The 257426-nt window shown below is 25.7% G+C and overlaps 18 protein-coding genes across 34 annotated transcripts; 9 read left to right on the top strand and 9 right to left on the bottom strand.

Moving 5' to 3' along the window:
- Positions 1-25844: 25844 nt before the first annotated feature.
- LOC127282552 (protein phosphatase 1 regulatory subunit 3C-B) lies at positions 25845-37869 on the top strand. Of its 2 annotated transcripts, none has more exons than XM_051306855.1 (4): positions 25845-26099; positions 29819-30331; positions 34607-35121; positions 37340-37869. In XM_051306855.1, the coding sequence occupies exons 1-3, from the start codon at positions 25845-25847 to the stop codon at positions 34769-34771; spliced, it is 933 nt and encodes a 310-aa protein (XP_051162812.1). In that variant the 3' UTR covers positions 34772-35121; positions 37340-37869. The 2 variants fall into 2 exon arrangements, with proteins under 2 accessions (XP_051162812.1, XP_051162813.1); XM_051306856.1 differs by lacking the exon at positions 37340-37869 and adding an exon at positions 34094-34210 and having other exon boundaries at positions 34607-34745.
- A 3617-nt stretch (positions 37870-41486) lies between these two features.
- LOC127282550 (serine protease snake-like) lies at positions 41487-44677 on the bottom strand. Of its 2 annotated transcripts, none has more exons than XM_051306853.1 (6): positions 44547-44677; positions 44176-44330; positions 43978-44087; positions 42820-43073; positions 42134-42303; positions 41487-41721 (listed from the first exon to the last, which is right to left on the bottom strand). In XM_051306853.1, exons 1-6 carry the CDS (start codon positions 44632-44634, stop codon positions 41554-41556), a joined length of 945 nt encoding a protein of 314 aa, XP_051162810.1. In that variant the 5' UTR covers positions 44635-44677; the 3' UTR covers positions 41487-41553. The 2 variants fall into 2 exon arrangements, with proteins under 2 accessions (XP_051162810.1, XP_051162811.1); XM_051306854.1 differs by having other exon boundaries at positions 44176-44270; positions 44547-44670.
- Positions 44678-45955: 1278 nt separating this feature from the next.
- Positions 45956-52130, bottom strand: LOC127282537 (putative leucine-rich repeat-containing protein DDB_G0290503). The gene is made up of 3 exons (XM_051306833.1): positions 51983-52130; positions 49346-50678; positions 45956-49248 (listed from the first exon to the last, which is right to left on the bottom strand). The coding sequence occupies exons 1-3, from the start codon at positions 52085-52087 to the stop codon at positions 47072-47074; spliced, it is 3615 nt and encodes a 1204-aa protein (XP_051162790.1). The 5' UTR covers positions 52088-52130; the 3' UTR covers positions 45956-47071.
- Positions 52131-73301: 21171 nt separating this feature from the next.
- Positions 73302-74866, top strand: LOC127282554 (40S ribosomal protein S2-like). Its single transcript, XM_051306863.1, has 3 exons — positions 73302-73468; positions 73884-74214; positions 74315-74866. The coding sequence occupies exons 2-3, from the start codon at positions 73885-73887 to the stop codon at positions 74807-74809; spliced, it is 825 nt and encodes a 274-aa protein (XP_051162820.1). The 5' UTR covers positions 73302-73468; position 73884; the 3' UTR covers positions 74810-74866.
- A 1282-nt stretch (positions 74867-76148) lies between these two features.
- Positions 76149-82932, top strand: LOC127282548 (fizzy-related protein homolog). The gene is made up of 2 exons (XM_051306851.1): positions 76149-77139; positions 79129-82932. Exons 1-2 carry the CDS (start codon positions 76399-76401, stop codon positions 79846-79848), a joined length of 1461 nt encoding a protein of 486 aa, XP_051162808.1. The 5' UTR covers positions 76149-76398; the 3' UTR covers positions 79849-82932.
- On the bottom strand, positions 80135-86343 carry LOC127282543 (nucleolar protein 58-like). The gene is made up of 4 exons (XM_051306845.1): positions 86187-86343; positions 85911-85987; positions 83914-85352; positions 80135-83599 (listed from the first exon to the last, which is right to left on the bottom strand). The coding sequence occupies exons 1-4, from the start codon at positions 86229-86231 to the stop codon at positions 83349-83351; spliced, it is 1812 nt and encodes a 603-aa protein (XP_051162802.1). The 5' UTR covers positions 86232-86343; the 3' UTR covers positions 80135-83348.
- Positions 86344-86387: 44 nt separating this feature from the next.
- On the top strand, positions 86388-92544 carry LOC127282545 (amine oxidase [flavin-containing] A-like). 3 transcript variants are annotated; one of them, XM_051306847.1, is made up of 8 exons: positions 86388-86668; positions 86766-86983; positions 87244-87397; positions 87490-87608; positions 90955-91094; positions 91390-91887; positions 92115-92258; positions 92353-92544. In XM_051306847.1, the coding sequence occupies exons 1-8, from the start codon at positions 86521-86523 to the stop codon at positions 92462-92464; spliced, it is 1533 nt and encodes a 510-aa protein (XP_051162804.1). In that variant the 5' UTR covers positions 86388-86520; the 3' UTR covers positions 92465-92544. The 3 variants fall into 3 exon arrangements, with proteins under 3 accessions (XP_051162804.1, XP_051162805.1, XP_051162806.1); XM_051306848.1 differs by having other exon boundaries at positions 91390-91730; positions 92353-92503; XM_051306849.1 differs by lacking the exon at positions 86766-86983 and having other exon boundaries at positions 86513-86668.
- Positions 92545-92695: 151 nt separating this feature from the next.
- LOC127282549 (uncharacterized) lies at positions 92696-95623 on the top strand. Its single transcript, XM_051306852.1, has 6 exons — positions 92696-92860; positions 92934-93048; positions 93555-93722; positions 93943-94240; positions 94407-94669; positions 94874-95623. The coding sequence occupies exons 1-6, from the start codon at positions 92801-92803 to the stop codon at positions 95227-95229; spliced, it is 1260 nt and encodes a 419-aa protein (XP_051162809.1). The 5' UTR covers positions 92696-92800; the 3' UTR covers positions 95230-95623.
- Positions 95287-101553, bottom strand: LOC127282541 (NF-X1-type zinc finger protein NFXL1). Its single transcript, XM_051306842.1, has 5 exons — positions 101344-101553; positions 100160-100438; positions 99887-99999; positions 96145-97855; positions 95287-96044 (listed from the first exon to the last, which is right to left on the bottom strand). The coding sequence occupies exons 2-5, from the start codon at positions 100418-100420 to the stop codon at positions 95619-95621; spliced, it is 2511 nt and encodes an 836-aa protein (XP_051162799.1). The 5' UTR covers positions 100421-100438; positions 101344-101553; the 3' UTR covers positions 95287-95618.
- A 1119-nt stretch (positions 101554-102672) lies between these two features.
- LOC127282556 (phosphatidylinositol N-acetylglucosaminyltransferase subunit C) lies at positions 102673-103875 on the top strand. The gene is made up of 2 exons (XM_051306864.1): positions 102673-102825; positions 102922-103875. The coding sequence occupies exon 2, from the start codon at positions 102963-102965 to the stop codon at positions 103782-103784; it is 822 nt and encodes a 273-aa protein (XP_051162821.1). The 5' UTR covers positions 102673-102825; positions 102922-102962; the 3' UTR covers positions 103785-103875.
- Positions 103876-104378: 503 nt separating this feature from the next.
- Positions 104379-114929, bottom strand: LOC127282536 (nuclear pore complex protein Nup205). The gene is made up of 12 exons (XM_051306832.1): positions 114771-114929; positions 114300-114463; positions 113775-114191; positions 110260-110551; positions 109411-110133; positions 108453-109334; positions 107601-108364; positions 105811-107422; positions 105429-105646; positions 105129-105308; positions 104779-104977; positions 104379-104660 (listed from the first exon to the last, which is right to left on the bottom strand). The coding sequence occupies exons 1-12, from the start codon at positions 114778-114780 to the stop codon at positions 104446-104448; spliced, it is 5676 nt and encodes a 1891-aa protein (XP_051162789.1). The 5' UTR covers positions 114781-114929; the 3' UTR covers positions 104379-104445.
- A 218-nt stretch (positions 114930-115147) lies between these two features.
- LOC127282544 (zinc finger protein OZF-like) lies at positions 115148-117680 on the top strand. Its single transcript, XM_051306846.1, has 3 exons — positions 115148-115338; positions 115480-115715; positions 116027-117680. The coding sequence occupies exons 2-3, from the start codon at positions 115641-115643 to the stop codon at positions 117593-117595; spliced, it is 1644 nt and encodes a 547-aa protein (XP_051162803.1). The 5' UTR covers positions 115148-115338; positions 115480-115640; the 3' UTR covers positions 117596-117680.
- A 1385-nt stretch (positions 117681-119065) lies between these two features.
- On the top strand, positions 119066-122476 carry LOC127282557 (protein lin-7 homolog C). Its single transcript, XM_051306865.1, has 5 exons — positions 119066-119249; positions 119534-119575; positions 119683-119795; positions 121210-121455; positions 122121-122476. Exons 1-5 carry the CDS (start codon positions 119213-119215, stop codon positions 122277-122279), a joined length of 597 nt encoding a protein of 198 aa, XP_051162822.1. The 5' UTR covers positions 119066-119212; the 3' UTR covers positions 122280-122476.
- A 6147-nt stretch (positions 122477-128623) lies between these two features.
- LOC127282547 (forkhead box protein N3-like) lies at positions 128624-134402 on the bottom strand. The gene is made up of 6 exons (XM_051306850.1): positions 134308-134402; positions 131881-132308; positions 131293-131711; positions 130772-131075; positions 129973-130078; positions 128624-129126 (listed from the first exon to the last, which is right to left on the bottom strand). The coding sequence occupies exons 2-6, from the start codon at positions 132242-132244 to the stop codon at positions 128823-128825; spliced, it is 1497 nt and encodes a 498-aa protein (XP_051162807.1). The 5' UTR covers positions 132245-132308; positions 134308-134402; the 3' UTR covers positions 128624-128822.
- Positions 134403-135904: 1502 nt separating this feature from the next.
- Positions 135905-140510, bottom strand: LOC127282542 (zinc finger FYVE domain-containing protein 1-like). Of its 2 annotated transcripts, none has more exons than XM_051306844.1 (7): positions 140424-140510; positions 138990-139561; positions 138636-138902; positions 138176-138548; positions 137069-137330; positions 136483-136927; positions 135905-136153 (listed from the first exon to the last, which is right to left on the bottom strand). In XM_051306844.1, the coding sequence occupies exons 2-7, from the start codon at positions 139504-139506 to the stop codon at positions 135930-135932; spliced, it is 2088 nt and encodes a 695-aa protein (XP_051162801.1). In that variant the 5' UTR covers positions 139507-139561; positions 140424-140510; the 3' UTR covers positions 135905-135929. The 2 variants fall into 2 exon arrangements, with proteins under 2 accessions (XP_051162801.1, XP_051162800.1); XM_051306843.1 differs by lacking the exon at positions 140424-140510 and adding an exon at positions 140112-140290.
- A 644-nt stretch (positions 140511-141154) lies between these two features.
- On the bottom strand, positions 141155-162427 carry LOC127282540 (alpha-actinin, sarcomeric). 6 transcript variants are annotated; one of them, XM_051306841.1, is made up of 14 exons: positions 161140-161410; positions 160641-160792; positions 150705-150939; positions 150174-150509; positions 148852-148941; positions 148237-148322; positions 147249-147594; positions 146856-147132; positions 146245-146416; positions 145788-146024; positions 145276-145360; positions 144651-144994; positions 144143-144439; positions 141155-143571 (listed from the first exon to the last, which is right to left on the bottom strand). In XM_051306841.1, the coding sequence occupies exons 2-14, from the start codon at positions 160740-160742 to the stop codon at positions 143413-143415; spliced, it is 2766 nt and encodes a 921-aa protein (XP_051162798.1). In that variant the 5' UTR covers positions 160743-160792; positions 161140-161410; the 3' UTR covers positions 141155-143412. The 6 variants fall into 6 exon arrangements, with proteins under 6 accessions (XP_051162798.1, XP_051162795.1, XP_051162793.1 ...); XM_051306838.1 differs by lacking the exons at positions 148852-148941; positions 161140-161410 and adding an exon at positions 162380-162427; XM_051306836.1 differs by lacking the exon at positions 148237-148322 and having other exon boundaries at positions 148856-148941.
- Positions 162428-163136: 709 nt separating this feature from the next.
- On the top strand, positions 163137-171368 carry LOC127282553 (myeloid leukemia factor). 6 transcript variants are annotated; one of them, XM_051306860.1, is made up of 7 exons: positions 163137-163474; positions 164016-164232; positions 165108-165384; positions 165653-165794; positions 166921-166989; positions 168070-168132; positions 170981-171368. In XM_051306860.1, exons 1-6 carry the CDS (start codon positions 163422-163424, stop codon positions 168083-168085), a joined length of 774 nt encoding a protein of 257 aa, XP_051162817.1. In that variant the 5' UTR covers positions 163137-163421; the 3' UTR covers positions 168086-168132; positions 170981-171368. The 6 variants fall into 6 exon arrangements, with proteins under 6 accessions (XP_051162817.1, XP_051162814.1, XP_051162818.1 ...); XM_051306857.1 differs by lacking the exon at positions 168070-168132; XM_051306862.1 differs by lacking the exon at positions 166921-166989 and having other exon boundaries at positions 163138-163474.
- A 1670-nt stretch (positions 171369-173038) lies between these two features.
- Positions 173039-243447, bottom strand: LOC127282535 (uncharacterized). 2 transcript variants are annotated; one of them, XM_051306830.1, is made up of 19 exons: positions 242945-243447; positions 203188-203248; positions 189724-189906; positions 187873-188132; positions 187461-187715; positions 187112-187297; positions 186663-186925; positions 185857-186305; positions 185617-185739; positions 184715-185483; positions 184453-184629; positions 184266-184361; positions 184135-184179; positions 183936-184046; positions 183210-183789; positions 177461-180370; positions 176536-176755; positions 175255-175395; positions 173039-174643 (listed from the first exon to the last, which is right to left on the bottom strand). In XM_051306830.1, the coding sequence occupies exons 1-19, from the start codon at positions 242951-242953 to the stop codon at positions 174216-174218; spliced, it is 7266 nt and encodes a 2421-aa protein (XP_051162787.1). In that variant the 5' UTR covers positions 242954-243447; the 3' UTR covers positions 173039-174215. The 2 variants fall into 2 exon arrangements, with proteins under 2 accessions (XP_051162787.1, XP_051162788.1); XM_051306831.1 differs by lacking the exon at positions 177461-180370 and having other exon boundaries at positions 242945-243437.
- Between the last annotated feature and the right edge of the window lie 13979 nt (positions 243448-257426).

Consider the following 257426-nt stretch of genomic DNA (forward strand, 5'->3'; position numbering starts at 1 on the left):
GTCATTTCCCATGTGAAATCTTATCATTTTTTGGAAAAATTTTCCCATGTCATTTCCCATGTGAAATCCTTCATCATTTTTTTGACAAATCCTCTTTCGCCCTATCGAAAATACCCACATGGGAAAGCATATGGGAATCCACAGAGGAAATGGAATACGATAAAGGATTTCACATGGCAAATGACATGAGCTTTGACGTGGGAATTGATATGGGAAAATTTTTCCAAAAAATAATAAAAGATTTCACATGGGAAATGACATGGGAAAATTTTTTGAAAAAAATGATAAAGGAATTCACATAGGAAATGACATGGGAAAATTTTTCGAAAAAATGATAAGATTTCACATGGGAAATGACATGGGAAATGACATAGGAAATTTCAATATAGATGTTGATCGTCATTATAGTTTCATTGTTTCACCACCAGATGGTGAAAATATTTTCTCTCACAATTGAGATCAGTCTGGAATACTATAAAAGCTGAGAGTCTAAGGCAGAAGTAAAGTAAACTTTTTTTTATTTTCAGATGAGTTGAAGTATTATTATTTGATATTTAATCAAATAATTAATTTTTTTTGTAAACTGCCGCCTGCATAAAGCAGCCAACTAAAAAATTTCCGAATAAAATCCTATATCGTTTCCTATATGTAAATCCATGTGAAATCTTAGGTTGAAATTTCAGAATCTATATGAAATCTTATATGATTTCCTATGCTTAAATCTATTTGTTTTATCATTTGGAAGAATGCACATGAAATCGTATTCCATTTCCCATGTGGATTCCCATATGGTGTCCCATGTGGATTCCCATATGCTTTCCTATGTGGGTATTTTCGATAAGGCGAAAGAGGATTTGACATGGGAAAATTTTTCAAAAAAATGATAAAAGATTTCACATGGGAAATGACATGGGAAAATTTTTCAAAAAAATGATAAAGGTTTTTACTTGGGAAATGACATGGGGTTTGACATGGGAAAATTTTTCAAAAAAGTGATAAAGGATCTCAATTAGTATTTAACATGGTATTTAACATGATATTTGACATAAGATTTGACATAGGAAATGACATGGAGGAACCTCGTTTTGATATTTTCCTATGCCAATTCCTGTCCCAATTTCCCATGAGTTTTTGTATGGGATCCCATGTGGTTTCCCATGTGGGGAATGGGGTTTTACATAGTTTTTGACATAGGATCCCATGTGGTTTCCCATGTGGTTTCCCATGTGGGGATTTTCAATAGGGTTATCTTACACAGAGAAAACATGGTGTTATTTTTGTTGCAGCTAATTTTTTTGGAGGGTAATTTATATAAGGGTAAATTTTGTATTTTACCTTTGTTTGGTATAATTATAATTGACATAAACAAACATTACAAATTTTTATATAAAACGTCAACTTCAAACATTAACCTCTCCAACCAAAAATTTAAAAATTATATAAAAGTTTCGTGATAAAAAATGGATGTAAAATAACTGTATAAACTGAGTTAATTGCAGTAGACATTTTGGGTATAATATTATTTATATTATCTTTCGTTTCTTATAGATATAAATTGTGATAAAAAGTAATTTCTTAATTATTACTGTTTTCAATAATACATATTTTAATTTTTCACAAATCAAAATCGCCGCATATTAATGTCTTAATTAATTAACTAGCGATATATTCCTCGCTCGCTAACGCTCGCTCGGTTGAAGTTTTACTTTTTTTTCTTTACGTATTGTAGTTTATTCATATGTATATTTATTTTTTGTTTTAAATTATTATTTCATTATAAATTATAATAATTCAATTTTTTTAATTTTCAAATTACTTTTTAAAAAAAATTTAATTTAATGTAATAAAACAAATTTTATATGTCTGTTGACTTAAATTCTGATTTTATTCTACAATATTGATTGTAAATTGTTTCTCTTTTTTTCAATTGCTACTAAATGCTATGTAAGGAAAACTGGTAAGGGCCTTACCACTTTTCCTAACGAATACCCTACTTTTTAATATTATATAGTATTCAAATTTGTAAATCTAAAAATATATTTTTAATTCAATATAATTAATTAGTACTATTAATTGATTATTTAATTAAATATATAATCGAACTGAACTTCGTATTTATCAAAGCCAAAACGCATGTTAAATCGTTTTAGCTATCTCCGTAATCAAAGATTTAAAAATCTAAAAGGGTTATATCTTCGGAAGTGTGCATTGATTGAGTGCATTTGTGTAAAATTGGGAGTGACATGAGATGCTTTATTCTTTGTTTTTTAGAAAAATTGTCAAGAATTTATAATTTAAAATTCAAATTTTATAAATATTTTTAAAAAAACTTTATGGTGTTGCTGTTAATGAAAAATTATAATACAATGTAATGAATATAAACATGAAACATCTATTCAAAAAACAAGATTTATTGATTCATTATATCGAAAAAAATAAACATATATCAAATTTTAAATTATTATTGTTAAATAATAATTAAATTCTTAAATCATAAGAAGTCTTATTTGTGTCAAAGTCATCTGCGACGCCATAATTACAGTCATGCATGAAATTATTAACATTTTTTCATTTTCCATTTCCATTTTTTAATATTATATAATAAAGGAACCCAAGCAGCACGGTGTATCCCCTCAACATCCCTTGAATATCACCGTGGAATATTCCAATGATTTTTTAAGAAAACCAAAAAATATATATATATCCAAGCAATATTGAGGGAATATTCCAGTGATATGGATGAAATATTCCACGGTTATATTAAATTAAATTTTTTTTAATCTTCCTGATTATTTAAATAACAATTTATAACACAATTCCATGATTTCAACACATTAAGGGGTTTCCTAAATTTTTTTGGTCAAAAAAATCGAATTTTTTTTTTCTTCATTTTTTGATAGGAAAGTATGTTAAGAATGTGTGGTTAAATCATTAGATCGTAATTCGCTCATAATCTTAAGTTATTTAACAAAATACACATATATATATATATATATGCGTCTACAGATCGTATAATTAACCCTTTCGTGTCCACGATAAACCGAGCGAATGGATTTGCTTGAAATTCGTTACTCGGGGGGTTATTGGGGTCTCTGATTACGAATTTAATGTCAGATTTTAAAAATTCAAAATGGCGGATCCAATATGTCTGACAAGTTTTTTAAAAAGTGTTTAGATTGGCTCGAAATGTCCTACTCGGGGGTTTATGGGGTCGCTGATTACGAATCCGGTGTCCATTTTTCAAATTTCAAAATGACGGATCCAATATTCTGACATCATATTCGTAATCAGCGACCCCAAAAACCCCCGAGTACCAAGTTTCGAGTAAATGCAATTGATTTTTAACTTTCATGTCCGCCATATTGGATCCGCCATTTTGAATTTTTAAAATCTGACATCATATTCGTAATCAGCGACCCCAAAAACCCCTGAGTAAGAATTTTCAAGCTGATTTAGTTACTTCTGCTTGACTAATTATAACCTTTTGATATCAAAACTTTAAACGCTTTTTTCTCAAAACACTATTTATTTAAAAATGGTAACCAGCAGAACTCAAAAACCGTTTGACCGATTTAAAAAATTCAAGTTGCATTCGATTCAGTGGAAGTTTTTGCAGGTCCTAAACCTCTAATATATTTAAAATATTCAATAATCATGTTTCTGTGAGTGATTGATTGTCAAAAAATGGTATTTTTTCAGTTTTTTGGGTTCCAAAGCTTGCCATTTTTTTATTTTTTGATTTTTTTTAATATCTCGAGGTTTAGGACCTGTATTAGGTCTTAAACTTTAAAATCACGTTTGATTTTTTTATTTTAGATGATTCTGCGATGAGCTACAGTGGTTACCGTAAAGGGCTTTGATTTTGACCAGTGTACATAGCGACCTCTGTAGAAGGAGCATAATAATATTTTTTAAGATCGCAATTTTTTTTTAAATAGTTCTTGACGTATATAGTAACATGTAAAAACTTTTGATCAATTATATTTTAAAACTTATGAGTACACGATCTTTTAAAAACCTTCTATTTTAGGGCAAAAAAATTTAGGAAACCCCTTAATAAAGTGGTTCATTTAATGAAAATATTTAGCTTCTTCATCTTGATTAACAGAACTTATACTATTAGTTTTAAAAAATTAAAAATTTTCATTTTTTGTGAAAAATAATGCCAGCAATTATATTCTGACAAAAATCAATTAAAATGTTTATATAGGAAAAAGTTATTTAAAAAATTCAATTAAAAAATGAGGAGAAATGTAAAAGATATCGAAAAATGAAAAAAAAATTAAGAATGAAGAAATAAAATTACAAAATATTGAAAAATGTAAAGAATATCGAGAAAATTGTAGAAAAAGAAAATTAGAAGCCAATAATAATATTAATTTAAAATGTTTGAAGTTAGCAAATAATATAGTAATTTGGATGTTATTTGTTAATTTTGTCCAGCTAAGCATTTTCTTTCAGAAATGCCAGAGGATAAAAAGTTTAGTACATGTTGTCATAAAGGCAAAGTTTTGTTAACTGAATATCCATTACCCCCGGTAGAATTAAAGGAAATAGTTTGTGGTCAAACTGCAATTAGTAATCATTAAAAAAAATGTATAAGAAGCTACAACAATACAATACCGTTTGCAAGATTTGGTGCAACATATGCTTCTCTACAAAATAAAGGTCCTCAAGTCTTTAAAATGTGTGGTCAAATTTACCATAACACATATTCATTACATCCCAAAGAAAATGAATTCAGAAAGTATGGTCAACTGTATATAATTGACAATGAATTAGCTACACAAAGTCGTAAAGATATTAATAATAACTGCAGAAATGATATTTTATCTAATTTAGATAAGTTGATCAGAAAAATTAACCCTTATGCTAAAGCGTACAAAATGATGTACGAAGTAGAAAAAGAAGAAAAAGAATTTGTTACTAATAATAATAATCTACCTCGAGAAATTAAAATGATTATGAAAAGAGATATTAATTTAGATAAAAACCGATATAACTCTCCTGTTACAAATGAAGTTGCTGTTGTATTTGTTGATGAAAATGATGAACCTCCAATAAAACGCGATTTTTGTGTATATTCTAAATTTAATAAACCAATTAGCATCCCTGCAATAAGTAGATATGTAGATCCAATGACATATCCTTTAATATATCCTGCAGGAGGTAGTGGTTGGATGCCGAAATTATTATCAAAAGATCAAAGAAACAATATAACAGCTTTACAGTTTTACTCATTTAAAATTAGTGTTAGAGATGAGTTTAGTCCATTTCTTAATTTAGGTAAATTAAGCCAACATTTTATTGTCGATGCTTTTGTAAAAATTGAAGGTGCAAGATTATATTTTATAAAGAAACAACAACATATCTTGAGAACTGAATTATACTCTGGATTAATGGATTATTTACATAAGAGAAAAGAAGAGAAGAAAATTGTTCAAATTCGTAAAATGTTTATATTGCCATCTAGTTTTGTTGGAAGCTCTAGAGCATTACAACAAACTTTTAGTGATGCAATTTGTTTAGTTCAAAAATATGGTAAACCTGATTTGTTTATAACTATGACATGTAATCCTAAATGGAAAGAAATTACTGATAATATTAAAAAAATGAAGATGTAATAAATAGGCCAGATATAGTTGAAAGAGTATTTAAACAGAAAGTAAAAGAATAGCTTCATAAAATTACTGTGAAAGAAATATTTGGTACTTGTATTGCTTACACATATGTAATAGAATTTCAGAAGAGAGGATTACCGCATATTTACTTATTACTATATTTACATATAGATGACAAAATAAGAACAACATACGATGTCGACAACTTTATTTCAGCAGAAATACCTGATAAAATAACTAATCCACGTTTATTTAATTTAGTAAAGCAATTTATGATTCATGGACCATGTGGAAAACAGAACTTAACTTCTCCTTGTTTAAACATAAATACAAACAAGTGCACTAAAAATTATTCCAAACAATTTAATGATAATACAGAATTTAATAATAAAAGGCTGCGCTAGAAATTATCGGCTGCGCCTTTCAAAAGTTAAAAAAATACAAAGCTACGCTGAACGAGAGCGGCTGCACCTTTTAAAAATTTTAATAAAAAATAAATGGTTGCGCTCAGAAACATCGGCTGCGCTTTACAAACAAATATACATAAAAAATGGCTGCGCTGGAAAATCGCAGCTGCGCCTAAAATCAATGTCGTAAAAAACACTTAAATATTAATTTTTCTAGGCAGGTTACTTTTAGTTAATTAATTACTTTTCATAATACCATTATGTAAATTTTTTATACTAATAAAAAAACAGTTTCTAAATGAAATTAATAATTAGTACTTTTACTTCATTAATTACTGTTCATACATTTATTGTTTTTTTTAATAATAAAACCACAATATTTAAATGAATTTCATAAATAGTATTTATTTTCTACCTTTTCAATCCGAAGACAAAAAAGACAGAAAATGATGTAATATTAAATACAAGTTTCATAATAGAAATTTTTGCAAAATTCATGCAAATAACTTAAAAAAAAAAAAAAAAAAATTTGGCATTTTTTTTTTAATAGACATGTATGTAAGGCATGTGATTTCAAATTTTGAAGGAAAACTGTAAATAATTTCAAAAAGAAAACGAAAAAGTTGTTTTTGGTGTCGGTCGGTGTCGGTCGTTTTAGAACTTAATATAATAAGAAAGATACACTGGAGTCTCCCAAGAGAGGACTTCTGAAGAGAGGACTAAGTAGTGACGCGGCGCGGTAAGGAGTGAGGGGGGAAGAGATGGGCGGAATCAGGAAGAAGAACGTGAACTCAGGAGCGATTGTTTTTAGTGTACCTTTCTCGCGCAGTGTTTTATGCATGTAATAGAATGTATTCTGTTAAAAAAACACATCTCTGTGATACGATATACGGCCCTGGAGTGTTTACAATTTTCGGCGTCAAGGACGAATTCCGTAGAGAGGTCCAAGACTCTTCCTGTCCTCTCTTCGGAGACTCTAGTGTATGAGGGAAATTGAATATCGCCATAACTTTGTGAAAAAAATTTTTTTTTAGCTGAGATTTAAAATAGTGACGTATTTTCTGTGTTATTATCGTAAAAAAATAAAAAAATTGCAAAAAATTTTTTTGGCAAAAAATCGCGCAAAAAAAAATTTGGCATTTTTTTTTGAATAGACATGTATGTAAGGCATGTGATTTCAAATTTTGAAGGAAAACTGTAAATAATTTCAAAAAGAAAACGAAAAAGTTGTTTTTGGTGTCGGTCGGTGTCGGTCGTTTTAGAACTTAATATAATAAGAAAGATATGAGGGAAATTGAATATCGCCATAACTTTGTGAAAAAAATTTTTTTTTAGCTGAGATTTAAAATACTGACGTATTTTCTGTGTTATTATCGTAAAAAAATAAAAAATTGCAAAAAATTGCAAAAAATTTTTTTGGCAAAAAATCGCGCAAAAAAAAATTTGGCATTTTTTTTTGAATAGACATGTATGTAAGGCATGTGATTTCAAATTTTAAAGGAAAACTGTAAATAATTTCAAAAAGAAAACGAAAAAGTTGTTTTTGGTGTCGGTCGGTGTCGGTCGTTTTAGAACTTAATATAATAAGAAAGATATGAGGGAAATTGAATATCGCCATAACTTTGTGAAAAAATTTTTTTTTTAGCTGAGATTTAAAATACTGACGTATTTTCTGTGTTATTATCGTAAAAAAATAAAAAATTGCAAAAAATTTTTTTGGCAAAAAATCGCGCAAAAAAAAATTTGGCATTTTTTTTTGAATAGACATGTATGTAAGGCATGTGAAATCAAATTTTGAAGGAAAACTGTAAATAATTTCAAAAAGAAAACGAAAAAGTTGTTTTTGGTGTCGGTCGGTGTCGGTCGTTTTAGAACTTAATATAATAAGAAAGATACACTGGAGTCTCCCAAGAGAGGACTTCTGAAGAGAGGACTAAGTAGTGACGCGGCGCGGTAAGGAGTGAGGGGGGAAGAGATGGGCGGAATCAGGAAGAAGAACGTGAACTCAGGAGCGATTGTTTTTAGTGTACCTTTCTCGCGCAGTGTTTTATGCATGTAATAGAATGTATTCTGTTAAAAAAACACATCTCTGTGATACGATATACGGCCCTGGAGTGTTTACAATTTTCGGCGTCAAGGACGAATTCCGTAGAGAGGTCCAAGACTCTTCCTGTCCTCTCTTCGGAGACTCTAGTGTATGAGGGAAATTGAATATCGCCATAACTTTGTGAAAAAAATTTTTTTTTAGCTGAGATTTAAAATAGTGACGTATTTTCTGTGTTATTATCGTAAAAAAATAAAAAAATTGCAAAAAATTTTTTTGGCAAAAAATCGCGCAAAAAAAAATTTGGCATTTTTTTTTGAATAGACATGTATGTAAGGCATGTGATTTCAAATTTTGAAGGAAAACTGTAAATAATTTCAAAAAGAAAACGAAAAAGTTGTTTTTGGTGTCGGTCGGTGTCGGTCGTTTTAGAACTTAATATAATAAGAAAGATATGAGGGAAATTGAATATCGCCATAACTTTGTGAAAAAAATTTTTTTTTAGCTGAGATTTAAAATACTGACGTATTTTCTGTGTTATTATCGTAAAAAAATAAAAAATTGCAAAAAATTGCAAAAAATTTTTTTGGCAAAAAATCGCGCAAAAAAAAATTTGGCATTTTTTTTTGAATAGACATGTATGTAAGGCATGTGATTTCAAATTTTAAAGGAAAACTGTAAATAATTTCAAAAAGAAAACAAAAAAGTTGTTTTTGGTGTCGGTCGGTGTCGGTCGTTTTAGAACTTAATATAATAAGAAAGATATGAGGGAAATTGAATATCGCCATAACTTTGTGAAAAAAATTTTTTTTTAGCTGAGATTTAAAATACTGACGTATTTTCTGTGTTATTATCGTAAAAAAATAAAAAATTGCAAAAAATTGCAAAAAATTTTTTTGGCAAAAAATCGCCCAAAAAAAAATTTGGCATTTTTTTTTGAATAGACATGTATGTAAGGCATGTGATTTCAAATTTTAAAGGAAAACTGTAAATAATTTCAAAAAGAAAACGAAAAAGTTGTTTTTGGTGTCGGTCGGTGTCGGTCGTTTTAGAACTTAATATAATAAGAAAGATATGAGGGAAATTGAATATCGCCATAACTTTGTGAAAAAAATTTTTTTTTAGCTGAGATTTAAAATACTGACGTATTTTCTGTGTTATTATCGTAAAAAAATAAAAAATTGCAAAAAATTGCAAAAAATTTTTTTGGCAAAAAATCGCGCAAAAAAAAATTTGGCATTTTTTTTTGAATAGACATGTATGTAAGGCATGTGAAATCAAATTTTGAAGGAAAACTGTAAATAATTTCAAAAAGAAAACGAAAAAGTTGTTTTTGGTGTCGGTCGGTGTCGGTCGTTTTAGAACTTAATATAATAAGAAAGATATGAGGGAAATTGAATATCGCCATAACTTTGTGAAAAAAATTTTTTTTTAGCTGAGATTTAAAATTGTGACGTATTTTCTGTGTTATTATCGTAAAAAAATAAAAAAATTGCAAAAAATTGCAAAAAATTTTTTTGGCAAAAAATCGCGCAAAAAAAAATTTGGCATTTTTTTTTGAATAGACATGTATGTAAGGCATGTGATTTCAAATTTTGAAGGAAAACTGTAAATAATTTCAAAAAGAAAACGAAAAAGTTGTTTTTGGTGTCGGTCGGTGTCGGTCGTTTTAGAACTTAATATAATAAGAAAGATATGAATATTCTACAAGTTACTTTTAAAACCAAATTCATATAAATTGAGAAATAAATAATTAATGTTGACTTAAGTTTTTTAAACCAAATTTTGTTAAAATGGAGAAATTTTATTGATTCTAAAATTTCATCATAGAAAAAAGGTAAATATTTTTTTAGGAAAGTGGTAAATAAGTTTTATTTTAATTTTGTTTGTTAATCGCAATTGAAATTTTGTCAAATCTAAGAGTGACAACTATTTTATTATAAACTTTTGTTTATATTTAATTGCATTCAACAACATAGTTCTAACCATAAAATTATTGCAACCTGAATTCAGATTAAACATTTGATTTTCTCTTAAATAAGCGAAAATTTTTTCATTTAGAGTAGGTAAAATTAAAATTTCTCCAATTTTGGTGTCAAAATGATACCAACAGGATAAAATTTGTTGCATACATTTTTAACACCGAATTTAATGTCAAAACAACACCCAGTTTTTTCTGTGATCAAATATTACAATTTTAATTTTGTTTAGTATTTATTTAAAATATGCGTGCAATGTAGAAAAAAAGAATAGTTTTGGTCTAAATATGAAATAGAATTAATTATTATCAAAATAATTTATTGAAATCAATTTTTGATTAAGAAAAATTTCTATCGTAGGCGCAGTTATGAAAACTTGGTGTGAATTATTTTTAATCTATACTATCTAATACTGTTGACCTTCAGTCGACTGGCACCCGCGGATTTATTAAATTAAAATTGTTATAATTCTGGATTCCTGGCGGTTTTGAACCTAGCTGTGCCAGGTGAACGCAATTTTCAGTAATATTAAAAATTAATTAAAGTCGAATATTGCTTGCCTCAATATGATACTGAATTTTCGTCCCTTATACGTTATCTTCACTTATTCGAATTCTAAAATATTGTCTCTGGCTTGAGGTTTAAACTGAGCGCTAAAAATCAATATTGCATTAATTATACAATGCAATATTGTCCCGATATTGAATGACAATATTTTGTGAAATATATTGTATGAAAAATTTCTACACGCTGTTGGAAAAAAAAGTGCTTTAAAATAAAAATATTTGACTTTTTCTTCTATTCTGAGACCTCGTCTAGAACTACAACAAAAGATTTAACGGAGCATATGACAGTGGTATATGATGATGATGAGATATCCTATTTCTATGAGTCGGTGAAACTATTTTGTTTCGTATATTTATAACAAGTTTTGCAGTGGACAAGTATTTAAAACATCTTTTTAAAACTGTGCATGCATGGATCCTGCTTCAACTTCCTAACGCGGAGAAATATATATGTTTCTAAAAATGGAATTCTTTTAATAAGTATACGTACTCAAATATGTATATAATGAGCTTATAAAAACTAATTAAAATGCATTAAAAATTAATTCTTACGTGCTATAAAAGCCATCCAGATTAATTAAAATTGAATTTCAATATGCAGATGAAACTCTTAATTGTTTAAGAAATGTTTAAAAACACATATTAATAATTTTCCAAAGATTTCTATATGTACATCTATATGTATATTAAATTATATACTTTGATTTAATTTTTAATAAGTAACCTTATATTCTCTTAAAATAAGATTTTCTTTTTACTGTAAAGAGTATACATATATGTGTGTGACGCGCTTTAAAGAAAGGGACCAAAGAGGCAAACTATTAAGTTATATTTACCACAATTTTACCTTGATTAAAAATTTATTATGGAATCGAAATAAGTTTTTATTGAATATTTTGAATGTATAACGTAGACTTAATTATTTGTATTGAGAGTTGATTTGCTTTGTGTATTTTTACTTAAAAATTATTCAAAACATAACCTATAATTTTTTGCTTCTTGGGTCCCTTTCTTCAGATTGCGTCACATATTATAAAAGGTCTCTGAACATCCTGTTATAAATTTCTTAAAAATTTGTTGTTTTTTTTCTCAACTATACTTATAACAAAAAGACCATTTTTTAATAACTTTAAAAATATTTCTTTTATAAATGACATTGCATTTGTTATTCGGAGAATTTTTGAAATCTTCATAATCGTTCAGTTACTTTCCAATATATAACGTTATTAAAAGAGCTATAAATAGTTTATAGATTTTTCATATTTGACACTATAATTGACACAAATTTTTAAAATGTGATAGTGAATTTCTGATGCAATGTACATTTATGTAAACAAGCCACTGGATGTAAAACATTCTATGATAATGTAGCGCATTGTTGGATCAGAAATAAGAAAGTAAGATATACAACTAATCCAATATTCCAACGATCTCAATAATGATTAAAAAAGTAACATTTTTAATTTCATGGAAATTTTTTTGAACCGTCTTCTTATAAAATAGAAATTTTTAGTAATATTAAACGAAAATATTATAATTTTAATTAAAATTATATCAAAATTATTTAAATATTTCACTTAATTTCGTGTTTTAATTAAAAAATAATTTGGATATGTGAAATTATATATATATATATATATATTAATATTGACGTTGATCAAAAGTATCAATTTTTTCATGTAAATTTATATTTTTAACCAATTATTCATAATTAGCAAAAAAGTGAGTAAATCATTTTGAAAATTATTTTTTTTAAATTCTAAGTAAATGTCACAAAATTGATACCATTAGGATGAAGTTAAATTTTGATACGATGTTTATACATAAAGCGCGCTAAATTTTTAACAGTATCAAAGTAAATAAAAATGTTTAATTCTTAATAAATGTTTCATAAATTTTTTGAACTGCGTAAAATATTCAATAGTAACATAAAATTCATGAAATATTTTAAATATTTTAAAATGTTGTGTATAATTTTCAGATTTTCTCTTTTCATCTATTAAAAAAAAAATACTTGAATTACATTAAAACATAATGTAAATAATCGAAATTATTACAAATTTCAAATATTTGAAATTACCATGAAATGGTAAAAAAAAATTTTTAAATTGTTTTGAATTATATAAAACCCATTATATAGTTTTGTAGAATTTTTAAAAAATTATACGCAAACAATAGAATTATTTCATAAGAATATAAAAATATGAATTTTCATAAAAAATTATTTTGTTGATACCCACTTTCTTTTGTCATGTCGATAGTATATATATACATATATTGAAGTAAAATCTTCTTTTATGGAATTTCCGTAGCAGAAAAACTTCTCGTAAATGTGTAAATTTCGAAAAGAAAAAAAGACCCATAAATCTTCATATACCAAGGTGGACTAATGACAAAATGTTGGAACTGGAACCGGCGGCTGCCCTCCACGTGGTTTTAAAAGTTGTAGCAAGTTGTGCAATTGGCCCAAAGAAGACATTCACGTGAATAACACGAGGGCGCTTGAACGCATGCGTCTTGCAACTTCAGCTAAGAAAATATCAAATTGGAATCCGTCAGGAGAGTAGTGTCTTGACATTCGATCAGCTTGACCGGGTCTCGTTGAAGTTGACGAGGCAATACGCCTCATCACTTTAAAATTGACATTTTATTTTATTTTCTGTAATTAATAAATTCGTTTTTTCTTTTTATTAATTAAGTTTTAAGTGCGGCTCAGTTATTGTTAATAATTTATCTTTTTAAAATTCTATTAATAAATTAATTTGTATATTCAAATAAATTTCTAAAAAAAAAAAAATTAAGAGTTTAAATCGAAGTTGCGGTGTAAGAAAAACCGGTGCGAATTTTTTTTTTCATCTTTAATTAAACGCGGTTAAACAAATTATTTTGACAAAAGTACATCATCTACTTACTTGAAATTAGAACAGGAAGTTTTGAAGAAACAAATACTTGCTTCGGCATTATCAGCAAAAATAAAAAGTAAGTAAATCCATTTTAAAAAGGAATATAATGTCGCCGTCGAACACGGTCAAAACCGGTTCACCTCTGCAAAGTAAAATATGTTTTTGAAGCGTCTTTAATAATGCAGTTCTTGATTTTTTAAAACACGAATCTGAAAGAAAAAGAGAATTTTTGTTAATTTCTATTTTAAAGCAAAAAATCAAAAGCCAATATTGTCATATGCCATCGATTACGTGAATAAAATGAGAGAAATTGTAGAAAGTTGGTTTATATGTTTCAGACGTCGTATAACTTATAATTAGAAATTTCAAAAAAAAAAAAAAATTATCTGATTAAAAACTATATTAATCCATTTTTCTTCATACAGCTATAAATATATAAAAATTAAATTTAGACAGGAATTTTAATTTAAAAATGTATAATATATAAAATCAAAATTTTCAATTTCTGATTCAATAAACAAAAAATTACCCTTTTCATCAAAGTTATAAATGTTTCATCTTTTTTCTCATTGTTTATTTATGTTTATATTAAGCATACAATGACCCGTTTAAATTCTGTAATCAATTAGAATGTGTGTCACGATTATATAATTAGTTCAAATTTTTTTTTTTCGTATGTAATTTATTTCAACTTTTTTTATGTCTGGGCATTTCCATACTCTTTCTTCTTCTTCTTCTTCATCTTTTTTATCTCAAGTTTTATTAAGCGAGCGAACGATATCAATATACGGACGGATAATAATTTCCTGATAAAAAAAGCATCATGGAAAAAAGTGTAGAGATTTTATTTTTAAAAATAATAAGAGCATATTGAATATAGTCTATAGTAAAATCTATATTTGTCTGATAAAAATATAAAAAAAATTATAATAGTGGTTGTAATAATTTATAAATAAATAATGTATTTTAGAAGAATTTAGCTTTTCATTTTGAAAAATTTTGAAAAAAAATCAACTTTTACTTTAAGATAAGTGTAAGATATATTCGAGTCTTCCGTAGGCCCTTTATGGATAGGAAAAATATTTTCTGTGATTAAAGGGACAAATTATAACTAAAAATAGAAAGCGAGGATTCTTTTCAAGATTTATGCGTATATATTTAGGTAAGGTCAGAACCTACCCTAAAATTCTCTGCTTCCAATCACGTACTTTAAATTATACAGAGTTGTATACAGATTGTTTAGAATTAAATTATTTAAAAAAAAAAATTTTTTTTTAATAAATTTTATTTTTGTTCTAATTAAAAATTATCTTTTAATTTTGAAAAAAGAAATCTTCTATATTTACAAAAAAACATTTTAATAATTAGGAAAAAAAGCAAATAGCAATAAAAAATCTTTGCAAAACAAATAATTTTTAAATTGTCGATTATCACAATTATTATCAATGAAAAACATAAATTTCTATATATCTTTAATCAATAATAATAATTAATATATATAACTTATAATGCAAAATACATTTTTGTAATACTAGACTTCTTATTCTTCATTATTATATAGCTATTTCAAAATACACAATAATAAACAATATTATATATATATATATATATATATATATATATTGATAATTTTAAATAAATGATTTCATTGCAAAATTTTATCTATCTCTGCTCTTGGTTGGGAATTTTTTTAAATTTTATTACGTGAACTTTTGTTTTAAATCATTTGATTGGAATTATTGTTTACTTTTTTTTAATCATTTATATATATGTGAATCATATTTTCTCGCATTAATTTTGGAAAGTACGCTCATGCAAATTATTAAATGGAAAGTTATAACTGATAATGGTATAATATCTGTTACTCTCGAATTTTTATTATAAATTCAAATATTTTAATAAAATGAAAATATAAATTTACTTGTTCAATTTATTAAATTTTAAATTGTGACTTTAAATTAGACATTAGTTATTATTATAGTTTTAAAACTAATTTTTAAAATAATTTATTATTAAATAATTATTATACAAATAGTTAAAAATCAATTTTAAAAAAAAATTGTATCACAAATTAAAGCATCATTTACAAATTACATGACACTCTTAAGGGACAAGAGGGGGGTCAATAAGTTGCCTGTGATAAACTGTGGGAAAAAATACAATTTGTTTGTATATGAAAAAGTGACCTTAGTAAAGGGGAGGGGAGGGGGGTCTAAAATCGGTCCAAAGTAGCGTGACGTAATTTGTGAATGGACCCTAATGTAAACGTGGGGTCAATAGAGAAAAAAATAGTTTTTGGAATTAAAGAGACAAATTATATGTGTATTAAGTATAATCAGTTTTTGGAGTAACCTCACGAGAAAAGGGACCTTATGGTTGAAAAAAATTTTTTAGGTTATGTTTGTAATTTTTAAAGTGAAAATACATAAAAAGAATTAGTTTAAATCTTCAATAAATTTAAAATATTCAATAAAAACTATTTTTAATTTTACCTGGTGACGAAGCTCAAGTATGCAACGTTTATGATAAACGATTTTTAAGAAAATAATTTTTTAAAATGAAAAATTTTATAATTTTTTGCCAAAAAAAATATTTTTTTATTATTGATTAATGAAAACTACAAGAAATATTTTTTAAGAAAAAAATTATAGAATTTTTCTTTTTAAAAAATTATTTCTTTAAAAATCGTTTATCATAAACGTTGCGTACTTCAGCTTCGTACCTGCGTGAATAATAAATTTTTTTTCGATCTCAAAAGTCATTAACGATTAAATTAAATTGAATTATAAACAATTCTTCTAAATACTTGAATTACTGTTTCTATAACTGCAATAAAACTATTTTCTTAAAATACAGAGCTGTATAATTATTTTTTTCTTGTATTTTTATCTGTACTTTTCAGAACAGTCGTGCCCTCAAACGACATACTTTTCGTCCACGTGTCGTTTATTATTTACCATATAGTCATTGATACCAACATAATTCTGAAAAGTGAGGTTATGTTTATCATATTTAGTTCACGCATCTTGTTGATATCACTGATTGAAAAATAAGAAACGTCGCGCGCAGCCATAACAGCTGATTAAAAACAAAACTCGAAATAAACAATTTCTAAAATTTTGAACAAGTTAAAACTACCTAAGCTGATTTTTCTCTTTTGAATATGAAAAGCTGAAAAATAAGGAAAATTTTGTTAGCGACATTTTAAATAAAAAAAAAATTTGTTTTCACTCAAAAAAATGGTTTTATTTTGAATCTCATAAATATCATTCTACCAAAAAATGGTGAGGTTATTCCAAAATGTGATGAAAAAAAATCCAAGAATTGCACAGACATTTATTTTAAGATTATACTTGACATAGATAAAATATAATTTATGACTAATCCAAAAATCTATTTTTCTATATTGACCACACGTTTATATATTAGTGAATCGTTCACAAACTACTATATATATAGTATATTTGATATATATATAAGACACGCGCTGATTTTCGCATTATCACGTGTATATTTAATGTAGATATATAGAAAAATTGGGGCAGACGCCACGTTGTCGTCTCCTTTCTCCTTTTAATTTTAGCTCAGAGAAAAGACACCCAAAATGTAATGTGTATATGTGAGCACTAATCTGACTAACAATTCTGACTATGTCTGACTATGCTACGACTTCACACTTTGTCAATTGAAAATTTACTGCGGCTCATGTATATAGTTAATTTTAAACGGAAGAAGAATGAAACAAATCTCATTAAAATAGATTTAAAAAAAATGAACAAATTCTTGTTTTTGAGTTATTTTTAGCACAATACAGTGCCACGGGAAGAATGTAAATAAACACTATTGAATTCTTTTTATAGCTAAGGTTAAACAACTCTTACCTCGTGTTATACTCAATTTTTTATATTTTAAATATATATATATAATAGTTGAGATGTAACGGTTTTTCCAATTTTTTATAAAGCCTCGGATTATATGACTTTTTTTCAAAAATACAATTATTTTCGACGTAATTAAATAAGATTCGACTTTTTCGACTTTTTTTACATTTTTAAAAAAAAAATTTAAACAAAATACGTTATTTTTAGGATAGATGTATCAATTACTGCTGATGCCCTAATTACTGCGATTTCTATAAAATTAGTAAAATTTACTAATTAAGAACATATAAAACTGTTTCAAAATGAATTTAAAAATTATTCCAAATGATATTTGATATTATATCCTCTAAAGATGCATATCTCGACTATTATCAAATTACACTGCAAAAAGAAGTATCTTATTATAAGACACATTGGAAGCCAGTTACCAAAATCATCTTTTTATCCATTTTATATCTTAAGAAACTAATGCATTTCAAGATGTTCTTGATAACTTAGAAGCAAGTTGTAAAAAACATCTTACAAAAGGCGACCAAAACATCTTAAAATAAGATAGGGTCAGTTGGAGTAAATGGGAACAAGAGGTTTTGGAGCTTAATTTACAGTTTTAAAATTAAGTTTAACATCAATATTTTAACCTCAGATCACCTGCAAGAGGTTTTGAGTATTGCCAAGCTTTTATCTTGACAATTGGCAGCAAGATAATTCAAATTATCGCTCAATGCATAAAAACTAGAAAATCAAAGTCAAACTGTTTCAATATTTTGTCGAGCATTTCAAAGAAAACAGACTTAAAAATCATACCAAAATTTTTTTCTTATTCCTTATGACTCCCATAACATAAATTCACTTGAATTTTTGATTTTTGTCAATTTGGTTAATAGGGGTTAATAGGGTACAGCTTCACAGAAAATTAAAAGGCATATTAAAATAAGCTGCAACGCTTATTATTTTAATCCAATTTTGCTTATTTTAATACCAAAATGGATTAAAATAAGCAAAATTGGATTAAAATAATAAGCGTTGCAGCTTATTTTAATGCCTTTTAATTTTCTGTGTTGTCATTATTAACCAAATTAACAAAAATTAACAATACAGTAATATACTTAAGGAAACTTTTTTCTTAAAACTTTCTTAGAAACTGTGCTGTCCCAATTTACCCCAAATTTTATGAAATTTTCTAAATTTTGGGGTAAATGGGGACAGTCAGTTTCATGCGTTTAAAGCTTACACAGAAAATTAAAAGGCATTAAAATAAGCTGCAACGCTTATTATTTTAATCCAATTTTGCTTATTTTAATACCAAAATGAATTAAAATAAGCAAAATTGGATTAAAATAATAAGAGTTGCAGCTTATTTTAATGCCTTTTAATTTTTTGTGTATCTAAATTTTTTCTGCTACATAAAATTAATCCTGGGAATGTAAATAACAACTTAAAAAAAAATAAACCCGCAAAAATTACCTTTTAAAGGAAGAAACTTACGTGATTTGTGAAAAATAGCGATTTTGTCCCCATTTACCCCAACTGACACTATACTTCTTTTTGCAGTGTAGTTATTTAAGTTTCAATTAAATCTATCACAGTAATTATAGAGTTTGCGTATATTCTTCTCATACTGCTATTACTGTGGTCTATTCAATCAACTTAACCTGTACATCAACGCTTTTAGCGCTGCAGTAATTGGTACACACGATGCGCAATAATTCATGCAAACCTACAGTAATACCAGTGTATGCCATTTTTAAAAAAGTTAATATTTTTAATAATATATTTGTTTTTTTCAAGTTTAAAGTATCGTTTCTATTTATCAATATAGATACTAATAGTAATTTAACAAAAAATAATTAAATCATTATTTCATTTACACTTCGATTATTTTATCATTGAAGTCGGTCTTTGGTTGTACATCACAGTAATTGGGACATTTACCTTATAGTTTACAATGCAGTTATTCTTCAGATCTTCTTTATTTCAATTATTTAATAAATTTTGAACTAAAAATTTTCTCTAAATTAATTATTATTATTAATAATTTTAATGAAATTCTTTAAAAATTCAAAATAAAAAAAAATTAATTTTAAATAAAATTAGTATGTTATATCCGTGAATGTCAAGATGACAATTGTAAAAAATATAAACATAATTTTCAAAGAAAAAAATCTTTATAGTTATAATGTTAATCGTCTTTCTGTTACTCTTTTATTTTGCAAACAAGACGCACAATTTAATGGCGATGGGGCAGTAAAAGTAGATAGACAGTCAAACATAAATTTTCCTTTTTTTCAAGGTGTATATCAATCACTTGAAACGAGAAAATTGAGTATTACCTGTGTCATTAAACATAAAAAAAAATTTTTTTCATATTTTTAAACACCTTATTTGCAATAAAAGAAATTACAAACAGTACCTATTATTATTATTATTATTATTTGTATATAGGTATCGTGAATGTTAATTACGATAACGGGTATATTAATAAACGACATCGTAGAGCAAAATATACTGGAGTAATAAAAAGAAAACAACTAATATTTCCCTTTATAACATAACTATGAGAAGAGGAGATAAATTTCATTAAAGATTCTTCCATATATATTACTTATTAGTTTTTCATCAATGTGAAAATGATATCAGGCTAATAACTCCTACACTTCCGCTAAGAGTCACATGTGCAAATTTATATTTATGCACGCAATGATTTTTGTACCATAATTATTTAGTATGTTTGTAAAAAAAAATTTTTTAATTAAAATGAAATTTTCAATAAATTTTTCAATCATATTTAATGCATTTTATCGAATTAAATAAAATTTTTTTATTAATTTGACACAGTAAACTGCCTTACAAATATTAATATCTTCATAATTAATTTCCACACGATCAATTATAATCTTCATAATTAAATTCATCAATAATCTTACAAATTATTTGAGGAAAATTCCTTTCATATAATACAAAATCTATATTTATAATTCTCTAACATTTTTCTCTTGAATAAGAATATTCCATCAGGAAATTAAAATTTTTTCAAAATTTTGAATTTTTTTTTCAAATACCTTCGATTTTTTTTGATGAAAAAAAAATTTATTTAATTCAAATAATCGGTTACTTGACTATTATCGCAAATAAATATTTATACTTGATCCAAATAATTTTTATTTGAATTAAATAAAGTGTACTTGAATTAATAATTTCTGTATTTGAAACAAATACATGTGGACATATCTCTAGAACCTTTAACTTTAATGTCCCTCGCATATATTTTGGTAATTTTAATAAATTTTTCGTTGGTTTTTGTTGGAAATATTAATGCTTGATACAATCAATCATTTCCAAAAGATTCCACTTTATTTTATTAAATACATAAATAATTATTTCAATTTTAATACGCGATTTTTAACAATGTCTACTTGTCCTTAACCATACTTTCTGATGCTTTAAACGATATAGTTTTAGATTTAATAAAAATTACTAATTCTGAAATATGTTTTTTCAATGTTAATTAATCGGTAAACACATTTTCGCAGGGAAATTAATATTTTATTAATTGTGAAAAAATTTATAAGCTTTTAAAAGTTGTCCCTCACTTTTAACCTTTTCGACCGTAATCATCGTATTTATGATTTTTCTTTTATAAGACAAGCGGCACGTTAAAATAACTTATGGGAAATCAAAGATCAAGTTACTATAATTATTTTGAGACATAATAAATTGATGTGCTTCATGTCTTCAAAAAACTATTATAAGTTAAATAAACGAAAACACGCGTGGACAAAATTTGAAAACAACCGTAATACGAGTGATACTTGATGAAAATCATATAAAAGTATTCGAAAAGTACTTGTATATATTTTCACATGTGCCATTTAACATCCCGTGAATGTGCTTCGAGAAAAAATACTTTATTGCAAAGATAATGTAAAAATATTCATCAATTACGGTCGACCGTAATCGACCGAAATTTTTTAGAAAGAAATTGTTATGTACGAAGTTGCCGATTATAATTTTTTTTATAGAAACTGTCATTAATTATTAAAACCTGAAGGTTTATTTCGAGACACAAAAATGGATCCAAAAAAATTCATTCTGAAAAAAGATAAGATGCGAGAGAAAAGAAAAATAGAAAAGGAAAAAAGAGAAAAGAAATTGGAAAGTTTACGAATATTAAATTTAAATAGAAAAAAGTCTATGAAAATCGTATGGTAAATTTTAAAAATTACAATTTTACATTTTTAAAACAATTCACTATAATAAAAATCTATTTTAAAATGTAATGTAAATATTCAAATAAAAAATTTATATATATCTAGTTAATTTTTGACACATGCTTTTATACCCAGTGCATTATTTCAGTATTTTATTATTCATATAAATATTGAAAATATTAAACGAATTTTATTGCTTTTTAAAATTATAACCCCTTAGAAAATTCCATTCAACTGTTTTTTATCCTAAAAAGCAAACACCTGTTGAATATTTTTTTGTTACAGGTTAAAAATAATTTTCAATTTTAAATATTTATAACTTTTTGAAGACAACTTGTTTTATCTGTCCACTTGTATAATTGGAAAGCTTAGTTCTTGAAGTTTATGTAGACAGAGTTTCAATACTGTGCTCAAAAACAAAAAAAAAAATTTTTCTTATTGAAAAGTTAAAGGTTTCAAAGATATGCCCATATACCATTTAATTGACCCAAATCATATAATTATTTGATATAAATAAATATTTATTTGATTAACCCTTAACTGACATCATGGGTCCAGTAGACCCGAGCATTATTTCGAGCTCAAATTAATTGAATGTGTAGTTTTTGAATATTTTTTATATTTTAATATATATTAGATTGACATATTCTTAGTAATTTTCTAAGTTTTTTGATACAACTAATTCGATGCAAAAGAACAAATTAGCTTCAAACATTAATAATTATAAATTTTAAATTTTAACATAAAAAGTCACATTTTATTCTGTAAAATAAATAACTTTTTTTTCAGTGTACGTATATTTACGTATTTTAATGTACTGCTTGCGAAAATCATAGTAAAATTTGACTAATTCAAAAGCAAAAAGTCAGTCACTAATTCAAAATAGTTAAAATTTAAAAAAAAATTCAAAATTTTGAAAAAAATTGTTTCTCCACGATCTGACATGGCTTAAAATTTTTGTAAATAAGTAAGTACTTAAGTACTTACTTTGTAAAAGTTAAGTAGTTTTTTTTTTAATTTTTTCAACAAATATCGATGAATACAGTTTTTAAAAAAAAATTTTTTAATGTTTAACTCTCGAAAAAAAATTTGTGCTGCAGCTGCCCCAAACGAAAAATTTCTATATTCAATTACCCTCATAATTAATATTTAGATTAACTGTGAGTTTTTATATGATTGAAGTTAACTGAATATAGATATTTTTCGTTTGAAGCAGCTCCTGTACAAAATCTTTTTCAGTGAAATTGAAAAAAAATATAATAATTAATTATTTTTCTGAAATTTTTGCATCGAATTTTCGAAAATTTCATGTAAAAAAAGACACAATTTCAAAAAAAAAAAAAAAAAACTTTTAAAATTGATGTATTTTTAAGCAAGTTATGACAATTCAAAAATTAAGAATCATTAAAATTCTAAAATTTTAAACATATATTATTTATTTCTCTATATAGAAAACTAGCTGTCGCACCCGTCTTCGACGGTTATAATATTTAGATTTAATAAATTTTGAAATTTATAATTACATCCAACTATACGTGTTCTCCTGTATTAAAATATCTTTTTATAAATTTTTAATTATTATTTATTCAATTCAATTTAATTTTTTCACTGCTTTTAATAAAATTAAAATAATTTAAAATATTGTATTTAATTTTATAGTATTGAAAATAAAAATTATTTTAATCAATACAATTTAAATTAAAATTTTAAAAAACTTTAAAAATTATTTGAAGAATAAATTTTTAATAGAAAAATTTCTTTTAAATAAAATGAAAATAATTTAATTTTATTATATTTATTATATTATATTTAAGTTTATTTAGTTTATTTAGTTTTATTATATTTAAAAATAATTTGTATCTATAATAATAATAATAATAATAATAATATTCAATAATAATAATCATTTAAATATAATAATTGTTAATTTCAAAGAGTAAAAAAGTAATTTTCGATTTTTTATTTTTACAATATCTGATTTCATATTCAGATTTGCAATTATTAATTTTAAAATTCTGATAAAATTCTTAAATTAAAATTCTTAAAATTTCTTGTTAAAAGCATACTTAATTGGTCACAAAATTTTAAATAAATAACGTTTAGTAAAGAATTATCAAAAAATAAAAAATGTTAAATTTTTTAAATTTTTTGAAAGTGTCATATTTTTGTTTAAATTAATATTTTTCATTGGTGTGCAGCTAAGATTGCGTTTAATACCCAACAGACTAAAAACATTATTGTTTTACTTATAAAAATTTGAACATAACGAATTCTTATATTACAATGTTATTAAAAAAATTGGAAATTCAAAAATTTGATTTAGATCGACTTTTAAATTCAGACTATTTACTTAATTTAATAAAAAAAATTGATTGTATTTATGTGAAAAAATTAGGTACAAATAGTTTCAAATCAATCTGACAAAAAATAAAGCATTCTTTGATTTTTTTAAATTTTTTGAAAAAATGTCATAACTTTGGTTCATGTTAATATTTTTTAATCAAATATGGCTAAGATTTTAAGTTACGTTAAGACTGAATACACTGCCAAGTTTCACCTCAATCGGTTGAGCCGTTTTAATGTTGTGCCGGTACAAAATATTGACGACAGACAGACAGACAGACAGAATTTTTATTTATGGCATATTTGTTATCTTTACTACTTAAAATGATAAACTATGCAAGAAAAAATTAATTTGGAGCAATGTACAGACAAAAGTCTGATTTTATTAATATAGATAGTACATTTAGTGAGCTTTAAAACTTTTTAAAATAAATAGTAAATAAAAAATATATATATTTATATCTAAAAAAAAAAATTTTCTGTGCACTAATTAAAATTTATAATATTAAAAAAAAAATTATGAATACTAATTGCCAAATGCCGATAAAATAGTTTATTTTGAACGATTTAACGTGATAAAAATTGACTGATATATACTATAACGTCTATATATATATTCACTGTGAAAGCATACAGAATTAGTGACTAATTTATATTTAATGGATATTAAATTAATTTCTATTAAAAAAAATTTTTAAAGATTTTAAATAACCAAATGAATAAAATTTAATAAATTTTTCACTTATTTATATATATATATATATATGATAAATTTTTCTTTCTTTCTAAATGTATATAAATATATTATATATACATTTAGAAAGAAAGAAAAATTTATCATAGTTGCATTTAAAATAATATAAGCATTGGATTAACTCCAATGGTTTAGTTATTTAAGATTTTCGACCCATAATTGCCAAAGACCCCTTTTATATCACTACTTGCTCTCTAAATTTAGAATGAGGACGTTGAAAATAATTTATTGATGCGCATTTTATTATCAAGGTGTCCTTACTTTTGTTTCTCAATTTCTAATACCAAACATTGTTCATTTTTCAAATATTTTTATTTCTATTTAAAAATAAATAATCAAAAATATCTTCTAAATAGCGCTATATATATAATTTCATTTAATATTATTCATTATAATTATTGATTGTTATTATTATTATTATATAATAATAGTAATAATAATATAATATTAATATTATATAATATAATTATAATTATTATTATAATAATAATAATATTAATAATAATAATAATAAAATATTTTTTGTATTGAAAAAAATATAAAATATAGGTATGTGACGCTTCACGGTGAAAGGGACATTAGAAGCAAAAAATTTTAGGTTATGTGTAATAATTTTACCTTTTATTAAACGTTCATTTTTAATTATATAAAATCAAAATTAGTTTTTATTGAATAATTTTTGGGCGTATAGCGAAGATTTAAATATAAATGATTTGTAATGAGAGTTAATTCGGTTTGTGTATTTTTACTTAAAAATTTCAAAACATAACCTAAAATTACATATATATTTGGATGTTCGCTGGGGGCGTGGTTTACCATTTTTGTCCTATAGTTTCAATATAGTACTATTTTTCGCCACTATGTCTAAAAATTACGCTGATTGGTGAAAGTTGGACAAAAAGCCAACTTTCAATAGTTAAAATTTTTTTTTTTTTTTAATATTATAGAGAGCGTTTTCCAGTAAGGGACATTTCGCAATATTAAAATTTTATTTAAAAAAAAATATTAAAAAGGAAATTGAAAAATGTAACTTGAATATACCAACTAAAAATAATAATAATAAATAAATAAAAAATAATAATAATAATTACATACCTATTTTAATAAAATGGAATTTTTTTTCATGTTTCAGATCTAAATGTGTTCGGTAGCAACGATGCCAGCGGAGCTGATTTTGGGACATAGTCCCCCGGTTTATAATCCACTTTTATACAGCTCCTTAATGGTTAAAACACCGCCGATCACCAATAGATCGGTACCACCACGAATACGTCCATGTCTTTCTGTTGGGTCACTTAATTTGGATGGTTTATTGAAAAACAATCACGATGTTATAAATAAACGAAAAAAACGAGTGGTATTTGCTGACGATCGTGGACGTCCTCTCACTGAGGTAATTTCAATTTTCTCTAAAAAAAAAAAAAAAAAAAAAAAAACAACATGTTTTCATGAAAAATAGAAATTATTTTTGATAGTTATAAAATCAATTTTGTAAACAAAAAATAAATGTTTTATTTACTCTAACAAAAAATATGAATTAACAAAATTTTTTAATTTAAAAAAAAATAAATTTTTAAAAAAATATAATTTTTTTTGTATTTTAAAATTATCAAAAAAAAAAAACCGGTTTATAAAATTTTTGAAGAAAAACTTTCTATGTTATATGAGTGACACTTGACACAAATTAATTTTTTTTAAATCTATAAAGTAAAAGTTTACAAAAAAAAATTAATATTAAATATTTACTCAAATATTTAAAAAATAGAAAATGTATTTTGGGACATTATAAGCCCCCCCAACCATGTATAAGGTCGTTGAACATATAAATCTGAGCTTGACTAAATTAATATTCAGTCAGTCTGCGAAGATATTAGATTTGAATAAATTTAAATAAATTTAAATATTAAGAAAGTATTTCTTTTCTAATATCTTATAAGCAATAAGAGAAGGTCAATTTAATGTTACTTGAGATAAACACTCGAGATTTCACAATTGATTTTTACGCACATTTTTTTTCTCTTAACAATGGTGAATGGCCTTCGTTTACGTTAAATTTTCTGTTTTGAATTTTGACCCTTTTTTATTTATTTATTTATTTTTTGAACATCAATACATGAATTTTTTTTTGGAAAAATTTGTTACATTTTATAAATAACCGTCAATCGGGGTAATTATACCCACAAAAATGCTATTTTTTTATACAATTTCATTTTTATGTTCCGGACCCACTAAAAATTTGTTTTTAATTTCATTTTTTTTTCGTTTTTTCAACAAGAAAAAAGGGAACATTAAAATCATTCTGTATATTATACTCAATATGCCATTAAAATTCAGAATTAAAAAAAAAAAAAATTTAATATTGCGTTATGTTCTGGACGTCCTTCTGAAAAGTTTCTTTAAGTTAGACAACAAAAAAATTTTTTTTTTGCCACAGTTGAAACTATTATATATACCCATTAAAGTTTGTTTATCTGTAAAATAGCATAAAAATTATTTTTTGTATTGTTTTATCTATAGGAAATATTTTCTGTAGATAGTCTTTAAAAAAAAATAATAACAAATTTTTCTGTGGAAAATATACATTATTTATACTTATTTACACACTGCAAAACGAATTTTTGAAAATAATTAATTTTAAATAATGGGTACAATTTAAAAAAAAAAACAATGTATAAAATTTCTCGATGGCCTGCGATGGTATTATTATTTCGATTGACGGTAAATTTAAATAATAGGTAATTAATTATTAATTAATTATTTGTAATTTTTTATTACTATAAATAATTTATTAACATATAAATTTTTTGTTATTAAATAATAATTGAATTGTAATTTACTAATAATAATAATAATTAATAATTAATCATTTTTTAATTAATTTTTATAAAATTTTTCAGGTAAAGTTAAAAAAAAATTATAAATAATATTTCAGATGAAGTACCTCTTTTCCATTTTCTTTTTAAACATATAAATTATTAAATTAAATTCACTTAAAAATTAAGTTCACAAACTAAGCACAAGATTGAAATAAATATAATATGTTGCTAGTACAAAATCTCAATTATAACTGAGCTCCAAAATAATATTAAAATATCATGAAATTTGAAACTACTTCAAAAATTTGATAATGAAAGTAGTAAATACAATTAACCTTGCTTACAGAAAATAAACAATATGAAAATAATCGAAAGGCATTTAATATAATATTAGAAATAAAATTTTGACTCATCATTTTTTTCATTTATAAAGTCAAGTTTGTTATTGATAATACAAATAACAAACTAATAAATCATTTTAATATACAGTGTAATTAATATAGATTCTTATTATAATAAATTCATAAAAATAATTTTTTTACAAATTTTTTTCATTTACTCTATTTTCATTTTTCTATGATTATTTATTATTTATTTGTTATTCAATCAATAATATTTAAAAATTTATTTTTTTTAAAAATTTAAAATCAAATGAATATAATATAAATATGTGTACGTCCGCATGAAAAGGGACCACTTTAGTTTCTTTCATAAGAGCGATATTTGCATTAATGTTGATGTAAAAATAATCCTTATTGTAATTGGACAAAGTGATAATTATATTTTTATTTTCTACAAATTTAAATTTTAATTAGTCCATATCAGGGACTTTGGGATCTGCAGTTGTAAAATAAATAAACGTCAATAAAATATTTTTCCTGATGGTTGTAAAAAAAAAAAAAAAAAAAACTAGAAAAAAATATAGGGTCAGCCGGGGTAAATCCGAACGCTAATTATTTCAGCTTAATTAAAATTTTTAAAAATAAGTTCGATATGAGAATTTTTACCTCAGATCCTCTTCAAGAGATTCTAAGTATTATCCCATTTTTTGTTTGTTAATTAGCAACAGCATAAACAAAGATAACGAGTATTGCAAAAAAGATTGAAAATCAAAGATGACACTACTCTTTCAGTATTTTGTCTCGTATTTGAAGAAAAAGAAGCTAAAAATTCATTTTATTATTTATAATTGTTTGTTATGAATACTAGAACAGAAACTATATTTGATTTTTGCCTTCTGTAAAATTTTATTAATAATATCAGACCGTTCGTATTTACCCAGGAAAATTGGAAAACCGGGGTAAATCCGAACGGTATTTTCAATAATTTTTTTTACATCAGAGCCACACAAAATTGTTTTTATTTCATTACACTATTATTTTAACATTATAAAAGTACATAGAAAAAAGTTTTTCTTTCTATACGTATCCTCGTTAGTAATTAATAAGCAGAAACTTAATCTCTGTTCTCTCGAAGGAGTGTTTCAATTTTTTTGCCAAATGGTTTGTTGAAAAAAGTTTTTCAGGATCTTAATAAAATTTGGTATTCTACGGTTTTTGAGGTCGCTAATTACCAATTTGAAGTCAGTTTTTCAAAATTCAAAATGGCAGACGAGAATTAAAAAATTCATTGGATTCGCTCGAAAATTGTTACTCGGGGGGTTTCAGGGTCGCTTATTACGAATTTTTGATCATTTTTAAAAATAAGTTTTAGGAAAGTCCGCCATTTTGAATTTAAAAAATTTCACTTTTATTTTTGTATTTACATTCAATCACTCCAAAATACTTTCTGTAACAAGTTTTGCAAAAATCCGTTATGATTTGATAAAGTTATTAAAGGTTTTAATTGTGTAATGCATTTTAATTTTTAACCTGTTTGATTTTTGTATTTATATATGATGCATTATTACATAATAGGTTTATTATCGTCTTTTTTTTGAGTTTTTATATAAGTTTAACAATTGCAATACTTTAAATTTATTTTCCCTAAGATTTTTCTGAAATACAGTGGCGTTCATATTTACCCCCATATTTTAGGAAAGTTGCAAAGTATCGAGGTAAATACGAACGCTAAGTTTCCTGCGATTGTAATTTATCAAAAATTTTTGCTACCCCATAAAATTGTTCTATGGAAGTAAAGTAACAACTTCATGCACCAGAATACCGGAAGTATTTTTTTTTTAAAGAAAAAACTTATGTTATTGTTGAAACTTACTAAAAGCGTTCGGATTTACCCCGGTTGACCCTAAGTCGAATTTTGAATTAATTTTTAACCCTTTTTCTTTTTAAAATTTCAGGTACGCGTTATGAAAGAACCAAGTAATGTACCACCCCTATGGACAAATACATTTGTTGAAAAAGTTCTTCAATGTAAATTGGAATTTAGCGAAAAATTATTATCAACAAATGGCCAATATCCATGGGAAATGTGTTTTTCACCACCTGCCAGTGATTATTTAACGTATCGACGAAAATTGGATCAAGATGCAGTAAGTCTTGAGAATGTAATTATTCGTGAGGCTGATCAGTGTCTCATGGGCACAGTGAAGGTTAAAAATCTTTCTTATGACAAGGAAGTGGTCATAAGAGTGAGTACAGATTCTTGGACAACACACGAAGACGTGCAATGCAATTTTGTTGATCAGCCCGCCCATCAGCAAATGTTAACAAATCTTTACGACACCTTTCGCTTTAGTCTGACCTTACCTGCCAAGTCGAATGTCATTGAATTTTGTGTGCGTTATCGCACAAATGGCTCTGAATTTTGGGACAATAATGCCACCAAAAATTATATTGTCAAGAAAAAGCAGGTTTGTATTTTTTTTTTTTTTAAATTCAAAAATATTCTAATAATTTTTTTTTTTTTCATTTCCTCAATTTTTAATAATTTTTTAAAACAGGAATTTGGGTCAGAGAAATCAGAGAATTTTATGAAAAGTACTGGAAAAATATCAAATTTCTAAAAATGCTACTAAAATTATAATTTTTGAAAGTTTCAATTTAAACCTTATGATTTTAAAAATTTTTGTCTTACATTTTTATAATTGTGGGCCTTGATTCGATTTTTAAAAGAAAAAAAGTCATTTTAGTCGATTTACATTACACACAGAAAAATGGTATATTTGTCTCACAGCCCTAATAAATATTTATTTGATTTAAATAAAAAATTTTATTTACTCCAAATAAATGGGCTAGTAGGATGTGAGACAAATGTACGTTTATTCAACGCAAATATATTATATTTGGTTTAAATAAAAAATTTGGGTGTACAAAATTAGTCTAAAAAGTTCATTTTTTTTATTTTGAATAAATTTAATTATTTAATACATATTTTATTATTATTAACAATTTGTTATTAGAAATTAAATAAAATTTATTAATTCCTTAATAAGAATGTTTTACAGAAATAATTATCAATAATTTTTCTTTTTAAACCAACGAATTAAATTGAGACAAATTTTCAAGATTTCAATTCAGTTTCAGAACAAATTTTCAAAAATAATTTAAAGTTACAATTAAAAAAAAAAAAAGAAAATTTTTCAACTCTGATTTATGCACATTATTTGAATTCAGAATTTCGGAAATTGTTTAAAAATATTAAATTTTCGAAGAATTTGATTAAAATATTATTGAAAAAAAAATTAATTTTAAATGAAAATTTGTGAAATAATTGAATTTCAGAAGATTTTAAAATAAAATTTTTAAAATAATTGAATTTAAAAGAGTTTGATTTAAAATTTTTTAGAAATAATTGAATTTCAAGAGATTTTCAATTTAAACTTTTATAAATTTGAATTAATAATTTTTTTTTTTTTTTACAAATTTTAGACAGTAATTGAATTTTTAAGAATTTTCAACTGAAATATTATGTTCTAAATAGGAGTTTTAATTTTTGATGGCGTTACAGTTAGGATTTTTCAAAATAATTGCATTTTTGAGATTTTAAAAATTATAATTTTGTTGTAAATATAAACATTTGTTAAAAAACGATTTAAATAATTGAATTTTTGGAAAATTGGATTAAAACTGTTGAATTAATTAAATAAACAAAGAATTACGTTGAAAAAAATTTGGGAAAAAATTTTCAATTAAGAATTTTTCAATTAACATTCAATTTTATACAATTATAGGTACTAATTGAATTTGAAAGAGTTCGAGTTAAAATTTTTTCGAAAGTAATTAAATTTTAAAAGATTTTTAATTGAAACTTTCATAAAACATATTATAATGTTCTAAATAATTGAATTTCTGAAAATCTTAATTAAAATTATGAGCCAAAAGTTTTAAACGTTCAAATGAACAAAATATTTTTTTCAATCTATAAATTATTAAAAATTATAATGTCAATGTAATATAAAACAGTAAATTAAATAAATATTAAATTAATAACTTCTTTTTAGATATTTAAAATAATATTTTGTAAAAAAAATTCGTACTTAATGAAGTTGCAAAAAAATTTTTGTTCATTTGAACGTTCAAAACTTTTGGTACATTGAAAATTATTAAAATTAAATTATTCAACAAAGGATTTTAGGAATTTTATATAGAAAATTTAGAAATAATTGTATTTTAGAAGAATTCGAGTTAAAATTTTTAAAAATAATAATTGAATTTCAGGAGATTATTAATTGAAACTTTCATTTTGAATTGGTGAAATTTTTTTTTGAAAACTTTAGACAATAATTGAATTTTAGTGAATTTTCAATTGAAAACTATTTTAAATCATTTAATTTGCAAAGAATTTGTTTTAAATTATTGAAAATAATTGATTTTGCAAACAATTCAAGTTAATATATTTTTTTATTAATTCAAATTTAAAAAATAAAAAAAAGTCGAAAAAGTCGTTCAATCCGAGAGGCCTATTATTGAAAATCTTTTGAAATATTTTCATTAGTGTCAAGGAGAAATTGTTAATTTTGACTAGAAATCAGGGAAAAGTCAATAATATTTTTGTATCAACTCTGTAAAAATTAAATTATTAAATTTTGGAAAAATTATATTTATTCTGCAGGTGATAAAGTTTACAAAACAAATTGTAATTCACCTTGAAATATAAAAATAGTTTTAGTCATATTTCATAAGAAAAAAAAAAAAAAAAAAAAAATTCAATATATTTTGGTTCTTTTTTTATTTCTTTATTCCAAATATCAGAATTATGTCGTATAATGATAAAAGGTTAAAAGGTTACGATTTTTCTTTCATTATATTTTTTATTTTTAATTTCATCGTGACATAAAGTTAATCTTAATTTGAACGCAATAATCGGTTATAATTTAATTTTAATGAAGTGTGTAAAACAAAACCTAATTAATTGGAAATTTTACGTTACGAACAAAAAAGAAAAAAAAGAAAAAAGTTTAACTTTTCTTTGTCTTTGAAAACTATTTTTATATTAAAAGCTCATAATATTGAACTATAATATCGTGCAGTTTTATTATAGATAAGAAACAAAACGAATGAATGCGAAAATGAAAAAAAAAAAATGTTTCAATTACGACAATTATTCAGATATAATTGCATATATTGATAAGAATTAAATTGGCGCCACAAAATGATTAGGATGTTTTATTATATATTTTTCTCGATAATTTAATTTACATATGCATCTTACTGATGATAAGAAATTCACATTTTATGTTTATATTAATATAAAACTATTACATATAAATAATTATTGTCATTTTAAAATATTTATCAAAAAATGTGAATGAGAGAAAGTCACATGATTATGAATTATAAATAATAATTCGAAAGATGAGATTTTTTTTTTTCTAAAATAACGGGAATACTTGATTTTTAATTTGCATATTTATTTTTTTTACGTAAATGTAAAAAAAAAAAATTTATTATTGTAACTTTAAGAAAAAAAAAAAAAATTAGAATAAAAAATATTATTTTCAATGTGAATCAAGTAAATTTAGAAAAATTTCTATTTGACAATTTTTAATACAAATTAAAATTAAGTGATTACGAAGAATTGCAAAGGTCATTGTAAGACCTTTGCATTTTAACTTTAAGATGTTATAGTTACAAGAACTAGAAAAATATATAGAGAATTTCATAATTGATTACAAAATGCGAAAAATGGTAATAATTATTGCTTGATTATATAATTTATATTTAGAATAAAAAAAAAAAATGTTTTCCAATCGGACAAAATGTTCTATATTTTTTTTTTACTGCATTGTTCGGTGATGTTTTAATAAATTAATTAATAAAAAAATGAATTTATAATAATAAATTAACTATAATAAAAAATTAATAATAATAAATTGTAATAATAAATAATAATTTACTTATATAACGTAAAAATTATTTAGTTATATGGGGCATTCTACGTAAGATTTTTGCAGTCAAAAATTTTTTTTTAATACATTTTTTCGAAATTTTTTATGAAAAAAAAAAAAATTGTTTTAAATGAAAATCTTACGTGAAATGCCCGACATGGAAAAAATATGAAAAATTTCTCGTAAAATATATTATTTAAAATACATTTGGTATAAAATATTTGTTTTCGTTTAAAATTCTGAGTTAATACAAAATTGTTACAAAGATTATACACGGGATTACAGATTAAATCAAGGATACAATGGGCTTAAAAAGTATTATTTACACGTGAGAATACAAGGGACAGGGATTATAGAAGAAAACAGAAAAAAAAAAATGAATTTCCACCAATTTATCCAAAAGTGATTATTACTTTTTTCCTCAAATAAATTTTTACATATTTTATCATTTATAAATTTACACTTTCAAAACATTTGAATTTAACTTCACAACAAATTATATTCGCTAACATTTTCTAAATTTTCACACATTTACATATATTAAATCATATGGGCTTAATAATAAATTAATTAAACGATTTTAATATTATAATGAACAATTTAATTAGATAATTCATTTTTTTTTTTGGTAATTAATTTAATTGCTTCTAACGGTATTTAAAGTTAATGGATTTTTTTTTATGGAATTAAATTAACAGCCTCCTCATGAAAAATAATAATTTGGAATATATCATATTGGGTTAATTCTTTTTTTTCTTTTTGAATAATTCGATATTAATTTTTCTTTTAATTTTTCAGGTCGTGCTACAAAATCGTGATGAATTGAAAAAAAGCGATGAAACGCTTATAAAGGCAATGCACAATCGTACAAATGTCATTGAGGATGCTTTGAGGGTGAATATTCCTACGTGGAGTGAATTTGCTTCGTGGCAGCATCTTTCAAATGATGCACCTTATTGGTGACACCATTCTCTTTTTATGCAAGTGCACTATTATCAAGATCTTCACGTTTATCTACAAGAAAAAAAAAAAAAAAATACCATCTGCGTGTAAATTTTGGAGATTAATGCCTGTAGTGAATTGTCATCAGTTTGCTCCATAAAAATATGAATTATTCAAGAAAATCAACAATAAGAGAGAAAAAGATCAAAAACTTTATACGGAAATAAAGAAATTGAAGGCAATTGAAAAAATAAACAAAAAAAAACACAAACAAATTTATAAAAAGCATAGGCACAAAAAATTCGAGAAAAGAGTGAACGCAATTTGGATTAAAGTGATTCTTACAAAAATGGAGTCTTCCAATAAATATTGTGAGTTTGATATTAAAATTTATTTTTTTAAATTTAAATTACAAAAATGAGAATTTAGAAATTTATTTATAAAAATTTAATTTTTAGAGTTGTCACAAAATTTTCATTATAATTTTCCCTGACTTCCAAACAATTTTTTGTGTCTTTTCTCCGACATTTTTGAATTTTGTTCTTTTTTATCAAATTTGAATTTTATTAAAAAAAAAAAAAAAAAATTGTGATAAATGAAAATTCGAAAGAATGAAAATTATGTTAAACAAATATTATATAAAGAATAATTCAAATTATAACAAAAAAATTCAATTACATATTTTTAAAAGTATTAATGAAATTCTTTTTAAAAATTCAATTATTTTCAACGCTTTCAATCAAATTTTATGAAATTTTAATTAATTACAATTCTTTTAATACAATATATTCGAAAATTCAATTATTTAAAAAAATTTTTAATTTAAATTATTATTATTTTAAAAAAAACTTCATTTATTTCATAATTTTGAATAAATTCTTCGATAATTGAATTATTTATGAAATTTTAAATTTGAAATCTTTTAAAAATAGAAAAAGTCAAAACTTTTAATTGCAACTCTTTTAATATTTATTTCTTTCTATTAAATCCATATAATTAAAAAAAAGTAAATTTTTTTAAAATTTTTTATTTATAAAAATTAAGTTTGGTAACTAAAACTCTGCATATTTTACAATTTTCAAAAACTTCTACAATAATACAATTATTTAAAAACAATTAACAAATTAAAATTATTGCTCTTAACACATTTATTTTAATTTTTATAAAATTTATTTATTTGTAAAAAAAGTTTTTTAAAAATTTAATTATATTATTAAAAACTTTAATAGCAGCTCTTCGAGATATCAATTATTTTCAAATATCGAAATTAAATTTTTACAAAAAATTTGTACCCACAAAAAATTTTCATACTTTTAAATATTTTAAAAATTTTAAATCGAAAATCTATTAAAATTTAATCATTAACAAAAAATTTAACTGCTAAATATCAAAAATTCAATTAATTAAAAAATTTTAACAAAAATTATTCGAAATTTCAATCATTTACAAAAATTTTTAATTAAAAATTCACTAAAACTCAATTATTGTTAAAAATTTGTAAAAAAAAAAGTCTTCAACAATTCAAATTTACAAAAAAATTTCAATTTCAAATCTTCTGAAATTTAATTAATTCCAAAAATCTTAAAAGATATTATTCGAAAATTTAAGTATTTATAAATTTTCATCTAAAATTCTTCGCCAAATCAATTATTTCTAATAATTTTAATAATTTTTCAAAAATTTAATTATTTAAAAAAAATTTTAATAAAAAAATTTCTAAAACTCAATTATTGTAAAAAAAATTTGTAAAAAAAAAACCTTCAGCAATTCAAAATTAGAAAAAATTCAAATTTAAAATTTTCTGAAATTTAATTAATTTTAAAAATCTTAATAGAAAATATTCAAAAGTTTAGGTATTTATAAATTTTCATCTAAAATTCTTGGCATAATCAATAATTTTCAATAATTTTAATAGTTTCCAAAAAATTTAATTATTTAAAAAAATTTTAATTTGATATAAAAAAAAAATTAGGAGTATGATTTTTTAACTCATGGACATGTTAGGAACCTTATACCAAATCTAGGTTTACAACATTTTTACAGCACATTTTTTTAAATTTCCTGACAAAAAAAAAAAAATTTTCCCTGACATTTTTCTTATATTTTCTCTGAATTGTGGCAACCCTGATTTTACATTACATTTTTTTTTAATTAAATTTTTTATTACATATTTATTTAAAGTTTTGGAGTATTTATTTTTTTTTTTCAAAAGATTGATTCAAAAATATATATACAAAAAAAAAGAAATTTACATAATTTTAATTTTATTAAATAATTTTTTTCTTTGAAAGTTTTGATTTCAATTTTTTCTTTTTTCTAATACCAATATACATTAAAAATATGAATATGTGGAAATGTTCCGTTTTTTTCCAATGTCAATCATCATTGACAATTTGTTTTGAATTATTTGTCATTCTTCTTATCAAGAAATTATATATTTTTTTTTCTCATTCGCTAATTCTCTTAAATGTTCATTGATTATCTTTTCCATTTATCATTTGTAGAATAATTGTAATTTATCTTTTTTTGACCTTCCTTGAAACAATAATAATAATAATAATAATAATAATTGTAATTATTTATTTACAGTTTTGAAGGGCTGAAGCAGAAGATGATCATTTTATCCAATTTGATAGTGCAAATTTTTTCGTTAAAAATAAAATACGGAAGAATTAATTCACAATAAATTCAATGATAGATAAATGACAATAATAATTTTTTTTTAATAAATATTATTAAAATTGTTATTTGTATAGAATTAATGAGTGAAAATGAAAAAAAAAAATTTCAATTGCTAGCCAAATAAAAATGAACAAATGAATGTTCTTTTTAATTCACATGAAAATAAATGTGAAAATTGGTCAATTATTAGAATTAGATGGCAAATTATTATCTCCAATATCTGTGTGTGAAAATAAAAAGAATGAGAAAGAAAATTAATATTTGAATGTGAAAAAAGATAGACGATCTGTGAGAGACTGGTGAATTTGTGTATTATGTAAATAGTGTGTCAGGGAGGGAAGGTGAATATAGAGCGGAGACTTCTGGTAATACGTGTAATATACAGAGTTTTAAGACTGATAATTTAATTTTTATTTTAATTTCATTTTCTGAAATATCTCGCCATAAAAATGATGCTCGTCAAAGAATTATTATACATCCCATTTAAAATATTTATTTAATTTTGGAGAGAAAAAATAACTGCTGTTTCTTCTTCCTTCCTCTTTTTTCTCTACTACACTATATATATATATATATATATATATATATTTGTTAAAATTTATTTTCTTAAGAAATTATAATTAATTTCGATTACAATTATCTCGATTATTATTTTATTGTAAATATTTTTTTTTATAGATGTAGTTCAATTATTATTGTACAGAATTAATTAAAAACTCATTGTATTTCAGCAATATTATAATAAGAATTCATCATTTCATTGTATATTTTTGTTGTCTTATTAAGTTTATAAAAAATCGATACTATATATATATATATAATTGTAAATTTTTTCCGTCAAAGGTATGCACGTATATAATTTACTGTTAATTATAAGTTTTATATTGTACAAATTTTTGCGAATGTGCTCGTTAATACATGTTAAAATTATTATTATTATAATTATTATTATATTAAATATATATATATTGTAATAATTTCAATAAAAAAGGGAGAATGAAGCATATTTTAAAAATCTGCTTCAAAATCTTATTGTTAAATTTTGTGGTCTTTATTTCTTCAATTATATATTAGGTACCTAATTAATTAATTAAAATTAATAATAAATTTCATTTCATTTTCATTGCTTTAGTTATTTTTATTAATATAAACCCAAAAAGCACGTAATATATCCTCAATATCAAGGTAATATTACACGTGAGATTCGTAATATAACGCTGTAATATTACAGTAATCTTACAGTGATCTTAAAATGTCCGCCTCAAGGTAATATTACCGGTAATATTACTGTAATATTAACGGTAATATTACAGTAATATTAACGGTAATATTACTGTAATATTACAGACTGATTTGAGTTATTCATAAAGCATAAAAAACATAAATATATTATAAGTCAATTTGGCTTGTTGGTAAAACTCTGGACTCGTGTGCTTTGAGTTCGGGGTTCGCTTCCCTGGATGGGTAGATTTTTTTCGTAAAGAAATGTTCCCATAATATTACTGTAATATTCTCTTGTAATATTACCTTAATATTACGGTATAATATTACTGCAATATTACTGTAATATTACCTTAATATTAGCGCGTAATATTACAGTAACATTACCGGTAATATTACCTTGAGGCGGACATTTTAAGATCACTGTAAGATTACTGTAATATTACAGCGTTATATTACGAATCTCACGTGTAATATTACCTTGATATTGAGGTTATATTACGTGCTTCTTGGGAATTTAATAATAAAATGGAAAAAAAATGATTTCGTTCATTTGAACGTTCAAAATTTCAGGCAGATTAAATTGTTTAATTAAAATATATTTATGAATTAATAGCAAGAATTTAAAAATAATAAATTTCCTTTATTCATAAACAATTAAAAGATTTTGTAAACTTTTATTAAAAAATTAAATTAATTAAATTAAATTACCTAAATTATTATTAACTTGGAACAGAATTTGATGTTTTAGAACAACTGCTTCGAATTGACTGTCTAGATTATGTTATAAATGATTTTATTTTAAGGCCATGTGAGACAAAGACACTTTTTGGTAGTTCCAAGTATTCTCGAAAGTAAGAAGAAATTTCGGGTTGAAATTTTGAGGAATGATAAAAAAGGGTTGAAGGAATTGGTCCGTTCTACTTATTTACTGTAATTGAATGCGAAATAATTTAAAAAAGTAATTAATAGTGGAATTAATGGGTTTTTGTTATTTCTTTGAGCGGCCACTAACTCGATTTGGCGCTAGTTACATTCACGCAACGTCTGTGTGTACCCCCGCCATGTTGAGTTCAACTTTCGTTTAAAAATGGGAATTTTCAAACTTTTATTCTTAATACTTAAACGCAAAATATTGCTTCAAACCGAGAACAGCGCCATTCTGAATGCTATTCTCTATCATATTTTACAAATTTCAACCAAAAATTCTTTACCATTTTAGAGAAAACTTGGTAAAACGATACCATGTTTTTTGCATGGGAGTCACGTGGGTATTTCCCACATGGCCTTAATTAAATTGTTAATTGTTTTAAAAAATTTACTATACAAATGCACTCTTACTTTCGAATTTTTCTATTTCTCGAAACCCCATGCAGAAAGAAGACAAATGTATCATTTTTTTCATTATTATTTTAAATATAATATTATGAAATCTTTAAAATAACTTATAAAAAAAAGAAATTTTCACTTTTTTAATGTGTTATTAACTTATTTTTCACTTATTTACAAGTAAAATCTACAAATATAGTTTAAAAAGTTTTTTTTTTTTGCTGGGAACCAACGTCGCTGAACATCAGCTAATCACTGAATATATCCATACAAAACTATATTTGCGTGTGTTGTTTTGGAAAGGTAATTTGTAATTTAACTGCTATTTGTTTTATATACTTTGAAATTACTTTTAAAATCGTATATATGTATGTAAGTATGAAAATGATGAAAATGAAATTTGTAAATATTTGCACATGACATTTTAAGAGGTTATAAACAGTAAGAATTTCTCAAACGGATCATCTAAAATTTTCAAAGAGTAATTAATTAATAACATCTAATTATTATGTATAATAATTTAATTTAATTAATTAAATTTAATTTTTATTAATAATAAATAATAATTATTTATTAATATAACTTTTTTTTCTATAATTGAGAGTCATTTTTTTCAAAACGGTTTTATAATCAGAAATTAAGGTCATGTGATTGTTGTGATTTCATATATACGTAAATATTCACCTCAGTTTTTCTCGTAAAATATTTGTGGAGAACTCAAAAATAGTATAATGATTCGTTAACATGTGCTAGAGTATATTAATATTATTTTGTCAAAAAAATTTAATATACTCTGGCACATTACAATGAATCTTTATATTATTTTTGAGTTAAAATTGTCAACTGGATCTCGACAAATTTTTTTTATTTAAGACAGCTAAAAATTAGCTAACTAATTAAAAAAAACAACTAAAACGTATTTTGGTGCGCTGATTACGAAAATAATAGTAAAAATTGACGCAAATTTGATTATCATGGTGAAAATAATAAAAAATACTATAAAATCATAGTTTTTTGCAATTTACTCGTAAAAAACGCAAAATTTCGAAAAATGTTTCAAACAAAAGTTGTAGGTCTAAAAAAAACACATATTTTATGTTGTTTACATTTTTTTACTAAAAGTGATTATTTTTCGAGAAAAATCCAAAAACCGATAAATAACATTATAACTATAGAGAAAAATTTGGTACTTGTAAGTATAATAATGTATTTTGATGCGCTGATTGCAAAAATGATAGTGAAAATTGGTGCAAAATTTGCATGGTGAAAACCATAAAAAAAACCATAAAATTATGGTTTTTTGCGATTAACTTGTAAAAAATGCAAAAATTCAAAAAAAAATTTTTGAACAAATGTCTCATAAAAATACACATTTTATGTCCTATACAGGATGACTGTGATTGGTATATATTATGTTACTTCACCCGAAAATTAAATTTTTTTGAGAGGATCATTATCCTCTGACCTAGAGTGGACCAATAATTCCTCTAAAAGACATCTTAAAGATTAAATTTGTTTATTTATTTATTTTTTTTTTTATTTGACATAAATAATTTACATTATTTTTTCTTTCAAGGCCAAACAATATTTTCTATCCAATCGAGATAAAAACTCACTTTTGTATATACAGCTGGAGAATTTTTGAAGCCACAAAATTTTCCAAAACTCGTAATTCCATCAATACTGTACATGCAGTAAGGTTCTTTTAAGACTCTCTGCAAAGGACCTCCACTATCGCCCTAAAATTTCCTCTATTTAATAAAATCACTCAAAAATAGTTATATTTTTATATGATATACAAGTTGTGGTAACATTGCACAATTTCTTAAAACGTCGAATTTTTATTTAACAGAACTTTTATTTGTTCAAATAAATATCTAGTAGAAAATATTCTGATTCGTCAATTTTTAAATTTGCGTTCAAAATTTTTCTCCCAGTTATTTAATTGAAGGAATGAAAGTTTTGTAAAATTAAAATTCGTCTAGAAAAGAATTATTTCTAATATATATATATATATATATATTCTTTCTGTAAATTAAAAATTCTTTTAATTAATTATTCTATCCAATAAAAATTCGAAAAATAATAATTCTGCCAAATTTAAATTAATAAAATTCTCTAAAATGAAAATGTATATATGCAAATTTTAACCTGACATGTATCTCTGCCTCCGTCTATAATTCCAGCACAGAGCATACTGGATTTAATGCCATTTGGCAGAGATTTACTTCCGACATCTATTTTAAAACTATTATTACAAATATTTTGTGACACGTATTCAAGTTGAATCTTCATCAGATCATCACTTCCCTTAATATTTTCTGCAAATTTTATGAGTCAATTTATTATATTTCGACTAAAAAGTCATTATGCCGATTAATTTTTAAAATATATACCGACTTCAAAAAAAAAAAAATGCAAATTGTTCATTATTAAATTTATTATTAAGTGAACTAAACGTTAGAAAGAAAAAATGTTTAATACCAAAAATTAACTTAAAAGTAGTGTTTTAATGGCTGCTAACTTAGAATGTTTTTAATAAAAATGCTTTAAAAAAATTGTGAGACACAGATAAATATATATGTGAAACATAATGTCATTTTTGCATTTCATTTAAAAAATGTTATCCCTTTATAAAAAAAAATCCCGAAAAACGGCTAAAAAGCAGCGTTGTTTTTATTTTTTTGAATAAAAGAAATGAATAGTACAAAGAAATTTTGAAAGTTAATTGCAATGAATGTATATATTTGGAAATATTTTAATTAATTTAATGATTCTTCTTTCTCATAATTAATCGAGAAAAAAAAGATTTTCTAATATATTTAAAAAGTTTATACCGTATAAAGTTTTGCCAAAGCCAGTGGCAATTGTAAATTTTCCAGGGATTACCGGTTCTATTCCCAAGCAAGCAGGTCTAACGTCCCCATTAAAGTCCAAAGGTTTATCAAGTTTCAGTAATGCAATATCATCATATTTCGATGGTTGTTTATAATTAGGATATTTTATTCTTTCAATCACACATCTTTCTTGCATCTCACTTCCTGGATTCTTTATATTTGTCATGCCAATTCTTACTCTTGAAGCTGGACCTCTTCATTTTTATATTAAAAATAATAATTACATACATAATTTTTCATAATTTAATTTAATTCAAAAACTTTCCTAAAGATTTATTTGAAATATTCCGAATATTTCAAAATTTCAAATAAATCTTTAGGAAAGTTTCGGTGCTGTGAGGTCGAAAACAGCTTGCTAAAAAAATTTGAAAAAAATCATAAAAGCTAGTCTCAATTATAGTACTAAAAGAAAAAAAAATGTTCAAAAACAAACGGAAATGCAATTGCAAATGGACTTCGAATTTGGCGTGGAATACATCATATTAAATGTGTGAAATTCTAATTCATATACATTATTACTAGAGGAAACTACTACATGTGTTTATAATGATTTTGTTAAAATAATTAAGAAAGATATTTTCATATGATATCGCATTATGTCATTAGATAGAGATAATGAATTATCGTAATTTTTCCATACGAAAATAACATTTCTTGCTTTGTTAAATTACAAAAATTACATATATGGAATCAAATAGACGCAATTATAAAGATTTTTACATGACATTGCTGGGAGATTACTGTGTCACAGGTTCATTTTATATGTATGCATTTATATTTGTAATTTTCAATACATACTATAAACATTTATATATAAACGAAGTGTAGATAAAATAATGAAAAAAAAAAAAAAAAAAAATTCTAATGAGTACTCCATTGTTGATGAATGTAATTTTCCACTTAAAAAAAAAAAAAGAAAACATTAATTGACTGTAATTTTGTTATTTACAATAATTTTTAGATTAAAAAAATTTTCCATGAACTTCAAAACTAATGAAATATAATTTTACTCTATGATATTATTAAAAACAAAAAAAGTGATTAAAAAATTAAAAACAATTTTTAAAATAAATTAAAAAATATTAAATTATTCATTACTTGTCTAGCGATTCAACACAATGAGCAGCTGTTAAAATAAAATTTTCCGATATCAAAGAACCTCCACATTGCCATGAAATTTCATTTCCTTTTCCGTATCCAATAACAGCCTAAAATTTTATCCAAATTATATTTTTATTATTTATTTATGAGAGAATATTAAAATTATTTTACTTTTTTTTATATGAATATTTCTACCATGTGTGGAAATTCTTGAGGTTTTGCTTTAATTCCTCCGATAATCAAAGGGGTTTCAATAATTCCACATTTTGATACTGGTTTATAATCGCCATCTATTCGCAAAACGGGAACAATTTCCTTTGAATAAACTAATTTTGCATAATCTCTACATTCTAAAAATATAAGTTTTCTAATTATAATATTGTATTTTTAATTTTTAAAATTTTTTAAATTTTAAATAAATAAATTTTGTTTAAATTTAAAGTAAAAAAAAAATATACACGTACTTGATTTTTAATTAATATTATAACTTGAATACTATATAAAAATTTATTTAAAAATTCAATTATTATTATTATAATAGAAAAAAATATAAAGAAGTAACTTACTTTCCTCACTTTTACGAAGAGCATTACTTACAACAAAAAATCCAGAACAAAAAACAATAAATAAAGAAAATTGTATTTTTAAATGCATTGCTGGACTAGATGCGAATCCACATTGAGAATGTTATATTTTAAACTGATTATCTTTTATCAACAATTATTATGGTCAATCAAAATTAATTATTCATTGATTAGTATTTGTTTTAATTAATACTTCGCGATAAAAAAAACAACTAATTCTGCAGTTATAGTAAAAAGGTTTTTTTATTATTTAAAATTTTTCAATTTATTAATTAAATTTTTTTTTAATTTTCATTTATTTTGTCTTTCTTCTATTTTCTTTATTTTTAAAATTTATTTTTTTTAAAGATGTATCGAAAAATTGTTAGTAACGGTATTGTTTGACAGTTTTTTTTTATAGGCGAGTAAGATTACTGAGGTGGGAATGATGTTTTTATTAAAGATTTAATAAATAGAATTTTTATTATTTAAATTGAAAGAATCGTTTATTTTAAAGTAAAAAATTGAACACAATATTTTAACGCCGAAATAAAAATAAGAGAAAACATAAAAAGATTTCAAATAATTCACTTTGTAGACATTTTTAACGATGCGGAATATTAAAAATCCGCATCACGGTATTCGTGATCAGCACTAGAATTTACTCTAAATAATATTCACTCAATTAAATTTATGGGATTTCTCAAATTAGACCTATCGGAATATTTATGGTGATGGTGAATTAAAAATTAGTGCGATTCCAAGTGAGATTTTGACTTTTTCGGAGTAGGTTAACCGATTGCAATGAAACTTTGGAATTTTGTTATATATAGTAAGACTAATCTTTAACGTAAATTTCAGCCTAAAATATTTGTTAGTTTACGAGATTTGCAATAATAACAAAAAATTTAAAACTGCTATATCTTCCGTTCTAATAAACGGATTGAGGTCTACTTTTTTTTAAAATGTCAAGGAAAATGAGAGGAATAAATCTCTTTCAGAACATTTTTTTATAATTTTACAACTAAAAAAATTATTAAATAATAATTGAATAACTTTCGCGCGACTAACTAAAATTCAATCACTTAAACGCTAAAATGATCTTACCTGTGTTTTCTTTAATGTTCCAAAGGATTTTTATTGTAAATGTAAGTTTAACTTAAGAAATTTTATTAATTTATTAGTATAAACAATTGAGATTTCTGCTAGTTGACGTGCAGACGACATTGCGCACGCAGCATTCTCACATAGCCAATTTAGTCCACGAATCACGTCAGTTGGCTATGTGAGAATGCTGCGTGCGCAATGTCGTCTGCACGTCAACTAGCAGAAATCTCAATTGTTTATACTAATAAATTAATAAAATTTCTTAAGTTAAACTTACATTTACAATAAAAATCCTTTGGAACATTAAAGAAAACACAGGTAAGATCATTTTAGCGTTTAAGTGATTGAATTTTAGTTAGTCGCGCGAAAGTTATTCAATTATTATTTAATAATTTTTTTAGTTGTAAAATTATAAAAAAATGTTCTGAAAGAGATTTATTCCTCTCATTTTCCTTGACATTTTAAAAAAAAGTAGACCTCAATCCGTTTATTAGAACGGAAGATATAGCAGTTTTAAATTTTTTGTTATTATTGCAAATCTCGTAAACTAACAAATATTTTAGGCTGAAATTTACGTTAAAGATTAGTCTTACTTTATATAACAAAATTCCAAAGTTTCATTGCAATCGGTTAACCTACTCCGAAAAAGTCAAAATCTCACTTGGAATCGCACATTATCGAATTTTTTTTAGCAGAATTTTATAAAATAGATTTTATAATGAGCCAAATTTTCATAGCGAATAATTTCTATTTATAATTAACTAAATTGTAAATTTAACTAACTAGTCAAGTGAATCTTATCTTATAAATTTCCTAAATCCGAAAGATTGTGTAAATCCATACAAAAACGCGATTGCAAAACGAAATCTAGGAAAGTAATATAACGACTGGTTTATTACGTCTTGCCGCCGTCAGATGGCAGAAGCATCAAAGATTGGTAGGTGCACAAAGTCGCACCCTGTTATTATATTACTTTCCTACTTTTCGTTTTGCAATCGCGTTTTTGTATGGATTCGCAAAATCTTTTGGATTTACAAAATTTATAAAATAACGATCCTTGGTGTTTTGGCCGATTTTGTAAAAAGTATCCGAGTTTTTGAGAAAAAAGTATTTTAAAATCAATGTTTATCATTTTCATATTCGGTTCTGTTTTTATAGGACGATAATTAAAGATCTCTCTTTGCCATAGAATTTTAGAGACTGTTCAATACTCTTTAATAAAATTTCTTAGATATAAAAATTAGTTTCATTATAAAATAAAATCTACTTTATAAAATTCTGCTAAAAAGATTAGGTAATTTTTAATTCAACAATACAAACCTTCTGACAGATCTAATGTATCTAATGTAACATTATACATAATGTTATACACACACTTATATCAAAAGACACACAGTTATACATATATATTTACCAATTATTTATAAAAGTGTATAATATTCTTTCATTCTATCTTTACATGTTGAGTCACATTCAGAATTATCCAAAAATTGAGCATAACCTATAAGTTCCATATCGACTAATTTTGTATAGTTCTGTAAATATTGGAATTTATGATTTTTCTGTACTGGCGATAGTTGAATAGACCATGTTGCATATGGACTTAACATATATGGTTTATTGGCGATATCCGAAGCCAAAAATGTATTCCGGTCATTATAATTTAATTCATAATTAACAAATATTGACGTTGGAGAATTTTTAATTTCATAAATGTCATTACCATATTTATACTTAGAATCACCATGATGCGTCATATTTACATCAAAATTGTTTAATAGTTTATTTAATTCTTCTTGCATATTCGCAGTATGGGTGGTAAATAATATTTTGATACTTTTAAATTTTACAGCATTGTAATCCAAATCATTTTTATTAATATCTGCAACTAATGTTACTTTTTTGCCATTTAAAATATCAACTATCGCTTGATTATTGTCCTTATTTTTCCAAATGTAGAAAGAAAATTTTTCTCTATCATCTTGATAATTAGAACCCCTGAAAAGTGCTGTTTTTCTATGATCTATAACTTTAGTAGAAACAGACTTTTCGATTATTAAATTTTCATTTTTAACTATCAAATTTGCAAGTTCATTGTAACTTTCCTTTGTAAGAATATCCAAATTTGGTAATTTATTTAAATCATTTTCAGTATAAGGGAATGCATATTGTTTAAACTCATAATACCATTCTTTATATTTTAAAACTACGTCATTTGACATTCTAACAACTTGCAATTCTGAAATAGCATTTTGCACTTGAGAATCAGTAATCAACAAATTACTGACATGATCATTGTGAGCAATGTGAAGATTGGTTAAATAAATTTTATCTCTTTTCTTCTCTTTGCCTTTTAACAATGATTCGTATAAATCAAACATTAAGTCAAAATCTCTTATGAGTTCGTTAAACGCAAAATTCAATCCCTCATTTACATTAAAATTTTTAGTCACATTATTCAAATGACGCTGTATGTCCTTAATTATACCGGTCATATTCCATTTTGCAACTTGTTGTTGAAATTCAGTCATGTTTTCTTGTCCATGCTTAAAATTATTCAAATTTGTCTTCATACCAGAAAAAACTGGCATCACTTCAGAATAAATACTCTCTTCTAACGAATAGAGTTTATCTATAATTGTCTGATTTTTGGTAATTGCTGCATTAATTTCTTTGACTCTTTCTTTATCTTTCATAATATTGAGAGCTGTTTCTGATGCAGTTGTAAAAATTGCAGAAGTTGCTTTTAAATATTTTGTTACATTTAATCCTATTTCGATACCTTTTTTTACATTTTTATCAACTTCTGTACCTGGTTCCTTTAGCTTATCTAATTCTGTAGTTAATTCAGTCTCTTTCTTAGCATATCCTATCATCATGGCATGTGCCGTTAATTTTGGATTTTGCATTTCTCTCTCATCATATTGCCTATATTGTCTTGATGTTTCCCACACTTGATCGATTACATCAGCGCCATAAATTGTTGTAGATTCTTTTTGATTTTTCACAAATATTTCCTGTTGTTTAATGATCTTCTCTTGTTTTACCTTCATGTCTGTAAAATACTTTAATGATGCATTAGCCAAACTATCAAAAGCTTTTGGTAAAACGGCTACTTGTTCTTTGGCTCCACCAGTTGCAAATGCTTCGATAACTGTTGTAGCAGATGTAGCTACTGTACCTAATAAAGGATTCATAACTCCCAGTACTCCGCAACCCACTTTCAAAACTCCAAATAGTACTTTAAGCCGAATAATGCCTTGCAACTTATCACGACTTTCTATTAATTCATCTCTGTTAGCGATTGCTCGATCCTCCAAGTCTATTATTTCTGTAAGTAAAGTATCCATTTCTTGGTCTAACATATCCTCTGTCTCCCAAACAGAATTAAGTGCCACTTTATTAATCAAATTTTTACCATCTGCCATTTTTTCTTCCAATGAAAAAATATAATTGTTAAGAAGTCGTAGAATATCATTAGTTTTTCTAAAATTTACTAAATCCTTTATCAGTGGTTTTAAACCAAGATCAGCTGTTTTTTTTAAATCTCTATTAACATCGTAGTTCGAATGCAATAATTGAATAGATTCAATTCTACCTGTAAATGTAAAAAATTCAATTAAAAACTGTTTTGAAAAATTTTTTTTATGATATAGGTACCTACTATTATTAGATATAAAAAAATTTAACTTTACCTTTGACATTATTATTTAATTCCTTGAGAATGTTTTTGTATTCTGAAGTATTTTCCTGTTTTATAGGATTCTTTTCATACATAACAATTCGCTTTTGCAATTGTTCATATGACGAGGTGAAATTTATTTGCTTATTTAGAGAAAGAAATTGTTTTTCCAATCCTATAAAATCTTCAACTAAATTGACTGTATTGTACATTTTATTTATATTTTCTTGAATATTTAAATTATTATAGAATGACCATAGCATATCATTATCCATTATGTTTGAATTTGCCAAATGTTCTCTTATATAAATTTTATATTTATTCAGTGAACTTGGAAAACTGTTCTCACTATGTGAACTCTCTGCATCTATTTGTCTTTTTAAACTGGCGCCGGATTTTCCTTCTGTACCATAAATAGCAGAACTAGTATCATCATCTAATTTTTCAATACTTATTGATAATCTTTGATTGAAATAACAATTTAAAATCGTTCTAACATTTAAACCATTTTTACCACCCAAACCAACCCATCCACCATCACCATCTAATCCTTGTTCACCATCTATTGCGGATAAATGAAAAAGACTTTTATCATTATTTGAAATCTCGAAAATATTGACATTGCCTTTTTTTCCACTTTTCCCACCAACACCTCCATGACCTCCGCTTCCACCAACTTTTCCAGACTTTCCTAATACTGTATATTTTATCCCATTATCGTACTGTGGTTGATACTTTCCAACTATTTTATCATATTTTCCCTCATATACTGTAGAATTCCATCCATTCACTTCGCCTGAACAAGGAATATTAGGTTTGTCATTATAAGTAAATCCGTCGGCACCTTTAGCCCCATGTCCACCACCTTGTCCATTTCCTCCCCTACCTCCATTTGCTAAAATAATTAAATTTTCTGCATTTATAATTTTGTCCGCAATTCCATAAAAGCTTCCAGCAGGTCCTCCTGGTTTCCCAGCAAAACCATTAGCACCATTTCTATTTCCATTCATTGTGCCATTTTTTGCTCGTGTTTCATTAAAATCTGTACCATTTATACCATTCAAATTAATTAATCTAGTTCTAGGAAATACATCTGGATATGAAATAATTTCCCATATGGGAGCTATAATTATCAATTGAACTTCTTTTCCAATAAGTTTCAAGTCCAAGTCAATAATTACTTTCTGTTTTGCGAATATTTCAATTACTTTAGGATTATTACATAATTGAAAATCGAGGTCGCTTAGCTTAACAACTCTTCCCTTAAGGCTCAATTTCATGTCCTTTCTCATACGATTACAACTCTGCTCAATATTTATTTCAAGAAGTTCTTCATTATCTGTTCTCTGAAAACAAATTTTTCAAATTTTGTTTTCAGTTTCGGTTTCATTGCAAATTTTCTCAAAAAAAGAAAAACTGATTTTACAGAATTATTTGTAGAATTTTTTTCTTTTGACCCAAGTTTTATTTGATTGAAATTTTTGATAGAATTTTTATTTGATAGAGAAAATTCAGGGTGTCTATACTAATCGGAAAAACCGGGAATTTAAATTGACCGGAAAAAACCGAGAATTTTACGTCAAACCGGAATTTTTCTTACTTACATTTAAATCAAGTTTTATTATTTTAATATATATATTAATTTGTCTTGGAAAAATTATTTTTTACTTCAATAAATAACAAGAAATAATTTCAAAAATACTGAGTAAGTTAACACCGAGTGCACCAATTTTCTTCATGGATATGAAAGCTGTCAAAATAAGGAATTTGTTGAACTTTAGGTCATTTTGTTTCGAAGTCTACATTAGTTATACATAGGCAAGAGGCAAAATAAACCATTTTTGAGAATTTTGTTTTCAAACAAAGTTGTTAATTTATTAAAATGGAATTTTTTGCATCGGATTATGTAACTTTTGAAGTAAAAGTAATATTTTTAATTTTGCAAAAAATATCGATTTTTGTGATTGCTGCAACGATTTTCCCGCGGATTCTCTAAAAAAAAATGTGTCTTACGATGAGGAAGATATTATTTAACTGGATCATCTGAAATAAAAAACAACAAAATATTTATTTAATATAAGATAAAGTCTTGTTTTCTTTGAAAGGAATGAAAAAAATATTACATTAACAAAATTGCAGCTTCTAAAAAAAAAACTTTTAATTTCTTCTTTAAAAGCTGCCTTTTTGTGTAAATCTAATATTTTTTTCATTCCTTCAAAAAGAAAACAAGATTTGATCTTATATTAACTAAATATTTTTCATTTTTTGATTTCAATTGATCCAGTTAGAAAATAATCTTGCTCATCGTAAAGAAATATACAAACATATAAAACAATTATTTTTATAAAATATAGTCAATTTTCGTAGATATTTGTAGATTTATTCATGTTTACAAGAAAAAAATTTCAATTTAACAAGAAAAAATAAATCGGGAAATGACTGGCAATTTTGTTGAATGAAATTAGTAGACACCCTGAAAAACGAAAATGTCAGGGAAAAATACAAAATTTTTATCTAGAAGACAGGGAAAATTATTTTGAAATTTTTGTGGCAACCCTATTTATATATATATATATATATGCAATTAAAACTTTTAATCATCATTAATATAAAGAATAGAAATACAAGTATGTAATGAAAATAAACTTACATCGGAATTAGATTTAATATTCTCAATAGAAATTAGTCCAAAATTAGACGAGGCCAAAGCCACTACTAATAATAGTGTTATAAGGTGCTTTTTTTCTAACATCATTATTTCTTCTGTTTAAAAATTCTCCAAAATTTATGTCTTTATATACAGTTTTCATTTAATAGGAAAATTGAATAATTTATAATTTATCAACTTAAAATACAAAATTTTATTTTTTATATATGTTAATTTATGCGTGTATCAATAAAAGTTTTGGAAAAATCGAAAGGAAAATATCAAAATTTCCTATTGATTATTCAAATTTTCAATTGTTCTCATTTTATTTTATTTCTATTAACGTCATTAGAAATCATTAAATCAACAATAATATGGCGACAGATAATATAATGCGCGCTAAAGAGCATCTCATATTTATAGAAATAAACACAAAATTTTTTGAAAAATAGTATAAATGAATAAATTTTGCTTAATTTTAATAAATAATTATTATTTATATATATATATATATATATATATATATATATATATATATATATAAGTTTTACAAAAAATAACATCTATGACGCAAATGAAGGGTGAAATGTGAAATTATCTAGGTGGAAAAAAATTATTTTTCAAACTTGAATAATTTCTAGTTCTAAGGGATGGTAATTCATCATAAAAATAATTATTTCATTTAGATCAAAATTAATTGGAGGGATCGAGAGGGGAAGTTTTTGGGTTATCAGGCAGACTGAAAAGTTGTTTATCTAAAATTTAGGGGGAAAAAACATTTCTTTTTGCATTTCAAAGAGCTTTCATTTTTCTTTCAAAATCCGTTGGAAAAATGAAAACATGTTCAAAAATAACAAAATGGCGGCCATTTTAATAAAAAGAAAAATTTTTTTAATTGAAATTATTCAAAAACCCTACTTTTTTTTTTGCTCAAAATTTTGTTGTCGATTGTCTTCACCGTGAAGAATATTTTTTATAAGAATTTAACAACTTTTAAATAAAATAAAGGAAATTTTTTTTATTAAAAACGCTTATGAATATAAATATTTTTTAGCTCAATATTTTCATTTTGCATTATTTAAAAATTTTTTTTCTAATTTTAAATATAAAAATGCCACATCAGTTTTAATAAATATAATTCCTTTTTTCATATGTGTTAACTTAAGATAATATTGTAAAGTCAAATTGTGCTTCACGAATATTTAAATTTACATCCAATTATATAGACTGTTTGATTGGAATTAGCATTTCATTAACGCAACTTGAATTAACATTGTATTAGACAAACAATCGATTAAAAGTTATATTATATGAAATTTAATAAAAAAAATTACACAGAACAGTTTGCTAAAGTAACAGTTTATTGTTATGATATTCTGCATTTTAATTTGTGAATTACAAAAAAAAAAATTAAAAAATTAGATTGATTGAATTTCTTTACTTGACAAAATAACTATAAACGATTTCAATGACAAATATAATTATTGCAACAAAATAACCAATAAAAACAAGGCCCAAAATTTGCCAAGTTAAAATTGATTGACTTTTTCGAGTTTCACATGATGCAGTTCCAGTTTCATTTTGATAAGTGGTTGCCAAAAATTGTAATTTATACCATTTGTCAATAAGTCCAAATTCAAGAAAAGTTCTTTGAATTTTTTCAAAACGTCCCAAAAACGGTGATGCTGGTTCAAGCATCATTGACGATGGAATAGATACAATACGTTCCTTTATCAGTCTAGTAACTGGTTGTCCACAATGATCCTTTGCATTTTCCGATCTTAATTCTAGGTATTCTATCCTTTGAATGCAAGCAGTATGTTTACCAGAGAAAACCTGCTGAAAACATTTACCATCTTCTTGATCATGTAATGTTGCATTTTCTATCAAATTTTTCAAAGGTCCATCACTATGAAATTTCAACATTAGATAATGAGCATTGTTCATCAATGGGTGTAAATCCGAGGCATCAACATCGGCAATAGTATCTATTGCTTCTTCATTTGGTTCTTTTATACTGAAACTCGTCAACATTGTAAACAAATCACTGGAGTAGATGAAACAGCCAATGAGAATGGATGCAAAAAGAATTCTCTCAACAGATCTACGAGGTTGAATTGTTGCTGGCGTGATGAAGACTATGGCTAATAATTCCAGTAATTTCAATTTTTTCCTTTCATTAGAGAAGCCTTGGAATATTTGCCAAGTCAACAAGAAAAAAACAGCCACAATACATGAACGGATAATTTGACTGTACATTAATACTACTCTGGTTGTATTTGGTAAATTTGGTACTAAAATACCAATACTAATAATGCGACTACCACCTTTACTCCATTCTATCATTTGATCTTGACAAGACTGATAATACGTGGCTTCGAGAGCAAGAAAATTAATTTCGCTAAACAGCAACATTTTCATGAGACCTGCACTATTCTCCTTTTTGCAACTTACATATCCAAACATACTTAATGGAGTTGATGTCTTCCAAATTATATCAAAATTCATAGCTTCTGATAGAGCTTTAATCACTTCTATACTATTCCCACGGGGATTATTTACAGTACTGTTATTTATTTCATCCATTATGATAAATGGTGAATATTCAAATACTCCTACTTTCATCAAGTATTTATTAAGATTATGATCTTTCGCTGGAAACCAAATTACAGATTTCGAATAATTTGATCTTCGATAAATTTTTGTAAATGGATTATAATGGTGGATTATTACATTTTTGGCTATCATTTTATTTTGTTTAAAATATTTATCAATTTGATTTTCCATAGCAGAGGTTTTAGTTATTTCTAAAATTGTTGCATCTAAAATTTTCTTAGACCACATGAATCGAAGTAATTTTTTACAAACAGATTTCTCTTGTTCTCCGTTACTGATAATTAAACATCTTGATCGTCTTTTTGCTGCTGAAATTTGAGTTAAAAATTTAACAACTTCGTGAAAATTTGCATTTCTCTGTGATAAAATAATAACAATCATTGTTGTACGAGGATCAGAAAATTCGGATATACGACTTAAATTTTTTGTCATTTGTATAGTTGTGTTTTCGTAACTTATTTGCTGGATATTTAATTTTTTTGAAAATTGTTTAATTATAATTTCTGTTGTTAGTGATTGGTATCTTTGTTTCTGATCTGAAAGAAGTAGTACTTGATGTTCTTTATTATCGTGTTTTACGCTTTCTATGAAATTATCCAACCAGTGAAATTTTTGACCATTGGTAAAGTTTTGTACGATGTACATGGTTAAAATCCATTTTATTAGTTTTATTAACATTTTCAAAGAGTTTTTAATGATTTTTTTGAATTTATAAAGTTAAAGTTACAACAATTTCTGAAAATAGATGTTTTTTATTTTTAGTATTATTAGTGAAATTTATTAAATCTAAAAAAGTTTGAAAATTAAATAATTTACTGACCCTATGTTTATTTAACAAATTTAACTTACCTTAGTATTTAATGATGAACTAGATGATGTAAAGGACACTCAATAACAAGTCAAGCGGTACATAATAATAATGTTTCTTTACAACTTTTAGAGTCAGCTTTAGCAAAAATTTAATACAATTTTCAACAGGGATTTACGTTTTTAAATATCAAATGTACACAAAAGAAAATGTTCTACACAAAATTTTTCGTTTGCAAACTTTCCTTCCACAAAATTTTATCAAATAGTTTAAGAAAAATAAAAAAAAAAAAAAAGAAATGATCAAAATTATACCTTTTCCCTTCAGAAAATTATATACCCTGCGGAGAAAATTTTTCTGTAATAATAGATTCGACTATTTCTTGTCTATTATTTAGAAACTTTTTTTGCAATAATTCGATAAAAACATAGAATTGATTTTTGAAAATTTTTTTTTTTTAAATAAGTGCTCTTTCTAATAAAGTAAAGTTCAAGGTGAATTTCTTCGAATGAAATAAAACACAAATGTGACGCTCCACGGCAAAAGGTACCTATAAGATCCAAATAACTTTATGTTATGTTTTTGGGTCATTTCATTTTATTTCACCTATAGTCGTTGCGGCCTATTTTTAGAAAAATCTAATATTTCGTACTAATGACTTTTAATATCCGTTCAATTCATTTCTGACAATTATTATATGAAATTCTTTTTTATTTTTTGGAAAAATTTTCCCATATCAAATCTCGTGTCAAATCCTCTTTTGCCCTATTGAAAATCCCCACATGGGAATCTACATGGGGGAATGAAACACGATTTCATGTGATTACACATGCTTGTTTTGTTTTGGTGTTAGAAATTTTTTTCGACTTTTGAATATAAATTTTTAGGATATTCGAAAAGTATAAAAATATAAAATCTGACTATTTTCTGCATATATGTTTTCATATTGAATAAATTATATAAACATTAAAAAAAACTTACCCATCTGTATCACACGAATCAAAGAACGGTTTTAGACAAGGTTCGTTTCGATCGTGTTGTAATTGGTAAAGTTTCAAAAGTGAAATTAGACCACTACTGTCAGAGTCCAAATGACCGAACATCAACCTTACTTCGTTTTGGTATCCTGGTGGGAAATGTCCTATAAAATGAAAACAGAATACGATTTTATCAGTTACTATATAATTTACATGGGGGATTTCAGGAAAATTTACTTTCAATTTTAGTATTAATGATATTTTACGAAATTAGTTTTGTTAGTTTATAATTTGTTGAAAATTTAAATTAATTTGTTGTAAGGAAAAGTTAATTTATAAAATATTTAAACACACAAAATTGTTTTTACAATTTTATGAAAAATTTCTTTTCAGCTCTAAAATTAGTTTAAATAAAAATTTTACATAAAAAGTGCAGCTGAGGTAAAAGTAGTAATTTATTAAGTTAGTTATATCTAAGAGAACAAGAAAGCAGGAATAATTTTTTCCAGTTATCAAGGAAGTATGTTTGCATAAACTAAAAGTACATTAATCACTGGTTCTCTGAGGGAATTTCTATCGGAATTTCACCTCAGAAAGGCAGACAAAAATTGTGTACAAGTTATATCTAAGAAAACAAGAAAGCAGGAATAATTTCTTCTAGTTATAAAGGAAATATGTATGCACAAATTAAAAGTACATTTTTCACTTGTTCTCTGAGGGTATTTTTACCGGGTTTTCACCTCAGAAAGGCAGACGAAAATTGTCTACAAGTCATATCTACACTGAGAAAACTGTTTGGTATCATCTACTGAAGTTTGGTTCTCCAAACCAAATTTTTTATTTGATATATGTGCAACTAATCCGTTTGGTTCGGGCTACTAAATTTTTTCGTTGAATCATTTTGTTCGGTCTACCAAATTTTTTGTTTTGCACAACTAACTTATTGTTTTTAAGCAAACAAAAAATTTAGTTAAATGAAAAAATTTTTTTTCTTTTCTCAACCAAATTATTTTTTGGCTCACACTTATATTTTTTATTTTTCACTTAATTTTATCACTTCTGTTATCCTACCCTATGTCTACTTAAATTAATTTCTATTGCGGAAAAACCTAACACTGCTGGAGATCGAACCCTCAGACTACGCAACGCAAATCAAGAACGCTGACCACTACACTAAGAATCCTAGTGACAATGTGAGTGTAAATTATTTTCATAAAGTATACAGGCTGGAGAAAAACTTCCGTTCTTTTAACAAGCTTTATTCTCTCTGTTCGATATGCATCACTACACACACTTTTTTACCGAATTTCTGAAACACATAAAAATCCCGAAAACACTTGAATAAAACTGGACGACACGTGTGACATCCGTAAACAGAGAAATAAGCCATATTTATGAGAACAGCGCATGCGCAATTGAGCATTCAGACGGTTTGGTTTGGAGAATCAAATTATTCAGTTAACAGACGCAAAAGCTTGAACGAAATTTTTGGTACAGCCGACTAAATTTCTCGATTGATTGCTCCTTTCGTTACTGTTATGTCAACTAAATTTTTGTAATCTTAACTAAAAGTGCTCCACCAAATTATTTTGTTAACATTACATTATTATTTTTCTCAGTGTACGAAAACAAGAAAGCAGGAATTATTTCTTATAGTTATCAAGGAAATATGATTCTACAAACTAAAAGTACATTTTTCACTGGTTCTCTAAGGGTATTTCTACCGGGGTGTCACCTCAGAAAGACAGACAAAAATTGTGTACAAGTTATATATAAGAAAAAAAGAAAGCAGAAATTATTTCTTCTGGTTATCAAGGAAACATGTTTCTACAAACTAAAAGTATATTTTTCACTGGTTGTGAGAGGGTATTTCTACCGGGTTATCACCTCAGAAAGGCTGACAAAAAATGTGTAAAAGTTATATCTAAGAGAACAAGAAAGTAGGAATATTTTATTTTATTCAAATATGTTTGCAAAAACTAAATGTATATTTTTCTCTCGATCTCTAAATGTATTTCTAACGGTTTTTCACCTTAGAAAGGCAGACAAAAATTGTGTTCAAGTTATATTTAAGTGAAGAAGAAAGCAGGAATGTTTTGCTTCTTCGTGGGGGAAGTTCTTGCATTAAAAAATTTTTAAAGTGGCGGAAACAAATTTTTCGCTATATAGAAAGATGTTATATGAGATCTTGATCATTTGTCTGGAAGAATGTATGTGTGTCTGTGGATCCTTTTTTTGCTTAGAAGATAACTTTAAGAGGTTTTAATGCATTTAGATAAAATTTGGTAGTCTTATTTATCATAATAATATCCCAAAACTGACCAAAGGATTTTAAAAAATACCCAAAAAGATAGGGGTCTTCCTCTACTCGGATCTAGGAGTTAATTTTTTTCTACACTTTTGGGTGTATTTTGTGCAAGAATTTTATAATAAAATTATCAGCCTAAGAAAAAGTGTACTTCTTTGGCAACTTTTTTATGGTTATAGTAGCCTTTTTGGTGGTAATAGAGGTCTACCTGTACTCGGATCTGGGTGTCAATTTTTTCTCTACTTTTGAGTGTATTTTCTGCAAGAATTTGCAATGATAACGTCTGTCAAAAAAAAATTTTTTTTTTTGTGAACTTTTTTATGGTTATGGTAGCCTTTTTGGTGGTAATAGGGATCTTCCTCTACTCGGATCTGGGTGTCAATTTTTTTCTACACTTTTGGGTGTATTTTCTGCAAGAATGTACAATAAAACCGTCTGCTTCAGAAAAATTGAACTTTTTTGGGAATTTTTTTAAAGTTATGGTAGTCTTTTTGATGGTAATAGGGGTCTTCCTCTACTCGGATCTGGTTGTCAATTTTTTTCTACACTTTTGGGTATATTTTCTTCATAAATTTGCAATAAAATCATCTGCCTAAGAAAAATTGTTATTTTTTAAAAACTTTTTAAGGTTATGGTAGCCTTTTTGGTGGTAATAAGGGTCTTCCTCTACTCGGATCAGGGTGTCCATTTTTTTCTACACTTTTTGGTGTATTTTCTGCAAGAATTTACAATAAAATCGTCTGCCAAAGAAAAATTGATTTTTTTTGGGAACTTTTTTATGTTTATTTTAGCCCTTTTGGTGGTAATAGGGGTCTTCCTCTACTCGGATCCATGTGTCAATTTTTTTATACTCATTTGGTTTTTTTTTCTGAAAAAATTTGAAATAAAATCGTCTCCATATGAAAAATTAAATTTTTTTGGAACTTTTTTATAATTATGGTAGCCTTTTTCGTAGTAATAGGGATCCTCCTCTACTTGGATCTGGGTGTCAATTTTTTTCTACACTTTTAGATGTAATTTGTGCAAGAATTATGTGATATGAAAGTTCTAACAAATTAATTTCGTTTCCCAGATATCATAAACAATCATTTCTAAATTCTTTTAAAATTAGACTGCAACGAACTTGGTCGAAAAATAATGATCTGTCCCTTTTAATATTTTTTTAATTGAACAATACCAAAAAAGGTGAAAAAATCGATTTCTTTATTTTTTTTAAATTTTAATAATAATAATAATAATAATTATAATAATAAAAATAATAATAATCATTTACTTCGAATATTTTAGAATCAAACTAAGACAAAATTTTCAACATTTTAATTAAGTAAAACAAAGTAAAAAAAATTCTTAAAGTTCCATTAAAAATTTTTTTTGAAGTCTGATTTAAGCAATTTATTTGAATTTAAAATTTTGGCATAATTCTTAGTTTTAATGGTCAAAAAAATTTTGCAAAAGATTTGAAATTTAAATTAAATTTTCTGATAATTTAAACTGTTGTACTTTTTATTTGAAACTTATTTAAATAATCAAATTTTTAAAGAAATATTAAAATCAATATAAATAATTGAATTTTGGAAGACTTACAGTTAAAACTTTTAGAAATAATTGAATTTCAAAAGAATTTGATAAAGACAATAATTAAATTTTACAGAATTGAAAATTGTTTATTAAATAATTTTAGATAACATTTTTTAGAAGAAATTTTTCAAAAATTTATAATTCAAATTTTTGTAAATAATATTGAACTTCAAGAGATTGTTAATTGTAATTTTTTTCTGGTGATTTCTGTTACTGAAGAAATTATTAAAAATTACAGCCAAAATTCAAAAAAAAATTAAACTTTAAAAGTTTTTAATTGAAAAATACTTTCAGATAATTAAAAGTTTTCGAAGAATTATTAAAAAATTCTTTAAAAATAATTGAGTTTCTTTAATTTTATTTGGATGATTTTTTTTAATTTTATTATTTTTACGTTAAATTATAGTAAGTGAGTAGAACAGCAAGATTCATTATACCAAACAAAATCATTTCTCCAAAATTTTAACCCGAAATCTTTTTTTACTTCAGAGAAAGTTTCAAACCATAAAAAAACGTACTCTGCCCACATACCCTTAAGACACAGTCAAACATCCCAGTAAAGCCGCTTCCCCAGTTTGTCGAGTAAGCTTTTCCCCCACTGCTAGTTCCTCTCGAATTTTATTTACTTTGATCTCAGTAACGCCTCTAAGAAGGATTACTTTCTTATACTCTTCATAATATGTAATTATTTTTTGTCTTGTAAAAACATTGCCCCTTTCCGCGTTGACCGGTTTTACTGGGATGGTTGATTATAATTGAATTTTCAAAGAATATTATAAAAATCATTAAAAATAATTAAATTTCGCAAGAATCATAATTGAATTTTTTTATTAAATTTCAGAAAGCATTAGATGGAAAATTTTAAAAGGTTTTAGATTTAAATTTTTGAAAATAATTAAATTTCAAGTAATTTTGAAACGAAGTTTGAAGTACGCAACATTTATGATAAACGATTTTTAAAGAAATAATTGTTTAAAATGAAAAAATTCTATAATTTTTTGCCCCAAAATATTTTTTTTATAATTTGTTGATTAATGAAAACTGCCATAAATATTTTTCAGGTAAAAAATTATTTCTTTAAAAATCGTTTATCGTAAACGTTGCGAACTTCAGCCTCATATTTTAAATTTACACAGAAAAAACCTGAATTCAAATTGAGTATAGATTCTATACTCAATTTGATTCGCAACAAAAATGAAACTGGTTGTCTCATTTCGAGTTCTAAGGTAAAAGTATCAAAATGAAACAGGCAAGTTTCATTTTGAGAAAAAGAAAAATGGAAAAATATTGTGGAATAACGAATAATTTTGCACAAAAACATGAAATATAATAATTACAAAGAAGTAAATAACACGCTAGACTTAATATATTTGATTAAAAATTGCTTGTAATCGCGTAATAAAATAATAAAGGAAATATGTTTTTAGGTTAGAAAAATGAAAACATGTGTTTTGACAACAGGAACGGTACTGCCAACTTAAATAATAGCGGTAAATTTAAAAACTTATGAAATTAATTATTATCTACGTAAATAATAATAAATAATTTTTATTTAAAAACTTCTAAATATTCGTACTGGTCAAAATAATCTTTCTGGTGTTGTTGAAATATTAGAAACAATAATTGAAATACAAAATTACTCTGCTTATGATGCCAACTTAGAAATCTGAAATTCCAGCCAATATCATTTTGAATAACATGAAGTTTGTCCCACACTCATTTCGATACCCAAAAGAAAATGAGTTGCAACAAAAATGAGTCCAAGTTTTTTCTGTGTAATTATCTTTTAATTTAATGTAGAAAAACCACTAGAGAACCCGATGAAACTGAAACTGAACGTATACGGAAAAAATTTGTTCAAGAATCATTCCTAAATTTGTTCAGGAACTGAGGATATGAGAATAATTTAAGAAATCTTATTTATACATGGAGAGAAAAAGCATGCGTTTTTAGTATGAAAGTGGTTCATACTAGGATAGTATGAACCGTTCCTACGCTTAATGTAAGAATTCATGCGTTTCTAGTATGAAAGTATTACATAGTTTAACTGTATGCCGTACATAGTCCAGTTGTATTCGAGCTTCATACTCTCTCGGTATGATAGCTATACAACTGACGATTAAGCCACCCCTTCTTTCAGCTTGCTCATTTCCTATCGAGAGAGTATCTTGTGAATTTGTTCCTGTTTAATCATTGAAATATTATAATAAAGGGTTTAAATCACTGTGAAAAACGAAAATTAAACCTAGTTTATAAATTGTTTTTGCGAAAACACCTTGAATTTTTTTCTGTAATCCGGCGAGCGTATGTTCTTATTACATCATATATTTATATAATTGATAGAAATAAATAATTAAATCGAATTCAATAAATAATATCAATTTTTTGCTTCCTCGTGGAGGAAGCTTTGTAGTCCTTTCGTTTATAAAACTTTTCAAAGTGGCGAAAACAAATTTTTTTCTTTATAGAAACATGTTATATGAGATTCTGATCAATTGTCCGGATGTATGTATGTGTGTGTGTATGTGTGGATCCCTTTTTTGTTTAGAAGATAACTTTAACAGGTTTTAATGGATTTAGATAAAATTTGGTAGGCTCATTTATCATATTAATATCTCAAATCTGACCAAAGGATTTTTAAAAATACCTCAAAAAAAAATTTTATCGTCTTTTTTCCAAAAATTTTTTTTTAATCGAAAAAATTTTTAAATAGAAAATTTTAAGGTTATATATAATAAAATCGTATTCCTTATGTCAAGACGAATCGATCGATATATATAAAGTATACATTTGAGGTAAATTTAAAGAATTAATGAAAGTTAAAAAATCAAAAATTCACATTTTGGCTATAAAATTTTGTGATTTTTTAAATTGAAGTTTATATATGAAATAATTGTATTTCTTACGTCAAGACGAATCGATCGATATATATAAAGTATACATTTGAGGTTTTTTTCAATGGTTTTAGAAGAATTAATATTAACAATTTGCCACTGAGAAAAAATAAATTATACAAATTTTTTCCTTGCTTTGAAAATTAACACTTTGTATTTTTCATTTTTTTATTATTCTCTTCATTTCATTCATTATTTTCAATTATTCATTCATTAAAAATATAAATCATGGGAATTTTTTCAATGCTTCGCACTAAAAGACTAAAGTTTATTAAAATAATGTTTTTGGCATATCGAAAGTATACCGATTTTTTTAATTACTTCTAAACAAAATTAGAGAATTATTAAATGATTAAGATTATTATTAAAAGATTAAGACACAGAAATAATAAAAAAAAATTTTAAAAATTAAAAATTATTAAAAAATTATAAATTATTTTTTAAATTAAAAATTAAAAAAAATATAAAATTACGGAAAAACTAAAGTTTGACTGGGTGGATTACAACTAATCTGACGCTTGCCGGGTTAAAAAATTAAAAAAAAGTTTATTTATTTAAATAAAATTTTGTTGAATTAAATAACATTTCTTCAATATTTATTTTGTTCTTTGATATTAAACAAATTATATCAAATATAAATTTAAGAATCTATTTATCAAATAATTCTTTTACATTTATTAATAATTTTTTATAATTTCATAAATATTAATAACAATACATAACATATTCATCTTAACTTCATCTTTTAAAATAAAAATTATTTAAATAAATCAAAACTGAGCAAAGAATTGAAAGCGGGCAGGTGATTCAGAAATATGCAAACTGAAAGTGGGCGTGGCTTAATAGTCTGTTCTATGAGTATCATACCGAGAGAGTATGCGAAACTATGAATGTCATACAGTATTCGCATGAGAAAGTTTCATACATTAAACGTATGCCTCTTCATACTAAAATGGTTTTTCTCTCCGTGTATTTTCTTTGAAAAATTCTAAGCAGTATTTCTATAAGAATTGTAGAGAAATTCAAGACAACTTCCTAAGCTCACTACAGAAAGTCTTGAACTTGTTTTAGAATAAATTTTTACGTTTGCGAGAAAAAAAATTTACTCTGCGAGGACTCGATCCCACGTCCTCGAGAGTCCAAAAACTGCGCTTTACATCTCTCAGCTACCTTAGCAGCTTATGGTATTATGCATTGGAAACATATTTGACGCAACCAATCCCTTCCTAGTGCTTGGTTACTGTACTGTGTCTTCTAAAACAGTTCAAGAAACTTTCAACACCCAGTGACTGAGATATTCCGATCGCGGCATTAACAAAAAGTCTTCCAATGTCATAATAAAAATACAAGTATTTTCTTCAATGATTTTTGTATTTTTCTGTAAATTTTGCAGAATTTTTCTCATATCCCCAGTTCCTGAACAAATTTAGGAATGATTCTTGAACAAAGTTTTTCCGTGTATGAATTAAAAATTTCAACAAATTCAACTTTGAACAAACTTAAATTTTGGATTGATTTAATTGATAGTTGATTAAAATTAGAAAGAATTTAAACTCAAATTGATTTTTTTTTTATATTTTTAGTCAATAAATGCTTTAAACAATTTTAATTTTTTGAAATTTAACCTTAATAATTTTTAAATCAAAGAAAATTTTTTGATAAATTCAAGCTTAGATCAATTGAATAATTTATAAAAAAAAATATCTATAATTTTGTGTTTTTTAACCCCTTCACAGTCCAGTTAAAAATCGCTGGTGGGCCTAAAACGGTCCGAAAAAAAAGTTTCCAAAAACATATGACTTCATCATATTTAAGGTTTTTGTGGTCGCTGAATTGGAATTTGAGGTCAGTTTTTCAAAATTCAAAATGGCGGATCCAATATGGCGGACAAATTTAAAAAAATTTTTTTAAAAATTTGTCCGCCATATTGGATCCGCTATTTTGAATTTCAAAAAACCGACCTCAAATTCGAATTCAGCGATCCCAAAAACCCCCGAGTAACAAATTTCAGACAAATCGGATTGATTTTTTAAAAATTTGTCCGCCATATTGGATCCGCCATTTTGAATTTTGAAAAACTGACCTCAAATTCGAATTCAGCGACTACGAAAACCCCCGAGTAATAATTTGTGGTCAAAACGCATTAATTTTTAAATTATCCGCCATATTGGATCCGCCATTTTGAATTTTGAAAAACCGACCTCAGATTCGTAATCAGAGACCCCGAAAACCCCTAAGCAACGAGTTTCATGTAAATCTGATAAATTTTAAGTTTTCATGGTCGCCATTTTGGGTCCGCCATTTTGTTTTTTTGAAATCTGACTTCAAATTTGGATTCAGCGACCCCAAAAACCCCCGAGTAACAAATTTCAGGCGAATCAAATTAAATTTAGTATTATTTTTTTGCGATGGCCATATATGGCCACTTGCACAAAGGTGGCACGACTTTTTCTGGCCACATATGGGCCCTGGACTGTCAAGGGGTTAAATTAATATATGAAGGGTAGAATGACAAAAGGGGTCAAGCGCCAATTTATCAAAAATGAGGTTTTTGCACAAAAAAATCAAGAAAATTCATTTACACATTTCTGTAGAAGGATTTCCTTTTTTATTGCGTATTTAAATCAGTTTTTAATAAAAATTAAATTAATAAAATAGCCTCAAATTTACTTTATTGCAACCTGATTGAAAAACAAAAGAAAGTGGTGTTCAATTTTGATCAAAAATATTATTTTTTTAGGTTTTATTTTAATATTTTATTTTAATTTTATTTTAATTTTATTTTAATAAAATTAATAAAATTAATAATAATAATATATTTTCAATTTTAAACAATTTTAAAATCATTTTGTTATTAATTTTTAAATATTTTTATGATTATACTAAGTGAACAATTGAATTTAAAGATGAAAGTATTGCTCAATTCCAAAGCAAGCAATTAATTCGTAATTTTCTTGAAAACAAACAATTATTTAAAGGAATTTTTTTTTCTATTCATTTCGTCGATTCCATAGAAAGAAACTAATTTTCCAGTTTTTCTTTAAACTGTATATTTTTTTTATAATTAATGCTTAAAGAAAATGTGCGTAGTTGATATAACCTCAAGACACCACAGTTTTTTTTAATTTTATCGTTAATATGTAGGTTTATTTCAACAAATTGTTGTTTATTTATTAAAACATACTAATATATCGAAACGGTTTTCTCAGTTTTTTTTTAAATGACCTGCAAAATTTTTAAAAATGTTTTTTTTACTTCCTGTGAAAACAGTGAATTGGCGCTTGACCCCTTTTGTCATTCTACCCTTCATATATAAGTTCATAAACAGTAATAATAATTAATAAATTTGTTTTATAAACATTCCTGAGCTTTAAACGATTTTTTTGGGCATTGTAAATGTAATTATTCTTTAAATATTATATTCGCAATAAATCGATTCATGAGAAAGGTGAAAAGCTAATAAATTATTAAAATAGGTGAAATAGGTAACAAAATTTTAAATAGGTGAAAAAATGTGAATCGGTAATAAACGATGATCCCTTCTATAGGAAAAAATTGTTGAAACTTTTTACAGGAAGTATATAAAATTGACTTTTTTGTAAATTTGTTTAATTTCCCAAATTTCCATGACAAAAATTATTTTTACTCTTACTTTTCCATGATTAAAGGCTACCCTGATATTAAATCATTTATTATTATTATTATTATTATTATTATTAATAAATAAATAAATAAATAAATAAAATGTTTGTAAAAGCGTAATTACTTTTCACATATAGTTGAAATATTTTATTTTAGACATAAGAAGATTTGATATATCTATAACTATAAGATTCACTTTTTTTATAAAAATATTGTATAATCGATTGCAGAAAATAACGGAAATCCCAGTTGATTATTGATTATATAAAATCAAATATTTTGTGAGAAATTTAAAAAAAATTTAATTATTTATCACCGAATACATGCATTTTTATTATTAATTACTATTTTTATTTTAAACACAATATGTATATTAATCATAAAAAAACTTTTTTTTTTTAATTTTTTTTGTACCACCGAGAATGTAAAAAAAATTTAATACTATGCGTTTTATTTTATAAAAATTATAGAGTAAATGCACTAAATTCGGCGCGATTCGAGTCAAAACACCTTTGAAATAGAAAATTCGACAATTTCTATTGTATAAACTCAATTTAAGACTTATTAAACTAAAAGCTTATGTTATTTAGATATTAAAAAAAAAATTTATCTTTATAAAAATCGATTATTTAAACAAATATGAGAAATTAAAACTGATACCGTAATTTTCTATTGCGGCGCGTTTATATCAGTTTCGGTGTATCAATTTCGGTGATCAAAATTATTTGTATTTTGAAGATACTTTAACCGCCGTAATTGAAGCCAATGGAAATCTTAAAAATGTTTCAATTGTGGCGCGGAAAAAAATTTGATCTCAAATAATTAAATTAATAATTGTTTAAATAGGCATCTTTATAAGTAATTATATAAGAAAAAGATTAAAATTATTTTTTTAAATCATTTTGCAAGTTATATTAAATATAATAGTAATAATAGTTATTTTTTATGAACGCGCGGTAATTGATGCATTCGCCGTAATCGGTACACTTATCCTATAAATTATTTCTAATTTAGAATCGAAAATTATTCACAAAATTACATCACTCACATAATCAGCACCATTGCAAAAAGCCAGAAAATGCAAAAGTCTACAAAAAAAAATGTTATTTTATATATTTATTAACAAAATTATGTGATTGATAGGTTCATTGATCGCACATCACTGTAATCTTAATTTTTTCGACCGCATTTTTCTCGTTAAATACTCAATGAATTGAGTGAAAATTTTTGTGGAGACGTCTAAAATATGATAAAGAAGCAAAAAAGTAGATATTTGTTAAAAAAATTTTAAATTATTGCAAAATCCGATCAATGACGTTTAACCTAACCTCAAATTTTCTAAAAATTATCAATACTTTTCGCATCTCACTGCCATTCCTTATAATATTTTTCACTTTTTCACAAAATTCCAATTCAATCCATTAGGTATTTTACGAGAAAAATGATCGGAAAAAATAATATTGCGGCGGTCACGTGACCTGACAATCACGGCGTCTGTATAGAAAAGAAGAAAATGTGACACAAAAAAAGTTGCAAAATAAATTATGACACTGCGACATGATGATTGTAATCAAATTTAGAACAACAATTTATTAGATAAATTAAATAAATAAATGAAAATAATATACAACTGCGTGTAACAAACATGAAAAGTTGGCAATTTCTGAACATGTGCAGTTTGCCGCACGATCGAACCGATGGTATCAATTTCACTCGAATTACACACGCGATGTTTTTTATCTAATTGCACGATAAACAAGATGCTAATGCAATACATACCTCTAAAGAATAAGAAGTAATGAATATTTTTAAAGATAATGAAAGTATTAATTAGAAAATAAAACACGGGAATCTACAAGTATTGGGATCTGAAATCATAGGGAATTATGGGGAAACTGACCTCGTTGCGTCAGCCATCTTGATTTTTTATCTCTTTCTTTTACATATATTTTAAAAAGGATAAAACGAAAAATGGCTGACACAACGAGGTCGTCACCAGATGGCGTATCGCAGTATTTCAGATCCCAATACTGAACACTGTTCACAGATGAAATGTGAAGTTGGATGTGAATCGAAATCTAATCGTTCCCGCAGTTGTTGCTGAGAATGTAAGATGGCGCTAGTCTTTCGTTCTATACACTAATACCGAAGAAATTAATTTGCAAAAAATGCTTCCAACTTTAAAATGAAAATTTTATAAATAATAACAAATTATAATAATAATTCATAACACTAAATAAATTTAAATATAATATTAATACTTTACTGCGAATATGTTCTAAATAACAGAGGGCGGAAAAATTCTACTTTCCATCCGCTATACAAAGCATGGAATGGAGAGTTTATCGTGCATATTGGACAAAAATAATTATTTAAAAAAAAATTTACTTTTACCTATCTTCCAAAATGAAAAAAAAATTACATAAATATACTATTATAAAAAGGAAAAAATTCTACTATTAAATGAAAATGAATTTTTTTAGAAACAACATTTTTAAAGCATATTTTGATATCTAACAAATAAATTCACTGCCAGAAAAGAAAATAAATATTCAAATTTTGTAAAAGTATTTTTTGTAAAAGTGAAAATTTTATAAAAAAAATAATCTTTAATAACTTTCTATGAAATTTACAATAAATAAATTATTATTAAAAATTGGTAAAACGTATTTAATTCATTAGTAAATAATATTATATTTTATTAAATCCTGCAATATTAGGTTTATAAAATTTTTTCTAAATTTTAAAATTTTTTACATGATAATTATGTTTTTTAGCATATTTTACAGAATTGAAAATAATTTTATAAAATTTGAAATAATTATTTTCTTTCCGTGTTTCAAAATTGCTCTACAAAGTTGATATTTTGAGTTATTTATAATTTTTTAACTAAATATTAAAAAAATAATTATTATATAATAATAAAATGCTTGGTCTGTCGCCTTCTATCCTGACTTGAAGTTGTCCCTTTCTGATTTTACGTATTTTTTTGAATAGTAATCTTATGACGTGTCAAATTTTGACAATTCTTTTTCTCATTTTTGCCAAAGTTTTATAATCGTGTTTCCAAATTTCAGAATAAGTTTCTTTAAAATTCCAAATTCGAAAATTCAATTCACGAAGCTGAAGTACACAACGTTTACCAACGAAATTTTTTTAAAGTTGTATATTGATTCAAAAATTATATACCAGTACAAAAAATTTATGATGAGAAAAAAGATGCGCCAGGAAATTTCGTACAAGATAGTAATTTGAAAAAAATTTATTTTTAAAAATTAATTTTTAAGGTACCAGGGGCCAACGAATACCTATTAAATATTAATTATAAAAACACAGGCCTCGAATCAACTTATAAAGACACAAAAAGTCGTTTTAGTTGATTTATATTCAAAAAAAAGTGGATTTGTTTTTTATTTTAACAAAAATATTTTTCAGATTTTTAAATAAATTTCTTTTTTTAATAATAATCCTTTTCGAAGGGTTAAAGTTGAAATTTTTAGAAATAATTAAATTTCAAAAGATATTGTTAATTTTCAAAGAATTATTAAATTTTACAGAACTAAAAATAATTTATCAAACAATTTTTGGAAAACATTTTTTAAATTTAATTGAATTTTCAAAGATTTAAAATTGAGATTTTTAAATTTAATTGAAACTTTAAGTGTTTTGTAATTAAAATTTTAGATGATTTCACTCAAAATTTATTAGAAAATGCGGACAAAATACAATAATTTTAAAATTATTTTTAATTAAAAAATGGTTTCAGATAGTTCAAATTTCAAAGAATATTATTAAAATAGTTAAAAATAATTGAATTTCCTTAGAGTTATATAATTGAAATTATTAAAATTCAAAAAAAAAAAATTTTCGGTGGAAAATTTTAGAAATAATTAAATTTTAGATGCTTTTAAATTCAAATTATTGAAAATTCAATTAATTTTGAATTAAAATTTTTGAGAACAATGAAATTTTATTTGATTTTAAATTTAGAAAATAGGTAATTGAATTTCAGTTCATTTTGAATTTAAAATTTTTGGAAATAATTGAATTTTAATTGAAATTTTGGATAATAATTTAAGTTCATTTTTGATTGTAAATTTGGATAATTAATTTTAAATAGAAATTTTAGAAAATAATTGAATTTTATTTCATTTTAAATTGAAAACTTGGTAAATAATTAAATTTTAATTTGAAAATTTTGGATAATTATTGGATTTTTAATTGATTTTAAATTAAAATTTCGGGTAATAATTGAATTTTAGTTTATTTTGAATAAATTGAAATTTTTAAAAAATACTTCAATTTTATTGTGATATTTTTTTTAAAATTATAAACAATTGTTAAATTTCATAAAAATTTTAATTGAAAAATAATTTTGATATAATTGAATTTGTGATGTATTTAATTATAATTATTAAAAATAATTAATTTAGTGAAGAATCATTTTAGTTCAAAATTTGTTAAATAATTGAATTGAAGAAGATCTGAAGAAGATCTACATTTTATACTAAAAAAATGTATTTTATTTACATTTTTTTTCAAATGTAAAAAAAAAGTCGCATTTTATTAAAATAAGTCGATAAAAGTCGTATTTTTGAAAAAAGTCGGAAAAAATCGTATAATCCGAGGCCTGTAAACGCATATAATTTTCATTATTATCATTTAATATGTAATAATATTCTAATAAATTAAATTATTTTTGATAATATTAATCTTTAATTTCTTTATAACAAACAATTAAAAATTCAATTTGGCGCGCGTTTAATTTTGCTAGTTGTTTAATAAATGACTAAGTTTGAAAGAAATTATCAGGTCAACGAAAACTTTCTTATAAATTATTCATAATAAGACAAATTTCCATTTGTCCTAATTAAATTTCTATTTTAATCAAAATTACAATTTTCTACAACAGCAAATTGTATTTTTCATTAAAATAGAAAGTAGAAAGGGCTGAAAATTTATTAAAAAAAAAAAATTTATCATAATTATTGTAATTAATTGCAATTATTAGTATTAATTTATTATTGTTACCAACTATCACATTAAGAAATTTCAGAATAATAATTAATGTTATTAATTATTTAATTATAACGAGAAATAAAATTAAAATTTAATATTTGCTTAATTTAATAGTATAAAAATTTTTTCAAATTTTGTTTCTTTTTCATAATAAATTTAAAAAAAATTCTTTAGTTTAAAAAAATACATATTTATTTAAAAAATAAAAATACAAATTTTTGTTAAAAATAGTTAAAATTGTTAAAAGTAAAAAAAATCAATATTTTTACCTATAATATATATTTAAATTTCAAATAAATGGAGGGAAACTGCAAACTGTTTTGATTAGGGCGTACTCACATCTCTGGCTGCCTGCATAGGCAGCCTCCCACCACGCAGAAAACGTACATGAGTAAGAGAGACAGAAAATTCAAATTTAAATCTACTGACTCTCTGATTGGCTCTCACAGAGATGTGAGTGCGCCCTTAGGGTGCACTCACACCTTCTGGCTGCCTGCCTGCCTGCAGGAGTTGTCATGGCAACATGCAGGAGTAAGAGAGAGAGAAAATTCAAATTTGAATTTACTATCTCTGTTACTCCTACACGTTGCCATGACAACTCCTGAAGGCAGGCAGGCAGCCGAGAGGTGAGAGTGCGGCCTTATGGCGCACTCACACCTTTTTTGGCTGCCTGCCTGCCTGCAGGTTACCATGGCAACACACGAGTGTGAGTGAGACAGAAAATTTGAATATTCAAATTTTTAAATTTTCTGTCGCACTCACTCTTATGCGTTGCCATGGTAACCTGCAGGCAGCCAAAAAGGTGTGAGAGCGCCTTTAGGTATTTCACTTTTAAATATGGCTGCATGATCAGCTGGAATTGAGCTGGAAGCAAGTGTAAGCTTGGAGGGACAACAAATAATTTTACGGTAACGTTGAAAACTTCAAAAACTTAACCTCAAAATCACTTGTTTGACAGTTCTTTATTGCTTTTTTCGTTTATTGTCCCTCCAGGCTTCGACGTCATCAGCCTCTGACGTCACAAGGTAAAATGCCTAAGGGCGCTCTCACACCTTTTTAGCTGCCTGCAGGTTACCATGGCAACGCATGAGAGCGAGTGCGACAGAAAATTTAAAAATTTGAATATTCAAATTTTTAAATTTTCTGTCGCACTCACTCTCATGCGTTGCCATGGTAACCTGAAGGCAGCCAAAAAGGTGTGAGAGCGCCTTAGGGCGCACTCACACCTCTGGCTGCCTGCACAGGCAGCCTCCCACCACGCAGAAAACGTACAAGAGTAAGAGAGACAGAAAAATCAAATTTAAATCTACTGACTCTCTGATTGGCTCTCACTGGCTGCCTGTGCAGGCAGCCAGAGGTGTGAGTGCGCCCTTAATTGGTAATAATTTCCCGCTGGTATTTTGAAAAATACTTTTTTAATAGAAGTTATAATTAATCAAAACTACGTGTATTCAATTCTAATTATTTGGTTATAAAAAACGCGTAATTTCATTGTTAATAAATATAAACATAAGAAAAAATTGTAATAGTAAAAGTTCATTTGAAATTTTGCCGCTGAAATATTTTGACTTCTCAACAGGAAGAGCTTAATTCCGGAAGTGCATTATTTCTTGTCTATATCTTTTGTATAAAACAAGAAAGATTAACGTAAGTAATTTTTTCATATTTATTATATTTCTTTCGAAAATTTGTTAATAAAAAGTAGAAACATTGAAAATTTAACTAATTAATCATTTCAATAATTAAATTTAACTTGTTTTTTTGAAGTTTAAAACTTTTTTAAAGCATATTGGTTTGTACCACGTGTATATATATATATAGGTTATGTTACTTTGATTTTGTACAAATATAATTTACTCATTGTTCTCAATATACATATATAAGAAATTGTTTTAAATTCAAACATAATTAAAGTATCAAATAAGAAAATTTATAATTTAATTGATTTTTTATTCTATTGTAAATTTTTTGTGTTTAAACAAATATATATACTGTTGGGTAAAATTGTTTTTTAAATTAAATTAAATTACTTATAATAATTGACAAATATTTATTTAAATAGAATGGCGGACGCTGCTCCAGCCGCACGCGGTGGTTTTCGTGGAGGTTTCGGTTCTCGTGGTGATAGAGGTAGAGGTGGAAGAGGAAGGGGTCGCGGTCGTGGTCGCGGACGTGGTAAGGAAGATGCCAAGGAATGGATTCCCGTTACCAAATTGGGTCGCCTTGTACGCGATGGTAAAATTCGAACTCTCGAAGAAATTTATCATTTCTCTTTACCCATCAAAGAATTCGAAATTATTGATTTCTTCCTTGGACCTTCACTAAAGGACGAGGTTTTAAAAATCATGCCTGTTCAAAAGCAAACTCGAGCTGGTCAACGTACCCGCTTCAAGGTAATTTATCAAAAAAAAAAAAAAAATTTTATTAATAAAATGCTTATTTTTAATTAAATTAAAATTAAATTAATTAAAAATTTTTATGAATTTATTTCAGGCTTTCGTTGCTATTGGAGATAGCAATGGTCACATTGGCTTGGGTGTGAAATGTTCAAAAGAAGTTGCAACAGCAATTCGCGGTGCTATTATTCTCGCAAAATTGTCCGTTGTTCCAGTGCGTCTTGGTTATTGGGGTAATAAAATTGGTAAACCCCATACAGTACCATGTAAAGTAACGGGTAAATGTGGATCCGTTCAGGTGCGTTTAATACCAGCGCCAAGAGGAACAGGTATTGTTTCGGCACCAGTTCCAAAGAAATTATTGCAAATGGCTGGTATTGAAGATTGTTATACATCAGCAAGAGGTTCAACTTGTACTCTTGGTAATTTTGCAAAAGCCACTTACGCTGCAATTGCCAAAACTTATGCCTACTTGACACCAGACCTTTGGAAAGATGTTGCACTATCAAAGCCACCATATCAGGAATTCGCTGACTATTTGTCGAAAGCACATCGCCCCATTCAGGGATCAAGACCAAATGAGACTGTTTAAATTTAAATTTTTAATTTAAATTCTCAAATAAAGTCTTTCAAAAACAATAAACAATAATTATTGCTTTTTTTTCTGTCCAATAATTATTTAATTACTTATTACCATATTTAAACAAATTTTTTTCATTTTATATTAATTTTTCATTACATTTATTTATTGGGAAATTTCAGTTTTAAAATAGTGTATAAGGCAAATTTTTTTTAATTGCAAATTCTCTAGTTCAGTGAATTTGAATTTTAACTAAATAATATTTGCATATTTTAATTTAACCGAATTTTTATTTATCAATAGATAAATAATTATTTAACAGGGGTATTTGGCCGAATTTTTTAATTGGCAAAATTTGTATTTAGCGCAAATTTATAACCAATCACAATTTACGTGAGAATTTTTTTGAATGGTTAGTTTTAAAATGCGGTCGAATATAAAAGTTCGATTAAATGTGAATTCTATTAAATAAGTGTTTAGTTAAATGGAAATTTTCTTTAAGTGCATTAAATTATGTTAAATTAAAACTAGATTAAATATAAATACTTTGATATAAAAAATTCGATTTAAAATAAATTCTATTTTATAAAATTTAATTAAATAGATATTCGATCTAATTTATATATTTTTTAAATTATTTTAAAATTTTCTACGCAGCACAGTAATATTGGCAAAAATTTTATAATAAATTTTCTGCAAAGACATCCCAAAGTATTAATAAATTTTCTAAAAATAGACTGCAAAACTTTGGTTAAATAATATATATGAAATACATAAATTAACCTTATATTGTTAAATTTTTAAATAAATAAGAATTGTATTATTTAAATATATCATTTAAACATTCAATTTTGAAAAAAAGATAGTACAAATATTTACCGCCAGAGGACTGAGACAGGGTGATAAAACTTTCGAATTTTCCTCTTCTTTTTAGAATTAAATTAAAAATAAATTTAATTTATAAATAATAATAATAATAATTTAATAAATTTTCTTCACTTGAACAAATTTTTTTCACGATTTCACTGTAGGAATTTTTACTTTTTTCTGAAATAAATATTTCAAAATTCAAAAAAGAGGCGGAAGATAAATGAAGCTTTCTGATTGGTTGAAAACCATCTGGCAACTATTATTTCCTGAAAGTAATAAAAAATATATCTATTTTTTCTATAATTTTTGATTATTTACAATCTAATATTTCTCTATGATTATTTAATAAATTATTTTTAAAAAGAAATATTAAACTTTTATAATTAAAAAGAAATTTCAATGTAGAGGGCAGTTGCATTACGCATGCTCAGTTGAGAGTATTTACAGGCTGGCAAGCTGTTCTGAAATCACTTTTTCCCATCTAAAAAATCATTAAACCGTGTTCGTCAAAGTTGAGCTGGCGACATCGACAACGCACTGACGGCACAGACTTATAATATTATTTTTCTTTTTTTGAAAAAGAGTAATTAATTCCTAACGAAATATGCGTTAATCGATGTTTTTCTTGTTTGTGTAATCTTTCTAAACAATGCCTAATAAGTTGTTTATGTGATAAGTGTGTTTTTGTGTGTGTATGTGTGTGTGTGTGTGAGGAAAAAATAGAACCAAAAATGTATCACCACGAGTATGAAAAGAGACTTTTAAAGCCTAGCAACGATGACCACACGGACTCTCCATCACCAACGGGTCTTTCATCGCCCGCATATTATTCACCAACAAAAATTGGAAACAACAGCTACGATCGTTTTATTCCAACGCGAGCTGGAAATAATTGGCAGGTATCATTTTCAATGATATCAGAAAATAGTCGAAGTGGTTTAGTTACAAAAAAAACACGGGAAAATGGTGAAGGTAGTCGTGATGGAATTGCCTATTCGTGTCTATTAAAAAATGAATTACTCGGTGCAAGCATTGAAGATGTTAAAGGTCAATGCGATGAGCGAAGAATATTATCGCCGCTCAGTAGTAAAAATCTTTTTAGGTATATGACACCAACAAAAGATCGAACACTTTTAAACCAGAGTTTGCCTTATTCCCTGTCACCGCTCAGTGCCAAGAGCCAGAAGCTCCTACGTTCGCCTCGAAAGGCAACAAGAAAAATTTCCAGAATTCCATTTAAAGTTCTCGATGCACCAGAATTACAGGATGATTTTTATTTAAATCTCGTCGATTGGTCATCGCAAAATGTTTTAAGCGTAGGACTTGGAAGTTGCGTTTATCTTTGGTCGGCTTGTACTAGTCAAGTGACAAGATTATGTGACTTATCTAGTGATGGAAATACGGTTACATCGGTCGCTTGGAACGAGAGAGGAAACCTCGTCGCCGTTGGCTCACATTCTGGCTATATCCAGGTTAGTTTAAATGTTTTTTTTTATCTTATCCTCAAAATGTCAAAAAAAAAATAAAAATTGCTTTTTAACGATCAATAATAGATAATACTATATTATTGTGTTTCTTACAAAATGAAATTTATTTAAACTCGTAAAATAAATTCTACGTTATAATAAATATATATATATACATTACTAAACGTTTTGCTTAAAACGCATTTTAAAGTCAACAAAACTACTACACAATATTCTGTTATCAAAGCAATTTACATAATGATTCATTTCTCGTTCTTCGTGTCTTGACTTGTATGATATTTAAATTCAAAATCCATTACATTTTTAAATTTGTATATATATCTAAATCGCAGATAGCACTCAAGCAGATTTTAAATACCAACTATTGTTGGTATAATAACTTTTTAAAAGTCTTTTTTTTTTTTTATTTTGCATTTTGTCGTCTTGTGTTTAAAATCAGCATTTTGAAATTTTAAAATATATGTATTCCATTTGTTGCCGTCGTGATAATTTGAATATATACTTTAGGCATAGTGAAAAGAGCAAGCATTTAAATTTAAAAGCTAGAGAAATTTGAATTGTTAAAATATAAAATATACAATGGAAATACTTTTTAAAAATGTATAAATTTTGCTTGTAAATGATGTCCCCTACGAAAAGAAATTTTTCAATTTTAAAAGGGCATTTTCCCTTTTTTCATTGTCCTTAGATAATATGTGTAGCATTAACGCTCCCTTTCTACATATATATCATGGAAAGCTTTAACTTTCACATATATATATAACCCCCCCTAACTCGTGTTTTTCTAATCCCTTATACGTATATATATAGTATATGGTATATATTTCTAACGTCAGCAATATAGTTGAATCTCGAATGCCATCCAGTGAGTTTATATTCCCAACAGTATTTCTTTTTAGAGAGGAAGTATATATTTTAATTCCGTTGGGATTCCTTATTTGAAAATTTTTACTCTTGAATTATGTAGTATTTTTTTTTTTTTCTAAAAAATATTAAATTACATATTGACGGTAAAATTTGGCAAATTTTTTATCTTATTTCAATTCAATTTTATAGGACAATTTATTAATTATGAATAAATTATTTTTATTAATTAAGTGTAAGAATTTTTTAAATTTTCCTTTAATTTATTATATTTAAAAAAGAACTGTAATAGAATAATTTTGTTATGTAATTGTACTTCTATTTTATTGATATATTTTTGATTAGTTTATAGTCTTTTTATTTTTATATTTTATTTTATTTACTTTTGTTAACAAATATGTAATTTTTAATTTCCTTCTTTAAAAAGTAACTTTAACTTTTCTTTAATTTAGTTTTTTATTGAATTATTTATTTTAATATTTCAATTAATGTATCACATTACATTAAAAAAAAAAAAAAAAAAAAAAAAAACAGTAACAACTTATATAAAATAAAAATTTTCATTTTTTCAACTGTGAATTGATATTTATATCACAAAGTCAGTGATTTAAATAAACGTTATAAATAAAAATTGAACAGTATAATTTAAAAAAAGGAGCTCAAAAAAAATAAAGAGATGAACTGAAATATTTGTATTTTATATATTTGTTGAAATTTCAATTTAAAAACATTTAATATGTAGTTTGCTAAATTATTATATTTTTATATATTATTTTTTTCTGAAAGAAAGTTCGATATTTTTCGTGAAAAATAATTAAATTAACATAAAAAATTAAAATAGAAATGTTTGAATTTAAAAAAGATAACTAAATTTTAAAAACAATAACAGTTAAAATAATAATTAATATTTAATTAATTAAACTGCCAAAAATTGAATTCTTTAAAATATGGATACTATAATTCGGATTTTCTAACAATTTCATAATTTTTTTTTTTTTTTTTTGATAATTAATTCAATAACACTCATTTTTTTTATTAAAAGATTAAAAAAGAATAAGAAAAGAAAAGAAAAATTTGCAGAAAATTATTGAATTTTTTTCTTTTGTCTAGGTATGGGATGTGGCAGTGAATAAAGAAGTAAGTAAATTGGAAGGTCACAATGCAAGAGTGGGCGCCTTAGCATGGAATGGAGAAGTTTTATCATCGGGAAGTCGAGATCGATTGATTCTTCAACGAGACGTAAGAACACCATCAGTGGTGGGTGAACGTCGTTTAGGTGCTCACAGACAGGAAGTTTGTGGCCTAAAATGGTCACCAGACAATCAATATTTAGCATCGGGTGGTAATGATAATCGTCTCTATGTTTGGAATCTTCATTCATTATCGCCAGTGCAAACATACACGGAACATACAGCCGCAGTGAAAGCAATTGCCTGGTCACCCCATCATCATGGCCTTCTTGCATCAGGCGGTGGTACTGCCGATCGACATATACGTTTTTGGAATACATTAACCGGTCAACCAATGCAGAGCATCGACACCGGTTCACAAGTTTGTAATCTCGCTTGGAGTAAACATAGTTCGGAATTAGTCAGTACACATGGCTATTCGCAAAATCAAATTCTCGTTTGGAAATATCCCTCATTGACTCAGGTAGCCAAATTAACTGGACATTCCTATCGAGTTTTATATTTGGCAATGTCACCCGATGGCGAGGCAATTGTCACTGGCGCTGGCGATGAAACACTTCGCTTTTGGAATGTTTTTAGTAAAGCTCGTAGTCAAAAAGAAAATAAATCGGTACTGAATTTATTCACTAGCATTCGGTAATTTAATATTATTTAAAAACAAAAAAAAGAAAATTTAAAATTAAAAAACAAAAAAAAATACTAAATGTAATGACATAAGAGAGAACAAATTATATCGTGCATCGAGCTTTCAACTTTTTCTCAGTATGGCGGGGAATAAATTATTATTCTGAGAAAGTCAAAGCTTGTTTGCTCTAATAATGTAAATAACAAAATGGTAATGAAAAAAAAAAATTAATAACATTTAAATGTTTTATATTCTTTAAAAGAATTTTTCAAATACAAGTTTTAGTAGAGAGAGAGAGAGAAACCATTAACTGGTTTTTTTTTTTTAATTGTAAAGCTTTGCAGTCTGCAAAGTGACGAGCCAATTCTCGTGCAATACTTTAACACTGCACCTTTCATCCGATTTTCAATTTAAATGATAATTATAATTTTTCAAAAAGGTTATTTTTCTTTGGAATATGTTTTTAAAAGTCAAAAATATGTTCTTGAATTAATAAAAAATAGACTTTTTGCAAATGATTCAAATTTGAAATAATTAATTTTTTTCAAGTCATATTTATAATCGTGAGGAAAAATTCAATTTTTAACAAAAATTAATTAGATACAGTTTAAAATTATAGAATTAAAAAAAAAATGTAACTTTAATCTAAAACAATTTGTTAACATAATTATTTGTTTAAAAAATTTTAAATAGAAAATAATATTAATAATTATTTTAAAATAATAAATATATATTTAATATTTTAATATTATTATTATTATTATTATTATTATATTATTTTAATAATATTTTCTATTTCCAAACTTAAAATTTTGAACAATTAATAAAAGTAAAATAGGTATTATCAAATATAAGAATTCATTAATTTAAAATTACTGAAAAAATCCCCTCGAATGAATAAATTTTGGTAGAAGTTTAAATTAATAATAAAAGAAAATCGGAGTCTCAATACATGAAAAAAAAAAAATTGTTAATTTCGGGGAAAAGTGCTCTATATGCTCTAAAGTTTGCAGATTGTCTCTTTAGAATAAAATACATATTCTAATAAAACAAAAAAAAAATAAAATAAAATTTTGTCTTTCTATCTGCGGAGTTAAAGATTTTTCTTTTCTTTGAAAATTGTCAAACCGCCTACCTCTAATCAGAATATTAGTTTATAAATAAAAAATCTGCGGTAAACTTGTCAGTCATGTATAAAATATGTTGACCAGGATTAATGAATTGACTAATTTATATTAAACATAATATAAATATAAAATATATATTATATTATATATATATATATATATCGCAAAGTTAAATTTGCTTTACGATTATAAAGAAAGTCGACAAAGATAGAATGGAGTACAAATAATGGTCAGAATAATGTTTTGGGTATAGTAGTTTAAATTACGACTTTTTTTTTATTTTATTTTTTTTTCTAGGATTGAGGAATTCGAATTGTTTAACATTTCGAAATTTCATATCGCGTTGCTTTAAGGCACCCTTAAAAATTTATATAAAGGCTGATACGTTTTGTATTAAAACAAAATAAAAAAAAAACAGAAGAGCAAGACTATTATAAAAACTAACGTACTACATAATTGAAAAATTGACTTATATTATTATTTAAAAAAAAAATTCTTTTCTTTTACACATATGCTTTCTTCCTTTTTTTTCTTGAACTTTAGCAATAGTAAATCTAAGCGTAGGTTTAATTTGTGATTTATTAAGTTCTCTGGTCAAAGATCGCTTTGTTGAAAAAAATATTTTATTTTACACATGTTATTAAATTACATGTGGTTTTAATAAAAAAAAAAAAAAAAAAAAATTCTACCGAACGAAAGTGATCATGAAATTTGTAAAATTTCATTTAATTTAATTTTTTTTTTTTGAATTTATTTAAAAATTTACCCAAGTTTAAAAAAATCACATTTTGTATCGGAATTTTTACAAATATCAAGATCAATTATTTCATTATAATGAAACCATGAAATGTTTCAATATTATATTTACATAGAAACACTTTACATTTAAAGAAGGGGAGGGAGAAGAAAAACAACATCGTCTTGAAATGACAAGTAAAAATAAAAAATTTAGTAAAACTAATTTCGAATTTTTAGTTTGATGTACTAAGTAGATATATGTAAAACGGTGATTTTTTTTATGTGTTGTGTGGCGAGCAATGCGTTTATATATATTATATATGCTTTTTTTAGCGTAGTTTATCCTTTGGAATTCAAAAATGAATTGATTTCCCTTCAAATGAAGAATTAATCTACTAATTATACATATATTAATTCTTATATACATAATAATATTATGTCTCTAGCTTTTTGAATTTTGTGCAATCAATCATTTTTGAAAATTGTATTTTGATATAATGTATAGTTCTCTTTAATATAGTCATTAGAAAGAAAGAAAAAAAAACAGTAATCTAAACGTGCGTCGAAAAAAAAAAATACTTGTTGAAAAATTTATCAAGTTTTTTGTCGTTTTCATGATTAAATATCGTTCGTTAGAGAAATCATTGTACAAAAAGAAAAAAAATATAAAAATAAAAATTAGCGATCTTCTCGAAAATTGTGAATTTGTGTAAAAAAAAAAAAAAAAAAAAAAAAAATATGGAAAATGTTTTGCAACAAGATAAATTCGATATATTTTAGTTTCATTTTTTGGAAAAATTTATTTTACTTCTAATTTTTTGATATGAATATTAATTTATTTGATTAAAAAAAAATTTCTCTTTTTAATTGTTTAATTAAATTCTTGTTGCTTAACTTTTGGTCTTTTGAGGAAATTCTTTTATTTTTTATTTCCAATTAGTAAATTCATTTTAAACTGATATCAACAGTAACTAGTAAATATTTAATAATAAAATATTGAAAACTGTAATATGCAAGTAAAACAATAGCTGAAAAAGCATTAATGACACATACATACATACACACACTGTATCAAGTCTGTTAAAATGAACAAACAGACTATAATACTAGACGAACATAATTTAAAAATAGCGTGATGCAATCTAGTATATATATTTTTTATGTATTTGATTTATACAGAATTATATCGAAATATATTTTCTCTTGGCAAACAATAAATCTGAAAATAAAGAAATTGGTCTTTTTTTCTCTAATTCACGATATATATTTTTTTCTGGGTAAAGAAAAACAATTTTTCATAAATATATATATAATACAAATTCTATGTATTTTATATTATTTTTTTTACAGTAAAATAAATTCCTGATATAAAAGTAATTATTATCAAATAGTTAAGATATTTTCTAGTTTAAAACTAGTTTTAATATTTTCATAATTCAAAATAGTTTTTTTTCCTTCTATTTTATTTAAACATTTGTTTTTGTTAAATTGACTGATAAAAGTTGTTTATCAAAAAAATTAATCGTAATGATATAAAATAATCATTATTTGAATTATTAATTATAATAATAAAAAAAAAAAAAAAATTAAAAAGTTTCAATAAAGAAAAGAAAAAATACTTTAATATTTCTAAATTCTTAAAATTACAGCTTACGTATCCGGATCTTCAGTTGTTTGGTGTTTCTTTTTTTTCTTCTTTTTCTTTTCAGATGAACTTGTTGCTAAATATTCATCTGGAATTGCGGATTCTTCATCTTGTACTTCTTCTTTAACTTTTTTTTTCTTTTTCTTTTTTTCACTGCCAACAGATTCGGCAACTTCTTCTTTTGGAGTTACTTCTTCCATTTCCATAGCTTCAGCTTGATCTTTGTCCTTCTTCTTTTTCTTCTTCTTCTTCGGTTCTGTAAGACAATTATTTTTTATATATATATATTTTTATCAATAAAAAGTATTTTACATGAACTTATAATAATTTAATGAATATTTTTTAAATTATAAATTATTAAAAAGAAAAATTATTTATTTTGATATAAATGCTTACAATTTGTTATTTTTTTTATAAGATTTTTACGGGTAGTGCCTGTTATTTTATAATTTATTTTTTGAAAGAAGTTTTTTTTTTTTTATTTTCATGATTTATTTTCAATTTAAAAAATTTAATTAATTTATTTTCATGTTTCAATTTAAATGGATTAAAATATAAAAAAATACGTACCGGATGTTTCAGCTTCCTCAACTTTCATGGACTCATCGGCCTCTTCTTCGGGTTCCTGTTTAATTTTCTTCTTTTTCTTCTTAGGTGTAACAAATTCCTGTTCGGGTTCTTGTACTCCCTCAGTCTTATCATCATCATCATCATCATCTCCATCGTCTTTCTTTTTCTTCTTCTTTGGAACCTCCTCTGTTTTAATTTCCTCAATTAATGGTTTCTTCTCCTCAGCCTCGGAATATCGTCTCTTAGTTGTTGTCAATGTAGAATCAGCAGCAGTTGGATATTGAAGAATTTCACTTTTCGTTTGATATTTCTCAAATTTCGCTTTCACCTTACCAGTACCACTTAGTTTACGTAAATTTCCCTCCTCTAACATTCTCAATTTTGCCTCAAGTTTTGCCTTATGTTCAGCACCAAAATCAAAATTCACATCCTCACCAAGTGCATCAACTCTAATTGCCAATGATGCCTTGGCAGCCAACATACGTGACATTTTTCCCTTATTTTTCGTCGAACTCGAACCAACTAATTGCGCATGATAAATTAAACCATATTTTGGTGTATCTTTCTTTGTTTTAAGTGCTCGAAATAGTGCTTTTTCAGCGCCAAGAATTTGTACTGTCGATGCTGGATGTTTTGCAAGATTAATTAATGAACCAGCATGAGAAATTAATCGTGCACCAACTAAATCACCAACAAGAACAGTTAAATTTGGTGCCATTGCCAACATTCTTGCTTTTAAATAATCATATAATTGTGAACGATATTGTGAAATTTCAATAACTTGATCACATAAATGTTGTATATTTATAATATCATCGTGTGATATTTCTGTGCCCATTGAAATTTCAGCTGCCTCTTTTACTTTTTCCTCAACATCTTCCGGTAATATATCTGATAAATCACTGGATGATGCATTTTCTCGTGTACCAATTATTTTCACTGTTTTTACAAATGCCACATTATCGGTAATTAATTTTCCCAATTCGGGAAAATGCCATCCATACCATTCGCGACAACGCATTACATAATTATTTAATTCTTTATCAAGATCATCAAGAAGACAGACAGCTTGAATTATCATTGTATCAATTTTATCGGGTGAAAATTTTAATTTATATCTTGAGAGACTGTGAGCTAAACCAAGTGCCATTGCTGTCATTTCCTTTTTGGGAAAACCAGCAAGAAGACTATCCATTTGACTTCGAATGCATCGCATTAATTCTTGAACATTTGTATTGCTTACACATGATAAACTTAATTTATCTTTAATAGCATTACCTAATTTTGCATCGGCAACAGCAAGTTGTTCTTGTACTTCGGAACAATATTTTTTTAAAATTTTTTTCAACGATTTACTCACTTTTCCCTCAACTGCTGCGGTTGTTGCTGCCAATGCCTCAGTTGTATCGGCAAACTTTTCGAAATGTTTTAATTTCACCCTGTAAATTTTGAAAATAAATTAATCATCTTGTGAAAATTTTTTTTTTATTTGTTAGATAAGTTTTTCAATTTTACTTTTAACAATTAAATATACAAGAATTTTATGAGCCAAAAGTTTTAAACGTTGAAATGAACAAAATTTTTGTTTTAACTTCTTTAAGTACGAATTTTATTACAAAATATTGTTTTAAATATCTAAAAAGAAATTATTAATTTAATTTACTGTTTTATTTTACATTGACATTATAATTTCTAATAATTTATAGATTGAAAAAAATATTTTTTGTTCATTTGAACGTTCAAAATTTTTGGCAGATGGAATTTTAACATTTTTCTATAAAAATCTGTCAGCAACAATTCTCATAATTTATTATATATATAGATAATAAATGAGAAAAAAAAAAATATTTAGTTGACTTAAGAATTAAAACAGTAAACTTGAGAATTAAATGAATATGATAAAAAATCACTAAATTATAAACAAATTATATTAAAGCAAATAAAAATTATGATTTATGTCAAAAATAATTTAAAAAAAAAAAATTTGTTTAACTTACACTCTGCCTGCAGCTTCTGGCGTTTCGAAATCATGATAAAGGTTATCTGTTTTGGCTAGTTTGTTTTCATCCAATAACTATAAAAAAAATTAATTACTTATTAAAACAAACAAATATAATTGCCCATTCAAAATATAAGCAATATTTAACAATATTAACTATTAATGTACTTTAATATTTATTATAAATTATTATTATATCATTCTTTAAATGACCACGTGTCTAAATATTTTAAGGTTATGTTTTGATTATTTACAAAAAATTAATAATTTTTACCTTAAAAATTGCATACCCCGCAGGGGTTTCAAATAGTACTAACATTGTACTAGTTTTTTACTTAAATATTGTAGCACTTTTTTAGTTTTTTAAAAAAATAATTATATTTTTGTTTGACACCGCACGCGGAAGTAAAGCATGCAGCCGACTAACTAAACAGTCGGTAAAACAATAGATGTCGCTTCCTATCATTTCTTCACATGTCTGCGAAATTTCGAAAAATCGTGATTGACATTTAACCTTAAAAAAAATATTGCTATAGATTTAGTAAGGCAAACTTATGAAAAATAATTTGTTTAAAAAAAAAATAAATAATTAGAACGTCAGTTAAAATATGTCAGATTTTTTAGACACCGAAGAGCAGGACGATAATAATGATTTTGATGTGATAATCGTTGGTTCTGGATTAACAGGACTAACTACTGCTTATTTTCTTCTTAAAAAAGAAATTGGTTTAAATGTTCTTATTCTTGAGGCAACTGGTGAGTATTTATTCTATTATATTTAATTTTCATATTTTCATATTAGTAGATTATCAATTATCGAAATTTAAAAAAATATATATATATATTTAAATAGAAAACATTGGTGGGAAAATATTTCTTACTGAAGAAAGCAAATGTTTTTATGCACATCCTTGTCAAATAAATATAGTAGAATTATTAGATGAATTAAATATCGTATCCATTTCGAAAAGAAAATCATCTTCAAAGGAGAGAATATATTTAACAAAATCTGGTCCATATCGAAAATTATCATCTTACATTTCAGCTCAAATTTATAATTTTCTCACATCGGTGATTTAATTAAATAATTTAATTATAAATTATAATTATTATTATGTATTTTAATTATTTATAAAAAGAATATTGAATAATGATTAAATATATTATTTTTATTTTTTTTTTTATTAATAATTTTGTTTATTTTTCATTATTGAATTTTTTATTTTAAAAAAGAATAAAATATTGTACATTTGGGATAAATTCATGCAACAAAATTAAATAATAATCTTATTTGAATTAATGCTTCAGTTTTGTTTTCTTATTATTTTCAGATTCAAAATATTAGCTTAGATTTTCAACTAAATATGCATTCAGAGGAAGATGCTAATTTTTTGTCAAACATGAGTTTAGATCAATTATCATCTAATTTTGTTACGTGGGGCACTGCAAGATCAATTTGTCAAAGTTTGCTATTAACTTCCTGTGGTAAGGAAAAATTTAAACAAAATTTATAATTTACTTATTAAATTAATAATTAATATATATATATATATAATAATTAATTAAATATTCTAAAGGTATAAGTAATCTTAAAAAAGTATCAACTTTGTGGTATTTATTTTTGCTCAATGGAGCAGGAGGTTTTTTTCAAAGATTAAAAATTACTCTAGGAGATGAAAAACGATTCTTTATCAAGGTTATTGTTATATTTTAAATGAATTTTTTTTTTTTAACTAGTTTAACGTCCGAGAAATATATTAATTAGAAGGTTTCGTATGAATAAAAAACGATAACATTCGGACCATTGTTGTTTTAATAAAAGTTTACTCCAACGTTTCGAAATCTAAATGATTTCCTCTTCAGGGAGTCTATCAAAATTACAATAAATTGTCAAATAAACAAATACAAAAAAATAAAAAATAATTAAATTAAATACAGTGAAACATCAAAAATAAATACAGTCAATAATTAATAAATAAAATACAATAGATAGTAAAAAATAAAAAATAAAATAACAATAATAAGTAATAATTAAAAACAAAACAATTTAAAATAATCTTACCAAATAAGAAACATATGTCAAGTCATAGAAATAATGGTCAATTGCGGTGTCAATTAATAAAAACAAAACCACCCTAACGTTGGAGAGAAACATAGAGTCTGGAAATCAAATCTAAAATTGAATAATCAAATAAACTGTAAATTAAAAATTATATAAAGAATAAATTAAAAATTATATAAAGAATAAATTAGTAAAGAATAAATTAAAAATTTGAAAATTAAAATAAAATAAAAGATTACATACCAATCAAACCATTTTTTAAAAAAATTTTAATAATTGAACAGACACATTATAAAACAAAACACATGATAAATAAATAAATAAATAAATAAATAAATAAAACACATAATCTATAAATGAACAATATAAATTGAAATAAATAAAATAAAATAAAATATTAAGTGTTCTTTTCCCAACGTCAACTTTAAAACGTAGAAAGGAAAAATCTAATAACCACAAATACAAACATTGCTAGATTTTATGGTCTACCTAAAATTCATAAAGAAAATTGTCCTCTTAGACCAGTTGTATCAACCATAAATTCTCCTACGTATTATATGTCAAAAATGTTTACCAATATTCTAACTAATTCTTTACCAAAACCTTTTTCTTATATAAAAAATTCATTTTCTTTTAAAAACTCAATTCAAGATTTAAAAATACCCGCTGATTATATAATGATATCTCTAGATGTTTCCGCTTTATTTACAAATGTCCCAATTGAACTGGTAATGAAAGGTATTGAAGATAGATGGTTATACATAAAAGAACAAACTAAAATTCCGAAAGACGAATTTAAAAATTGTATAGTTTTTATTATGAATAACATGTTTTTCCAATTTGACAATAGGTATTATAGACAAAAGTTTGGTACCCCGATGGGTTCCTCCATTTCTCCTATTTTGGCTGACATAGTCATGCAAGATTTGGAGGAGAATATTATAAACAATTTAGATTTCGAGGTAATATTTTATAGAAGATACGTTGATGATACGTTTTTATGTGTTCCAAAGAATAAAGTCTCCGTGACTCTTGATGCCTTCAATTCCTTTCATGAAAGATTGCAATTCACTCACGAAATAGAATGCAATAGTGAAATTAGTTTTCTGAATTTAAAAATCATAAGAACTAAGGACAATAAAATCATCACAGATTGGTACAGAAAAAACACTTATTCGGGTAGACTTTTAAATTATCATTCAAACCATCCATTTGTTTCTAAAATTGCAATAATTAAAAATATCACTGATACTGCAATTATTCTTTCTGATGAATGTTTTCACAAAAAGAACATTGATTTAGTCACAAAAATTTTAAGATTAAATAATTATCCAGATGAATTCATCAAAAAACACGTTACAAAAAGAATCTTAGAAATTAAAAACAAAAATTTATTTAAATTAAATAATAATGATGTTGACAATATTAGTAAGGAAGAAAAAAGTGTTGTATTTCCGTATTATGGACGAATATCAGAAAATATTAAAAGATTACTTAAAAAATTCAATATTAAAACTATTTTTAATGTTAATTCAAAACTTGATCATTTTATTAGACTCGGAAAAGATAAACTTGATGGATTAAATCAATGTGATTGTGTTTATAAGTTGGAGTGTAGTTGTGGAAAAACATATGTTGGTCAAACAAAAAGACCTTTACATATTCGTAGATTAGAACATATGAAAAATATTGAATTAAATGAAAAATATCATAATGTTATCAGTGATCACTTAACGAGTTGCAAAAATGACACTTTTTCACACTTTATAAAATGGGATGAATTTGAGATATTGCATGTTGAATCAAATCTAAAAAAACGATTATTTGCTGAAATGTGTTTTATTAAAAAAGAAGGAAAAAATAGCTTAAATAAAATGACAGACTTGGAAAATTTTGATAAGTCGTATGAAATAATTTTGAATTTTATTTCTAACAATTTAAAATGAAAAATTGCTCATTTTCGTTATTCTCTATTTCTCATACAATTGTTTTTGTTTTTATTTTCGTGTTTGTTCAATTGATAATTTATTGTAAAGAGTCGATAGTGTTTGGAGATCAGTTTTAAAGTTGACGTTGGGAAAAGAACACTTAATATTTTATTTTATTTTATTTATTTCAATTTATATTGTTCATTTATAGATTATGTGTTTTATTTATTTATTTATTTATTTATTTATTTATCATGTGTTTTGTTTTATAATGTGTCTGTTCAATTATTAAAATTTTTTTAAAAAATGGTTTGATTGGTATGTAATCTTTTATTTTATTTTAATTTTCAAATTTTTAATTTATTCTTTACTAATTTACTCTTTATATAATTTTTAATTTATTCTTTATATAATTTTTAATTTACAGTTTATTTGATTATTCAATTTTAGATTTGATTTCCAGACTCTATGTTTCTCTCCAACGTTAGGGTGGTTTTGTTTTTATTAATTGACACCGCAATTGACCATTATTTCTATGACTTGACATATGTTTCTTATTTGGTAAGATTATTTTAAATTGTTTTGTTTTTAATTATTACTTATTATTGTTATTTTATTTTTTATTTTTTACTATCTATTGTATTTTATTTATTAATTATTGACTGTATTTATTTTTGATGTTTCACTGTATTTAATTTAATTATTTTTTATTTTTTTGTATTTGTTTATTTGACAATTTATTGTAATTTTGATAGACTCCCTGAAGAGGAAATCATTTAGATTTCGAAACGTTGGAGTAAACTTTTATTAAAACAACAATGGTCCGAATGTTATCGTTTTTTATTCATACGAAACCTTCTAATTAATTTTTTTTTATTGATTTTTAATGAATTTCCAATATTTATCAGTAAATTGTATTTAATTTTTTTTTGTCTTTTAATTAAAACAAAAAACCTATTATGCGAAAAATAAATAGAAAATTAATAGATTTTGTTCTAATAATAATAATAAAAAAAAAAAAAAAATTTTTACACTCATATATAATGAATTAGAATGGAATGGCTGAATTAGTAAAAATTTTATCAAGTACAATAAAAAAGAAACAAGGAGTTATAAATTGTTTGGAACCAGTTTCAAATATACAATTTAGCGACACCAGAGCTTATGTAACGACAAATAATAAATTATACAAGTAAAATTTTACAATTATCTTGAAGTAGGAACCAATTTTTTGAATTTATATTGTCTCAAATGTTCCAGATTTTGAAAATATATTTTTTCATAAATTATTTTATTAAAAATCAATTAATATTATTTATCTACTTTTTTTTCTTTATTGATAAAAAGTAAACTTTCATGTAGTTATTTTAACATCAAAACGAAAGAACACTACATTCCAAAAAGATAAAAAAATGAAAACAGAAAAAATGTTAAAAATCTTTTTGAAACGAAACAAATTTATTTCCCCTATTTAATCTTATTTTTAGATGCGAATACGTTGTAGTGGCAGTGCCACCACCTGAAAGTGTCGAGATAACCGTTCAACCTTCATTATCTCCAATTTTATCAAAGGTTCAGACCCTCTTTGAAAATGGGAAAAATCTCTTTTTTACTGCCACATTTAGACAAGAGTTTCGAAACGCTAATTATAATTGTCCAATGAATATTATCACTACTCCAGATTGTGACTCAAGTTTAAAATTCCTTTACGATTCTACACATTCCAGCAATAAATCACAACTAGTTCTTGCAGGTTTTCTTAATGAGTCGAATTTTCAAACTCGCAAGAAATTCAATTTTTTCACTACTTTAAATCAATGTTTTCGAGGTGATTCTAAAAAAAATTGCATTATTTACAAAGAACGAAAATTCAATTTTTCTAATAATAATCAAGAATCAATTTGCGTATCAGGATGTCCAATGAGTTTCTTTATTCCTTGTGATTTTAAACATTATTTTAATCCCTTGTCTCTCACCAATGGAAGGTTTTATATTTTTTTTTTAAATTAATTAGAAAATCATTAAATTATCATTATCATAATTTTTCAAACAATTTATATATATGGGAGAAATATTTATTTTTTTTTTTTTTTTTGAATTTTAGAATTAAATTTATTCAAAATTAAATATTAAAAATAAAAAAAATTAATTATATATTATAAAATTAAAATTCTATTAAATATATCTAGTAATTATTTTTATTTATAAAAAGAATTTTCTATGCTGCGAGTGAATATGCAAAAAATTGGCCTGGAACAGCCGATGGAGCAATTGAAGCTGGAAAAATTACATCATTGGCGATTCTTTGGCGAATACGACCCCAATCTCTTAGTAAATCAGATTTATCTTTCTTCAGGTATTCTTTAAAATTCTTAAAAAAAAAATCATCATAATGATAATATATTATTATTTATTATATATCATAAATTTTTAAACTTCATTTCTTTTAGTATTCGTCCCAAAAAATTTCGTCAAATGACAATAAGATTTTCGCTAATTTATTATTTGTGCTTAGCAACAAATATTTGCATTTTCTGGTCGTTCATTAAAAAAGCCTATTAATTATTACCAACGAAAAAATTTAATGAGTAATTGACAATATTAATACCTATTAAAATATTAATTTTTAGTATTTAAATTAAAAAAAAAAATATATAATAAAATTGTTTCGGTTCCAAGTTAAATAAATATTATGTAATATCTTTTTATTTTTCTTATCTATATCGAAAGTTTCAAATTTGATGAATGATAATACACTTCGAAATCGATTAAATAATAAAATCAAAGTTCACTATAATGCTGAAAAAAAGATAACAATTTTTTTTTCTAATTTTTCTTATTGCAATTTGTATTATATTATTGAAATATCAGTGGCCGAAAATACTTTTTTTTTTAAGTATGGATACAAAAACCTTATCTGGTTTTGGGGAAATAAAATCAGAATTAAAATTCGATGGGGTGAGTAATTTACAATATTATGGAAAAAAATTTGTAAATTAATTGATTAATTAATATTGTTTTTATTTGCAAGTTTTTGGATTGGTTTGTCGCTTATAACGATGTACATACATTGTGGCGAGCACAGCCTACATATTTAATTGTTTCTATATTATTTATCGTCGGTGGACTCATCACTTTTTATCACGGTAATAACGCACACAAAAATGTAATAATTTACATTCCTATATTTATGTAAAAAATTACACTCTTTCAAATAAAGAAGACATATTTGAATATTCAATTTAATAATTTTAAGTTTTCTTTTTTAAATTAATTATTTAAAATTTAGGGGAAATTATTAAAAAAAAAAATTTTGAATATTATGATTTTTAAAATTATTATAAATATACAATGATTAATGTTATATTTTATTAAATAATGAAAGAATTAAAAAAAAAAAAATTATAAAAATAGTAAAAGAACTAATTTTTATTTATCATTTTTTTTTTGTTTTTTTTTATCAATTTTTCTTTTCAGTCAATATAAGAATATTGTAATAATTAAAAATTGGATATGCAATTAGGAACAAACTTCAAAAAAATCAATCATCTTAAAATCTATAGAGTCACTTCAAATATTATTCACGCACGCAAAATTGACAATTTTTTTTCGTATATTTAATTCACACACTTAAAATTGAATTTATTTTCAGCACTAAAATCTGGAGGTCGTTTTATTCAATTATGGATTGGTGTAATTTGCCATGGATTAGTAGTGGAAATTGTATGCTACAATCTTCCAGATATTGACAATTTTTGGCATTCACCAACACCAATAATGTTTCTAGGACGTCGTTTGCCATTGCATATAATATTTCTTTGTAGGCACAGTATAATCGATGATTTTCTTATTATAATAATGACTTTTTTTTTTTTTGTCATAGACCTCAATTTTTAATTATTAATTTAATCATTACAATAATATATTTTTATATTCTATATTTTTCACATTCCAAAAAGTTTTATTCAAAAAAAAAGGGGGTTGAAAATTCTAAATAACAAAAATCAAAATCTAGACAGTGATTTAAATAAAATTTTCAGATGCTGTTTTTATATACACTGCAGCTATTACAATTGATAAATTAAAATTACCATTATGGAGTGAACCATTTGCAGTTGGATTAATGGTCAATTTATTAGACTATCCTTACGATGTGATGTCTGTTAAATTTGTACATTGGGTGTGGCATGACACGGATCCAAATATTTTCGATCGTCATTATCACGTTCCATGGAATTCTTATTATTTTCATGCCACATTCGCTGCAGGATTTATATTTTGGTTTTATTTTACAAGACGATTCATTATTAAGAGTAATGATCCCAAAAAATCTGGACCGTAATTAATTATTTATCAATTTTACAAAACAAAAAGTGTCATTTAAATATGTAAAGAAATTTAATTTTTATTTTAATTAAAAAATTTCTTTTCATCTTAATTATTCACTTTGGAACTAATAATAACAACTTTGGTTTAATATAAACTTTTTTTTTCCTCCTTATAGATTTTCCAAGGAATTACTTTGCACTTTGATAGCCTCATTTTTGGGAATGCCCACTGGTGTGTTAATGTTTATACCAAACTATCATATTTTACATGATATTTACAATTTACATTCAGAATTAACTTATCATTTACTTCTTGGTATTTATGTCGTTATAATATTCAGTGGTATTTTAAGTCTCAAAACTCTACCTCAACATTCACGAAATTGTCAAGATTATTTAATACTCGTCTACTTAGCAATTTACTATTCAGTATACTTTGGTAAGTTTGGAATGCTAATTGTCAATGTAATTCCTACTTGTAAAAACTAATGAACAATTTTCACAAATTCGGCAGTTTTTTTTTTACTTATTTTTAAGTTACTTTCATTGAGATTTTTTTTTTTAAACCGAGCTTTTAAACACAAACATTGAAAAATCTTGTACGAACTTTCAAATATGATTTTAATTTATTTCTAAAATACAGGAATGGCTCTTATTGGCAATCCAGAATCAGAAATTGCAATGGGATTACATGAACCAATTGGACCGTGTGATAAAAATGTGTCTATAAAAACTGCATTTGGACAAACACTTTATAAACGAAAATACCTGTGCGTTACAGATTATGATGAATCATATTTTGGATGGTCTTGTTTATCTGATGGAAAACCACCAATTGGAAAAATTGCCGATTATTATACAATTTGTGGTACACCATTTGAAAATAGAATGGAATATATTATTTTAATGTTGACAATAACAATTATTGCTGCCGGTATATTTTTAAATATATTTCTTCGGACAACTATCAAGAAAAATGCACTCAAAAAGAAAAATTAGAACTTACAATTGTGCAAAAATTTCATTCCCATTATAAAAAATTTTTTTGCAAAAATCTTGAGGAAAAAAAATATATATATTATTAATACTATTTACAATATTATGCATATTATAAAATTCAAAACGTGTTTTTTTGTAAGAAAAAATTCATTGTTTAAAAACATTTTGCGCTATTGTGTCCGTCGTTGATTTTATCACACATACACACAATTCAAGCCAGTGTGAAATATATTAGATTTTTAAGTATCACAGTCTCAAAAGAAATTTATGCATAATTTTCGATAAAATTCATTTTAAAACAATTAAAATATCACTCGTTTTGAAGAATAAAATGATTGGTTATTTTAAAAAAATTTGAAATATATATGTATTATTAATTTCAATAAAATTTAAATTTGAGTAAAATAATACGTGATTGCAAATGCAATTATTAAGAATATCAATGCAAAAATTAAATATTTTGTCCAATTTCTTGAACCAGATTTGGTTTTGTCATTTTGATGTGTTCGATCTTTTATCTTACGTTTTGGTTTAAATTTCTTTTCAAACATTTCTATTTCTTTTTTATTACGTAATTCCTCCTCTTTATTTTTTTTGGCTATTTCTAATTCACGTGTTTTTTCTAATTCATCTTTTATCTTTTGACAAATTTCATCACACTTGACAATGCCATTGCCATTGCGAATTTGAATACAAGAAAATTCTTTTTTCAGTCTTTTACATTTACACCAGACCTTGACTTTTTTGTTGCATAAGTCCTCCTTTAAACATAATCCAGAATGACAAATATCAATACAACGATGTCCACAGGAATACTGAAAAATAGAATTCAGAAAAATATTTTCAAAGAATATTAAAATTATTTATTAATTAAATTAAAAATCTAATTTAATTAATTAAATTTTTGATACTCACATTTTTTGGACACTGATTACCACATCTTAAAATTTCATCCTTCTGTTGTTTATTTGCTGAAGTAAGTTCAGTGCATCGTTTATATAGGAAATTAATACCACAATGACATCCAATTCGAACAAGTTGTTTACAAGGAGCACAAGGAGCCGGATGGCAAACTTTCAAACACGAATGATTACAACCTTCGGGTCTTGGAATAACGCAAGCTTTCTCACATACCATACATTTATCTTCATCATCATTATCATCATCATTATTAGCATTATCTTCATCATTATCGTTTAAATAAATTTTATGACACAATTTTTCACAATTATGATTTGTACAAGTCAACAATCTTCCACATTCTCTTAAACATGAGCTAGGAATTGCCTTATGACAAGGCCACGGTAATGTCTCATGTCCACCAAGACAAGTGACCATAACAGAAACTTCACATGGTGGACATGGAAGTGTTTTCATTTTCCAATGTTCCTTTCGATTATTATCCCAAGGTGCAATCGGTGGTAAATCAGCATTGATTTTTATTTTTATCCAAACTTTTGTATGACAAACAGAAGGACACGAGTGTCCACATTTTTTATGAACAAGAGCACAAATTTTCTTACACGGTGGACAAGCGCCACGATGACATTTATGCGATTCACGTTTTGAATGATGACAAACTGGCGGTATTTTACAAAGTTTATTACAATTTGGTGGCTTAATTCTTTTCATTGAGCCACAGGGTACGGTAATTTTACTACTTCCACAACGACATTGAATAACATCAATTCTAGTGCACGGATAACATGGACCACTATGACAGGGAGCAGCGCATTTATGTTTTTGACAATTTAATTGATTATCACAAATCTTCTCGCAATTGTTAAATGTATTTTTAATTAAACAATCGCAACATTTTTTATTACAATGATGCCTACCGCATAATCTCCATTGTGTGCATTTTTTATTACAATGAAAATCTTTTGTACAGGCAATTTCTTTTTGAAAATTACCACAACGACATGTTTTCATTACCACTTCTAAACATTGTCCACATTTTTCCGTGTGACATCTCATATTACAAAAATGTTGACCACAATCTAAAAGTTTGCCACAAGTATCGCCACAAGTTGGCACTTGTTGTTGTTTACATGAGACGGAATATTTTTTTTTACCACATGGGCATGTGCGATTTTTCTCCACTGGACATTCTCTACAATCGCCAATTTTATGGCAATGACCTTCGCAAAAATGAACATTACATGAAAAACTTTGACCGCATGGTTTATCACAAAACCAAATTGATTCATTGCATGGAAGTGATTTAATTTTGTCTTGACAATTACATGAGGCAAGTACAATTTCAGTACAAGGTGGACAATCATCTTTATGACATTCCATTTGACAAGTGTGAGGGCATGATTTATATTTTTTTGAACAAATACTTCCACAGCTCCATTCTTTCATGTTACATCGACGGGGGCGAGCTGGTTGTTTGCAGCAAAAACATTTGACAGTGACTGTCTTTGGACAAGGTGGACATGGTCCTGGATGACAGAGAAGAAGACATTTATGTCCACAATTTGGTTGAAGATATTTTCCACATGATTCACCGCATGAATGTGGAATTGACCATGGTTGATATGGGGGATCAATTGATTTTCCACAAAAGCAAATATATTTTGTTGGTATTTCATTTTCTTTATACTCAGTGCGACATTTTGGACTAAAAGAAAAATTTCAAAATTATTATTACATAACTGAAAGAGACGATGTCGAACAATATTTTAACAATTTTTATTTTCAATAGATCAAATTCAAGGAATTGTGTTATTTTTATGGCTGTTTCTATTTCGCCCGTCGCGGGCGAACTAATTAATTTCTGTTATTTCGCCCGTCGCGGGCGAAATAGATACGACTGTGTGAACTGGCTATTTCGCCCGTCGAAATGAATGTGTTTTAGAAGACGGGCAAAATAAGAAAAATAGATTATTTCGCCCGTTCAAGATAAAATCGAGTATCTGGAAGACGGGCGAGTATATTATTTCGTCCGTGAAATTATTTTAACTTTTATTTTGCAATTTATGTTAAATATCATATATTTGATAAACAAATTTGATGGTCTCATTTATTTTTTGTGTTTCGATAAAAAAAAGGGTTTTTATGATTTCTTTCTCAGCAGAATCATGGTTTTATATATCAATGTGAGATTATACTCGTATATTCTTTAAATATTGAAAACGACGGTGCGTTGTTTGAAAATCTATTTGGTATCGAAAGTAGTTCATATGACATTCTTTATTTTGATTGTCTTCAATTTTATTTACTCGTTGAATTTAGAGATGCAAATATACAAAAATTTCAGAAATAGTCGATTTTTGAATTCTTATTTAAATTACAAAATTAAAATCCACAATTTTTATTACCAAAGTTTAATAAACAAAATTAAAAAAAATTTTTTTTTCATTTTTCATGAAAAAAATTTTTTAAAATAATTTTTTCAATTTTTAAGAAAAAATTTTTTGCAATTTTTTCGTCAACAATTTTTAAAAGAAAAATTTATAAAACATATTAAAAAATATTATTAATTATTTGAAAAAATATTAATATTTTTAAATCGATGACGATCAATTTTAATTGTTTTCGACTTCAACATCGTAATTTTAATTAGTTAAATTTAATAATTATAATTTATAATTTTAATTATATTTATTTACCATTACTATAAAATATTAAATTTTTTTAATTATTTAATAAGAGTAATTACCTAATACCTCTATAAATATATTAATTTTTTTTCCAATACAATTTCTTAGATAAAATAATTATTATTCTTTAAAGTCACGTCTCAAAAACGTGTAAAATAAATATTTGAAAAATCTTCAAGTTAATAATTACAAACAAATTAAATGTTACAAATATTCTCAAAACTTTAATTAATAAAATTTTTTGAAAAAAATAGAAAATAATTAAGTATTAATTTTAAGAATTTAAAGAATTTTTAAGAACTTTTTTTTTCTTTAAATTTCTTCTATTTTATTAAACCAAATACTCCAAAAGATATAAATAAATAATATTAGACCTATGCTCAGACGTCTTTTTTCTGTCCATCTTATTTGTTATATTTAAAAAAAAAATTATTTTTTCTCATTATCTAAAAAACAGCTGTCTATACTTAACGGACGAAATAATATACTCGCCCGTCTTCCAGATACTCGATTTTATCTTGAACGGGCGAAATAATCTATTTTTCTTATTTTGCCCGTCTTCTAAAACACATTCATTTCGACGGGCGAAATAGCCAGTTCACACAGTCGTATCTATTTCGCCCGCGACGGGCGAAATAACAGAAATTAATTAGTTCGCCCGCGACGGGCGAAATAGCCACTTCGTATTTTTATTTTATTCATTTTTTTAAACCACTTTTAAAAAACAGGAATTTCTAAAATATTTAAAAAAAAATTAATTTTCTTCAACTTTTACTAATAAAATAGGTTCTGAATTTAAAATCTAAAGATTTACAAAAAATTGATACCCTTTTAAGATACAGAGCCTGAATTCTTAACAAAAAAAAAAAATTAAAATAAAAAATTCCTAAATATATCAAATGTGTGCTTATATAATTTAAACATTTTTATATTTAAAACGTTAAATCGTGGATTTTAGCCCATTAATTAATATTAAAATTCTTATTTGGAAAAATTACAAAAATTTAATTAATTTTTTTTTATTATTTATACGAATCACAATTACTTACCAAGCCCACTGAGGATTGATTCCTTTCTCTCTTTTATAAGTTAAACTATCACGAATCCAATGTTGAATGCATGGTAAATGCATAAAAGTAAAACATTCATAACAATTCCATATCTGAAATATAATTAATTTAATAAATAAATATATATATATATATATATATATATAAATATAAAATAACAGATATTATAATAAAACTAATTCAAAAGATTTAAAAACATTCTTGATAAGAATTAAACGAATTTAATATTTTCAAAAAAAAAAAATTTTTTACCGCATCTGTTTTTTTCACCGATGAGATACAAATTAAACAAATTGCTCCTCCTGACTGCAAAACTTCACTCAAATAAGACAAAGTTTTCTCTGTATCACCGCCTTCAACTTGATACGAGGATAAAACTTTACCCACAGCTTCATCTAAAACATTTCCGCCTTCTTCTTCTTCTTCACTCGAGGAATCTATAAACTCATTTGCTTCTAAATGCTTTTCAATTGCTGCCCGATTCTCCGCCTGAGCACGTTTAAATTTCTTCATTTCTCATAAAAATTTTGACTGCAACAATTATTATTAGTTATAAATCATTATATTATATATTATAAATATTTGTATGTATTTAAATGAATAATATTTAATACAATTATCAATTTTTATCAATTTTATTTAGTGCTGAAGGCACATTTAAAGCTGCGAAAGAAAATAATTATGTACCATAAATAAATATTTAATATAGTTATTATAATATATATAATAAAAATAAATAAAAACCATTTTTAAGACAAGAAATTCTATTTAAAAAACATGACTACATGTATGTTGATGTCATTAATGGTATTAAGTAAAAATAAAAAAAAAATCCATGAATGAAAATTAATCGTATAAACTTAAAATCAATATTTATTTATTTATTCTATAAATAATTCTTGCATTTCGGCTAAGAACGTGCTTCCAGCACACTTCATTCATACATTTCAATTTTATTAAAAAAAAAAAAAATTAAATAGAAATAATACAAAATATAAACATATAAAATTTTTAAATATAAATTTAAAGAACTTAAAATCAATAAAAATATTAGTTGAATATAACATAAAACAATACATGTATAATATATATAAAATCAATGGAGTTAAAACTGATTTTATTTTATTTATCTTCTTTCTATTTTCACATGATGTGCGATATTTAATATTTATAAAGATTATTTAATTTTTGATTTTTTAAATAAGATCAATAAAACATTGAAATGTTTTCAGGTCAATAATTAATTGAATTACATTATATTTATATATATTGCTACATTAATTTAAAAATATTGAACATAATTAAATAATTTTTAAAATATTAAATAATTGTTTAGCATATTTTTATGTTACATATATAGATATAATACAAATTAAAATATGATTTTGAAAAATTAGGTTATGTTTGCATAACAAAAATGATTACGTGGACTTTACCTGAGTCCCTAAGTGAATAATCGTTAAATTTCTTCTCTATTTTCTTTAGAAAATATACTATTTTAAATAGAATACAATTATTTACTGTTTTTTAATTTATGCACTTATTATTATTATTCTTAAAGATGCGAGTAAAAAATAAAAGTATCAATTGTTGACAACACGAAGTAATAATAAGGAGACTCAACTATAATGGTGTATATTATCGGAATCCGGCTAGGGTGACTGGACCATAAGTGACCTGTTCGCTAAATGGAATTGACTCTCGAACGAGAGCGCATGTGCAGTGTGATATCACTAGTGAAAATCCCCTAGATAAGATTCACATTGTCAAGGTGCTTAAGGTGCTTATATACCTCAAATTTCGATCAGATGAACATTATTTCTGGACCGTGAAAATGCGTGAAAAGTCATTTTCACGGCGGGTATTTTTGAATTGTTTTAAACAAAAAATGTTTTTTTAAGAAATATAATATTAAATAATTGTTTTAATATATAAGAACACTTTAAAATAGTGATAGAGAGATGATTTGATTAAAAAATTTAGCAAATTTTGCTTTAAAACGTTTTCTGCTACAAGAAAGTGTAAAATGACGATGTTTGTGAAATGGTTTGTACAGTGCTTCTTCCTTGTGAGTGTCTCTCAGAGCTTTGTTTATGTTATGTCGGTTCTTTTTAACTTGTAATAAATAATGAGTGCTGAAAATAAATCGGTAAGTTGAAATGTTTATCAAATAAATTTAAATTCAACTAATTGTTTCGAATAACTGAAAGAAACATGTACACATGTACACTGAACAAACCATTTCACAAACATCGTCATTTTACACTTTATTGTAGCAGAAACGTTTTAAAGCAAAATTTTCTATATTTTTTAATCAAATCATTTTTCTATCACTATTTTAAAGTGTTCTTACATATTAAAACTATTATTTAATATTATATTTCTTAAAAAAACATTTTTTATTTAAATCAATTCAAAAATACCCGCCGTGAAAATGAATTTTCACGCATTTTCACGGTCCAGAAATAATGTTCATCTGATCGAAATTTGAGGTATATAAGCACCTTAACAAACGATGTAACATACGTAGAAAACCTCGAGTTTGTTACATTTACCCATCCCTGCGTGAGGCACTTGCACTGTTGCACACAGTGTTGCAGTCGATAAAGCAGTCTTGTTAGTTGCTAACTTCACTTTGCAAAAATGTAAACAAACTTAACCTAAAAATTCGTATAATTAAATCATATAAGAGTTTTAAATGTTACTTATAATATGCTGTAATTAAATCTTAAAAAATCTTTAAGATTTAAATTTACAATAATTATTATAATTGTTAATCGATATAAATAGTAAAATGTAATTCAAACGAATTTGTTTTAACTATAAATAAATAAATAAACAATGTCGTTAGTGTAAAAAAAATTTTTAAAACTATATAAAAGAAGAAATAATTTAGAAGTGCTTACTATTTAATTAAGGTAAATATTTGCTATTCACTTATTTCAAATTAATACTCTTTTACAATTAATTTTACTTCGAATTATTTTATAAAATTAATTATTCTCACCTTACAGAAAATCATGTTACTAGTGGAATAATAAATTAAAATACAATAATGAAAAAAACGAGTTCATGGCAAAAAAATCTTTATGAAAATCGTGGTTTACCTGATAATTATACGGATCAATCGTTTCTTGAAGAATTACGTAAAAATATAAAACCAAATAATATCACAATATTTCAAGCAATATCACTTGGAGCAAGTGTATCAATTGAATTAAGCATCGTAGCATTATTTGTCATAATTTTTATATGGCTAAATAATGAATGGACAACACCAAAAATAATTTTTATCTCAAGTTCATTTTTTACTGTAGTCGGTTATTTTCTTCACACTCTTCAAATATCAAATTTAAGTGAACGACTATCTAAAGATATAAGAACTGCATTAATATTTTTTGCATTTGGCTATATTTTATCGCCAATTTTAAAAACATTAACCGAAGCAATTAGTACTGATACAATTTATGCAATGACAATTTTTATGTTCTCAATTCATTTAATATTTGGAAAATATGGTTCACCTCAAATTTCACTTTCTGATTCATTGTCAATAACATCATCAATTTTTGGCTCATTAATGCTTGCTTCGCGTTTAACAACTTATTTACATGCCTTTGCTTTACTCACTGTTGCCGTACAATGTTTTGTTTTACTTCCATTTTTATTGACAAAAACAAAAGATAATATTGCAATTTCTATTATTTTAATTTTAATAACACAGTATTTTTTCTTTCAAATTTCATTAACAATGTTTTATGTCTATGTGGGAGCGACTATTCTTATACATTTCATTTGTCCACTTTGGTACATTAGATGGCAAAAATATAAGGAAAATATTTATGGACCTTGGGATGAGGCTGCAATACCTTCCTGACTAAGAGCCAAAAATCTTAGTATAAAATAATTTTTTTAAATAAAATTATAAATTATAAAATAAAATGTAAATGTGCCAATAATAATAATTAAAAATTTTGTAAATATATAAAGTTAAAAGATTTCGTTTTGTTAGAGAAAAAGATAGTTGTTCTTCTTAAATTAAAAAAAAAACTACTTAATTTTTATATCTTAATTAATAATTTATTACTGAATTATATCAAAAAAGTTGGATTAATTTAGAAAATATTTATATCTACACTCTGAGAAAAATGTGTTATAGAATCAATAACATTTTTGATTAAAGGATGAAAATTATTTATTCAAATCAGCTGAGAGTTATTTTAGATAGACAATGAATAATGTTCTTTGATAGAAAAATACCTTTTCATTTTGATGAGAATGTAATAATAGCAAAAAAAAATGATAGAAAATAAAGAATTGATTGAAGAAACATTTAAAATATTTCCTTTTAAAGAATATGTGAAAAAAAAATAAAAGAAACACTTTTTTTTACAAATCTCAAGTGTCATTTAATTGTCCTAGTTTCAGTAAAAAAAAAAAAAGAAAATATAAGAGAAAAATCTTATCAAACTTCTTATGGAAATAAATATATATATTCAACAAGCATCAAATTCCTGATGTATGTAAAGAAAAATACTTTACTTTACAACAATAAATTGAAGAAGTCTTTTGATCCTCCTAATAAGTGATTCAATAAATGATCGATCCACCGTTGTATATTCACTGTGTGTAAATAACAGTTGAGTAACAAAATTATCATTAAAAACTGAAACAAGATTGTGTTTTAATTCGGATACGGATTCATTTGACATTCGCCAATCAACTGCGCCGTCTTCCATGTTAATTGAATGAACTGCAAATAGAAAAATAATAAATGAAACATTAATTATTGCAATAATTTATAATATTCAAAATATTAACTTTAATTAAAACTAAATTATATTTTATAATAATTGTAAATTAGTTTTTACCTTGTGATTTGTTTTGACGTAATGTAGATTGCATAACATAAAAATCAAGATTGCTCCATATAATGTATAAACTTTGTTCAACCAAAAGTGAACAATATTTAACATTTTGTCGTTTATCTTTTGCTTGTTGCGCTAATCTTTGCTCCACTACCATTCTTTGTTTATTTAATTCTAAATCTGTTTCCTCTTCCGTTAAATACTGAAAAATGTTTAACAATTTTATTTCACACATTTTACATGTTTTTTATTTTTATTTTATTCCATGGAATATAAATAAAATTGATTGTTTAGAAAAATTCTAATTTATTATTGGACATTTGAATATTAAAATATTTATTTTAAAAAAATACCTTTTTAATGTCCGTTGTACTCATTTCTTGGACCATAGCAGCTTTTTTGATAAGAGAATCAATTAATGGTAATTCAGTGTGAATAAGAGAAGTTGCTGCCATTAAGTGATCAACAACAATTCCCATTTGAGCACCACAAGTTGGATCTTGAAATTTCCTATCTTTTCGATTTTGTCGCATCTAAAAGGAAATAAGTCACCAATTAAATGTCAAATATCAAATTCCAGTTAATTTTGTCTTAATTTTTGAATTTAAAAATAAAAAAAAAAAAAAATGATCAATTTCTAAAAATTTTATTACCTGATTACGTATATAAAGCATCACATTTGCTGCTATTTGTATGGAAGCAAAATGTTGTTCTTCAGATGCTGTTTTTGCAAGATGCGATTGTAAAGGTGGTGATGTCAATTGGAATTTTTGAAGTAAACCAATCATTAATTTTTGTATTCGATAAAGATAGGCACCGAGTTCACGCATTCCAGAATCATTTGTTTCACTCATTGCCAAATCATAAACATCTGCAAGAATTTAATAAATTACATCAATTTTGCATTGTTTTTAAGAGTGTCCATCAAGTTTTTTTAAAAAAAATAATAATTATAACCCTCTCAAGGTTATTTTAAATTAAATAGAATTAAGTAGGTATAATTAACAAAAAAAAAAAGAAAGAAAGAAAACTCACCAATATTTGCAGATCTTGCAATAACTCCAGTAAGATAGGCAATTTCCTTCAAAAATAAAGTATGCGATTGTGGTAAACCATTTCTCAATGTCATTTCAACAATATCCCGATGACTCTGAAGAAATCCACAAACTTGCATTGAACATGATTGATTTTCAGTTCCCAACGTTGTGAGCAATGCATCACAAAGATATAAAGCGGGAAATAAAATTTGTTGATATCTTTGACCAACACTTGGTATAAATGAACAATCCCCACCATCAAAACCAACATGAACATCAGGATGTTGATCATAAACATTCATACTTGAGAGACAAGATAAAATTTTATTCTCCAATAAACTCTCGGCACCCAATCTTGTTGAAGCCATACGGCAAAATGCTGCCATTTTTGCCTCATAAAGATATAATGGTCTCAATGTTTGTGGATCTGGTTGAAGAATAGATCTCAATAAATTATCTGATTCCAATAAACTGTCAATCATATGTTTCAAATAACCACGACTAGATAAATAAATAACCCAATCATTATCGCAATCGAGTTCAAGAATTTTATCTAAACATGAGAGTGCAAGCATTTTACAAACATCATGTCCACCTGAACAATTATGACAAAGAATATCCATTAATTTATCACCAAAACTATTAATCACTTGAATAGTTGCATAACGATGAGAACGCTCTTGCATTGGTAATGCTCGATATAAAGAATTATCCAATTGACTAACATACATTGAATCCATAACATTAGCAACTTCCGATTTTTCCAATCCAACAACACACAAAAAATTCAAAAATGCTCCATACAAATGTGTTCTCACTTTTTGTGATGAGGCTTCTGAATTTAAAATCCATTGGAGTATATGATTTAAAATAATTTTCATTGTCGTTGTACTTGACGGTGATGAAAATAAACTCTCACCCTCCGATTGAAGGACAAAACTATTTTTCAAATTAACCAAAAGTATCAAAACAGTTCCCGAGACGAGTGTTTTAATTTCATTTAACGCCTCGCACGATGTCATTTTTTGCAAGAGATCATGAGTTAAATTTAAAAGAAGATTTTGCCTTTGAGCAGCGGGTAATTGTTGATTTGTGGCAATTGAAAAGAGAATTTCCGTTGTTTGACACCAGCCTTCGACAAATTTAACTGTTGAAAATGAAAGTGTTTTTGTTTGATTTCGCTTTAATGCATAGGCAAGAATTGCTTCAAGTTCTTGTTGCATTAATTTACGTTGAGATGCTGTTGCACTACTTTGAGTAACTGCAAGTTCTTCCGTTATAACGGCATGTAATTTTTTCACATCAATAAGTTGTGGTCCACCTGTTAATGCAACGGAAACACTACAACGTCCAAGTACCATTTCCACTTGATTGGGATCGAAAAATTCCCATGATCTTGACGGTTCGAGTTTCAATTGAAAATCAATATAATGAAGAAGATCCATTAAAAGTTTTTGTGATGGTGCAATTTGACTTCGATCTTGACCAGGACTTCCGATTAATTTTTGAATTAGAGAATTTTGCAATGATCCACCGCCAACTCTTAATTCAATTGCTGATATTTTTAATAGCCATGACATACAAGCTAATTCAGTTCCTCTATTTGGTCCCTGTAATAAAAATTTCTCTAAATTGATAAAATTATTCATTAAATTTAAAAATATTAAAAACATTTTACTTTCAAAATTTTCTACTATAATTTTCATTTTTGGTTTTAACTTTTTTTTTAAATGATAGAATTTTTATAATATAATTAATGTTCACATTTAAATAAATTTTTTCACATACCTGAAATGGTAATTTTGAAAGATGTCGTTGCACAAAATCTTGATTAGTCGCCGTTCTAAGGAATCTCAATATTGGCATTGATGTTTTTGTATTAGCTGACAATGTATGAAGAAACCAATATGAAGCCTCAGTTATTCGATCTCGTCCTCTTTCCAAAGACAATTCAAGAATTCCCAATATCGAATGTAGACAAGTTCTTGGAAAGCCAAGAATTCCCGGTTGTTGAATAATTGTTTTTCTAATATCCTTACTTATATCAAAACCCAAAAGAAAATGAGCAAGATTTGGAGCAGGTCGTGTAATGCTTTGCATCATTAACATTAAAATTCTCTCCTTACATTGTCCCATATGTTGTTTCTCTTTATTTAATTCGTCCTCAAATTCAACATTGTCGTCCGTCTCTAAACATTCAACAAATCCATGTCTAATGTTTGTCGCCAAGACAGATGTACACGTAAACGTTGACAATAATTCAGAATCAGCACCGGGTTCACTTGATACCGCTTGTATAACGCCAACGGCAACATACGCATGTCTTCTAAGCCAAGAATTATAAGAGATATATTTTGCAACATTTATCATATGATCGGGTTTTCCCGTTCGAGGATTTACTCCCAAAAGAAGACGAGATAAACCAGTTGACAATTTATTTGTCGAAGTGCTCAAGGATGACGAGTCAATTGTCATATATTGATGTTGCAATCGAAGACCCTGTTCCAATATTTCTAAACAGTGAAGAGTACTTTCTTCCAAATCTTTTTGTCCTAAAAAAATTTATCCAAATTAAAATTTTATTAAAAAAAAAAAAATAAAATAAAATTTCCATTAAAAAAAAAATTTTTTTTTTTTTACCTGGAAATGAATCGTATGTGTCAAGATGATGACATCCCTCGTCAAGAATATAAAGTACAACATGTAAAAATTCTGAATTTGAATGCAATTGTTTTAAAAGATGATATCCAGGATTTGGATTAACAAGCGTTGATTCACCACCTTGTAATTCAACTTTACAACCAACAAAATCCTCCACTGATGGTTCATATTGTTTGATTAATTTATAAAAAATTTTCAAACAAACTTTAACAACTTGCCATTTTTCCACTGGATTTTTATAAGAGCGTGTATTAAATCTCAAGAAGACGGTATTAATGATAAATAATAAATAGGGATCAAAACCAGGATTTCTCTGTCCAACTCCCAATAGTCGTGGAATTGGAAAATCTGTAAGAACATCCATAAGTTCAAGCATTGCACGTGTAAGTGGATATTCTTCATTTCTTGATTCAATTTCTTCGAGTTCTGTTTGAACACCTCTTGGTTGATAACTACTTGTCGATGGAATTGTAGAAAGAATTTGAGCAGCTTCCAAACTTTGCCAAACTGTAGTTGAACTTTCTGGTGATCTAGCAAGAGCCGCCAATGTACGAACTAATACTCCTTTTAAAGGAATTGGCATAGCACAACCAACAAGACCAACCAATGATGGTAATACTTTCCATCCTGGATGATCGCATAATGCAACTCTTGACATTTCATCATTTTTCGCCACCACTTGAACAACTAATAAAACTGCTTCCAGACCCTTTACCTCGTGAGGTGTAATTCCTTTAGGATGAATTCTTTGACGATAAATTGTATCTTGCGTTGGTGGTAATTCTTGACGAAGATTGTAATAATAACGACTCAATGATGTGAAGAAATGATCCCACGAAATTGTAGACGATCCAGTTGTTCCTACAAAAAAAAAAAAAAATTATTTTTACAAATATTTAGTTTGCAAATTACTAAAAAAAATATTGAAATAAATTACCATTTGGCTTGAGAAAATTGAATACTTGTCGTGCAGCTTGAGGCGATGAAGCCAAAGAGGCAAGCATCTTTAAATAAGGCACAAATAATCCCGCTGGCAATATTTCACCGGCTAAACGAACAAATTTAAATAAAGCCGCTTGTCTTGATGGAAGACGACTACTGTGATGTGCATTTGTAACATGAGTTGAATCCGATGGTTGACACCAAAAATCAATAGCTAAATTTAAATTCAATGGATCTTGTTTATATAATTCTGCGACCATTAACATTAAATATTCAAAATGATCATCTAAATTTAATGGTGGTTCAATGCCTTCTTGTTGATAGGCTTGAATTAATCGCATTGATTCATCGGCTCTACTTCTTAATTCTTTTACTTTCAATGGCATTAATAGAATAAAATCAGAAATTAATGTATGAAAATAGCGTACAAAAAATTCCTCCATATAAAATTGTTCATTTTGAAAAAGTACCTCGACAACAAAATGAAATGCTTTATTTGAAACAGCGGCTTCAACTAAAATTTCATCTTCCTTTGTGATAATTTGTGTTGGACATAAATTTGGTGCTGATTTTATTGTTGTCACTGCAATTGCCAATACAAATTGAAGTAAACCACGAAGTCCTGCACTTTCCCAAGCAATATTTCCAGTTGTTAATTTTTGTACGAGTTCTTCAAGCATTCCACGCTCGGAAATTATGGGCATGGATTTCACGATTTCTGTTAAAAGATTATTATTTTTTTTTTGTTATGTTTTAAAAGAATTAGATTTACAATACTAATTTTAAAAAAAAAAAATTAATTCTATTAAAAATAATAGAAATTTCGATAAAAATAATTAAATACCTTCTCCGTCTTCTCGACTGTGAAGTGGACTGAGATTCATGGAATTTAAAACAGCCATAATTATTGATAATGTGAAATTGTCTGGTTTTCCTTCTCCAACTTCAATTTCGGGTTGACGATTTTGTAGAAAAGATATTAGACTGAATGTAATTGTACTTGGAAGTGAAGATTGCGCCGACCACATATAAAGAATATCGGCTAAATCTTGTCGAGTGTCATTAAAAAGTTTCATTATCATATAATGATGTTTTGCTCCACCAAGTGCACGATTTTGTTGCAATAAATCTTGTTCCTTTAATAAATTTTAATAATTATTCAATATTTATAATACATAAAAAGTTTTTAACATTTAAAAAATATTTACAAAAAATCAGTAAAGGGTAAGTCCACGTCAGAAATATCAGAATCTGCAAGTGGTTCTTCGATTTTAATGATACTTGGTAAAATTATAGCTTTATGGGCATATCTTTGAAACCTTTAACTTTTCAATAAGAAAAAAATTTTTTTTTTTTTTGAGCACAGTATTGAAACTCTGTTTACATAAACTTCAAGAACTAAGCTTTCCAATTATACAAGTGGACAGATAAAACAAGTTGTCTTCAAAAAGTTATAAATATTTAAAATTGAGAATTATTTTTAACCTGTAACAAAAAAATATTCAACAGGTGTTTGCTTTTTAGGATAAAAAACAGTTGAAGGGAATTTTCTAAGGGGTTATAATTTTAAAAAGCAATAAAATTCGTTTAATATTTTCAATATTTATATGAATTTAATAAAATACTGAAATAATGCACTGGGTATAAAAACATGTGTCAAAAATTAACTAGATATATAAATTTTTTATTTGAATATTTACATTACATTTTAAAATAGATTTTTATTATAGTGAATTGTTTTAAAAATGTAAAATTGTAATTTTTAAAATTTACCATACGATTTTCATAGACTTTTTTCTATTTAAATTTAATATTCGTAAACTTTCCAATTTCTTTTCTCTTTTTTCCTTTTCTATTTTTCTTTTCTCTCGCATCTTATCTTTTTTCAGAATGAATTTTTTTGGATCCATTTTTATGTCTCGAAATAAACATTAAAACTTAACCTTCAGGTTTTAATAATTAATGACAGTTTCTATAAAAAAAATTATAATCGGCAACTTCGTACATAACAATTTCTTTCTAAAAAATTTCGGTCGATTACGGTCGACCGTAATTGATGAATATTTTTACATTATCTTTGCAATAAAGTATTTTTTTCTCGAAGCACATTCACGGGATGTTAAATGGCACATGTGAAAATATATACAAGTACTTTTCGAATACTTTTATATGATTTTCATCAAGTATCACTCGTATTACGGTTGTTTTCAAATTTTGTCCACGCGTGTTTTCGTTTATTTAACTTATAATAGTTTTTTGAAGACATGAAGCACATCAATTTATTATGTCTCAAAATAATTATAGTAACTTGATCTTTGATTTCCCATAAGTTATTTTAACGTGCCGCTTGTCTTATAAAAGAAAAATCATAAATACGATGATTACGGTCGAAAAGGTTAAAAGTGAGGGACAACTTTTAAAAGCTTATAAATTTTTTCACAATGAATAAAATATTAATTTCCCTGCGAAAATGTGTTCACCGATTAATTAACATTGAAAAAACATATTTCAGAATTGGTAATTTTTATTAAATATAAAACTATATCGTTTAAAGCATCAGAAAGTATGGTTAAAGACAAGTAGACTTTGTTAAAAATCGCGTATTAAAATTGAAATAATTATTTATGTATTTAATAAATTAAAGTGAAATCTTTTGGAAATGATTGATTGTATCAAGCATTAATATTTCCAACAAAAACCAACGAAAAATTTATTAAAATTACCAAAATATATGCGAGGGACATTAAAGTTAAAGGTTCTAACGAAGCTGAAGTACGCAACGTTTATATAAACGATTTTTAAAGAAATAATTTTTTAAAATGAAAAATTCTATAATTTTTTGCCTAAAAAATATTTTTTTATAATTTGTTGATTAATGAAAACTACAAGAAATATTTTTTAGGCGAAAAATTATACAATTTTTCATTTTAAAAAATTATTTCTTTAAAAATCGTTTATATAAACGTTGCGTACTTCAGCTTCGTAAGGTTCTAGAGATATGCCCTTATTTAAGAGCAATGTGTGAGTAAAAGAAATTTTTAAAATATCTAAAATTGTAGGAGTTATATCACTTTTAATTTTGATACTGCATTTTTTTCTTTCCTTTATATCTCGGTTAATTTTCAACCGATTTTGATGAATCAAAAACGATTTTTTTCAGAAAATTACGCATTTTCAGAAAATTTTAAAATAAAAATAAAATTTTGTTATTTAAATAGAAAAAAGTAAAAAACAAAATTTCTTTTAGATTTTTTTTCAATTTCGACCTCTTTTTTTTAAATTTTAATTTTTTAATAATATTCCTTTTTATTTTATCTTTAATTTAAAAAAAAATTCATCCTGGAGACTTTTTTAGATCTCGTGATATCGTCCTTTAAGTATTATAAGTCTTCATCAATTTGAAAACCGCAGGACTTGCTTCTATTATTACTTTCATTTGTTTGTTGAAATTTTTTATGGTTATGAATAACTATTTGTTTTAGAATCCTCTAAAAGAAAGCGCTAAAAACTTCAGCTACAATTTCAGGTTGCATTGTTAAGGTTTCATTACAATTTATTTTAAATTATAAATATTACAAAAAATAAAAACTTTGCTTCAAATCTTTTAATAAAATATTGATTTGCTTGAATTTTCACTTGTTTTAGTCAAGTAATTTAAAAATAAAAACATTATTACGCGAAAGTTTCTAGTTTTGTAACAATAATATTATAAAACAAATGAAAGTAGAAACACAAATCTGGATCCTAGTTTTCTTGAGATGTGGATATTTAAAGAACGATATCACGAGATCTAAAAAAGTCTCCAGGATGAATTTTTTTTTTAAATTAAAGATAAAATAAAAAGGAATATTATTGAAAAATTAAAAAAAAGAGGTCGAAATTGAAAAAAAAATCTAAAAGAAATTTTGTATTTTACTTTTTTCTATTTAAATAACAAAATTTTATTTTTATTTTAAAATTTTCTGAAAATACGTAATTTTCTGAAAAAAATCGTTTTTGATTCATGAAAATCGGTTGAAAATTGACCGAGATATAAAGGAAAGAAAAAAATGCAGTATCAAAATTAAAAGTGATATAACTCCTACAATTTTAGATATTTTAAAAATTTCTTTTACTTACACATTGCTCTTATATAAAGCTATAATTTTACCAAGTATCATTAAAATCGAAGAACCACTTGGAGATTCTGATATTTCTGATGTGGACTTACCCTATAGATAGTTATAATTTTTATTTCCTTAATTTTATTTTTTATATTTTTATCATAAATTAAAGAATTAATTTATCGCAATTTTAATCTCGAAATGATAAAGTCGATTTAAAATTGATAATAATAAAAATAAAAATGCAAATACTCACTTTCATAGGATCCATTTCTTCGATGAGAGCAACAATTCTATCTAATAATCCATCTTCTTGAAGTCTATTTGTATATTCAGTGATTTGTTTTGTTAACAAAAGAGGAATATCAAGCATCCAACTATGTCCAGCTCTTGCCTGAACTAAAGTTCTTAATGCTGAAGTTAATGCTTTTCTTCCATCATAATATAAAAGTACAGCAGTCAATCCTCTCGTTAAACCCGGATGAAAGGGCATTTGCAATTGTGCAGTGTACAAAAGATCTAATGCAATATATTCATTTAATTTATACATATCCGATATAATCAAAGTTTCATCTATCAAATCCTTAGATAATAATTGATGTCCCAATGCAGGAGACGTAATTCCATCAACGTCTCCTTTTAAAATTTCTTCACGGCATTTTGGACTTTTTGGCTAAAAATAATTTTCATTGTTAATTTTAATTTATTTACATTTTTTTAAAATTATTTTAATATTTCCTCATTTATACATTATAAACAAAAAATTTATATAATTACTCACCAAATTTTTTAATAGAGTTAAAAAATTCTGTCTATGATTTCTTAATGCTTCGGAAAATTCGTGAAATTGTGGATCGTGAGTACTTGAAAATGATGTCACATAATGTTCGACAAGACTTTGTAATTCCTTGTAAGGAGTCCATGTGTCCTGAATGTTTATTCGTTCTGTAATAATTAAAGTGAAAAAAAAAAAAATAATTGTTGCACAAAACGTATATATACAATATACAATGTTGATAAATTTCTTTCTCTAAATTTTTTTTTTTTATATTTATTTAATGATAATTGTATTATACATAAAACGACAAATAATAATTATATCACAAATTTCCAATTATTTATAAACATATAAAATAATAAAAAATATTAATTGTTATAATTGACACATGGAGTTGTTTTAAACATCAAGAGGTTAGGAAATGTAAATCTTACTTAAATATGTTTTATATGGAGAAATTTAGAAAATTCTTACCTTCTGTCATTTTCTAATGATCTTTAAATCTCAGAATAGAACAGTAACGATTGTTAAACACTTCTTTTTATGAAAAGAATTGCATAAATAGCCGGTTTACGTTTTTTCAAGGTTAGTTTAAAGGCGGGAGCGAGACGAGCGTCCTCATCATCATATCGAAAGTAATCGAAATTAATAAACGACTTCGACTTCGATATTGTAAAATTCAGATAACTTCAGACATTACAAAAAAAGTTTTTTTTTTTTTACTTTATTATTTTCATCTATTTTCCGACATTTTAATTTTTTTACACTAAATTTTGTGTTATTAAATTCTAAAAGAAGGCTTCTTTAAAGTACAAATACAATTTTTTTTTTTTTTTTTGTTCATCTTTGCGAAAGAAAAGTGTAACAATTTTAAGATCAATTCTTGTAAATTCATATGTTATTCTCTGTTGTCAAATATTCTCAACAATTCAAAGTAGAAAAAAAAGAATAAAATAATTTTTAACTTAATTTAATTTGCTATGGAAAAGAAAAATGTGTTGAAGAAATAAAATAATAACTAATTGCACGGAGAACTATATAAGTAAGGTTATGTTTACTTTATTATTTGCTTATTACTTTTTGTATAATTATTATATTTAATATTTGCGTTATATAGTGTTTATAATATTCAATATTTGTAGAAATTCGTTTATTTGAATAAAATAAGTTGGTGAAATTTCAGATAAATGCTTAAACTGATATATAACAAATTGAAAACAATGAAATTCAAAACTGGAATCTTGAAAAACATTGATGTTGAACATTTTGAAAAAGCTGAATTTAATTCTGAATTGAATGACAGTATTTGATTATTAGAATATTTAAAAATCTCATTCTAACTTCATGGAGGACTCAGTAATGCTCGAAAAGGCACTTTTGTCTATTGAGAGTCACGATATGGATTTCTCGGTCGAAATGGTAAATTGTTATTTTAGTTTAAATTTAAGAAATGTAAAATTATATTTCAAATTGTTAAAAAACTGATTAAAAATATATTTTTTTTTTTTGAAATATATAAATTGTTTCCGGAAATGTTTTCAAATAATATTGTAAATAACAAAAATGTCATTGATTTTGTATAAAAACTATTTTTTTAAATCAATTTAAAAATACTTATAAAGTTCTGTTTCTTTTTTTTTAAATTGTCTCCTAAAAATGTGATAATAAAAAAAAAAGAAAATTAAAACATCAAAAGAAAAAGGTTATTAAAATATAAAATTGAAAATTAGGAAAAACTGGACTTGGAAAGTGAGAGTACTCATGAAAATTGGGAATCTGAATTAACAAATACAAATCTCTGTGACAAAGATGATGTCAATCTTCAAAGATGTTTTATCAATATTGATTTGGATTCAATAAATCAAGAAGAAGATGATGATGATGATGATGATGATGAAGAAGAAATTATCGAGAAATCTCCATTTTTATCAATAAATAATTATCATCATCAGGCAAAATTTTACAAAATTCAATGTTTCATTTGTCAAAAATGGTTTTTAAATAATGACACAATGGTGACACATTTAAAAATTCATTGCAGTGGCAATAATTGTCAAGTATGTGATGAAAATTTTCCCAATAGCGAAACACTCTCTACACATATGTTAATTCATATTGGCATGAATCTCTTTGAATGTAATAATTGTTATAAAACATTTCCCGATAAAATAAATTTACAAAATCATTTAAAATCACATTCACTTGACGATGAATCATTAAATAATAAAAAAAAAGAAGAAAAAGAAAGAGAATTTAATATCGTGAGAAAAAAAATTTCCAAATCAATTAAAAATAATGACAATAATTTTTTCTGTGATATTTGTCAAAAATTATTTAATTCAAAAAATAATTTCAATCAACATAATCATGAAGAAAATATAAAATGTAATTTATGTAATGCATTATTTAACGATAAAGATAAATTAAATTTACATATAAATAATCATAATCATAGAATGAAACAATTTAAATGTACATTGTGTAAAAAATGTTTTACACAAAGAGCCGCATTAAATAATCATATGTTATCGCATAGTCATGATAAACCTCATGCATGTCAAATTTGTTCAAAGCAATATAAAAGAAAATCAGAATTAATGAGACATTCATTGGTTCATACTGGTGAACGACCATATGAATGTAAAGAATGTCTAATGACATTTCGCGAGAAGGCAAAATTAAATTCACATATGTTGGTACATACAGGTGAAAAACCACATACATGTCATATTTGTCATAAGGCATGTGCAAGAAAATCAGATTTAACTAGTCATATGCTTTCGCATACAGGCGGACAATATGATTGTAATATTTGTGAGAAAATATTTACGCGTAAATCAGATTTAAATCGTCATGCATTAATACATACAGGTGAAAAACCATTTGCCTGTGAACATTGTGATATGGCTTTTAGAGAAAAAACAAGACTGAATTCACATATTTTAATGCATACTGGTGATAGACGGCATGTTTGTCATATTTGTCAAAAGTCATTTAAAGAAAAGGCAATGTTAAAGAAACATTTATTGACACATATGGGTAATCAATTTTATGAATGTTATGTTTGTCAAAAAACATTTACACAAAAAACAACATTAAATAGTCATATTTTAATACATGATGATGTTTCATCATATGAATGTAGCCATTGTCAAAAGATATTTCATGATAGAAGTGAATTGAAAAAGCATTTATTGACACATGCGGGTAATAAATTTAATGATTGTCCAATTTGTTTGAAAAAATTTACACACAGATCGGCATTGAATAATCATATTTCAAATTCGCATAATACTTAAAAAAAAAAAACCTACATTGGGTGTTTGATTATAATTACTTGAAATTTTACACTGTTAGAATGTAAAATTTCTAAATTATTATGTTACAATTTTTTTTTTTTTATTATTTTCCATAATTTTTTTTTATTAAAAACAATAAGAACAATAAATAATAGTATTTTATTTTTTCATTTTTTGTAAGTATTATTTTGAATTTGTTTGCTTTTTTGTTTCCTAATTTTTTTTTATATACTTAATTCAGTTTTTGTTACTTAGAAATTTATATTTCGACAAAATATATATATATATATATTTTTTTGTTTTAATTTTTTAAATTATGTATCCAAATTAAAATACTTTGGACATAATTATAAAAAATATAAATCTTTGAAATTAATCAAGCACCCATTTTGCATACTACCATTTTTGAGGAATAGAATAAAATTAGATTTGTGTCTAGTTTTATAGAAATATTATATATGACTTTTAAAAAAGAAAAAAGATATGTTTTCTATTTTCGTGCAATGTATTTTTTATGGTGTTTATAATATATATTATATAAAATCGGTTGTTTAGATTTTTCTACTTAAAAAAAAAATATATATATATATATATAGGTTTATATATAGTAGAAAGATTCTATTTTTTGAAAGTAGTGTATTATGCGAGAGTAAAAATAAAAAAAAAAATTATAAAAGGCGAAAAATATATATGCGAAAAAAAAATATTTTGTTTTCTAAATATAGTAACAAATATTTTACGATATAATATAATAATTATTTAAAGTTTTATACGTCTCTACAATATTGTGAAACTATAAAGTATTTATTATTAAGAATTATGAAAAATCTAATACATTAATTTATAGAAATATGTTCAAATACGAAACTAAAGTATCGTTTAAAAAAAATTAATGATCTACTTTATTTTAATGTTACCTTTTCCAAAAAGAAATTATTAAATCAATATTCATTTTTCAAGTATAAATAATTTTTTGAATTGAAATAAAATTGTTTTAAAATTCAAACATTAATAAATATTTTCAAATGTCTTTTTTTATCGATTCATTTAAATAAAATGTTAATAAAATTAAAAATCATATTTAATTTTATTAATGTTATTATTTAAAATTTAATTTAAATAACAATTAAAAATTTGTTTTTATAAAAATTTGATAATCGATGGGCTTAAAAATGATTCTTTTGCATTTTAAATTAGGGCGGGAATTGTTTGACTTGATTTTTAAATTCCCGCGAATATTTAAAATGTTCTTTGAATAAATTTAAAAAATTCAAAATTTTTTCACGTTTATCACATTAAAACAATATCTTTTTAGAGTATTAATTTAAAAAGCTAATTATTTACAGAGAAAATTTTTTATATTGATTCATAGAAAATCAAAAATTAAAAGTGAAATTAAATTCTCTCTTTTTTTAGGTTATTTTTAATTTTTGTAAAGTTGTCCGGCTTTGCTCATTTATAAGCGACTAACTTCATTGGTATTAGTGATCTCATTCTCGTAAGTGTCAAAACTGTCAAATTTCTATTTTTGTGTATCCGTGTGTCAGAAGAAAAGTAATTTTTAATAAAAACACCTTTTTTTTTAAAAAAAAAGAAAAAGTATCTTATTTTATAAATATGGCTTCAGCTGGAGAGCCTCTAACATTAGCAAGAGGTAAGATAAAAATGAATTTCATAATTGTCTAGGATAACACCCATAACTCATCGATTAATTTATATCTTTTTTTTTTAAAAAAAAGGTATTTTTTATGAAAAAAAATTACTAATGTCAAGTAATTAGTTTCAGTATTCTAAGCAAATTTAACTAATTTACTTTACTATAATCTTTACTAATTTTTCTTCTAATTATTTTCTATCATAATTTTTATCATTGAATTTGATTCTAAATTTTTTATAATTAAACGTTAGAAAATATGATATCAATATTATGTTTTGTAGATATCAAAAGATCCATTGAGCTTCTAGACAAACTTCAAAAAGGTAGGAATTTATAATAAAATGATTATTACATGTACATTTATTTTCGGATAATAATTTTGGACTTACTGACACATAAATAATTCGTTTGTTATTGTGATTTAATGAAGGTGGTGAAGTGCCTGCTACAAAATTAGCAGCATTACAAAAAGTACTTCAAAGTGATTTTCTTAATGCTGTTCGTGAGGTTTATGAACATGTTTATGAAACAGTAGACATCCAGGTATATTTTTGTTCGTATTTTTTTAATTAATAAAAAATGATTTATAGGGGTAAGCGGTACAGTTGTTGCCCCCTCACAGTGATTGCCACCATTACATTACAAACAGAAATAATAACGAAATTTACATATAATATTTTGTTTTATTTATTTATATAAATTCTACAGAATATTCTGCTAATAGTGTAAAAAGATTTTTATTCTTCGACTCACTATTATGAAAATAATAGCGCTTTTCGAGAACAGTGTCCTTAGCTCTTTGAAATTTTGTCAATTTAGTTGTAAATTTGCAAGGTTAGTGGTGATACTTTCTTTGACTTTTTAACGAAAAAAATTATACATATCATTATTATTTTTTAATTATATGCATGAAAATAAGTTTAATAATAAGTAAAAAAAATTTGTTTTAACGTAATTTGACTCGATTTACCGAAAATTATAGAGAACAACTACTATCTTGCAATTAATAACAAATAACAGTCATTGCCCTTTTGGTTATTATGTCATTTTTCAGTGATTAACCGTTTATTTTCAAGACTTTTTTGAGATAAGTATTTTTAATTTTTGGACGGTTTTTCATATTTGGTGAATTAATTTTTTAAAATAAAGATGTAATTAGAGCCGCAGCATGTATTAGAATGATTTGTAATATTTTATTAACAATTTTTTAATATAAAGTATGATTTTAGGCTATCGAAAAATTGCCGAAGGTGAAAAAAGGTGTTTCGTATATGCTTCTTTAAGCAATGAAAAGCTTCAAAATCATGTAATCATTATATCAAATCAAAATAGCCAAAAATAATTTTTATTTTTACAATTGAGTCAGATTCGACAATTTTCCCAATTTTTTAGGTTAATTGTATTATTTACACTTAAAAGTCATATTTAATGAATCTTATTATTGTTAATAAAAGAAAATTAGTTTAAAAATTCCTTCTTCTTTATTAATTTCAAATTATATTCATTCTTTAATAAATTATGCAAAATTTATAATTTACATTACTATTTTATGTCTAGTGGGCAATCATTGTAAAATTGATGGTCAATCACTGTAAAAATAATGACAATCACTATTTTTTCTGTTATGTGAAGATTTTTTATTTTTTTTAAATTTATACTAATATTAAATAAACAATTCATTATTATTTTCAGATTAATGGAATATTTTAATTCCTTTACAAATGGTTTCATTTCTCATTTCGATAATTAAACATTTGTAATTTGTATAAATATATCCCCTTTTTGCTTATACTGGCAATCACTGTACCGTTTACCCCTATAGATAATGAAATACTAAAAGTTGATAATCTAATATTGCAATAAAATATACATATATATAGAAATTAATTTTTTATTTTAATAATTAGAAAAATGAGTATTATTTTTTTTTTTTTGAAAAATTTGCATTTCTTTACAGGGATCACAAGATGTTAGAGCATCAGCAACTGCAAAAGCGACTGTCGCAGCTTTTGCAGCAAGTGAAGGGCATGCTCATCCACGTGTTGTAGAATTACCAAAAACAGAAGAGGGTCTTGGATTTAATGTGATGGGAGGAAAAGAACAAAATTCACCTATTTACATATCGAGAATTATTCCAGGTGGTGTGGCCGATCGTCATGGTGGATTAAAACGAGGCGATCAGTTACTTTCCGTAAATGGAGTCGTAAGTTTTCTATTATTCTATATATTTAAAAAATAAAATTTATTCCTTCTTTTATGTCTTCAAATATATTTCTTATTTCTTAAAATAGTTACCGTCAATCTGAGTTTAGTTTGGAAAAAATAAAAAGTTTTTATCAAAGTTTTATTAATAAAAAAATTATTTTTTTTTTTAGCAATATTTTACAAAAAATTGTTTTTAATTTTTTTTAAAAAACATGTGTTGTATAACAAAATAGAAATTAAAAAGAATTCTCGAAATTAATGATTTCGAGTTCACAAATATTTTTATTGTAAATTTTTTTTTTTTTTTAATTTATAGTAAAGCAATATTTATTTTAGAGTAAAGAACAGTATTATTTCGAAATCTTGTTATAAATATTTTATAGATTAGAATTAAATGTCTCAAAGTTATTTCTAATAAGATTTTTTTATTATATAAAGTATGTAGTAAAAAATTGATATTTAATTTATGATTCACTGACAATAACAACATCCACGAGAAAAATAATTTTACACTGTGAATAATTTTGTAAATTTATAAAAAAAAAAAAAAAAAAAAAATAAGTTGTTTTTGTTTTTAGAATTATAAGTATTGTAATTGTCTAAAATATTTATAAATTTGTAAAGCCACAAAAAAGCGTTTAATTTTTTAAAAATTTATTACAGTGCGTTGAGGGTGAAAATCACGAGAAGGCAGTCGAGCTTTTGAAGCAAGCTCAAAATTCAGTGAAATTAGTAGTTCGTTATACTCCACGTGTTTTAGAAGAAATGGAACTTCGTTTTGATAAACAAAGAGCTGCACGCAGACGTCAACACATGCAGTAAAGCCTTAAGGATGCTTCTTTTTCTATATATTATATAGTTCGTTATACAAAAAAAGGAAAAAAAAAAAAATTATATCAATTCACTGCATTTATAGTATTGCAATTGTTTTTAAAATTCAACAATTAGATACATAATACTTATTTAATATTTAAGTTATAATCATGTATTACTTGCAATAATAAATCATTCACAACTAACTTTAGATTAAAAACTTTACTTTATATCCTGAAAAAATTCAAAAATTAAATTATATACAATTAAATAAATAATTTAAAAACTTAAATAAATTCAAAGGGATAAATTTCAATTAAATTTTTAAAGAACATAGACAAAATTAATTTCTTTTATGTAATGTTCATTAATTAGAGTTCTGTTGTGTTACAAACTAAAATATTACAATTAAAATTTTTCTTTTTTTTTTCATAAGCAAGGCCACAAACTTAACAAACATTTTACATGTGATTTGTTTAAAAATTAGTCATAATAAATGGTTGTTAGTTATCATAATAATAAAACATCAGGCTTCGGGCTTTATAAGTCTTCATATACACAGCATTAATAAAACTCAACAATTTACACACACACACGCACGTACACACGCATACAATTATACAAATAATATAATAAAATTAATTTTAGTGGAAAAACTCACAACAAAATAAAAAAAAAGTAATAATAATAATAATAATAATTTAAGAAAACGCCTCTCGAGTGGCAACAATTAATTATTATCAATATATCATCAAATAACAATTTTTTATAAGTTTTGTACAACATTCGGCAATACAATTTTATAATATACATATATATATATTGTACTGCTGAAAAAAATATCGCATTTTTTTTTTTGCAATATAGAAAATTACATTATTTACACTCGATATAGAAAGTAACGCTCCAAAGCCCATTCAATATTATTATGTTACTTGGATGTTGAATAAATTTTTCTAATACTAAGATATACATATGTTACAAATTACAATAATAATAATAATAATATAAGAATTCATAATCGACGCAACAGAACTTGAAGTTTGGCACGACATTCTCTGAATATATGTATATGTATATTTATATAACATTATAATATGCAAAATCAGAAAAAACAAAGCAAGTGAATTAAAAATACAACACTTGTCTTTGAAATGTATATTCAAAATTAGAAAAATTAATTAATTTAGACTGTTCATTTTTATCATAAATAGGGCGAAATTTATTCTGAACCAAATAAATTCAACATTGATGATTCAAAGTAAATAAATTTTTCACAGTAATAATATATAGGCGAAATAGAAATTTTGCAATTTTTTTTTTTTTTTACTCCAAACCATTAAATACTATCTATATTAGTAAAATCTTACGCAACTAAATTGCACACATAAGAACATATTAATTAAGTATGAGAAAATTCTACATAAAAAAAATGTGGAAAAAATTTCAATTGTTAATAACTTTATTAGAAAAATTTTAATTTAATTAATTAATTTATTAAAAAAAAAAAAAATGGATCATTTTTTCTCTATAAGTATTTTATATATGTAAAATTTTCTCACACTGAAAAAAATTGCAAATAATTATTTTGCCGGTTATTATGAATTAATTTAATTGATGTTTAGAATTTTTTTTACGTCGAATTATCTGTAATTAATTTTTTCAATGTAGAGTTTATTTTTCTTTAGACATTTAAATAACAGTCCTATTTTATGAAACAATTGAAATTTGATCAAGTGTTGCGTTAATAATTCACTGAAACGAGCAATTTATTTTGATTGTCTGTGGCTAAAGGGGTGTTCGGAGAGACCTTTAAATTTTAATTTATTTTTCTTTTTTTTTAATGTTAGGCTTTTATGATTTTATGTTTTCTATTCAGCCAGTTTTTTCCAATAATAGTAATAAAATATTTATCAGAGAAATTGCTCTTTTTTATAAGTCTGATGTGATTGTAATTTCCTTTAATTACAATTATTTGATTTAATTTTTTTTTTTTTTTTTTTTTAATGGAAAAAATTCAATTTTTCCATAAAAGTTCAAAACTTTAAGGTACCATTTAAATTTTGTACGTACATTTTGATTAGATCTGTTTTATAATAGTTATCACTCAATGGATAAATTTACAACAACAACAAAAAATATATATATATAAATAAATAAATAAATAATTTAATTATCTACACTTATCAAAATATTTTTATTTATACAATTAGAAACTAAAAATTTTCTAAATTGAACCGATTTTGTTTTGTCAATGTTAAAGATTTCAAATATATGAATCAAATATTGAAAACTTACAATATAAATTCTTTATATTAAAAAATCATTTTAAATAAAAACAAAATTTTATTTTTTTTACATTCAATTGATTTAAAATTATTTTATTATTACTATATATATATCAATAAAATGCAATAAATTTTAAAAATAAACAAACAAAAAAATGAAAATTTTTTAAAAACCAATATTATAAATATATTCAGGTACAAAATAAAAGAGAAATGAAAAAAAAAACAATTAGCAAAAAACCGGCTGATTAGAGATTATATACCTATTTATCAATTGTTACTGGTGTACTTTTTTGTTTTACGGTATTTTTTTTTTTTTTGACTAATATATCAACTATAATTAACTTAACAATTAACTATTGCTAGTGTGACAATAAAAGGCTTTAAGCCCCTAATCAATTAGTTTAGAATTTAAGCTACATGGAAGAACAGACCTTCAGTCGTAGCAAACGGAAGATAGTTTTTAGAATTTGAATATAAATCATCCAAATTGCGTGATTTTTTTTCTTGATAAAACTACATATTTATATGTATATTTTTAAATCTACAGTGCGATTTCAGTTTAATAGTAAAAATAAAAATTTTTCTTTTTTTTTTTTTTTAATTAATATTGTGCCTATTGGGAAAAAAAGCGGACAAAGAATGCCAGACGATGTGTTCAAAAAAGAAAAAAAAAATGATAATTCAAAAAATTGCTGTGTTATTAAAGTTTCTCACTACGAAACTAGAAAATTAAATCTACAATAACGATGCGATAACTTTAACAATATACTCATTTTTTTTTCTTTACGATATCACAGTTAATACGTAAATCTTGTTAATGTTACGTCGAAATAATATTAGAAATTTAAAAAAAAAAAAAAAAAACAAACAAAACTTTACACTAATATAAATGACGTTTTGTCCATTTCAATTTTTCCCTACTTTTTTTATAATTAAAATATACAATATAACAGTTTTCTTTAAAAAAACAAAAAACTATAGTAATAAAATTTGTTTGAAAAAAAATTTTCATTTTTTAAATTATACAATAAATGCTTTATATTTATAATTGATCTTGAGAAAAAAAATAATTATAAATTTTGCTAAATTTTGAACAATATTAAAACGAATTTAAATTTAATTTCAACAATAAATTAACTCAAAGTATATTTTCAAAATATATGAATCAAACACAAAACGAATTATTTAAAAAAAAAAAAATACAAATAAATGAAAATTTCATATATTTTTCATTATGCAAAAATTCGAGAGATCAATTTTATAAAATCATTTTTTAAAAATAATTTTCTATTAAAAATTAATAATATTCATAATATTAAAATTATTTTAAATTTCTGAAAAATATAGTAATAGTAATAAACAATAATAATAATAATAATAATAATAATAGTGCCTAATTATACTTTTATACAATTAACATAAATTAAAATATTTAATAATGAAATTTTCAATAATTAAAAAAGATAATATCGTTTTAGAAACTTTCACAGTCTGCGTTTGATGTTTTTTTTCTAATTTGAGTTTCCACAATTTCAATGTTACTTGTTTTTCCAAAAAAAAGTGATAAAACTACTAATAAAATCGAAATACATTAATTTTTTTTAATGGCATTCTTCTCTGCACTGTCGGGTAAAATGTTCATAGGCATTTAAATTCGATATGATTATGTGAAAAAAAATTTTTTTCTCAAAATATAATTTTTCATTAAAAAATGTTAGACAATTCTAAAAAAAAAAAAATAAAACTAAAATAACAAATTTAATTATTAAATTCTTTAATTAAAATTTCTTTCTTTAATAATAGAATTTTACTCAATTTAGAAATTTGATTTTGTTAAAATAAATTATATGTGCTGATACGAATTTGTAACATTAAATCCGAGTGCATTACATTGATAATTTTTAAAATTGGTGTTTACCAAAAAAATTTTTTTTTTTTTAGGAAGAACTTTTATCACGCGGGCGGAGCCCTGTAAAAATATACCTTCTTTTTCTATATAGTATGTATATAGTCTACACAACACTTACAAGGCTCGCAGTTTCGAGACTCACCTCTAGTTTTTAATTTTTCTCTTTGAATTTAGTTGATTTTTTTTTATTTGATTTTTATTTAATTTTACCATTCTTTTTTTTTTTAGATTACCATTGAGTGTTTATTATAAAAATAAGCTGGTATTTATTCAATCACCAGACCTGCGTAGTATGTGCTCATAAGTGAAAAATAAGAAATCTAGAAGCGAGTTCGAAATTAATAATTGTCTGCTCTCGCCTCACGAATCTATCATCATTATTATTATATACAGCGTATAATAATTGAAATCGATCTCAAAAGCCACAGAGAATAGAAAAAAGAGAAAAAACGATACATTTTTTTTATTTCGACCTTTCTTTTTTTAAAAAAAAAAATAATAATAAAATAATTATTATTATCATCTAATAACAGTGTGATAATAATTTATTTTGTGAATTAATCATAATTTTTATGATCAAATTTTCGCACACATTGTCATGTCAATCTTTATCCAGAATTACAATTGAATTTGCCTCATCTTTGGTACAAAAAAATTATTTGACGCGTATTTTTGAAAAAGAAAAAAAAATAGCTATAAAAAATTAATAATATTCTATCTACTTTTGTCTTTTACTTCAGTCCCTATTTGTCTCCAAAACTTATTATTATATTTTTATTAAAAAAAATTTTTTAAACAATTTTAAAGTTAGTCAATTTTCTTTTTTATAAAGAAATTAATGAATTTTTTTTTTTAAATTTATAATATTATACATTTTAATATATTGCATTATTAACTTAATATTATAAAACATTTTAAAATTCAATAATATATAACTATACTTAATATTAATTTAATAAAAATATTGTTTATTTAATAATTTTTTATATTATTATATATATTAAAAATCAATCATAATTAAATGTAATAATCAATATTCTAAATATTCTTCAAATTTTCTTTTTATGTTTAATAAAAAACAAAATAAATAATTCAAAATTTCTTATTAATGTAATAGACAAAAAAAAAAAATAATTGCACAATATATTAAAGTTGAGATAAATTAAAATTTAAGTGACAATAAATACTTTTTCTTGTATTTTTACTATTTTAACAAAAATTAAAAGAAAAAAAATTTTATGACGATTTATAAAAAAAAATACAAGTAAAATAATTTTTTGTTATTTTTTCAATGGTTTTAATTTTTTTTAACACAAAAAAAAATAAATATTGTCTTTTTTGAACAACTTAAATATCAAGAGATATTTTTACCTCTTTTTAAAAATATACAATCGAAAATAAATTTTTCAAAATATAATCTCGGAAAATCGAGAGAGACAGATTCAATAATCATTCTGTATAAATTCACGCGTACACGGTACGTTAAATATATTCTCTTTAAATATATTATATAAATTTTTAATAATATGAATAGTAATCAATCGTATTTCTATACATATCTACAGAAGAAAATCTAATATAGATCTATTATCAATATTTAAACTCTCTATGAATTAATATATTTCTATATATATATATATATATATATATATGTATAATCATTCGCAACATTTGACAAAACATTGTCAAAAATCTTTCTTGCGTTTTTTCATTTTTTTCTTTCTCATTCATTTACACTTGACTCGAATTATTTAGACTACTTCGTTTATATAATTTATAATATAATATACATATATGTATATCTCTATATATTTATAATATTTATAGACTGATATACAGGTAATTAATCTTTTACTGTTTTTATTATATTCTAATATTGCTTCAAGATTAGTGCTACGGTTGTTTGTTTTGTTTGTTTTTTTTCATTTTGGCATTTAGCGAGTTTCAAACCCTGAGCAACCGCCAATACCGAAGATTTACGATTTTTCGGAATTGTATATAATACGGTTGTGAGATGTGAAATTTTTTTCTCTTTATGTGGTGAAGGGAAGAGAAGGGGGAAGATTTTTTTTTTTTTTTTTTAACGCGTTTTCTGTAAAACAGGGAAAAACAATTCAAGAAAGAATTTCGAAAAAATTCTCTCATTTAAAAAAAAAAAAATTGATTCAGGCAGATCTTTTTCTTTTTTTGAAAATGCGATCTTGATTATGAAGGTTGCTCTATTTGAATATCTTTCGCGTGATTCCTATATATATATATATATATCATAATAAAAATAAGAAGAAAAAACCGAGAATTTCTTATAGCGCTGCCATGAATTGACACATGATATTATATATATATATGTATATATTACCCCTTGACCTGTTTGAGGTAACGGTTGCCCTCGCCCCACTCTCTCCAGCGTCGACGTCGCTTGTCATTATTATTTGAATAATCATTATTACTGCTGGTTGATCTCCTTTTTGCTTTTGGCGCTCCTTCTGTTTTTGATCCTCCCCCTCCTCCACCGCTATATCCTTGCGAATGATACGATCGATTTTGATTCAATACTGTGCTGACACCAGCTAAATTCAATAAAGCATCTGCACCTTCGGCAATTTTTCTTTGTTCATCGAAATCCGCACCTGAAGATTCGGTGTTTGAACATCTTTTGCTGGAGGGAAAAATTTTAATAATCATTTTTCTATCGATTTTCATTCTAAACTTTTTAAACAAATAGAATTCTAAAATTTAATTTTTCAACTGAATTATTAACATATTGCAACAATTTTTACTAACTTTATTTATCAGGGTTGCCATAAAATTTAATTCATATTTTTTCTAACTTTTATAAATAAAAATTTTGCCTTTTTCCGAATTTTTGAATTTAGCTCTACTGTTTATTTAAAGGAAATAATTTGACGGACAATTAAAGCCAAAGTCGGTGCAGTTTCACATTTTTAGTTTTAAATTAAAAAAAAAAAAAAAAAAAAAAAAATGTTTACTTTTTTTTTCAGTTAAAGTATGGACAATTTTAATTTTTAAACACTTTGAATAATTGAAAGTTATTTTTGGATAAAGATTAAAAATTGTTACAAGGAGAATAATTTCCCTTATGATCTCATAAAAAAAACATTAACAAAAGAATAGAATTTTTTTTATCTTAAATACTTATACTAATATATGTACTAATAATAATGATAAATCTATTAACACGAATAATAAAGTTTGATTTTTCCAAGAATATTATTACACTCATATATTATATTCCTGATATTTTAAAATCTATTTTAAACTTAAATGGAAAAATTTCAGTTGATTTCTTTTTTTTGGCATCTATGAATTTTTAAAATTTGTTACTTTCATCTTTCAAAAATAGAATCCCTAATTTTGAGAAAAAACTGACATTATACCAAAAAATAATACAAAAATTTAGTAAATAAATATTTAAAAATTTTTTTCTATAAATAGAATAATGTAAATAGATTGTAAAAATAAAAAAATGCTAATAATTTCGAACCTTTCGAGTTTAATAGAAGTGATGCAACTATAAGTATGATCCTCACTAGAGCTCCTGGTGATTACCGGAACGAGCTTTTCCGGATCCGGAAACTTTCTCTTGCGATCTAGACAAGCAATGAGAGACCTCAATTCAATACTTAACGGTCGTCCGTTATAAACACCGCATTCAATTCAACAAAAAAAAAGTCTTCCACAGTCATAAAAAGCATCTAATAAACAGTTAATTGTTTCGTTAATAATTTCTATAAATAAATAATAATAAAAAAAATATATATCTTTGAATATCATGAGAAATATAGAGATCACAGTAGAATTTAATTTTAGATGAAAAGGATTTTTTTTTTTTTTTTTTCAAAAAGAGATTTTGAAAATCAAAAAAATTTAACAAACATGTTAGTTTTAAAAAAAAAAAATTCTTAAAACTTTATCATGTAAGGTAAAATTTGTCATATTTCTAAACAATAAATATTGAATTTAAAAATGTTAATAAATAAACTTTCTCGAGAAATATATAAGAAAATTGTGAAATTTTGATATTTTTCAAATATTAATATTTTAAAATTAATTTTTACAATTTTTTTTTATGCCATTCTCAAATTAATTGTATTTAATAAATTAAACTCTTTTGGATAAATATCAAAGAATAAAATTTATCTTTATAAATTGTGTAATTTTTTTTTTCCTCTATTAATTTTTGTCAATTTTTATTTTTTAAACTAAAAAAAAAAAAAAAATGTCATTAAAATTGAAAGACAGGGACCAACTGTGATTTCTTCAAATAATAAAATAAAATGTACCTTTATTATGATTTAAAATAATGGGTCCGTGTTTAAAAGAAAGCATGGCAGCCGCTGCAGCATCAACATCACTGTCAATCTCATTGTCATGTGTATCGCAAATATTGCTTGATGCAAGTCTTTTTGAAAGATAAGGAAAGAGAACGGGATCAGGAAGTCGTGTGCTGACACTTTTTCTTGGTACTTTCTCGGGCGATGAAATATTTTGAGCAGTTGGCGGAGGAAATGGGGCACGTGAGAGTGCTTGTATCAAATTTGGACGATATTGCGCATCCACCATCCACAAAGAACCTTTTCCCAAATTCTGAAAAAAAATGCACACAAAAATTATATGTATAAAAAAAAATAAATAAATAAATTATCTCATCAAAATGTTAATTCAAATAAAAAGTTCATTTCACAATTACAAAATTGGAGAATGAAACGAAATTTGTAATCGTTACAATCTATTTTGAATTAACATGTGATCTAAAAATAAACACATTGAACTATAAAGTGAAAATGGTGTGTAGTAGACTCACTGAGGCCTTTTCAACTTTTCGAAAGCACTTATTTAAACTCAAATTGTGTCTGACTGAGTTCTTCCAGCCGGTTGGGGCATTTCTAAAATATGGAAAATGATCGAGAATCCAAGCGTAGACCTCTTTAACTGGTAATGCTTTTACTGGACTATCCTCAATTGCCATGAAAATTAAACACGAAAAAGAATATGGTGGTTTACTATTTTTGTGTAATTGAGGATCATATGGTATATGTGTTGGATGCTTCATGCGATTTGATACTGGAAGATTATTATTGCTCAATGAGATCTTTGAGTGATTGCTTGGTATTCCATCAAAGAAGATTTTCTCCTGGAAAATTTGTGATACTTTATGATTTCTACCTGCCGATTGATAATTTGGATTTTGCACTGAACTATTTGGACTCTTGCCGTTGCTCTCTGTAAAAGTTTAAATGTATTTTTTTTTTTTTTATTTTAATTTTTTTAATATAATAACAAAAATTTATTTTTATACAATAAATAAATTAATTTCAATTTTGTGAAGATAGTTGGAAAAGTAAGAAAATTTATTTAACATGTTTGATTTTTTTATTTTTTTTTTTCATACCTGGTGAATAACTTTCATCAAGACTGGATACAGAATTTGTATTCTCTGAGAGATCATCGCAAATATTGTTGTTCAAGACATTTTCTTCTTTGGCATTCTTGGAAGATTTTGAAATTTCAAGACTCTTCAGTAGATTTTGCTGATGAAGCCAAGTAAGAGATGTCAAATCATCATCGGACTGATTGCTTTTCATGGATTTATCACTTCGTGGACTTCCCTCATTCAATTCGTCAATGGAGCTGCCTTCAGTTGCAATGTCTTCGTCTCTCACAGAATAAACAGCTTCACCACAGTCAAGGACGTGCGTGACAGTCAAACCAACGGCAGTTTCCATATTTGATGTATCCGGCCTGTCTGGTGCCATTATTTTACTTTTTTTCAATTTTTTCAATTTTTTCAATTTTTTTTTTTTTTTTTTGGTCTTTCAACTGCAAAATTCCAATTATAGAAAAAAAAGTTCAATTATTCGAAATATCATAAATTTTTAAAATTGAATTAAATTTCGAAAATGAAATAACTTAAATTAAATTCAAGTATTTCTTTCATTATTTGGTAAATAATAAGGTTATTTAAACAAAATATAAGTTAATTTCCAAGCAAAAAAAAAAATTTATGCACACTATGAAAATTCGTTTGAAATTTTTAAAAATTCTTAACAATTTGACAGATATTTTGTATTCTGTCAATCAGCTGTTATGGTTGCACGTGACGTTTCAAAAATACATACGTCACTTCTTTCTTAAACATCAAAAGAAAGGTTATGTTTACATCGAAACGTGTGTGTGTGTGTGTTTAATATATCATTGATACCTTTTTTTTTTTTTTAAAGTTAGGGGCAATGATTTTTCCAAAAATAATTTATTATTTTATAGCTCTTAATTAAATTACTCTATAAAATTTCTAATATCAATAAGTGTCATTTTTTTTCTCGTCACATTAAAAATAACATTTTAATATGGTAATAAATTTAATTTAATTTACCTATGGTTAACTTTCATTTGTTTTCCACATAGATAACTAAAAACTTTTCATTAAAAAAGAAATAATATTTTGAATTTGAAAAAATTGTTTAAAAATCGCGCAATTTTTCTATAATAAATCACGTGACAGATTCTTTTCGTTTACATATGTAACTAGTGCACTATTGGTGCAAGATCGATGATGTTGCCAACTAATCACCAACCGGAGACACGTCACGCAAGAAATGAGCTTACTCTCAACTTAATATTGGATGCGTTTGTATTTTTGGTACTGCACATACATATATATATATACACACACGCAGATCTTGTTTATATGATAACAATGCGCGACAAAATGGCTACCGTTTATTCAAAGAAAGTGCATTCAATACACTAAAAACTTTGTCACAAAATAACTAATTACAAAAGAATAATAAATAAAAATCACTTTCATTAAATGTCAACACTTATAACTTTTTCAATAAATATTTCAATCCACAAACAAAACTCATGTTTGTATTTTGATTTTTTTAAAGGAATTTTAAATATGGCGTCGCCCTTTTGAATGCATGTTGCGTGTGTATATATGTATTTTTGCATTGTTAATTATGCGATATCACGGCGATGAAAATTTTCTTTTTTTTTAACAACACTTTTTATGAGTATTCAAACAATATCTATCCAATATTTATAAATTGTCTTTCTTTTTTTATTTATGTTAATAGGTTTAAAAGAAAAGATATGTTCACGAAATAATAAAGACAGATTTTTGTTTATAAAGTTGGGAGAAAAAAATTGATAGTGTACATGAAATTATTTATTATTCTTAGAGAAAAAAATAAATGAATTATTTTTGTTAATTTTTTTTTCAAGAATCGTGAAATAAAAATGTCAGCTAAATACACGATTGCATTACTTGTTGAATTCAAATATGGAGTTGATAATGGATTACGAAACTTGAGTATAAGAAAATAAAAATGGCTACGGACATTGCTTGCACACGGCATCAACAAGATTTTCCATGAAAATAATTACAAAATAATAAATTGAATTTTTGAAAGAAAAATTATTCTTCTATAACACGTAATAGTTAAGCTGAATTTAGACAAAATCACTTGCTCTATTTTCAATAGTTTTCCTTCGACATGTCGTCACACTCTTCACAATTGCCCTCAATAGCAGGAAAATATAAAAGAAAACCTCTTCTTACACTGATTTTTATATCAAAAATAATATCAATAAAAATGTTAAAATTATTTTTCTTCACAACAAATTTTCAAAAAATCAAAATGTTTTTAGAACATTCAACACATGATCTGGCGTTTTGCGTCTTCATGTTCACCATGGTCATTATTTTCTTTTTTTTTTTTTAAACTAATTGTATACAATTTACATTGATTGTTGAATATTAATTTTTAAAAAGGTTTTTGAAAACGAGTAAAATGTTTCTTTTTCAAAAACTTACGTTTTCACTCACGCAGACGGTGTTCTGGAATACTTTTCCCAATGAGGAGCATCTCAAGCACTTACTCTCTACACAAATATCCAGCTGATCTAAACGCCATATTGGTTTATTTTGACGTCAGTAAAAAACACGATATATCGCTGAACAATATATCGAAATTCAAATTTAAAAAAAGGAGGGTTTACACACCAAGAAATTTTCTTTAAAAAACCATCGTTCCATATATATTTATTAAAATATAAATGATTTTTAAAAAATGAACCAATTGTTATTGTTTTTAAAACTCTAAGTTTTTTAATTTCTTCAATTATTATATTTTGTAAATTCAATTTCTTTTTTATTGCTTGACTTTGAAAATTGCGAAAGTGGGAATAATAAAACTAAAATAAATAAATAATTTTTATTAAAATATTATATAATAAATTATCCTTTATTTATTAAAATGTTAAATAACCAACAATTGAACATTTGAAAGCAAATTTTTTATTTTCACTAAAATTTCGAATCTCACAGAGATGAATAATCGGAATGTCAATAAACGTTTGAACAAATTGATCAACACTAATATGAAAGACATGGTTTTGTGTGAAATGCATTTTTCTTTTTGTTCCTGGAAATCTAAATTGTCACAGCCGACTTAACGTTAGATATACATACTACATATGTATATTTCTAATATATATATATATTTATTATTTTTTAAATATATAAATAGAACTTGATTGTAATAATAGATAGAATAATAATAATATTATTATTATTTTTATCTAAGATCTACAATTATTTTGATAGTGAATGTGTACTTTTTCTTTAATAATATAATATTTAATGCGAAATATTATTATTAATGCACTGTAATTCCTACCAATATTTACATTCAATATTTAACATATGTGTGATTACATTTGAAATTTAACTACGTCCTTTTAAATTCGAATAAACATATTTATTCAAATTTAAAATGTCATAGGTAAATTTCCCATGAAAACGACCATATATACTCTAATTAGTACTTTTTTTTTTTGTTTATTAAAGTTTGTATTTTTTTTTCTTTTTTGGATGGAAACCAAATAACAATTATATATTCTGTTCTTCCTTTTTTTTTCAAAAATCACAAATGTTTCATTAATTATTACAACTAGAAGAAGTTTTTTTTTTTTATTTCAATTAATTATTATTATTAAAAATAATAAACAGGATTTTAATTTTATCAACAGAAAATTGACAACTGGCACAGTTTAAAATTTATGGCACTGCCCCACTTTTTTTTTTGCCAACAAAATAAATTTAAACAAACAATAAACAAGATCCTCAGTGAATGTGTCATTTTGTATAAAAAATAGAATAGAAAAATTTATTTCCGAGTAAAAAAATAGCCTCATGAAGATTTCAAAGAAGTTGAAAAGTACAGAGACCCTATTTTTCTTTTTTTTTTTTGTTTGTTTCTTTCTTTTTACAGAAAAACAAAAAAAAGAAAACAAGAGTTGTCAATCATTTTCCATATTTTATCTTAAGCATGACGTTTTGTTTGTTTGATTTTTTTCTTCAAAAATAAATTACATCTGAAAGCAAAAGAAATAAAGATTTTCTCTTTAAATGAAAATGAAATCTATTCTTGTATTCTAGTCTATTTTTGTGCAGGAATCGCAAACACGAACTGGATTTAGCCAACCGCGACGAGGGACTGGTTTTTTATGTTGTGAACAATCTTGACATACACCACGACCACAATCACGACAATGATGTAGAGGAACCTTATCTGAGAATTCTTTATCGCAAACACAACAAAGAATTACTTCCGAGTCAGGAACCCAATACGTAGGCCTTGCAGTGTCTTTAATCAATGCTAAAATAATTTATATGTTTAATTATATTTAGTCAATTATCTTTAATAATTATTTAATATGAAAAAAATTTCTTTGTTATATTTACTAAGAAAATATATATTCAAATATTATTCTAAAAAATTCATTAATTTAAATTTTCAGGATATGTGAATTAAATAAAATTGATGAGAAAAAGAAAGTTGTATTGGAAATAAAGAATTAAAAATTTTTAAATTCTGATATAAATTTTGTACTTAATGAATTTAAGAGAATATTCACATTTTTTTTTTTTTTTTTTTTTTTTTTTTTTTTTTTTTTTTTTTTTTTTTTTTTAATACTGACAACTTACATTTAGAATAAGAAAGAACAGATCCAACAGCGCTGAATGTTGAAACAACGTGCTCAGAAACTTTTCTGACACTAACATCTTCTGTATTTTTGGACTCGTTATTCGAATTTGTCTCTTTATTGTAACAAAAATCACAAACTCTAACGGGTGTATTCCAATTTCTCTCTGGTACACATTTTGTTCTTGACGAACATGAAGCACAAAAACCTTCGCCACAAGAGCGACAATGATGTTTTGTGTCCGTAGGTCCAAATAAATTATTGCACTTATGGCAGTGTTGAATCTCATTATTTGGTCGCCAATAAGTTGGAGCAACTTGATCGGCAACCCAAGCGGTTATTGCTTTCGTCGGTTGTAAAGAAACATTTGTTACAGCTTCACTTAAATAGGAGACTCCATCGAGTACTCTCTGAGCTGTATTTTGTGGTGTAATACTGATATTTGTCTGTAAAATTTGTGAAAAATTATAAAAAAAAAAAAATTCAGAACATAAATCATTAAAAATATATATAATTTCTTTTTTAATTCTAAATTTTTTTCTAATTTTCTGATTATTTCTTTTAAAAATATTCGATTTTAATTTTACCGTATTCCAAACATGAGTGATTTCAGAACGAACAGACACATCCTCGGGATTCTTATTACCATACCAATATTGACGGCTTCTGTAAATTTCTCCGCATTGCGGACATTCAATTACGTATCCGGTCCATGCATATTTCGCCAAACCGTACCAACTACTGTCATTTTGTGTTTGTGTTCGACTCGTCACTATAACTTCATTTCCATTTCCATGGCATTGTTTGCAAATGTATACTACATTTTCATACTGATGCTGATACCGACATCTTTAAAAAAAAAATTAAAATAAAATTTCAAGAGAATTTTTAAAAAAATGTCCATTTAGTAAATAATATTAAAATATCTAAAAATTTCATAAAAATTAAAAGCCTAGAATATTTGGAGATAAAAATCTATCATTCAAAGTGTATTACTTAATTATTATAATCCAATATTTTTTTTTTTTCTATTCATAAAATTTACTAATCACAATTTCCACAATATTGAAATTATATACTAAATTTGTATTTAATATAATTAAAATAACATCCTTTAAATAATTTATTATATTTACTAAAAATACTCAAGGCAACTAATTGTAAACAATTTTGAGAAATTTAAAAATTATTTACAAAAATTTATAATGTAAAAACTAAACAAAAATACTATTTTTTTTTTTTTTTTTTGCTATTTCCATTGAGTTACTTCAAATAGACAACAAAATTTAAAAATCAGTCTTAAATTTAATGCAAGTATTTAAAAAAAAAATTTACTAAAATCTGTTGAAATCTGAAGACTGTAGGCTATTTTAAATCTCGTTTTCTAATTTTGTCCTAATGTTGCCTCCCGCCCTTTCTAAATTTTAACAATTTTTTTTTTTTTTTACCAAAAGAACTGAAATTTAATACAGTTTTTTTTTCCAAAGTGAAAAGGAAAAATAAGATTCAAATTGAAATTAATTTTACTATCGTTATATAAAAAAAAATTTTTAAATTTACGGAAAAAAAGTTTGTTTTTTTCCTTAAATTTTATAATTCTCGATTACAATTTTGTTTTTTTTGCAAAAAAAAAAAAAAAAAAAAAAAAAAAAAAAAAAAAAAAAAAAAAAAAAAAAAAAAAAAAAAACAATTACCTGGTATCACTTGTATGTGGTTTTCCTTCACGAAGATGGCCCATACTATTTTGACATCGACATCCACAACTAAAACATTTCACAGGACAAGTGAAATATTGATCGGGAAATAGAATAATTGAAATATTTTCAATTTCACCAGAGAATTTGTCATTGAGAATTTTTAATGTATTGTAAACTAAATGCGGTTTTCTTGCCGATCTAACAGTTGTATTGTCTAATTCATTTCTAATTGCCAAACGCAATGGTTCATAATCAGTTGGAGGATTTAAAGTTTGAACTCCCACATATTTAATTGAACTGAATGCCTCAAATTCCAATCGCATTTGAGCGAATCGTGTTCTTAAAATGTCTTCTGCACTTTCGGCTGCATCTTTAAAATCATTATTATTATTATTTTTTTTTTTTGCTTTATTTTACAACAATTAAAATTAGAAATAATATGTAAAAATAAAATTACCATTTGTTAATGGACTCGTGTGTCTTGTTTCGTGAAAAATAATTACACTCGGTCCTAAATTACTGACAGAACTCAAAACTCCTTCCCTCTGACCAACAGCCTGCAAAGCTGATTGAAAATGATGACTGTAAGCGCGAGAGGCTGCTCCCAAAAATGTAAATAAATCACGATGTAATCTTTCAGCACGAGTTCTATAAACAACAATATCAGAAACTGCCAAAACTTTTAAAAGTAATCTTGTGCGTTCATTTTCATGTACAGTTACACCTGAAAAATAGAGAAAAAAAATTGTCAATTTTTTTTTGTTTATCGCATTTCATTGAAATTTATTTAAAAAAAAAAATAATAAATTACCTAAAAGTCCTTCAGTGTCCAAGCAAATAATATTAAGATTTGGATCAAAAGCAGCCCAAACGCCAAGTGTACATGAGCTTTGTTCATTTGATGTTTTAAAAATTTCTCTACCTTTAAAAAATGTTTGATTAAATGTATGACTTTTACCATCACCTGTATTGCCAAATATTGAAACAACTTTAATTTTTAATTCTTTATCGTTACAATTCAATTTATTGATAAATTGTTCAACATTAGAAACTTTAAGACGTTCCTTTTCGTCAATGAGAAGAAAACTTTGTAATTCATCAAATGAAAGTGATGATGATTTTGAATTAATTCCTTGTAATTGTGATGAAACACCATGTAGAGATAAATTATTTCCCCCTTGATTAAATGGTATAGTCAATAATTGATTTTCATCGCGATTATTTATGGAGAGACTGTCTAAACTTTCCATAATTGCTGGACTTGTTCCATCAACACGATGGCCATGCCAAATTGAGTGAGTTTTACTTCGATAATCTAAAGCACTCATTTTGCCCTTTTCTGGAGTTTTTTTTTTTTTTTTTTCAGTGCATGGTATTTTAAACCTGTTAAAAATAGAAAAGTTGATCTATAATTATTTACAAAGACTTTCTCTATTGGTTTTTAGTTATTCTATTTTCATTCTCTAATAATATAAAAATGTTTGAGAAAAATATTATATTTACAAAAAAAACGTTAAATAATATAAATAAACATACAATTAAAATAAATTTATATATATAGAAGTTTAAAAAATATATTTTTAAATTTATAATTTCATTATGAATAGAAATTAATACAAAAATTATCAATACACGATGAACAAAAAAGGAATAACAGTAATATTGATAAAATTATAATTATAACTGTCAGAAGGTTATCCTAACCCTAAAATTGTTTACGCGCATATAATTTCGTAAATATAAAAAAAAATAATTTAATTTTCACATTTCAAATGAAAAAAAAAAAACATATTACTATACAAAATAGAAATAAAAGTTATTTTGCAAAAGAAAATTGCGGAAAAGAAACACTCGAGGACACCAATTGAAAATTTTGTCAACAACTACTGCGCAATTTCCAATATAGAAATTTAATAATTTTCAATATACTTACTTTATAACAGTCAAAGTAAATTACTTTTATGAGTAAATTTATTGTTATTTAATGTAAATTTCAAATTTAAATAGTTTAAAGAAAATGTGAAACAATGTTTATTTTGAAATAAATTCTAAACAACAATTACGACGCAAGGAGACGCGCCTCCGCCATCATGAATACCTTTACTTTGCAAACTTCTATTTTAAAAACGCAAATTTATCAAAACAAAATTTATCTATTTCTGACAACTGTATAATCGAATTTATTAATTAATGTTTTGTAAAAAAAAAATTAAAACGTATTTTAAAAAGAATGTATTATTCTTACTTTTTATCAAATTCAATGATTCACTGCCGCAATTAAGGGTGCGCTGATAGAATACCTAAATCCGACTCCCGTGCCTCTACCAATCACTTTATTTAACATTGAAATATTAAAAACATCCTGATTGGCTAAAATTTTCTGCATGTATTTATTTAAAATTATTATTATTATTATTATTAAAATGGTTTAAAACAAAAAATTGATAATGAAAATTAAAACTCTTTTTTTATATCTATATGTTTTTGTTCAGAGAATTATTAAAATATGAATTTTGAATCTAAAATGGCGCAAAATTTATTAAAATTACAAAAAAATGACAAATTTTTTTTTCAAACTTTTAAAAATTATTAGACACTAATTTGTATTTTATAAATTTATATTTTTTTCCTATTAATAACAACTTAATTGGAAAAATTTTTTAAAATTAAAGAATTACTATATAGAATACTAAATTAAAAATCTTAAAGTGAAACATGTTTACTAAAAATTAATATTTAATACGGTATCTAGTTTCTAATTAAATCTCTTACAATTTTTTATTATAATTTAAATTAAAAATAATCTCACTAATTACAACAAAATTTATAAATTAATAAAAAATATAAAAAAGAATTTTTTATTTAAAAAAAAATTCTAATAATTAATTCTAAATTCCAATTTCATTAAAATAAAATATTATATAAATATTATATTATTAGTAAAAATTCAAAAAAGAATGAAAATTATTTAACAAATGTTTTGCAGAATTTTTTTTTATTTTCAATTTTTTTAGTTTCCTCGTTGTACAATAATATTCGTTATTAAACCAGTACAGGAAAATAAAATTAAACAGAGAAGAAATAATATTCGATCGATGTAATGCGATGCGGGACGACTGATCGAAGGAGGAGCGATTTTTTTTTTTTTTTTTTTTATAGCATTACATATTATACACTTATAGATTACAATTTTTATCAATTACATTTACATATGTATGTTCAAGTGAGTGAATGTCAGGTGTATGCATTTTATTTGTGTATAGATAAAATCTTAATAATATACCAAACAAATGAAAAATTCTGTTTGAGACTTTCATTCGTTTTTTGAAATTTGCTATAATTAATATTCCGCAAAAAAAAAGTACATCCAAAATTTACTTACAAGATGTTTAACTGTACAATTATATTGATTCTAACAAAAAAAAATTAATAAAAACAAATTAAAATAAAAATACAAACCTCTAAATAAAACTAAAAAAAAAAATTAAATTCTTAGCTGCCAATCGAATTTTCGGCAAAAAATATTTATATAAAAAAAAAAGAAAAGTAAAGAGCAGTTGGATCGTATATATTTATAACAAAAGTCTCAAACTACGTTAAGACGGATTCTCAAAAAAAGCATTAAGCTTCAAAGCCAAACAAAACTTATTTCATACTTTTTTTTATTATTTTTTTCTTTTTTCTTTTTTTTTTTTTTTTGATAATGAATTACTGCATTTCACACAAATTCAATTATACGATGTTTTTTTTTTCTTCAAGTGGAGATGAATGTCTTATTCAACTAATTTACATTATTATGACTGTATAAATTGTGTTTCTTACTACACGTAAAGGCGATGGCAGCTGTTTTTGTCCTCTTTCTTTCTTTCTTTTTTTTTCTTTTTTTTTTTTTTTTGTTGAAATTTATCCATTCCGCTTTTCTCTATGGCTATTGCCTCGCAACAGTCCAATCGCACCGGAGCAAATATTTATAAAAAATAAATAACTTTCAAAGAACATTTCTCATTTGACTAATATACGTTAATTTAATATCTGTAAATATTAATAAATAATAAATCAAATAAATAAATAATTTGTATGTTTAGCATCGTTTCGCGTATTTTCAATATACGATTTATAAAATACATTAACGGCTCTCAATATTATTATTATTCTTATTTTTTTTTTTTTGTTCGCCGTCTTTAATAAAAAAATATTATGTATATATTCGATTTTAAGCTTGCGTCTCTTATTTTCTGGATTTTCTCCTTTAAAAATAGGTGATATAGTCGATCATTTTCCAGATAATTAAAAAAAAACATTTTTATTTATAAATATTTAAAAACCATTCGCGAATATAAGTTTTATTTACATATAAAGAAACAAAAATTGATATATTTGTATATATATATATATAAATGCTTCCTAAAGAGGAATTCGTACTTTGATTATTTTTTTTGATATTAGGTTAATTATTGTTTGGAAAATATTCTTTGTATTTAAAATAAATATTTAAAATTTATACTCGCGAGGGTTTTTTTCTTTTTTTATTAAATATATATAATATATCAAATTGCAATTCATTTGGTTTTTGCTAATCACCGTAAAATTTCTTAGGTCTCCCTTCTTGTATTGACAAAAAAAAAAATCACTTGTAAAAAAGTGATGATTAGCTTTTGGTGATTTAATTATTATAATTACTCATTATAAAGTTAATTGATATGGTTGTATATCAAATCATCGACATTTTAAAAGCGCATCGCGTATTATATTGTCGACTATTGTAATACGAGATACAAAAATATTATTGTCTCTTTAGTAAACATATGTATATGTACTGCAAAAGACACTTTTTTCTTTATGATATTTTTTTTTTTTCAATATATGAATTTCGTTCTGAGATGAATGCCTCCTTTGCAATAATAATATTATTATTGATGTCTCTTAAATTCAAAAGATAATAATTTTTTGCTTTATTATTTTAAGCATTTTCTATATAAATTTTTTATGCCTTGGACAGGCAAAAATTCGTTACCGTTGTGCGTGTAGTAAGGGTTTTTCTTTTGTTTTTTTTCTATTCCCACCTATTTCTGTATGTTGATGATTTTTTTTTTCTATTTTCAATTAAGTACTTTTAACTTCTTTCTTGCACTCGATATTAACAATATCGACTCATTCAATGGCGAGGGATGAAAAATGTAGGTGTTTATATAAAGATGTCTCTTTCTTTTTTTTTTAAATGTTCAATGGGAATTTTAAAGATCAGATTCACCATAAAGAGCAGTGGAGAATGAACGATAATCGAGAGCACCTGGTGCTCCACCAGGTCCTTTAAATGGAGGCATTCGTTGTATACAATATTCTGCCTGATCAGGTGGCAATTCTCGTCTGAGTTCATCGGCTAGAATGTAAGGCTGAAAAATCAAAATCAATTGATTTTTTTAGTTGAATAAAATTCTCGATTTCTTTTTAATTAAAAAAAATCACATTATCCCACTTTAATAATTGTTAAAAATCGATAAAACTTCGTCTAAATATAAATTTTAAATTATAAAATTCGTCTTAATAGAAAATTAGGCCTTATAAAATTTGATTTACTGTAAATTCGAAAATTGTTGTAAACTATCAATTAAAATATTATTTAAATTAACAACATCGACAAAAAAAAGTTTAAATTTAAATAAATTGATAAAATAAGAATTATATTAAATTTTTTCAGAGTTTGAAAATTTAGTTACTTAAAATTAGTGTAAAGTTATTTAAATCTGTTTAAAAATATTTTTTTTTTTATAATTTAAATTTAAAAATTATTTTTATATAGTTTAAAAAATATCTAAATATAAAAAGAATTTCAAATTTAAATTATGTTGTTCACGTACAAATTAATAATTAAAAATGTATTTATAATCAGAAATTAAAAAATGACAATATAATAAAAATTTTGTTTAGTTGCAAAAAATTAGAGAATATAAAAATAATACATACCTTGTCTCCAGCGAGAATACGGAAGCTGTCTATGACTTGTTCAGCAGTGTCTGTATCCGTGGACTCGCGTGTCATAAAATCTAAGAAGGCGTCAAACTGAACATAACCAGAATTATTGGGATCAACAATAGCGAGAATACGTTGGAAGTCAATATCTCCTTGTCTGTCTTTTCCAATTGAGTATCCCAAGGATACAAGACACGATTTGAATTCCTCAGGTGCCAATCTTCCTGTTCTGTTCTTATCAAAGTGATTAAAACTGCTTCGGAATTCGTTTAGTTGTTCTTGCGTAATACCCTAAATAGTAAAAAAAAAAAAAATGAATAATTTCAGATACTAATATAAGTAAATTATTATTTTTTTTCAATAATAAAGTTGAGAATTTTTCAATATTAATTTTATAAAAATTAAATAATATATTTTATATTCTTATAATTTAAAAAATGAATAATTTTGTTTATTCTATTTAATTGTTTTGTTGAATGGATAAAAATTGAAAAGAAAATACCTTTGAGTCTCGTGTTAGAATTTGATTTTCGACTTCATTAATATTACGATTGATTGAAGTGAGAAGTTGTTCCCAACCAACGCGTAGAGTTTCCATTGTATATTGTGTATATCTATTTTCAAAGATCATTCCCTCTTGGACGGCCTGATGAATCTTTTCTAATTCCTCGAGATGTGCCTTATATTGATAAACGGCTTGCTCGTATTCTTTAAGTCGAAGAAGTTGATCTTCAAGTGTGCCCTGAAGTCCTAGTCCAATAGCGGACACAGCGTCCAATTGACGTTCTATCCAAGGACCAACGGCATTAGCCTTCTCTGCAAACTGTCTACGTAACAACTCATTATCTATTTAAAATAGATTAAGGAATAATTTACACAATTAAATTAATCAAACGTAAAGAAACTAAAGTCTCGTTGATTTTGTTTCTAAATTTCAATTCCAATTTCTGTTTCATTTATTTTTGCATATATTTTTTTTTTCTTTTTGTTAATTTGAAACTACTTAAATTTAGCACTATAACCTTTCGATTTTAATAAAGTGCTTTAAAGTGATTTTTATATTTGTATAAAAAGAATGTACAGAAAAAAAGTGAATTAAGATAAAATCTCTCAAATAAAAAGGATACTTTGCTGTTTGCGAAGTTCTGCAGCCAATGTGCCGTCACGTTGTGGTACCAATTGCCTGACGTCACTCCATTTTTTAGTAAGATCCTTAAAAATAATTAAAAAAAAATTAGAACATTGAAATCGCTATCAAAAAAAAAATTTTCAATCATAAACTTCAGAAACTAATATTTAAAAATATTGAAACTACTATCGAAAATTAAAATAAAATAAATTATTTCCCATATTACTCATAATAATAAATTTTTAAAAAAATTATTTCTTCCCAGTTCAATTTTTTGTTAATTTTATTAAATTATTTCATTTTCAAAGTATAAAATCAAATCTTAAACATATCAAAATTGTTTTAAAAACAAAAAATAATTAAGAATTAAAAAAATTATTTTGCAGAAACTAATTATTTAAAAATAGTGAAGTATTTAAATCAAAATTATTTCAAGATAAAAACCGAGGCATGAAAAAGTTAAATAAACACATTAGTATATTGAATATTTGCTAATTGATAAATACATACGAGAGCAGTAAGTGTCGTATATGGATTTTCAAGACCTCCAGGAATCTGAAATTGTTTGACTATAGATTCCACTTCACGAACAAGGCCAACAATTGAATTATATTCTTTGTCAGCTTCACCGAGGGTTGCTTTAAACGCAGCATGAGCATCCATTAGGCCCTGAATTTCTTCCATGGTATGAACAATAAACATATCAACAAGATCTTCTCTGGTCCCACCCAACCAATTGTTAAACGGCTATAAAAAAAGATAATATAAAATTTAAATACAATATTTTATAAATAAAATCTTAATTTTCTTCATTAATTCTATTTTATAATTTTACAATTATTTCCATTCTTTCTTTTTTTCTTTCCTTTTTGTATTTTTTTTTTTTTTTAATAATCGAAGAATGAGAGTGTATTCATTTAAATTACTTTTTTCTTCTATTTCTAATTAGAGATAAATTTCTTCTTACCGCAGCTCGTTTAGCAAATTCCAAATGCAGAATATCAATTTTCTCGAGAATGCGTTCAGCTTCGTCGAGGGCTTGACGTCTGCGTTGAGTAAGAGTTCCAAGACGATCCCATTGATCGCAAATTCGTTGACATCTTGAGTTCACAGAAGCACTGTCGTGATATTCCAGTGTACTAGAGAAAAACAGAAATAATATTTAAATAAATTATAATAGTAATAAATTAAAAAAAAAAGACAATTTTAAATGTCTTAAAAAAACTTATTAATATTTCCTTGTTTGTTAAAACAGTTATTTATTTTATAAATCATTTTAATAAATTAATTTAATTTTTTATATTACAATTATTATACAAATTTTGATAGAATTTTAAAAAACATCAAATTTTTATTTCACAGAACTTTTATTTGTCTGAATTATTAAATTTACGCCGAAATTTTTTGGCTCAGTTGAAATTCTGTTAAATGAAAATTTGGTTAAATTAAAATTAAAATCGTATAAAATTTATATAAATAAATAAATATTTTTTTTAACATTAAAAAAGTAAGTTAAATGAAATATTTAAATTGCAAAAATAAATTACTAGATAGTAATAATATTAAAAAGAAAATTACTTAAGTTCCTGAGCGATGGCAGCAATTTGCTCAACACGATCCTGATGGGCAGCGAGATCAGATTCAAAAGCCTCATGCTTTTTCTTGAGTGCTTTCAATTCGTTAAGTTTACATTGACGGAAGTGTTGAGATGTCAGCATTTCCTCTTTACCAGCTGTCCAATCCTCGTGAGCGTCTGCTTTATGTTTGAATTTTTGTGCCAAATGTTCTAATCGTTCAAGGCGCATCATTTCTGACAAAAGCCATTCTTCAAACGCCTTTTCAGCAAGTTCCAAACCTAAAAAATTATTTGAAAAAAAAAAAATGTTTAATTAAATTATTTAATTTAAATTAATTCCTTAAATAATAAAATACAATTTTTAATAATTAATTAAATATTTTAATCTTGATTACCTTTCCATGCTTTATTGATATCGGAGACCATTTTTCCCTCGGTTGGCATATAAGCAGGACGATTGCTTAGTCTGAGTTTTGTTTGAAGAGTGTTGAAATTCGTTTCAAGTTTTGCTTTTTGTTCAACACGTGGTGGTTTATGTTTACGTCTATAAGTTCTATATTCCTCCAATTTTTTTTGACAACCCGCTAATGAATTGTCAGTTTGTCGACTAGCGAGCCAGGGCATTGTCCTTCTGATCCATTCCAATAGATCAGAGGCCAGTCGTTCATATTCTTCCATTAAACGTTCATTTTCTTGATTTACCTTCAAGACCTTGCAAATTCTGTTGGCTGCTGTTTCGGCCTGTATTTACCCAATCCATAAAAAAAAATTACATTAATTTCTTTAAATTTAATTAAATTAATTTTCAATTACAAAATAAAAAAAGCTACAATTAAAAAGCGTAGGTTATTAAATAAATTTTTATCATTATTAAGAGATTCGAATTTCCTTTCTGTTTTTAGCAATCATATATTATTTTTAACAACAAAAAATTAATTACTTGATTACGTTTATTAAATAATTATTTAAACATGTTTCTGATAATTGATGTAATTTTTTAAATCGTTAGAGTGGAAAAATTCTCATTATATGTTGAAAATTGAAAACTATGGGAAATTTATTTATAAATAAGTTTTTAATTATTCATTAATAAACGTAATATAAAATGACAATTTTTCTTTTAATTGCTTTTTTTAATTTTGTTAAATAAGAAAAGTTATTAATTTTCAAATTCTGTGGAGGTATAAAAAATTAAACAATATTTTGTATATCTTCTGCTCTGTAGCACCGTTTAATGACAATGATACTCTATGCCTTTCCTCCCAAGAATTTTTTTTTTTTTTTTTTTCAAAAATTATAAGAAGTAAAAAAACAACTTATATGTCAGATTTTAAATACAAAAATTAAAAAAAAAATATTTAAATAAATAAGAAAAAAACACACCTTTTGGGCACCACTGAAGCAATGATAATACGAAGAAACATAAGTCATCACAGCCCGTTCATCAGGCATTGCTGTGTTTCGCATGTCTAAAAAAACACAGTCAAAAAACTCAAACCATGCATAGTTAGATCAAACATCCTTCTCTTTTCTTTCGATCCTGATTATTTCATTAAAAAGAAAATTCTTTATTTAAAAAGAAAATTTATCCCAATTCTTCGTTTATTTACAATATTAAATTATTTTTTTTAAAAAAAAACCTCCTACGGAGTTATAAAAATTTGCAATTTGAGATAAATTATTATTTTTGACTAAAATTGTAACAATTTTTGTTAAGTTCTTTTTTGTTTGATTATTTAATTTAATTTTTTCTAGAAAACATAAGAAATAATCAATATTTCGATAAAACTTCTGAACTTGTTTAAAGAAACCTTAGATTTAACTTGATTTTTAAGAGAAGGAAGCTTAAAAAAAAGGGGGTCGAAGGGACGGGGGATAAATGCAATTAGAGATAAGCGTAATTAATTTTTAAAATCGATTGTTAGAAGGCCACTTGATTATGGTTTGTAATAATCTCAACAATAGGATGAACAAAATCACACGCGGTTTATTTTGTGCTGACCTGGTGCGCACCCTGGAACGCGTGATAGTAGCAGGATACGTAAGTCATGATTGCACGTTCATCCGGCTTTGGAGTGTTGATCAAATCTAATGAATATAGCGCATCATATAAATTCCCGAAATTACTAACGGAATATTATCTCTTTAAACTTTAATCCAATATTAATTTATTTATCCGGAAGGTAAAAATGAATAAGCCCTAATATTCATTAGTTACAATTTTTCACAGGAATTTGAATACAATGTAGAAGCAAATTTTCTAGTTTATTAAAATTTCATTTTTAGTATAGAATTTTTATTTAATAGAATTTAAATTTAATATAATTTCTATTGAACTCGATTTTCATTTAAAAGAATTCTAATTTAACTGAATTTTTATTTAGCAGAATTCTCATTTAACAAAATTTCGACTGAGTGAAATTTTTAAATTACAGAATTGTTCATTTTATTGAATCTTTATTTTTTCGAATAGGTATTTTTTTTTTTTGAGAAATTGTTGGAATTTTTCAAAAACGACGAATTTTTATTTTACAGAACTTTCATTTAAATCGAATAAATATCAGACAAAAAGATTTCAGCGTAAATTTTAAAATAATCCAATCAGGAATTATTAAGAAAATTAAGATTGGTTAATTTTAAAATTCACTCCAAAATTTTTCTATACAAAGTGTTTGTTTGGATAGATGAAAATTCAACGTTTTAAAAATTCTATCAAATGAAAATACGATGAAATGGAAATTCTGGCATTTAAAAATTTGGCTCAGTCAAAATTCTGTTAAATGAATATTTTGCTAAATGAAAATTTAATTTAATTTTAAAATCCATAAAAAAATTCTTGAATTAAAATTTAGGATAAGTAAAAATTTTGTAATATGAAAATTCGTCCAAATTATTTACGCTCCCCGCGTTTGAAAAGTAGAAAAATATTTGAGATTTGTATAATAATTAATTATCTCCAAAGCCACAAATTTAAAATATATTAAAATTATATTCAAATAAACGAAATTTCGTAACAGTATGGGATTGGAAATTTTCTGAATTAACTCCGTTAAAAAAAAAAACAATTTTAACGGTCAAAATTCAAATTCACTAAAACGAACATTAAATTAAATAATATTTAATAATATTTCATTCACATGAATGTTTAAAACACCTGAAAGTTCATTTTTGAATTTTTTATCAATTTCAATTTACAATGTAGTAATTGAAATGAATTTTTTGTACCAAAAATTTTTCAATGAAAAAAAATATTTTACTTTAGAAATTAAAAATAAAAAAAAGAAAAAAAATGTTAAAAGCAAAAATTATGAAAAGCTCACCATCGGGATCCAACATTCTAGGAATATCGAGGTATTTCTCGGCAACGTCAAAGGCAGTATTTAAATTTTCCAGAGGATTGTCTTTACTGAGTTTATTGTAATCAATGAGATCGGGACGATGACGATGAATGAGAGCGCAAAAAGCGAGACCATCTTTGAATGAAAGATGGAAATTTTGAACATTGACATTCTTGTAGGGTGCAGTTTTACGTTGACACCAAAGAAGAAGACCCTCTTTCGCTGTCATTTCCTCAACGGAAATATCCTGAATTGCGAACCTCAAAATTATGGTCCAAATCATTCCAAGTGTCATCTTCAAGTTACCGTCAACAATTTCTGTTAAAAAATTTTTTTACATTTAGACAATTTAAAAAAATGAATAATTACAATTTAAAACTAATAAAATAATTAAAAATAAATAAAATTATTAAAATTTAAAATAAATAAATAAATAAAATAAATTTAAAAAAGAGAAAATTTAATTTGAAAATTTTTTAATTTAATTTTAATAAAATATCTAAATTTGCTTACCTTCTGCTCCAATGGAGACGAGCTTTACGCCCTTGCTAGCAATATAGTCTAAGGCTTTGTTTACATTGGCAATTTTATGGAAGCGCATTTTTCCACGGTCAGGTCTTGGAAGGGTTTCACCAGAGATCACCTCAAGTAGGAGCATCAATTTCAATCCATTCCTGAAGTCGTCTTCGATTGATTCGATGGCAGTTCCAGCTTTCCGGAGATGTGAATTGCACCATGCTGTGAATGTCTATGCAAAAAAATAATCATTTCATTAAATATAACTATTATTTTTTATAGACATAGTTTTCAAGTATTATTAATTTAACATATTTTTTCTTAAATAAATAAATAATATATCAAATTGAACATTAAATTTTGCGAATTAAAAAATATATTTTTAATACATTTTACGTACGTAAAAAAAAATGATTAATTTTTATAGAGAAATAAATTTTATTTCAAGATTTTTTTATTCGAAATAAAATTATGATTGAACAAAATAATACATAACTTTTTTTTTTCTTATCTTTAAAATAAATGTATACTTTATCTTATTATTGTCTTTGCAATGTTATTTTTATCTTGATTAACATTTCAAAAATTTGACTGTAAATTTACTGGAGTTGAAGAAAGAAAAAAAAAATATTTCTTTTAATAACTACGAATTCGATTTTCATTCCAAAGGAGCTACACTGATATTTTTAGTTTTCTCAAAATACATTCAAGGTGACATATCAGAATCATTAAAAAAAATTTCGAATCGTCAAATTTGTGGTACAAAATATAAACTATATTTCGTTTCATAAAATGAACAAATTATTTCAAATAATAAAATTAACTATTTTTAATTTAAATCAACTTAAATTTTATTAACTCTTATATTTAAAAATATGTTTCTAAAAAATTCATTTTTTACTAAATTTCTTGAAATTTTTAATTTTTTTTTTAAATAAAACCTGATCATAATTATAATCAAAAATTTAATAAAAATACAATCTGATAAAGCTGAAAATAAAATCCAATTCTAGATATTAAATTAATTGTGAATAAAAGTAAAAATATTTTTTAAAATTAGAAAATAAAATTGTTTGTTATTTTACTATTAGAAATAATTAAAATTGAATGGATTAAATTTACAATGTTAAAACAAAAATCAACGAAATGATGAAGAATTTAACGAGTGGAATTTTTTTTTTCAAAAAGCAGATATTGTTTCTACACGTCTAGGCATTTGGAACTTGATTCATCTTGATACAAAGAACTATATTTAGAATTGAAATAGGAGTAGTCAACTATTTTCCCAGCAATAGGAAACTCGCAAAAATTAACTTTAATATTGTATGCATTTTATTAAAACAGGAAACATAAGAATATGATCATTTTATAAAAAGGAATTGAATTTGCCTCTAAATTTGCTTAGAGTATATTTTAGTAACGACCCCAATCTCTCATTATATATCTAGTGTCCTGGTTCCTAAGCTTTGCTTCCTATCGCTCAGGCAATGCTTTATAATATCTTGCCCATAATTTACTTATCGATATTATTGAAAATAATTACAATTCAAAAAATTGAAAATAATCCTTAAAACTCCATCTAAAACTAATGTAAAATGTTTCCAATTTTTTACAATAGTTAATTAATTTTTTTAAAAAATACAATTTTTAATTTCAATTTCAGAATTAGTAAAAGTTATAGGATATAATAATAATTTAACTACTTTTGAAAAATAAGATATTTTAAATTATACTATTAAAAAAATTTCCTTTAAATTATTATAGTTAAATAACAATTTTTAATTTTGCTAAAACAAAAATATTTTTAAATATGAAATTTTGAATGGATAATTAATTTTTGTCTTAATTTAAATATATATATATTTTTTTTCAATGACACTAATTTAAAATAAAAATTTCATTGATGTGGAAATATATGAAATAACATTTTTTTTTTTAAATAAAATACTTGCTTTTTTAAGATTATTAAGAAAATTTAAAATATCTGTAAATTATGGAAAAAACTGTACTTCTTAAATAAAAAAAAAAAAAAAAGAAGGTTGAAGGTAAACATTTTTTTTCTACAGAAAATTATTGAGTGAAACTTAATACGGGTAGCGTAAAGCATGGCGAGCCAAAATTGGACATGAGCCACCTAAACCTTACAATCTATTTGTAAGACATCGGTTCCTCCCGCACCAGTTGCATTAACACACATCAAAAACATTTATTCATCCCTATAGGACCGGAAAATAATTTTGAAAAAAATTCATCTTTTTCTAACTAGCCTTCAACAATATAAAAATTAAATTAAAAAAAAAAATTAATTAATTTAATGATCATCGGTGTATTAAAAAATGAAAAATAAAATTAAACGATTAAAATAATTCGTTAATTTGTACTATAATATCTAGAATTATTAAATCTAAAAAAAAACGATAATTAAAGATAATATCATTTTAATTGTAAATTTTTTATTTGTAAGAAATAAAATTTTATTTTTTATTTTAATTTTTGTAATTAAATTCAAATTAATCTTTCATTAATCTTTTCATTGTTTGTAGAGAATGTGAATAACAATATACATTTAATTAAAATTCAAGTCTCTAGTTTAAAGCATGGAAATAAATGAAAATAATAGAATTAAATTGCAAAATCAAGTGATAACAAAAATTAATTATTTTCTTAATTTAACAATATAACAGTAAGTTTTATTTTATTCGATGATAAAGAATTCATAATTCTTTGCATATCGGAATTTATGAAGTATTTTTAAAAAGCTGACAAAGATAAGAAGTTGATTTTGTATTTTATCTATGAAAGTATAGAGAATTATTTAATTGTATACACAATTAGTGATTTATTCAGGGCTTAAAGTAATATTTTATTCGTTCAATTTTAGATGAAAAAAAAAAAAAATTTCTTTTCAAGAAAGAGAATTCTTTTCATAAAAAGAAAAATTTTTAATATTCAGAAAAAAATAAAATTTCAAATTTTCTTGTACAAAAATTAAAACAGAAATTTAATCTTATTGTTTACTTATTAACTATAATGTTGTTTTTTTAAATAAATAATTTTTATTTCACGAATATTATTTAAAGAGATCAACTGAGTTTAATTTATTCATATCGTAAATATAGACTAGATAACAAGCTACTCATGTAACAACCAATGATGCATGCGAGATGTACAAAATAAAAGAAACGAAAACATTTAACAATTTATAATTCAAACGATTGTATGTATTACAATATAAATAGTGTAATAACATTGAAGTTAAAATACATACACTTTGAAACTACAATACTTTTTTAAATTAGAAAAAAAAAACACTTGAATTATCCGATTTTTTATATATAACTAAAATTCAATTACAAAAATTTTTTAAATTAAATTTAAATATTTAAATTCTGTAAAATATTTGAGATTAATAAATTTTTTATTACTACGATTATTTGCCATTTTAAAAATATAAAAAAAAAAAATCACAAAAATACTCGAGAATTTTTTTTTAAATTTCTAATAAGAATTTTAATATTATAAAATTACTTGAAATCTGATATTTAATTTTTTGCACTTGGTAATTTGTTGATTAATCGAAAATTAATTTGATTTCATATAAATAATGTTTTGTCCCAAAAGCAACAGGTGTCGTGTGTAAATTAAAGAAGAGCAGGTGAAAAGGTTTAGACCGTTAAAATGCGAAACTACTACATAAATACGTAACGTTCACGAGATAAATATTCGTTTCGGTTGTACTAATGCTCTTTGATGCGCAAAAAATAAGAATTTTTTAGCAACGAGATTTTAAAATCAAAAAAACTATTTATTTATTTAAAGCAAAAGATGAATGACATTTTGAAATTATTTAATTATTTTTATTTTCTATTTTTTTTTTTTAATTTATATACCAAATTTGTAAAAAAAAATTAAAAATTTCTATTCCCTACAATTTATTAAAAATTTGAATGTTTTTTTTTTTTTTTTTTTTTTAATTTGAAATATTTGTTCTAGTTAGCGATCACTGACTTTGACCCATCAGGTAGGTAGGTAGGTTTACGGATTTATTTCTGAAGCTCTGCAGTCTCGTAAAGTCAGGTCAAGGTGCAACAAATGATTCTGAGTTTTGGCTTATTTTAACTTGGAATGTCTCTCCCTAATGGAACATCATTCAAGCTCTACTTCTTTTAGTCCTAAAAGCATGAAGCAAAACAACAAAGTTATTATCATTGCTATTATTATGTATTATTAAATAGAACATTCATTTTAACTGTATCAAAAATTGAATTTACAAATTAATATAAGAAAATTTTAAAATCACTTCGAGAAAATTTTATTTTTTATTCTTTGTAAACAAAATAATAATTTTCAATGTGTTTTTTTCGTTTAATTAACTTTAAATAATCGTTTATCATAGAAATGAGAATTTTTATTTATCACAAAATTTCATTATTTAAAGCGTCAAAAATTAATATCTCCAGACTGTAAGAATAATTTTTTGAAATACTATATATCAAAAAAGACATGAAAGTTTAAAGTTCTAGTTTAAAATTTGTACTATACATTTTTCTCTGTACTCTGATGATTTATTAAAGATAATTGAGTTCTTTAATGAAATAGAAAATAAGAATATAAGTATATATATTTTTTCAAAAGTCATATACGTGTATCATTAACATGATTCGATATGAAAGACGTATTTTAAATTTGCGTATATTCACCATCTGTTCGAAAATTACATTGAGCTACTTTCTAAAAATTCCCAATCATTCTCTGTTATAGAAAATAACGGCTCTAGTTTCAGTTTTGAACAGTAAATATACAATATACGAAAAAAAAAAAAAAAATTTATTTCCATATATGAAACTATATATAGGAAATAGATTTATAACTTAACATATTAATTTTGTAGACAATATTTTAAATAAAAACTCATTATAATAGAAAAGTGCGGCAAATTATAAAAAAGAATAACAAAATTTTAATTAACAAACTTTCGGAATTTCGTGAAGAAATATTTGAATAATGCAAATGCATCGAGTCCTTGCACTCTTAACAACACATGCGAATGACCTAAAAGTTCAGTTACCTCCTACTGTCCATTTCACAAATCCTGTCGATCCACTTTCACCCTGAATTCCTAAACTCTTCTACTTTTCTTTTCAATGAAAAAAAAAAAATGTTATTACCCTGACAGAGAATAATAATTTGACAAAATTTTCTGTATACAAATATGATATAACTTCTATATTCTAAATTTTCAATATTTTGAGAAATTCAATTTTTTTTTTTAATAATTTAAGAAAGTAAATAAAAATCTGAATAATTAAATTAATACAGTAATCGATAATTTGACGTTAAATTTAAGATTAAAACTTTCTTATTAATCCAGAAATAAAAAATAAAAGAAAATGTCATGACTTTTCTTTTAAATGTTTAACACTTTTTTCTTTTTAATTTATAAATACAAAGATGTTTCCATTTAATTACAAGAAATGAAAGTATCACTTTTTAAATGTAATTTTTTTCTTTTTTTTTGTTGATAAAATGTAATCATTGCGAATTAATTTGTTTAAGTAATTAATTGAACGTTTAATTATTGATTTAAAGTTATGAATTTCACAAAATAAAAAAATGTAATTTAAAATTAAAAAATGTTTTACTTGAAATGTAAATAAAAAGATTATTAAATATTTTAATATTAATTTTAAAATTATTCCATTAAATATTTATATTTTTCTGAAAATAAATTTATCATTAATTTTACTAAACCAATAATTCAATAAATTATGTTTTGACAATAAAATTAAATATTTTCAATTTAAAAATATCACTTTCACATCCAGAAATGATTTTTAAAAAAATTTTGTTGAATTTATTTCATTATAAATGAAATAATAAATATAAATTTTATTTCTGATAAAGAACTTTAAAATGGAATTTAAAAAAAAACAAATTATATATTTTTCAAATAAATATTTCATTTTATAATTTCTAAAAAGTTATGTTATGAAAAAAAAAAATTGTATTTTCATGATTAAAATATCCGTGAAGAAAATAAGAAGAGCTCAAAGAACTTGACGTGCTTTCATTGAGAATGTTTCTTCATTTTTATATAGTTCTATTCATATCTCAAGTGTTGAAAAATTTCATAAATTTGTATATAAAAACATTATAACAGAGATGAATGAATTGTGTCGTTTCGAATGATGATCATTCTATATATCCGACTAGATAATTATATATAATAATAATATATACGGCATATGTGAGCAATGTTATTTTCAGCACATATATAAACTTCAACGGTAAAGTTCGCTGCAAATAGAACGGAGCATAAAATTGTAGAGACTGTCAATGCACGCGGTGGAACGACCTCTTGCGCTTTACTTGCGTATATATCCATAGACGGTATCCGGATACTTTTCCTAATCTCTATATTAATAATGTCTAGGATATAAATTTACGACTGGACAGCTTCAATCATATATATATATCTTTCAACTCAATTATACTCCTTTTTGATATTTTCTCAATAAATTATTTTACATCAATAATATATACCTGTAAATAGAGAAAAATATTTCAATATTTATAACAATTATAATTCCAATTATTATTTTAATATAAATTCAATAATTATTCCATGGATGAGAAACTATAACGAAAAAAAAAGAAGAATTATTTTTATAAGAATTAAAAATAACTTTTCGAATATAGTATTTAAATTGACGCTTATCATTTTTTTTTCTTCTCGCGTACACGTTTGTTTATAAAAGCCGCTGAGAGAGATCTCGCGAGAGATATTTTTGTGAGACGTCGTTTTTAGACGGCCGTCGATGACGTAATGGGATGCTGGGCATCTATCCTTAACTATATTTCTTCTCATATACCCACGCTTATTTCACTAATTTCATTTGGAATTTTTTTCTTATTTTTTTTTTGCCCCCTCAAGTGTATGCCTCGTTTGTTAATACAATTTTCTTCAAAAAAGAAAAAAAAACTGAAAATAAAAAAGCACAGAATTTTTTTTTTTATGTTAATTAAGTAAACATATACTCTTTATTTCCTGAATATTTTTCATTACGTTAAAAAAAGAAAAAAATGTTATTCTCGAGTTTCACAATGAAGACAAATATTTTTATTCTTAATCCTCATTCCAAGGCGTTTATTTTTTATTTACAACTTTTAAAACATTCTACAATATTCTGAGTCATTAAAAAAAAAAAAAAAACTTGTTTTCACGTCTTTTTACATTATTGGCGCATTTGACGATAAAGACTTTTTTTTTGATAACAAAGACATTTTAAATGAACGATAATCAATAACCATTCGAAAAAAATATTTATAAATTTCAGGGAAAAAAATTCATATGAAAAAAATTTAAAGAAAATTTGTTCACTTTTAGATTATTTATCTTTTAAGAAATTATTTTATTTAATTAATCACTTTAGGCATTAAATTATTATTTATTGCTTGAATTTTCATTAATCTAGTCTATATTATTAAAATATTGCAATAGTAAATTGTTGCACAAAAATTCATTTAATTTCAATCCACAGTAATTGATACATTTAATACATATAAGTATTTTGATTCCAGGATGTAAAATCATAAATGTATTGAATTAAAAAAAAGAAAAAAAAAAATTTTGATCTTAAAATAAAAAAAAAAAACTTAACCTTTAGTAGGCACACGACTAATGTTTATAGTGATAAAAATAGACAAATAATTAATCTAATCAAACGAATGCGAATGAGATGGAAAAAAAGAGAGAGAAAAAAAAAGACTAACAAGTGTGAAAGTGGAATGTCCATTGCGTGACGGAATTGAACGGAAGTTGATATAGAAACGAGAAAACTTGTTATCATCGCATAACAATCGACTTACGTATAAATATATATACATAGTTTAAACTATGGCATGACTGGGTCACCCGATTTCAATCTGAGATTTGGCTCGCGGCCTAAAACTTTCAAAGGTTAACGATCTTTACGCCATCAAAAATTAAATAGACAGTGCGATAATTCTCTTATATGAACGCGTGCCTTGACTTTGTCAGCGAAAATCACTATAATTTGCAAACACAAAAAATTGAATCCTTAATTTTATTTTCAATTCACATTTCAATAGAAATTCACTTTAAGCGCATATATAAAAATTTACTTCATACCAAACATTTATAAGATTATTATATCTATAAATTTATATAAAAAAAAAAATTCAACTTTGTTTTATCAATCTAATTAATTCTAATTTATCTAAAATTCAAACTAATTTTAGAAATTGGTTCTTAAATTGTATTTTCTTTTTTCAAAGAATGAAAAAAAATTGCATTTAAAAAAAAAAGTGTTTTCTTTAGAAAATAAATATTTTGTAACATATTAAAAAAAAACACACATGTTACAAAATTGAACATTTACAAAGATGTGATTACAATTGAAATGTATCGTGAAAAGTATGAGAAATTAATTCGCAATTTGACCTTGAAATTTTGTTAAAGGAAATAAATATAAATTGCTTTAATATGCATGTAAAATAAACTAAAGCGTGACCCACTTGCAAATGAAATGCCGTCATTGCTTGGAATGTGCGGGTTTTGTATATAACTTCTGATTCAGAGCTTCTAAGACATTTTCTCAAGCTAATTTACAGTTAACTCTCTTCAAGGCAATTCATTACTTAATTAATTCAGAAAGTACTTTTTTTTCTATAATGATGGAAAAAAAAAAAAAAAATTTACCTGCTTCTATTATTATGACAAAAGAGTTGAAGAAAGCTACACTATAAATATATATATGTTTAATTTTTCTAACTCTAAACATTAAATCGCAACTGTATTTTTTTTTTACAGAATTTAAATATAAATTCAATGCATAATTGATAGAAATAAAAAAATTAGCGATGAAAATAGGTTTTTAAAAAAATTGTAGCTAAAATTAAATTACACATCGTGAAAGTATAAAATCTTGGCATAAAGTTAGAAATTCAAAAACAAGTTTGATATGAATTTTAAAAGTGCGGAACTTTCACGCATATCGAAAAATTTTGATGAAATTGTATATAACCACAATATGAGTCACTACCCAATTATTTTCGTCATAAAGTCCGAAAATACAATCCGAAGGGCTGCACCACAGCAAGCAAGCAACATGAGCCTGGGGGCCTTGAGCCTCTGCCAAAAATTGGGAAAAACTTCACCTCTACGTGCATACTTGCAAAGTTACACTAAATCAATTATATTTTATCATCACTATTAAATCAAAAGTCCTCGAAACTATTATTCAAATTAATGTCTATTCTCTAAAAGACACGAATTCGCAAAATTAATTTGAAATCAAAAAGAAAATATTTAAACATAAAAAATATATCGAAATTCAAGAAATTTGTTATACGGACAAACAACAACAACAAAAAAAAAAGAGAGAGAGAAAAAAAACAATGTAATGAAAATAAAGGAAAAGAATTTAAAAAGTATTATGTAAAACATTGGAAATACCTATATCTATTTTTAAGACACTGCAAAGGAAGTAGAAATTCAATGATTTAATACCTATATAAAATTTAAGAGATTCTTGAATTTTGAAAAAAGAAAGGGAAATCTAAACAAACCGGAACATAATTAGTAATAAATTAAATACCTTTCGTTATTCCCAAGGCGAACTGGTTATCTGGCATTTCGCACTTTTGCTTTGAGGTTAGAATCGTCAGATGCGTTTATATATATCCGTATTATATACAATTTATATATAAAAAATATATTCACCCCTCGTAAATAAAATAAACGAATTCTATTTCTTTTTGTTTACCTAAATTCTAAAACACGTTGCACTCCAAAATTACACAAACACCATAACCTCACAAAGCTTTTGCGAATCATACTCTTTTTTTTTTTTTTTGCTCTTAAATAAAAACAAATACGTGTGTATCCTTAGGGTTAGAACTTTCACTCACTTTTTTTTGTTGTTTCTCCCAGGCCGGGTCAAGAAGACCCTCCCTTTCCCACTCTTCCTCCGGCTCCATATATCCGTCCCCATAGGCCTCCATGTCGTTCATCCTTTCTCGTTGATGTCGTGTGTTCCTTTAAAGTGATAACTTCCTGGTCACTTTATTTTCAAAAAAAAAAAAAAAAAAAATAATCAAATTTTTATCACTTTTTGATTTTTATTTCGTTTAATGACGAAAATAACTTGTTAAATATTAATAACGTTTTAACCGCGGTACAGCTTCTCACTGGACCCGCACACTACTACTTTACTACTACTACTACTACTACAACAACAATATAGTGGGTGCGAGTGTATAAAGAAATGGGGGTATGGAGAAAAAAAAATTTAAAGAGAAACGAACGTGAGTAAAAGAGTGAAAAAAAAGAGAGAGAGAGAGAGAGAGAGATAAATGAGAAAAGTGTCTGAGAAACGATGGAGCGATTTTAAAGCGGTGTATAACGTACCCGCCAAGCCCAAGAAGACAGTTCGTGGTCGTTCTTTCCCTCGCGTTGACCCCTCTGCCACGAGTCTGACACGATTTGCTCGCCGGCTATCGGCCGCCGCACAAGCCCCCAGACCCCACCTCCATCAAACACAGAAATAAGCCCCTTTTCCCCAGTAGTAGTGGAGGTCCCTTGCCCCAGCCCCCTTCACACCACAAGTGCACAGGCGCCTCACTTTCAAATTGAGAACGACATAGACGTAGGAAATAAGTTTTAACCCCTTTATTATTTTCCCTTAAAAAAAAAAAAAAATAAATAAAGTTGTAATAAATCTTATTGCACCTATAAAAAAGTCTTCAAATTACACCAAAATAATTAGAATAGCATTTACTAAAAAAAAGCCCCCCACCCCCCCCGAAAAAGCTAAAAGGAACTGTCTATAAGAAAAGGATTTTAATTATTTTATGTTTTACATCTATATCAATCTGTAAGAAAAAAAATGTTTCACCCACAATATTATAAGCTTTTTACAACCAAACATTTTAAATATTGGCAACATTGATTCAATATTAAAATTGCAGCAATATTGCAGAAATATTATAATGTTGGCAATATTGTTGCAATAGTAGGGGGAATATTGAAAAAAATATAACCGATATTAATATACAGAAAAACTAACCTGTTTTTTTTTATATAAAAATTTTACCCGTATAACAGATTTAAAGAACGTGGCATTTATATATATATATATATATATATATATATATATATTGTAAAAATAGAATTACACTCCACCGTGAAACCTCCTTCACCCACGCACGGCAAAAATAGTATATATGATAAGGCCGCAATCCTTGAAACAATAATCTAAACTTCATGCATGCGTACATTATGAACACATTAGCTCATAATGCAAACACAGGTGCGTGATAAAAAATTATCATCGCGTTTATAGAATAAAAAAAGATCTTGTTTTTTCACTATCATAAATTAAAAATTCGTGGGAAAAATATTTTTTATTAATTATAAAGAAAATTACTAAATTATAGATAATACATTGCCAGAATTCCTAATAATAATATTATAAATACACAAGCAAGTAATTGTTGACATCCAATTCTAACCTCAAATATTGTATATAGAAGAAAATCTTTGATTTGAAGCATAAAGAAGTAAATTTTCAATATTTATCAAATAGTATTTTAAGTAAACTATTGTATTTTATATAGTTATGTAGTCATTTTTATAGAATTTCACTTACTCTATTTAATTTTTTGTTATAAAAAATAAACTCACAGGAAGCACAACAAACAATTTTTTCGTTAAATTTAACACTTGCGCGCATGCGCTCGCACAACTGAAAAAGTTAAGCCGCCAATTTTAAATATTTTTAAATTTTTCTAAAAAGATACAAAGTTATAATTTTTTTTTTTATTATACATTGTATGTAAAACTATTTATTAACAAAAAAGTAAATAATTTTTAAAAAATTACTTTTTAAAAATTTTGTACAATTTACGGATAGAATGAGATAAAAAAAATATGTTTCTTTTTCTTTTAGTAATGAGTGCAGATATTCATTTTACCGACGCATATATATCAAATCAAAGTTTTATGTAAATATCAAATTCTTAATTTCAGTGTATAAAATTTTTTTTTTTTTGATATATTAATTAACATTAATAATAGTTTTTCCTTATGAAAGAATGAAACAGATACAAAGAACAATAGTTTCAGTTTTGATTTGTTTTTTATTAGAAATAATTTGAAGAACTTTGACTTATAGAATATTCTCACATAAAATTAAAACTTTTACACTTCTTTTAAAAATGTATTTGCATTAAATATTAAAATAAAAAAATAAATTATTGATAAATTGTAACAAAAATTTAATTTCAATTAAAATACGAGGAAAAAATTTAAATTTTTCCCGCCAATAAGTATCGACATTTTAATTAAACGATTGTCATAATAACCATTAGATGTCACTCATTGATCATTCTCAATAGTGTTTGTTCCATTTTGTGGCATTGCAACTTGGACTTGGAAAAGAATTACTATATATTGTTAATATACTATACACATAGTAAATTGGAAAGCAATTGGTTCTCAATAGATTTCTAGATTTTTCTTTAGAAATAAGTAACGTTTCAATTACGTTATTTATTTTAAGTGAAGTGAATTTTATTACATATTGACTGGTGAATATTGTGTTTTGTAAAATAAAATAATTGTCTGTCGTTTTGATAAGAAACAGCTGATAATTGTGTGTGGTTTAGTTCAGTGACCGAAAACTTTGCAACATGTCCATTTTTGGAGCTTTAACTGGAGACTTTGATGATGATCCAGCTGTGGCGTAAATATTATTTTTCAATTTTTTTTTTCCCTACTTAATTTGGTATAAATTCCCTTTTTTTTAATTGTCCTAGGCCTAATTACATATGTTAATTTAGGAGAGATAATATTTGGCACTGACGTTTTGACATTGATCTTATTTATGATATAATGATAAAATTATAAATCTCAATTAAATAATTAAATATTAATATAGTTAAATAATAAATATTGAATTAATTTTTCATACAAATATATTACATTGTCTATGTGTAATTTAGAATTTTTAATTTTTCTAGTAAACAATTGAAAGTACAAAATCAATCATCTTTTGTTAATCAGATAAATATGTCATTAATTGACAGTTCTGTTTCTATAGCATAATGTATACTTACAAAACATAATCATGATTATAAGAGAAGTGTGACCTAGTTTAATCGAATTAGTTAAAGTAATTCACTTAGTTTGAATAAGGGATAAAAATGAAATTTTATTAAATGAAATAATCTAATCAGAAAAATTAAATTAATTTTAAATTTTATTACAAAAAAAAAAAAAAACAGATTGCAAAGATTTGCTATGGGATCAATGTTTCCGGATCCTTTTGGAATGATGGGACCTCCTGCTATTTCCGGATCTCGTCAACGATCGAGAGGACCTTTTCCTGATATGCAAATGATGCCTTTTGGATTTCCCTCGTTTGGTTTTCTAATGCCTACTATGCCCACAATGCCCACAATGCCCTCAATGCCCAGTCCGGCAATGATGATGTCCAACTTTGTGAGTTTATTTCATTAAGTTATTTATGTTAATTAAGAAATAAATTAAAAAATGAAGACCTTCATTTAAAAAAAAAACCAAAATATTGAAAAATAAAGGAATTTTTTGTGCTGCAGATCGTTATGTATGAATATATATTGGGAAATATTAAATTTATAATGCGTGCTTTTGAAAATTATTTATAACATTATTAAAAAAATCATTTTTTCATTTTATAGATAATATAAACAATTTTTTTTTAAATATTTAATTAAATCTGTTAAAAAAAATTAATTTTATGAATTAAAATAACGAGGTATAAATTAAACTTTAGACGGGTTTTGTCATGAAAATCAGTGAAAGACAAAGAGAATGATGGGAAAAGTTAGGTATTTTTATAAAGAGTATTAAAAAAATATCAAAGAGCTAAATTTGTTAAATAAAATTACAACTTTTGGAAAAAAAAAAAATTAAGAAATTTAACAAAAATTTTCTATGATTTAAACAAAAAAAAAATGTTTTTTCGGCATCAGGGAAAAAGACAAATAAAATTTTTGTATCAACCCTGTTAGAGAAAGATAACAATAATGCAACAACATAATACTTTAAATTCTTAATCATTAATATTTAATTTCCTTTTTAAGATTCCATACAAGAAGAGTACGTAAGGAACCTTATTAGTTACGCTTTTTTGACGAAATTACATTTCTTGCTATAGAAAAAAATATGATTTTCATTTTTAATGAGTAAATTTAAAAAAAAATAAAAAAATAAAATAAATAAGACAAGTACAAGTTTAATATACACTGAAATTGAGGATTGTGTTTAAATAATAATGCTAAATTACATAAGTAATTTTATGAATTTTTTTTTTTTTTTTTTTTTTTTTCATTTAGGGAAATGGAAATTGTCATTCTTTTGCAAGCACTTCTGTAATGACAATGACTAATGGTCCAGATGGAAAACCACAAGTTTATCAAGCTTCAACATCAACAAGAGTTGCACCAGGAGGTGTGAAGGAAACCAAGAACACTGTCTGTGATTCTCGCACTGGAACTAAACAAATGTCAATTGGTCATCATATTGGAGACAGAGCACATATTCTTGAGCGCAAAAAGAATTTACGCAGTGGAGAAGAGGAAGAGAATCAAGAATACATTAACCTTGAAGAAGGTAACATTTTTTTTTTTTTTTTTAACAATTTTTGCTGACGTGAGAAATAGAATTAATTAATTAATTAATAATAAGGATTTATTTATTATATACATAGTTCATGCCTTTTGGCATTGAATGGATTTCCGATATTATAAACTTGTAATACAATATTAAATTAAATTAATATTAATATTCATATTAATAAGGATTTATTTAATATATATCTTTTGAATATTTTTTTTCTCAATAAAATGAAAATTGGTATAAAATTATTGTACATTTTTAGAGGAGGCCGATGATTTTAATAAGGAATGGGAAACACGTACACGACGTTCAATTGGCGCAATCGGAGGTGGTGCAGGTTCATCTCATCATAACAGACGTCGATCAGATCAAAGGCATTTAGCCTTACCCAGTCCATCATCAAGGTTAGTGTCCTTTTCAATTTGAAACTCTATTAATTGAATATAATATTCTAAAATCTAATCAATTTGAAAAAAGGTAAGAAATGGGTAAAGAAAAATTAAAATTATAAATCATAATTTACTCAAAAAAAAAAAATATTTTTTTTTAATTATTGATCAGTCGATCAATGCATTATTTTGAGTGAATTTATAATTGAAAGAGCATTTTCAGTTTTAATTTAAAAAATATCTTTTTTTTCTAAAATTTATTTTTCCAATTTGTAGAATTTTTACAAAGAATGCGTAAAACAGAATTTTTCTAAAATTGCATGAATTGTATGTATTTATAAAAGTAGTAAAATCAATTTTTTTGTTATAATTATTGTCTTCGTTTCTTTTCCCTATATATGTTAATAAAGAGTAGAATTATTAATGTAGCATGTATTGAGTATCTTAAGATCTTGTTGTTAAGCTTAATAGTTATATTTTGAAAAAAAAAAGAAAAAATTCATTTACTTCACAGAAACAAGAAATCTGGAAAATATGTCAAGAAATCATGGAGAAAATGAAAAAATGAAAGAAATATTTGATATTTTTTTTTTATTATTATTGTTTGATTAATGAAAAATTAGAATTTGTGAAATTAGTTGCATGAAATTTACAGTATGGGAAAAATAAATTCTTTTTTTTTTTTGGCATTATCTTAGAATATTTCTTCTATGTATTAGATTTCTATTATTAATTGTGTTTGTAACTTTATATAATAGAAAATATAGAATCATTCCTTTATATTTAGACCAAAGTTGTTGCCGATTAATTTTAAAAAATTATTATACATTACAGAAAATTTTGATGTTATATTTCTAAAATTCAAAATGAAATAAAGAATTTTATCAAATTATTATTTAACAGGTATAAAGTATTTAAAATAAATTGGACATTTTTATACAATATTTCAATTATTACAAAATAAATATTTACAAGTAAATAATTTTTTAAAATTAGTAGACAAAACAACTTTGATCGAAATAGAAATGAAATAATTCTATAATAATAATGCATGCTTAATATTTATGTAGAAATTTGTATCTTTATTGTACCTGAACCTTTTTTTATTTGTTACTGGTCCGGTTATTGGTGCATTCTTTAGTAGTCGACAGTCTAGTCACTCAAAATGGATACCCTCTCCGAGAAGAGCAATACGAGCTTTAACCTCTCGGTAAGTTAACAATTTTCCCAATAATGTTTCCTTACATGTTCACTCCTTTATAGGAAAATTTTGCAAGTCGAGGAATATGTCTGGGGAAAGTGTACATTTAATTATATTATAATTTATAAAAATATTTTAGAATGTTTTAGACAGAGCTTGTGTTATGTGTTCGTTTTTCTTTTTTTTTTTTTTTTTTTTGACTGTCAGTATATATTTATAATCGTATTTCAATTTAGCCATTATTAAATAGAATAGTAAATTAAAAAAAACGTTTTAAATATATCTGAAAAATTTTATAAATCCAGAATATTATAATTTAATTTAATATTATTATTTATTAAGTTTTAATGAAACGATTTTTTTTTTTGAAATCATAATTTTATAATTAAATGTTGTTTTTTTATTCTTTGAATGATAAAATATTAATATAAAATAATAGACTACTTCTTGGGTTAATTTTTATTTTATTTTTCTTTAAATATTCGATTAAGTTAAGATTAATAATTGAAATACTAAAATTGGAAGAAACTAATTTTTGTTATGAAAAATGCACTCATACATGCTCTTTTGTTTCACTATAATATTATATATGTAGTTTATACATTTGTCAATTTTCGTTAAACATTAATAACATATTTTTGCATCCAATCATATTGAAGCCTTATTAACTATTATTTTAAAAAATAATATTAATAATTAATTATTAAAATCTAATAATTGACTGTGGGAAGCTTGTAAAATTGTCACATTATTTTCGCTTATACATAAAATGAAATCTGGAATTATAAATTCACTCATTAACTCATTAACTTGCTTTATAAGCTTTTATTACACTTTTTCATGCTTCAAATTTCTAATTACAATATAAACACATTTTTTTAAAGATAAAATGTTCCGAATTATAAATAATAAAATGCAATTTTAAGTAAATAATTATTATCGAGCATATATAATTTTATAATAATTTTTCTATTGTTTCTTCCATTATTGTGATGCAAAAGAAAAAATATATTTTATATAAATTAAAAATTTCTATTCTTCTATCAACAGTGGAATATTATCAGGAATGTTCCATATTGTGTATTTCAGGTACAGCTACAAGTAAATTAAAATAATTTAAAAAAAAGCGCATTGTTCGCAACAGTGATGATTGTAAGTATTTATCATTCTTTTTACACATTATAAAATTTTTGTATGTTGCTTCACATTATTATTTGCATTTTCTTTATTCTCATTTCCTGCAACAACATATTGCAGACATTACCAAAGTATTTTAATATTTTCTTTAATATTGAAATTTAATATCTGTGAAAAATTGTTCTAAATTTATTTTTAATTGACTAATACAGATTGAATATTGTTTCAATATTAATTGACGATTTTTCTATATAATGCAAAAAAAAAAGAAAATAAAAATACTGGGTCATTGTCGCTTTTTCATCTTCAGGCATGTGAATATCATCCATGTTTAACTATTGTTCATCGTAGCATGAATTTCATTGAGTAGAATTATTTATCATATTCATAATTTTAGTAGGGTCATATATTTTATTTTTCTTTTTGAATGGGGTTTATATAAGTAGTCTGAATAAAAGAGAAATGGTATCATTGAAAAAAGAAAAAAAGAGAGAAATAATACATTCTGGAATGACTAATGGCTTTTTGAAATTATGCATTTTATATTTAAGAATAAGATAATAATGCCGGTTCTATTTTAATATTATTAAGTTGAAATATATTGTTAACAATATTAAGTTTTAATATTAAATTTAATATACACTTGTTAAATTTTTTTTTTTTAATTATATGTTAATAACAAAAATTTATTATAGTTTCCATAATTCTAAACTTAAAAATTTTAATATTGTTATAAAGTATTTAGAAACCATTTAGAGAGGTGCGATTCAAATACTTAAATTTATAAAAATTAAAATTTTATAAGTTTAAACCCTACACAAAAATTAAATTTAAAAAATTAAAAATATTGGTTTCAATATTATAATTTTCATTTGGACAATTTAAGAATGTCAAAATAAAAGTTAGCATAACTTCACATTTTCGTATTTTTAATAATAAAAAAAAAAAAAAAAAATCTAATTAAAAATATTTTCAGTTTCAAAATTGGTTAAAAATAATAATTTTCTAATAAATAAACGTGTTTAGAATTTAAAAGAATAAAAATTAAATAAATTATTTTAAACTAGCAAAATTAAACGCGTGCAAGCGCGCCAAATTGAGTATTTAATTGTTTGTTATAAAGAAATTAAAGATTAATATTATCAATAATAATTTAATTTATTAGAATATTATTACATATTAAATGATAATAATGAAAATGATATGTTTACAGGCCTCGGATTATACGACATTTTCCGACTTTTTTCAAAAATACGACTTTTATCGACTTCTTTTAATAAAATGCGACATTTTTTTTTACATTTGAAAAAAAATGTAAATAAAATATATTTTTCTAGTATAAAATGTAGATCTTCTTCAGATTTTCTTCAATTCAATTATTTAACAAATTTTGAACTAAAATGATTCTTCACTAAATTAATTATTTTTAATAATTTTAATGAAATACATCACAAATTCAATTATATGAAAATTATTTTTCAATTAAAATTTTTATGAAATTTAATAATTGTTTATAATTTAAAAAAAATATATCACAATAAAATTGAATTATTTTTTAAAAATTTCTATACAAAATAAACTAAAATTCAATTATTACCCGAAATTTTAATTCAAAATCAATTAAAAATCCAATAATTGTCCAAAATTTTCAATTTAAAATTTAATTATTTACCAAGTTTTCAATTTAAAAAGAAATAAAATTCAATTATTTTCTAAAATTTCTATTTAAAATTAATTATCCAAATTTTCAATCAAAAATGAACTTAAATTAAATTATTATCAAAAATTTCAATTAAAATTCAATTATTTCCCAAAATTTTCAATTTAAAATGAACTGAAATTCAATTATTTTCCAAATTTAAAATCAAATAGAATTTCATTATTCTCAAAAATTTGAATTCAAAATTAATTGAATTTTCAATAATTTGAATTTAAAAGCATCTAAAATTTAATTATTTCTAAAATTTTCTATCGAAATTTTTTTTTTGAAATTTAATAATTTCAATTATAACTCTAAGGAAATTCAATTATTTTTAACTATTTTAATAATAATCTTTGAAAATTCAACTATCTGAAACCATTTTTCTATTAAAAATGATTTTCAAATTATTGTATTTTGTCTTCATTTTCTAATAAATTTTTAGTGAAATCATCTAAAATTTTAATTACAAAACACTTAAAGTTTTAATTAATTTCAAAAATCTCAATTTTAAATCCTTGAAAAATCAATTAAATTTAAAAAATGTTTTCCAAAAATTGTTTGATAAATTATTTTTAGTTCTGTAATATTTAATAATTGTTTGAAAATTAACAATATCTTTTGAAATTTAATTATTTCTAAAAATTTCAACTTTAACCCTTCGAAAATGATTATTATTAAAAAAAAATTTTTTTATTTAAAAATCTATAAAATATTTTTCTTAAAATAAAAAACTAATACACTTTTTTTTGGAATATAAATCGACTAAAACGACTTTTTGTGTCTTTAAGTTGATTCGAGGTCTGTGTTTTTATAATTAATATTTAATAGGTATTCGTTGGCCCCTGGTATTTGAACCGTGCCCAATATTGTCATATAGAAACTTGAGAAAATATTCAAAATATCAAAACCCTTTTTAGGTACCAATATAGATATATTAATTTCAATATAAATTTCATATTCATAATTAGTTATTACGTTCTATAAGATTCTATATATATAGTTACTTTAAAAAAATATATACATTTTCTAAATTATTTGAATTAATTTTATATGTAATTGTTTGCAAAGTTAATAAAATAATCCATTATTAAATTAAATGTTATAAAATTGGAAGTTTCTTTTTAAATCAGCAAAACATATAATTAAATATTTATTTTGCAGGCCAAATAATGAAACTGATGAAAAATCATCTCCTTCTACAAGTTCATCATCTGGACGAAAACGTGAACACACACCTGAAACAGAAGTTAATCACAAGCGGCACATCACAAATGAAAATGTTGATTAAGAATCTCATTACAAAATTTAAAAAAGGGATGGGTATCGAGTAAATATATCCTCATTAATTTACTACAGTTATATAAACTTTAATTTTTTTTTTTTTTTATGTTTATTTTACAATCAACTGCAGTTTTATTTTTCATTATTATATTCTTCTCTATATTAGGTTATATTATCTTTTATTACTTAATAAGTTGAAGTTTATAATGGAAAAAAAGGTATTTTATTTTTCTGTTTATTAATTATATTATTATTTAACGAAATGTTAGATATAATACTCGTTGAAATTTTTTTTTACATATAATAGTTTTTAAATACGTACATTCATTTAAAGAAAGTGAAGAAATTAGATTATTCTCCATATTTATTTCTAATTAGAATTTTTTTTTTTACTTTATTAATTCTTATGTTTTTTAATTTCTATTGTCAGTAATTTTTAGTTTTTTCCCTGAAATTTTAAAGATGTTCGACGTCTACTTTTCTTGTTAAAAAAAAAAAATATTTTCTCTCAATTTTCCTCAAATTTTGAGAAAATTTTTCTGTATTTATCCATTAATTGTGGTAAAAATTTCCTAAATCCCTAGCAATTTTAAAAATTGAGTTATTTGGGTGTAAATTTCATCTTTTTCATGGTTTTTTTGTTAAAAAGATAAAAATCTCATTTTTTGATTTTGCAAGTGGTTTTAAAAGTTTTACCACATTCAAAAAAAAAAAAAAAAAAAACATAAAAGAATATTTTTTCAAGATTTAAAAAAATTTAACCAAAAAAGAGAGAAAAAAAAATGATGATATTATTGAATACCCATGATCCCTAGTTTTTATTTTTTGTACTTATTGTCATTTTTACTGTTTACTTAATTATCTCTCGTTCTAATTGTTTTCACCATAATTATTATATCATTAACTTCTTAAATAAAACTGATAAAAATGTGAGAATTATAAAAACAAAATCAATTAGAATTAGCTCAAACTATAAATAGATAAAAGTACTATTAAAAAATAGAAAAAGAAATTTTTTTTCTAAAAATTTAAAATAGTTTATGTGAATTCAAATAAAAAAAAAAAACTATTGAGAAAAATAAAAATTAGGATTAATGACAATTAAGAAACAATAAAATTAAAGGAACTAAAAATTTAAATATACAGTGTATTTTGTTTATAGTTAATAATCTACACAATAAACATAAATAATAAAATATGGAGAATAATTACGGGGCCTGTAAAATCATCAATTTTCGATGATTTAATAATAAAAGGCGACTTTAGTTGACTGATATTGACTCATCCCTGTTAAAAAAAAAATAATAATAATATAAGCTGTAGCTAAACATGTATCGACAAGCTTTAGAAATAATGTCTCAATAGTATATAAATTATTTTCAATATTAGTACGTCAAACATATATAAGTAACACTTATAATGTGAAATTTTTCAGTAAACATCTATTATGTAGAGATAAATTATAAAACATTAAAGTTAGAACAAAATGTAAGTGAAAAATGTTTGTTTTGAAAAGAATGTTTGAGTCTGTAACAAGAACGACTGTTTTTTTATGTTATAGTGATATTATTATTATTATAATGAAAAATATTTGAAAAATTCTTTTTTTTATAAAGCAGTCGAAGTTTAAATCCTTTGTGTAATACTATCGATAATTATATATGATAATAAACTAAGGTAGAGGTACAAAAAAAAATGTGAATTATTTCGAAATTTTTTTTTTTAAATAACATTTAGCTACAATTTGAGTTAACAACGAATTCAATGATTTTAATCTCTTTTTTAATTGATTTATAAATAACAATTTTTAACTTGAAATTTATCTATTATTATTTTTATATTAAAAAAAAAAAAAAAAAAAAAAAAACTTTTTTTGATATCATCATTTTTCTGTCAATTATTTTTGAAGAAAGAAGGTAATAAAAAAAAGTAAACAGATTTAGATTTTGTTCAGAATTTTATTAAATTTGTAAAAATCTAATCTATAAATAATACAAAGGCGAGTATATTCGCTTGTTTCTTAATGCATTTAAATGATATAAAAAAAATTTTTTTTTTTACCTCACTAACATATATACTTTTGCAGAGCTACGAAATTCGATAATTAAAAAAACAAGTTTCATGCACATTTTCATTTAAATACATATAAAAAGAGATATAAATTATTTCGTCTGCACTAAACCGCTTTCATTCTCAACTTAAATTATTTACACTGATTCTACAATATGTACACGCAAGAAATTTTCTTTTTTTTTTTTTTTTTTTTTTTTATCCAATAATATCACCACTCAGCGGTTACAAATTAATTATGGCTAGATGATTCGTTTCTTACTGACACAATGACCTTTCCAAGAGATTTCAACACTTTATGGTGTCTCTAATTAAATAATGCCTACAACTTAAAATTATCGAATCGACCGGACAAAATAAGTACAATGTAAATTATGTTAGGTTTAGTTTTTACGTTTATATAAGTTCGATTATAATGATATAATGTTTGAATTTCGAAAAGGTACTTTTTCTCAATAATAATGTAAAATATTTTAAAAATGATATTTTAAAGTAATGCCAAAAATTTTTTTTTAAAAGTCACTAAATTCTTATTTTTATAAACAAATTTTTAGTCGCGTGTAAATAATTTAATTTTTTTTTAATTTTGAACCATTAAAAAATTGAATTTTAATTTTCTGACAGTAAAAAACGATAATCTAACAATTTTTTTTTACTATGAGAAATTAATTTTCATCCAACTGTAACATTTAATAATAATTTATAAAATTAGAAATATAATTCCTCATACTATTACAGAAAAAAAATTTTAATTAGAAATTACTTTTTTTTTTTTTTTTTTTTTATTAAAACTACGAAAATGCTAACTTTTAATCGAATTTTTATTTAACAGAATTGCGATTGAGCCGAATTTTTAATTCTGATAAATGAAAATTTGATTAAATTAAAATGATTGAAATAAAAAAAAAAAATTGTTTACAAAATTGAGAAAAAGTGCCGTTTTCATTTTCAAATGATAAATTTTTAGACATCTATAATGAATAATTAAATATGAATTTTGATTTATCAATGAAATTGCCTGTCTCGAGTTTTTTTGTTTGTTTGTTTATTCTTTACAGCCAAGACCAGCGGACCAATTACAAATTCCACCGATTGGATCGAATGAGAGTTTATTTGGACAAGTGTATTCAGTACCAACAACCAATCCATTGACCATTCTCGCGCAAGTAATGAATTTTTTGCATGACGTTGGATGAGGAAAATTGCCTTGATCAAGACAATTAATATGACCCCTGCTAGTAACGTAGAGCTTACCATTAAGCCTTGGCTTTCCAACAAATCTGATTTCCTCGTCCTCATAATAATCATAATCAATAATTGCTGGACGTCGTGGTCTCTGTGTTAAATTTTGTGTGACAATTTTGTTGAAATATTTTTGACCCTGTCGGCGTCTTAAAGCCGGGATGGAAACAGTTTTTGGCAATTCTGTTGTACTTATTTTTCGCCAAAATGTTGTTCCAATTGGAGAATTACCTAATCGTGGAATGGTAATTTTTTTTTAAATAAATTATTTTTAATTATATGTTGGTTTTTTTTCTATGTTATTTAGAATGAGACGTGCTAATTAATGTAGAAAAAATAAATAAATCATATAAAGCATTCGTGTTATTCCAGAAAGTGATAAAGGACGAAGTGCAGGCCAAGAAGTAAAAAGAGACACTGGTGACAAGAGAGAAAGAGAGATAGAGAGATGCATTAAATTATTCTGAGAAGCAATCAATCAATTGGAAATATATTGAACCATTTATCAAAACATTTCTTTTTAATTTGCTTTAGAGAATTTGTGAGAAGGCACATAAAGGATAGTTGAGAATTAAAAAAATAAAATAAAATAATACGAGCATTACAATTTCATCGAAGATTCAAGAACCAAAACATTGACGAGAGTTAGTGCGTGTATAAATTAAGAGCCAAACGATGAGAAGATTGTTGTAATAATCAGCTGAGAAGGAATCAAACGATCGATTAGACGTGAGAGAAATTTTTTTTTAAGTGAATCTTGGAAAGAACATTAAAAAAGAGAATTTAGTTAAAAGGAAGAAACGTTCAAATGATTATTAGGATCATTCTTGAGGATGCTGTACCAGACTCTGTTGTTGTTTCAAAATTCTCGAGTACTAATTCATGTGCTCTATTGGCCTGATCGTCCATCTCAGCTTTTTGGTCTTCTAGCCTTGCCAAATGTTCAAGATAAGCTGCTGCTGTTTCTGCATCGTCCGCAGAAGCTGTAAGATAAATAATTTTAATCTCTCTTTTTCCTATAATTTTTTTTTTTAGAAAATAATCTCTAAATCTGAATTTGTAGAATTTTCACCACAAAAAAAAAAAAAAATATTGAGATGTCCTTTTTTATTATTTTCAAGATATTAATTAATTAATGTTAATAAAAAATTATAATAGTACTGCAACCTCCTCGTGGTAAACCCTGGAAACTACTATTACTATTATCATAATCATTATTTAGAATTTTTTACTTTATTTTCGTAATCAGTAACTATAGACAAATCGTGAATACAAATTTAAATAAAAATTTAATAATTTTTACAAAATTCTTTCGCCATATTGGATTCTCCATTTTAAAAACTAATACCGGATTTGTAATTAGTAACCGCGAAAACCCCTCGAGTGATGGTTTTCAAGTAGATTCGATGAATTTTTGAAAAATTCGTCCGACATTTTGAATTTTTGAAAACTAATACCGGATTTGTAATCAGCGACCCCGAAAACCCCCGAGTGACGAGTTTCAAGTGGATCTGATGAATTTTTAATAAACTCTTCCGCCATATTGGATCCGCCATTTTGAATTTTTGAAAACTAATACCGGATTCGTAATCAGCGACCCCGAAAACCCCCGAGTGACGAGTTTCAAGTGGATCTGATAAATTTTTAATAAACTCGTCCGCCATATTGGATCCAACATTTTGAATTTTTAAAAATTAATAACGGATTCATAATCAGCGACCCCGAAAACCCCCGAGTAACAAGTTTCAGGCCATTTGAAATATAAATTGACTTTTGGCCCCGAAACCGGATCTCCTGGTCCACTGTGTGCGGGAGTAGCGCTCCTAGTGTTCACTATCGGTAACACTAAACGTCGTAATGGCTTTAGCTTCATCAAAAAAGTTTGTAAGTGTTAGGTTCTTTTTTTTTTTTTTTTTTTTAATTTTCAGTGGTCGATTTTCTTCTTTTTTAATTAGTAGAATTTTACTAATTCAGATTTAGTATGATAGGACAATCAAAAATGGATATTTGGAGAAATAATTTTCATTCTTAAATGTTTAATTAATTTCCCATTTGAAAGAAAGTATATTAACTTAAAAAAAGCGGTTATAGATTTTTCCATAAAAATTAAATAATAATTTTACCAAAGCTTAATTGTGTAGGAAGATTTATCTCCTTTGTGTGAAGATTCTGACGCGTAGGGCTAGTAGAAGTGAATCGTCTCAAAGATGGATGAAGTGAAGAAATTGGCTGATGTGTCGTTGTTCTAACTCTACTTCGATTTGGCTCACGATAAAATGATCCTGTTCGTCGTAAATTATCTGATGATGATGATGATGATGATGATGTACGATAAGTATTGACCTGTTGATAAATGCGACACATTTTTATGAAGATGCGTTATGCGTTTATGAATAAGAAAATTAAAAAAAATATCTTGATACATAATAGTGCAGCTAAAGCCAAATGACACAAACAAAGATTAGAAATGGAAAATGACTAGACTAAAATAGTAATTGCACAAGAAGCATATGTTAAAGATTTTTTTTTTGAAACTACAAAAAATAAGCAAACTACGAGGACTTCGTAGAAAATGGTACGCCCTCGAAGAATCAGTGTGTTAATAAATAAAAAACGATCAGAGGCGTGTGTAATATAACAAAGATAGCAGCGAGTTTCTTGTTTTATTATTTTTTTCACGCTTGCTTCTTGCTTCCTTTTTTTTTTGATTAGTACTCAAGAGTTATACGGAAGGAATGAGCTTTCATGTGACGGAATTCCTTGGCTATTTTTTTTTTTTTTTGGTTAGCTGCGCAGAAAGTAAAGGACGTCGAATAGATATTATAAAACCTGGACGTCGCTACAGGTGTTGTTAGCTTTCTTAGATATTCCCATCTTCCAAGTAAAAGGACGCCAACATCCAAAATTTGTGTGACTTGATTTTTTTGAGGACCATCCTCAAAATTATTATTTATTTATTTTTTTTTTATAAATGTGAGAAGGCAGTGTTTGTTAGAGAAGGGGAGAGGTTTTCTTTGAGGACATTAATGCTTGCTTTTAGAAACTGACCTCACTGCCAGCTTCTTCGGTATCTTCTACGATTTTCATTTCTTGATTTAAAGATTTGCCCTTCCTGTTATTGGATTCATCATTTGACGTATCGTGCGATTGATGTTTTGCTCTCTTCCTCACGACCGTTCTCATTCTTCGTCGAGATGGTATTTGATTTTGATGATTGACTGATGAGTTTGAGAAACTTTGCACGGTTGTCGTTGACGTCAATGTTGACGGTGTAGTTACAGTTGAAAATCTCTTAGCACCTCTGTAAACTACAACACGTTTCCTGGTGCTTGGAGGACTTGCCAAATTACTCGCTATATGTTCACTTTTATTTAAAGTAGTTTTAATAATTTTTAATTTTGATTTATCTTCACTTCTTGAATTAGTTTCTATGGTTTCTAATTTCAATTTATTTTCAATTGTTGTTATTTCTTCGTTCTTTACTTTCAATTTTTCTTCATTTGGTCCAATTCTTTTTCGTTTTATTACACGTCGTCTTCCATTTAATGTAGGTTTCTGTTCTTTGAAAATTGTCTCGTCTGTAGTTGTCTTATTATTTGTAAACTCTTTTTCTAGTTGTTGATTATCATTAGATTTCAGGACAATATCGCTTCTTATTGATGTAACAATAGTTGGAGTTTCATTTTGGTCCTTTGTTGGATCTGTGTTTAAATACTGATTTTGAATGGTTTTGTCTTTTTCTGTTGTTACTTCATTTCTTCTGAGATTTTTAGTCTTGAGTGTTATATTCCCTTTTTCGTATTTCACACTTTCTTTTTCGAATTCGTTCCAATTCGTTTTCGAATCAAGAACAATTGGTGTTACAGTTTCTAATTGTAGATTTTCATTATCCCTTTCTGACATTTTGTTTTTAAAACTTTCTGTTGTAGGCGTTAGAGATTCGTAATAAGAATTAATAATTGTAGAATCAATAGTTATTGCGGATGTAGAATCTAAAATGGGAAAAGTAGTGGCAGAATTTACTGTTGAAGATTCTGAATTTATTATTGTTGTGTCAATTTCATAATCAGGGGAAATAGACTCTAAATCTGTTTCTACAGTACTAGAATCATGATTTATCGAATGTACATCAGGATATGTTGAAATAATCTCTGGTATTTCTGAATAAGATTCGGAATCAGATTCAAAGTTTCTCGAAGAGTCTGAATCTTTAATAGAAAACTTGTCGTTTATTTTCTTCAATCGAATTTCCTTTGGAGAATTAAAATCTTCGGAAGGTTCCTTAGGAATCGGTTTTATTTTTCTTATTTTCTTTCTTAAATGTCGTCGAGGACTAATAATTTGTTCAGTAACAGTTGAAGGAGTCACATTAATATCCTCAAATGTAGTCAGTTTAGATTCAGATACTTCTGTTGTAGTTTTTGTTGAATCTTCACTTTTTTCTGAAACTCTTGAATCCATAAGATAGAAATTCATTTCATTTTGTTGATTTCTATTGTAATCGAAATGATCTCCACTATTATCAATTACACCAGTGTTAGCCGAGAAATTAATTTCATCGTTTTGATGATCTTTATTCTCTAAAAGAGAATCTCTGTTGAAATCAAAATCTACGCTTGTTATTTCATCAAAACTGAAAGTTACTGTTTCATCAGTGGGAATAATTTTTCCATCAATTGGAAATTCTTTTTCAATATTTAAAAATACTTTTTCAGTTGTAGAAAATATTTCTTCATTATTTCCTCCATTGGAAAATATTGTTTCGACATTAGAGGGAATTATTTCAGAAGATTTAACATTAGGTGGTATTTTTTCGACATTAGAAGATATTGCTTTATCATCGGAAGTTGTTACAAAATCAAAAGATTCTTTTTCATTATCTGAAGATAATTTTCCATCATCAGAAGATATTTCAGCATTGAATGTTTCGTCATTGAAATCTTTATCAAATCCAAAAGAATTTTTTCCATTATCTGAAGATAATTTTCCATCATCGGAAGGTATTTCATCATTGAAAGTTATTGTTTCATTATTTGAATCTATTTCAGATCCAAAAGATTCTTTTACATTACTTGAAGATAATTTTTCATCATTGGATGATATTGTTTCAACGTTAAAAGATATTTTTTCAGTATCTTGACTTGATTCTGTTTGAGGACCAACAAATGTCTCACGATTTAAAGTTTCGTCGGTACTTTTTGTGAGGAAAAATCCTCGAGGATAATCAGTTATTGGTGAATCTGGAAGAGTACTTCCTCGGGAAGTGGTAATGCTAATTGTGGCAGTAGTAGTATCTAAATGTTTTCTTCCATCGGTTTTTGTTTGGGATTTATGGGAAACAGCTTCAGTTGTTCCTTGTGATGAATTGGGACGAATTCGTCTCCTTCGGTTTCTCTCGATATTTAGACTCTCTTCCATAATTGTCATACTACTCATACTGTCCTGAGGAATCGATGAACTTTCACCAAAATTCGAATCAATTCTAGGTCGTCTTCCTCTGTAAGTAGCAGCTGATCTTTCAAGTTCTATCAATTTTTCATTTTCATAAATTTTCCGTTCCCTCAGAGCTTTTACTTCCTTTAACAGTAAATCATTCGTCACAAGATTTGTTTCATCCTCTAATTCTGAATTTTCATTTTTTTCAAGAATTTTCGGATCAATTACTCTAATTTTCAGCACTGTATGAAGTATCGTTTTGTTGAGATTTTTCTTTGGAACACGCAAAAGGAGGTGTTTATTTGGATCTTGAAATTGGTCATTGTCAAGAATTTGAATGGGAATGTCAACAGTTTTTTCTTTTTCTTCATCTTTAAAGAATCCTTGTGGTGAAATTAACGGTAATGGAGGTAACGAAAGTTGAGAACTATCATTTTCCCCATTGATATTGGAGTGCTTGTGACTTTGGTGAGCGATAAGTTGCTTAAGAGTTGGTAGTTGAAAACTTTCTGAACTGGCCATCTGAAAATGAAAAATGAGAGTATATTTTAGTCCTCCTTCAGTCTCTTCCTCTCATTTCAATCATTTTCTTTCGTAATCACTCTCTTCATTCGTTCTCGTTTATCTTCACCCCACTGTCTGCTAGGGGGAAGTAGTAAAATGTGATGAATGATGTAGCTTTAGTAGTGTGATGTGTCCGGTCGCTAGCTTCTACATATAACTATATTTCTATTTTGAAAAAAGTAATGGATGATGATGTCGATGGCATATATGTATGGTACACTTTATTATTTTTTGTTTCTTAGAGACTAGACATTATTTATTGGCGACTATCCCTGCTGGATGTGATAAGATTATTGAAAACTGACTCAATTTCAATGGTTGATGATTCACCGGACGATTCGGTGGTGAATTTACCACGAAATGCACTTTCAATTGGTAATGTTGATTTTTCGATACTTGTTTCCGTTGATGTGTCGGTTCGAATTTCATTTTGAAAATTTAGTTTTTCTTTTAATTTTGATTTTAGCGAGAATGAAATGGGATTTTGTGTGGTTTCCATGGGAATTAGAGAAGTGGACGCTAATTGGGAGTATTTACGTCGTATGAGAATTTTTTGCCGTTCGGTTGTTGCTGATTCGACTACTGATGTGACTAATCTTGTAATTTGTGGTTTTGATGATGGAGTCGTTGAATAGATATCGACAAAATTTTGCAATTCATTTTCATCTTTTATTCGTGATTTTGAAGAACCACGTTGTGATTGTTTACGAAGATAGGCATCAGCGACGTAATCAAATTTTTTTGCTGGTATCAATGTTTCGGTTACACTTTGTTCGGTGGTACTAATTCTATTGGGGAAAAAGCGATTTTTTGAATCGTCATTGTCATCGGGATCATTGTCATCAATTTGTACACGTACTCTTGGTTTTCGATAGATTGACAATGTTGATCTTAGATTTGAATTATTGGTTTCTTCCAATGGAAGTTGAGTGGAGCTTGTTCTGACAATTGGACGATATTCAGGTCTACGATAAACAGGTCCTAGTTTGTCCTCATTTTCTGAATTTAGTGGTTGTGTATGAAGCAAGAGAAGTGGATTTTCAGTGGAGGCTTTTGGAGAAAATGTTCTAACTGTGTTGAAACTCTTCCAAAATTCATCGGGACCTGATGAAGAAGAATTACTAATATTCTTAATCTTTGGATGACTTATTTCCCTTTCTGAATTAATTTCCTCTTCGACTTGTGTTTTTGTACTTGGACGACGTCTGATAAATAGATTTTTTCTTCGTTTTGCAAGCGCCTCCGGATTGGCTTCAGTCGAAAGATTTGGATTAGCAGTGGTTGCTGTGGGAAAACGACGAGCATTTGTAATTGCCGAAGTTGGATGTGGTATTCTTCGTGAATATTTGTAACGAGAATTTGCCGATTCTGTTGTTCTCACTGGTAGTGGGCTGGTGGCTTCAAAAAATGCTGAAGTTTCCGGTAATTTTGTTTCGTAAATTTTGTAATTAAACGTTGTTTTTAAATCTTCAGTTGTTGGATCATCGGGAATTATGAAAGTAGTCGGTAGAGTTGATGTGTCAAAATCTGTTGTTTTGAAATTGAAATAATCAGAAATTGTCGAAAAGTCTTTTGTTGTTTCTTCAGGAAGTGTTGTTTTTCCTTCTGTTGAATCGGGATTAAAATCAAAATTAGTGGTAATTGGTTGTGTGGTGTAATCAACGTGGAAAGTTGAAGGATTTTCAGTGCTTGTGATAATTTTCTCAATCTTTGGTGTTGTAGATCTACCAAAGTATCGGGAGCGAAATTGATCGGTTTGTTTTGCGGTTATGGATTTTTTCTCCTGTACAGGACGCAAACGTCGAATGACTTTTCTTCGTTTATTTTGGAAATTGTTTTCATCATTTGCGTTGGTTGATGTTTCCACACCGGTTCTTCTTCTCAATAGAATAATTCGTCTTCTTGAACTTGTAGACTCTGTTGTTGAAGATCTTCGGGAGAATTCATCGGCGGTGGTAAATTTTCTTCTCAAGTTTCGATTTCTGATGGGTTCTGTACTAATGGAAGGATAGGTGACGGTATTAACACCAAGATCAGTGGAATAGTACGGATGTATTGAATTCAGTCCAGTCCATCCTCTACTGTCATCCTTTTCATCAGTGGACTTGAAATACGTGCCAGTTGTTTTCGCAAAATTATAGGACGAAGATGGAGAGAAGAATGTTTCTTCCTCTAATCTGGAGGTGGAAGTTGTTTCACTTAAATCTCGAAAAGAAGCCTGAGCTGTCGAATCTTCAAATCTTCTGGAACTCTGCCGATTTTTTGATCTTGTATCAATGTTCTCTGAATCTTTGAATATTCTAATGTTTGTAATTTGTGAGGAAGCTTCGTCAACACTTTTTCCAGGTCGTCGGGATTTTCTACTTTGATCTCTTGGAGAATTTTCCGATGATATTCTGATGATGGGACTGTCATCTAATTCGTTTCGTGAACCACGTCCGATATTTGATTTTGATGTAGGACGTCTTCCTCTTCTTGATGATTGATTCCTGTTAACACTTGGGGCAGATGTTGTGATTCTGGATCTACTTCTATTATTAATTTCATCAATGGGAATTGATCTATTTTTGGTATTAATTTCATTAGCGGGCGTTGTGAGTGTCAATCGATTTCTCGAAGAGCCTCGAGTTCTGCTTCTGAATTTACTAACTGGCGTGGTGATTTCTTGATATCCACTATCATCCGTCTTGAATCTCTCGCGATTTGACGTTTCCGTAGTGACTCTTGATCTTGCGCGACCTCGTGTTTGATTTGTGTTGGACGACCGTGCAAAGTTTCTGGACGATTTACTACTCACCTTGGACCTTGAGGGAAGTGTTGCAGAAGACAATGGTGTCGTGGAGTCCAAGAATGATGATGATGATGATGATCGAGATCTACCGCGGGTAAATCCAAAGGGTCTCGGTTGGGAAACGGCGGCGAAGATTTCTTTTGTTGTTGTCTCGATGGAAGGAGAAGGACTACTGGTGGTTTTAGACGTAGTTGCCAATAAAATTTCAGTTGCTGTTTCTTCGACAAGTTTTACATTTTCTGAATTTATCGAGGATAAGGAGGAGGATGAAGGTGTTTTTGTATTGAATATTGGCTCGTCATGAATTGTAACTGATTGAGTTGTTGGATTATCTGTGGTTGTAATTGTTGTTGATATGGTCGTTAATGGGGACGTTGATTGTGACGAAGATGATGAACTCTGTGAGTAAGTCATTGATACGGTGTAAGGGAATGCAGAACTTTCAGGTGCAAAAGTTGTTGTGTCCTTGAATGTGTTCAAGTTTGTTTTTTGAGTTGCGTCCGAATTAAATGGAATTTCTTGGAATTCATTTTCATTTTTTTCTTGTCTCTCCGTTGTACTTCTGAAACGTTGAATGCTGATGTACCTGTAATTAAAAAATTATTTCTATCATTAAAAAAGGGTAAATATTATAATAAAGGAAATTAAATTCTTTTTTTTATTTGAATCAATTTTCGTGAAATTTCAATGTCAATTTAGAAACTGATTCTCAATCAAGTTGATCATATAAACCTAGATTTTGCAGATTCGTCGTCTTTTTTATTTGGAAAAATGGTTCTTTTCGCTGACTTTTCGGTCTCCGTTGGACTTTGAAATTCATCGTAGCCATCGCTGGTGGAATTTCTAAAAAAAAGTCATTCATTTTGATAATTTACTTGAAGTCTTGGAAAATAAATAATAAAATATTCGTTAATTCAATTATTTTTAATACCTTTGTATTTTGAGATTCTTGTTGTCTGAAATGTTCTTTTCGTTTCTAGAAAAATTAAGATTTGATTTTTTTTTTTTTAATATTTTAAATAATTAATTTTCCTAACTTTGTGTAATTAAAATTTTTCTAACCTTGTACTTAAAACAGGAAATCGACGTCGAGGGCTTAGTTTATCCTCCTCAACTTCATCTTCCTTTACATTGACATTATTATTATCTCTGCCGGAACTAAATAATTGAAATAGTTTAAATGTATTATTATTATATTTATTTTCGATTGTTTTGTGATTAATTATTATTTGCATTTGTAGTAACAAACCTTGCAGCGATAGGACGATTGCGTCTAATATTGACATAACTGGGTGTGACTCGTGGTAAAAGTATTTTTTCTTCAGGCGGATTGCTGATGCTTCTCTCTTCCGATGAAGCAACATCTGCATTGTCATTCTTATCTTCTTCATCCTCGTTTTCATCGATTCTCTCGGATGGCGAAGATCTGAAAGAATAATAAAATTTAATTTCAAACAAATAATAGACATATTAATTCTCTTTTATCAAATTATTTGCATTCTTTCTGATACCTGGATCTTTCTATTGTTGTATATTGTGGTTTATTTGTTCTTCTGAGACTTTTAACTTCGGGAAGATCATCGAGACCATCAAATTGTGCTCTCCCTGGTCCATTCGTGTAACCAATTCGTGATCTCTTGTTTCCTTCATTTATTTCGTCTCTTGCTTTATTCTCAGGTGGTTTCGAAGATGTTCCAAAGAATCTGGAATTTGTTTTAGACGCTTGCCTATTCAGAACGCGTTCATACAAGCTGCGACTTATGGTAGCTGGAGTGACCTGTCCACTACCAATTGTGGTACCGGATTGTCCTCCAGCTGGTTTTTCCTGTAAGAGAAGTTGTTTTTCAAGTTGCTCAATTCCTCCTGCTTTTTTAATTAAATCAATCAATTCCTTGATCACTCGTGGATCCTCTTCTTCTGCAAGATCCAATGATTTTTCTTGACTTTCTTCGTGATTTGGAATTATAGTTGTCGATGTTGCTCCTCTTGTTGGTGGAACTGTCGTCGAACTCGGTCTATTTCTACTAATTGTTTTATAAAGTAGTGGTTTAGCTGTAGTTGTTCGTACTTCTTCCTCTTCCTCTTCATCATCGTCATCTTCGTATTCGTATTCCTCCTCTGGAATAGATTTTTCCGTTGTCGTTCGACGTGTCGTTGATCGTGTAGTCGCCGCCGTTGTTGGTGCTTTTGTTGTTGTAACATCATTTGTTGATTTTACTTTTGGACAAACAACATTGCGAGGATAATCACAGGAGTCGGCTCCTTTGTTGAAAACCAAACCTAATGAGGTGGATTTAGTTATTAATTAAAATTATTTAAATTATGGAATTTTAACAAAGATTAATTGCATTATTTCTCTTCTGAAGCATATTTAAATGAAAATTAATTAAAAAATTGTTTGAGAAACAATTACCAGAAGGACAAGTAAATTGATGGGCAACAACTCCAAGACCACTGGGTCCACTGTCTAGACACCAAAAGTACTTTTTACAATCCCTTGGATGTGGAAAGAAACCTTCATCTTCACATTTAAAATCTAATAAAAGATTTACTTAATTAGAATTGCTTTTCTTAATTTCTGCTAGATATATATTTTTTTAAATGTATTATTTGTAATTTTTTTATTTATTATTTATTTGAAATAGAAACTCACCGCTTCCTGGATCGGGAGTTGTTGGTGGTTCAGGAGTTGTTAATTTATTACTGAGAGATTCTTCAATTTTTGAATTTTCTGCTGGTTTATTGTCACGATTTTTTTGCTTTCTACGACCACCATTTTCTGATGAACGAATTCGAGAACGATTTTTATTGAGTCTTGATCTTGTGGGCTTTTCGCTTACTCTAACAAAATTTCTATCATCTTCTTCGTCTTCTAAAATATCATCATCATTATCATCATTGTCATCATCGTCATTTTGTGAGGCTCTCGTGCTAGATCTACTTTTAAATTTAAGTGAATTAATTCTTTTTCTAGAAGGTGCTTCAGTGGTACTTGTTCTTCTATTAGCTGATGCGTATTGTCTACCAGATGAATTACTTTGACTCGATTGATTTCTTGTTGGCTTTCTGAGAGTAGGCTTCTCTTTTACTTCATCTCGTTTACTGCAGAGTTGGAGAAAATAAACTATTTTTAATTTCCAGGAGGATGATAATTAATTTTAATTAATTTCTTTTTAAATCGTTTTAATTGACTTTTAATGTCAATAAATTATTCTTTAACAATTTTAATTAATTTTTTATAGTAATTTATTAATTACCTGTTCAATAAAATTAATCTGTCACTAATTACTTTTCTGTTATAAAATTTTTTTTTTTTAATCTAATCTTAATTAATATTTTCGCAGCATTAATATTCATTTTCAGTACATTGTGGTTTAAGTAATTAATTTGAACAACGAATTAATTAAGATATTAATTAGTTTGTTAATTAATTAATTGTGTGAAGTCAGTTATACTTACGAGCTGTCAGCGAGAAGTGCTTCTTTTGCAGCTTCAATTAGTGGATAAGGTCGACCATGGCACTTTCCTCGGAAGTCATCATTGTCAATAGACCAAAACATAATTCCTCCAAGTTTTTTCTCATTAACATATTGCGCTTTCACTCGGACAATATTTTCATCATCATAACCAACCCATTGATTATCCTTGAAAGCATAGGGTCCCATTGCTTCCGGATTTGGTTGCACCACTTCCCATTCATCTTTTTCAACGTTTTCACAAATCTATTGGGAAAATTAAAAAATTTTCTAATTTATCCAAAATAATTGTTTTTAAACAATAAAAAATTATATTCATAAATAATAGTTATTTATTAAAATAAATATGAATCAATAATGAAATGATATAAAAATTAGAATATTAGAATGGTAAAGAAAAAAGAATTATGATAAATAAAATTGTAATAGCACCTCATAATAGGCTAAATAACCCTTTTCCCTAGTGGCATCTCCTTCATTACCGGGACCATCAGCGGGAGATCCAATGTCTGTTGAATCTTGATTAAAAAGTGTATAAGATCTACCATAGGTGGGTATACCGAGTACAATTTTCTCAGAGCTGGCGCCTTGTTTAATGAGATGATTAATTGTAAATTCCTGCAAATTATAAAGATTCTTTAATGATCCTTTACACGTACACGTGTTTTCACATACTCTATTATATATTGTATATATGACTTTTCCACTTTCTTTAGAAATTAGCGGTGTAAATTAGTTATAGGAAGTAGCAAAAGAAAAAAAGAAAATTAAAAAGACTTACGATCGTTAATTCTGTATCGTAATTGTATTCATTATCCTCTTCGAGAGGATAAAGGGGAGAGTGATGATTAACAGCAGGCTCAAAGGCTGAATGATAATCGTATGATAGAAGATTTATAAAATCAAGATTGTCATTTAAACGTGGCACATCGTAACCTTTGTCAATATATTCAATTCCAGCTGGCATTGCCATTGTTAATAATAATCTAGGACGTCCTGTCTTTAAAGATTCTCTCTCGAATTGTTCACGGAGTTCCTTTTATATTGTAAAAATTAATTTAAAAATAAATTAATTATAATAATTATAATTATTTAACTATTTTGAGATAAATTTTCTTTTTTCTCTATTATATTATCAAAAAAAAAAAAAAAAAAGAAAGAATGATATAAGAAAGTTGAAAAAGGGAAAGTACCTCAACGAGAATGGCATAGTTTTCCTTGTCGCGAGGTTTACCACCATCTCTAAATGCAGGATATTCCCAGTCAAGGTCAAGGCCATCGAAATGATTTTGCCTCAAAAATTTTACACAATTTTTCACAAATTCTTTCCTTCGATGAGCATCAGCGACCATTGGTGAAAATCTACTTGAACCCTCATTCCAACCGCCAATTGCCAGAAGCGTTTTAAGATTCTTGTTGTATGTTTTGAGACCGGTGAACTTTGCGTAACCACCTTCAGGATAAATTGTACAAATGTGAAATGTCATAATAAACAGGAATTCTTCATTTTTACAAGCTTGCATTTTGCCGTCTTATATTGAGAAAAATGTTACTTTCTAGTCAAGAATTAATTTTTTCTATAGTTTTGCTTTTTTTTCATCATATTTATAATTTATCTGCATTTTTTTTCAACTATTCATTACTTATATATTTAATTGAAAATATATTTTTTTACATTATTTATATTTTTATTCTTATATATATATATATATATATATATATTGTATATATATTTTATTTCTTCTTTTTTGGGTTTTATAATCCAAACATAGGTTTAATGTAGGTTAAAATAGGATCTAAGTAGGTTTTTTGCAGCTTTGAAGAAGGATTAATGTAAGGTCAATGTAAGGTCATAGTTCTATGTAGAGTCTAACAAGTAAAAACATTTGACACGTGTATTTTTATTTTGGCAGACATGATGCTTCAAGGGTTGAAAATGAGGATTGAAATATTTGGATTTTTTATTACCACATATACAATAAAAATCACTATTACACAACAACACCATGAAAAAATCCCGAGTTGGACCTTTATCCTATGTATTTTGGTACGCTGAACACGAATCAGGAGTCAGATTTGTTCCATCACGTCAGCAGTTTTTTCTAACCTCAAAAAACATGTCGGATTTCAAGGGTAAGCGGAATGTTTTTAAAGTTTAATGGTTTTACATTAGTATCTGGATGTTTTTTTGGTCCCTGATTATGAATCTGAAGTTAAAAACTTTAAATCCAATATGGTAAAATTAAAATTTTCAAAGAACATAATGGCGGATCCAATATGGCGGACGAATTTTTAAAAATTGTTAGATTTTAATGAAATTTATTATCTAGGGGTTTTTGGGGTCGCTGATTACGAATTTAAAGTCCAATTTTCAAAATTTAAAATGTCGGATGCAATATGCCGCACGAGTTTTTTAAAGTCGTTAGAATTTTATGATAAAGGTTTAGGATAAAGGTCCAACTCGGGATTTTTTCATGGTGTTGTTGTGTAATAGTGATTTTTATTGTATATGTGGTAATAAAAAATCAAAATATTTCAATCCTCATTTTCAACCCTTGAAGCATCATGTCTGCCAAAATAAAAATACACGTGTCAAATGTTTTTCGATTCTGTGCAAAATGCCCATAGTCCGATCTCAATCGTTGAGTAACAATTGGGTAGTGTTATTGTAAGTATGTTTACTGTTGAGTAAAAAATAGGTCCAATATTGGTCGAAAATAGGTTCATAGTAGGTGGAATATAGGTTTAATGTAGGTTTAAAGTAGGTACAATCTAAATTTAATTTATGGACAAAGTATGTTTACTGTAGAATCAAAATATTTGTTCAAAATAGGTCGAATGTAGGTCGAATGTAGGTCGAATGTCAATGTGGGTTCAAATTAAATTAAAATTAAGTCAAGTGCACGCGTCTAATGTAGGTTAAAATTAGGTACAATCTAGATTCAATGTAAGGACAAAGTATGTTTACTGCAGATTCAAATATATTAGGTTCAATCAGGATTTAATGTAAAATTATAAATTTAAAATAAAATATAGTTGCAAACCTTTTTCAATATCCTGATATTTGTCAAAGGGTTTTAACGTATTGTCCTTGGTAAATCCACCAAATGCATAAATTAAATGTGTACAGAGATATGGATTAATATTTTGTGGTGAAAATTTTGCAGTACCTGGCCTATAAACTGACCAATTTGTATAATAGCAAACGACCCTTTTTTCTGCGTTTCCTGAAATAATGAAATAAAACATTAAAATATTTACGATATAATTTAAAAGAAATTTTTCATAAAAAAAAAAAATTTTTTTTAAAATATTTTCTTTAAAAATTTAAATTATAAAATTTATTTGAAATTTATTCAAATAGTTTTATTTAAAATTATAAATATATCATTACAATCGCAGTGATTTGAAAAATGATTAAAAATCAGGTCATTTGGAAAAACCGTTTGAAAAATTGACTTTCGTTATATATATACATCATTTTTATACCTATAAATCTACTTGAAGATACAATATTTAATTAAAAAAGAAAGTCGATTTTATCAAATGTTCACGCGGAAAAAAAAACGTTTCTTTTATAATCGTTCTATATAGAATATCGTGTATAAATTGTAATTATAAAAGTTGATAACATATATAGTTATATATGTGTAAATAGAAAAACGATTTTATAATTACAAGAACGAAAGGAATGTCGGGCATTTTAATCGGATACATTATTTAATCAAGCGAAAAGGCATTTTATATATATATATATATATATAATAAGGTTTTATCGACACATAGAAGTAGGTGCTCAAGGACAAAAATTTTTACTGACATTCAGGTAATTAAAAAATCAAAGTAATTTATATACAATTTACGTAAAGTATAAATTAATTAATATAAAACGTGTAATATCGAGGAATTTGCGTGATACAATGTTGGGAATAGGATAAATTTTAAATTCTCAGCTCATTTTAATAATTGCTAATGTACTCAAATTTGATTTCACATCTAGTGTATATATAGTTTCCTTTTAAATTTGTCATTGTTTATATTTTATTTTTTAATTAGAAAAAAATTACGATTTATCTTAATAATAATAATAATTATTATTATCTCTATTATAGATCATTAGAATTTTCTCTTCTATTCACATAAATTTAATTTCTTTATTGACACCAGTGTGCAAATTAAAATATTTTAAAATTAATAGAAATTCTATTATTTATATTATCGTAGTAAAAAGACTTTCTTTTCACATGTAACATAATTATTATCATCATCATCATCATCATCATCATCATCTTTATTTTATTTCTTCTTTTTTTATTTTTTATTTATAAAATAAAAATACTATTTTCTTTTTTTCTCCTAGAATATAAAAACAATTATTATTTTACCAAAAATTATCAAAAATTTTTTTACAAAAAATTATATAATATAGAGGATTTTTGAAAATAGTATATTATAATTTAAAGATAACTAATTATAAAAACTATTATGTTTCTAGTAGGTGAAGAGTAGGTAAATAAAAATTATAGTATTATAAATAAAAATAATGTAATTATAAATGTATGTTTGCACAATATTCTCATAGATTTCATGATTTTCACATTTCTCGGTTAATTCACGTAATTTATCATTTAGAGGAGGGCACGCTCTGTCGCCCACTGCGATCATGCCTTTATAGTTAAATGCATACATATATATATACTTGGGTATATTTATCATATTTTACATTAGAATTAATATTATTTACTTAAAGTCGTTTGTCAGTTTTATAATATTTATGTTTTAAAAAAAAATAAATAAAAGCAGTCTGAAATTTTTTTTACAATGTTTGAATATATTTTTGACGATAAATAAAAATGAATTTGAAGATTTTTTTGAAGAATTACATATTGAAAATAAAAGAAATACAACCCACACTTTTCTTCAATTCAGCCGCATATTAAATGAAGCTTGACATTTGTTCACGGAGATTCTAAAATGCATTTATAAGTATATACACATATACATTAAATTAATACCATTATAATATCAACTGCATACACAGGAAAATGCTTTATAAATATTTCGCACACGACGCGTCATCGTAAATGGCCTGGAGAAACTGTGCCTTGGAGAAATTGAGACACGATATAAACTTTCGTTCCTCTATATAATACACTTGTGAAAGAAACAAAATCAACAAATGGATTTTAAGATCATTAGACTCTTGTCTCCTTATATTGGTGAACATTTATAATTCATGAATTAATTGAGTTACATATAGCGGTGCTTCCATAGTATATAGTTCTTACGTAATTTTTAAATTCCTACGATTCTTTTGAGAGAAATAAAAAATATAATTTGCCGCTTTATACGATTTCAAATCAAATTTAACACACTTTAAAATTTGTAGCGCTAATTTCTTGGTTTCTAATTTGCATGCAGATATACAAAATAGAGTCAAGGGTTTACAAATTTTACCTAGTAGAGATCATCGGCTCTATTATATAACACATATCTACTTTTTCTTCATTCTCAAATATCATAAATCACGCTTATAATCATATGCTAATACATATATATATATATATTAGTGGAATAAATTATAATTTGAAGATTTAAGAGAAAAAGATAATGAAATTTTTGAAAATTATGTAAGTGAAGCAGATTATGAAACTATAGGATTTTGAAAGTATTTTTTAATTTTCTGTTCTTATGAAAATGTACACTGAGAAAAATATGCTATTGAATAAATAGCATTTCTGCCAAAGGTAATAAAAATTATTAATTCAAAAGCATAATGCTATAGAATCTATAAAATATTTTACAAATTTAATAGCATATGCTTTTGAATCAATAATTTTTATACCTGTGGCAGAAATGCTGTTGATTTAAGAGCATATTTTTCTCAGTGTATATGATAAGGAAAAAATGGCACTGGTGTTATATTTTGTCTGTCAGAACTCAAAAGTTGTACACAGGGATGTGTTGCTAAATTATAAAGTGGAATGTAACATTTGGGACGTTCCACTTTATAATTTAGCAACACATCCCTGTGTACAACTTTTGAGTTTCCATTACCCTGTGCAAAATGTCCAGTGATAGGTATAAGTATAAAAACAAAAATAATACTAAAATATAATTGGATCAAATTAAAATTATAAATAAAATTTATATTCAATAATGTTTCGAAAGATTTGAATTTATGTCACTTGATATTACTAATTACTAATTACTAATTCAAATAATTCCATTATAGGGTGATTCTCTCAAAAAGGACAAATTACGCTTTTAAGATATTTTGTTAAAAAATATGAAAATTAATTGAAATTATTTAAAATTCTGTCAGCCATACGTTAGGATTTAACAATTTTCAATCAGACCACTAAAGAAAATTTTAAAAAAAGGTAAAATAACTGAAATATTGAATAAAAACTGATGTTACGGAATGGAGTTTTAACACTAGTTTTCATTCAATAATTCAGTTGTTTGTCATTTTTTTTTGAAATTTTCTTTAGTGATCCCATAAAAATTTGTTGAATTTTATCGTATGGCTGGGAGAATGTTTATTAATTGAAATTAATGTTATTATTTTTTAACAAAAACCTCGTTCAAAAATTGTGCACAAATAATTTGTTCTTTTTGAAAGAATCACCCTAATAACAAAAATATATATTACAATAAAAAAAAATTTTATACTTGAAAAAAAATTAATTATTATAATTAATTTTAATTAATAAAAAATTATTTATTAATTATTTATATTTACATGTAAATATATGAAAACAAATTAAAATAAAAAAATAAAATAATATAAACCAAAAATTATTGGTTTCACTTTCTTTTTCAGGTATGCGACCGAGTCACCTGAGGTATAATATACAAATGGATCTTCTTGTCTGTGCTTCTAAAGCTTTCACCTGTTATAATCGTCATCTGTAAGGTCATGGTAAAAGGCAATTGAAACCCATTTTAAGGTTCATGCACCTGACGATGTAGAGAATTTCTCATGGTGATCAGAATATGTTTACGGAAATAATATTTATATATACATATGTATATGTCCACATTTCTCCTCCATTATAATAGAAATTCTCATTCATTCTTAACACACAATTTCTATAAAATTTCTCTCAGGCACTAAACATATAGGTATTTAATGATGAAGATCTTGATTGGATCTTGATTTTTTAATGAAAAACTTTTGACATAATTTTGTGAATGATAAAGTATATCGGATTAGAGTATTAAAAAATAAATATAGTAAAATTTGGTTTAATGGCTTTTTATAGGACAAGTAAAAGATATTAAGAAACATCTTTAATGTTTCGGAATAGGTACCGATTCCCTCATCAGAATTTATTTTATCAATTAATTCTGAGGAATTAAATTTTATGAATAGTTGTGAATCAAATAAAGGATCATTTCTGTTAGCATTAATAAGAAATTTTTATAATTTGAAAAAAGTTGTGTAAAAAATTAAATTATTTAAAAATGAGGATTTAAAATTTTTTTTTTTTAAATTATTAATATTATAATGGATTTTTTGATCCATTTTAGTTGAATCACAACCATTAACCATTAGATTCATTAAAAATGAATGTATGTAAAGTTTATTATTTTTTATTATTTATTACTATTATTATTATTATTATTATTATTATTATTATTATACCGTGTCGAGGTGGAGTGGCTTAGGGTCTGGGAGTGCACGGATATTTCCGACACTATCTGCATAAAATGGCAAAAATCGAAATCGGAGACTGCATATACTGCCTAAACACGACTGATAATGTAAGACACACGTTTTTCGAGTGCAATAGATGGGCGGAAATCAGAAGGAAATTAGAACTTCAACTAGGAGAACTTCTCTCAGTTGAAACAATTATAGATTTAATGCTTAAGACAGAAAATAATTGGAACAGTGTCGACACATACGTCCATGAAATTCTAACAACGAAAAAACTCGAAGATCAAGATATGTAAAATATATATATATATGTTGTTTTGTTTTATTTATTTAATTTTATATACTGACGAATAAAATAAAAAAGATTATAAACCCAGGCTGGTAGAAAAGAAAAAAGAAGAAGCCGAAGCTCGGCTAAACACCGCCATTTTGCCAAACTCCTGATGAAATGCGAAAGCGATACCGGGAGTTTTTGGTAGGCGAGGAAATAGGGGGTTTTCAGAGAAAAAGCTAAGGACTTTCTCTGTGGTTTTTAGTGGGTATTAGTTGCCTGGAAAGAACCATGGTTATCTTGAGTCCTACACAGCGTGCGTAAAAGCATTTTTTCCGTTTCCTCCTAATAAAAAAAAAAAAAAAAAAAAAAAAAAAAATTATTATTATTATAAATATAATAATTATTATATTTTATTATTATTGTTGTTGTTATTACTGTTATTATTATTATTTAAGATAATTACTGAATTGTATTTTTACAATAACATTACTTTCACATTAAAATTTTTTCTGCTTTTATTAGTTAGGAATTGTTCACATATATTTTCGAGAAAATTGTTTATAGTTTTAGAAATGGAGATAGTTTTACATTTTATATTTTATGGAAAAGTGAAGCATTTTGACACATAAGGAAAATTTTTATTTTATTATAAAAATTAAATGTTTCGTTATATTATATTATAATGATAATAATTTGTTTTTTTAGAGGAGTAAAATAAAAAACAATCTTTTTTTTTGTTATTCAATATTTCATTAAAAAAAAATAATATTAAAATATATACCAATTATTACTATTTTTCTTTTGAAGAAATTCATGTTATAATAATAATAATAATAATAATAATAATAATAAATATAGTTTTTTTTAAATTTCTTCTTGGAGGATAAAAAGCTGCCGAAATAAGGAAAACTTTCAGATTCAGATCTAAAAACCTATTTTTCATTTTAGGTTACACCTGAACTACGACATAATATTGTTTTTAGGTATAATTTTATTATTAAGTGGCCCTTTTTTCAAGGGTTTAGATATTAACAGAAATAATACTGTCTGTTAATGATTGTACAAGTTTCACGAGTGATAACAAATATTTAATTAAAATTTATTTTACATACTTATATCTAAAAAAATTAAAATTTTGATGAATGAATTAGAGTAAAGAAATACAAAAAAATGGATATATTAATTTCAAGAAGTCCACTAGCAACCGTACAACTTATACCAGTTTTCAATTATTTAAACATACTTAGTAATTTTTGTTCACTGAAAAATATTTGGTCGAAGACAATCGAAATAAACAAATTCCAATTGTTAATGCACTTTATGATTATTTGGAAGATCATCATGATAATTTAACAATGTTAAAAAAATTAATTCGCAATTTATTACAAGGTAGTGATCTATACGGAGAAGAAGATAATGAAGAAGCTGCACTGGAAAAAGGGTTTGGTATTGACAACCAAACGTTTGGTTGGTATTTAAGCAACCAAAATTTTTTTTGTTAAATCAACAAAATTTTGGTTGTCCCAATCAAACTTTAGTTAGAACAACAAAAATCCTTTTTTTCTAATTTTGGTTGTGTCAAACAAATTTTGATTGAGAGAATTAAAATTTTGTTGATTCAACAAAAAAAATTTAGTTGCTTAAATACCAACCAAACGTTTGGTTGTCAATACCAAACCTTTTTTTTAGTGGATGAAATTTTTATTAATGTTTAAATATATCATTAGTTCTCTTGTATTTGACAAATATGGAAATATTTATGGATTTTTGGCCGAAACAATTCGAAAGGGGGAAAGTTTAAAATTTGATTATATTTTAAGAATAATGAAAGAAACACTTAAAAATGAAACATTCGAAAATGAATATGGAACTAATTCAAATCCCACTGAATTAGCAGTCAATAGAATATATACAGATATAATTTTACCAATTTTTCCTGAACTAACATCAAATCTCTATATATTGTCTCTTGATTATATTTTTGCACAAGCTGGTTCAATGTATCTTCGTCTTGGAAGAATAAATAACTCCTATTATTCTAATGTCAAAAATAATAATAATTTTTAATATTTCCATTAAAATTTGTTTGATGAATTTTTGATAATAGGACACATAATGTGGAATTTAATTGACTATAATACAGTAGATTTTCTAATTTTAAGAGTTTTTGCTCTACCAGTTCTTTTGTTTCTCCTAAAAATCAAAGAAAACAGGAAAACATAATAAATGTAATTTTCAATCCTCATCATTGGGAGATGGCTTATTATAATTTTCTTCAATACATTGTCAATACTTACAACCTAATAGAATATCAATTAAAAAATGACTATACATATCAATTGCACTTAGGATTTTCTCATTTTAAAAATCGTACGTTGCAATGGAAAAATCCCATAATGTAAAATTAAATTGCAGTTCATTGAATAAAACACAGAGAGACAGTAGAACTTCAGTTTATGTTCAATTAAACGAAAATGTTGAATGTACTTCTGTTGTTGTTTTACCCAATAAAAATGAGTCCTATATGGCTGAAATTCATAATTTAGCTAAAATATATGGGAAATATGATTTGGGAATAACGAAACAATATTTTAAAGAATCTTTCATTGATAATCTTCTTGGTGTTATAATAAAATTATTTGTTCCTAATAATGAAATGATAAATGGTAATTTTAATAATTTGTCATATTTATCCTATGATTTATGTAAATTTTTTTACACTAATAACAAAACTTCAGACTACTATGCTTTAATACGAAAAAATTACACTGTTAAACTTATTAAATTAGCCAATGGTACACAATTATTTCAAAAACAAATTGGTTCATATCTTGAAACATTTGTAAGATTTGCTAAAAGAATTATTTTAAAATCTGACAATGAAGGGGTAAATAAACTTTGTAAAGAATTAATGAAGTACAAAAAAGAACGTTTTAAGATCTATTTAACTTCGAATTTTGAAAATAATATTTATGAATGGCGGAGGGAATTTGGATTATGTCATTGTTACCATTTTATCCTTGTTTATCAGAACCCGTTAATAACAATGAGGAAAACTTGTGTGTGAACAAAATAATATAAAATTTGTAAATAAATTTAATAATGATATTTCTTCACAAATAATACACCTAAATACAAGAGTTCTTCTATCATTTTACGGAACAACTATTGAAACAATATTTATGATGAAAATGATTCTCAAAACAATTGTTGAATCAGTATAATGTCACGTAACGTATCCGAAATTTCAACACAAACTAGAAAAAATATTGACATTCTTTATACACAAATTTCTTTACATTTAGAACAACCTAAATTTAAAACAATTTCTATAACTTAAAAAAGTATTAATTTAGTAACAAAAGTTATATATTTAGGAAATCGTATATTAGAATAAATAATGTGAGTTTTGAATTTGAAACTAATAATATTGTATATGAAATTAATATCCAACTACAAAGTGACACTAAAAAAATTCAATTTTCTGGAATATGGATTAATCGTCACGAGAATGAAAACTGTACAAAAATAATGAATATTTAGAACAAACGAAACATTCTAATGATTGCTTAAGACATTGGCGTTTTATTAAACAATTTCATTTAAAAGAGAAAGCAGTAAAATTTTTAAAAAATAAAGTAATCATTGATGGAAAACATGCATCTGAAGAAGAAATTCATAATGAATTAAAAAAATATACATAAATTTCTAGATGATGAAACATTTGTATCTTACTTTGTCGAAAGATGGATAATAATTATCAAAAAATTTCAAGTATCTGATTAGAGTAAAAGCTGTATAATAGACAATCCCAATCTTTTGAATAAACTGAGATACGATATAATTATAGAAAACAATAATCTAACAATTTCTGATGGTGAATATAGAATCAATTCAATTTATTCATACAGAGCACTGCAAAAAGAAGTATCTTATTATAAGATACATTGGAAGCAAGTTACCAAAAGTATTTTCCTATCCATCTTATATCTTATAGAAACTAATGCATTTTAAGTTGTTTTAGATAACTTAGAAGCAAGTTATAAAAAACATCTTAAAAAGGCGACCAAAACATCTTAAAATAAAATACTTCTTTTTGCAGTGAGAAAGATGTAAAATAGAAGAAAAATCATCGTTAGAGGATATAATTCAAAATTTTAATGAACAAAAAGCAGGTTTTTCGGTTACATTTGAAGATTATTATGCTATATATGAAATTTTATGACATTAGGTGATAGAAGGATAATTGGAGATACACGTGAAGCGAAACTAATGAAACTTGCACTATATATAAATTAGCAATAAGACAGTTTGATGATTTAATAGATGATTTTAAATTGACATTATTTCATACCGATTCAAAACCTATACTAATATTGTTAATAGTGAATATTTTTGGGGAAAAAAAAATTATTTTGCAAAAATTTACACTAACTTCAACAAATATAACGTCTGCCACGAGATTTGCTGTATATCTACTATTTGGATTCACAAATATTTTGTATGAAATGAAATTTACTACTGATTCTCATTTTAGAGCAACAATTAAAACAAAACCTTTTGATGAAAAAAAAGTAATTCTTTTACTTGGAAGTAAATGTCAAATTATAAATAATGTCAGAAACAGATATATAAAAGAAGTGGGTAAATTAAAAAAAAAACACAAAAATCAAGTTGTAAATTGTTATTTTGTATACAAAATATTACTACATTTATAAATAAAATTATAAATTTAAACAAGGGTTTAAAATATTTTTAACAAATAAAATAAAATGGTTATTGTTTTGTCTAATTATTGTCAATTGTTACGTCAAATGTAACTTTGCCATTTTCCCCCTTAAGTTCTCTTTTATGTTATTAAAAAAACAGAATTTCAATCTATATTTGCGTTCTCTAATATAATGGAAGAGATTCTAAAATTTTTACATTACATTTAAATTTTATATATTTACATGTGTCAGATGTAAACAACATATATAGTAAAACGGTTTTTAATTTATGTTTAAAATATAAAATGCTTTAAAAAAAGTAAATTTACCATACAAAACATAACATTCCCGGCATCTTCGACCATATTTGTTAGTGACGTCACGACAAACGTTTCCAATACGTTATGATTGTTTAAAAATTATATACAGGGTGTTCCAAAAGTATGGAAACTTTCAAATATCTCGAATAGTACGCATTTTCGTAAAAAATATCTAAAACAAAAGTTGTTCAAAAAAAAAAAAAAAATCTACATTTTTGAACCCAAAAAATTGGTCCCGGGACCCAACATTGAAAAAAGAAGTATCACGAAAATGCATACTTTTCGAGATATTTGCAAGTTTCCATACTTTTGAAACACTTTGTATATGAGGCAAAATTCCTGAAATGTCCGAACAAAAAATTAAAAGTTCTCGAATTTAATCCATACTTTTCTAAAATGTTGTTATTGTTGGTGAAAGTCTAAAAATCAATTATTATTGAATTTAATAAAATAGTTTTTGAATTACAACGTTTTTAATTTTTGACTTTTGAAAAAAAAAATTTTTTTCAATGTACAATATTTATAAGTAGAATGCATAAAAGTTAACATATATGTAATGATTTTTAAAGCTTTTTTGACGGGCTACACGCTGTTAATAAAAATTTTTTTTTTAAATAACATTTGACCTTGAAATTCAAGGTCAAAATGTTAATTTACGTTTATCTCAAAATCGGATTTTTTAAAATTATTTTTAACTCTCTCAATGGAAAGCTTGACTAAGTTCCTGCAAAATATGTAATTTTCAAAGTGGGATCTTTTAAAGTTTTTGAGATATTAATTAATTAATTAATTAATGTTTATAACAAATGAAATATCTTACAAACAAATAATGTTATCGTAAATCTAAACTAACCAATTGAAAGTTAAGGTAATTCCGCATCCAACGAGCCCTATATGAAGTATTTTGGATAAGTAGATTGTTAATAAACAATTAGTTAACATTGCAATTGTTTATTAACAATCTACTCATCCAAAATACTTCATATAGGGCTCGTTGGATGCGGAATTAGCTTAACTTTCAACTGGTTAGTTTAGATTTACGATAAGATTATTTGTTTGTAAGATATTTCATTTTTTATTGTTATTTAACTAAAATTGAACAAAAATACTGCATATAGGGCTTTTGGATGCTTGTTGTTAGTAAAAAATAAAATATTTTACAAACAAATAAAGTTATCGTAAATCTAAAATAACAAATTGAAAGTTAAGCTAATTCCGCATCCAACGAGCCCTATATGAAGTATTTTGGATAAATAGATTGTTAATAAACAATTACAATGTTAACTAATTGTTTATTAACAATCTACTTATCCAAAATACTTCATATAGGGCTCGTTGGATGCGGAATTACGTTAACTTTCAATTACTAACTTCAGAATTACGGTAACTTTATTCGTTTGTAAAATATTTCATTTGTTATAAACATTAATTAATTAATTAATTAATATCTCAAAAACTTTAAAAGATCCCACTCTGAAAATTACATGTTTTGTAGGAAATTAGTCAAGCTTTCCATTGAGATAGTTAAAAATAATTTTAAAAAATCCGATTTTGAGATAAACGTAAATTAACATTTTGACCTTGAATTTCAAGGTCAAATGTTATTTAAAAAAAAAAATTTTATTAACAGCGTGTAGCCCGTCAAAAAAGCTTTAAAAATCATTATATATATGTTAACTTTTATGCATTCTACTTATAAATATTGTATATTGAAAAAAATTTTTTTTTTCAAAAGTCAAAAATTAAAAACGTTGTAATTCAAAAACTATTTTATTAAATTCAATAATAATTGATTTTTAGACTTTCACCAACAATAACAACATTTTAGAAAAGTATGGATTAAATTCGAGAACTTTTAATTTTTTGTTCGGACATTTCAGGAATTTTGCCTCATATTTATAATTGATAATTTTTTCGTAAATATAAAAAAAAGACTGAGCAAAAAATAATTTTTTTTTCACAATACAAAATTAAATTAATTCTTTGCATTGGAAAATGCTTTATAACAAATATTGAAATTATGATGACTCCTTTTTTTATTTTACAATAATTTTCTCTTACAATAATAATTATTATATGCAATATATTATAGTAAACCAAAAGACATCTGGAGAGTGGAAATTTCTCTAAGGAAGGCGTGCCGTACTAAGAAAGGCCGTTACTACTTAAAACTTCAGTAGTCGCTTTTCTGACTTTGAATAACAGGCATTCATTAAGCAAATCGCTGAAATCTGGCATAGTGAAAGTCATTTGGAATGTTTTGTTTTCAAAGTTTATTGCTCATTACTATAACTTATTGCAATCATCCTCAATTTATTAACACTATTAAATTAATAATATGCAACTTACTTTTTCATATACACATAAAAAGTTTTTTTAAAGTTAAATTTTTCATTTTTCAAACTTGTGAATATGCCTATTTTGTTCATCAACAAAAAAAAAAAAAAAAAAAAAAAAAAAAAAAAAAAAAACCAGATTGTAATTATTATTATAATTATAATAAGTATAATGACAATAATAATAATTTGTTATATGTATTTTAACTAAATTAATTATTTCGCTGTTCATTTTTATTGGTTATACTCTTTTAAATATTTCTTATGAGTCTAATTATTAAAAATTCCCAATATGTCCAAGAGATTTTTAATGACTTTAAAAAATATATCAAATTAAATTAATTATATCTTCTTTTCATACCGGCGAAAGAATTTGATATTGTCTGATACATGAATCATCAATTTCAGTGATGAAATATGAAGGATATATATATATAACATTGAATTGTGACATTGAAACTTAATATAGAACATCATATGGAAAATAAATATCTTTTAACAATATCAGAATGCAGTCTCATGGTTATAATGATTCAGGCACAAAAAATGTAAAAGTTCAATCATTTTTTTGTTTATATTGTTTTCTTTTTTTAACGACTGTCGAAGTATTTGAAATTATCTGCGGTATACACATATGAATCATCAATTTCGATTTCCGATCATAATAATAATAATAAAAATAAAAGGAAGATATTAATTGTTTGAAAAACGAAAACTGTCTCTCTTTAACTTTTTTTTTTTTATCTTCCAGACATTTGTAAATTATGGTTTCTTTCATATATAGCATTTTCTCACAGAGGATATTTCATAATATAGATATACAGTCAGAATGAATCTCATACAGCGTGCTTCCGTGCTAGAAAGTTAATTTGAAAACACTGAGGAAAGTTTTTTTTTTATTACAAGGATTTCGATTTTTTTTTTTTTTTGCACACTCTTACTGATGATAAAATTTATTATTTTTATCAAAAATAGTAAAAAATTTAAGAAGAATATTAAAAATTTTAAACAATATAAAAATATTGTGAAGTAAAATGAAAAAAATAACATTATAATATAATAAATAAATATACTATTTTCCTATTTTTGAATGCATCGAAACGTTTTTTTTTTTTTTTTAAGAGTGTATTTATTTTCTCGATGTTACGACAGTGATCGAATTTGGTCGAGAGAGATATAATTAACATTGAAAATGAAGCTCACCATTTTGTACGAATGCAAGAACGAGTCCCAGCCATAAAACCAGAGTAAGAGCCCGCACCTTCTGAAAAAAAGAATCGTGACTTGCATTAGTGAATTGCAAGGAGTGCGCAGGCATTTATGTGATTAAGGAACTCACGTATATATATATATATATATATATATATATATATATATATATACTATAAAAATACATATAAAATTTTAGCGACGCCTTGATCCCGTTATACGAGTCATTCAGGAAACAAGACTCTCTGCGATATATATATATATTGCGACTTGTAACTTCCTGCATGACAATATTGAACCTTTCACATAATTACAATTATTTAATTTTCGAAAGCAGAGCAATAATCGTATAGCGTAACGTTTTATTACGATTGCTCAAAAAGTTAGTTCGTTTTTGTCCCTATCGTATTTGTTTCCAAATTTTCAATTTCGAAAAATATAACTTATTAAATTTAAATTTAATGCCGTTAACATAATTCGTTACATAAATATTTTTTTTTCTTATTTTTTTTTTTAATACTAAACTTAATGTTTTAGAAATTTATTTACATTTATATAAATGTTATTATTTCAATATCATTTTATTTATAATTTAATTAAGTTTGTATTCTTTTATTAATTTAAATAAATTAGTGCGCGTATAAAATTCGAAAAAATGTAGAGTTGGACCAATTTGTTTACTGTTTGTCTAATAGAATAATTAAAATTTGAAAATTCATAAAAAAAAAACAGACTACTTCAGTATAAGACAATAAAAATATAATTAACTAAAATTAATTATCATACATGAAATAAACAAAAGTATGTATTTTTTTTTACTGCGTTTTCTTCGAATAATGAATGTATTTTTAATTTGAAAGCGTAGAGAAATTACTTTCGTTTTCGTTGCATAATTTTTTTTCCTGATTTAGAGAAAACGCGCGCATTTCATTAATATTTCTTTAATTTTTTGGAAAATTGTTAAAAAAAACACATTGCAAAAATAAATATCTTCTTAATATCTTAAAACAAGATGTTAAAATGGAAATGGTATCTTCCATTCGCTTCCATCTTAGAAGAATATGTTAATTTTAATGTTTATAGATGCTTTATTCCTATTATAACATCTTAAAATAAGACACTTTAAATAACTAAAAAGATACTACCAAAACGTCTTAAAAGTTACTACCAAAACATCTTATATTAAGACACTTCTTTTTGGAGTGCATGAATGTGTATATTAGTTATTAGCAATGTTTATTGAAAGTTATATGTAAAGATTTAAATGTTCCATTTGAATAAATGTTTAGCGCGAAACTTTCTTGAACATTTATTTAATCGAGTCATTTAAATCTTTACACAATTAAATTTTCAGGAAAGTTTCGGTGCTGTAGGAGGAAAAAAGGAATTAAAATTAAAAAGTTTAAAATATATGTGAAAAGTTATGCATGTCAAACCCAAAATAGGTGACAAAACAAAAAATAGATATATAATAATAGCTGAATAGATGACAACCTTATGAATAACTATTATATATTTAAATGGAAAAATAGTAAATGTATATATGTAATAATGTTTGGTGAACATGCTTAAAAAAATGACAAAAATTCAATTGAAAAAAAAAATGTATGTCAGTTTTGCATATTAAAAAACAAAATTCTTTTTTGTATTCTCATCTTTTTTTTTCATCCGTCGAAGATGATATCAAATTCTAGGGATCGTCGACATAGGGACAAGTATTAACAAGGATATCACGTTTCTTGACAGCTCCTCCTGTTTGAATACAGAGGTATTACATACATTAATCATTAGTTTGGTTGTGAGAGAAAGGAGAGAATAAAAGTGTTTGTGCCATGACGACTTTCAAGGCTTAGTACCTATATATTCTACAACAATACACATGTCACAATTAATTGAATGAGAACACACGAACTACTCTCTCATTTACTGAATAAATTTCCAACAATATCTTCCTAAATCCGTATATTTATAAATCTTTTATATCTCTATGATTAATCTTAATTCTAAATTCTTTTTTTTCCACGCGCTAGCATTACATCATTTGCAAATAAGATTAGTAGGTATACATACTATTATCTCAATTAGTTAACAGTATATATGTGATTGTTAGGTTTATAATGTTAATTTTTTTTTTTGAAGTTTACTGTTAAAATATTGAATGGATTGATCTGAGATTTTATATGGAAGAGTTCGTTTTAAAAACGTTTTTAGAACGTTTCATGCCTGCCAAATATAATGTTGTAGAACATTATTTGAATATCTTTATTCTTAAAATTAAAAGATCCCGCTCATTTTTGATCAATAGTAAATCATATTTTTTCATCACTTCCGATTCTGGTTATCCGCAAAAGTAGTGGAAGGGATAACATGCGAAACAATTTTTCAAGTTTTTCTTTCTCATTACCTTTGTAAGTTGAGAGACAGTGATATGTATCTTTTCAATTTTAAAAGCATTAAGCAAATCTAACTCTCCAGCGTATAATTCATTTACATTTTACACTGAGAAAAATGCCGTTGGTAACTTTACAACGTCCAACGTGACTCGAAAAATGGACCACGTCAGACGTTGTAAAGTTACCAATGGTTTGTAAAAAAACGGTATGTTTTGTAGAGTTACCAACGTTTTGTAAAATTGCAAAGAGACAAATACAAGCCTTGTTTATTTACTAAAGATTAGCTTATTAACAATGAGTTTGCCTTTTTACAAACGATTGTCAATTTACGATCGTTTGTAAATTTACAACGTCCAACATGACGTTACTTTATACTAAAAAAATCACTTGTGACTTTACAAACGGTTCGTAACACAGCGCTGATATTTTTCTCAGTGTATTAAAAATTATTAAATTTTGTGCGAAATATATGACAACATAACTTAAAATTTTTCGATCCGATTGAAAATTGTCTATACAGATATATATTAAATTTTTCATTAATAGGAAATTACTCATTGAAACGAACTCCTATTCAAAATTTTACATTCCGATTAAAAACGTTATAATAATGAATCCACATTCTTAAAATGTCTGATTCACTAGACGGTGCATTTAATAAGTTTTTTTTCCTGGGCAGTTGTGGCCACTTTGAGATTTATGTTGGTATTATTAAATTTCCTAAAAATTACTATTAAATTATAGGGACATTTACACTGAAAGAAAATTCATACTACTAAGTATTAAACTCATATTAGAGTTTAATATAAATGTTACAATTTAGGGAAAAAGTGCACCTATACTGATTACTATTACAGTTTTTATGAAAATATATAATGAATTTAAGAGTAACTATTATTTTAAGAAATAAAAATTAGTATATTTATTTTAAAAATTAGTATTTTCTTTATGAATTCACAGAATACGAAATATTATAATAAATAATTTCACAAAATAGTAAGAAAAATAACATATATCCGTATACTTATTTCACATTTTGTAAAACTTTATATTAAAAGTCACGGATTTTCCCGAGAGACTACGAATTTAACCGAAGTTCTGTCTGTTTGCGGCTTCGTGTCCTACTCGAACTTCTACGACTTGATCCGATTTTCGAAAGTGTTGTTAACCAGCAGAACGTACCTAATTTATTTTCAATTTATAAAAAATGTTTTATTAAAGTTATTTAATAATAATAAATTTATTATTAATTATTAAATTTATTATTATTTTTATTAATTTTTATTTTTTGATGTCATCTTTACAATTATTTAATTTTTATTTGCAATAAAAATTTTTATAACAATCATAATTTTTAATCTGAAAAAAAAGAAAAATCTATATAAACAATTAATAATGAAAATGAACCCAGCGTAACCTCTATAAAATTACACCATTGGCACTAGTAAACTATTTTTTATTATTAAGTTATTATAAGTAAACTTCTTTCTCGCAAGTGGTAAAAATATTCAGTAGTTAGTATATAAGAAAACGATATATGCCGACCCCCAGCGAAATTTATCGTTATGCGTATAGAATTGTAAGTGTAGGTTTCGTTGCGATCGTGTAATGTCTATGTATAAGCGAAATGAACGTGCGTGTTCATTAGTATGTGTGTTAACCTGTATCGTAAGTGTGAATGTGTTGTTCCTAGTCTCACTCCTCTTCCTCCCGAGAATTAACGGAAACGTCCGAGTTTCCACTTTTTTTCCCTTTTCTTCCGACATTCTGAATTTTTCGTATAAAGTTTTACAAATATTAGAACGCTACATTCCATATAATGCAACAACTCTATGAGAATTTAATATAATATTTTCAAATATTGGTAATCTTTTTACGTTCTTTCTACAATAATTATTAATATTTGAAAAAAGATTTTAAGTTGGAACTTTAATATAAAGTATATTGAATTTTAATAAAAAGTACACTTTTCCCTAAATTCTAAAAGAATATATTAAAATGTAATACGCATTTTGTTATTTTTTCCTATGAAATTTCTTTCAGTGTATAGAATTTTAACATAAGTTGGGAATACTGTATTCACTTGCTTTAATATTAATGCTTCTTTGAGAGAAGTTCACATGGATTAATTAAAAACCACATGCAACTGTCAATGGTGCAAAACAATACATTTTTCAATGCTTTCTAATAAACATCGTGACAACATCACTTGTAAGTAAATAATTATTATTTCAAATTAAAAGCAATATTTTGATAATCTTTTCTTATGTATGTATAAATATATCTATGTAAAAGCGTTCATTTCAAGAAAATAACCTTAAATATTAAAAAAAAGCCCATGGCCAAAATTGATATAGCAAAACTATAAAAACACCATTTTTGACCACTCTATTTTATATAGGTTTAAATTGACATGAACTGATTTTGATAATTCGTCTAGGCCAAAATATCACGCACTTATTTGAATATTTTAATTAAAGTTTTTTATTTAATAAATAGTATATGTTGATTAAAAATGATATGTATTATTTTTGAGTTCATAAAGTATCTAACAATTTTTTATCTTATTCATATTTCTCAAAATACATTCATTAAATTAACACAGTTTTCCTAAAAGTATCAAATTGAGACCAAAAATTGCATCAAATCTTTGCAACGTTTTGATGCACATAAGTTATATCAAAAAGAGATCGTTTTGTGTATCATTTTTAGAAATGATACACGAAACGGTCTCATTTTTTGATGCAAAAAATTTAATCAATTTATATCAATCATGGACGAATTGAATCGACTCAAAATTAAACGAATTTTTTTCAGATATTTTGGTAATAGTACAATTGCGGAGACCATTTCACTATTTAATTTGAAAATGAAAATAACAGAAAATCAAAGACAATGTGCAATTCGATAATTAAAAAGTGACAGCTTATAAACATAACCTAAAATGCATGAGAAAAAATTTGTCGATAAAATCAATATTGCCGAGCTTTTTAGAAGGTAGATGGCAGCACTCATCTATTTTCTTTCTTTAAATTTTTTCTGAATCGTTTTTATAAAAAACAAAACTGCCATCTACCTTCTAAAAAGCTCGGCTATATTGATTTTATCGACAAATTTTTTCTCATGCATTTTAGGTTATGTTTATAAGCTGTCACTTTTTAATTATCGAATTGCACATTGTCTTTGATTTTCTGTTATTTTCATTTTCAAATTAAATAGTGAAATGGTCTCCGCAATTGTACTATTACCAAAATATCTGAAAAAAATTCGTTTAATTTTGAGTCGATTCAATTCGGCCATGATTGTATATAAATTGATTAAATTTTTTGCATCAAAAAATGAGACCGTTTCGTGTATCATTTCTAAAAATTATACACAAAACGATCTCTTTTTGATTTAACTTATGTGCATCAAAACGTTGCAATAGAAAAAGATACAACCAAGTTTACTACTGTCTTTCTTACAAATGGAAAATTAATTATTAAAAACGAACTTCTACACTGAAAAAAATTATTTGATTTAAATAATCGGTTACTGGACTATTATCAAATAAATTGTTAGTAAATTAAATAGTCAATTAAATAGTATTTGTTTCAAATACAAAAATTATTGGTCCAAATACAATTTATTTAATTTAAATAAAAATTATTTGGTTCAATTAAATATTTATTTGATAATAGTTAAGTAACCGATTATTTGAATCAAATAAATCTTTTTTTCAGATTATTTAAATCGCTGAATTCTGATTGGGAATGTCAATTATCAATCTGCATTCTTTAAAATTGAAATTCCCGAAGGCATTTATTTAATAGTTTTTTTTCCTGCGGGTATTCAAGAAAAAGTTATGATCTTTGAATAAAGATAAAAAAAAACTTTTTCCTTTATCTACATAAATACTTCATTCAAATATTCGAATTATGGGAGAATTACGTCAGAATTGTTCTTATAGTGATAAAGATGGAAAATGCTATTTGAGATTTTTGATGTAGAACTTAATAGAGGTACACTTAATGGTGTTATAGAAACAAATATGAGTTTCACTGAATGATAGATTCCTTCATGTGTCTAGTATCGCCATATATATAAAAGCGAATGCAGTCATTACGATTAAGTTCTAGAATAGAATATAAGTTATATACGCTCTCAATATCTACTTCTACAACTACCCAGGTGCGAATTTCGGTCGGCCGCCAGAGTTGGTTCGTCGGCCCATGGTCGGCCCAACTCTGGCTGCCGACCGGTCGGCAGCCAGAGTTGGGCCGACCATGGTAAATATTTGCACCCAAAGTTGGGCCGACTATGGCTGCCGACGTCGGCAGTCACAGTTGGGCCGACCATTGCAGCCATAGTTGGGCCGACTATGGGGGATTATGGTCGGCACAACCTTGGCAGCCATAGTTGGGCCAACCTTGGCTGCCATAGTTGGGCCGACCAGGGGGGGTAATGGTCGGTCCAACTATGGCAGCCACAGTTGGGCCAACCATGGCTGCCATAGTTGGGCCGACCATGGGGGTAATGGTCGGCACAACCTTGGCAGCCACAGTTGGGCCGACTAAGGGGAAAATGGTTGGCACAACCTTGGCAGCCATAGTTGGGCCAACCTTGGCTGCCATAGTTGGGCCGACCATGGGGGACAATGGTCGGTACGACCTTGGCAGCCAAGGTCGGTCCAACCTTGGCTGCCATAGTTGGGCCGACCATCATAAAGTAAATTTCTCTCCTACCATAGACAAATGTAAAATGTTTTTGTTAATTTACTTGTAATTGATTAATTTAAAAAGAAAAAAGGTTATATGTGATTAATTTATTATTTTGAATTACTAACTTTAATTTTTTTCAAGCTGTAGCTTATAACATTTATTTTTCTCCGTGACTCATATGTCATTGCGTAGTGTAGTGGTTAGCGTATTAGACTGCGGTGCGTTAGGTTGCGAGTTCGATCCCTGCGAGCGTTAAAAATTTTAATTTGTATATATGTATGTTTACGATTGCGTTTAGTGTTTAAGTATATAAAATAAATGTATAATGAATTTAAAATGATTACTAATATATGTTATTTGTATAACAAATTTTTATATTTTAATGTTTATGGTCGGCAAAATTTTAGCTGCCAAGGTTGGCCCAACCATGGCAGCCATAGTCGGGCCGACTATGGCTGCCGACCGTCAAGTTGGATGGTCGGCAGCCAAGGTCGGCCCAACTATGGTACCCATAGTTGGCCCGACTTAGTCGACCATAGGTCGGCCGACGTTATCAATTCGCTAGTTGGCCCGACCATCGGCAGCCATAGTCGGGCCGACCAAGGCTGCCATAGTTGGGCCGACTATCATAGCCGACGGTCGGCAGCCATAGTCGGGCCGACCATGGCAGCCATAGTTGGGCCGACCTCGGCTGCCTTAGTCGGGCCGACTATGGCTGCCGACCGTCAAGTTGGATGGTCGGCAGCCAAGGTTGGCCCAACTATGGCTGCCATGGTCGGCCCGACTATGGCTGCCGACCGTCGGCAAGGATGGTCGGCCCAACTAGGGCAGCCTTGGTCGGCCCGACTATGGTACCCATAGTCGGTCCAACTTAGTCGACCATAGGTCGGCCGACGTTATCAATTCGCTAGTTGGCCCGACCTCTGGCTGCCCGAGGTGGGCCGACCATGCACATGGTCGGCCCGACCATGGGCCGACCGACAATTCGCACCTGGGTACTATAAATTGGGTGGTGTAAATGTTACAGACCTCGATTATTCGGTAATCGTAATTCCACCTAAAGAAAATTCAGGATTTTGCTCTCTTTGCTATATTTTCCTTTATATTGCCAGTTTTGTAGTTACGTGTCTAGTAAATCCAAAAGATTATTACTGTACATTATATTAAGCAATATTTTAAAATAGTGATGACATTATAGAAAACAACAACATTCTATTTCAAAATCGAAATTTATGATTTGCAAAAATTAATATATTAACCCGTACATATATGTGTTTTTTATGGGTCAAGACTTATATGGAGCACTTCATGGGAAAAGGAAAGCGCGTGTGTGGGTTTCTTGCATTTTTCAATATTTTCGCAATTTTGTCTTTGAATTTTGTAATAAAAAAAAAAGAAGAAGAAAAAAATGTACAGTCATCTAAAATGTATATTATATATATAAAGATGGCTCCTAAATGAAAACTTGTTATTTGTGAAAGCAAATAGAAAACAAGCGTTACACACGAAAACAGATAGAAAGTATAATATATTCTTATATTTTAAATGACAGTTTTTTTTTATAATTATGTTCAAATTTTAATTATAATATATTATTAATAATTGTGAAAAATTTAAATTGATTTTAAAGTACGCGCTAAATTCTTTTTGTTCGAATAAATTAAAGTTTTGTCAAATGAAAATTTTAGGAATTCTATGAATTATTAAGAAATTATACAAATTGAAATTTAGGCAAATTTTTTTTATATTCTTTTTATAAAATGGATAAACAATAAACCAAGTTTTTATATAAAAGTAAATATAAAACTAAAGATTTCTCAATATATAATCGTATATATCTCAAATGAATTAAATAAAAACTTACATCATATTTTTCAGTGTTTATTATAATTCTTCTATATATAAGCAATTAGAAAATGTGGAAAAAGTAAAAAAGTGTTTAAACGCGTGTGTAATTATCCAAATTATATTGAAACTATTTTATATAATACACCAAGTTCTGGGAATTTAGATTTGAAAAGTTTTTCTCGAGCTTGACCCTTGATCCAGAAATAAAAAAGAACAATTTATGACATATAGATTATAAGATGCATATATATTTGTTATATACACATATTGTATATATAGTAAAAGATTTAAATTGGAAAGTTTTAGTCACACTTGATCGCAATTCAAATATTATTAAGATTGACCTGCTTTTACCCAAATACTTTTGAGATATAATTATTCTCCAACAATAAATTTCCAGTCAAGTATTATATTTCAAAGCTAATAGTAGTGCACCATGAGAAAAACAATTATTATTATTATTATTATTATTATTATTATTATATTATTATGAATAGCAATGACAGCGAAACTTTCCTGCAATTTTTGGAAATTACAATTATTGTTCAATTGATGGAAAAAGTTTATAATTACTCTAATTTTAAAAGAAAAGTTTTATGAAAGGAAAATGTTAAAAAAATATATACATAGTCAAAAATTAAATTTAAGTTAATTAAATTTTATATTTTTCATTATTATATTTTTATTATTAATTTTATATTAATTACTTTTATTTATTTTTATTTTTATTAAAATTTAAATTCTCACCCAAGATACTATTATTTTAACCTGAAAAAATTATATTTTAATTTCAAGAATAATATCATAATACCATTTCTCCGAATGTTATCGTTTTGTTATTTAAACTATTCTAAATATTGAATGTTAATTGCAAATCCTATCAAAGTACTTTGGAGATACTTTGGGGAATCCCAGTAAAGGCTAATTTTACATTGATAGAAAATGTTATGAATAGCGCTTTACAGTTCTAGTTTTAATTAAAACGAGATTTCTATAAAAACCCTTCTCGAAGATAATTTTCCTAAATTCATAAAAATTTTTTCGATAATTCAGGAAATTAAATACTGAAAATTAAATAAATTAATTAAATATTGAAAAATATATAGGTGTGCCAACTGTGTAACAAAAAAAAAAAGAAAACTATATAGATATTGGCGGGAAATTTAAAAATTTTTCAAATAATATTTTATTTCATTCTCTATGCATAATCGAAATAAACAAATTCAGAATCATTTTAAACAATGTGAAGTTTGTTATTAACTCAAAGTTGATACTGAACTCATAATGATACACAACAACAATGAGTTCAGATTTTTTCTGCGGTGAGTTGGAGTAATATTATATATTCATATGCGTTCTGTAAAAAAAAAAATATCTACAAATTGATACTTATTATGTGAAAATTATAATATTGTGCCATAAATGTTAAGAAAATAGATAATTCTCTAAAAATTATACTAAAGAAAACATAAAATTTTTTAAAGAGAATTTTATGAAGTGGGCATAAACTTTTTTTCCATTTATAAATATATTTATGGATATTTTTAAGTTGAAGAAGTTGTTTCTTTACAATTAACGGAAAAATGCCTATAAAACTCAAGGTGAAGCTATGTTTAATTATTGTGATTATTAAAACTTGTTATTATAAATTCCAAAACGAATATAATTCGCGCTGGGTTTGAGAAAATACTATATATATATATGTATATATATAGATATTTTCATCTGTAGACAAAAATTACATAATTATTTTGCATCATTTAATGCTATTTAATTATTACATAATATTTGGCTATTTTATATATAGCTGATTTAGAGGCGAGTGTGCAATTTAATTGCAGACGTGAGAAATATTGATGCTGAAAAGTTCCTGGTTTTTCTTTAGCGGCCATTGTATACTATGTGCCGCGCCACTCTAGACAATTCATCAACGTGTTTCACTTTCTGGTATTTTTCAGATTGTGTTCATGATAATAAACTCAATGGCCGGGGAAATGATCTTTATATTATTGACATTCATTTTTCCATTGCATTATTCGTTTTCGTAAATTGTATAATCATGAATAAAAGCCCCACTATATGAGAAAAAAAATTTTAGTTATGTTTTTGTTGTAAAAACAATATTTTATAGTTGGTTAGTACAAAATAATTTGGTTGGCGCAACAAAACAGGTTGATTTTATAAATAGTATTATTTTGATGTGCCAAACATAATTTGGTTGTATCAAAATATATGACATTTTATTCTTTTAAAGCGTAGGCAGTTTTTGATTATTTTTTAAGACTAAAATTTTCGCTAGACATATATATATATATTATATACACCCAGAGAAAAGATTTCTTTGATTTAAAGAAACCAATTTCTTTGCTTTCTTGTTTTCTTTCATTTGAAATAGAATTTTCTTTAAAATAAAAAAAGCTTCTTAGTTTCAAAGAATTTTTCTTTGAATGAAAGAAATTTGTGCATTATATATAAAAGAAATTCTGACATTGATATAGTGTCAAAAAAACATTTATTTGAATTAAATAAAAAGTTTCTTTGAAACGAAGATAATTTTTTTTTTTTGCATCAAAAATAATTTGTTTGATACAAATAAATTTTCTTTTTATCAAAGAAAAATTTGTCAAAGAAATCATTTTTTTTTGATGCGAAAAATATATTATAAAAAAAAGAAACTTGTAGTGAAAAAAAAAATCATTGACTTGTTGAAATGCGCATTCATTATGTAAAAGTGTAAATAAATCAACAAATAATAATGAAATACTTGTGCAAAACCCATAAAATAATTTTGAAAGTAGGAAAAGCAATTTCAAAAAGTGTGAAGTTGTCTAATTAAAATGTTACGTATTTTTCATTCTTAAGTATATTTTTCTTTTTTTTTTTTATTATCTATTATAAATAATTGTTATAAAGACGATTGACTACTTTCATGTTTACCGGTTATAAGTTAGATTTGATTTTTTTTCCAAAGGTGTCTTCTTCCTCTGTCGAGGAATTCGAGGTCGACTCATTAAAAAGGCTTGGAACTGTAATTACAGCAGCATCTCATAGCGCTAGGACGTAACGACGTTACGTTACATTCGCGCATAGAGGCCGAAACATTTGCGAGAAAGTAGTTTTCGTCGTCGCATTGCGTTCTTTCTTCTTTGCTTTCTCTTAACACACACACGCGCTTGTTAATTGCATAACCAGGAGTGGCTCTCTGTATGTCACGGCCCCTCTTTTACTCTCTTCCATTATGTTCTCTTTTTTGCGCGCACGCTCATTCTCGTGACATACCGATTATTTCACACGATATTATATATATATATATATGATGTGTGTTGACTTATATTTATTAGAAGGTGGGCCCGACTGGGACCCTATACTCATTTATTCCAAAACACATTTATATACACATCAAGTTAATTCGCTTTTTATTGGATAAATTTCATCGATTATATATTTTTATGAAATTTTTATATTTTATTCAATATACCCTTATGAGCAACCGAACATTTCTTTATATGTTTCAAAACATTCTAGAACATTGAATCTTGTTCTAATGACGTAATTAAAAACATCTTTAAAACGTTTTAAAAACCTTCCGAAATTTTTATGTGTGATATCTGATATTATTTATTTTACTTAAAATTATTTTTATGATATTCGAATTTGCATAAATACTTTTTCAAGTTTTTTTTTTAAGTGACACTAAATTTATAAATTAAAATATTTACATCTAGTTGGATTTGAACTTGCGACCCTCAACTTTACAATCCAATGCTCTAACCGCTTTGCTACTAAACTATAGCTTATGTTGAAGAGGAATTAATAGTTCGACTTGTTAAATTTTTACAAAAAAAAAATTCTCCTTTTTCAATTAGTAGTATTTTACTAAGAATTATAGAATTCCGATTACATATGTAAATAAATAAATATTTGTTTCAAATAAAAAAATTTCTCTGTATAATGACAGTTATAAAATTAAATTTCGAATAATAATTTATACTTTCAAATTTTTTTTTATGTATGTATGTATGTCAATTATTGGAATACGTTATACGTATAAAGATTTCTTTTTAATGCAAATTTTTGGAGCGATAAAATTTTTGTCTCTCGATATATAATAAAAAAAATAAACATTGCATAATTTTTAGACTTCATATTATTTATACAATTAATGCGTAATTATTGCTTTTAAAATCCATATTTTAATATAGTTAATCTATATATATTGATTTTACATTTAATTTACATGTTTTATAGCGCGCAAAGTATAAATAACTTTTATATATGTATATAATTCTTTACACATAGACTGAGAAATTCTCACCGACGTAACAATCTTCATCTTATATATACTACCGTAGTGGGAATATAGACTTTAGTAACTACAAAATGATTCAATCAACCATATTGACGAGGGTATAATTAATTTCTTTCTAAATAAATTAACATTCAAATTATTATTATTTACGCTTATTTCGTGATTGAATTTAATTTATTTTTGCAAATAAAATAAAATTTCCTGGTTTATAAATTCTCTTCCTCTTAAATTCATTAAGAGGAGGGACCGCTGAAATTTCAACCTTTCAAAATTAAGACTGTTTAAGGTCGTCAATTTTATTTCTGACAATATTGAGTATATTTAAAACTGTAATATATTATGGGAAATTGAAAAACAATTAATTCATTTGAGTAATAATAACACAGCCCCACAAAAAAAAAGACCAGACTAGTCATTTCCTATGTATTTTGACGCGCTGAACACGAATCCGAAGTCCGTTTTGCTCCATCACGTCAGGATTTTTTTCTAACCTCTAAAAACCTGACGGATTTTGAGAGGTAGGCTATTTTTTTAAAAAATTGATGGATTTACTTCAAACTTGGTATCTAGGGGTTTTTTGGGTCGCTGATGACGAATTTGAAGTTAGATTTTCAAAATTCAAAATCGCGGCTCCAATATGGCGGACGAATTTTGTAAAAATTGATGGATTTACTTCAAACTTGGTATCTAGGGGTTTTTTGGATCGCTGATTACGAATCTGAAGTTAGATTTTCAAAACTAGAAATGAAAATTCTTATAAACATAAGTAAGGTATTCACGTCTTTTTATGGCAGCGCACTCTTTTGTCCTCAAAGGATCTGTGTAATGGTTTTCTTTTCAAATTGGTGCCTCCAGGTACAATATCCCTTTTCAGCATCCAACAGTAGTCGGCCATCATATTTACATCCCGTATATCTTCCTTGATAACGACACTCAAATTCTTTAAGATCTTGATGGAATCGTTCTCCTTGTTCTTCACTGTAATCTCCCAAATTTTCAGGGAATTAATCCCGATGCGAGTCTAAGTAATGCAACTTTATGCTCATTAAGCATCCTAACTTACCAAAGTTTTTAATCATATCACTAACTATTTGCTCCCAATTTTCACTCTTGTGATTACCCAGAAAATTTCAGACAACTGCTTTGAAACTAAGCCATGCGGCTTTCTCCTTTTTATTCATCTTGATGATAAATTTGAAATTTGAAAATTACTTTTTTTTTAATGTACTGATTTGCTCGATCTCTACTGTCCCACAAATAACACTGTTAGAAATCGGACTCCAACTTTACACCGAAAAGTTTTAAATTCAAACTGTTTGAGATTGAATTATTCGGTTTCACACTCAAGAGTTTGAAATGTTGAAAGTTCAATCTCTAGAAGTTTGAATTTCAAACCGTCGTGGTTTGAAATGCAGAGTTGCGCGCGCCTCTCCCACTTTTACAGAATTCGTAAACATCCCTTAGACGAATATACCTGACGGCTACACGATTTGCCTATTTTCCTGAATAAATCAGTCCATTAGCAAATTTTCTGATCGGTTTTTTAATTCGTCTCAAGCGTTTTATATTAGGCCAATAGAATAAAACGATTATAATTATTATTCAAATAATGTTATTTAATTACTAGCAATATTAAACGCGCGCAAGCGCGCCAAATTGAGTATTTAATTGTTTGTTATAAAGAAATTAAAGATTAATATTATCAATAATAATTTAAATTTATTAGAATATTATTTCATATTAAATGATTATAATGAAAATTATTATTATATGTTATTAAATTATATATAATATTGAATTATTTTCCAAATTTTCAATTTAAAATTCAATTATTTACCAAGTTTTCAATTTAAAATTAAATAAAATTCAATTATTATACAAAATTTCAAATTCAAAATCAAAGAAAATTCAATTTTTCCCAAAATTTCAATTCAAAATCTTTTAAAATTCAATTATTTTCCAAATTTTCAATTTAAAATCAAATAAAATTCAATTATTACCCGAAATTTTAATTCAACATCAACTTAAATTAAATTATTATCCAAAATTTCAATTAAAATTCAATTATTTTCCAAAATTTCGAGTCAAAATTAATTATTATAAAAATTTTCAATCAACAATCAACTAAAATTAATTATTATAAAAATTTTCAATCAACAATCAACTAAAATTAATTATTATCCAAATTTTCAATCAACTAAAATTAAATTATTTTCAAAATTTTCAATTTAAAATTCAATTATTTACCAAGTTTTCAATTTAAAATAAAATAAAATTCAATTATTTTTTAAAATTTCTATTCAAAATTAATTATCGAAATTTTCAGTTAAAAATGAACTTAAATTAAATTATTATCGAAAATTTCAATTAAAATTCAATTATTTCCCAAAATTTCAATTCAAAATCAATGAAAATTCAATTATTTTCAAAATTTTCAATTCAAAATCAAGTAAAATTGAATTATTTTCTAAATTTAAAATCAAATGAAATTTAATTATTTTCTAAAATTTCAATTCAAAATTAATTATCAAAATTTTCAATCAAAAATCAACTAAAAATGAATTATTATAATTAAAAATTACTTGAAGTTCAATGAATTTAAAAAATCTCAATTTTAAATCTTTGAAAATTCAATTAAATTTAAAAAATGTTTTCCAAAAATTGTTTGATAAATTATTTTTAGTTCTGTAAAATTTAATAATTGTTTGAAAATTAACAATATCTTTTGAAATTTAATTATTTCTAAAAATTTCAACTTTAACCCTTCGAAAAGTATTATTTAAAAAAAAAATTTTTTATTTAAAAATCTGTAAAATATTTTTGTTAAAATAAAAAAAATCTACTTTTTTTCGGAATATAAATCGACTAAAACGACTTTTTTTGTGTCTTTAAGTTGATCCAAGGCCTGTGTTTTTATAATTAATATTTAATAGGTATTCATTGGCCCCTGGTACCTTAAAAATAAATTTTTTCAAACACAAAATAATGTCAAACAACAATATTTAAAAAAAACAAAAGACCTATAACAAATACCAACTTCAGGTGTGGACAGAATGAACGAAAGATATTCACGATTATTATATGTAATTATCAAATAAATATTTTTTTGTCAAATAAATACTAGTATTTATTATTATTTATATTATATATATATATATATATATATATAAAACTAGTACTATTCAATTAAATAGTATTTGCTTTAAATACAGAAATTATTGGTTTTATTATCGTTTAATTTATTAAAATGAATATTTATCTGAAAAATAGCCAAGTAACTGATTATTCATATTATTTATTTAAAAAATGTGCGTGTAGCAAATCTTAAAAACTTTTAAATTGATCTATATCGGAAAGGTAGAGTGTAAAAACTCGTAACTTAAAGAAAAAACAATATTTAAATATTTATATTAAATATATATAATATTATTTATACATACAAATAAATGGAACATATTGTTACAGAACAAAACTTTTTTGACATTTTAATAAATTTTATTTAGTTAAAGTAATTATGCATAATATGGTTGGATGTCTTATATAATCAATACAAAGAGTCATATTTATAATAAATTTAAAGAAAAATTATTTTGATATGTACTTATTAACGTATCCAATGGTTTCATTTTATACAGAATAACTAAAATCAGTGACGTTAGTATGAGTTCATTAAAAACAAAATTTGAAGAATGATTATACAAGAAATACATTCATATTTTTTTAATTCTATATCTAGTTAATTCTGTATTTGGGAATAATGTAATAATCAGTTGTGTGGTAAGGTTGATGTAATTCGTAAGAGATAACGTGTGTTAAAGTTTTTAAGTCACATATTATTTTTGTTGACCCTTCCTTTGGTTCGATTTTGTATCCTAAATATATGTCGTCATATTCTACTGTTTCGTACGGTTTACAAATCGCGTAGGCAGAATTACAAGCTACGAATAACTCTACAATTTTAAAAAAGAATGGAAACTCCGAAGAATTTTCTTTTTTTGTTATAAAAAATCCTACCCTGTACTCAACACGGAAAGACAGTTTTTCAACTTTATAAACAAATTTAGGAAAATCTTTTAAAAAAATGTTATCAATCCCATTCTTTGTAAGACATTCTTCGAATAAAACATATTTCCCGGATTTTGCGGAAACTACTTGTTCCACTCTTTTATCACAATTAATCCACTGTTCATAAATAAATTTTTGGTGTTGTTCAGCTAACGTCTTAATAACATTTATAAAATTTTTCATTTTATGCACTAAATCTTTAAAATAGTTATGCTTTCCTTCGAAGCGCAATGTCCATAAAAATATCAGTGGTCCCATTAACTTTATTACTAATGGATAGTGCAATAAAAAGTGATGTTTTGGCAATAAGTGGTCTCCCAAAAATTGTAAAAATAAAGAATGATGCTGGACAATCAATTCCTTTAACTCAGCAACCATAGCATTAGAAAAAACTGGAGAGTATACAATCTGCATGATTTGTAACAAGAGCTTAAGAACCTCCCATTTTTCAATAATAGGATCAGATTTTTCATATGCTTTTTTTAAGACATCACTTAATATAAGAGGTAAATACATGCTCAAGCATCGAGTTTGAGCGGCTCGTTGACCTACCCGGTTGCCAGGTTTTTTCAAAACTATAGGACTGGGCTTATTTTTTGACTCGTTAATACCATAACTAAATATCTTGATACGTTCATTTAAATCGATAAGTTTTATCAGCTTTCGAACTTCAACCGCTTCCTTAAGAAATAATTTAATTTCTAATTGAAGTAAGCCTTCTGGAAGGTCATGTGCTATGTCAACTGAAAGGCAGTCAAACGGATCAAAATGAGATAATTCAGAAAAAATTGTTTCAAATTTGCAACCAATAGTGCGCGAAAATTCATCGTCTTCACAACGCGGATTTAAAATTTCGGACCGTAAATACTCCTCCTTTTCTAGAATCATAGTTTTTGCTTCTTCGTAAGAAACCGTGCAAATCCTACAATAATATGTATTCGCAAAGGATTCAGGTAAAGCATACAGCATATTGCCTCCTAAATTATCAAAAGAAAATGCAGCGATTGTACCGCGAATCGTATACTCTCCAATTGGAATACCTCGAGATTCAAAAATTTTTAGGTCATCAATTAATGGTCGTAAAATATTAGACATTCCGCACGTTTTAATATCTGCTGAATAAAAGAGAGCAACTAACATAATATTTTCTAAACAAGCATTAAATTCGTTTGGTAAATTACGAAATGTACAGTAAATTGCACCAAGTTTATGACCTCCCGTTTTGCTGCCTAAAGGGTTTACAGTCTCAAATTCGTCAAAGTAAAAAAGTAAAGCAACATTAGATTTATTTAATTTAAATAACAAATGTCTTTGATAATACAAACCATCTCTGAAGCTTGTGATAAATTCTGTATTTTGATCAGTATCTTTCAAAATCTCTTGCATTACATACTTATTTGACAAGACAAATTTAACAGTTTGCAATATCGGAATGTAAGCAACTTTACACGGAACAGGAATAGATTTGTAAACGCCGGTTTTTTCGTCATAAATTTCCTCTTTTCTTGTACCGATAGTTAAGTATGTTGGTTTAATGAAATTTTCGTCTATTGAACTCATTTTATTTCTCCTGTAAGTAGAACTTACATCTTTATAACTTTCCCGTTGATTATTTACATATTCGCGAAGATTTTCAGAAAAAGAGGAAGGATCGTTTGCATATATATCTCCGATATCATCAAATGCACTATCCAACATATATGAAGTTTCTTCAACAATTTTATTAACTGTAGCTTTAGGTAAGCTTGAAGAGTCTAACTTCATTATAAATTTTTGAAATAAATTCTCTTTTTTGCTTTGCTTTTCAGTTTGTTCATCTATATTTAAGCTATCAGCAATTTGTGAACCGGAAGAGGCGTCAGAATGCGTTATAGGTTTTTCAAAATATGATTCTTGGAAGTTTTCACTTACAGAATTAAAAGAAATTAAGTTTTGAGTTTCTGCAGTGTTTACCACTTCTATTAAGTCTCCACTATTTTCGGTTAAAATTTCACTAGAACTAGCTTTCCTTTTAATACTTGTTCTGATGTTAGAATGTTGCTCTTTTTTATTTAATACGTCATCTATATTAGACAAATTTAAAGGATTACTTTCGAAAATTAAATGATTTCGAAGGTGTTCGCGAAAACTTTTATAATTTTGAAAAGTCTGTTGACATGAATCTGTGCAACATTTCAGGGATAAAAGTTTACCTTCAAACAAACCATGTTTTCGGCGAAGATGAGAACATGTTTCGTCAATTGTAGTTAATTTTGCCTGACAAATAAAACAAAAAAAAGACATGTTTTTTCTACAAATTTGGTAGGATGACGATTTAACTTCTTATTGCCAAAACATCATTTTTTAGTTATTACAAATATAAAAATAAATATATTCTATCTTATAAATATAATCACTAATTTAACAACAATAGTGAATATATTATTTTTTTATCAGAGAAAATTAAAACAGTCTTAAATTCTCAATACTGTTTAAATCACAGAAAACAATTTAAAGGAACTGGCATTTATACCAACTAAACTTTCAGGTAAAACTGGATTTAAAATTTAAATTAAAAACAAGATTATTTGTAATCTGTTAGAAAAAATTAATTCTCAATCGCAAGCTTTCTACGAATCTCTTGCATTGTAGGAGTCAACCCGTTATTTTGATTTAATCCATAAAACACATACTCGACGAAGTGATAAAAGTTCTTTAAATTGTTATCGTAACTCGTGTTGAAAACAAAATGACTTTTAAATAATTCGTCTAATGCATCTATAGCATTATTAGCTACAGCTGGGATAAAATATTCTTCAAATGCAATGAAATAACTATTAATCAGATTTTTCCGTTGGCCGACTGCTACTAAACATGGTTGAGAAGTATATAACTTCACATTTTCCAAAATAGTTCCAGTCTGAAAAACATAACAATAATTATAACTCACAAATCAATAATTTGTTTTTCCTTCAAATAAATTCTTAATATGGAGATAAACATCCGAAACATGCCTTAGAGAAGGTAATTAATTTGTGTGGATTATCAGCAACGGGTCCAGAAATATCTTTTTTTCGTCCTCTACTGGATGGAGGTAATTGTTTTAGTAAAGTTAAAACAGCTTGAATATCCTCACTCCAATCTGAAATATCTGAAGTAAAGCAACACAAAATTAATAGTTATGAACGTTTAAAATACTTTTTAAAATAAAAAAATGGAAAATCAGATTTTTTCTAGAATATATATTTATCAAATACTAATCAACTTTTTAAAATGTCATGCAAAAATAAATTACTTATTTCAAATTAAACTATCTGACTAAATCAAATGTTTGTTTTTTATTTTTTAAAAACATGGTTATAGTAGATTAAATGAATGTTTTTAATAAGTGTGCATTACAAACGAACCTGCATCAGTTTTTTTCTTTTTAGCTTCTTGTGAACTTGTACTTTTACCAAAAATCTCTAATATTTGCGTAGAAGGGAAATTCTTCATTTGCAAATTTGGGTGCATTAATGAAAAATCAAGGTTTATCTACAATAAATTGCTTGTTAAAATTCTATAAACATTAATATAAGGATACTTTTTGAAGTAAATGATTTTAATAATTATAATATAAGAAAGGAGTATAGAGTATACATACTAAGCCAGGTGTATCCAAGAAGCGCGGAAATTTATTCAAAATTTCGATCGAATTATTTCTTCGCATAGAGAAAGTTACTTTCATTGCTTTTACAATTTCTTCTTTTCGCGTTTTTGGATCAGCTGTTTGAATAAAATTCAAATTTTCCTGCAATTCTTCTTCAGAGACAAATAATGGAATATTTTCATTAATCTCGATTGCCGGCATAACAGTTTTTGGTTTGCCTTTTTTGCCATCTGTATTTCTATTAACGGTTTTTATACGATAAGTAAAGAATCCCAATCCTGTTTTTGGATTAAAAAATGCTTCCTAAAACAATCAATTTAATTGTAAATTAAGTTAAGAATTTTAGTTTTGTAAGAGAAAAAAGTTTTTAATTTTTATTAAATGATACATTATTTTTTAGATTTAATAAATTGTCATTATTAAAAGTTGTACGTACATAACCGTATTCAGAATACTTGTCTTTTAATGTGGGAAAAAGTTTTACCAGTTCATTTGCATATTGCATTTTTATACTTTTCGGAATTGTTTGTCCACATTTTGACAACATAATTTGAACAGTAATGTTAACTAATTGTCGACGACTTCTTGTATCAAAATCTTTGCTTTTATTGTACTCTTCAATTATCTCTATTCCCCCTGGAATGCTTTCAATTTCTTCTTTAAGATTCTAAAAAGTTTTTTAAATTTAATATTACGAAAATACTTTTTAAGGAGAGAGACCAGTGAAATTTCAACCCTTCTAAATTTACGCTGTTGAATTTCGCAAATTTTTCTCTGGCATTATTTAGGATCTAAAATTATTATATATTATTAAAAATTAAAAATAAAACTTGTGGCAACCCTGAATCATGAAAAAGTGTATAAAAAATTTTTCATTGAAAAATAATAAAGAGTGCGAGAGAAGTTGAATTTTAAAAGAATCACCAGTAAAATTTAATTTAATTACAATTGACCTTGTTCAGGGGTAACAATTTTTTTTGACAATTATTCAAAACCTGGCATCATATTACACTATGAAAAATTAAAAAAATTAATTTTCAACTATTTTAGAATTTTTTAAAGAAATTTTTTACATACTGCAATTTTTCAAAATCAATGTGGCATGTTCAGAATTATAATAAACGCGTATAAAAAATTGACAATGAAAAATAGTAGAAATTATGAGAGAAGTTTAAATTTTTTTATTTTTATACAATTTTAAGTTTTATTAAAAAAATTATTAACTAAATTAATTTTTTTTTCAATTTTTCATAGTATATTGTAATTTTAAATATTCAGTATCGTCATAAAAAATTGACTCCCCAAGAAAAACAAATTTCGGAAATTTCATTGGTCCCTACTCTTAAGTGTTAAAAAATGTTAATAAACCATCTTACAAATTGAACAAGTTGTGATTCTTGAATTTCAGAGTCCAGTTCATTTCTCTTGCTAAACTGATTTCCAGAAGAATGTTTATTTAAAAGGTTAGATTGATTTGTAGGACTTTCCAATAATTCATTGCTACTGTCGAGAAAAGCAAGATTACTAATAATATTGCTGTCAAGCAATACCTGAACATCTATAAGTAAAAGCAGAAAATATTTCAATAATAAAAACAAAATCAAAGTAGACAATCTTTACAAAATTAAATAATTCAATATAAGAAAATAAACGTAAAAAAAATTTATGACTAAAACATTAAATATATTTTTTTTAAAATAATACTTTCTTTCTGAAACTTAATTAAAATTTTTAAAAGTATAAACTTATAAATTTAAATCGTCTCTAATTTAACAAAAAGTGTATATTTAAATCACCTTGGGTTTCTTTCATCGACAAATCTTGATTAAATTCTATCCTTTTCATTACAGAAATGACCTTTGTTTCGAAATATTCGAAGGTGTCCTCTTCAATGATAACACCATCCTCATCACTAATTGACAAATCTTTTTCATTTATTTTATTTTGTACTAAAAAAATGTGGACAAAAATTCTTTTAAAATCACAATTACTGAACTGAGAAATGCCGGCCGGAATAACAAAAATGATTTGATACGAACTTTTGAGGTTATGTTACAAATAAAAATAAATCTATGCTTTTATATTCTCTACATGCATTCTATTATTGGATAATTTAAGAGCACTATTATTGAAAGTGTAAATATAATATTAACTAATAAATTAAATACGAAGTAGTCAAAATTATTAATATTTACCTGCTGTTAAAAACTCTTCATAAGTCGCCTTTTCTCCTTCACAAGGCACTTTAATCCATGAAAGCTTACCATTGAAAATAAATTTTCTCAATTCTGAGTTCATTTTTTCAAAACTGTTCACAATTAATTAAACTATAATTACACATTCACTACATTTCACGACCACGTTGTGCACAGAATTGTTAATGATGCCGATGATGCATGAATACTCGTTCTCTTCTGTGAGAAAGAGAGAGACAACATTACATTTCAAACTGCGACGGTTTGAAATTCAAACTTCTTGAGATTGAACTTACAATATTTCAAACTCTTGAGTGTGAAACCGAATAATTCAATCGCGAAAAGTTTGAATTTCAATCTTTTAGGTTTGAAAGACCTGCATTTTCAAACTTTTCGGTGTAAAGTTGGAGTCCGATTTCTAACAGTGAACACAGGAAACATGGTATTTTTGTAAAACCTGATTGTTGTCCAAGTAGTATGCTTAAAATCTTGAAATCTCCACAAATTTGCACGGAAAAAAAGAAAAAGTAACTTTTACTACTTTAAAAGTAAAATTGGACCTGTCCGAAGTTTCTGCGCATCTCTGGCAACTTTTACTCCAAAAATAGTAAAATTTACTTCAGAAATAGTAAAAATTACTACGGAAACAGTAAAATTTACTACAGAAATAGTCAATTTTACTATTTTTCGAGTAAAAGTTGCCAGAGATGCGCAGAAACTTCGGACAGGTCCAATTTTATTTTTAAAGTAGTAAAAGTTACTTTATTCGTTTTTCCATTTTTCTCCGTGTGCCAGTTGTGTTCTCGGTATCTAATTTTATCCAAAACTAGTTTCATATATTCATAGTTTTCTTTCATTTCCGTTGAATGCGCTATTGGAATTGGGGCCATATTGGCCATATTGGAGCCGCCATTTAAAATTTTAAAAATCTAAGTTTAGATTCGTAATCAGCGACCCAAAAAGTCCCTAGATACCAAGTTTGAAGTAAATCCATCAATTTTTACTAAATTCGTCCGCCATATTGGAGCCGCCATTTTGAATTTTGAAAATATAACTTCAAATTCGTCATCAGCGACCCAAAAAACCCCTAGTTACCAAGTTTGAAGTAAATCCATCAATTTTTACAAAATTCGTCCGCCATATTGGAGCCGCCATTTTGAATTTTGAAAATATAACTTCAAATTCGTCATTAGCGACCCAAAAAACCCCTAGATACCAAGTTTGAAGTAAATCCATCAATTTTTTAAAAAATAGCCTACCTTTCAAAATCCGTCAGGTTTTTGGAGGTTAGAAAAAAATCCTGACGTGATGGAGCAAAACGGACTTCGGATTCGTGTTCAGCGCGTCAAAATACATAGGAAATGACTAGTCTGGTCTGCCGCGCACGACACTTTTTTTTGTGGGGCTGTGTAATAATTAGAACATATTTAGCTAATTTTTATTACTTTAATAAATAAATTGAAAAAAAAAAAATTCTAAAATTAATTAATTAAACCATAGAATTTACTTTCAAATTTCGAAGAAAAGTGATCAGAAAGGCGTGATCGACTAAAGAGAAAAAAAAATGACTAGGTAATCTAAATATAATCTTCATTATAATATACCATATAGCTGAGACTTATTTGTGTGGAGCACAATCGGTCGTTAATTGCCTTTTGAATAAAGAATTTTTGTCATTAGTGCAGTTGTTTTCATTTCGAAACAAAATTGCATGGCGCGACTTCAAGTTATATATATACCTATAGTGGATAAAAGAGGCTAATTGTCTCGGCCTTTAGTTTCCATTAGAATAAAAATTTAACAGAATATTGCCACAGTTTCTGTTTACCGGAAACGCAATCTTCATATATGCGTTTCTTTGCCATTGGAATAAGCGCTCTATATTTACCTCTCACTCTATTACTCTCACGCGCTCACTATGTATTATATACCCGCGAATATAAGAAACTGTTATTATCGTAAATCGAGTGTACACACATATACATACATATTTACCTTAATATATATATATATATATATATATATATATATATATGTATATAGTGTGCGGTATAACTTGGGATAAAGTCCCGTTGTGGTGACCAAATAGACGCCATAAGACTCGAGAGAGTAACAAGAATTCATAATATGTATACAATATAAATGATAGGGACAAAAACAACGCAAAATGAAAAGTGAAATGTTCTTTGTGGCTTAAATATTATTTTGTGGTTAGAAAATTATTTAAAATGTAATTGAAAAATAAAATTGCACCCACGACTCTATAGAAAATTGAGCATAAGAAAAAAAAGAATCTCGTGCATAGACATTGTCCCACTTTACCCCATTTAAAATAAGAATATCTCAACGTGACTCTGTGTTCAGAGTGCACAATTCGCGTCCCAAGGGTCATGGGTTTGATCCCCCATGCGTGCGAGATTTTTCAAAACTATTCTTAAGTGCTTTATATATACTACTTATGTTATAATCTTAAATAAAATATAAGTAACAAATGAAAAAATTGCAAAAACTATTATTTATTTAAAAAAAATAATAATTCCACTAAATAGAATTAACACTTATATGTAATGAAATTTCACTGAATCGAGTTTAGAGGAAATATTAGTGCATATAATAGCATGTATAAGATTTTTGAGAGCATAAATCGTGTGTTAGTAAAAAATATTAAAGTTCATGTCTGAAAATATATTTATATATTATTAAATTAGACATTTCAAGTATGTTAAAATTGCGTGCTAAAAGCATTATAGAACACTGGTTGTACTTGAAATTTTTGTACCTTGCAACAATAAATTGTAAATAACCAGCTTTAACGGAGCAATTGCAACATATTTTATTGCCATATAGAAAATTGCTTTCATTTCTGGAATCCTTTTCTTGGGCCTTATAAATGCACTAATACGTTTTTTTATATATATATATATATATATATATATATATATATATATATATATATATAGTTGGGAAAAGTGCGGGGTCTTTACTGAAAGTAGTGAATGCTTACCCTTCGGAAATTATACCATAAAAGAAAACAATATTTTAGTGATATTTTTATTATAGATATTTTGCTTTTTTTTAGTTTTAGAGGAAATGATTTTTAAACATCACATAACAATAATTAAATTGCGTTCTTTACAGGTATATCTATATTTCAAAATTATTTGTTTGATTTAAGGGTCAACGATTCCGAATTTCAAAAATATTCCAATTAGTTTTTTTTTTGCTATTAGGGAAACCTAACTTTTTGTGCCATTACATTTTTTGGAGAAAAAAAAAAAAAAAAAAAAAAGAAAGAAAAAAATAATATTAACCTTATTTCAACAAAATCTATATTTAAACAATTTTAATTGATATTTAACTTGGTTTAATTATACATGGCAGACTATTAAATGAAGAAATAAACAATCAAATTACAACTGTAAATTAATATGTTCATTAACTATTACAGAAAAAAACTATTACCCAAAAACTCAAACTCTATCGGACAACAAAGGAGTTAAGTGAAACTTGTTCCGGACAAAATCTACAAATACATGTGAAACATACCTAATACTAACCTAAATTGACTATTAGTACTGGCTGTTTGTTAATATAAGAGGCCATTTAAACAAAAGAAAGAAAGACATTTTTTGGAGGATCAAAAGTAGCGTCTGCTGTGACGTCGGTGCATTTGTAGGAACGAAAAAAGTTTTGTGAGCGATGTAATTAAACATAAAAAATGAATAAAGAAAACAAGAAATCGGCAATGTAAGTTTATTGCATGTATTCTGGAGTTTATGATTGAAGAAAAAATGAAGTGTAAAAACAAATCGCGAAACATGTCTGGTTATGGTTAGCAACCCTGACGTGATTTTTTTTAAGTGATTAGAACTTTTTTAATTTTAGACCAATCAATTTACGACCTTCAAGAAAAGTGTTCCTCTTTTGTACATCTTTCTAACAATATAACTCAATTGACTAAATTAATTTTTTTAAAAAAGATTATAAACAAAGTCCAAAACGGTGTCCAACCCTGAGTATATTTTCCTATTTATATTTTTATATTTATTATTTTTTTTTTTTAATTTCATTATTTTTGTTAAAAAAACAAAAAAAAATGAGAATAAAAAAAAAATTTTAGGGGGTCCGTAACATAAAAATCAGTATATAGATATCACTGACCAAAATAAGAAATAAATTAAGAATTTTGAGTATAAAAATTTGATTTAAAAAGTTATGGAAAATCTTTAGTACATCATGATTTAATAATTATTAATTTTATTTTATTTTAACAATATAAAATTAATGTATTATTTAAAAAGTTTTTTCTCAAATAATTGATTTTTAACAAATTAAAAATTAGAACATAAAAAATAAAAGAAGAACATAGAAACTTAAAAGAATAATTATATAGAAAATAAAAGAATAATATACATATATATATATATTTTTAAGATTTTTTATAACTCTTGAAAATGTAAATCATGTCGCGCGCGAAGTTATATAGAAAGTTAACACACAGAAGAGTTGCCTTTTAATTAAAATAAGTATATTGCAAAAAAAGTAATACTCATTGCCAGTGGTAGTATATTTTTCGGTCGTATGAACAATTTATAACGATATACACCATTACAGACTTATAATAATAAATGTAAGAAGAGCATATAAAATCGAGAATTATGCTGCGATTTTAATTATGAAGCAAAAAAAGAAAAAGAAATTGTTTACAGTTTCATCAAAAGTAAATCAACAAAATCCATGACCTATTGATATTTCCCATGCTTTGATTGAAATCGAACGTGTTTTTTTTTATTCTTCGTCCGTTCCATTAAGAATTTCACGAGAGACGTATATACCCAGAAGCCAAATATTTATGGCACAGTCGTGAGTTGATCGAATGTTTCGTGGACGGATTTGATCTTGTCTCTATAAACGAGGACTGTACCGGATTTAACTCAATATATATATATATACTTTTACTTTCGATGGAATCCGAACTCTCGGGGACTCGCGAGGAAATAAATATATATATATATATATATATATATATATCTCCAATGTGCCGCTTTATTCCGTTAATTAATCTTCCTGTCGCGTTATTTAATGCGCTATGAAATATATATAAAACTCTGTATAAATGTTCGAACACTATAACGATAAATTGCGTCAGTAAGAGAGGGATGGGCGTTTATTTTTCTTTAGGAAAATGAGAAATTGCAAACCGCTAATTGTAAGGTATCATTCTCAAGACGTATCCAGTAAAATATAAAATATATATATATATATATATATATAGGGGAAGAAAAGGTGAGAAAGTTCAGGAAATACACAGTATTAATAAAAAAAAAAACTGAAAAAAAGTTATTGGTCATTCGCACGAATGGAGAGAACATTTTAATCGGTTTAAACCTATTTATTATTGTATACGATCTATGTACTGATTACTTGTAAAAATAATTTTCGCTTACTTTTAATGAATTTTTGCTCAACGAACAATAAAATAGTTCCTTATACTTATTTAAAGCAACTTTACTCGATTTAGTTTCTTCTCGCTTCCTGCTAATTATTTTTCCGCATGTAAAAAATTATCTCGTTGAAAGTAGGTATATATATATATATATTTTTTTTTTCTGACAAAAAAAAAGAACGGAGATAAATATTCATTTTTCCTTTTAAATTAACTAATTATATACATTTTTAATTAGGTTTCTCTATCTCTCTCTTTCTCTCTATGTCTCGTTTGGAAAATCATCTATTTGCAATTTCCAGGATGATTTCATAACATATATGCGAACACATTATACTGTCATAATTTCAATGTAATTAGTGAAAAGTCCCGGATTATGAAAATCCACTAACATGGATTATAATAAAAAGTCGATTACGCGTGTGTTTTTTAATATATATAAATTTTACAGAGTGTAATCTTTTAATTAATTTTTCTTCTTTTTGAGTTAAATTGAAAAAAATAAAGTTCAAGTTTTTAAATATTTTTTAAGGAAGTATTAGACAAAGAATAGGGACAAAAGTTAGTCCAACTGTGTATTTTTGTATTTTTGTATTTTTAAAGAAAAAAAAAATTTTAATTTTAAAAAAATTTCGGCAAAATTTAAAATAATTTAATTTTTAAACAATTCAAAATCGCATTTAAATCAAAATTAAAAGTTTTTATGCATATGAAACTATAATATGAGTAACATAATCTCAAAATAATTGTTTTTTGTTTAATGTTATGTTACCTAAATCGTTTTCTTATGCATAAAAACTTTTAATTTTGATTTAAATGCGATTTTGAATTGTTTAAAAATTAAATTATTTTAAATTTTGCCGAAAATTTTTTAAAAATAAAAATGTTTTTTTTCTTTAAAAATACAAAAAACACAGTTGGACTAACTTTTGTTCCGATTCTTTGTCTGATTCTTCCTTAAAAAATTAAACGAAATTTTTTTTTTTATTTTAAATATTGAACTTCGTTTTTTTAAAATTTCAATTGAAAAGAAAAAAAATTAAATATAAGATTAGACTCTGTAAAATTTATATATAGGGGAATATACTCAGGGTTGGATACTAAGCTTTTCTTAAAATGAGAACACCAGCGCTATCTATGCACGGACGTGGAGAAGCTTCTCGTACTGAAACCTAAATTTTTGTGCTATTATATTTTTGTAGGATCAAAAGTAGCGTCTGCTGTGACGTCGGTGCATTTGTAGGAACGAAAAAAGTTTTGTGAGCGATGTAATTAAACATAAAAAATGAATAAAGAAAACAAGAAATCGGCAATGTAAGTTTATTGCATGTATTCTGGAGTTCATGATTGAAGAAAAAATGAAGTGTAAAAACAAATCGCGAAACATGTCTGGTTATGGTTAGCTCGCAATTCGAAAATGTTACTTCTACTTAGAGTTGGACACTTTATACACTCAGGGTTGTACACTTTGTTAATTATGAATTTGACACAATTTATAAATAAATATACAAATAAACATTAACGCACACACACAGCATATATTCTGCCAAAGATATTAGAAAAATAATAAAAACGTTAAAAATAAACTTACAAATCGTTTTCAGTAACGTTATAAATGTTATTTTATTTTTTTACCCATAATTCGCCTCCATTTTCACAGTGTTCAACCCTGACGATATTTTTTTTTAAGTGATAAGAACTTTTTTAATTTTAGACCAATCAATTTACGATCTTCAGGTAAAAATTATTTAATGAAATTAAAAATGTCTTGTAGTGCAATTTTTTATAAATTAAAAATAAATTTTACTGCACTGAAGAAAGATTTATTTAATTTAAACAATCAGTTACCTGACTATTATCATATAAATATTTACTTAAACCAAATAATTTTTATTTGAATTAAATAAACTGTAGTTGGACCAATAATTTCTATATTTGAAACAAATACCATTGAATTAACTGAAATAATTATTATTTAATAGGTACAAATAAGTATTTATTTGATAATAGTCAAGTAACCGATTATTTTAATAAAATTTTTTTTTTTACATTGTGAAAACTATTTATATAAATATTATTTTGTATTTTAGATAGATGTTTATTCATTGATATTACAATATCTTTCATATCTTTTTTTACAGCCTTTCCTTTCGTATTTTATTTTTCAAAATTTTAAAGTGGAGAGATCAGTTTTAATTGACAAAATTAATTATTAGGTATATATGTTAATAAAAGAATTAAAATAATAAATCAGGTAAATAATATAAGCGAAAAATACACCATTTTAATAGCCTATATGTAACAAATTAATATTATAATAAGAAAGGAATTTTAATTTTCAAAATAAAATTGCTTCATAAGAAACAATAATATTATATTTCATAATATATATAGTCACATTCATATGTTGAAATGTGAATCATCGTAAAAATATCATCCATTTTTTTCTTCATATGATTCCCGGAATATTAACATTTTATTGGTCAATATGAGGAAGTAAAGGAATTTCAATTATTCAATCTCGAGTTAAAAATCAAATTCCAATTGCCAAGTAAGACGCATCGAGATGATGGCTCGTGTGTTGAAATAGTGAAACTGTACATGTGTGGTGAAATATTTAGCTAAATGACTAAAATGAATTTTTATACAAAAATTTCGAAAAATTAAATTTCTAGAAGAAAATTAGACACAAATTTTATAAAAATAATCAAATATTTTTTCATTTAGAAGCAAAAATTTTTATAAAATAAATAATATTTTTATTATTATTTTAATTTATTATATTAATTATAATAATTAATTAAAGTAATAATTAATTATTAATTAATTCATTTTTTTAACAGAAAAATTAAAAACAAAAAAAAAAACGATAAAGCGAAAAATTAATAAGTCATATATAAATATTATATAAAATAAAGTAGTAGATTGCCTTGAGGCAATTTGAATGAAAGGTCAACTCCCGATTGTCCTCGAACCAACTTAATTATTTATTTGTTCTTTCAATTTTTGCAGCTTCTTTTCACGCAAAAAAGAAATAATAATAATAAAAGTGAAAGACCATATATTATATGAAGTCTTGTCTTTATATGAAATAAAAGAAAATAGTCAAACACAAAATGAGAAAGAATTTTTACGAAGACGATACAAGCGAAGAAGAAAAAATTATGATGATGGAAGTAAAAAAAAAAATGAAAGTGTATAAATTTTCAGGGATTTTAAAAGCTATTTCGAAAAAGTCAAAAAAAAAAAATCTATATAGATTATGTTTTTAATCTGGTCTTTGCCAAATAAGGAAGAAAATAAACGAATTAAACTTGAAGAATCTGCGATTATGTGAGAGAAAAAAGTATATTTTCTCTGACGTCGTTGATTTTTAAAGTATGAGAGACGATAAAAAGAAAAAAAAATTTTTAAAAAAATACTAAAACAACCAAAAGAGGTCGTTAAATATTTTATCACGATTGTTCTTTTTTTTTTTGTATTGAGATCAAAAAAATAATTTTAGCGACTTGACTCACGAAATTAGAATCTACAAAAAGAGAAAAAAAAAAGATTTAAAAATTAAGACAAGTCGTTTTCTTTCCTTAAGTTAGATTTTATATCTGTGGCTTTCTCTTAACTATTTATCACTTTCTTTGACTTTAACCACAATGAGGGAGAGAGAAAAAAAATATCCCCCAATCGGTAATTGTTGAAAATAATTCGTTATAAATTCTTACTAATTATAGATTTCGACATTGTACAAGTTAGTTTGCTTTATTTTTCTTGATTAAAAACTTCCATTCATTGTTTTCTTTCAATACGCGCAATTTTCTCTACTGTATATATATATATATATACACCTATAGTAAAGAGCATTTAACTACATAGCGTAAAAAAGATAAATTGATTTACTCGCTCTTTGAACGAGAATTATAAGAAAGTTCAAAATAGTCTTAGTTTATAGCAGTTCGAATTTTTGCTTTATTTAAAGAGAGAACATAATTTTAAATAACTTTATTCATGACAAAGGTCAAAGACTAAGAATTATGGAACTAATTACACTAAAATTTAACAAGTTGGAATTTTTAAACTACAAAAATTTTCTTGAATAATAATTGATAAATAATTCAAATCAGCTTTTTTTTTAATAATGTCATTTTATTTATTTTTATTTTAATTAATTTTAGTTTTAAAAATCAGTCCCGTAAAGCTTGTTTTTATAATTTTCGGTCAAATTGTATATATAAAAATATTATAGAATAATTCACAAGGTTTATATAAAATGAGAATTTTGATCAAAATATTCTGGGTGTGCCTCAATGGACTTGTTCAATTCAGGTCGATCGTTCATGAGATTGTTTATACAGTTATAGTGTTAAGTAATTGAAAGTATTTGATATTTTTAAATTTGTTTATTTTCTTCTTTTTTAAGTTTACTTCCTTCTTTATTCAATTGAACTATAATTGTTTAAGAAAAAACTTTTTAATTAACAATTTTATTATTAAAACAAAATAAAAATTTTTAATATGTGATAATTAAAAATATTTTTCAAAAAATTTTAATGAAGAATCAGACAAAAAAAAAAATTATTTTCAAATTTTTAAATATAAAAACAATTAAAATTTTCAAAATATATCTTATGGCATGTGTAAACAATTTAATTTTTAACATTTTGAACCATTAAAAGTTGTATTTTAATAAAATTACCTCCGTCCATTCGAATTTTCCGAAATGACGTTATAGAGAATGGGGTCAAACTTTATATTAGAGTGAAGTCTCCTTATTCTTACTTCATAATTGTCTCGTTTAAAGTTTACGGTCAAATCAAAATGATTAAAATGAATTTTTCGGTCAATAATAAAATTCAGTCCCAGAATGTAAATTTTAAGAAATGAAAAAAAAAGTTTATGGAAATTTCCTCAGTTTAATATTCTATATTAAATAATATTAAAAATGTTAAGAAAATATTTTGTGTAATATAAAAAAAAAATTGCAAATATAAAATTTTTATTCGCTTGAAATAAATTTTTTTTTCATTATAACATTGTATATATAACACTTTATTAGATTTTCTAAACATAACTATGTGGGTTTGAATTGTGTTGAATAGGTTTTCTATTGCAACTATATATATATATATATATATATATATATATATATATATATATATATATATATATACAAATAAAACTACGTTGCATATTACGATATTACAGTTAACATTATTATAGCGTCGATTGCAGAAGAAATATAAGTAAATCTCATAGGCTTCACCTCCTTTTGCCTCATTGCACATGCAGTCGATTAAAAAGATCTAATTATTCATGTTAGACTTGCATAGCTGTGATTTGTAAAGCAACAACGATGACGACGACGACCCAGTATAAAAAAGAAGGGCAGTTATATTACATTTGTGGTGAGACTTATCTTTTTTTTTTTTTTTTCTCTCTCACTCTCTATGAAATTGCAGCGATAAAGAGATTTATAGTCGGATTATTATTAAGTGTGTTCGAAAAAATATTTATTGAAAATTTATGGATTATAAATTTTATTGATTTAAGAAATCGGTTTTTAATGCAAAAAATTATAGAAGTATATTGAAATTTGTAATTTTATATTATTGTAGAATAATGAATATTTTAATTTTTAAAATGTAATGAAAGTCGAATGAGATCTCAATATCTGAGAATATTCCATAATATAACTTTAATTCATCGTCAAATTACTATATTTATTTGCTTCGTTACTTTCTATATATTAGCTTCTGAAAAAATGCCTCATCTTTTCTTTTTTTTTTTTTTTTTTTTTTTTTTCACCGCGCACACGGCAATTCAATATAATATGATCATCACGATTTTAATTAATATAGCAAAGCAATATACTAATGCAGTTTTATTTGCACGGAAAGATGATCAGTTTTGCGGAATAATTCCCAAGTTTCCGATGACTATTCATTTTATTTGCAAACTGCGAGACATTATTTGATATTAGAAAATGTTCCACTTTCCATATATTTAACGACTTCTTGATTCTTAGTTACAATCAATGCTATCGAATTATTATTTAAGTATATATATTGTTTTCATTCTATATGAATGACTACAAATTTATTTCAATTGATGATTTTCAGGTTAACGCAACGGCAATATGGTATCGTTTAATAATTATAAAAATTCTATAAGGATTTTTTAAAATTTTTCCTCTAATGTGAAATCATTATAATCATTTATAAATATTCAACTGAAACTATTATTGTTTAAAAGTATTACTTTTTTATTGAAGCTTTAATATTTAATTATAAAAAATACATTAAAAAATTTTTGGTTCAAGTTACTAGGTTTGGGAAAATGGACATTCGGAAATTTTGATTTTCGGAAGGGTGGCTTATGGGAAATTGGATTTAGGAAATTGACGTACTACACATTTTTATATGAGTTTCATAAATTATAATTAAAATTTGAATTGCGTTGAAGTAAATTTTTGTATTATATGAGATGAAGTCAAATTTTTGTAACATATATATCTGAAACCATATACCCATTAGTAAATATATATCATTATTCGAAATTACCTTTTATTTTAACCATTATTGTTTGTAGGAAATTCAATGGTAATATCAACATGTATAAAAGGTCAAATGAGAATTGAAAGGTCAAATGAAAAAGTACAAAAAAGAAAATTGAAGGCGATTTTAAATGTTATGTAAAAGTAAAATGCAATATATATATATAAGGAAAATGTTCATCTACGTATAAAATAAAAGAGTAATATATATATATATATATATATATATATATATATATATATATATATATATATAATGTAAAATGTAATGTAAAACATATATATATAATGTGAAATGAAATGTAATGTGTGGAATGTAATGAACCATAAAAAAAAGTAATGTATATGAGTAAACCATCACTCTAACAAAACTTGTATAACGAGAAATGAAAGTGCCCTTTTAAAATCCATCTTGAATAATATATGAAATAATCGATAATCGAAGTTTCTCGATACTGAAATCTCTTATGGACTTTGACATATATAAAAAATCGTCTCTGTTGTCCGCTGCAAGAGTTGGAGAAGGACCTATGGGAAGTGGTCGAGGATTGTTATTACGACCTCGGTAGCTGTTTTGCAACCAGTTGCCACATTCGCTCCTTCTTTGCGCTATATAAGACTCTTAACGGCATTAAAAGTAGAATATATATATGGACAGTTGGATATTGCAAGGAAAGCACACAACGCACAGCAAGTTGCGCTAAAAGTGCAATGCCGTTCTACTCTGCCGAATATACTACATACATATGCACTTATAATAGATTCTACCCAAGTACCAAACGAGTATACCTAACAAGGGGTGAATCTTTTGGCTTCTTATTTTCTCAATCTTCTAAATAGTTGCGCGTATCATCTCACTCATTCTGTATATACCATCTCCAAAAATGGGGTCGAAAATAAAAACAAGTTTACAAAAAGACAACAACCACAATTGCAAAAGATATATCCACTTTTTGTTTTGTTTTGTTTTAGAATTTTAATAGAAGAAGAAAAAAAGTGTTTATCTCTAAATCGGGATGAGATATTTCACAAACATTTTCATTTGACATTTTGTGAAGCAACTGTATCGGACACGGAATCGTTTAGAATTCTCATTTGGATTCAACCTTAGAATGGAATTAAACATCCAATTTGATTCGGATTCGAAGAGTATACATAATTAAAAATGAAATTAGATTTGATTCTGAACCCGGAAAATAAGATTAAATATCAATTGGATCAAAATCCAGAACAAAGTTAAAAATCAAAAATATACGAACCCAAAACAAATATAAAAATATAATTTCACTCAATTCCAAATCCTGAAGGAAATTAAAAGTGAAAAAATCGCATATTTGAACCCAAAATGGAATTAGAAATCAAAAATTTTGGCTCCATATCCGAAATTAATGCGAATATTTAATTTTTTTCTGATCTATGGATCAAGAAAGGATTTACAATATTTACTTTGGCTCAGATCTAGATCAGATAATGGAATTGAAAATCTAAATTGGTTCGCGGAACCAAAGCGGAATTAACAATTTAATTTGATTTAGATTTGGACCTTATAACGAATTTGAAAATTTTCCATACCTAGAAAATGGAATCAAAAATCTAGTTTGTATATAATAAATCCGGATTCAAAATAAAATTGGAAATCTTCTTTTATTCTAATCTAAACCAGGAACGGAATTCAATCTAATTTTAGTCATCAGTAATGAAATTAAAAATTTCATTTAATTGGAATTCGAAACAGGAGCGAAAATAAAAATTTAATTAAATTTGAATCTGGTTCCGGAAAAGAATTTAAAATCTTTTTCGATAATATTCGTCAGACTCCGAATTGAAATTGACTTTTAATTCAGATACAGTTTTTCAAAGTGGAACAAAATCAACATTTGTGTTATGTTGGCCACCCTGATATTGGTGAAAACGTCTTCTTGTTGTATTTATGGTTATTATATGCGCTTATATATAATACATATATATACATTTATATACACACACAGAAACACATACCAAAAGCGAAATTCACTTTTTGTCGATGGACATCACTTCCACTTATGTAGATGGTTTATGAACGTCTGGAAATCTTTTTATGGTGGTCCCTTACATACTTCATGAAACTGAAAATTTATGTGACGTCTCGCTAAATAATGTTAAAAATAAGACACAAAGAGATTTTCTCGCTGATATGAGTAATAGATTTTTTTTTTTTTTTTTGTAGAAAAAGTATGAACATGAAAAGCTGTAAATTTGTGTACATATTTGCATATGTAATGTTTAAAAATATTTCCTAGGAATGTAATTTTCTTTCCTTTAAATTATGATATTTTTGTATTTTTATAAATCTATGATAAAAGTAGAAGTAATATTAAAAAGAATATTGAAATTATCATATTCTTTTATAATTTTAATAGTTGACATTCTTTATAATTATTTGTAAAATTTACGATTTGATATAGTAATAATTTTAATTTTAACAATTTTTAAATTTAGCGCCATTTTTAATGTGGTTTTGTGTTATACAATTGGTACTTAAACTTATCAGTTTTTAAGATTTCTAACCTTAAAATTCTGCTATTTATTATATATATTTTCTAAAAAAAAATTTTGTAATAAATAAATTATTGTTGTGTGATAAATTGAAAAAAATCGGTTTTTTTAATATAAAAAACTTAAACTCAAATGCAAATATATACTTTAAATGTTTAACGAGCGATTATAATGGATTTTGTGACGTATTTCTTTTTGTCAAGAAATTTTTGTCTCTTTTTCTTTGTGTTTAAATAAGAAAAAAAAAGTAGTTTAAGACTGCGCCTACGATTCATCCATCCGTGAATTATAAATTGAGCGTGAGAAAACCGTAAAATATTCGCAAATCGTGAAAGGTTAAAGCTCTATATGCAACTTTTCAGCCCTTCGAAGGTAACATGTCTGGAAGTGAATAATGATTAGTTTCCAAGTTTTATATTCATTGGAGTATTTCCGATAATGGAGGGAAACTTATTCTCGCGCATACATATATATATATATATATAGAAAACTAATTAGTTCATATAATGCAATTGCATCTTTATAGTTAAATGAAGATATTTTGTTATACAAATATTTTTCTATAATATATAGTTATAGACAAAATACATCTATTTTCTCGTCAGAATAAAATTTATTAACTCAAAAGCATATTATGGTTGTCAATTTTAGATTTATGTTTAATATTTTGTATATTTATTCCTTCGTATCTTTTCTACATTAATATAATATATATATATATATTTTCAAATTTTTTTTTATATTAAATGAATACTTTTTATTTGGAGAAAAGGCCTTAATTTATGTAACTGTCTAAAATTATACGATTATGCCTCAATTTTTACCAAATACATGAATAAAAAGGTCCTACTTTAATAAAAAAAAAAAAATATAATAAAATTAGCATAGGTAGATTATAAGAAGTAAAAGCCGTTCTGAAAAGTAAAAGTAGTTCCGAAAAAGAGTGAAACAGAAGTTAAACCACTCTTACTATCAGCATCCAACAGTATGTCATAAATTTGAAAACGACGAGAAGATTCCGTAACGGAATATAAAGTTAATTTTTGCCTCTTATTGACTATTACTGTATTATTGAGTTAAAATATTCTGTAAATATTTTGCTGTAGTAGAAAAAAATTCTTTCACTCATTCAATTTTATATAGAAATTAAAAATATTATGTAGTTGATAATAAAAATATGGGACAATATTTCTTTTTTATTGATTATTTTCAAAGTTAAGAATAAGTTTTCGTTTAATAACAAATGTTTATTTGTGAAGCGCAACGTTTGTATAAATTAAAATTTTTGAATTTTTTAAACTAAGGCTATGTAAAAAGTCCCGCTTAAAAATTTTTTTTTGATTTTAAAACTTTTAATAACTCAGTAATATTCTGATCTTAAATATTCGAAAGTAGGTCGCAGTTATGATAGTTGAAAAGTTCAAAAATTTTTAAATACAAATTTTAAAATATTCATCTTTTTCTCACATTTTTTTGTTTTTTTAAAACGTTTTCATTTTAGTCAAAGTAAATTTTTTTAAACATTCACTAGAATCTGTAACTAATGCAGAATTATTTTTCGTTTATAGATTTTTAAACGATAATAGATAATGTTCGAATTTTTTCGATGTTAATATCATCTTTTTAGAAATACTTTACTCAAACGTAAAAGATTGAATAAACATTTGTAGTTGTCATCTAATTCATCAAACAATAGTGTGTGAAAGCCAACATTCTCAATTACCCCATATGGCCTTTTATAAACAATACCGCAACTAATGTATGTCACTTTTAACAAATAATTAACAATAAGTTTCATATGAAAAAAATGGTTGTAACATTTAATTTAATTACTACAAACTATGACCATTGCTAATTTAATAGTTTCCACAATTATTTTTTTCCAAGTGGCAAATAAATAATGTGTAATATTTCCCAACAACCTTTTTTTGTCATTTTCTATTGTGTATACATAATTCTCTTTCCCATTTAGAGGGAGGGAGAATAAAACAAAAGGAATTTGAAAAAACAATGCTCATGCGATATATAGCGTAATGAAAGAAATTCAGTATATAGAAATAAAAGAAAACTAAAGAGTTCTCTTACCCAATCCATCTTGTCTGCAAGAACAACACTATCGTGCTCTGATGAAGAGCTGGATGATTATATCCTGTAGGTCGTCACACAGTTTTCAAGGACGTTGCATCTTTGCCCGACAATTATGTCGTGCGTGTGCCCCACGAGAAAATTCACGTGCGGCTTTTTCTTTTAAATGTTAACTTAAAAAAAAAAAAAGAAAAAGAAAAATTTTCTTATCCCCCAAAAAAATTATTGAAGATAACAGAAAAAAATTTAACAAAATAAACTATGAACAATCAAAAAATTCGGTGTGGTTTTTTTATCAATAAAAATAATTATCCATCAAAGAAATAAACAAGAAAAAAAAAAACAAATCACAATTGCACAAAATCTTGACCGCGTTCACTATACTGAGACGAGAGGAGCGTCCAACTGGCGCGAAAACAAGACGATATCCCTTTCGCATTTACTGACGACGAGAGATACTCTTTGGTGCAGAGCCACTGTTACTTTCATGGGTCGCCATAACCACCGCCACCTTCATCACCTTCGTTGTGGCCCCACCAACTAGAATTTCAGTTGATGATGGAAGGAGCTTGAATCTAGGGAACGTTTCCCATTCCTATGCTCAATAGAAATGTATATATATATATATATATAAGAAAAGTTATAGCACACTCATGATATATACATATATATATTATACTTTGGTGGACAGTCAGCTGGATTATCTCTGGCGGGGGTGGTGAAAGGAAGACATTTCTTCCCTTTTCTTCATCACCCCGGACCCCGTTCTCTACAAGCAAGTTTTCTTTGATTCTTCATTCCTTTCTTGCAATATACATATATATATATATATTTTTTTTTTGTGCATATATGTGTGTTTTTAACTCTTCATGGTAATCACATTTGCAACCCACGTACATGGATCATATGTCTTGTCTTCCGCAGGAATGCAGTTGCAGGTGTTTGAGGCGCCGCTCAAATATAATTTTTTAAAATTTCTGATAGTGACGCGACCTTGAAAAAAATATACAAATATTTGGTCAATTTCGCGAAAAACAAAACCATGTGAAAATTTATTTTTTCTTTAGAGGTTTCTTGATTATTTTTAGGTAAATACAAATCCCAATGTATCAAGTACATAATACAATTGTCAACATGAAATCTATTGTTTGTTTTGATAATTCACACTTGTTTCACGTTACCCTTACTTTTACATTCATATTATAAAGTCCCTTTTCTTAATCAATAATGAGTTCCCGCGTCTTTGTCACGCAACTTAAAACCTTTTCTTTTTCTCTTTTTTTCCTATAATATTTCTATAATGAAATCGGAAGAACCCCTCTTTTAACATTCAACTGAAAGACAAACTTCATTTTTTGGCCTCTGTCTTCTAACAGTAGGGTGGAAAAAGCAACACGCTACCATAAAATTTTATCTATTCTCTTTATAAAAATTCGGTATAAAAGGACTACATTTTTGAAGGAATGACCAGTTGAGAATTTATCACCGAACCCGCTATATCTAGTTCAGAATCTTGCAGAAGTATTCTCCAATTTTATACTCAAGTTGTACTTTAAAGAATTTCTGTGTCAAAGTTTTTACGTCAAGAAGAACTCATCCAAGTATTCAAGACTTTGACTTTTCTATAAATATTTGGAAATCATCTTTTCTTCCTTTTCTGAAAGAATTTAATTATTTGGGTTTTCATCACGGTCAACTGAACTCCTGACCTGTGCGGTCATCACCCAAGACCCGTCAACTTTCCTGCGAGCTTCATAAATTGATATCTGGTACCAGACGTTCCTATCATAATTAGCACACAGCAGTGGTCCTTTTTCATACATCTTACATCTAAATTTTTAAGGTAAGTCGTAATATTTTTTATCTAAATCCTTCCTAACTCATTATAAAAATTTGTAGTAACCTTTACATTCCTTGTTGCAGTGGAATGCTAACTTCCTTATCCCAAGAATGGTTGCTTCAGGATACTCTCTCTTAAAAGTCAATTTTATAACTCTAAATGTTTGTCTAAATAAACTTGTAACCTTGTTATTAAAAATCAATATTTTCTTTCTTCTCTGTACCCTTAGCTCAGAGCCTTCTGCTCTGTAAATGAAACAGGAATTCACTGAATCACCAAGCGGCCATAAATAAAATATTGTTTCGCTAGTTATTTTTCTATTTGAGACGTAACACTTGTTACGTTTTTAAAAAACTCGCAGAATATTTAAAAAATGTTAAAAGGCAATGTGCACCGGCCCAGAGGGTGCGACGAAAAAAAATAAAAGAGCTGGAAGATGAAATGTCGATTTCGCTAATAAAGAATTAATGTTTTATCATTAAAATATCGAATTAATTTTAATAACTGTTAACATTTTTGCTTCTATAAACTTGAAAATTTTTTTTTCACTCATGACTACATTTTTCTATTGTAAGAATATAGTATATATAAACTGAAGGATAAAAATATTTAAATATAGCATTATAAAAAAATTAATGTGCCGAAATTTAGTTTTAATTAATGAGTCCTGTGTTCTTCAGTATGGCTTTTATTTATGAGGATACTGTTTTGGAATGCAGGAAAGATATAATGTGTAAAAAGAAAGGTAACAATATTAAATTACCGCATTGTTTGAAATTAATATCCTTTGAGAGTGAAATAAATTAAAAACAACCGTTTCGGTAAATAAAAATACCAATGGATGAAGACACTATATAATTTATCATTATTATATTATTATATTATTATCATGGAAAATTAAACTTATTTTAAATTATTGTTAATGTATTTAAATAATGACGTATAGCCACACAAAAAAAATTTTCTGGACTTGTGTACAGACTATGTTTATTATACGTTTTTGAGGTTGTTGAAACCAAATCCACTGTCCATTTTATACCATTACGACAGGTTCTTGACTAAAATATAAAACTCTTATAACCGAAGCGCAATTAACAAGATCAATAATTGTACTAATTTTTACCTTCTAAAAATGAATTTTAAAGGTTAAGTCAAGAACCTGACATGATGGGGTAAAATGGTCAGCGGATTCGGATTCAGCAACCCTAAAAACGTTAGTATAATAAACATGATCTCAATTTCAGGGTTAAATTTTTTTGTTTTTCTATTTTTTGTTAGATATTTATAAAAATGTTGTGTATACACACATCACGGAACGATATTTCTTAAAAATATGATTTTTAGATTCCTGAGGTAGAAAAATATAAAGATACATAAAAAAATCGCGAGATTCAAAAATTTCGGTATTGCAATGTTTTCTCTATGAGGAAGCAATAATAATGATCATTAAATGGAATAAAAAATCAGAAAACATAATATAGTAATTATAAAATTATCAATTAAAATTATTATATATTTAAAATTTTTTTTTCCATTAATTACAATTATTAAAAATTATCACCGAATGAAAGTAGAAAATTTGTTGGAAACTGCCATTCTTTGAAACTCTCATAATAATTATTAAAATTACTATAAAATGAAAGTACAGGATTATTTAAAGCTACCATCAGTTATTTAAAGCTACAATTTATTAAAACAGATAATCACGTAATATTATTGTTTTGAAACTATCAATTCAATAATGAGACTATCAATTAATTGATGATTAATTTTATTCATCGATTTCTTTAAATAATTTATTAAACAGAAATAAAAATTAATGTGTTACTCCCTAAATCTGAATTAATAAACGTTTTATAACTAGTTTGAATTAGTGATTCACTTTTTAGTATGAAATTAGTAAAATTTATGTAATTTAGAAGCAAAAAGTAAGCTACTAATTCAAATTAATTAAAAAATTTAATTAATTAATTAACACAATTATTTGGATTAAAATTGTGAAGCTTAAAAATTTATTTACTGTATATAGCCTGATTAAAACAAAATAATAAATACATAAAAAGAAGAAATAAGAGTAAAAAATAAATTTCCATTTATGAGGAATAAAATGTGTGACATAAAATTCTAAAAAATAAATAAAAAATAGAAAGGTTTTGAAAGTCAATATGACTATCTATTTGCATATTGTTATAATCATAAAAATATTCTTTCTGACCTTTAGAGGTATATAGGTATAGGTATTCAGTCATAAAGGAAAGTTATAAAATAATTATTATATCCTACAAGCAGAAACTATAACCTTCTGCAATAATATTAAATTTCTTATAATAATAATTTTTTTGTATTAAAAATTCAATCCCTTTTTTCGAAAAAGCGATTTTCTTTATAATAAAGAAAATTTATTTACTTTTTTAATTCATAAAATTCAATTTTACTCATCCTTTTTAATTAAATCAAAAAGAAATCATATAATGCAATTTTACTATATGTCATTAAATAAAAAAATGTAAAATGAACAGGAATCATTTTCAATGTAATTTTCAAATCGAATAATAAAATCTAGAAATTATTTTAATATCCCTTTCTCTTAGCTAATAAAGTAAGATAAAGTAATGTCCAAAGCGAGTTAATACCGAATAAGATGCGTCAGTGATAAATTATAAAGTGTTGAATATAAGATGTCAAAAATCACACACACACACACACACACACACACACACAGATAAATATATACTGTATCAAAATTACATATGATAAAATTATAGGTATAAATCATTAACGATCAACAATTGCTGATTCTTCAATAGCTCTATAAACAATTTCATTTAATCATTAAACGATTATGTTTTACGATAAATCATTTCTAATCATTTATATACCAAATATAATGTGTTTATGAATTATCTAATGATGAGAGATAAAATTTTGCTATTCATTTCATCGCTCTGAAACATCCAAAGAGCAATATTATTTATTTTTTGTTAATGAACATATAAATTGTTAATTAAAAATAACTAAATATTCATTGTGTAAGTAAATTTTAATAATAAAATTATATGATTTGTAAAAAAAAAATTTTGTACAATATAAATACGCAATGAAATTATCATTTAATCACTTGGAATGGTAGTTTTTGACAAGAGAAAGTGCTAAACATGTCACGAGTTAAATTTGTGTAAAATCACAATATCACTTGATATGTATATGGGGCACACTCTTCCTCAAATATCACAGACAAAATTTATAAAAAATTTATTGGATTTAAAAATCCTCAAAAAAATGTAACTAATTAATTTTTAAAACTAAATAAAAAATTCTAACCCCTCCACTTTCCACCATTTTTTAAAGCAATTTATTAAAGATTCAAGACAATCCTGAACAAAATAAAATTAAAAGTGTAGAAAAAATTTGACAGCCCGATACAAGTAGGGGAAGACGCTTATTACCACCTTTAAGGCAAACCCTAAATTCCGAAAAAATTCAATTCTTCTCAGGCAGACTATTTTATTGCAATTTATTGCACAAAATAGACCTAAAAGTGTAGAAAAAAATTGACAGCCCGATAGGTGTAGAGGAAGACACCTACACGGAAAGAAATTTAGTAGCAATATTTGATAAATCTGATAGGAAATTTTAGTATTCTCTTTTTCAAACGCGGAACATTTGGGTTTGATAACGAAAATCGGTATATTTTTACCAATAGTCTTTTTAGTAAATATATTCCAGAAATTGAAATTATTATTTCGTAAATTGATAAATTTACACGAAAAACCAGAAGTAAGTTAAATCGACGCGCACTTCGTTATTTACTAAATTTATATGAAAATTTGGAAAGATTATTTCGAAATTTGTTAAAACTATACTAAAAATTCGAAGTGGTTCAGTCGTGACAGATGACGACAGAAACACCAACAGATTCTACGCCAAAGTTTTATCTCTTTCTCATCTCGAGGATAGACGAGGACATGAACTTTTAAATGCACACACACACATACACCGCATTGTTTTACATCGATTGGCTTATTTTTATTCCTAACCTATACTAACGATAATACGTATAACATTCGCAGAATAACGCTTCATATACAAATTTACGCTCATGTGAAAAACTGATGTGACCATTCTTATATACTAACCAGACATATTTTTCACCGCTTATGAGAAAGGTGAAATTATATCAAAACACGTTTAAAAATATAAATAAAAATCATTATTTATTGGGAAATAATTAAATATTTTATTATTTTTTGAAGAACAATTTTTTTTACTGATTTATTGTAAAATCTTCGAAATTAATTATATAAAAGAAATTCAGGTCTGTATCAAGATAATGGTAAAAAGGGGCTTGTCTAAAGAGCTTCGTCAGTCTCCGTTACCACTCGGTGAGGATCGGGCAATTCTGAACGTTCAACTTCGGCAAATTTCGTCGAATCTCGTTAACTTTGATATTTCTTTTTCAATTTTCATATCAAATATATCAAAATCTGAAATAATTATATCATTTTATACAATTCTAATTACGAAATTTGAAATATTTGGTTAGAAAAATTGATAAAGAACTTATTAAAATTTGACATTTTTGTGTTTCAATAAAAAGATTTCAGATTTTGTAAATATTATATCAAATTTTCTTTCCAACTATATTAAATATTCTTATTTTAATCTCAATCATTCTTAAAAATAGTATCGAAAATCGTTATCATGCCAAAATGTTCCGCAATTGTAACCAAATATACTAAAACGTAACACCATAATATCAAATATTGCTACAAACTTTCTTTCCGTGTATTACTAACATTAAAGCGCATTTCGTCAAAAAAATTTTTATTTAAATGTCCCAAAAAAATTCAATTTTTCTTAGGCAGACTTTTTTACTGCAATTTTTGGTACAAAATACACCGAAAAGTGTAGAAAAAAATTGACACCCTGATCCGAGTAGAGGAAGACCCTTTTTATGACGAAAAACGCATCCAAAAGCAAAAAAAACTTTCCAAAAAATTCAATTTAACTTAGGCAGATGATTTAATTGCATATTCTTGCACAAAATACACCGAAAAGTGTAGAAAAAAACTGACAGCCCGATAGAAGTAGAGAAAAACCCCTATTATGAGCTTTAAAGCGTTTATGGTAAAAAAAAATGTTCAAAAAAATTCAATTTTTCTTAGGCAGACTATTTTATTGCAATTTCTTGCACAAAATACACCTAAAAGTGTAGAAAAAATTGACAGCCCGATCAGAGTAGAGGAAGAGCCCTATTATGACCTTAAAAGCATTTATGGTCAAAAAAAATTTTTCATAACAATTCAATTTGTCTTAGGCACACTATTTTATTGCAATTTCTTGCACAAAATACACCTGAAAGTGTAGAAAAAAATTGACAGTCCGATCCGAGTAGAGGAAGACGCCTATTATAACCTTTAAAGCGTTTATGGTCAAAAAAAAAATTTTTTTAAAAATTCAATTTTTCTTAGGCACACTATTTTATTGCAATTTCTTCACAAAATACACCAAGAAGTGTAGAAAAAAATTGACACCAAGATCTCTCGGATCTGAGTTTCAATTTTTTTCTAAACTTTTCGGTGTATTTTGTGCAAGAATATGCAATAAAATCGTCTGCCTAAGTTAAATTGAATTTTTTGGTAAGTTTTTTATGCTGTTGGATGCGTTTTTGGTCATAAAAAGGGTCTTCCTCTACTCGGATCAGGGTGTCAATTTTTTTCTACACTTTTCGGTGTATTCTGTGCAAGAATATGCAATAAAATCGTCTGCCTAAGAAAAATTGAATTTTTTTGGACAGTTTTTTATGCTTTTGGATACGTTTTTGGTCATAAAAAGGGCCTTCCTCTACTCGGATCTGGGTGTCAATTTTTTTCTACACTTTTCGGTGTACTTTGTACAAGAATATGCAATAAAATCGTCTGCCTAAGAAAAATTGAATTTTTTTGACAGTTTTTTATGCTTTTGGATGCGTTTTTGGTCATAAAAAGGGTCTTCCTCTACTCGCATCTGAGTGTCAATTTTTTTCTACACTTTTCGGTGTATTCTGTGCAAGATAATGCAATAAAATCGTCTGCCTAAGAAAAATTGAATTTTTTGGTAAGTTTTTTAAGCTTTTGGATGCGTTTTTGGTCATAAAAAGGGTCTTTCTCTACTCGGATCTGGGTGTCAATTTTTTTTACACTTTTCGGTGTACTTTGTGCAAGAATATGCAATAAAATCGTCTGCCTAAGAAAAATTGAATTTTTTGGTAAGTTTTTTAAGCTTTTGGATGCGTTTTTGGTTATAAAAAGGGTCTTCCTCTACTCGGATCTGGGTGTCAATTTTTTTCTACACTTTTCGGTGTATTCTGTGCAAGAATATGCAATAAAATCGTCTGCCTAATAAAAATTGGATTATATGGACAGTTTTTTATGCTTTTGGATGCGTTTTTGGTCATAAAAAGGGTCTTCCTCTACTCGGATCTGGGTGTCAATTTTTTTCTACACTTTTCGGTGTATTCTGTGCAAGAATATGCAATAAAATCTTCTGCCTAATAAAAATTGAATTTTTTTGGACAGTTTTTTATGCTTTTGGATGTGTTTTTGGTCATAAAAAGGGTCTTCCTCTACTCGCATCTGGGTGTCAATTTTTTTCTACACTTTTCGGTGTATTCTGTGCAAGAATATGCAATAAAATCGTCTGCCAAAGAAAAATTGAATTTTTTTGGACAGTTTTTTATGCTTTTGGATGCGTTTTTAATCATAAAAAGGGTCTTTCTGTACTCGGATCTGGGTGTCAATTTTTTTCTACACTTTTCGGTGTACTTTGTACAAGAATATGCAATAAAATCGTCTGCCTAAGAAAAATTGAATTTTTTTGGACAGTTTTTTATGCTTTTGGATGCGTTCTTGGTCATAAAAAGGGTCTTCCTCTACTCGGATGTGGGCGTCAATTTTTTTCTACACTTTTCGGTGTATTCTGTGCAAGAATATGCAATAAAATCTTCTGCCTAATAAAAATTGAATTTTTTTGACAGTTTTTTATGCTTTTGGATGCGTTTTTGGTCATAAAAAGTTCTTCCTCTACTCGGATCTGGGTGTCAATTTTTTTCTTCACTTTTCGGTGTATTCTGTGCAAGAATATGCAATAAAATCGTCTGCCTAAGAAAAATTGAATTTTTTTGGACAGTTTTTTATGTTTTTGGATGCAATTTTGGTCATAAAATGGGTCTTCCTCTACTCGTATCTGAGTGTCAATTTTTTTCTACACTTTTCGGTGTATTCCGTGCAAGAATATGCAATAAAATCGTCTGCCTAAGAAAAATTGAATTTTTTTGGACAGTTTTTTATGCTTTTGGATGCGTTTTTGGTCATAAAAAAAGTCTTCCTCTACTCGCATCTGAGTGTCAATTTTTTTCTACACTTTTCGGTGTATTCTGTACAAGAATATGCAATAAAATCGTCTGCCTAAGAAAAATTGAATTTTTTTGGACAGTTTTTTATGCTTTTGGATGCGTTTTTGGTCATAAAAAGGGTCTTCCTCTACTCGGATGTGGGCGTCAATTTTTTTCTACACTTTTCGGTGTATTCTGTGCAAGAATATGCAATAAAATCTTCTGCCTAATAAAAATTGAATTTTTTTGACAGTTTTTTATGCTTTTGGATGCGTTTTTGGTCATAAAAAGTTCTTCCTCTACTCGGATCTGGGTGTCAATTTTTTTCTTCACTTTTCGGTGTATTCTGTGCAAGAATATGCAATAAAATCGTCTGCCTAAGAAAAATTGAATTTTTTTGGACAGTTTTTTATGCTTTTGGATGCGTTTTTAATCATAAAAAGGGTCTTTCTGTACTCGGATCTGGGTGTCAATTTTTTTCTACACTTTTCGGTGTACTTTGTACAAGAATATGCAATAAAATCGTCTGCCTAAGAAAAATTGAATTTTTTTGGACAGTTTTTTATGCTTTTGGATGCGTTTTTGGTCATAAAAAGAGTCTTCCTCTACTCGGATCTGGGTGTCAATTTTTTTCTACAGTTTTCGGTGTATTATGTGCAATAATATGCAATAAAATCGTCTGCCTAATAAAAATTGGATTATATGGACAGTTTTTTATGCTTTTGGATGCGTTTTTGGTCATAAAAAAGGTCTTCCTCTACTCGGATCTGGGTGTCAATTTTTTTCTACACTTTTCGGTGTACTTTGTACAAAAATATGCAATAAAATCGTCTGCTTAAGAAAAATTGAATTTTTTTGACAGTTTTTTATGCTTTTGGATGCGTTTTTGGTCATAAAAAGGGTCTTCCTCTACTCGGATCTGGGTGTCAATTTTTTTCTACACTTTTCGGTGTATTCTGTGCAAGAATATGCAATAAAATCGTCTGCCTAATAAAAATTGGATTATATGAACAGTTTTTTATGCTTTTGGATGCGTTTTTGGTCATAAAAAGGGTCTTTCTCTACTCGGATCTGGGTGTCAATTTTTTTCTACACTTTTCGGTGTATTCTGTGCAATAATATGCAATAAAATCGTCTGCCTAAGAAAAATTGAATTTTTTTAGACAGTTTTTTATGCTTTTTGATGCGTTTTTAATCATAAAAAGGGTCTTTCTGTACTCGGATCTGGGTGTCAATTTTTTTCTACACTTTTCGGTGTACTTTGTACAAGAATATGCAATAAAATCGTCTGCCTTAGAAAAATTGAATTTTTTTGGACAGTTTTTAATGCTTTTGGATACGTTTTTGGTCATAAAAAGGGTCTTCCTCTACTCGGATCTGGGTGTCAATTTTTTTCTACACTTTTCGGTGTATTCTGTGCAATAATATGCAATAAAATCGTCTGCCTAAGAAAAATTGAATTTTTTTAGACAGTTTTTTATGCTTTTTGATGCGTTTTTAATCATAAAAAGGGTCTTCCTCTACTCGCATCTGAGTGTCACTTTTTTTCTACACTTTTCGGTGTATTCTGTGCAAGATAATGCAATAAAATCGTCTGCCTAAGAAAAATTGAATTTTTTTGACAGTTTTTTATGCTTTTGGATGCGTTTTTGGTCATAAAAAGGGTCTTCCTCTACTCGCATCTGAGTGTCAATTTTTTTCTACACTTTTCGGTGTATTCTGTGCAAGATAATGCAATAAAATCGTCTGCCTAAGAAAAATTGAATTTTTTGGTAAGTTTTTTAAGCTTTTGGATGCGTTTTTGGTTATAAAAAGGGTCTTCCTCTACTCGGATGTGGGTGTCAATTTTTTTCTACACTTTTCGGTGTATTCTGTGCAAGAATATGCAATAAAATCTTCTGCCTAATAAAAATTGAATTTTTTTGGACAGTTTTTTATGCTTTTGGATGTGTTTTTGGTCATAAAAAGGGTCTTCCTCTACTCGCATCTGGGTGTCAATTTTTTTCTACACTTTTCGGTGTACTTTGTACAAGAATATGCAATAAAATCGTCTGCCTAAGAAAAATTGAATTTTTTTGACAGTTTTTTATGCTTTTGGATGCGTTTTTGGTCATAAAAAGGGTCTTCCTCTACTCGCATCTGAGTGTCAATTTTTTTCTACACTTTTCGGTGTATTCTGTGCAAGATAATGCAATAAAATCGTCTGCCTAAGAAAAATTGAATTTTTTGGTAAGTTTTTTAAGCTTTTGGATGCGTTTTTGGTTATAAAAAGGGTCTTCCTCTACTCGGATCTGGGTGTCAATTTTTTTCTACACTTTTCGGTGTATTCTGTGCAAGAATATGCAATAAAATCGTCTGCCTAATAAAAATTGGATTATATGGACAGTTTTTTATGCTTTTGGATGCGTTTTTGGTTATAAAAAGGGTCTTCCTCTACTCGGATCTGGGTGTCAATTTTTTTCTACACTTTTCGGTGTATTCTGTGCAAGAATATGCAATAAAATCGTCTGTTTAATAAAAATTGGATTATATGGACAGTTTTTTATGCTTTTGGATGCGTTTTTGGTCATAAAAAGGGCCTTCCTCTACTCGGATCTGGGTGTCAATTTTTTTCTACACTTTTCGGTGTATTTTGTACAAGAATATGCAATAAAATCGTCTGCCTAAGAAAAATTGAATTTTTTTGGACAGTTTTTTATGCTTTTGGATGCGTTCTTGGTCATAAAAAGGGTCTTCCTCTACTCGGATGTGGGCGTCAATTTTTTTCTACACTTTTCGGTGTATTCTGTGCAAGAATATGCAATAAAATCTTCTGCCTAATAAAAATTCAATTTTTTTGACAGTTTTTTATGCTTTTGGATGCGTTCTTGGTCATAAAAAGGGTCTTCCTCTACTCGGATGTGGGCGTCAATTTTTTTTACACTTTTCGGTGTATTCTGTGCAAGAATATGCAATAAAATCTTCTGCCTAATAAAAATTGAATTTTTTTGACAGTTTTTTATGCTTTTGGATGCGTTTTTGGTCATAAAAAGTTCTTCCTCTACTCGGATCTGGGTGTCAATTTTTTTCTTCACTTTTCGGTGTATTCTGTGCAAGAATATGCAATAAAATCGTCTGCCTAAGAAAAATTGAATTTTTTTGCACAGTTTTTTATGTTTTTGGATGCAATTTTGGTCATAAAATGGGTCTTTCTCTACTCGTACCTGAGTGTCAATTTTTTTCTACACTTTTCGGTGTATTCCGTGCAAGAATATGCAATAAAATCGTCTGCCTAAGAAAAATTGAATTTTTTTGGACAGTTTTTTATGCTTTTGGATGCGTTTTTGGTCATAAAAAGAGTCTTCCTCTACTCGGATCTGGGTGTCAATTTTTTTCTACAGTTTTCGGTGTATTATGTGCAATAATATGCAATAAAATCGTCTGCCTAATAAAAATTGGATTATATGGACAGTTTTTTATGCTTTTGGATACGTTTTTGGTCATAAAAAGGGTCTTCCTCTACTCGGATCTGGGTGTCAATTTTTTTCTACACTTTTCGGTGTACTTTGTACAAAAATATGCAATAAAATCGTCTGCTTAAGAAAAATTGAATTTTTTTGGACAGTTTTTTATGCTTTTGGATGCGTTCTTGGTCATAAAAAGGGTCTTCCTCTACTCGGATGTGGGCGTCAATTTTTTTCTACACTTTTCGGTGTATTCTGTGCAAGAATATGCAATAAAATCTTCTGCCTAATAAAAATTGAATTTTTTTGGACAGTTTTTTATGTTTTTGGATGCAATTTTGGTCATAAAATGGGTCTTCCTCTACTCGTATCTAAGTGTCAATTTTTTTCTACACTTTTCGGTGTATTCTGTGCAAGAATATGCAATAAAATCGTCTGCCTAAGAAAAATTGAATTTTTTTGGACAGTTTTTTATGTTTTTGGATGCGATTTTGGTCATAAAATGGGTCTTCCTCTACTCGGATCAGGGTGTCAATTTTTTTCTACACTTTTCGGTGTACTTTGTACAAGAATATGCAATAAAATCGTCTGCCTAAGAAAAATTGAATTTTTTTGGACAGTTTTTTATGCTTTTGGATGCGTTTTTGGCCATAAAAAGAGTCTTCCTCTACTCGGATCTAAGTGTCAATTTTTTTCTACACTTTTCGGTGTATTCTGTGAAAGAATATGCAATAAAATCGTCTGCCTAAGAAAAATTGAATTTTTTTGGACAGTTTTTTATGCTTTTGGATGCGTTTTTAATCATAAAAAGGGTCTTTCTGTGCTCGGATCTGGGTGTCAATTTTTTTCTACACTTTTCGGTGTACTTTGTACAAGAATATGCAATAAAATCGTCTGCCTAAGAAAAATTGAATTTTTTTGGACAGTTTTTTATGCTTTTGGATGCGTTTTTGGTCATAAAAAGAGTCTTCCTCTACTCGGATCTGGGTGTCAATTTTTTTCTACACTTTTCGGTGTATTATGTGCAATAATATGCAATAAAATCGTCTGCCTAAGAAAAATTGAATTTTTTTGGACAGTTTTTTATGCTTTTGGATGCGTTTTTGGTCATAAAAAGAGTCTTCCTCTACTCGGATCTGGGTGTCAATTTTTTTCTACAGTTTTCGGTGTATTATGTGCAATAATATGCAATAAAATCGTCTGCCTAATAAAAATTGGATTATATGGACAGTTTTTTATGCTTTTGGATGCGTTTTTGGTCATAAAAAAGGTCTTCCTCTACTCGGATCTGGGTGTCAATTTTTTTCTACACTTTTCGGTGTACTTTGTACAAAAATATGCAATAAAATCGTCTGCTTAAGAAAAATTGAATTTTTTTGAGTTTTTTATGCTTTTGTATGCGTTTTTGGTCATAAAAAGGGTCTTCCTCTACTCGGATCTGGGTGTCAATTTTTTTCTACACTTTTCGGTGTATTCTGTGCAAGAATATGCAATAAAATCGTCTGCCTAATAAAAATTGGATTATTTGAACAGTTTTTTATGCTTTTGGATGCGTTTTTGGTCATAAAAAGGGTCTTCCTCTACTCGGATCTGGGTGTCAATTTTTTTCTACACTTTTCGGTGTATTCTGTGCAATAATATGCAATAAAATCGTCTGCCTAAGAAAAATTGAATTTTTTTAGACAGTTTTTTATGCTTTTTGATGCGTTTTTAATCATAAAAAGGGTCTTTCTGTACTCGGATCTGGGTGTCAATTTTTTTCTACACTTTTCGGTGTACTTTGTACAAGAATATGCAATAAAATCGTCTGCCTAAGAAAAATTGAAT

This window comes from Leptopilina boulardi, unplaced genomic scaffold (assembly GCF_019393585.1).
Source record: "Leptopilina boulardi isolate dan_hultmark-lab unplaced genomic scaffold, ZJU_Lbou_2.1 LbouV2_300, whole genome shotgun sequence".
Taxonomy (NCBI): Eukaryota; Metazoa; Arthropoda; class Insecta; order Hymenoptera; family Figitidae; genus Leptopilina; species Leptopilina boulardi.

Coding starts and splice junctions, on each gene's coding strand:
- LOC127282552 (XM_051306855.1), top strand. CDS start 25,845: ATGTGTTCGGTAGCAACGATGCCAGCGGAGCTGATTTTGGGACATAGT. Junction 26,100..29,818: donor GTGGACGTCCTCTCACTGAG/GTAATTTCAATT, acceptor TTAAAATTTCAG/GTACGCGTTATGAAAGAACC. Junction 30,332..34,606: donor ATATTGTCAAGAAAAAGCAG/GTTTGTATTTTT, acceptor TTAATTTTTCAG/GTCGTGCTACAAAATCGTGA.
- LOC127282550 (XM_051306853.1), bottom strand. CDS start 44,634: ATGCATTTAAAAATACAATTTTCTTTATTTATTGTTTTTTGTTCTGGA. Junction 44,331..44,546: donor TCTTCGTAAAAGTGAGGAAA/GTAAGTTACTTC, acceptor TTATATTTTTAG/AATGTAGAGATTATGCAAAA. Junction 43,074..43,977: donor TGTGTTGAATCGCTAGACAA/GTAATGAATAAT, acceptor ATAAAAATGAAG/AGGTCCAGCTTCAAGAGTAA.
- LOC127282537 (XM_051306833.1), bottom strand. CDS start 52,087: ATGATGTTAGAAAAAAAGCACCTTATAACACTATTATTAGTAGTGGCT. Junction 50,679..51,982: donor ATATTAAATCTAATTCCGAT/GTAAGTTTATTT, acceptor ATTTGTTTTCAG/AGAACAGATAATGAAGAACT. Junction 49,249..49,345: donor ATTAAATAATAATGTCAAAG/GTAAAGTTAAAT, acceptor TTACATTTACAG/GTAGAATTGAATCTATTCAA.
- LOC127282554 (XM_051306863.1), top strand. CDS start 73,885: ATGGCGGACGCTGCTCCAGCCGCACGCGGTGGTTTTCGTGGAGGTTTC. Junction 74,215..74,314: donor GTCAACGTACCCGCTTCAAG/GTAATTTATCAA, acceptor AATTTATTTCAG/GCTTTCGTTGCTATTGGAGA.
- LOC127282548 (XM_051306851.1), top strand. CDS start 76,399: ATGTATCACCACGAGTATGAAAAGAGACTTTTAAAGCCTAGCAACGAT. Junction 77,140..79,128: donor CACATTCTGGCTATATCCAG/GTTAGTTTAAAT, acceptor TCTTTTGTCTAG/GTATGGGATGTGGCAGTGAA.
- LOC127282543 (XM_051306845.1), bottom strand. CDS start 86,231: ATGTTAGTACTATTTGAAACCCCTGCGGGGTATGCAATTTTTAAG. Junction 85,988..86,186: donor CGGGGTATGCAATTTTTAAG/GTAAAAATTATT, acceptor TTTTTTTTATAG/TTATTGGATGAAAACAAACT. Junction 85,353..85,910: donor CCAGAAGCTGCAGGCAGAGT/GTAAGTTAAACA, acceptor CAAAATTTACAG/GGTGAAATTAAAACATTTCG.
- LOC127282545 (XM_051306847.1), top strand. CDS start 86,521: ATGTCAGATTTTTTAGACACCGAAGAGCAGGACGATAATAATGATTTT. Junction 86,984..87,243: donor TTTATAATTTTCTCACATCG/GTGATTTAATTA, acceptor TATTATTTTCAG/ATTCAAAATATTAGCTTAGA. Junction 87,398..87,489: donor TTTGCTATTAACTTCCTGTG/GTAAGGAAAAAT, acceptor AATATTCTAAAG/GTATAAGTAATCTTAAAAAA.
- LOC127282549 (XM_051306852.1), top strand. CDS start 92,801: ATGGATACAAAAACCTTATCTGGTTTTGGGGAAATAAAATCAGAATTA. Junction 92,861..92,933: donor CAGAATTAAAATTCGATGGG/GTGAGTAATTTA, acceptor TTTATTTGCAAG/TTTTTGGATTGGTTTGTCGC. Junction 93,723..93,942: donor ATTGCATATAATATTTCTTT/GTAGGCACAGTA, acceptor TAAAATTTTCAG/ATGCTGTTTTTATATACACT.
- LOC127282541 (XM_051306842.1), bottom strand. CDS start 100,420: ATGAAGAAATTTAAACGTGCTCAGGCGGAGAATCGGGCAGCAATTGAA. Junction 100,000..100,159: donor CGGTGAAAAAAACAGATGCG/GTAAAAAATTTT, acceptor ATTATATTTCAG/ATATGGAATTGTTATGAATG. Junction 96,045..96,144: donor GTAATCAGTGTCCAAAAAAT/GTGAGTATCAAA, acceptor TCTATTTTTCAG/TATTCCTGTGGACATCGTTG.
- LOC127282556 (XM_051306864.1), top strand. CDS start 102,963: ATGAAAAAAACGAGTTCATGGCAAAAAAATCTTTATGAAAATCGTGGT.
- LOC127282536 (XM_051306832.1), bottom strand. Junction 105,647..105,810: donor TGCAAGATCTGCAAATATTG/GTGAGTTTTCTT, acceptor AAATTCTTGCAG/ATGTTTATGATTTGGCAATG. Junction 104,661..104,778: donor ACGTCAAAACAAATCACAAG/GTAAAAACTAAT, acceptor TTCTATTTGCAG/TTCATTCAATTAACATGGAA.
- LOC127282544 (XM_051306846.1), top strand. CDS start 115,641: ATGGAGGACTCAGTAATGCTCGAAAAGGCACTTTTGTCTATTGAGAGT. Junction 115,716..116,026: donor TGGATTTCTCGGTCGAAATG/GTAAATTGTTAT, acceptor ATTGAAAATTAG/GAAAAACTGGACTTGGAAAG.
- LOC127282557 (XM_051306865.1), top strand. CDS start 119,213: ATGGCTTCAGCTGGAGAGCCTCTAACATTAGCAAGAG. Junction 119,250..119,533: donor GCCTCTAACATTAGCAAGAG/GTAAGATAAAAA, acceptor TATGTTTTGTAG/ATATCAAAAGATCCATTGAG. Junction 121,456..122,120: donor TACTTTCCGTAAATGGAGTC/GTAAGTTTTCTA, acceptor AATTTATTACAG/TGCGTTGAGGGTGAAAATCA.
- LOC127282547 (XM_051306850.1), bottom strand. CDS start 132,244: ATGGCACCAGACAGGCCGGATACATCAAATATGGAAACTGCCGTTGGT. Junction 131,712..131,880: donor TGATGAAAGTTATTCACCAG/GTATGAAAAAAA, acceptor AAACTTTTACAG/AGAGCAACGGCAAGAGTCCA. Junction 129,127..129,972: donor ACTTCTATTAAACTCGAAAG/GTTCGAAATTAT, acceptor TTTTCCCTCCAG/CAAAAGATGTTCAAACACCG.
- LOC127282542 (XM_051306844.1), bottom strand. CDS start 139,506: ATGAGTGCTTTAGATTATCGAAGTAAAACTCACTCAATTTGGCATGGC. Junction 138,903..138,989: donor GGACACTGAAGGACTTTTAG/GTAATTTATTAT, acceptor TCTATTTTTCAG/GTGTAACTGTACATGAAAAT. Junction 137,331..138,175: donor CCACATACAAGTGATACCAG/GTAATTGTTTTT, acceptor TTTTTTTTAAAG/ATGTCGGTATCAGCATCAGT.
- LOC127282540 (XM_051306841.1), bottom strand. CDS start 160,742: ATGAACGACATGGAGGCCTATGGGGACGGATATATGGAGCCGGAGGAA. Junction 150,940..160,640: donor GGGAGAAACAACAAAAAAAA/GTGAGTGAAAGT, acceptor TTTTTTGCATAG/ACATTCACAGCATGGTGCAA. Junction 145,361..145,787: donor ATACGACACTTACTGCTCTC/GTATGTATTTAT, acceptor ATTATTTTTAAG/GATCTTACTAAAAAATGGAG.
- LOC127282553 (XM_051306857.1), top strand. CDS start 163,422: ATGTCCATTTTTGGAGCTTTAACTGGAGACTTTGATGATGATCCAGCT. Junction 163,475..164,015: donor GATGATGATCCAGCTGTGGC/GTAAATATTATT, acceptor AAAAAAAAACAG/ATTGCAAAGATTTGCTATGG. Junction 165,795..166,920: donor TTACCCAGTCCATCATCAAG/GTTAGTGTCCTT, acceptor TGCATTCTTTAG/TAGTCGACAGTCTAGTCACT.
- LOC127282535 (XM_051306830.1), bottom strand. Junction 189,907..203,187: donor TCTTGCATTCGTACAAAATG/GTGAGCTTCATT, acceptor TCATTATTTCAG/GAAACGCAGAAAAAAGGGTC. Junction 188,133..189,723: donor ATATCAGGATATTGAAAAAG/GTTTGCAACTAT, acceptor TTTATCCTGAAG/GTGGTTACGCAAAGTTCACC.